Below are 202,761 nucleotides of genomic sequence, written 5' to 3'. Positions count from 1 at the left end.
TGCAGTAACCAAGGCAGATTAACTAGGTTGATGGCAGGTGTAATTAAGTGATTGGAAACTGCAGGCATGAATATAAATCTAAACATGACTGACAATTTGAAACATAATAAATGTTCTAATATGACAGAGAGGAGTCCACAGGCTAAGCCAGCACACCAACAACTCTGCAAACCAAGGGCCTCACAAATTGTACCAGAACCTGGCCTTAGTCCTATTTTGTTTCTGGCATAAGATGAGAAGGGCCTTGTTGGTTCAAGTGTTCCATGGACAGAGCAAGACAAACTGTCAGAGAGTTGGTGTAATGTTTTAAAACCACCACTGTCACTGACTGCACTTTCTCAAATAAGTTTGTGGATATTAAAAATATTGATATATAAATGCAATGGTTTCTAATTTCTTTTTTTTTAACTTGGTTTTTTTGCCTTTTTTTTTTCTTTTTCAAGTCCAGTTTCCCTGAATGAACACAAATATATAGATACATATATCCTTTTCCTAGGTTTGATTCCTCCCCCAAGAATAAAATGGAATATTTACAAAACAAAACCCCGAAAACCTCTTAAAAACCCTGTAGAGTTTGCATTTCACTATTCCTTTTTAAAAAACAACAACAAAGTTCTCAAAAGCAACAACAACAAAAAAATTCAACTGATCTTGGCTCAGGGGTTTCATTCAACACAAGGAGCTAGGTGTGGTGAGTGTGTGGCAAATGGACCAAAAAAAAAAAAAAAGGCAAAGAAAAAAAACAGATAAAAATGAAAAAACACAGTGCAGGGATGTACGAGGTAAACAGGATTGACCTGTTGAAACCAGATACCAGTCCACGTGGGTCCACCAGGGCTGCAGGCCCTAGTAGACATTTGCCTCTCTCATTTCTAATTTCCTTTGATACTCTCACAATTCATCTCTGAATGTCCGAAACGTGAGCAATTCAAGTGTTCCTTGGTTTTCCCATTTTATTAAATTTTCTTTATGTATATGTATATGTGTTTTTCTTTTCCTTTTGGTGTTAAGCTCTCTCTCCTCTGTGGATGCCTCCCCTCCCCACCCGTATCTCCCGCCATCCCAGCCCCTGCCCCATCTGGCAGGTTCCCAGGGTGGGGAGTATTTGAGGCAGATGTGGGGGATGCAGACATCCCTGCCGGCCCTGCCTGGCTGCCTGCACTGCTGCTGCTGCTGTTGGTCCCGCTGTTTCCTCCCCGGCTGCCACCGCCTCCACCTCTGCTGGAGCGGAGCATGGCGTGGAGGCCAGCGGCTGGGCGAACAGCACTCCTGTGTACATGATTCCGTTCATCTCTACTGACATGCCAATACTCTTGCTGCCGTTGGTGCTGGTCAGGTTCACAGCCGAGTCCTGGCGGCTCTCGGAGGCTTGGCTGTGGATCCGGATGCTCATGGGCAGCTGCGCAGTCAGGGCCAGGAAGTTCTGCGGAAGTGCCCGCTGCATCAGCCGCTGCTGCTCCTCTGCCAGCAGGGCCGTTTTCTTCTCGGGAGGCTCCCCAGACTCCAGTTTCTCCCGGAGCCGCTCCAGGGCAGCTGCCTGTGCTGCTACGCCCGCTTGGGCTGCTGCTACCTGGGCCGCCACCACTGGGTGACCAGGGAGACTGGAAGGCGGCCGGGGACTGTGATGGGGATGGCCGCATCCTACTCTTTCTTGACCTTGGGGGCTGGGGTGATGGAGCTGCTGTTGATGCTGGTGGCCAGGCCCAGGGAGGACACAGGCAGCTTGGGTGAGGACAGCATGCTGTGGGCCCCAGCCGGCGAGTAGGCAAAGAGGGAGCCCCCAAAGCTCTGGTGCCAGCCCTCCCTCCAATTGCTGTCGATGGCTGCCTGGAGCTTGTTGGGATTGCTGAGGCCACGCTTCTCACACTCCTGGGGATACAGGTACTTCACATACTGGGTGCGCAGCGTGAAGGCAGCGCTGGTGATGGACATGGGCAGGTTCAGTCCCTTGGTGATCTCCCACCACGGCTTCTTGTTGATGACCTCCACCAGGCCTCCCTTCTCCGTCACTAGCACATACAACATGAACAGGTTGAGCACCTGCTTTCCACGATGGGGATGCGGTTCACAGGTGTCCCTCGCTTCTGCATGAAACTGAACAAGTCATCCAGGAACTCCTTCCCCTTGGAGTCTGCGTCCAGTTCATACAGCTGCTTGACCTGCTCCTCATACGTCCAGTCCCAGTGGGTCTGGTGGCTGCAGCTGAGGTGCAGGATGGGAAACCCCTCCGGGGACAGCTGGGCCGGTCCCCGGGCACTCCTGGCCACCCAGTGCGGGGGTCCACTGCCACAGCAGAAGGCCTGGTGTGCCTGAGCCTTGCGGGGGAACAGGGCTGCGGTGCCCAGGCTGGCAACGCCCGGCGGCCCAAGCCCCTCCTCATCCTCATAGACCTCATCCTCCTTGTCCTCTTTGTCGAGGGGGGTGGGGTGGGTGGGGTGGCTCATTCACGTGTGTACAGAAACCTACTGCCCCAGCCTCACCACACAGGGCCCACTCGGGGGGCACATACCCCACACCTGGCCTCTGGCCCGGGCCACGAGCTGTGCGCTGCTGGCTCCTGACCACTGCTGGGTTTGTGCGTGCTTTCCAGTTTCAATAAAATGCTCTTATTTCCATAAGATGTTTCTTTTCAGTTTGTAATACTTTCTAAATACAACAAAAATTCTTACAGCTTCCATCTTTACAAGCTGTTAAAATGTTCTGCATAGTATTTGCGGACATATGAAAAAATCATTTTCGTGGTTGCCCATTGAAATGTATACCACGTTTCAAAAGTTGGATCAATATCCTAGAAACAAAGTATGTAATTCATATAAAATTATCCAGTGAAAGTTTAACATTTCTATAGAAATGAAGAGTAGTGCATAAAAATAAAAGCAGAAGGAACATATCTTTTCAGTATTATGAGGTTAAAAATACCTTAACATATAGGAAACTAGTGTAATTTGGGGGGCAGATATGGAAGGGGTATTGTTTCTTTTTTTGTTTGTTTCTTTGAAAAGAGACTATAATGGTTTTTATTCTGTGTTCATCTGATGTTAGGTTTAAATTGCCCAAGGAAGCTGAATAACATTGATTATTACTGCTTAGGTTCTATATTTCATATGAGAATTATCCTTGCATAAGAAAGATAGTTTAAGGGAAAGACCGTGGCAAACCACTTCATCCATAGGAGAAATTATGTTTTGTTCACTTGTATTTTGTTTGCTGAATAACATATTGGTTACGGAGACTCACAGCATACTTATCACAAATGAGGATTAAATCGTTTCCATGACTTTCTAATTTTTGACCCATTTCCAGTTCAGTTCAGTGACTCAGTCACGTCTGATACTTTGCAACCCCATGGACTGCAGCACGCCAGGCCTCCTGTCCATCACCAACTCCCGGAGTTTACTCAAACTCATGTCCTTTGAGTCGGTGATGTCATGCAACCATCTCATGCTCTGTCGTCCCCTTCTCCTCCTGCCTTCAATCTTTTCACGCATCACGGTCTTTTCTGCGTCAGTTCTTCATGTCAGGTAGCCAAAATGTTGGCGTTTCAGCTTCAGCATCAGTCTTCCAATGAATATTCAGGACTGGTCTCCTTTAGGATGGACTGGTTGGATCTCCTTGCAGTCCAAAGGAGTCTCAAGAGTCTTCTCCAATACAACAGTTCAAAAGCGTCAGTTCTTCAGTGCTCAGCTTTCTTTATATTCCAACTCTCACATCCATACATGACTGCTGGAAAAACCATAGCGTTAACTAGATGGACCTTTGTTGGCAAAGTAATGTCTCTGCTTTTTTATATACTGTCTAGGTTGGTCATACCTTTTCTTCCATGGAGCAAGCATCTTTTAATTTCATGACTTCAGTTACCATCTGCAATGATTTTGGAGCCCCAAAAATAAAGTCTCTCACTGTTTCCATAATAAATTATTTTCACGTAATATTTTTCTTGTGTCTCCACTATTGATTGATTTAGGGAAATGATGTGTTTGTGTCTGTACATGTATATCTATCAAAAATGACAGCCAGCACAAAAATCCAAGGTCACAAGTACATTCTAAGTATGTGCATGTGTGTTCAGTCACTAAGTCATGTCCAGCTCTTCACAACCCCATGGACTCAGCCCTCGAGGCTCCTCTATCCATGGGATTCTCCAGGCAAGAATACAGGTGTGCGTTGCATTTCCTCCTCCAGGGGATCTTCCCAACCCAGGGACTGAACCCTCATCACCTGTGTCTCCCAGATTGGCAGGCCAGTTCCTTACAACTAAGCCACCTACATTTTAAGTACATTCCTGGCTTTTATTATAAAACACATATTTAATGATAGGAGAAAAAGGGAATAATTAACGTTTATAATGAAATGCTTTTCCCAGCCATTTTAATAGCTTCAGTATTAATGATTGCAACTCTGTGGAGTTATGCGACAGAAGTCACATGAGACTGACCGGAACCTAGGAGCTCGAGATCCAGAGGAGACGTTTGGGGCCTAATAAAGTTCCTACCATCTCCTCAGGAAATAGCTCTGTTTTGTTAAATAAAGTGAAATGAGTTAGTCTGTAGTTATAACTTTCTAATATAAGTATCAAAATGTGGAGAAGAGATGACTCTTTAATATTTGGCAAGTATGTGATCTGTTATCTAGGACTTTGGGTACACAAATACACACACATTCACCCAGCCTTTTTTAACCTGGAACATTTCCACATTAAAGAATACCAGTGTTGGACTTCCTTGGTCCAGAAATTAAGACTTCATGCTTCCAACATAGGAGGCATGGGTTTGATCCTTGGGCAGGGAGGTTCCATTTTCCATGTAGTGCAGCAAAAAAAAAAAAAAAAGGATATCAGTATTTTTGAAAGTTCTAGAGCTGAACAACAACAACAAAAAGCTTTAAAAGTATTCTTGTTTGTCTTTCAGATATTTGAAGTGCAATTATAGAGTCTTCTATCTTTGTAAGACAGAATTCTTAGCATTGCAGAATCATTGAGCTGATCAATGAGAGCAAGTCTAATATATTTATTTTTCTCAGTCCTCTAGAGTTATATTGTGTTTCTTCTTCGAAGCCCTGAAGTGAAGTGAAGTCGCTCAGTCACATCTGACTCTTTGCGACCCCATGGACTATAGCCTCCTCTGTCCGTGGAATTTTCCAGGCAAGAGTACTGGAGTGGGTTGCCATTTCCTTCTCCAGGGGATCTCCCTGACCCAGGCATCAAACCTGGGTCTCTCGCATTGCAGGCAGACAGTTTACCGTCTGAGCCACCAGGGAAGTCCCAAATTCTGACAAATTGCTAGTTTACTTGTTTTATTAAAGTCATAAAAAAGAGTGATATAGTCCAAAATCCCTAGATAATATACTTAATTTTTTCCATTTTTCCCTGTGTTCCATTATTTTCTCTTGCTCTTATTTGAAAGAATGGGTCACGCATGAAATATATGCTTGTAAGTTGCTGGTGGTTCAGATGGTAGAGAATCCGCCTGCAATGCAGGAGACCTGGTTTGATCCATGGGTTGGGAAGATCCGGAGGAGGGCATGGCAACCCACTCCTTTGTTCTTGCCTTGAGAATCCCCATGGACAGAGGATCCTGGCAGGCTACAGTCCATGGGATACAGAGAGTCGAACATGACTGAGCGACTAAGGACAGCATAAGGAGAAGGCAACGGCAGCCCACTCCAGTACTCTTGCCTGGAAAACCCCATGGACAGAGGAGCCTGGTGGGCTGCACAGAGCTGGACACGACTGAAGAGATTTAGCAGCAGCAGCAGCACATGCTTGATATGACTACTTACAGTACTGTAGTCTTGTCAGAATTTGTGGAAAGAAATTTGACTAATGACTGTTAATCCTTTTGTTTTATTACAATTTTTTAAAGGAAAACACTAGGTTTCATAAACCCAATTTTAGAAAAACAAGGTAATAGCTATTTTAGTGTTTTATGTTTAAAAACATTATAGTCTTTCTCTAAATTTCTACCTATTTATTAATACAGGTTATGATGGCATAGAGTGAAAAATAACAGAACTATGTATCATGAACTATTCTCAGCCCCTTGTTGCTTTTACATTTATTTGTTCCCCCATCTTCATTTTCACTGCTTCTCAATAGACAAATTAAGCAGTGATTCAAACATTGTTTTGATGTTATGGGTATCTACCTACAAATACAATTCTGTGTAACTTCCATAAACTTGTCTTTAAAAGGAAGTAGAATAGCCCAATGGTCAAAGTTTAGGGGCCAGATCCATTTGAGTTGGAATTTAGCTCAGCTGTTTACCAGCTTTGTGTTTGACAAGTCCTTTACTCTCTTTAATCTTGGTTTCTTTGTACATGCAATAAGGATGCCTACTCTGATGGCTAATTTATGTTTTAACTTGGCTCAGCCAATGGATGCCCAGACACTTGTCAAACATTATTCTGGGTATGTCTGTGAGGGTGTTTCTGATGATCTTAACATTTGAATCTGTAGACAGAATAAAGCATATTGTAATTCTTAGTGTGGTGGGCCTCATCTAATCAAGTGAAGACCTGAATTGAACAAAATGTCTAACTGTTTCTTTCTTGTAGCTAGTATCATGAACATTTCCTCATATTATTAACTACCTTTCTACTTTCTGTTTTTGTTATTTTGACTACTTTAGGTGCTTCATGGGAGTAGAATGATAGATGATTTGTTCTTTTGTGACTTTGTTTTTTCATTTAGCATCATGTTCTCAAGTTTCATCCGTGTTGTAGTATGTGATACTCTGTTGCAGGCATATACCACAGTTTCTTCACCCAGTCATCTGGCAGTGGATACTTGGGTTGCCTCTACCTCTGGATATTATGAATAATGCTATGATGAACATGGAGTGTATGAATATCTCTTCATGATCTTGCTTTGAGTTCTTTTGGATGATGCTATATTTTTCAGTTCAGTTCAGGAGCTCAGTCATGTCCAGCTCTTTCCGACCCCAAGGACTGCAGTGCAACAGGCTTCCCTGTCCATCAGGGAGCCATCACCAGCTCCCGGAACCTACACAAACTCATGTCCATTGAGTCAGTGATGCCATCCAACCATCTCATCCTCTGTCGTTCCCTTCTCCTCTTGCCCTCAATCTTTGCCAGCATCAGGGTCTTTTCAAATGAGTCAGCTCTTCGCATCAGGTGGCCAAAGTATTGGAGTTTCAGCTTCAACATCAGTCCTTCCATTGAACACCCAGGACTGATCTCCTTCAGAATGGACTGGTTAGATCTCCTTGCAGTCCAAGGGACTCTCAAGAGTCTTCTCTAACACCACAGTTCAAAAGCATCAATTCTTCATTGCTCAGCTTTCTTTATAGTCCAACTCTCACATCCATACATGACCACTGGAAAAAACCACAGCCTTGATTAGACAGACCTTTGTTGGCAAAGTAATATCTCTGCTTTTGAATATGCTATCTAGGTTGGTCATAACTTTCCTTCCAAGAAGCTATATTTTTAATGTGTCTTTATTCCCTCTCTCACCTGGCCATCCCAGGTCTCCTGTCTTGCAGGTGTATTCCTTACCAGCTAAGCTAGATGAGCTCATTTATCTCCCCTCCACTGTGAAGCTGTCTTCTTAATTTTATCTCAGTTTTGGGTTTCCCTGGTGGTCCACTGGCTGAGATTTCACCTTCCAATGCAGGGGCTACAGGTTTAATTCCTAGTTGAGAAACTAAGATCCCACATGCTGTGCCGCCAAAAACCAAAGCAATGTTATAACAAATTCAATCAAGGATTAAAAAATTTGTTTTATCTCAGACTCAGAGGAAAATTCTTTTAAACTTAGACAGTCTTCAGCACTGATATCCACATCCAGCTCTTCCGTTGGCTCCACTGTTGGAGGGTGGAAAAAATAACAAACCCTCATTGAAGACTTATTATCTGCAGGCATTGTCCAAGCTCTTTCATATCTTAACTCACTTAATCCTCATGAAAACTCATGAGCAGCTCTTATTTTTATCTGGGCTTCCCTGGTAGTTCAAAGGTTAAAGTGTCTGCCCACAATGCGGGAGACCCGGGTTTGATCCCTGGGTTGGGAAGATCCCCTGGAGAAGGAAATGGCAACCAACTCCAGTATTCTTGCCTAGAGAATCCCGTGGACGGAGGAGCCTGGTGGACTACAGTCCACATTTTACCAATAAGGAGCCGAGGCATAGGGAGATTAAATAACTTGTCTGAGCTACATACAGTGGGAATTGGGATATTCAAGTGTATAAAGATATAGTAAACATACACAGGAAATTTTAAAAGTTTAAAAAGTACACTTAACTCCAGAAAACACAGAAAATACCAAAGCAAAGAAATGTAATCATATCTACTATTTAGTTCACCTATGAATAGTATTTTCATAATAATAATGATCACTACTGATTTAACACAAAACATAGTAGAGCTAGGAAAGGGCAGGAGAAGGGGAGCTGTGGGATAATGAGTGGGTGGTTTAAGACAAGAGAATACTCGTCTTTATGGTGCAAAGTCAATAGGTGATTCTGAGATTGAATCTGAGATGAATCAATAGCAGGATAAGAATATTTTTGGAAATCTAACAAGACGTAGTTACCATACTTGTGTCAGGTTTTCAGATGCAGATAACAAAATTCTCCCAAGCAGATTTAAGGAAGCAATGTGAGTTCACAAAACAACTCCTGGAACTACATTACGGAACTGGCCTAGGGAGGGTGTCCCCAGAACCAGCTTCATCTACTGTGTTCTGGAAACTCTTGCTGCCCAAACTAACTCCTGAATATATTTTCTCTGCTGTACCCACAGCAGCAAAAATGGACTCTGGTCACTCAGCCTGTGTCCTCACCTTCTTTGCCTCTAAATCAAAGTAGATGGTCAGCAAAATCTCAGTCACATCCCAAATTCAGTAGCAAGAAAGACTGGGACATTTCCCCCTAGTTCTATCTTGGTAGAGTAGGTTCACAATGCGGGGGGTTATCAAGCTATGGAGAGGGTGTTTGGAAGATACGGGCAGCCATGACTGACAGACAGTCACTATACGTGCCTCGTCTCTTCTGTCTGATCCCCTGTGTGTGTGCCTGGTCGCTCAGTCGTGTCTGACTGTTTGCAACTCCATGGACTGTAGTCCGCCAAGCTCCTCTGTCCATGGGATTCTCCAGGCAAGATTATGGAGTGGGTTGCTATGCCACCTCCAGGGGATCTTCCCAACCCAGGGATCAAACCCAGGTTTCCTGTATTGCAGGCAGATTCTTTACAGTCTGAGCCACCAGGGGAGCCCGAGCAGTTACCCTTTCCCTTCACCAGGGGATCTTCCCAACCAGGAATCGAACTGGGGTCTCCTGCATTGTGGGCAGATTCTTTTCCAGCTGAGCTACTAGGGAAACCCTTTCTAGTCCCTTATTGTCCTCAAATAACCAAAACTGTCTAATCTCCTCATAAATAGCTCACAAATCTGTTCACTTTTTCCCTACTTTCCCTGCCATTTCTCTAGTGTAGTTCACTTTAACAATTTCTCAACTTGTCTCACTCCCTGCAGTGTTGCCTCTTAGATCTGCATTATGGAAAATAAGAGGCTAGATAAGAGAAGAGAGCAGAGAAGGCAATGGCACCCCACTCCAGTACTCTTGCCTGGAAAATCCCATGGATGGAGGAGCCTGGTAGGCTGCAGTCCATGGGGTCACTAAGAGTCGGGCACGACTGAGCGACTTCACTTTCACCTTTCACTTTCATGCATTGGAGAAGGAAATGGCAACCCACTCCAGTGTTCTTGCCTGGACAATCCCAGGGACAGGGGAGCCTGGTGGGCCGCCATCTATGGGGTTGCACAGAGTCAGACATGACTGAAGTGACTTAGCAGCTTAGCAAGAGAAGAGAGAAACTTTGAAATTTGTGGATTTTCTATAAATATGGTCAAATTAAAATTTAATTGTAGACAGTGCCAAATGCAGAAATGAATCTAAATTTCTAAATTGTTTCCAAGGGGACAATTTAGTCTTCTTTTTAATGGAAAGAAAGCTCCTCCCTGAACTTCAGTGTTGACTTATGAATGTATTCAAGGCAGCTGTGTGTGGGACAGTGCCAGCTCTCTGGACAGGGAGATTATAGAGTTTAGGTTCTGTGATCTCCTTTACTGTATCTGTGATCGTGAGAAACCCCACAACTCTCTGAACTTATTCACTATAGAGGCATTAGAGAATTTCTATGGAATAATTGGGGCTTCCCAGGTGTTGCTAGTGATAAAGAACCTGCCAACCAATGCAGGAGACGCAGGAGATGCGTGTTCAACCCCCAGGTCAAGAAGATCCTCTGGAGTAGGAAATGGCAACTCACTCAAGTATTTTTGTCTGGAAAATTCTATGGACAGAGGAGCCTGGTGGGCTACAGTCCATAGGCTTGCAAAGAGTTGGACATGACTGAAGCAACTTAGCATGCATGCATGCATGATAGTTTTATAATACCTGCAGCACAGCATTTTGCAGCACACGGAATACACTCACGTATGTTATCAGTTGGTCCTTTGCACAGAAGCTCCATGTGATTTTTGCTATTCTCAGCTTTGTCCATGAACTAAAATTAGAACTAGGCTGACATTACATTTCACCCAGCTACAGTCTGAGGATTTTCATCACTGGGAGCCACACTGAAAACAATTCTGCCTTCAGTCCACTCCTAGTTGATACACTAACTTTGGACATGTCAGCTCCTGTATGCACTGACCACGGTACGTATTTTTCAAAAACATTTTTTTTTTCCTACTCTTGACTTATAGATAGCTGCTGATGTTTTTACTGTGTCTGTGTTTGCTGGAAGGTACAACTAAATTTGGAACTGAATTTAAAAGTCTCTTTGGAGGTTCATAGTCATTCGTCTAGTTGCCCTCCTCTGGAAGACTGACTTCCCCAGAAATCAAGAAGTGTTTCTTCAGAGATTGTATTTCTTTTGTTTTCTTTTGACTCTGGGGAGTTGACTCCTCAGTCATGTCACAGCCATGCTCACTTCACTGCTGTGGTTTCTGTTTTTCTGTTGTGATAACCGAGGTAGAGAACACAATCCCACGTCGGAGGCAGAAATGCATATATCACTACTGACTTGTTTTCCTCAAGGGAACATTGGTTACTATTATGGGAAAGTTGATGGTTAATCAAAGTTTAATGGGAAATGGGGAAATGAATTGGCACATGAAATTATACATGTCTAGTAAAATACACATTTACATGTAGGTACTTGAGATTTTAATTATTATCTGATAAATGCATGCTTCAAACCTATTTACATCTGAGACAATAAATTATAACTGGACAGTGATATTAATACCCAGAGGGTTGGATTATCAGCATAAATACTAGTTTCTTGTTGGGAGAAAGATCTTGCAAATCTGTCCCCATTTGAATGCTGCATTTATTGCTTTAAGTAAGGACCTCCTCCTAATAATTTCCTGCATATCAGTAATTATATATTCATCCTCAAATGTTAAACCTTTCCTTTTTTTAATACATTTTTCTTCTTCTCTGTCTTTGCCTTTCTGTCTCTCACACACAAATTACATAGTTTTAAAGAAATCAGTAATTTAGAGGAGATTAATAGTGAAAAAGCAATATTATGTACCCCATTTTTATCACCCTAAAAGTAACCATTTTAACTATTTCAGTATTTAGTTTTCAGTGGTTACCTCCTTAATACTTTTTTTCTTTTTCAAAGGCAGTATGCTGTGCCTTCTCAGCTTTAGACATTATCTATTGTTTCATTATGAAAGATGATGCTTAAATTCACCTGCACTCCCATAGAGTTATATCTCTTTTAATTTCTTTTTTTGTTGCCTTATAGCTTCAATACTTAAATCCCTCTCATTCCATAAAGTATAGACTATATCTCTTATTTCCCTCACCCCCTATTTTCTCATATCCTTCTTCTACACCCTATTAAAAGGACTTTTATTTTTATATTTTGAAGATGTATTACATTCTGTCTTTTTAGCCATAAATAATCTTTGCTTTTTCATAAGTTGATTTATTTCAAAAGTTGATTTTCATCACTCAGGAAAGAAACTTTGTACCCTCAGCAAAGCCCCATGGTTATCATTAATCTACATTCTTTCTTCATGGATTTGCCTATTCTGGACATTTCATATAAATGGGATAATACAATTTTTGGTGTTTGGTGTCTTCTATCAGCATCATTTTACTCAGTTTCCCCATGATGTAGCAGTGCTTAGGTTCCTTTTCATGCCAGAATAACATTCCATTGTATGGATATGTCACATTTTGTTCATTAATAGCCATCTATTAGTTAATGGCCATTTGTTTCCACTTCTCAGCTACTTGTTTTCCACTTTGGGGCCATTGTGAATAATGCTACTATCAACATTCGTGTACAAGTTTTTGTGTGAACATATATTTTAATTTCTCTTGGGTATAAACCTAGACTGATCTTTTTCTATTTTGTGCCTTCCATTTTTTCTATTTTCATGTTTTGGGTATGCCCTTGTAAATAATACACAGGATTTTGTCTTTTATTTAGTTGGGCAATCTTTATTAGCCTGGAGCAGTTAATAATCTGAAAAACATAAATTATGATCATGATGAGATATCATTTTATGCAGTAATATGGGATGAGGATACATCAATGGGGAACCAATTTCCAATGGAAACTGTTTCTGTAATTAAGGTAGAGGCCACTTGTTTTCCATGGGAAATTACTTACTACAACTGTACAAGGAAAACAATTGGCCTCTATCTTATCAATTTGAACATAGTGACCTAACAATTCTAATTCTGGGTATACTCAGTAGAAATAATACCACTTGAGCATCAAGAAGATAAGAACAGGAATTTCAGAAACAGTTTTGCTCATTAGAGCAAAAATTTGGGATCTAAATATCCACATTAATTAGAATGGATAAATTGGTGTCATAGTCATACATTTTGGATATCATGCTTTATCAGTGTATAACATGCTTTTCCTTCTTTATGGAGCTATATAATTCCTCATAATATACATCTACTGTAATTTACTGGTAGAAAGTTATTGTTGTTTCCAACCTTTTGCTGTCATGAAAAACCCTACAGTGAATAATTTTGTAATGTGTCATTTTAAAATGGAAAATATTTTCAGTGTAAATTCCTACAAGTGTTGGTGTGACTTTAAGTTTGATAGATGTTACCAAAATTCTCTCCATAGAGACTATAGCAATGTGCGCGGTCACATTTGGTGTATGAGGGCACCGTTTTCCCTATGCTGCTGCAAATTTTACTTCTCCTTTTCCAAACTGTATACTTGTCTATTTCAGTCACGATATTGCTTTACTGCATTTCAATATAGTGTTGAATAGAAGTGGTAATTGTGGACATCTTTTACTTCTTGAGTTTTGAAGAAATAATTAATTGTGAATCAAACTCTTTCATTATTGCTAGTTAATTTGGTGAAAAATCAATACCACTATATGAGAGGCAAAGAACATCTCATCAAATAGACTTACCGTGACTTACATAACAATTCCCCTATTATTGTTTGCCTCTCTTTCCCGAGATTCAGGTCACAATCCTCAATGTTAGATGAGTCCATTTGCAATTTATTTTCCACAAGGGCAAACAATCCCACTATATTTACTTAACTGAATTCCAGCTTGTGTATATAGGATCTAATTAAGTAGCTCTGTCAAGATGCCTGCTCATGTTGTATACCCATTACTGCATATTTCCCTATAACTGGACATGTAAAGTAGTTGCAGTTTTTCATTACTGCGAATTAATAGTAAAAAGGAAGTAGACTTGGTGTCAGTTCCACCCTCTGTCACTTACTAGAGACAGGATGTAAACCACTTAGTTACCTTTTCTAGGGCTCGATTTTATTCTCTTTATACAAAGACAATAAAAGTACCCATGTCAAGACATTTTTATGAGAATTCTTAAGTGAAATATGGCATGTAAAGTACATTAAATAGTCTTGGAATCGTAGAATGTGTTAAATAAATGTAAGTTATTATGTTCATTATGGCACTCAATAAACATTCTGAAACACATTCCCCCCCCCCACCCCAATCTCGTTCAATCAGGTCCTTTCTGAGATGGCATCTGTGATTCAGTTATTCAAAATTTAATGAAGTCGGTGACCCTGTGACAATGTGGAGAAATCATGTCAGAAAATGTGGTTAGTACTGGGGCTGTCAATGCTGTAAAGGAAGTTTGGGAAAAAAGAATAAAGAAACTCAATGAAGACCTGAAGCGAGAGAAGGAATTCCAACAAAAGTATGCTAAAACATGTTTATTGTTTTGAATTAACAAGAATTTATAACATCTTCATTATTAAAATAGCATTTATTAGTTGCCTTATTATTGAATTTTATAGAGGTTTTTATTTACAGAAAACTCAAAATATAACTAAAGGAAGCACCTGACAATGAAGTGTGGCCATATGGTGCGGGCCACAAAAAATACAAATGAATTTAGTAATTATCCTAGGAGTCTGCTCAACATTCATCAAAGTTCAATTAGTATCATTTAGTCTGCTTTTCATTGGAGAAGGAAATGCAACCCACTCCAGTGTTCTTGCCTGGAGAATCCCAGGGACGGCGGAGCCTGGTGGGCTGCCGTCGATGGGGTCGCACAGAGTCGGACATGACTGAAGTGACTTAGCAGCAGCAGCAGCAACAGTCTACTTTCAGAGACTGTTTGTTCAACATTAGATTCCCTAGGAGCTAAAACAATATCTTGCATTAGAAAGTTCAGTCGATTCTCACCTAACTAAATAGCTGTGAGTTCCAGCCAGGGCCACTGTGGATCACCTGAGTCCTCTATTTGGGTTATAGTTTGACTCTCATTTCCTCTGCCTTATTGATACATACCTACTTTCCTCACTGGATGTTTCCAAAGTATCGCATTACTTTTGCAAGGCTAGCCCCTGTCCTCATCGACTCCATATAGCTCCCATTATATCACTCAGTAGATCCCTCTAAATATTGAATGGCAATGTTCAGTGTTTGGCAATATGTACAAATATCTAGCCATCATGTTGTACACTTAGACTTAATATAATCTTATATGCCAATTATATCTCATTTTAAAAAATGGTCTTGTGTCAGCTAATAAAAGAAAACACGACTAAAAACGGCTTAAACAATAGGGAAGTCCTGAGTTTAGGCAGTTCCAAAGCTTCCACAATTTTCTGGACTCTGCTTCTTCCACCTTCCACAGCTAATCTTGGTATGCCAGTTTGGTCCTCAGGGTAGCTTCTCTCAGTGTTGCAGGGTGGCTGGTACACTTTCAGGCATCGCAGCCAGATACCGTTATGTCATCGGAAGAGTGGGAACAATCATATTTATTTCTGTTTCTTATTTAAGAATGAAAGTACCTTTCTGAGGTCCCCTAGCTAGCCTCTCCTTTACCTCTCATTGGCCAGAATCAGGTCATTTTTATACTCCTAATCTAGTAACCTTTTAGGGGAATGAGATTGTATGACTTGTTTAGACAAATTAAGATTTATACTTTGGTAACTTGGAGGGAGTGCAAAAACTTGGAATCACCGGTATTCTCCCAGCAAAGAAGAGGACTGGCATAGCACTCCACTGCGTCAGACATTCAGGCTTTTTATCTTGTTGCTCAACTGGGCATGGTTTCCATTCCTTTAGGAACAGACTTTAGTTACTTCATGGCCCGAAATACATAGATAGACCAACTGTGGCCAACGTACTTGATTCCAGCTAGCCGGAAGTTGCACACATTACTATTTCTGCTAACATCTCACTAGCCAAAGCTTCATATGACCCATTCCTAACTGCAAGGGAGGATGGCTAAATGAAGTCTTGTGCCCAGTTATATTTAGAGGATCTATTATGAGGAAGAAGAGAAATAACATATTGGAGAATGATAAGCAATCTCTGTGACACATGGGTGATGTTATTTTCTCCATTTTAAAGACGGAAAACCTGAAGGATAGGCCTAGGTAACTTGTCAAAGATCATACTGCTAATAAATGTGGAACTGGTATCCACTAGTATTCATACATAAGCAATCTGACTCAGTAAGCATTCTATTAACCTCAGGTCTTAAATTTCCCTAGATTGACTCTTTACAGTAAAACTACTCTTACAAAACCTATTATATTTATATTATACAATTATGACAAACTTGAGTGCTCTTTTTTAAAAATTTTACTGAAATATAGTTGATTTACAATGTCGTATTAATTTCTGCTGTATAGCAGTGACTCAGTTATACACACACACATATATATATATCCTTTTTCATATTCTTTTCCATTACGGTTTATCACAGGCTATTGAATATAGTTCCTTGTTGTTTTTCCATCCTATATATACTACTTTATATCTGCTAATCCCAAACTCCCAATCCTCCCCCCTCCAACACTCCCATCCTTGGCAACCATAAGACTGTTCTCTGTTAACTCAAGTACTCTTAATAAATCCTATCCAATTTTTAAAAAAACAGTGGTCAGAAATCATGAGTTATTTCTTTACTCCTGAATTTCACCTATTAATTTTAAACATGTCTGGCTAAGAATCATTTAATTTCAGCAGCTTCAATTTTCTCTGCACAAAACAGGCAAGGGACAAGAAAAGGCAAGAATGTAATCTAATGCTCTTTTCTCAGCTAAGAGTGGCTAGAGATTTAACTAAAAACTTTGGTTGCACCATGGGATCTTAAGTTCCCCCACTAGTAATCCAACCCATGCTTCCTGTAGTGGAAGCATGAAGTCTTAACCACTGCACCACCAGGGAAGTCCCCCAAGCCTTAGGTGTAAACAGAAACTGTTTCTGTCTTTTGATACAAGGTTGCCTGGAAAAAAATTAAGCACTTGGGTTTGAGTTGATATAATGACATTTGAGAAAGGCTTTAGAGTATAATAAAAGGGTTTTAGAGGAGATAGAAAATTTCTATTTAAAACTTGAAAGAGCCTCAAGCTTAAAATAAGCAGTGTAGGAATTACAGAATATTAAATCTAGAAGAAACACTAGATATTACTTAATCCAAACCCCATATATTATTGGCAAAATCCTTGGAAGTGAGATGTCTTGTCCATGGTTTCTGAATTAAGTAATACATTCCGGATTTAGATCACACAGAGCCAGAAAGAATAAGTGAATCATTAAAGAGATGGAAATAAACTTATCTGGTAATAGTTATCCTCACTATAAACTCATTAAGGACAGAGGTTTTTGTATCCACAAAGTCTAACATAATATTTGGCGTATAATAGGTGCTTGATGGAGATCTTCAATTGAAGTTAGAGTGTAGGGAGTAAGATACCTCATTGCTCAACATTATATCTTATTCTGGAATATGTATATCTCAGTGAGCAGTAAGTAATTAATAATCATTATGTCTACCATTTGAATAGTTCTATTTTTATAAAACATGGAATAATTGAATAGAAGGCATTATATATTTTGTCTCATTTAATCACATTTATTGGAAGCTTCCCTACTAGGGCTTCCCTACTAGCTCAGGCAGTAAAGCATCCACTTGCAATGCAGGAGACCTGGGTTCAGTCCTGGATTGGGAAGATCCCCTGGAGAAGGAAATGGCAACCCACCCCAGTATCCTTGCCTGGAAAATTCCATGGACAGAGGATCCTGATGGGCTACAGTCCATGGGGTCGCAAAGAGTTGGGCATGACTGAGCGACTGTTCAGTCTGGAAGGCCACACACAGCCGTTGCCACAGTGCAATTGTTAGCAAATTAATTTTCAGAAAAGTAGTGGATGAAAATATGTAGGCTCCATAGAAATATTTTGCAAACACAAACATATAGAGATAGCAAATATTACACTTTTAGAGATATTTGGTTTTCTGTTCATCAAAATAAAACCCTCCCTGAAGGTCAATTAGTATGTAAAATTGCTAAGAATATATATTAACTCTCAGATGTCAAGAGAATTTTGGTAAATAAATATTCAAATTGATTAAATCTATGTTCTATGATGATTGCTTATATTTTGTTTATTCTTTATCATTCTAATAGGCTAAAAGTGTAAAACTTTCAATTCTAAACTCATTCTTTATTTTTCATACGTGAAAAATTTCTAGTATAGGAATTGGTAACCTTCTGCAACCTTTTGTTACTCATTTTTATAACTTGACATTATGTATTTTTGCTATGAACCAAAATTCAATAGGATGTATTCCAGAATTTTGTGCATTTTTATATCTGGAAAACTAAATCTGGATAAAATGGAATATAGTAATATACAATTTAACTCTGAAGTTGAACTATATCATTTGCAAGCCTTTTAAAAACTTTTAAACTAGATATCTATAGATTAGATATTTAATAAATGCAAATCAAAACAACAATGAGGTACCACTTCACACCCACTAGGATAGTTATGATCAAGAAGATGGACACTAACAACTGTAGGCAAAGCTATGGAGCAACTAGAGCCCTCATACACTGCTGGTGGGAAGGGAAAATGATGCAAGCAATTTGGACACAGTTTGGTTTAAAAAAGTTAAATGTAGATTTATGAAGTGATCCAGCAATTCCACTCCTAGGAATATACACACTCAAGAGAAATGAAAACATAGATCTATCTGAAAATTTTACGTGAATATTCATAGCAGCACTATTTATAATAGTTAAAAATGTCCATCAACTGATGAATGGGTCAACAAATTTGGTATATCCATGCAGTAGAATTTAAGGGACTAGATCTGATAGACAGAGTGCCTGATGAACTGTGGACAGAGGTTTGTGACATTGTATAGGAGACAGGGATCAAGACCATCTCCATGGAAAAGAAATGCAAAAAAGCAAAATGGCTGTCTGGGGAGGCCTTACAAATAGCTGTGAAAAGAAGAGAAGCAAAAAGCAAAGGAGAAAAGGAAAGATAAAAGCATCTGAATGCAGAGTTCCAAAGAATAGCAAGGAGAGATAAGAAAGCCTTCCTCAGCGATCAATGCAAAGAAATAGAGGAAAACAACAGAATGGGAAAGACTAGAGATCCCTTCATGAAAATTAGAGATACAAAGGGAACATTTCATGCAAAGATGGGCTCAATAAAGGACAGAAATGGTATGGACCTAACAGAAGCAGAAGATATTAAGAAGAGGTGGCAAGAATACACAGAAGAACTGTACAAAAAAATCTTCATGACCCAGATAATCACAATGGTGTGATCTCCAACCTAGAGCCAGACATCCTGGAATGCGAGGTCAAGTGGGCCTTAGAAAGCATCACTACGAACAAAGCTTGTGGAGGTGACAGAATTCCAGTTGAGCTATTTCAATCCTAAAAGATGATGCTGTGAAAGTGCTGCACTTAATATGCCAGCACATTTGGAAAACTCAGCAGTGGCCACAGGACTGGAAAAGGTCAGTTTTCATTCCAATCCCAAAGAAATGCAATGCCAAAGAATGCTCAAACTACCGCACAACTGCACTCATCTCACACACTAGTAAAGTAATGCTCAAAATTCTTCAAGCCAGGCTTCAGCAATACATGAACTGTGAACTTCCAGGTGTTCAAGCTGGTTTTAGAAAAGGCAGAGCAACCAGAGATCAAAGTGCCAACATCCGCTCGATCATGGAAAAAGCAAGAGAGTTTCAGTAAAACATCTATTTCTGCCTTATTGACTATGCCAAAGCCTTTGACTGTGTGGATCACAATAAACTGTGGAAAATTCTGAAAGAGATAGGAATACCAGTCCACCTAACCTGCCTCTTGAGAAATCTGTATGCAGGTCAGGAAGCAACAGTTAGAACTGGAAATGGAACATCAGACTAGTTCCAAACTAGGAAAGGAGTACATCAAGGCTGTATATTGTCACCCTGCTTATTTAACTTATTATGCAGAGTACATCATGAGAAACACTGGGATAGATGAACCACAAGCTGGAATCAAGATTGCTGGAAAAAATACCAATAACCTCAGATATGCAGATGACACCACCCTTATGGCAGAAAGTGAAGAAGAACTAAAGAGCCTCTTGATGAAAGTGAAAGAGGAGAGTGAAAAAGTTGGCTTAAAACTCAACATTCAGAAAACTAAGATCATAGCATCCAGTCCCATCACTTCATGGAAAAAAGATGCCCCCATCAGTGACTGACTTTATTTTTTTGGGTTCCAAAATCACTGCAGATGGTGACTGCAGCCATGAAATTAAAAGATGCTTACTCCTTGAAAGGAAAGTTAAGACCAACCTGGACAGCATATTAAAAAGCAGAGATATTACTTTGCCAACAAAGGTCTATCTAATCAAGGCTATGGTTTTTCCAGTTGTCACGTATGGGTGTGAGAGTTGGACTATAAAGAAAGCTGAGCACTGTAGAATCGATGCTTTCGAACTGTGGTGTTGGGGAAGACTCTTGAGAGTATCTTGGACTGCAAGGAGATCCAACCAGTCCATCCTTAAGGAGATCAGTCCTGAGTGTTCATTGGAAGCACTGATGTTGAAGCTGAAACTCTAGTACTGATGTGAAGAGCTGACTCATTTGAAAAGACCTGATGCTGGGAAAGATTGAAGGCAGGAGGAGAAGGGGATGACAGAGGTTGAGACGGTTGGATGGCATCACTGACTCAATGGACATGAGTTTGGGTAGGCTCTGGGAGTTGGTGATGGACAGGGGGGACTGGCGTGCTGCAGTCCTTGGGGTCGCAAAGAGTTGGACACAACTGAGCAACTGAACTGAACTGATGGAGTAGAATATTCTTCTTCTATAAAAAGGAAATAAGTACTGATACACACATGCACAAATTTTGGAGAAAACCCTGCTACACAAAACACCAAATATTATAGAATACCTTTTATATGAAATATCTACAATAGGCAAATACATAGATATAGAAAGGAGGTTATTGGCTGCCAGGGGCTGAGGGAGGGAGGAATGGGGAGTGACTGCTCAGGCATGGGGTTTCTTTCTTAAGTGCTGAAAATGTTTCAGATCAGAGAGTGGTAATGGTTGCACAGCTCTGCAGATATACCAGAAAACACCAAATTGTGTCAGATTTTTATGGTATGTGAATTATATCTAAACAAATCTGTTGCAAAAAATCTAAGGAGAGGTATAATACTTTTCAAAACATTAAAAAGAGGGCCTTTATCATATTAATCAAATTAAATGTCTTACAAAATAATTCTTGTCTCATTTCCAGATACTGTCAATCAAACGTTTGTTTTTGATGGGTTACTTTTTCATACAAAAGTGAATGCTACCTGTGACCTAAAATGATTTCCTGGTCTCCTAGGCTGGTGCGAATCTGGGAAGAACGAGTATGCTTAACCAAGCTAAGAGAAAAGGTCACCAAGGAAGATGGGAGAGTCATTTTAAAGATAGAAAAAGAGGAATGGAAGGTAAGCTTTATAGAAGCAATATTTTTTATATTTTGCATTGTGTGGGAGAGTTGAGAGAATGATTCTTAGACTATGTGCTTAAGTCTGAAATAGTTAGGAATTCTGATTTTAATAGTGTGTAATACCAAATGAATTTGGGCAATAGGAACTGAAAATGAACATAACTTCCCAACTTTTTTGTTCAAAAATTCAACCAGTGTGCTTTAATGCTGCCTAAATTTAAGTCATTTGTAATATTTTCTCCACTAATCCTTCTAATAAGCATTTTCTCATTTTTCATAAAGACTACTTAACAAAAATCATATTGCTTTCCAAAGCTAATGCTCAGTTAAAAGTTCACAAAATAGAAATGTTTATTAATTTTTCTTAGGTCCACAATTGGATTCATATTATCTTCTCTTTCTCTCCTTCCCTCCCTCTTTCTCTTTCACATACTCACATACACATATACAAACAGGTATCTGTTTAATTATTGTATGTTAGGCCTCGTCTAATTTTAACAAGGGCCAACTTTATCCCTTAATTCAGTGTTTGTCTTCATACACATTGGTGTATTTAGCAAGGTGGTTACTGCCTTTATTTTGTCTTTTGGCTACTTTAGGCTAATAGAGAAAAGGCATAGAGTTCAGAATAGTTGAAATTTTGAAACTCTTTAATTTAAAAGAAAATCGTCTTTAAAACATGATACTATTTTGAAACAGAAAGGAAAGGGACATTCCTGGTGGTCCAGTGGTTAAGAATCCCCCTGCCAATGCAGGGGACATGAGTTCTATCCCTCGTCCTGGAAGACCCCATATACCACGAGGCACCTGAGTCTGTGTGCTGCGACTACTGAAGCCTGCCTGCTTAGAGCCTGTGCTTCTTGACAAGAGAGGCCACAGCAACTAGAGACTAGCCCCCACTCACCCCAACGGGAGAAAGCCTGTATGCAGCAATAAAGACCCAGAGCAGCCAAAAATAAGTAATTTTAAAAAGAGAAAGGGAAGAGAAGTTTGAATTATTGATTAAAATGATCTTTTTTCTATGTCAATTAACCACCATATTCTCATTTTCAATAACATATGTACTCTCATTAAGCCTAATAGTCTTTAGAACACAGCTCTATGTGTGAGCAATATTGACTAAAATACCTTATTTTTGTTTATGTTATTCTGACTGGGGTTTGAAGGTTTAGCATCCCCCTTGGAAAGTAAAGTTCTTAAAACTTAGAAGTAGCACAAAGCACTTGGAAATGTAATTCACTAAAGAAAAAATATGCCTAATTTCTTTTACAAATCAAGTAATATCTCTACAATCACATTTCAATGTGGCATGATACTGAAATAATTTAAGTAATATAGTAACTCTGTCATTTCTTTTACTTGAGTTTAGACTCTCCCTTCTTCTCTACTAAAACTGAACCAGCTACAGGAATGGCAACTTCATAGAATTGGCTTGCTGAAAATTCCTGAATTCATTGGAAGGTTCCAGAACCTTATTGTGTTAGATTTATCTCGAAACACAATTTCTGAGATACCTCGAGGAATTGGTAAGGAAGATTGCTTCTATTCCTGTTTTTTATTGAGAATTTTTTTTGATACATGGAATAAAGATCTCATCTTTATATAGTCCTACATCTTGAGAAAACTCTAAACATCTGAATTGAAGCTTCCAGGGGATCCAAGCTTCTGGGTTTACTGAGGTAATTCAAGATGAGGTTTTAATGCAAGAAAAGTCTCTTTGGAAATAATTGTATTGGAAATATTGTATTGATTCTGGAAACAATATTGTTAGTTCAGTTATTCCTCCTACAAGGGAACTGATTGAAGACAAGAAAGAAAAATTAGATAAAATTCTTTAAATGGAGGGAAAAAAATCCCCAAATGGAAAACTGGTCAGGATATAGTACAGATAAACCAGAACAAAAAAATTTTTTTGCATGTACTGATAAATCATCTGCTGCTTTTCTGAAAAAGGGGCAGGACACATACCAGGAAAAGGGAAGAGGCTAAATGTGAATTTCCCAATTTGAACCTGGAAAGTAAGTTATGCTGTAATACTCAATAACTGGAAACAGTATTTTATATCCCTCTGCTATTTACTGTGTATTATTTTTCCATAGGACTGCTCACTAGACTTCAGGAACTGATTCTTAGCTACAATAGAATAAAAACTGTCCCCATGGAACTAAGTTACTGTGCCAGCTTGGAGAAACTTGAACTTGCTGTTAACAGAGACATAAGTGATCTTCCACAAGAGGTCAGAATGATGTAAATGCCTATGATTATATTTTCCATCTACTAGTGACTTACTTCTCCCCTGTATGATCACTAAAAATAACACTAATAAAAAATGCTATAAATTTCAGAAAATATAGAGGAAACAATTTATTATTATAATGTATGTTTTTAATTAGAGAAAGACCTATTTAGCATAAAAGATATTTCTATTATTGGCACAGTACCGACATTATTTGTTGACTAGACTGTGATCTCTTTGAAGGCCAGAGTGAGAATCATTTTTATTCCCAGAATTGAAGGCTCAGCTCAGTATGAAGTAATCACATAATACTAAATGAATGCCCTTATCATAAAGAACAGGCAGCATGGTGATAGAAGAACTCTTTTTTATCTCTTGGTTTTTACAGGTGATCAGCTTTTGAGATACAGGTGAAGTGAAAAGACACGAATTCTTCAGATTAGGAAGTATATTTGCTAGCTTCCCAGGCTCTATCAAGGAAAAGCCAAGGCAATGGGCTTGTGAAGGCTTCAAACTTTTATTGGTATATCTTGTTATTGGTAAAACTGATCATAGAGATACAGACTTTTATATTATTTTTCAAGCATATTTAAGGCTCTTATGAATCAGCAAAGGAAATTTCCATGGTGCTTTGCCTAGAAAACAATGATTTTGCAGGATAAGAGTTATGTAAAAGAATAAAACTCAAGAGACTATTCCCCTTTCCCACCTTGTCTTGGTTATCATACTTGATTATGATGAAAATCATGATCATAGGGACAATTTCTTTTTATCTAAGAGAGGGCCAATAAATATTTCATTTCTAATTCCTAATTATTGATTTTGTTTTTAGTTTTGGTTCTGTCAGTAAAAAGTGAATTTGGGTGTGTCTAATAACCTATCTTAACCTTAATGTCTTTACTTAAAGCTTTTATAGGAACAGATACTGAACTGAGATCATGAGCCTGGAATTATTTCCAAGTGTGGCTTAAAGGTAGCTGTGTGGCCTTGAACATACCACTTTACCTAACCTAGGTCTCAGTTTTCACATATACAAAATGAAGATTTAGGTTATAATGGTTTTAATATTTTTCTTCATTCTTCTAGAACCAAAGGATCTTAGCACCATTGAGAAATCCTGTTACAGGAGATGTACCTCTAAGCCATTAAGATGCAACGCTGTAACACACAAACAATTATGCTAATGCAAAAATAATCATTTTATATACAATTCTGAACCATCTGAAAAATTTTAAATCTGATGACAAGTTTTGAAAAAGTGTTTTTTTTTCATCACTTGAATTCCAAAGTTGGAGAAATATCACCTACTAAATGGAAAACTGCCTTTTTGCACTACCCATAATCACTGTATCTCTGCATTTTTTCAAGTTTTAGTTAGCTGTGCAATGAATCTGGATGTGCCCTGAGACAGAAAGAAAACACAGAATTGCCTAACTAAATGGAGAATCTTTTGTAAAACTTAACTAAATTCTTACGTTCTCTACAGAAGAAAGAGAAATTTAGAAATTTTGTGACTTTAGGTCCATGAAAACTTGAGTGCACATCATAGCTCCATCATTTCTAGTCACATGGTCTCTCTAAACCATTTTGTCCGTAAAAGGGAAAAAAGGTACTAACTTTGTAAAGTTAATGACTAAACTAGAGCTGTATGCATCAACATGAATTCATATAAAGACTGACACTGAGAGAAAAAAGCAAGTTAAAGAAAGGTTAAGTATAGTATCATCTTTAAAAACATATAAAAAGATAATTTTGTTTCTGAAAAAATACACATAATAGTAATATATATAGAGAAAAACATAGAAAACATGTATTTATGTATAGTAATAAAAACATTTGAAAATGCATGGGAATAATAGATACCAAATTCAGGATAGAGTTATCTTTCAAGAGGAAGAAGGGAGATATATATAGAGGGCTGCTGCTGCTGCTAAGTCACTTCAGTCGTGTCTGACTCTGCGACCCCGGAGACGGCAGCCCACCAGGCTCCCCCATCCCTGTGATTCTCCAGGCAAGAACACTGGAGTGGGTTGTCATTTCCTTCTCCAATGCATGAAAGTGAAAAGTGAAAGTGAAGTCGCTCAGTTGTATCCGACTCCTAGCGACCCCATGGACTGCAGCCTACCAGGCTACAGTGATATCAATATATTTGCTTTCTTAAGCTGAGCACACTGGTGCTGTTAGTCTTAATCAACTTTTTATTGGTTTTAAAAAACAGAATTTACCAAACAGTAAATACTATGACTGAGATAACATGTGTAAAGCATCAGGCACAAAGAAAGAAGGTTTAACAAAGATAACCATTATTCTGAACTTTGGGTTTTCCCAAGAAAATCTCCACCACTAGAGAAAAGGAAAACATACTCACAGAAAGAAAAACAAAAGCTTCTGCCGGGTGGGTGCTCTAAACCCTGGAGCTTGGTGATTTTGGAAGATATGTTTTCTCTGAATAGATGAACTTTCTATGAGAACTTTTCATTTATCCGGAGGTTATTTAGCTTTATTGTTCTCTCAAATTTGCTATGGATTTCTACGACTAAATAAAGCCCAAGCATAACGTAAACACTTGACGTGAAATATCTCCTTTACCAATGTGAGTGTTGTAGTAGCTTACATTGTGGACATTTTGAAACACTTTGCCTTCCTTTTCAGCTCAGCAATTTGTTAAAGCTTACTCACCTTGATTTGAGTATGAACCTCTTTACTACAATCCCTCCTGCTGTGTTGAACATGCCTGCTCTTGAGTGGCTTGATATGGGAAGCAACAGACTCAAACAACTTCCTGATACTATAGAAAGGTAAAATAACTTTTTTTAACTACCAAGAGATGCATTGAAGCCATCTATGACAAATACGAAACAACAAACAAAACAAACGAGACCCCAGAGATAATCACTCACAATAGATCTGTTTAGTGCTACTTCGAATTCCATCTCTGGTCCAGGGAACTAAAATCCCACAAGCCATGTGGTGCAGACAAAAAAAAAGGAGGGGGCATGAGGTTTGGGACAGAAAAATGGACTTTCTGAAATCAACAAATTGACAAGAATATGCCACAATAACAACATTGCTTAGTGCCTGACTGAGGAAACTGATGTAGAGATGTTGGTGAATTGCTGAAGATCACAGTAAGCGTGACAGCTACGATTTGAACCCAGGCATCCACACCCTCCAGTGGCTCAGCTGTAAAAAATCCACTTGCAAGGCAAGTGATGTGGGGTTTGATCCCTGGGTCTGGAAGATCCCCTGGAGAAGGAAATGGCAACCGACCCCAGTATTCTTGCCTGGGAAATCTCATGGACAGAGGAGCCTGGTGGGCTGTAGTCCCCTGGGGTCTCAAAAGCATCAGATATGACTTAGTGACTAATCAACACCTGCACCCTGGCCGAGTCCATGCTGTTAAACAATATGCATACTTGCCTTGCTCTAAATGGGCATATTAATAATTTCTGAGTTTGCTTTTAAGATTCTAATTAAGATTATATAACATTTTAGCAGTTCTTCTGCAAGAAATCTATGAAATAGTGAAGAACTGTAGAATACCTTGATTTCATTTCTACTACTACATGGGAGTTGTACTGCAAACGGAGATTAGCTCCCTGATCTAGTTTCCCTAAAATCAGGTAATGTTAAGTCAGTTAACTCAGGTAGACTGGTTAAACAAGATATTATATAGTATGACATTAAAATTTTTTTAATAAGAACCAGGGTTTTCATATTATATGTGATTAATCACAGAAACCTCTTTTAATTCTTCAGAATGCAAAATCTACATACATTATGGTTGCAACGGAATGAAATAACATGTTTGCCAGAAACAATCAGCAGTATGAAAAATCTGAGTACTCTTGTTCTCAGCAACAATAAACTGCAAGATATTCCAGTGCGTATGGAAGAGATGACCAATCTAAGGTAAAACTTGTAGACACAGAACCCACATGTTCCTTTCTAGCTGCAGAACAAAGTAATATGAAAAAATTGTTATGAATAGATTTCTCATTCAAATAAATAAATACATTAAAAAATCTCTCCCAACTTTGAAGTGCTATAATTTATAAATAGGGTTCATATAATACTGGCCTAAATTACTCAAGAATCCTTGAAACTAAAACAGTAGTGGGATTTATCAGCTTTAAGGAATGTCATCTGTTGGTGACATCTTCCTGAAAATCATCTTTATAATTGCTAACAAACTTTATCCATGATACAAACACCAAAACCATAAGAACAGTGATTATTTTCCTTCTAAATAACTACAAATTAATACAGGCAATGTTAAATACAACTTTTTACTAAGTTAATTACTAACAGATCTTCCTCAAGTATCTTCCAAAAGTTAATTTCCTGACAGTGAGCATAAACCATTGGAATTCATAACAAATCCCGCAACTTTCAACAGAATCATTCATTTATTTAGCAACTATTGAGCCCTGTACCCAATGGTGAAAATATAATGATAGATAAGACATACTTTTAAAAATATGCAGAAAATTTAAGTTCATAGCATTAACTGTACTTTTGAGATGCATTGAGATTGCTCTTGCAAGTTAAATTATACCACATTAAACATATGCTATGGACTAATAATTGCTTTCACAAGCTTGAAAAATAAGTTGTCTAAAGCTAATATTTTTTTCTTCTAGGAAAGAAACTTAAAGATTCTTGGGATATATCACATCTCACCAAGATGTTCAGTTATTGAAACCAGTTAAAAAAGAGTAATTTAGTATATTATCATTTGATCTTTCTCCAGGAAAATAAATGTACACTTCTATGGCATCTATAAAAATACTGTTTTTTGGTGAACTGCTAGGTTTGTCAACTTCCGAGACAACCCATTGAAATTGGAAGTAACACTTCCTCCCAGTGAAAACACAGATGAGGAAGAGGAACGGGAATTATTTGGCCTTCAGTTCATGCACACATACATACAGGAGTCACGGAGAGCAGGTATGAGATTTGTATAGAACACAGGTTAAAAATTCTTTTTAGTAACGTGTGTATGTGTATATATATATATATATAGACATATATATGAATTCCTTTATAGACTTTTCATTCCATCTTACCTTTTCTGTCAAATCCTAGTCTCTTACTCAATATTGTTGAAGGAAAAAAAAAGTGAAATTCAAATGTGTTCACAAGTTTGATAAAGCCTTGGAGAGAAAGGTTGTAAAAATGTTAAGAAGCCTTTTCAAGTAGAGTCAGGAAATAAATTTCTTTGGTCAAGAACTTGAAGCACGACCAAATGAATGAAGATGTAATTCTTAGAAAGCTTCACTGCCTCATTTTATCAGTTTGTTATGTCAGTTACTCATTAAACACTACCTTCCCTACTGTTTCCTCTTTTTCTGCAATAATCCACAAATAGAAAAAACATTTTGCTACTGTGCCTAGGAGTGAAATGTTATCAAGAGAACATAGATTTTAGCCAATAGTTACAATGTGAGTTTTTGATGTGTAGATTTTGATCACTGATAATTTAGAATTAAAACCTTTTTGTTGCTTTTTAAAATTATGGACAGAATGACTTAACCCAAGGGGAAGAGGACAAAGGGCGTAATTATCTGTTATTAAAAAATAAGCAATAGGATAGTAGAAAACATTGCTACATTGCTAGTAATAGAAAACATTTTATAATTCACTAAAATGTGAAGAATTTTTCAGTTAAAACACAGAATTTAGTTACATCTTCAGTTATTTTGAAGAGTAGGTATAATCCAAGCAAAAGGTAAAGAGGATTTTCAGCTGGAAAAAATATTTTTACCGACATCCAAGGAAGGTCATTAGATCTGTTGGAGCAAGGTTGCAGAAATAGTAACATGGAGGACAGACTGGAGGAAGATATGTAAAAAATTTGGAATAGTTTGGGGCCTAGGTTTGGATAGCAGAGTATAAATATATAAAAGACAGGTAGGAGACAGAATTGATGACTGAATGAAGACGAGAAAAAGGAGTTGTTCAGGATGAATCTGGTTTTGGCTGCAACAACTAGATGACTGGTGATGCTGAGACGGGGAAATGAAGCTGGTCTGGTGGTAGAAGTGGAACATGAACTTAAGTTTCAACACAGTATATGTGATGTACCTGTGGGACGAAGGAAGAGGCAGTCGTGTAGATCAATCTAAAGTTTAAGTTTACTGAACCTGCAAATTTTGCCGGTCAAGAAATAGCTCCTATGTATATCCCACATATTCATTGTCTCATGTTATCTTAAGGGAAGGAAATAAGCAAGGTTGGGGAAAACAATAATCTTTACCTACAGCTGGCATGTTGATCTACAGCAAGTACTCTATGGCTCATCTTCCCATAGAGTAACTGGTATTATTGTCAGAAACATTCATTAAGCTAAATGGTCCACAGGACTTCATCAGTATAATTCTTGTGTGCATATGTATGTTTTATGATGCATAACAGAGATAATGTCTGTTGTAGAATATCTTTTTATTTCCAGGCAAAAATTGTTGAATAAAGTAAAACAGACTGCATAACACAAATTAGCATTGCCTAACTCAGCAAAATTGGTCTAACTCAGCAAAAATACATTGCAATTTATTACAATGTATTATTATCTTCCTTTATGGTCTCAATTTGCAGGCATGAATAGCTAATTTAAAAAATGATCCAACTACTTTATTTTAATAATATTTGACATAGAACTTACAACAAGAGAAAAAAGGTTACAACTTAAACAGAGATAATAAAACCAAGTCTGTCATTAAAAATATTTTTATGAATTAGTACTATTAAAAACATAGTATTTATTAAGTACTTACTCTGTACTTAACAACTGTTCTAAGCATTTTAATATGTTATATCACTTAATGCTCATATGACAACCCTGTGAGGTATTATTATCTTCATCATCCCCATTTCAAGAGGGGAACTGAGGCACAAAGATATCAAGTAGTAAGGATTTGAACCTAGGCAGTCTCATGAGATATGTAAGACTTAAGTAGAAAGGTCAGAAAGTAAAAATGTGCTAGACTTTATATTTAACATACTCACAGACCTACAAATACTAGTTATTTAAGAATATCATTATAGTATCTAAATTAGTAATTCTGGATCTTTATCTTGGCAAATGTACAATGATTAAGACAATTTTTACAAATAAAGCAGAAATAAACCAAGGATGAGATGAGGAAAAGACTAACAGTCCTACCATATGTTTGGTTTAATGTTTACTTGTGCATAGAAACTGCTTATGAGCTGAGGCCCAAATGTGAGGTTTTTGGTATCACTATCTAATTTCTACTTTATTCCAAATTATCTTCTCAAGCAGGAGAGAATATACTTGTAATTGTCCTTATATATGTAAAAATGACCCATTAAAAGATACGGATGCCTAATTAACTTCAGAAGTTATTTACAAATTTCAATTTAATTTGTGAATTAGGCTTATAAGTATCCTTTTGGAAGTTTTAACTAGATAATTATCCAATTAGTTATTATCCAAGAGGTAATTATCCAATTACCTCTTTAGTTTTAGTGTCTGTCATGAATAAACTTTGATAATATATAAATACAGGTATGGCTCTTGAAATCTGAAGATAAATTCATTAATTAACTGAGAACAATTCTGTATTTCTTTGTAATAGAAACAAATAATCACAATTAATTATTCTTTCCAGATCTGCCTGGACAAAAAATCCATACATAAGCCAAATTCTCAGATTGGTCCTTGTTGTAAACTGATAATTGATCATTACATCTTAAACTTGAAAAATAAAAAGTATTAAATAAAACCAAAGGAAAATAAGTTTCTAAAATTAATGCAAATAGAAAGTGAATGTACCTGTTACATGTTGGCATGTTATATGTTTCAGGTAACCAAGTCAACTGCTCAACTACTTCCCCAAACTCCATAGATGCTGATGGATAGTATAATTCAAGATGCCCTGCTGAAGAGGATTGCTTTGGGAATTTGGTGAATTCTCTAATGTTTGGATTTCTAAAGTAAAAAACAAAGCCATTACCTAAGTTCAATGAGGCCACAACATTTTTAAAGTTCACATTATCTGCTATTTAAATATTTCCATGAATATAAAAATACAATTAAAAAAATTATTTTTGGTGGAAGACAGATGTTGTTCAAAATTTCTTTCTTATTAAGCACTTGTTTCTGGTGGTGAAGAATGATTTGGTAAAGCAGTTAACAATACATTTTCCAAAGATACCAGAGGTTCTATATAGTACTGTAAAGCAGGACTGAAGCCTTTCTGCTGTAAATACTTGATTCGGCCTTGGTCGATCAGCAATTTACAAAGATGCCCTATTTTCTTCTTTTCTTCAACAGTAAGAAACCTAAATTGAATAAACACACATAACACGTTATTAAAATTTTGTAAAACCTTATAAAAATTATTTTAGCTATTCCTATTTATTGACAAACTGCTAAATAACGCACAGTATGTTCTAGGTGCTATGTTCTATGCGTCAAAAAAACGTTTTGTTAATGCCATAATAAAAGTGTGTGTATTTTAACTTATTCTAAAATTAGATGGTAAAATATATTTTCATGAATGAATTTTTGGCAATACTCATCTAAAAATAAAGTACAGCAAAAATAACGTATTTCTGCCTTAGTGCGGTGCTCTTCAAAGTAGCCACTCACCCAGGCAAACTCTCAGCGCTGTCATCAGTGATTCTGTATCCTCCATCATCATGCTCTTCACTGCCATCAATCTGTTCATCTCTTCTTTTTGTGGAAATATTTGAAGCTTCCAAAGTCGTTTTTCGCATCCCACAAGTCGCCCAACTACTCATTCGCTGGAAATAGTGGAAATCCACTGCTCCAAGGCCCAGAGCCCTGAAATATTCTTTGCCCACATAATGTCTCCAATCACACCTGTGGTGACAACAGAGTGCAATAACAATGCCAGCCACAGGGGTCCACTTCTCTGGGATATTTTTTTCATTTCCTTCCTTGGCCAAAGTGTTAATTTCTTTTTCTGTTTTATCATTCTTTATGCGTTTGGCTAAAGGTTCTTCATTCCTTTCCTCACAACTGGCAGCATAGGTTTCAACCAAACATCGTAATGCAAGATCTGCAAACACAATTATGTGGCCCCCCCAAACCACATCATCTTTAAAAATAAGTAATTTTTACATTTATTAGGCAGTATGGTTTTTAAAAGCCCAACAACAAAAACCTACTTAGCTTTATACTTGCGCTAATATCAACTTTGTTCATATTTGCTCTTTCCTCATTACTGAATAATTTTCTCTAATGATTTATTCTGCATAAAGTCAACTTCCCCCATCCCCAAAAAACTATGTGAAGCTTAAGATCTAAAATGTGAAAAACTTTTAGTCCAACTACTCACAGTGGCTCTCATTTTTCTTACCCTTGTTGAGGAAATGACTTGCAAAGAAAAAATTTGTGTTTTCTACATATATATTCCAGGGAAGTTTTGAACTTAAAGAACCCAAAGAAAGAAAGAAGAAAGTCATCAGCTAAGCATCTACTGAAGCTGATGTTCAGGGTCAGTCTTGAAATGTAAGATGGTCATAGCAAACAGTGAAGAGTTAAGAAGAGGGTCAGAATGTGGAAAGTAGGCCTCACCGGAGGCTCAAAGTTTAATCTGCCAGAGTTACACAACAAAGCTGAACCCTGTACTGTTTGATTTCAAAGCCCATATTCTGTCTACTTTATCATACTATATCTGATGGGTCCAAGCTTAAGACAACACATCTTAACATTTTTTTGTTTCCCCTAGAATTTTGATAAATAATCATCTTCTAGTAGGAGAGTCCTTCCTAAGCAATTCTAAAAAAAATGAGTAGCTTCAGGAAAAGAACCATAATAGCTTCTGTAAATGACTGATTTCCTTTTGGATGAAATATAACCCAAAGAACTTTAAGGTTCCCCCCCACCACCCTTTTTTAACATCGCTCAGTTGTGTCCGACTCTTAGCGACCCTAATGGTCTGTAGCCTACCAGGCTCCTCTGTCCATGGGATTTTCCAGGCAAGAGTACTTGAGTGGGTTGCCATTTCCTTCTCCGGGGGATCTTCGCGACCCAGGGATCGAACCCAGGTCTCCTGCACTGCAGGCAGACGCTTTACCGTCTGAGCCACCAGGGAAGCCCTTATAACACAGCATTTACACATAAAACTCTTAATTCATCCTATGAAGTGGCCAAAATGAGCAACTAAATAGGAAAGCTCTAAAACTGGATATAATACAGGGTGAGTGCTACTAAGAAAATTAATGAATAACAAACAAGGAATTAAAACTACTGAAGAGACTCTTTCATGCTAAAACTTAATGCGTTCATCTCAACATTATTTGTATGTTTACATACCTGTTGCCACACCACACAGATGCTTTCCAATTCCTACAACAGGTAGTTTTTCTTTGCTTAGCAAAGGAATCTTGTCTGAAATGAAATAAGAACTAAGTTAGTTCTTTTGTGAGATAAAGCATTACGTGGGCTTTCAAAGAGAACTAAACTAACTAGAATCTTTGAATTTTAGGGCCAAAAGAGGCACAAACAAAAAAATTCTCACTTTATAGCTTAGAAATAAGGGGCTCAAAGATGTAGTGACTTGATAAGTAACACAGATGACTACTGATATGGAGAGAATTAGTTAAAAAGTTTTTCGTTTTCTTTTTCTTCCCACCTCATCCCCAGCAGGGCCTTTCCTCCTAATTTAAAGCTTCTTGATTTTTTAGGCCAGTGCTATTCCATACTGACTCAGGACTCTACCCTGTTGAAGCCTTATTTAGCTAAATATTATTACCCATTGATAAAAGGACTCAAAAATTTCCCTAACAGGTTTATTTTTCATAACTAATATATATGACAAATACACATGAATAATACAATCAACATTTTACGTTACACAATATTATATACTCAATATTAGCATCAAACTAAAAATATAGCTTTTATTGTATCTTGAATAAGATATAATCTTATGTAAGAATAAGACATTATTTTAGCATTTCACACTGTTCTGAATAAAATAGTCATAACAGTGGTATAAAAGTTAAAAAAAAAAGACATCTACAAGGTAATGTAGCAAAATGCAGAACATCACAGTTATGGCTTCTGTTCCCAACACCCCCAACCCCCCACCATCCAATTCATTTTCCTTTTTCTAAGTTTCTGAAATGAAAAGTATGTTTCTCCCTACAAATTCAGCTATAGCACCCAGCACAGTTATTTGTCCAATGGAGGTCCTCAGTAAATATTTCAAATTTTCTGTTGCTTGCTTTCAGATGGTATCACATGCTAGAAGAAATTGCTAACAAGTGGAACAGTTTGCCCATGTAAAGTGATTCAAGAAACTTATATATCAGAGTGAAGAGAAAGGTTGTCTAAGTAAGCCCTTATGGAACTGGGGGCATCAGGAATTTTGGAAGAAGAGCTGAGACAGTTATGTTATGAATAATAGTACAATGGCAGAAAGTCTATTTAAGAAGTAGTCAGATCCACATCTCATAGCCACTTGATGGTTACCTCTTTACCAACTGGTGGAAAACTAGATAATTCTCTGAAGCAGTTAAGACAGGAGGTCACTGGACTGAAGGACGGTTAAGAAGTGGAAAGCTGTGTGTGTGAGTGTGTGTGTGTGTGTTAGTCGCTCAGTCATGTCTGACTCTGTGACCCCATGGATTATAGCTTGACAAGCTCATCTGTCCATGGAATTCTCCAGGCAAGAATACTGGAGTGAGTTGCCATTCCCTTCTCCAGGGGATCTTCCCAACCCAGGGATCGAACCTGGGCCTCCTGCATTGCAGGCAGATTCTTTACTGTCTGAGCCATGACAGAAGCCCAAAGTGGGAAGTTGATGTGTGGTAAAATAGCAGGATTAAGTGAGTATGCATATGGATAAAGCTCTTACTCCTCACTGGGTCCTACAACATTAGTAACTAGATTCTCACCCTCAAGGCAGATGATCAAAAAGTGTTATTTGGGGAACCTGACCAGCCCAAGAGGAAAGATCATGTTTTAGACAAGTTACTTCAAACTGGAGCTTGAAGTCAACAATTCCACTTGAAGACTTAAGAGTTCATAGTCCCTCAATCCTCACTATGAACACACCATCAAAAAGCACAGATGTTTGAGCAGAGCCTCTAAGTTGAAACAGACCAAAACAAACGGAAAAGAGCAACTGAGTGCATATAGACTCTAAAGGGAGAATACTTCTTAAAAAATGTATTGTTAATATCCTCACAAAGATATTGCAATTATGAAAAAAAGAACAATTAAAATAACAAAGATAAATTCAGAGAAAAAGATCTTAGAAATAACAACTATGATAGAAGAAATTAAGCTGAAGAAATCTGCAAAAGTATATAAAAAAAAGATAAAAGATATAGAACAGAGAAGTAAAGTCAAGAAAGGTAGAGAACTATTCCAGGAGGTCTAATAACTAAATCATAAAAGTTCTCCTATTAAGGGAGAAAAGAAACATTGAAGCAGAGAAAGTTAAGAAAGAAAGAATGTAAAGAAATTACCCAAAATGCAAGAAAATTTCCCAGAAAGCTGAGAATACTGGAATCTCTAAATCAGGATTTCTCACTCTTGGCATTAACTTTTGGCTCCAATAATTCATTGTTGTGGAGAACTGTACTGTACCTTATAGGATATTTAGCAGGGCTCGGGTCTGTATCCATCTAGCCAGCAACATGTCTTTTTTGACAACAAAAAATATCTCAGACATTGTCAGTTCTCCCTGAGGGCCAAAACTGTCTTTAGCTGAGAACCACTGCTATAAACAGAAGAGCACACCAAGTGCCCAGCACAACAGATAAACTATGACACAGCAAGACACATCACTGTGAAAAGGTAGAACTCTGAGGACAAAGGAAAGAGCCTATACATTTCTAGAAAAGAAAAAAGGAGATGATAGACAAGGGGTCAGGACTCAGAACAGCGCTGAACTTTTGAACGACGACACTAATGGAGTAATAGTTTCAAAATTCTTTGAACGTGAAAGTTACTCAGTCGTGTCCAACTCTGTGAACCCATGGACTATGCAGTCCATGGAATTCTCCAGGCCAGCAATAATGGAGGAGATGATCATTCTCCGGGGATGATCAACCCAGGGATCAAACCCAGGTTTCTTCCATTGCAGGCAGATTCTTTACCAGCTGAACCACGAGGGAAGCCCCAGAAACAGAAAAGACTCAGCCAAATCAAGTGTAAGGGTAAAGTTAAAGATATTTTCAGACAATGCAAGGCATCAAATTTCTCTCTAATGCAAGTGTTTCTCAGGAAGCTACAGAGGAGGTCTTTGCCCAAGAAGAGTAAATTAACAGAGGAAGATGTGGGATAAAATGTAGATAAACAGGGAATTCCTTGGAGGTCCAGTGGTTAGGACTTCGCACTTTCAATGCTGAGGGTTCAATCCCTGGTTGGGGAACTAAGATCACAAAAGCTGCCCAGGATGGCCAAAAGAGAAAAAAAAAAATGTGGAAAAATAAATTTCAACCTACAAGAGTGAAGGGAATCCCCAGGATGAGAATGAAAAGTTTTAAGGTTGACAATTGTGCCCCAGGAACAGAAGACAGCACGCCCAGTCTAGACTCGAACAGGTCTGAAGGATCCAGAAGAGACTTTTTCAGGAAGATGGCAACTAACAGAATACTTGATAAATGTATTAGAACAATTTAAGACAATTAAAGTGCAATTTTTAAAGTTATACCTCTTTAAAAAAATTGAAGTATAGCAGATTTACAGTGATGTGTTAATTTCTACTGTACAGCAAAGTGATCAGTATATAAACATATATATATATATATTCTTCTTCATATTCTTTTCCAATATGGTTTGTCAGGGGACATTGAATATAGTTCCATGTGCTATATATAGGACCTTAAATACATTTTTAGAAGACCAAGTAAAAAAAATTATAAATTATCTACTAATTCAATGAACAAATTTTATTTACTATATGGGCCAATGGTGGGTTGCATTACAGGGCTGAATTAAAATTAGCAGAAGAGGTTGCTGGCATATGTTTGTATTATTTTCATTCTAAAAAAGGTATAAAAAGGGCATTAAAAAGTATGATTCATGGGTATGTGTGTGTGTGTGTATGAAATAAGTTCCATAGAGACAGGTTATTTTCTTTGGTACAATTTAAAATTGTGGGAGTATCTTTCACAAATTAGTTAGGCAGAGAACTAGCTCATTTCCGTAACAGTTTTGGTAAAGTCATGTTAACAATGGGCAGAAGGCTAATGTATGGCATGAACCAACTCAGTAATTAAACAGCACAAATAAGCAAGATAAGGGCATATTATCAATATTTTTAAACTATTCTCTAGTATGACATTTCATGTCTAGCTGATCCTGAAACACAATTTCTTAGAGTGTCAACCCTCATCCCATTTAAATGTATCTAAATGTTAGATATAAAATTCTATATTAAAAATGGATTAATCTTTGTTTTTCCTGAAGCACTGTTCTGCCTGATTGGACTTCTAAGCAACCTTCAAGAGTTTGAAAAGTTCTTTGATTTATGGACGAGCAACTGAAAGTTATGCAACTTACTCAAACACAAATGTTGAATATCAATTTGAAGTCTTTCAAACACTGAATTTTTCTTTCTGTGTTTGCCATCTACCTGTACAAATAGAACATTATTATAACAATGGGTTTCATGTAAGGGAAAAAAAAGCTTTATGAAAATGAAAAGATTTCTATTTATTTTCAAAAGTCAGAGTTAATAATTTTCCACTTTATTTTTTAGTATTTAAAAAGTAGAATTGTTAATTGTATATTCTGTGACAGAAAATAACAAGTCCATGGGATTCTCCAGGCCAGAATACTGTAGTGGGTAGCCTTTCCCTTCTCCAAGGGATCCTCCTAACCCAGGGATCGAACCCAGGTCTCCTGCATTGCAGGTTATTCTTTACCAACAGAGCCACCAGGGAAGCCCAAGAATACTGCAGTGGGTATGCTATCCCTTCTCCAGCGGATCTTCCCAATCCAGGAATTGAACGGGGGGTCTCCTGCATTGCAGGTGAATTCTTTACCAGCTGAGCTACCAGGGAAGCCCTCACATTTTTATAAGCCTTGAACATTTTATAAATTATAATGTACACATTATTTCCTTTAATTCTAAAAATCCCCAATTCACTGATAAAGGCATTAATGTTCATAGATGTTAACTGACTTACCTAAGATTATTTGCCAGTTCCTTTATCTTTATCAGGCCCTAATACTCTATCTGTGGCTTGCTTCTCTCCTTACTCTCCCTGAAAGATCACAACCATTCTCATCTATATCCATATACCTATGATTGATAAATCTACATTGTGGCCTAAACCGTTCTGATGAGCACACACAAATCCAATTGTCAAACAGAAAGTTCTACTTCAACAGCAAACTCACCCAAAACTGAACTCATTATTTCTCCCTCTGAACTATTCTTCCCCTTCATCCTGGCACACTCCCTGTCTGAGGGAAGCACACCACTTAGTCATTTAAGGCACAAAAGGCCACCAGAATTAACTCCTCCCTCTTACTTAATAAAGTCTCATGGCTCCCACTATCACTACATTTCTCATACTCTTTCCCTCCTCTCTGCCTCACTGCAACATCCTAAGCTGGCTCATTTCTTACCTGGATCATAGGATAGTATCTTATTATTAATCTCCCTAGTTGAAGTTTCATACTCTTCTGATACAGCTTTAATAGTACTGCTAAGATGAACTTTTAAAACTCTATTTACTTCACCAATCCTTATATACTCCTTAAATCTCTTCTTTGCTGCTTCCTTCTCAGGAAACCTGAGGCTGGTGTTTCACCTTCTGGTAGAACTCTGCCATCAGCTGGTACTTACCACTTAGCGTACTAAACCAATATGCTTATAAAAATGTCCCATTAGATGTAAGCTTCCTGAGGACAAGAATTAAATCTTGTTTCCACTGTATCCCCAGCATGTAACAAGATAAAGTCAAACTCCTTCCACAGCATAAAATACGACCCCTTCCGGAGTCCGGCCCACCTCTCCCATCTCACTGTTGAACTCTACTTCACTTCCATCACAGAGAAATGTTTCTGTGCTCCCCTGTCCTTTCATGCATTTGGCTACACTGGTCTTGCTTCCTAGAATGCTTCTCAAACCCCACATCTAGCAAATACTCACTTTTCAAGACACACCTCAAACATCACTTTTTCTATGTAGCCATTTATCATCCTTTCCCTGCAGTAAAACTTGTCACTCCCTCCTTTGAACCCACACTGTATTCTGTGCAGCATCTTTTTTTCCTTCATATTTTAACACCTTTTAAAAAATAATCATTTATCTATTTGTCTCTTCTTTCTAAATATAAGTGGGCTTCCTTTGTGGCTCAGCTTGTCGACTCTGCCTGCAATGCAGGAGACCTGGGTTTGATTCCTGGGTTGGGAAGATCCCCTGGAGAAGGGAAAGGCTACTCACTCCAGTATTCTGGCCTGGAGAATTCCATGGACTGTATAGTTCATGAGGTTGCAAAGAGTCAGACACGACTGAGCGACTTTCACTTTCATTCTAAACATAATAGAACATAGGGACTCTTGTATTATTTGACTGTATCTACTCAAATTTGTCATGGTTCTGGTGGTATGCTCAATAAATGTTTACTGAACAAACAGTAAGTTTCAGAGGTAAGTAAGGACTCAAGACTTTTAACTGCTAGCTTGAGCTTGGCTCTTTCCACGTATCTCCTTACCTTTGTTATTATTTTAAGAACTCAGAAATTTAGATTAAAAAATTACCTTTAAGTCACCAATATAATTAGAATTAAAAACTACAGTCAAATAAACACAAAAAACTCATTTTCTTTTAGAGGCTTCTTTTTTTAAGTGCAAACAAAATCTGGCTACAAATATACCACAATGTGAACTTCACTTACCTTGAATCTTGTGGTCACCTTTTCTACTAGGATGAAGTGAACTTTTTCAGCATCTTTTAAGGCAATATCAACCCAATGAGATAATTTTCCCTTTCCTGCTCCAAATTCAACAAAGCATCTTCTTGGACCAAGTAACTTTAAATTTTCAATGTTACCTAAAATAGAAGCCTGCAAACTTCACAAGATTATTTTATAAACTAGAACAAAAACATTTGGCTCAAATGGAAAAACAGCAAGACAATTTCTATATAGGGCACCATGTTCACAATGGTAATTTTTGTTTGGCTTTAAAGTTTTTCTCCTGCTTTTAAGTACTTAACATGCAGTACTCAGAACCCTATCCATGCCAAGGACTTTCTATATATATTTGAACAACATTGTTTAAAATGGAGATTCTGTACCATGAAAGATAATCTAAACAAAATTTCATTAATACTATATTTAGAAAAAATAGAATGTTAGCTTCTGACAAATGAACAAAAAGGCCATTTTTAGTAGAGTTACTATGGCTTAAACATACCTGCTGTTTCAGATGTTTGGCTGCAGAATCACCATTTTTAGGGTCATTAAGGGCATCATGCAATGCTGGATGGGACATAATTTGATCTTTAAGTGTGCAGTTCAAACCTGTGCCAAATAAAAGCACACAAGCTTAAACAACCAAGTGTGAAACTGTAGGGTTCTAAGCAATGGCAGTAATATTAAACCACAGAGGAATTTCCCTTCTCCAGGGGATCTTCCCAACCCAGGGATCGAATCTGGGTCTCCTGCATTGCAGGCAGACTCTTGACCATCTGAGCTACCATGGAAGTTCAACTCATATACCACCTCATTATTCTAATAAAATTTAACTCGCAAATTTAGGCAGACTTACCTTCACTTGCTTTTCTCAACTTCTTAATTAAGTTTTCCAGCTGCTCTTCAGAGAGAGATGAAATTGGAACCTATATACAAAAATGGGACGTGAGCTGGTCTGGGAACTGATAACTGATTCTATAAGAAAACGCATTTTACGTCAAAATAGTTAATTTATTTCAAAAATTGGAACAAAAATTGTAAGCTTATTTACAGTGTGGAGACGCTCTAGAACACCTCATAAAATTGAAAAGTCAAGTACTTACTAATTGATCTGGTATTTCGGTTTCATCTTTTAAACCTGCATTAATATCTTGAATAAAGAAGTCCTTAACAAAAACAAAATGATAACAAAAGTTATTAATGTGAAGAATTCACAAAAATTAAGGTGAAAAACTGATTCATCCCTTCTAATACTCTGCACCTGCCACCTTTTCTTTCTTCCATCCATTTATTCATGAAAAAATTATTCATAAATAATTACTGAGTGACTAGTCTGGTCCTTAACTTGCTTTAGTTGCTGAGGATTCACCAGAGTGAACAGAACAGACAAAAACCTCTGTGTTGCTGGATCTTACATTCTAGTGAGGTGGCTATCTGAATAAACATTTATAGTCTAAAGAAATTCACTAGTAATTTCTATTAACATTTTTACCTATCTCTAGCATAGACCTAGATGTTATTCTGCTAATTGTTAAAGCAAAAACAAAGGCCCAACTACAAATGGCTGTTTATCAGATAGGTAGATGACCACAAACAGATATGAAAAAATATTACAATGGTTTAGGTTTGATTTCTTCTATTTTAAAATACTAATTAAAACAGAATATAGAAATGTCCTGTGATACTATGTTGCGTAACATACAACATAGATTTCTAGTCCATTTTCAGAGACAGAAAGACTCTAAGTAAGGATCTAGTTCAACATGTTCAATAATGAAAATCTTCTGTATCTGTCCTAGCTAACATGGTAGCTACAGCCTTGAAATACGGCTAGCGTGACTGAGGAATCGGACTTTCGTTTGGCTTAATTTTAATTAACTCAAATTTAAATAGTTACACATGGCTAGTGGCTACATATTAGACCATGGACATAAATGAATGAAATGGTAATTTTTTACAAATTCTCTTTTGAAAGTGAAAACAACTCCTGAGACATTATGTACAGTAATTTAGTTATACATTAGACATTAGACATTAATGCACAGGTTTTAATTATACAAATGGCAGAAAAGTTTGTGTGGATTGTGGGTTGCTACTTTTACTTATAGGGGTAATAATAGAAACTAGTGATTAAGTGGAACAGGTTAGAAAGTGGGTATTAGAATGTTTTGTTGGATAACCGACAAAACTGTAACAGAAAATTATTAATAGCTACAACTATTAGTAAAGCAAAACCTGGATTTCATGTTATACATAGAGTACTAGACAAAAACTGTTCTGCGTTTCTTTTCTCTATCTCGTCATCCCACTGCTTTTCTCCCTTTCCTTTTCACTGTGTCCCCAGCATGCAATGAAATCTGTGCATGGGTATTCCATTTTTTGGGGGCCCAGTGCCACTCAGCCTGTGAGATCTTAGTTCCCAGGGACTGAACCTAGTTCTTTAGCAGTGAAATCATGGAGTCGCAATCACTGGATCACCAGGAAATTCATAGGGGTATTCCAGTTTTAATAAATTCACGTTTTCTCTCAAACTGTTCTCAGAACACATATTCAATCTGCTTGCTTTAACTAAAGCCTAATTCATGGGGTCGCAAAGAGTTGGAAACCACTGAGCGACTGAACTGAACTGAACCGTTAGGTAAGGAAGAGAACCTCCACGCCTGTGAAAGTGAAAATGTTAGCTGCTCAGTTGTGTCCGACTCTTTGCAACCCCATGGAATGTAGCCTGCCAGAATCTGTCCATTGAATTCTCCAGGACAGAATGCTGGAGTGGGTAGCCATTCCCTTCTCCAGGCGATCTTCCCAATCCAGGGACTGAACCTGGGTTCCTTTGTGGCTCAGATGGTAAAGAATCTGCCTGTAATGCAGGAGACCTAGGTTCAATCCCTGGGTTAGGAAGATCGCTTGGAGGAGGAAATGGCAACCCACTCAAGTATGCTTGCCTGGAGAATTCCATGGACAGAGGAGCCTGATGGCTACATGTAGTCCATGGGGTTGCAAAGAGTCAGACACTACTGAGTGACTAGCACTAACACTCCTGCATTGCAGGCAGGTTCTAAAGAACCTGTCTGAGCCACCAGGGAAGCCAGATAATCTCCATGCATACTTGAAAGTAAAGGCAACATTCTTTTTACTAAGAGGTGAACCAGGGGATAGTCATCACTTTTCTACTACACATCTTAATGTAAAAATTTTTTCTTTTTAAACTAAACGTATGCCATCTGGCCTACTGGTTCTCAATTAGGAGGCATTTGGAAATGTATGGAGATAATTTGCTGTCAAAATGACAGTGGTGCTGGGACTTCCCTGGTAGTCCAGTGGTTGAGAATCTGTCTGCCAATGCAAGAGACAGATTTGATCCCTGATCCAGGAAGATTATTATCCACGTGCAGTTATGTGCCATAACTACTGGACCTGTGCTCTAGAGCCTGGGAGCAGCAACTACTGAGCCTATGTGCCACGACTACTGAAGCCTGCGCACCATAAAGCCCGTGCTCTGCAACGAGAAGCCACCGCAGTGAGAAGCTGGCATACTGCAACTGGAGAGCAGACCCTGCTCTCCACAATTAGAAAAAACCCCACACAGCAATGAAGATCCAGCAAAGCCAAAAGAGAAAAAAAAAATAGAATTATATATTTTAAAAAAAGACTTAGTTCAAGTGTTTCTCTGGAAAGTCTTTCTTGATCCCTTAGATTTAATTTTAATGCAAGTATGTGCTCTTATCACATGTACACTTAGTTCTTTCATTGAACTGAAAAGTTCACTGAAGACTGGGATCATATTTTATTGAAATAAACTTGTATGCTACTGTGCTAAGCTGCTTCAGTTGTGTCTGACTCTTTTTTACCCTATGGACTGTAGCCCCCCAGGCTCCTCTGTCCATGGGATTCTCCAGGCAAGAATGCTGGAGTGGGCTGCCATGCCCTCCTCCAGGGGATCTTCCCGACCCAGGGAATGAACCTGTGTCTCTTAGGTCTCCTGCACTGGCAGGTGGTTTCTTTACCACTAGCGTTGGCACTAAGCATTTTTGAATAGATAAACGGTGGAATTACTCTCTGAATACTATTTTTGTTGCAAAAACATCTGTTACCTGAATTAGGACTCTTAGTGGATTCACAGTCTAATGTCCTACATACACTCAGATGTATTTACCGTATTTCAGTCTCCTGAAGCAAGAGCTTTGTTAAAAGTTCATATTTGTAATCTACTAAGTATATATATATATTACATAGCACCTATTTTACCATTCGATTTTACTGACCAAACACTTACAGGTTTTGGCTTCTCTCTTGAGTTACACTTTTTCAAATGCTTTGCTAGTTGATCTTCATATACTGTGCTAAATTTAAAGAAAAAATTATTTAAAGTAAGACTGTGATAATCACTGTTTCTAGCACAGAAAAACCCTTCTCCAACCCATACTTACTGTTTTGGATCTAAAGGACACAGAATTCTTTTCCGAGCATTTTCTTCCTAAAAACAACAACCAAAAAAGAATATATTTATGCTAACAATATATCAAGTTTATTGCTTACAGATACTAGATACAACTTCAGTATAATGATAAGCTTATGCTATCCCAAAACAAGATTAAGGAAACCTTAAAGGCACATTAACAAAACACTCCCAAAATCAGATCATCGAGTTTAAAACACAAATCTCTAGTGTAATGAGATATCACCTCATACCTGTCATAATGGCTATCATTAAAAAAACATAAATAACAAATACTGACAGTCATGTGGAAAAAAGGAAATCCTCATTCACTGTTGGTAGGAATATAAACTGGTACAGTCACTGTGGAAAACAGTAAGGAGGGTTCTCAAAAAAAATACAACTACTATATGACCCAGCAATTCGACTTCTGGGTACATATCCATAAAAACACTAATTCAAAAAGGTATGTGTACCCCAATGTTCACAGTAGCATTATTTATAATTGCTAAGATATAGAAGCAATGTAAATATTCATCAACAGATGAATGGATTAAGATGATGTGGTGTACACACACACACCCCCCTATGGAATACTATTCAGTCTTTAAAAAGACTGGAATTCTGCCATTTGCAACAAAATGGACAGACTTGGAGGATATGGTTAGAGAAATAAGTCAGACAGGGAAAGACAAATACTGTATGATATCACTTATATGTGGACTCTAAAAAAACAATGCTCCTAGTGAAAATAAGAAAAAAAAGCAACAGACTCACAAATATACAGAACAAACTAGTGAAGAGAGGAAAGGGGAGAGGAGCATTATAGGGGCAGAGGATTAAGAGGTACAAACTATTATGTATAAAATAAACTACAAAGATATATTGTACAACACATGGAATATAGCCAGTATTTTATAATCACTGTAAATGGAGTATAACCTTTAAAATTGTGAATCACTGTATTGTACATCTGTACCCTGGTGGCTCAGATGGTAAAATGTCTGCCTACAATGTAGGACACCCAGGTTTGATCCCTGTGTCGGGAAGTTTCTCTGGAGAAGGAAATGGCAACCCACTCCAGTACTCTTGCCTGGAAAATCCCATGGACGGAGGAGCCTGGTAGGCTACAGTCCATGGGGTTGCAAAAAGTCAGACACGACTGAGCAACTAAACTTTCACTTTCACATCATCTATGCTTCAATTAAAAATAACCTCTCGTGTAGCTGGTTTAGGTATATATGACCAAATACTGCTTTGGATAACATTGATCTACAGCTTCCAACAGGTTATAGAGAAAGTCTACATATGTAATTTTCAATCTGTGACAGCACTGACTAGACACACACTATTATTCTAGGGACCACTAAGGAAAAAAAATGCTGCCGGTTTAAATTATGACATAGTGTTGATATTGAGAAATATTCTGATTTTAGCGATGTTAAAATGTGTGTGGGGGAAAAGTGTATCGCAGACACAACTAAAGACAGATATTCCTCAACTTATGATGGAATTACATCCTGATAAACCCATCATTAAGTTGACATGTTCTCAGTCAAAAATGTGTGTAATACACCTAACCTACCGAGCGTTATAATATATCCTAGTCTATCTCAAATGTGATCAGAACACTTAACAGAAGTCTACAGTTGGGCAAAATCATCTAAAAGCCTATTTCTTAATAAAGTGTGAATATCTTATGTATTTTATTGACTACTGTACTGAAAGTGAAAAACAGAAGGTTGTATGGGTACAGAGTGATAGCATATTAGTTGTTTACCCTTGTGATAGTGTGGCTGACTAGGAGCCCTGACTTCTGACACTGCCCAGTACTGCATATCATTAGCCCCAGGAAAGATGAAAAATTAAAAATTCAGAGTATGCTCTCTACTGAATGCCCACTGCTTTTGCAGTATCATAAAGCCAAAGAATCATAAGTTGAACCACAGTCAGCTGGGGACGTCTATACGGTCTTTTAACCACTTGGTACGTGATCATACTCTACTGGCTTTGCAGCTTTTGGTACAGAATAATAACATCCTATTCATTTCTAAGTTACATTGATTTAACTACAAGTACTCAAAAAAAATAAAGGAGTTAATAGTTAATAGTGTTGGCAAGTATGTATAGTCTAACAGTTAAAAACCAAAGGTCCGTCAGCCTGCTTAGATTCCTAATTTTTCTCAGTTCCTAACTATCAGCTCCTAACTCTATGATCTGAAGTCTTCCTGCCTCATCTGAAAGCTAAGAATGAGGTATCTTACCTCTCAAGGGTTGTAAAAATTGAGCTAATAGGTTTCAAAAGAAATGTTAACACAGCGCTGTTCATACAGCAAATGCTGTGTTCATTACTAGTATTAACAATTTCTTTTTCAGTTTATTTCAGTTCTGTTCTGCCTCCCAGTGTTTCCACAAAACTATGTTCACTGAATTTCATGACCAAATTAAGAGACTTTTCAATATCTTTTGAAGATATAGCACATATTCTTCCCTATTTGCTGGCTTTAAAGTCTAAACTCCATGAAGGAGAAGACTATGTTAACTTCCCAAACTCTAATGACAAGTAGGGGAAGAAAGTACTTTTAAAACTTGTTTGTTAGAAACAAGGCTTCTCAGCCTTGGCACTACTGATATTTAGGGCTGGATAGTTCTTTTTTGTGGGGGCTGTCCTGCCCACTGTAGCATGTTTAGCAGCATCTCTGGCCTCTAGCCACTAGATACAAGAAACAATCTTCAGCTGTGATGACCAGAATGTCTTCAAACATTGTCTGGGGAGGCTAAATCACCCCCATATTAGAAATACTGGATAAAAATAAGTACAAGTTGTCTCAGCCATATATGACACTTAAGAAAAAAGAGATGGAAACAATATACTCAATCATAACAAAAATTAAAGATTCAGTCAAAGTGTTAGTTGCTCAGTGTGTCCCACTGTGTAACCCACCAGGCTCCTCTGTCCATGGAATTTTTCAGGCAAGAATACTAGAGTGGATGGCCATGCCTTTCTCCAAGGGAACTTTCCAACCCATGGATTGAAGCTGGGTCTCCCGCATTGCAAGCAAACTCTACTGTCTCAACCACCAGGCAAGCCCAGGATAACCCAAATTGAAAACCAAACCATAGTCATCGAAAGTGTTTCCACTTGGTGCTTTTCAGTTTTTTTTTTTTCCAAGAGATTAATAACATGATGCCGCTTCTCTCCAGGAATATGGATTACCCTGTAAGGATCTAGTCATACTCTACTACTGTTTCCATCTGCTGTCATCTTCTGGCCGTCTGGTTAAGGTGAAATACCAGGCCTTATAAGAGGGAGAACAAAATCCTCCTGCAATCATAAAATTAATTTTTCAGTCAGGGGATGTTTGCTGGTCCTCTCAAAATACAACAGAAAGTGTACTTCAGAGAGTTCCTGTAAGTCACAGGTCACAGTCACAGGTCAAAAGAAGCATAAGCTTGTTTCAGTACACTTCATTCCAGCCAAGTATAAGTTGAATCAAAACATGAATTAGAGCTATAGCTATGAGGGATCAGTAGCAGATGAAGGGGTTCTACCGTGGTTTTGGCATCTGTAGTGGATATTGCCTAGAAGGATAAACCATCTAACAAACAAAAATAATGTAAATAATACTGGATATTCACAAGGCAGGAAATCAAATGCTTTTTTTTCTATAGCTTAATCTTTCTAAAACCTACGAAACATGCTTTTTCTATAAGCATTATGCTGATCTTTTTAAATGCCCTGTCATATATACCCTAAATACACATACATAAAAATATATGCTGCTTGACAATACAATCATATGTACAATGGAGCAAAACTGTACACTTTCTGTTCTCAATTTTAAAAGAATTCATTCTTACGTGTTTTTTAAATCTTTCCTTCCCCTTTTCAGCAAAGTAGTTACTAGTTGCTTTCAAAAGACTGTACGTCTAAATAAAAAATTTTGAGAAGTTTCTCTCAACCGCATTCACAAGACGTGATTATCGTTCACGAAACCATGAAAACACAATTACTGAAACCTTGGATTCTTTCTTTGATCACTCTTCTTTCTAAACCACCATTTCCCATCAGGAAGGCGGAGAGTGGGCCGAGCGCAAGAAGCGGTAGTCTGCAGTAAAACTAAAATCTAGCATTACCATGAGCTGGTATCAAGATAAACGGGTCACTGCTGGCGCTTTACTTAAATAAAAGAACACACTGCACTTCACTACAGCTCGTCATCTCTCCCTAGGGAGGCCAGTACTGCGTTTATCACAGGAAAAGCTGCCAAATCCAGGGGACTGAAGCAGAAATCTGTCAGAGGGGAGGTGCCGGACCAGGAAACTTATTTCCGACCCTCGAGAGGGTAAGGCGATACCAGACCTCCGAGGCTCCAGCGTGTTCACCACAGAACCTTTTTCCGGCCGCCACCACCATCCTGCAGAACCGCTTCTTCTTTTCCACAAAATAACCGCATCGCCCCTCTTCTGGAAAGGCAGTTCCATGCGGCGTCAGCGCAGAGGCCGCCATAATTCAGGGCTCACTCCGGGTGGCAAGCATTGATCGGCTGAAGAGACGAAAAGTTCCCAGGTTCACGCTGGTCCCCTTCGCGTAACAAATACGGCTGCGTCAGGTCCCGCCACGCAGGATAACACCATGCCCGGAACTTTACCACCTCAGCTTCGTAAAACCGGAAGAAGTTGATGGTGGCCGGCGAGGTCCAAACCTCCTTCGTATTCCCTCTGTTTCTCTTTCCCCGCCTCCTCCGCGGAAGCAGAGCGGCAAACTCAAACTTTACAGGACCCGGAAGTCTTTCAGCCTAATATCGCGGGCCGGGCCTGTTGTGTTGTATTTTTTCGCACACCTGCCAGGGCAGCGGTTCAGCATGAGCCAGATTTTGTTCCAGCAGCTCGTCCCGTTGCAGGTGAAATGCAGAGACTGCGAGGAGAGGTGAGGTTCGCGTTACCCCGTGCCCGTGGGTGGCGGTTGGGGTCGGGCCAAGGGGAAAGATGGCGGCCCCCGCCAGTGCGCAGCGGCCTGCGGCAGGGTATCCAGCCGGAGTCCCCGGAGAGAGACCTATCTGGGACCCGGCTCTCTCTAAGCAAGTTCTCGGTCGCCAAGCAGAGAAGTGTGTGAGGAATAGGACGCTGACTTGCATCACATTAATTTAAAGAAAAACGTATCTCTGAACGTTATCGTGGACATTATAGCCCTTTGCTCTTTGACAGATAAGAACTGCTGCTCAGAAAATTAGTTTACTCGAGGGCTTACGAGTTCAACGCAGGGCGGACACTAGAACTCAGGCCTTGGTTCCCAGCCATTTTTCCACTCTTTTTTGAATTATATTGGAAGTAAATTAAGCTTCGATTTAATCAACTAGATGGTATATTGCTTTTTTTTCACATTAGTTACTAGAAATAAGATAAATTACTTTTAATAGACTAAAGACGGGGAAAACCGTAAATTCATTTATCCATTAAACAAATATTGCATATTTGCAAAACACCTGCTGGGCACTGGGATGCAGTGGTCAGGAAAAAGTCCTTGCGTTCGTGGAGTTCATATTCTAGTGGGGTAGGAAATAGTTTCACAGATAAATGCAAAATTACAACTTTGACAAATGAGGTAGTGCTGTTGAGGCTTAAGTAGAGCGATCTTGGCGAGAAGTCAGGAGACTTCATTTTTGTCTCAATTCCACCAGATTGGCAGCTGTCTCATTTGTAAAACTGATTTTTCTCATTTGTAAAACTGATATAACATGCCTACCTATGATTGTTTGTTAGGAGGATCAGGTGTGGAAATGTGGCTAAAAATGAAGACATTGGTATATTGAGCTACCAATAATGTGAAACGGGTGTATAGTTCAGAATTAGGTTCAAAATCAACTGGCAGGCCAGGCAAGGAGATGGTACCAAGACCAGCAGCTGTTAAGTGGAGATTTATAGGTTAGTTGGTGGTTCTTTCTCCAGTACTCTTGCCTGGAAAAATCCCACGGATGGAGGAGCCTGGTAGGCTACAGTCCATGAGGTTGCTAAGAGTTGGACCCGACTGAGCAATTGGTGCTGCCCAATATGGGAGCCAGTATATGGAGCAACTGTAGTTGACATTTGAAATGGATCTAAAGTGAACTAAGGTACAAAAGAGTAAAATGCACACTAGACTGAAGACTTACTATGAGAAACAAAGGAATGTAAAACATTTCAATTTTTATATTATGTGTTAAGATGACAATGTTTTGATATGTAGGGTTAATTAAATATATAACAAATTTATGTTTCTTTTATTTTTTTTTAATGTGACTTCCAGAAAATTAAAAATTACATATGTGCCTTATATTTGTGGCTCCATTGTATCTCTATTGGATAGCCCTGTTCTAGAATGATTATAGAAAGGAGAAAGAAAGGTGGGGGGCATACTTTCTAATTCCAGTATTGAAGCTCCTTAGCCCATTGCCTTTTTTTGTAAACAAAGTTTTATTAAATTCAGCCATTCTCATTTGTTCAAGAATTGTCTGTTGCTGCTTTTGTGGTATAGGAGGAGAAATGAATAAATGTGACAGAGACCTTATGGCTGGCAAAGCCGAAAATATTTACTTTCTCACCCCTTATAGATACAGTTTGCCAACCTCTTATGGGAAAAATAGTCCAGACTTAAGTAGTCAAGGCCAGTTCAACTCAACAAATATTTATGAAAGCCTGCTATGTACCAGGCACTGTCCTAGGTGCTGAGAATATAAAGCTCTTCTCCTCCTTATCACCTTCCTCCAATGACAGCAACAGCAACAAAACTATTTTCATTCTAGCTCTCAAGGAACTCACTTTAATAGCAGAAACAAAAAGTTCTTCCATTTAGAGGTAGTATAGCACAGGTTAGGAGTTTAGGCTCTGATAAACAACAAGATCCAGGACTATATTTAATATCCTGTGATAAACCATAATGGAACAAAAATGTGCAAAAGAAAATGTATGTATGACTGAGTCACTTTGCTGTATAATAGAAATTAATACAACATTGTAAATCAACTGTACTTAAATTTTAAAAAAAGGACTTATAATCCCTCTGTTTTCTACATTAAAAAAAATAGGCTATGGAGCTGCACTGTTTAGATTCCACTTTACCAGTTACTGCTTGATTCTATACAGTTTTTCTTCTCTGTGCCTCATCCTTATAATTTATAAAAATAAAGTATCTGCTTCGTGGGATTATTATAAGCATAAAATAGTACATATAAAGCAGTTAGAACAGTGCCTGGAACTTAAGAGCATTCACTAGCCTACCCACTGGCTATTATTGAAGAGGGATTAATGCATGAAGTAACGTAAAGGAACTAAAGTCATCGAGAAAAAGGAACTTGGGTTGAAGACAGTGATAGTGCCCAGAGAACCGTCTGGAGAAAAGTGGTACAAAATTTCGAAGCCCATGGTTTGACACCAACCTGCTTTTCCATTTCTTTTTTCCCCTAAGCTCGTCTTCCCGGTATAGCAGTCATGCAGGGCTATGTGATATCCTGAGTGTACCTGATGCTCTCTTAATACTTTACCTTTACTCCAGCTCTCCCTTCTACCTCAGATGCTTTTTTTCCCATGACTTCTATGTCTGTCTTAAATTAATTCTTTATAAGGACGTTTTCAAAGTTGCCTAAGTTGAAATTAATTGTCCTTATTTGTTTGTTAGATAGCATGGTATAAGTGAAAGATTTGAGTTCAGATTTGGGCTCTGTAGTGTGATCTTACCCAAATTTGCAACTCTATGCATTTCAGGTTCTTTCTTTGAATGACGGAGATAATATTTACTTAACAAGATTGTTGTTAAATAAGTTGATATAAGCAGGGTGCCTGGCAGACACTTAATAGTTAGTGTATGTATTAAAGCCGTAGAATACCATCAGAAGCAAATCTAGGATAAAGTCATTTAATATCATCTCAATATGAGGTCATGAACTGTGTTTATTTCTGTTTGTATCCCTGGCACCCAGCATAGTACCTGGCGTAGAGCAGCTTTTGTTTGAATTGAGAGTTTAAGGTCAGAACTATTAGGTGGCAGAGGTGGCTAGAATCCAGTTCTGCTAATGCCAAATCTAACTGACAGGAAGGATGTTATACAGATTTATGACATTTATTTTGAGAAACAGCATTTTTAAAATTGTTTTTTAAACTTGTTTTATACTGTTCCCATGATGTTCACCATTACAGTGGAGAAAAGATTTCTGATTTCAGATCCTCCGAAAGCTCACATTTTCCTACAAGTTATTGCTCTGGAGGTTTTTGAACTGAATGTGGGGAATAGTTTTAATTTTGGGGGTTCTCCTCTTTTTCCTCCCATCATCTAATGCATATAGGCTTTTGAAATGTGTGTGTTGCTCGCTCAGTCATGTCCTACTTTTTGTGACGCCATGGACTGTAGCCTGCCAGGCTCCTCTGTCCATGGAATTCTGTAGGCAAGAATACTGAAGTGGGTTGCCATTTCCTACTCCAGGGGATCTTCCTGCATCTCGTGCATTGGCAGGCGGATTCTTTACCACCGAGCTACCTGAGAAACCCACACATTTTAAAAAGTGTAAAGTTATCAACCACAGTGTCATATCACTATGGCAGTATGTACTAGGAAAAGCTTCAGAAGGTGAAAACCAAACATAATGACATTGTAGAGCTGAATGGCCCTCACAAACCTGACTCAGTTCACTTTTCTTATAAGTTAGGAAATTGAAAGTCGTCGTGTTCCTCTCCCGCCCACCACTGCCTAAGAATACGTAAATGGAATTGGAGTAGGAATTTAATATTTTCACATATATTGCTTTAGGTACTAGAAAAATAGAAATGAAATATTCTCTTATTTAAAGATAATTCTTCCTATCTTTGTGCTATTTACAGGTACTGTTCTTTTTTAGGTATTAATATGCAAATTATGGTAATCTCATCATGTGAACTAAAATTTAACATCTAATCATATGTTCAATAAAAAATTTAACTAAAATGACATACATTGAATCAATGTAAACTGCAAGTCAGCATAAAAGACTAAACTATTGAATCTGGCCTGAGTCAACTATTACCAGGTTTTTCTATCAACACTCAGTTGTTATGGCTGTACTTCTGTGGTAGAATGTGGAAAAAGTTTAAAACACATCTTTAAAAAAATAATATCGAACAAATTCGGTTTATTTTCCCTGCACATCAAGAAAAGACCATTATTATTTAATTCTAGCAGAATAGTTTGAGAACCACGTGTGCAGAGATGTTTTTTCACCATTACCCCTTTATTTCCTGAGTTTTTATTTTTTTAACATTTTTGCTCAGTTTGAACAGCTTTATTTATATGCCTCTGTTTGATACTGAATTTTCTAAGACGAGATATAGAATGTGCAAAAAGCTGTGTTTTTTGTTTTTTTTCTTTTAGGGTTTAGAGTTACTCTAGGATTAGATAGATAATTAACTTGTTGATAGTACTTATATCATATGGAGAGTCCATTGAGCAGTGTAGTTTGTGGATCTGAAAAATTTGTGTGTGTGTGTATAATAAGGAAAGTGAATATGTTATCTTATTTCCTTGTTTGTAGACATTCGAGAGTATTCTAATTTTCAAATGATATCTCAAATTAATTTGGTGATTTCATTTTTTATTTTTTATTTATTTTCAGTTCATATTTTTATGTAAAAAATCGTTGTAAACCTGATGGTTTGCTTTTCAGTAGATGCTATTTGAAAATCAGTCCAGTGAGGTTGTATACCAAGCTAATAATAGGCATTCCATATCATTTATTTCATTTAATCCTCACAACAGCCTCTTTTTACAGGAGAAAAAATTTAGCATCAGGTTAAAAGCCTGATTACTTGTGGAAAAACAGGAAGTTAAATTTCAAATCCATCGTGTTTTCCAAACATGTATTCATAAGTTAGGGACAACCTATGGAGGATCTTGTGGCTTAAAATGGAAAATGTTAGCTATGCAAATGGTAGTGATAATTTACTGCATGTGAATGTTTCTGATAGTTGGGCATATCTTTTCATACAGGAGAGTGAGTATTAGACTGAGCATTGAACTACAATCAGTTTCTAACCCTGTTCACAGAAAGGTTGGTATTACATATTTTTAAATAAATATTTTTCTGAAATATGGCAATTTTGTACATTATAGTTTTCATTCTTTAAGAATGTGATATCTTTTGTTAATATCATCTTGCTTTTTAATTTTGGGCCATTTAATAACTTGCAGATCTGGGATGGTGAAATCTAAGACAACAACCAAGAGATATTGTACCATGTATTTCTAAAGCATGCAAGAGTTGGTGATTGGGACCACAGTCTCCTTAGGTTTTCCCCATTTCATATTTTTGGCTGCATCACATAGCTTGAGAGATCTTAGTTCCCAGTTCAGGGATCAAACCCATGTCCCTTCCATGGAAGTTGGGAGTCCTAACTGCTTGGGAATTCCTTCATTGCATTTTTTAAAGTTACTCGAATATATATTGCTATCCTGTAGAACTGGCATTTCATATGAATGTGAGTATAGAATGAATTGAAGCACTGTAGGGAGATATTCTTGAATCTTTTTGCCTCTTGACAATAGTTGTTAAGACATCAGTCTTATCTGATTTAAAAGTGTGAATCATTAACAGAGATGTGATATAGAAAGGAGGGTGAAGAAATACATCTGTTTTCTCTGTGTTATAGCTTTCCCTTAACATATTCAAGGATCTAATAGTATCAGCTTCGGGGATTTTTTTTTAATAGCATCTTGGGGTGGGTTTAAAAAAATATTTAAATAAAGCTGCTTTAAAAACAGGGCCTTCTGAGACAGAGCAAATACCTAGATTGCTAATTTTCCAGGGTGAAAAACTGAGAGTGAAAGTCGCTCAGTCATGTCCGACTCTTTGAGACCCCATGGACTGACCCCGTGGATTATACAATCCATGGAATTCTCCAGGCCAGAATACTGGAGTGGGTAGCCTTTCCCTTTTCCAGGGGATCTTCCCAACCCAGGGATTAAACCCAGGTCTCCTGCATTGCAGATGGATTCTTTACTAGCTGAGCCACAAATTTTCTGGGCAAGAGATTATATATTCTTATATTTATTCCTTATGCCTGCTGTACCTCTTTATTTTCTAGCTCTATTCATAAGTGGTTTAGATTTTTCTAGGACCTTAGCGATTCCTCAGTAGCCACAAGTATATTTTATTTCAAGGCAGAAACTTAACCTGAATGCTTGTGCTTTATTAGTGCTCTGACATCTTGCTAGTCCTGTTTGCCTTCTGCCAGTGTTTTCTGAAGTACAGGACTTTTCTGTTGGCTTTAGATGCTGTGATGATCTGCCATACAGTAAATTTAATACCTGAAAAGTGGTCTTTGTGAAAGATATTCACTTCAACTTGAAAACAGATGGGGGTTCCACATCAGTGGCCACCTGGAGTGGTAGAGAACAGGCTTTTAGGAAGAAAGCCTGGCAACCTGTCACCTGATACCCCTGTCCTCTGCCTGAGAAACAAATGCTCCTTTCCTATCTAGGGTAGATAACTGTCATTTCTGCTGATGTATTTGCCATTTTGGAAATACCAGACAATTAACTTGAGGAAAACTGAAAATATACTTGAACGTGACATCAGTGGTAAAGAATATTTCTGTCACGTTATATTAGTGGAGCAAGAGGTAGGTCTGAACTTTCCTAAGCCTCTGATAGAATGATATTCATCAACTTTCAGCTCCTAGCATTTAATTAACTATTACAGACTCCATCACTTCTCACCTTGCACCCCATGTGGCTCTCAATGAGCAGAGTATCCATCCCTGTTTAAGATGCTAAAATCTCCAAAGACATTAAAAACCTAGCAGCACCAGAGAACAGAGCCATCTGAGCTATAATAGAGATACATTGATGCTATTATGATTTCACTTCCATGGAGGAAGAAATTACTCTGAAAGCCAGATCTACTGAAGACATTAAAAATAACAATCTTTCTTTTAGGATTTAGTTATCCGTCTGACTGATGATGCGGATCCATTTTTTCTGTATAACCTTGTTATTTCAGAGGAAGATTTTCAGAGGTAACTAAATTTATTTTTCTGATCCTACACATAATCTAAGAATAAGTAAGTTTTAAAGTTTTATGTGTCAGTGCTATTCCTTTGAAACACATACTCATTAGGAACAATTAAATATTTGGGGATCACTGGACTATTTATACTGTAATTTTTCAGGCTGTTTTTGAAAATACATATTTCATAGATTATTAGCATTCTGTTTAAAACAGCTCAGAAATTTGGAGCTTCATCTAGATTTATTGACCTTTTCCCTCCCATTGAATAAGCTCTATAAAAATCAAAGTTTTCTAGTTTAGTTCTTGACTATGATGGGTGTTCAGTAAATAAAAAAATAACTTTTCAGGATGTTATTTATAATTAACTGCATGCAGTAATTAAAATTCTAAAAAAAAAATTTTCTTTTCCTGTCTTCTGTATAGTTTAAAATTCCAGCAAGGTCTTCTGGTAGACTTCTTAGCTTTCCCACAAAAATTCATAGATCTCCTTCAGCAGTGTACTCAAGAATATGCGAAAGAAATTCCAAGGTAAGTCTCCAAGGTAATAATTCCAGGAGAGCATTATTATCATTAAACTTGTCTCGAGACATACTCTTCTTTGTAAGACAAGTTGATAGCAAAATATTCTATGTATTTTGAGTATCTGTGTCTCTCTTCAAAGCTGTGCTAAGAGCTTCATAAATCTCAAATTTATAAAACCAGAAATATTTACCTCCTAATTTTCATATCTTGACAAAGCCATTAAAGTTACCTGAAGTATTTAATAGCATCAAGTATATATTTTTTCCCAAGGTTATATTCTATTTATAGTTATTATAAAATGTTGCCATATTCCCTTTGTTTTACAATATATCCTAGTAGCTTATTTATTTTATACATAGCAGTTTGTACCTCTTAATTCCCAATCCCTGAATTGCCTCCGCGTTCCCTCTGCCTGCTGGTAACCATTAGTTCTCTATCTCTGTTTCTTTTTGTTACATTTACTAGTTTGTTGTATTTTTTAGGTTTCTCATATAAGCGATATGTAGTATTTGTCTTTCCTGACTTATTTCACTGTAGCATAATACCCTCTAGGTCTGTTCATGTTGTAAATGGCAAAATTTCATTCTTTTTCAATAGCTGAGTAGTATTCTGCTGTGTGTATACACACACACACACACACACACACACACACACATCGGGAATATGTGTATACCACATCTTCTTGATTCATTCATCTGTTGATGGACACTTGGGTTGCCTTCATATCTTCAGTTCAGTTTAGTTCAGTCGCTCAGTTGTGTCCGACTTTTGCGACCTCATGGACTGCAGCACGCCAGGCCTCCCTATCCATCACCAGCTCCTGGAGTTTACCCAAAGTCATGTCCATTCAGTTGGGGATGCCATCCAACCATCTCATCCTCTGTCGTCCCCTCCTCCGCCTTCAAACCTTCCCAGCATCAGGGTCTTTTCAAATGAGTCAGCTCTCCTTATCAGGTGGCCAAAGTATTGGGTTTTCAGCTTCAGCATCAGTCCTTCCAATGAATATTCAGGACTGCTTGCTTTAGGATGGACTGATTGGATCTCCTTGCAGTCCCAGGGACTCTCAGGAGTATTCTTCAACACCACAGTTCAAAAGCATCAATTCTTTGTCTCTCAGCTTTCTTTATAGTCCAACTCTCACATCCGTACATGACTACTGGAAAAACCATAGCTTTGACTAGATGGACCTTTGTTGGCAAAGTGTCTCTGCTTTTTAATTTGCCTTCTAGGTTGGTCATAACTTTTCTTCCAAGGAGCAAGTGTTTTTTAATTTCATGGCTGTAGTCACCATCTGTAGTGATTTTTGGAGCCCCCCAAAATAAAGTCTGTCATTGTTCCCATTGTTTCCCCATGAATTTGCCATGAAGTGAAGGGACCGGATGCCATGATCTTAGTTTTCTGATTGTTGAGTTTTAAGCCAAGCTTCATAATACTGCTATGAATATTGAGGTTCATCTATCTTTTTGAATTAGTGTTTTTACTTCAAATATGAACCCAGGAATGGAATTGCTAGGTCATATGACAGTTCTATTTTTAGTTTTTTGAGAAACTTCCCTACTGTTTTTCACAGTCCAGCAGTGTTGGAAAGTTCCCCTTTTCTACATGCTTGTCAGCATTCGTTATTTGTGTTCTTTTTGATGATAGCCATTCTGACAGATGTAAGGTAATATCTCATTGTGGTTTTGATTTGCATTTCCTTGATGATTAGCTATGTTGAGTATCTTTTCAGGTACCTGTTGGCTATCTGTATGTCTTTGAAAAATGTCTTTTCAGGTCTTCTGCCCATTTTTTAGTCAGTTTGTTTATTTTTTTCATATTGAGTTGTGTAAGCTGTTTATATAGTTTGGATATTAACGCCTTATTGGTCATATCATTTGCAAGTATCTTCTCCCGTTCAGTAGATTGTCCCTTTGTTTTGTTGGTGTTTTCCTTTGCTGTGCAAAAGCTTTTTAAGTTTGATTAGGTCCCATTTGTTTGCTTTTATTTACTTTTGTTTTAGGAAACAAATTTAAAAAAATGCTACAATTTATGTTAGAGAGTGTTCCACCTATGTTTTCTTCTAGGAGTTTTATGATTTCTGGTCTTACCTTTTGGTCTTTAATCCATTTTGAGTTTATTTTTTTTAAAGCTCTATTTATTTGTATTTGGCTGCACTGGGTCTTCGTCGCTGCGCTTTCTCTAGTTGCGGTGTGTGGGCATTGATGCGGCTTCTCTTAGTGAGCATGGGCTCTAGGGCACAGTCTGCAGTAGTTGAGGTGTGTGAGCTCTAGAGCGCAGAATCAGTAGTTGTGGTGCAGGGCCTTAGTTGCTCACAGCATGTGTAGTCTTCCCAGAGCAGAGATTGAACCCATGTCTACTGCATTGGCAGGGAGATTCTTAACCATTGGTGTGTGTGTGTTAGTTGCTCAGTCGTGTCCAACTTTTTGTGACTCCACATACTGTAGCCCCCCAGGCTTCTCTGTCCATGATATTTTCCAGGCAAGAATACTGGAGTGGATTGCCTTTCACTTCTCCTGAGGAACTTCCCAACCCAGGAGTTGAACCCTGGTCTGCATCGCAGGCAAATTCTTTACTGTTTGAGCTACAGAGACCACTGGGGAAATCCGAGTTTTATTTTCAGATATGATGTTAGAGAATTGTTTATTGTTCTTTCACATGTAGCTGTTCAGTTTTCTAGCACAACTTACTGAAAAGACTGTCTTTCCCCATTGTGTATTTTTGCCTTCTCTGTGGTAAGTTAGTTAATTATAAGTGTGTGGGTTTATTTCTGGGCTCTGTTCTGTTCTATTGATCAGTGTCTGTTTTTGTGCCAGTCTGCCAAACCAGACTGTTTTGACTTCATAGCTTTTAGTAAGGTTTGAAGATAGGAAGCGTGATTCATCTAAGTAGTCTGTTCTTTCTCAAGATTGTTTTGCCTAGGTCTTTTGTGTTTATATGTTGCTTTGCTGCTGCTGCCAAGTCACTTCAGTTGTGTCTGACTCTGTGCAAGCCCATAGACTGCAGCCCACCAGGCTCCTCCATCCTTGGGATTCTCTAGGCAAGAACACTGGAGTGGGTTGCCGTTTCCTTGTCCAATGCATGCATGCGTGCTATGGAGCTTCAGTCGTGTCCGACTCTGTGCAACCCCATAGACGGCAGCCCACCAGGCTCCTCTGTCCATAGGATTCTCCAGGCAAGAATACTGGAGTGGGTTGCCATTTCCTTCTCCATACAAATTTAAAAATTTTTTGCTCTAGTTTTGTGAAAAATACCATTGGAGAATGGATGGGGATTGCACTGAATCTGTCCGTTGCCTTGGGTAGTGTGGTTATTTTAACAATATTAATTCTTTCAATCTATTTCACTATTTACACGAATTAATCCATGGTATATCTTTCCATCTCTATTGTCTTTGATTTCTTTCATCAGTGTCTTGTGTTACAGTTTGCTGATTGCAGGTCTGCCTTCTTCTTTAGGTAGGTTTATTTCTAGAAATACTATTCTTTCTGGTGCAGTTGTAAGTGGAAATGTTTCCTTAGTTTCTCTTTTTGATAGTTTGTTGTTAGTGTTCAAGTGTCTGTTTTTCTGATGAACTCGGACAAAGGGAAGAATAAGATTTGGGGTCCAAGTGTATCCATATTTGTTTAGTACTAACACTGATCCTTTCTTTGTAAAGCTTTCCAACCTTTTATCTATAAGTTTCATCAGTTGGTGATTCTGTTTGAATGAATTATTTCATTAGTAAGTACAAAATTATGTTTTTCCAATTCTTTCTTTCTGTATTTATTAGGTCTAATTCTTCTATGAAAAATAACTTCCTTCGTCAGTAAGAGCCATTTGATTACTCTGAAAATTCATACAGAAAGGGATAAAATGCTCAGTTCTTATTTTTAAATTGTCAGTTTTCAGAGTAAGGATTGTTACTCTAGTTAGTTTTGTGGTTTCAGTGGGTTTTTGATTTGTTTTTATGTTTAGTCTTTCGCTTTCTTTCCTTATCTGTTTCTTATTATGAACTCATGGACATTTATATATTCATTGTTTTCAATCAGTGAATAAGTATCCATTTTGCTATTTACATTAATCCAGTTTTACTGTTGGGAGTCCTTTCATGTTGGCCCCTATGGTTCCAGCATGCTCCCTTTTCTGATCCTTTTAATCATTGATAATCCAGTGGGGCTCATGATTCAATGGGAGAGTTGTCACTGTCTCATAAATGTGTTATGTGACACTTTCTCTTCAAAGGTTTTTGCTGCAGTTAGTTTCAACAGAAGCTATTTTGGATAACTCACCTGCTCTTTTAAATGTGATAGAGACAAATCCTTTTAAGCATCTGACACACCTCTCACTAAAACTTTTACCTGGAAATGATGTGGAAATAAAGAAATTTCTAGCAGACTGTTTGAAATGTAGTAAGGTAAGATTTAAATTTAAATTATTTTTTAAAAATAAGTCCCAAAGGTCTCTGGTAATCCACTGAAAAGCTATATTGCTACTAGATTTTATTTTCTGACTAAAATCTTTTAAAAGGTATCCAGGAAATTTTTATAACACACACAGACTTTATTTTATTGTTTTAGGCACAGTTCTAGAAGTAAAACAGACCAGGAATTAAGAAACTTAGGTCCTAGGGTTTTTATTAATTTTCTGTGACCTTGAGTGGGTCACTTAAGCTCGTGGCATCGTGGTTTCATTAGCTCGTGGATATGTATGGAAATATTTGCCCTCTGAGCTATGTTAAACGAGATAAAATATATGAAAGTATCTTGAAGATTACAGAGTGCTCTATAACTATATAAAATATATGCTCAAGGAAACAACATTGGGATGCCTCTTGAATGTTTTCAGAAAGTCAAATACTATGAATCAGCACATCTCTGGATTTAAGGTTAGGCAAATCCAGGGGTCTTGGCAGTGCAGATTCTGACTTAGAAGGTCTGAGGTGGAGCCTGAGATTCTCTCTTTGTAACAAATGCCCAGGCTGGTGCTGATGCTATATACGTCATTGCACTTTGTGTAGCACAGCTACAAATGATTAAATTGTAAGCTGCATAATTTTATTATTTTTGTAAATAGGAAGAAAAATTATCATTAACGCAATCATTGGATGATGTTACCAGGCAACTGAATTTCACCCAAAAGGTAATTCAAGTTTCATTTTTTCTTTGTAAGTCATCCAAACATGGGCTCTGAATTGCTTCTTAAATCGAGTCTAGGCTTTTATGTATTTTTATTTTCAAAGCATGCTACTGTTCATCCTCCTTTTTGTCACCCTTTGCCTACCAGTTAATTGTCTTAATCTGTGCTTTTTCTTCTTACTCTATCCAAACATTTCTGTTATCCCCAATATATGACACATTCTCTCCAAGTCTTCATTAAATAATGTATAGTATTTGTCACATGTTAGTTCTGCTCCTCTTTTTTTCACCTCATTCTTCTTGTCTAAATGGCATTTCAGTTCCTGTCTTCTAAATCTTTCCTTCCTTCTGTTTAGAATTAATTCCTCTGGTAGATTAATCATCATTTCAATAATAGCTTTTCTTTGAAATTGAGGATAAAAGTATCTGATTAGCTGCATGGCTTCAGATAGAAAATTTTTCTGCACCGTATGGCCCATCTTGGGAACCTGTGTTACAGGTTTTTAGGTGTATAAGTAAACTACAGTTGACCTTTGAACAACGCAGGGGTTAGGGACATCAGCCCTTCGCACAGTTGAAAATCCTTGTGTAAGTCTGTAGTCAGTCCTCCATACCCCTGTTTCCACATCCTCAGGTTCAGCCAACCATGGATTGTGTAGTACTGTAGTATGTATTTATTGGAAAAAAACTGAGTATAAATGTACCTGTACATTTCAAACCTGTGTGTTGTTTAAGGGTCATCTGTACTACTGATGACTGACTTGCTCTACCCTGGGTTGCTTTATTTCTTAATGCCAGAGGAGAGGATTGAGTGGTGAAGAGCCAGATTTAACTAAAAGGTTAGTGATAGTTATACTGTGGGCCATGTTAACTCTAAAATTGCTTTTATTCTAATCTTAATTTCTTTAAATACAGAGAAGTCTGTGTAAGAAAAGACTTTGAGTGTAAGAAAAGATGTGATGTCATTTTCTTTTACATCCTTTGCAAATATGATCATGTTCCAATCTAATAACATATTCAAGAATTTTAATATTTTGTGCTGAACTCTACTATAGACATTATCAGAAAAGATCCAAGAATTAGATAAGTTACGGAATGAATGGGCATCGCACACAGCAACATTGTCAAATAAGCATTCTCAGGAACTGACGAATGAGAAGGAGAAAGCTTTGCAGGTATGAATATTAAAAAATGGAAAAATATTTTGTTATTGTTGTTAGTCACTTTGTTAATAATTTTCAAACAGTATAAAACTATGTAAAAATTGTCTCTCCTTAAAAATCTTAATTACCCAGAGATAACTTCTAAACATTCTGATGTTTGTTTTCCCAAATTTTTCTCTATATATATAAATAATATATAATTTATAAATACTCATTTATATTTATAAATTTAGAAATATGTAAATTGGGAGATATGTACACACACATATCTGAGTTTTGATTTTGTTCTAAGCTAACGGGGTTCCCACCACTTCATGGCAAATAGATGAAAAAGCGGAAACAGTGTCAGATATCATTTTCTTGGGCTCCAAAATAACTGTAGACGGTGACTGCAGCCACTAAATTAAAAGACGCTTGCTCCTTGGAAGAAAAGCTATGACAAACCTAGACAGTGTATTAAAAAGCAGAGACATCACTTTGCAGACAAAAAGGTCCAAATAGTCAAAAGTGAAAAGTGAAAGTCATTCGGTCATGTCCAGCTCTTTGCAACCCCATAGGCTATATATAATACAGTCCATGAAATTCTCCAGGCCAGAGTACTGGAGTGGGTAGCCATTCCCTTTTCCAGGGGATCTTCCCAACCCAGGGGTTGAACCCAGGTCTCCCACGTTGCAGGCAGATTCTTTACCAGCTGAGCCAAGAGGGAAGCCCAAGAATACTGGAGTGAGGTAGCCTATCTCTTCTCCAGGGGAGCTTCCTGACCCAGGAATTGAACCGGGGTCTCCTGCATTGCAGGCAGATTCTTTACCAGCTGAGCTACCAGGGAAGCCCATGTATGTGAGAGTTTAACCATAAAGAAGGCTAAACGCTGAAGAATTTTTGCTTTTGAACTGTGGTGCTGGAGAAGACTCTTGAGAGTCCCTTGGACAGCAGGGAGATCAAACCAGTCAATCCCAAAGGAAATCAACCCTGAAGGTTCATTGGAAGGACTGGTGCTGAAGCTGAAGCTCCAATACTTTGGCTACCTGAAGTGAAGAGCCGACTCATTGAAAAAGACCCTGAACCTTGGAAAGATTGAGGGCAAGAGGAGAAGAGGGCAACAGAGGATGAGATGGTTGGATGGCATCACTGACTCAGTGGAGATGAGTTTGAGCAAACTCAGGGAGATAGTGAAGGACAGGAAAACCTGGCTTGCTGTAGTTCATGGGGTCACAGGGTCAGGTAGACTTAGCAACTAAACAGCAACAATGAGGTCTACTGAATATGGTGATTGTAATTTTTTTTCTCCTTACAATATCATAGATACCATTTTTTATCAGTTTGGAAATGGCTCAATAATATTCATTATTTGGATATAAGAGGAAATTATTTAAGTACTTACCTAACTGGTAGAGATTGAAATGCTTTAAATTTTGGTTATTGCAAATAGTACTGCAGTGAACATTTTTATTCCTAGAAGTGGGATTATAATATATCCATATAAAATATTAATGGATGTTGCAAATTTGCCACCCAAAAGGCTGTACCAAATAGAACCCCAAAGATAGCGTATGACCATACTTTTCACATATTTCTGATGTTGTCAGCCTTCTCAGTATCTGCTACATGATAGGTATTGTAGTAGTGTTAGTTTTAATTTAAATTTCTTAGATTTTTTTAGTGAAGATAAGTATCTTTTAATATGACTTTAGCCACTTGTATGTCTTCTGTGATTATATTTTATGTCTTTTGCTTTTTCTGTGTGACTTTTCTCACTGCTTTGTAGTGTGGGTTTATTTTATACCTTTTATATCATTAACTTCTTTAATGTTAAATTGTTATTTAATATTAAATTTGATTTTTATGCACTTTACTTAATGTTTGCTTTTAAGGGTACAACTTGATAACAGTTTATGTGTACTTTTCACCCAAATTAAGATTCAGAGAATTGTATCACCCCTCTCAGGTCCCTTGTGTGCCTTCCCAATCCATTTTACTCTCACAGAGGCCTATCACTTTCGTTATCATTGATTAGTTCTGCTTGTTGTTTAACTTTAGATAAATGAACACATTCTGTATGTCCTAATTTGTGTGTGGCTTACTTCAGTCAGTAACATAGTGTCTCTGAGATTGTTATGTTCTTGTGTTGTTTCCTTTTGTTGTGTAGGATTCTGTTAAATGAATATGCCATAATTTGTCTGTTTTCCTCTTGGTAGACATTTGAATTGTTTCTGACATTCTGCTATTATAAATTAAGCTGTTACAAACTTTCTTGTAGTGTCTTTGTGAACACATGTACTCATTTTACTTGGGTATGTACAATATTTAGGACTAGAATGGCTAGGTTCTAGTGTAGGCATATGTTTAGCTTTAGTAGAAACTGTCACAATTTTCCAAAGTGGATATTCAGGTCACACTGCCATTCAGTGGGTGTATAGTGGTACCTCATAATAATGAACTCTTTTTTTGTATGTATATTGACCTCTTGGACGTTTTCTTGTGAAGTACCCATTCGTGTCTTTAGCCCATCTAAACATTCTCATCTATTTACTTTTGGCTGTGCCGGGTCATCGTTGCTCTGTGCCGGCTCTCTTTAGTCACGGCGAGCGGGGGCTGCTCTAGTTACAGTGCTGGTCTTCTCGCTGTCGTTGGTGGTATCTCTTGTTGTGGAGCACGGGCTCTAGGGTATGTGGGCTTCAGTGGTTGGAGCCCGTGGGCTCGAGTGGAGGCTCAATAGCTGTGGTTCATGTGCTTTGTTGCCCTGCGGCCTGTGCAGTCCCTGTCCTAGTGATCGTACCCATGCCCTCTGCATTGGCAGGTGGATTCTTAACCACTGGACCGCTGGGGAAGTCCTTTAGCCCATTTTTAATTGGGCAGTTAGTGGTTTTCCTTATTGATTTATATGAGTTCTTTGTATATTCTGAACATGAATCCTTTGTCAGATATATGCATTGTGAATATTTTTTGTCTATGGCTTGCCTTTTCATTTCTGTTGTAAAATAAGGATATTATGTGCTTAAGTTGCTCAGTCATGTCCAATTCTTTGTGACCCTGTGGACTGTAGGCCACCAGGCTCCTCGGTCCATGGGAATTCTCCAGGTAAGAATACTGGAGTGGGTTGCCATGCCCTCATTCAGGTTCCACTTGAAATTTATAGCAATCAAATCAAGACATTATTTGAGATCAGTCAGCATTATACCACGGGGAGACGGCTGACATATTCAAAATATTCAAATCAAGTGTTGAAAATCATTTGCATCAGCTTGGTTATATTAATCACTTTGTTTGGGTTAAGTGAAAAAAACCCTTTTTGACCATATTTCCACATGGAATTCTAAGCATAGTGAGAAAGTTCTTTTTAAAGCCAGTTGTGATAGGCAGTGAAAAGTGGATACTGTGCAGTAGTGTGAATTGGAAGAGATCGTGGGGCAATGTAAAGGAACCACCACCAACCATGCTGAAGGCTGCTCTTCATCCAAAGAAGGTGATGTTGTGAATATGATGGAATTGGAAGGGAATTATCTATTATGAGTTCCTTCTCAGAAACCACACTTGTTGGATTAATTCCAACAAGTACTGTTCTCAGTTAGACCAACTGAAAGCAGCACTTGACAAAACTGTCCAGAGTCAGTCAATGGAAAACACATAATCTACCATCAGGATACCACAAGACTGCATGTTTCTTTGATTACCAGGCAAAAACTTGCAGTTTGGCTGGAAAGTTCTGACTCATTTGCTGTATTCACCAGACGTTGCAACTTCAGATTCCCATTTATTTTGGTCTTTATTTATTTTTAATTGGAGGATAATTGCTTTACAGTATTGCATTAGTTTCTACCAAACATCAACATGATATTTTGGTCTTTATAAAATTATCTTAATGGAAGAAATTTTCCATTCCCTGGGAGATTGTAAAAGATACCTTGATCAGTTCTTTACTCAAAAAGATAAAAGGTTTTGGGAAGATGGAATTATGAAGTTGCCTGAAAAATGGCAGAAGGTAGTGCAACAAAACGGTGAATACATTGTTCTATAACATTCTTGGTGGAAACAAAAAATGTTTCTTTTACTGTTACTTAAAAATCGGAGGAATTTTTTGGCCAACCTAGTAGTTTTGGCGTTGATTCTCAGATTTTTCAAATAGATAAACTATAAAAAATGATAATTTTGTTTCTTTTGAAGGTTTGTCTTCCCCTTATACAGAAAGTGATAATGATGGAATCCTTATCTTGATCTAGTCTTTTAAAATTTTTTTATTTTATATTGGAGTATAGTTGATTTAATGTTAGTGTTAGTTTCAGGTGTATAGCAAGGTGATTTCAGTTATGAAAAAAACGAAAGTGTTAGTTGCTCAGTCATGTCCATCTCTTTGTGACCCCATGGACTGCAGCCCACCAGGCTTCTCTGTCCATGGACTTCCCAGGCAAGCATACTGGAGTGGGTTGCCATTCCCTTCTCCAGGGAATCCTCCCAACCCAGGAATCGAACCCCAGGCTCCTGTGTTGCTGGTAGATTCTTTACCATCTGAGCCACTAAGGATTTCAGTTAGACATTTATGTGTATCCATTCTTTTTCAGAGTCTTTTCCCATATAGATTATTACAGAACATTAAGTACAGGTCTCTGAGCTGTACAGTAGATCCTTGTTTATTATCTGTTTATATGTAATAGTGTGTATCTGTTAATCCTAAACTCCTAGTTTATCTCTCCTCCACCTTTCTTCTTTAGTAACCATAAGTTTGTTTTCAGAGTCGCTTCTCTTTCTGTTTTGTAAGTTCATTTGTATCATTTTTTCAGATTCTACATATAGGTGATATATGATATTTGACTGATTTCATTTAGTATGATAATTTCTAGATCCATCCATGTAGTTGCAAATGGCATTCATTCTTCTTAATGGTTAAATGAGATTCCGTTGTATATGTGTACCATATCTTTTTTATCCATTTCTCTGTGATGGACATTTAGGTTGCTTCCGTGTCCTGGCTATTGTAAATAGTGTTACAGTGAATATTGGGGTACATGTTTGTTTTCAAATTATGGTTTTCCCTAGATAAATGTCCATTGCTGAGTCATACGGTAGTTCTCTATTTTTAGTTTTTTAAAGAAGCTCATACTGTTCTCCATAGCAGTTATACCAGTTTACATTCTTAGCAACAGTGTTCCCTTTTCTCCATACCCTCTCCAGCATTTATTGTTTGTAGACTTTTTGATGATGGCCATTCTTACTGGTGTGGGTGATACCTCATTATAGTTCTGATTTGCCTTTCTCTAATAATTAGCAATGTTGAACATCTTTTCATGTGCTTTTTGGCCATCTGTGTGTCTTCTTTGAAGAAATGTCTGCTTAGATCTTCGGTCATTTTTAAATTTTTTTTGTTTTTAATGTGTTGAGCTGTATAAACTGTTCATGTCATTTGGAGATAAATTCCTTAACAGTTTGCTTCATTTGCAAATATTTTCTCTCACGTGGGTTATTTTTTTCATTTTGTTTATGGTTTTCTTTGCTATGCAAAATCTTTAATTAGGTCCCATTTGTTTACTTTGGGTTTTGCTTTCATTAATTTGGGAAGTGGATCCAAAAAGATATTGCTTCAATTTCTGTCAGTGAGTGCTCTGCTTATGTTTACCTCTAAGAGCTTTATAGTATAGTATGTGGTCTTACATTTAGGTCTAATCCATTTTAAGTTCATTTTTGTGTATGGTGTTAGAGAATGTTCTGGTTTCATTCTTTTATATGTAACTGTTTAGTTTTTCCCAGCTCCACATTGAAGAGACTGCCTTTTTTTTCTCTATTTGTTTATTATTGCCTCCTTTGTTGCAGTTTAATTGATCATAGGTGCATGGGTGTATTTGGGGCTTTCTGTCCTGTTCCATCGGTAGATATTTCTGTTTCTGTGCCAGTACCATATGGTTTTGATGACTGTAGCTTTGCTGTATAGTCTGAAGTCAGGAAGCCTGATCCCTCCAGCTCTATTTTTCTTTTTCAGGATTGCTTTGGCTACTCAGGGTCTTTTATGTTTCCATACAAACTAAAACAAATTTGTTCTAGTTCTGTGAAAGATGCTATTTTTAATTTTATAGGTATGATACTGAAACTGTAGATTGCCTTGGCTAGTCATTTTTGACAGTATTGACTCTTCCACTCCAAGAACATGGTATATCTCTCTATCTGTTTGTGTCATCTTTGATTCTTTCATCAGCATCTTATAGTTTTCAGACTATAGATCTTTTTCCTCCTTGTATAGAATAATTATTTTTCTTGATGAGATAGTAAGTGAGATTGTTTCTTAAATTTTCTTTCTGATCTTTCATTGTTGCTGCTGCTAAGTCACTTCAGTCATGTCCAACTCTGTGTGACCCCGTAGACGGCAGCCCACCAGGCTCCCCCATCCCTGGGATTCTCCAGGCAAGAACACTGGAGTGGGATGCCATTTCCTTCTCCAATGCATGAAAGTGAAAAGTGAAAGGGAAGTCGCTTGGTCGTGTCTGACTCTTAGTGACCCCGTGGACTGCAGCCTACCAGGCTCCTCCATCCATGGGATTTTCCAGGCAAGAGTGCTTTCATTGTTACTGTATAGAAATGCGAGAGATTTGTGTATATTAACTTTGGTAATTAATGCTTTTTGGTAAATAACTAAATTATCTTCCCATTATATGTGATATTTACTCTGTGTTTGAGAAAATTTTCTTCTGTCTGGCATCCAAAGAATGCTAGCTAGGTCAGATGAAGTGACTTTTGGAGATTTAACCAAATAATATCATTTTTTTCACTTTTCTAATATATTAATGATAATGATAGATTTCTAAAAGTGGAACCATCTTTGAATTCATTGAATAATATGTATTCAGAGATTTTTTAATATCCTGTTGAATCAATTTTCTAATATTTAATTTAGAACATTTGTGTATATATTCATAGATGAGATTGGTTTGAGATTACTCTTTTTCCTATCTTAGTCTGCTAATTACAGTGATAGGTTTTGCACTGTGGTATTAGAATTATGCTAGTGTCATGAAAGGTATGAAAACATTTTCTAGTTTTCTTTATGCTTTGAAACAGTCAAATAATGAAGAATTATCTGTTCTTTGAAGGCCTGATAGAATTAGCATTTTACCATTTGGGTATGATGCCTTCTTAAGGCATTTTTCTTTAGAGTCTTTCCTGCTTCCTTCATGATTTTTTATTCTTTTCTTTTTTGTTTCTTTGTGTGTATTTTGGGGGGCATTGGTGGGTTTTTGTTGTAGGTGCAGGTCTGTGCTTGCAGCACATGGGCTCTAGAACGTGTGGGCTCAGTAGTTTTGACGTAAGGGATCATAGTTCTCCAATCAGGCATTGACCTCGAGCTTGCTGCTTTGGGAGCTTGCTGCTTTGGGAGCTTGGAGTGAAGCTGGATCACCAGGGAAGTCCCTATTGGTCCTGCTGGATTTTCTATTTTCCCTTGAGTTATGTTAGTTTATATTTCATTAAAAAGCCATGTATTTCATGTTTGTGTTTAATTAGTAAAATATCTTATAAGCAGTCCTACAATTTTTAAAATCTCCATACCATTTTCCTATGTTCTTAATTGTCTTTTTTTAATGAGAGTTGATAGTTTGTTTCTTTAGTATTTTTAAAGAACCAGTTCTTTGTTTCATTAATTAGTTCTGCACTGTCTCTATGCTCCCATCTGATTTCATTAATTTCTGTTGTTTACTAAATAATTTTTGGCTCAATTTTCAAGCAGGTTAGGTTCTGAAAGTCTCGTTAAGTATATTTGTGTGTAACATGAAAACGACTGAAGGATTTGTTTGCATTCCTTACTGCATTTTTATAATAGGCTTGTGAAGCGGTGCTTTGAGACTTTAAAACCAAGCAAGCTGCTCCTCTCTCCCTGCTGATAGATACTCTGTAGGGCAGGGATTTTAAGACTTTAGTGTGCATCAGAATCACCTGAAATAAACAGAGCAGAAAATGTAAATGTTATAATTCTATCCATTACACTTTTTTTTTTAAACAAAAGTTCTGAAATTCCGATCATCACGGGGATAAAGCCAGTTCTTTATTATTGCAGCCTTGGCCTCTTGTTGCCTTCAGTGCGTTTGGTCACCCTCTTAGACAGTTGCAGTTAGCGTTGTAAACTAGTTGGTTCATTGTTGCTTTTCTCCCTTGATTGCTCCTTCAGTGCTTTCTTCCATGGCTGCATTTCCAGTTTTATATGGACTCTTTCCTATTTTATTTCTTGTGTGCTTCTTTCTTCTCTCCATTTCAGTTTCCCAAAAATGAGGAAATTCCTAAAATAGTCATGGAAAATATCCTAAGTATTTTATGAGAGACACTCCCCTGCTTTTGTGTTAGGAATTTTTGAATGGATACAACTTTTCTGGAATGTGGTTTTGTAACTAGTACCAAGCTTCATATTTCTTTACATATTTTCAAGCCATAATTGATCATAAGGAAATAATCTGAATTTGGATGTATGCTTATCAAGAAAAATTTTAACCGTGGTTTTATTTGTAATTGTGAAAAATTGCAAACTCAGTATCCATAGTAGGGCAGGGGTTAATTGCATTATGATATAGCCATGGATATAGCCACACAGCCATATGATACTGTGTGGATATTGAAAGTATTTACAAAGAGTTTTTATTGATATGAGGAAGTGTAAGTGCTAAAGGATTAAACAGCGTAATTGTGTAAAGTGCTTGGTCTCAATTTGTTAAATTTAGCTATGTGTTATGTGTATTTGTGTGATGTCAGTTTTAAGTATATAAATAGCTGGAAAGGAATATTCCTAAATATTTATAATGACTCCTTGGATGGAGGTTATCAGTTATTTGTGATTCTTTCTTTATGCCTTTAAAAGAATGTATAGCTTGCATAATTAGAAAAATATTTTTTATTTTTAAAATGTATTTAGGATTTGTTAGTGTTCATCAACAGAAATTATTTAAAATTTTTCTTATTGAATAAAAGTCTTTAAATTCTATTTTGCTTTATAATTTTCAAACTTTTCAGACACACAATTTTATATAATCCCATAATAATCCTGTTTTTAATCCTCTAGTGCTGTGTAGCCCCTAGACTTTCCCTCTCTCTGAACTGATAGCCACTAGTTTGTTCTGTTTGTGAGTCTGTTTCTTTTTTGTTTTATTCGCTAGTTCATTGTAGTTTTTTAGATTACACGTATAAGTGATATCATACAGTGTTTGTCTTACTGTAACATTTCACTTAACATAATGCCATTTACATCTCATGACAGAAATTATTAAGATAGATTTTTGGTATGATACGAACAGGTAAACGAAGATTTCAGAGTTACAACCATGTTCAGATTTTATTGTTGATAGTGAAATTTAACAGCTAAATGTAAGACTGAGCAGTACCTTGTCAATTTTACTGTAAGTTTAGATTTTTTTTAAAATTAGACAACATTTATACTAGTTGACAAAAACGGAAACAGAATAATGTGCTGTAAAGCAAATACTGAAAGTTCCTTATGTACCTGCTTATTTTTTCTTTTCATGGGGATAGTTTGACACTATACATAGTGTTTTGCAGTTTGCTTTTTTCCCCCCTTAATACATATCATTCTTCCCTTAAATTGAAGGCCATTACTTCTAAACAGGTGGGTTTAGGAGAAGAAGAAATTATGAACAAGATCATAGTGGTAAATTTGCCTTTGTTTTGTTGACCTTTCTTTTTCATAAAATTCCTAATTAAAAATAGAATCTCTTAGCAGGAAAATCTTACAAAGAAGAATAACTAAGATTTTTTTTTACTCAGGTCTTCTCATATTTGTATTTTTTTCTTTGAATTTTGGTTCTGTATTTTATTATATAATAGGCCCAGGTTCAATACCAACAGCAACATGAACAACAGAAAAAAGATTTAGAAATCCTTCATCAACGGAACATCCAGCAGCTACAGAACAGATTGTCTGAGTTAGAAACGGCTAATAAAGACCTCACTGAAAGGAAATATAAAGGAGACTCCACCATCAGAGAACTTAAAGCAAAGCTGTCTGGTGTTGAAGAGGTATCAAATGTTGGAGTTGGTTCCCCTCCCCGCCCCAGTTTAAAAGCAAGGTCTAATTTGGTAACTTGATTTGAATTTGGTTACTTTATGACTTCTATGGGTAGTATTCTTCTGGATGCTTTGCAAGGATCTCTTTGGATAATCAGCTCAGAGAATACCCCAAATAATTGAGAAACCAAAATCTAATAAAATGGGCTGATTCAGAACAGAGCTAAAGTAAACTTGGTTATTTTTAGTTAGGGTCTTGAGCAGCTCTTTGGCACAGCCCTCAGATTTGTCAGTGTGCTTTTAGTATCATCCCAGTGTTGTGGCTCAGGGTATTGCCAGGCTGATTATTTCAGGCTACTCAACATGGTAAACAACTGTATGAAGTTTAGTGTCTAGTAATAATAATAGTAAAAGTAATGATAATAACTGTAACACTATTTTAAGTGCTTTGCCTATATTAACTCATTTAATTCTTATAGCAGTTATTTTAAAGAAGGTATTATTATTACCCCATTTAAAGATGATGAAACTAAGGCACTGAGAGCTTAGGTAATTTACCCAAGTAAACCTGGCCATTGAAATTCTCTGTTATTGGCCTGTCTCTAATACTGTCTTGTTCTTTCAGGCAACAGAGACATTTAAAAAATATTGCTATAGTTGTACTTTTGTTGATACTTTGGCAGTGATGATAAACTCCTTCCTAATGATAACTATTATACATTATTGTCATATGAATTATTAGAAAACATATGTAGATTTTGTTAAACCTATCATGTTCAAATAAACAGTGTTATTCTAGCTCATAAGACCTCCAATTCTGAATAAAGCCTGACTGATTTTATGTTCAGATCCTCATCGCATTCTGCCCTATTAGATGCTTCAGTCCTTCTTGCTACCCTCTTCTCCTTTCACACCGGTTGGTGAAACATTTCACCCTGCACGCTGGATGAGTACTCCATTATAATCCTGTGTGGTTTCTTTTGCTTTAGCCCTGACACTGGCCAGTGTATAAACTGTGCCTTGTTATGTTGATTTTCATGTGTGTGTATGATCAGTCACTCAGTTGTGTCCAACTCTTTGTGACTGCATGGACTAAATAGCCTCCTTTGTCCCTAGGATTTCCCAGGCAAGAATACTGGAGTGGGGTGCCATAGAAAGTAACTTGGACATTTTGAGTCCTGAAAACTTTTTTTCAACTTCAGTATTGTTACCTGATTATGTTAAATTATATCTTTTAGAGATTAATACCCTGAAATAAATAGTTACTACCATTTATTAAGTATTTGGACTTCCCTGGTGGTTCAAACAGTAAAGAATTTGCCTGCAATGCAGGAGACCTGGGTTCCATCCCTGGGTCAGGAAGGACCCCTGAAGAAGGGAATGGCAACCCGCTCTAGTATTCTTGCTTGGAGAATCCCATGGACAGGGGAGCCTGGCAGGCTACAATCCATGGGGTCACAGAGAGTCAGAGATGACTGAGCATCTAACACATAAAACAGTTTATATAAGGGTTTTTGCAAAGGTGAAATAATTTATGGTATTGTTTCTCTTTTACAAATGAGGGAACTGAAATTTACTGAGGTTAAGTAATACTCGAGGTGACATAGTAGACTTCCCAGGTGGCTGTAGTGGTAAATAACCTGCCTGCCAATGCAGGAGACATAAGAGACAGCAGTTTTGAGCCCTGGGTTGGGAAGATCCCCTGGAGGAGGGTATGGCAACGTATTCCAGTATTCTTGCCTGGAGACTCCCATGGACAGAAGAGTCTGGCTGGCTAAAGTCCATAGGGTCGTAAAGAATCAGACATGACTGAAGCAAGTTAGCATGCACTCAAGCACTACTTGATAGCAGAGTCTGTGCTTCTGAAACCACTAGGGTATATACTATAAAATTATATAGTTATTGTTAAAATTGAAAACTAGGAATACTGTTACATACTATACGTTAGTGCACTGGCAGCATTTGGACTGATGCTGGATGATTGAGATGGTATTTAGTATGGGTGTGTGCTCAGTCATGTCTGACTCTTTGCGACCCCCATGGACTGTAGTCCATCAGGCTTCTCTGTCGATGGGATTTCCCAGGCAGGAGTACTGGAGTGGATTGCCATTTCGTACTCCAGAGGATTTTCCTGACCCAGGGATTGAACCTGTATCTCTTGGTATCTCCTGCACTGGAAGGCAGATCTATTAAAAAAATTATTGTAAATATTTTTTTGTGTTTTCATTATGGTTTGTTATATTGAATATAGTTCTCTATACTCTGCAGTAGGACCTTGTTATGTATTTTATATAGTGGTTTGTATCTACTAATCTCAAACTCCTCATTTATATCCCCCTTTTTCCCCTTTGGTAGCTATAAGTTTGTTTTCTGTATGAGTCTGTTTCTGTTTTGTAAATATGTTCATTTTTATCATATTTTGGATTCCACATCTAAGTGATATTATATAGTATTTGCCTTTCTGACTTATTGTTAATTAACAATATCTCATGATTTCTTGGCTACCTTGAGAAACAGGTTGAAGAGCTCAGGTGACCTCATACAAATGAAATCAAAATCTCTTGGGCAGGATACCAGGCATCAGTAGTTGTTAGAGCTTTCCAGGTGATTTCATTATGCAGACTAGATAGAGGATCACCACTTTGGTGGTAGAATGATAGGACTTTCTTTTTATTTATGTGTTGTATATATTTTGAAATTCTGTTATACCTGAGCATTTATTACCTAAGTAATTTTTTGAATTTGTACATTTCAAGACAGCAGAAAATTCTTGTTACTAGGTTTTAAAAGTTGTAGTAATTTATAAGGATTGTTTAATTTCCCCTTACTGTGATTGAATTAGATATTAGTGTATTTTACAGTTATGTTTCAAATCTGAGTTACATATACCTTTAGAGAGACCGTCGTTTCTTTAAAAGAGCATTAGTACTGGAACTTTAAAGTTATGAAAGACTTTTTCCTATTTTAAATATCTTAATTATAAATTATCAGACGAGCCAGCTTTCCTTTTTCATAATGCAACTTTCTTTTCCCCCTCCTCTAGGAGCTCCAGCGGGCTAAGCAAGAAGTCCTCTCTTTGAGAAGAGAAAATTCTACTCTTGATGCTGAATGCCATGAAAAAGAAAAGCATATTAATCAGCTACAAACAAAAGTGGCTGTTTTAGAACAGGAAATCAAGGATAAGGACCAGCTTGTTTTAAGAACAAAAGAAGCGTTTGATACAATCCAGGAACAAAAGGTCTATTTTAAAATTTTCTAAACAAATTGATGATCACATACATATATGATGTTTTTCCTGAATAAACACAGACTTCCTAATTGTTCACGTTTTAAAAAATATGTATCAGGTGGCTCTGGAAGAAAATGGTGAGAAAAATCAGGTACAACTAGGAAAACTTGAAGCTACGATAAAATCATTATCAGCTGAACTTCTTAAGGTTTGTTTTTTTTAAAACAATAGAATATTGATATTTCATTGGATTATGTAGAGATGTTTCATTGGATTATGTAGAGACATTCATGTGAAACTGTTCTATAGGCAAATGAAATTATCAAAAAACTGCAAGGGGATCTGAAGACTTTAATGGGTAAGTTGAAATTGAAGAATACAGTAACTATTCAGCAGGAGAAACTCTTGGCTGAAAAGGAAGAAAAATTACAAAAGGAACAAAAAGAATTACAAGATGTTGGACAGTCTCTCCGAATTAAAGAACAAGAGGTAGTTAATATTTTATATTTAGTGTGTGTTGACTATTTACAAAGTTTAATGTATTTCCTCATGTGTTTTAAACATTTCAACTTTGTTACATTAGAGAAAGTTTTGGCTTTTTTCCCCAAGAAAACATGACTGCAATCAACAGAACTTTAATAAACTATTTCAGTTTGAAAAATTAGTTATTATGACTCAAATACATTGAGTGTTCATATATATGTGTGTATATATAATTATGTGCACATATATTTTATTACACAGCTGAGCTAATTCCTTTCATATTTAATAGTAATTATTTAATGAATAGTGATATATCACTTCAGTTTTTATTTTAGCATTTATTATACTTACTATAAGGATTAATGTATTTTAGGTATGCAAATTACAAGAACAATTAGAAGCTACAGTTCAAAAACTTGAAGAAAGCAAACAACTTCTAAAAAATAATGAAAAGTGTAAGTATTTTACCTTCTCATTTAAATGAGGTTTTAGTTTTATTCTTAAACCTGCAGTTTTTACTGAATTCATAAGTCTAGTTAAATCAGTATATGGCTGTATACATATAATCTGCTTTAAATATACCATCTTAACGTCTTTGCTGTAGTAAATTAAAATCAACTATCCTGTAAAACAGTTACCATCATTATTAAAAGAAACCCTATCCCATGTGTCAGTAACCCAAAAGTAAATGTTGACAATATTGACTGTATTTTACTATTACATTTTTTTCTACTACTTGCTATAATTGTTGTATTTACCTACTGATAATAATCAAATATTTAAAACAAAAATTTGATTTAGGTCATACCTGAATGGTCTAGTGGTTTTCCCTACTCTTTCAATATAAGTCTGAATTTGGCAATAAGGAGCTCATGATCTGAGCCACAGTCAGCTCCCAGTCTTGTTTTTGCTGACTGTATAGAGCTTCTCCATCTTTGGCTGCAAGAATATAATCAGTCTGATTTCGGTGTTGACCATCTGGTGATGTCCATGTGTAGCGTCTTCTCTTGTGTTGTTGGAAGAGGGTGTTTGCTATGACCAGTGCGTTCTCTTGGCAAACTCTATTAGCCTTTGCCCTGCTTCATTCTGTATTCCAAGGCCAAATTTGCCTGTTACTCCAGGTGTTTCTTGACTTCCTACTTTTGCATTCCAGTTTCCTGTAATAAAAAGGGCATCTTTTTTGGGTGTTAGTTCTAAAAGTTCTTGTAGGTCTTCATAGAACCGTTCAACTTCAGCTTCTTCAGTGTTACTGATTGGGGCATAGACTTGGATTACTGTGATACTGACTGGTATGCCTTGGAAACGAACAGAGATCATTCTGTCGTTTTTGAGATTGCATCCAAGTACTGCATTTTGGACTCTTTTGTTGACCATGATGGCTACTCCTTTCTTCTAAGGGATTCCTGCCTGCAGTAGTATATATAATGGTCATCTGAGTTAAATTCACGCATTCCAGTCCATTTTAGTTCGTTGATTCCTAGAATGTCAATGTTCATTCTTGCCATCTCCTGTTTGACCACTTCCAATTTGCCTTCATTCATGGACCTAACATTCCAGGTTCCTATGCAATATTGCTCTTTACAGCATCGGACCTTGCTTCTATCACCAGTCACATCCACAGCTGGGTATTGTTTTTGTTTTTACAGTCAGCAAAAATAAGACCAGGAGCTGACTGTGGCTCAGATCATGAGCTCCTTATCGCCAAATTTAGACTTACATTGAAAAAAGTAGGGAAAACCATTAGACCATTCAGGTATGACCTAAATCAAATCCCTTATGATTATACAGTGGAAGTGAGAAATAGATTTAAGGGACTAGATCTGATAGAGTGCCTGATGAACTATGGAATGAGGTTCGTGACATTGTACAGGAGTCAGGGATCAAGACCATCCACGTGGAAAAGAAATGCAAAAAAAAGCAAAATGGCTATCTGGGGAGGCCTTACAAATAGCTGTGAAAAGCAAAGGAGAAAAGGAAAGATATAAGCATCTGAATGCAGGGTTCCAAAGAATAGCAAGAAGAGATAAGAAAGCCTTCCTCAGCGATCAATGCAAAGAAGTAGAAGAAAACAACAGAATGGGAAAGACTAGAGATCTCTTCAACAAAACTAGAGATACCAAGGGAACATTTCATGCAAAGATGGGCTCAATAAAGGACAGAAATGGTATGGACCTAACAGAAGCAGAAGATATTAAGAAGAGGTGGCAAGAATACACAGAAGAACTACAAAAAAGATCTTCAAACCCAGATAATCACAATGGTATGATCACTCACCTAGAGCCAGACATCCTGGAATGTGAAGTCAAGTGGGCCTTAGAAAGCATCACTATGAACAAAGCTAGTGGAGGTGATGGAATTCTAGTTGAGCTGTTTCAAATCCTGAAAGATGATGCTATGAAAGTGCTGCACTCAATATGCCAGCAAATTTGGAAAACTCAGCAGTGGCCACAGGACTAGAAAAGGTCAGTTTTCATTTCCAATCCCAAAGAAAGGCAATGCCAAAGAATGCTCAAAATACCACAAAATTGCACTCATCTCACACACTAGTAAAGTAATGCTCAAAATTCTCCAAGCCAGGCTTCAGCAATACGTGAACCGTGAACTTCCAGGTGTTCCAGCTGGTTTTAGAAAAGGCAGAGGAACAGAGATCAAATTGCCAACATCGACTGGATCATGGAAAAAGCAAGAGAGTTCCAGAAAAACATCTATTTTTGCTTTATTGAATATGCCAAAGCCTTTGACTGTGTGGATCACAATAAAGTGTGGGGGGAGAATTCTGAAAGAGATGGGAATACCAGACCACCTGACCTGCCTCTTGAGAAACCTATATGCACGTCAGGAAGCAACAGTTAGAACTGGATATGGAACAATAGATTGGTTCCAAATAGGAAAAGGAGTATGTCAAGGCTGTATATTGTCATCCTGTTTATTTAACTTCTATGCAGAGTCCATCATGAGAAACGCTGGGCTGGAAGAAGCAAGCACAAGCTGGAATCAAGATTGCTGGGAAAAATATCAATAACCTCAGACATCCACACCACCCTTATGGCAGAAAGTGAAGAGGAACTCAAAAGCCTCTTGATGAAAGTGAAAGAGGGGAGTGAAAAAGTTGGCTTAAAGCTCAACATTCAGAAAACAAAGATCATGGTATCTGGTCCCATCACTTCATGGGAAATAGATGGGGCAGCAGTGTAAACAGTGTCAGACTTTATTTTTTGGGCTCCAGAATCACTGCAGATGGTGACTGCAGCCATGAAATTAAAAGACGCTTACTCCTTGGAAGAAAAGCTATGACCAACCTAGACAGTATATTCAAAAGCAGAGACATTACCTTGCCAACAAAGGTCCGTCTAGTCAAGGCTATGGTTTTTCCAGTGGTCATGTATGGATGTGAGAGTTGGACTGTGAAGAAGGCTGAGCGCCAGAGAATTGATGCTTTTAAAGAGTGGTGTTGGAGAAGACTCTTGAGAGTCCCTTGGACTACAAGGAGATCCAACCAATCCATTCTGAAGGAGATCAGCCCTGGGATTTCTTTGGAAGGAATGATGCTAAAGCTGAAGCTCCAGTACTTTGGCCACCTCATGCAAAGAGTTGGCTCATTGGAAAAGACTCTGATGCTGGGAGAGATTGGGGGCAGGAGGAGAAGGGGACGACCTAGGATGAGATGGCTGGATGGCATCACTGACTCGATAGACGTGAGTGTGAGTGAACTCCAGGAGTTGGTGATGGACAGGGAGGCCTGGCGTGCTGCAATTCATGGGGTTGCAAAGAGTCAGACACGACTGAGCGACTGAACTGAACTGAAACAAAAATATGAGATTAGGTCTTCTACATTTTTCTCAGTTTGTAGGGTTTGAATTTAAATAAACTGCAAGATATTCTAGAAATGAAATCAAAGAGATTTCAAAGAGATCCTTAACTTGCAGAAATATGTGCTTCTGATAGACAGTAAAAGAATAAAGAGCCCTTTGTGGCAGTTGTTAAATAAAAATATTTAGTGACAGATATTTAGATGAACTTATATTGTTCTCTTATGATATAACATGGTTTTAAAAATGTAAAATTTAAAAAATATAATTTTAAAATACTTAAAATTATTAGAAAAATTGAAGTATTAAGTTTCTTCTTGTTCTTTCATTTAAGTGATCACGTGGTTAAATAAAGAATTAAATGAAAATCAGCTGGTGAGAAAGCACGATGTATTGGGACCTTCTACAGCTCCACCTGTACATTCCAGCAGCAACACCATCAGAAGTGGAACTTCTCCTACCTCTAATGTGGTAAGATTTGAATTAAGATATTGTGACTGGTCTTGGTAAATTTTCTAAATCAAAAATATTCTCAGATTGTTAGGTGCTGGTACCTAATATGACTAGAGTCCTATTAACAATTTTTAGCACTGAAGTAGTTTTACCTTTGGAAGAGGGACATAAAGGTACACTATTCTTAACAAAGAGGCTCTATTAAGGGTACACTACTTTGTAACCTTTTACTGGATACAGAAATCACTCAGTATTGACTGGAGTAAGGCCCAGTGTGCTGAAAACTGTTAACAAACACAGAAAGTATTTAGGAGGCCTCAGTAAAGGAGAACAGGCTGTGGGCTCAGCTTTGGCACTATACTGGAGGAGCCTAATCTGAATTCTATTGGGAAAAAAAAAGAGAAAGAGAAACCCTAGTACCAAGCTCTAGATTCTGGAAGAAATGATTTACAAGTGTTAAACTTTTTAGCTTTGAGTACCTGGATCTGGCTTGGTACTATCAGCTAGGCCTAGGTCTGGCTAGGAATTGGCCTTGCACTCACAGCTAGGTTTTGAGGGTCTCCTGTTGAACATAATCAAATTCACAGACTATTCAATATCAGATAAGGCCCTTCTCTGACTGATGGATCAAGACAAAAACAAGACCACTTCATAGTCATGTTTGAACAGAGACAAAAAAGGACATTGCCAAACCATAAAAATGGGCAAGTATCCTCAGATCCGGCTGAAGTGATTGACTGCTGCTCATTACCAGTTATGACTCTGGTCTTAGTGCTTTCATCCTACCTTACTGGATAAACTCTATTCATATACCTAGTCATATAGTTGTCCCCATTTCTTGATAGCATCCAGTCCACAGTATAGCCCCACATTCTTAAACTGTTCCTCGATTCATCTAACACATGACAAAGTCCAATAAATACTCCCTTTTATCATTGTCCTACAGAGACACGTCTCTTTCTAGGTTCCACGTGGTCTTCAGTTTTCCTTGTTGCAAAGAGTGTGTATACCTATAGATGTATTGCTGGTCCGAGTCTTTGACTAGAGGGCATTGGCAGAGGATTTAAAGTGCAAATCCATAGTAGAATTTTTAATCTACTCTAGTAAATGAGATAGTACTTGATGTTTGAAGAAGGGTAAGAATTTCTGCTAACTTGGCAAAAAGTTCAGAGTTAAGTGGTACTTATATTTTTAAGTGGTACTTAGTGGTACTGAATTAAAAACGTGAAAAAACTACAGGCTTAATCTTATCGACTGATGATAAATAGCTGTGTGAAAGGTATTGATCGATTATTTTTATTTTATCCCTTATTGGCTTTTTGGTCTAGGACTACCCCCAAACTCCATTTTCAGGAATTCAAGGCCTCGAGGGAATCAAGATGATTCAGAGGTCTTTGTTTTACTTCAGTTCAAAGTCAGGTCCAGTGGGTTTTTCTTTTGTTTTGTTTTTTTGGTCTTACAGAGCCACTCTGAAAAGCCCTCTGGGCCGAAGATCTTTCAATTTCATGATATATAATGAAGCAGAGCTTGGTGTCATGGTAGACAAGAGTGGCCTCTGAGAGAGTGCTCTCAACTCTTAGTTATTACGACAGATGCTAATGCCTCCCGCATCGCCAAATAATGTTTAGAACAGATTTCTCGTCCTCGACCTTTTTTATGCTTTTATTTTTAGGTTGAGGGTAGACTGACTTACCCAATTTGTGGGATTGGTTATCCTGTCTCCTCTGCGTTTGCATTCCAGAATAACTTTTCTCATCCTATATCTGCCAAAAATACCATCCACCCAGTTTCAGGACCAAAGGTAGGCAAAATAACTAACACCTTAAAAAAAAAAAAAAGAAAATAGCAATTTATTTACTTTTATTTAAAACATCTATTTTTTGATCAGTTGCTAAGTATTAGATGATGTATTAGATGAATATAATTCTTAATATATTTATGAATATCTAGTGTGTTATGCTAACAGGAAATATTAAATACACTGTATGATTTTTTGAGTCACTATAATTTATAATAACCTAGATACCAGTATGTTTAAACTTATTTTTATTCCTCTTTATCTCTCCATTTTTTGTTCATTCTTCTGCCTGTATCTCCTACAACTCTCAAACTTACCTAGGATTACCAGTTTCATGCTGCTGGTATATTAGCAGTAGTGAAATTTTTGGATTCCATTGTTAGGATTTAAGGGTCTGATTGGCAGGATTATAATAAGTTATAAAATGTAGTTCTGGCAACATTATCTTGAATAGCATATACTTAGCAATCTCTCCAAACCTTGATTTATTTGCTTTTTTCTGCCCGCTTGAGTTTTTCATCATCATTATTACTAATATCTTAGATTTATACATTGTTTTCACATGTATTATAATTGTTTTCACAGTAATTTTCCACCCAGATGAGCCACTGATTCTGTTGTCATTTTTGAGAAGACTGTTTTATGAAAGGTAGAATTGAGGACTTTGAAACTGCTGTTACAAACTCTTTATCAAATTAGTTTGGGTCTGCCCTAAAAATAAGTTGGCTATGTTGTTTAGGCATATACTTCTTTTCTTACAATAGCCTTATTAAATAGCCTGCTTAATTATTGTTTGGAACTATTGAGAATTCTCAGTGAATTGAGAATTAAGCCTAAGTTTTTACATTTAGAGTATTATTATGTAAAGAGTATTTAGATGCATTTAATTGGCTTTTCTTGTATTGCTTATTGAAGATTAGATATGTGTAACCAAATGAATACTGTTGTTTTTTTCATAAATATCCGTATGCTCGTGTGCTTATATATTGGTATCAGTTTTTTCTTGAGGATTATAATTTGATTTAAAATTGCTTTTAAACAGCTTTCCAGCAATATATATAATGTTCAACATGAAGATGAGAAGTACTGCAGATAATTGTTTAGTTGGTAGGACTAAATATGACTTATAATAAGATTACCTTTCTTATAGCTCTTCTGGAATCGGAGGAATTATGATAACAATCCTGTTCTTAAATATCAAAGCCAGACTTCTAGTGTTTCCTATATTACTGGCCTCTGTATTCTTTTGGTATGCATTCCTCACGAAAGCAACCAAACAGCCCTAATACTAACAGTGCACTTTGAACTTGAATCTCCAATATTTGAATATCTATTTGTGAATTGAGTGCATATACTGCTCAATTATAATGGTTAAAATGTGGAATCAGATTTTGGAGTTTAAATCTTGCCTTTTATCAGTATGAAGTTGGGCAAGCCAGTAACAAACAAAAATATCTAGTTGTCCTGCTTCAGTTTCTCCATTTGTAAAGTGGAGCAATAATTTTATCTTACTGAACCTTGAGTTGATGCATTTGCTTAGAATTGTGCCTCGGATGCATTTGCAGTAGCTTTTACTCAAGGGATAGTTCAGCCCTCTTACAAAAGCTCCCCACTGAATGTCCTAAATGATCCCCAAGACTGTCCACCTTGTCTTCATGACTGTGAATCTTGGAGGCTAACAGCTCCCCAGTGTGTGTGTGCAGCACTGTGGGGCTTTACGTATCACGTACCTGTGCTGTGCATATGTGCTCCGTCGTGGTCAACTCCTTGTGACCCCATGGCCTGTAGCCCACTAGCTCCTCTGTCCATGGGGTTTTCCACACAGGAATCCTGGAGTGAGCTCCCGTTTACTCCTCCAGGAGTTCTTCCTGACCCAGGGATTGAAGCCGGGTCTCTTCCATTTCCCGCACTGGCAGGCAAACCGCCTTTACCACTAAACCACAGGGGAAGCCCCATGCATGTATGTGCCTAGTACTCAGAAAAAACTCAGGGGGATTCATGTGTTGATTTCTGGCACTTGTTCTCTTTTTACCTCACTTTTCATCGGAGTTCTGCCTTGCAGCTTCCAGGTACTTCACCCTCCCTAAATTGATTATCTTCTCCGTTTAGCAGTACCTTCTTTGTACTGTGGTCAGTCAGGAAGTGCCTTTAATTAGAAAGCTGGGTCGGTTGCATGGATCACAGCTTCTCTCAGAGATCACAGTCCTGCACTACCTGTTGGTTAGTTTTGGGGACCATTCTTTTCGTTTATTTTGTCCAGTTTTCTAATTATTTATCATTGGTGTCTGGAAACTATATTATGGATAGATATGTTAGGCTCTTTTAAAATTTTCTTCCCTCTTACATGTTTTCTATAAGGACTGTGTAAATCAGCTTACTTCACTTTTTAAAAGTCCTGTACTTGTATTTTTTGTGATCTTGTTAAATGTTAACATAGGGAGAACGGTTATCTTTAGAATGTTAAGCCTTGATAGCTGAGGAAAGCAGCATATACCTTTCTGATTTATAATTTTTTCCTATTAAGCTAGTGTCTATATTTTATTATGATTTTTAACAAAAAATAGATGTTTCTTATCTCCTTATGCCTTTCTTTGGATTCAAGTCATCATAACTTTTTTCTTTGATTTATTAGTATGGTGACTTACATTTATGGATTTCCATAACATAAAGCCCATATGTATATTTTTGGTATGAAACCCCCTCAGTCATAGTCATTATTATTTTAAATAAGCTACTACATCGAATATGCTTGATATTTTATTTTGGACTTTTGTATAGATTCTTGGATTGTTTTTATTTCAAAGTTTAGATTCCTAGCACTCATTTAGAATTCTTCAATATAATAAGAGTTTAAATTCTTGAAAGGGAATTTTCAGAATGCATGTGGTAAATAAATTCATCATTGTGGTTCTTGGTTACTTTTAACGTTAAAGCAGTGTATAATGTATTATGCATAATTACTTAAATGTATAATGTTCATGTTTTCATTTCAAAATAATATTAAAGTAATTTGTGCTATTACTCTTGCTTATATGATGGGAACTTTCTGGTAAGGAGAAATAGGATTTTAAAATTAAATCTTCTCAATAAAATGTGCTTGTGTTGTAAACTATAGGTTGAACTTCTGTGGTCTGGATTTATCAGAGAAAAAATTTAGCCACATATCTCTGTATAGAACTACTCCTGTTTAGAACTGTCTCAGTTCTCACTAATCAGTTATATGATGTTTTCCCTCTTCACAGGTTCAGTTTAACTTGCAGTTTACAAAACCAAATCCATCACTAGGAGATGTTCAGTCAGGAACAACTGTTAGTATGCCCTGCTCAACTGACAAGGAAAAGTAAGTTCTTGACATAAAATTTAATATTTGTAATTCTGAAAGTCGTCTTAAGTTTTTAACAGTGTTTGAAAGCTGTGATGACCACTTATTTATGTGATGTGTTAAGTTGCTGAGGAGTGGGATTAAGTTAGTCACTTTCATCTGTAAGAAAGTGGTTTCTCATTTTTTTAAAACTATAGTTTTAAAGACATATAGTAAAATTAAATTTTTTAAAAGGGATTTCCCTACATAACTGAAGAATACCCTTTCAGATATTCTTGGGCAATTAGATAGAAATCTTTAATTCATCAAAGTTGGCGGTTTTGTTTTTATTTTCTTATATGGCTATGTCTACCTTTGGAAGCTCTTTGTTTTTCCAAGTAATTGCTTCCAGTGTACTCTGAGAATTAAAATTCTATGGTAAATAAGAGTGAAAAGGCTTGTGAGGTTGCTCCCTAGCCAAGCTAACATAAATAAGCTTTAATGCCAATTTTGCCTACTCAGATTCCTTGCCTATTTTTTAGTTCTTAAGGTGGTTTTGCATAGTGAAGTTTGTTGAATCAGTGAATTGTGGCTAAAGTAAACAATTTATAGATGCAAATTTGTCTGTCTGATTAGTATTTATGTTTGTAATACTGTTTTCTTACCATTATGTTTACTTAAAATTTAATTGCTTTAAGGTTTGTCTGCTGGTACTCATTATCATGAGCCATCACCATCCCCAGTATGTTGCAAACTAAATTACGGACATGGCTCCAAGAGGCTTCTTATTCCAAGTCTCTGGCCTTTATTCATTGGCTCCTCTAAAATTAGCACCAAGATGAGTATTAGAATAGTTAATGTTTGTGAGCCTCCATTTTTTAAAAAGGTGAGAATTCTTTTAGGTCCTGCAATGTTCATCTTTGCTATATTGAAGCTCAGAGTTGCTAAAGTGTCAGAACACCTGGAGTTAATAGAACACCATGATGTTTATGTTTATCATATACACCAAGAACAATTTTACTTAACAGAAAAGAGTGATGTTTGTGGTACAAAGTCAACATAATCATGCGTCTATAAAATTAGGACTGCTGTGCTGTTTTGAGTTGTTTAGAATTTATTTGTAGTCAGCTAGTAATAAGTGGCAAAGGTTAAAGAAAAATATTAAAATTGAAAAAACACCTATTCACCCATTTTTTTCTGAAAATTAATAAAAGACTGTCATTTAATTTTAAAGATAAAATGGCATTGCTTAACAAGATCTTTTAATTTCTTACAAGTGTACTATTAGGGAAACTGTTAACAGTGGACAGATTTAAAAGGAAGGAATATGGTGGTTGAGAGGGAAAGTACAACTACAGAATACACCCCCGTTTGTTTTTTTCAAGATTTCATGTTTTTATTCATCTGACCAGAATTTATTAGTGTAGTGAGTATTAACAGTTAATAAAGACCACTTTGAAGCATCACAAAATTTTGAGGGGTTTTTGGTCAAAGGAAAATCTTAATTTTTTTACTGAGATGTATACTTTGGCTTGGAGAAGGCGATGGCACCCCACTCCAGTGTTCTTGCCTGGAAAATCCCATGGATGGAGGAGCCTGGTAGGCTGCAGTCCATGGGGTCCCTGAGTCAGGACACGACTGAGCGACTTCACTTTCACTTTTCACTTTCATGCATTGGAGAAGGAAATGGCAACCCACTCCAGTGTTCTTGCCTGGAGAATCCCAGGGATGGGGATTCTGGTGGACTGCCATCTATGGGGTCGCACAGAGTTGGATACGACTGAAGCGACTTAGCAGCAGCAGCAGCAGCAGCATACTTTGGCTTATGGATAAATTATTTGCTTAAGAATCTACTGAAAAGCATGATTTGGTTTGAACAAAGCTATAAATTTTAGTTTGAACAAAGCATGATTTGGTTTGAACAAAGCTATAAATATAAATTGTCATATATATTTATATGTATATAAACATTCAGACCTTACTGTAGAGAAAATAAGACTTTGTTAAATTAAGTTCATAATTACTTTTTCTTTTCAAGTGGTGAAAATTTAGGACTGGAATCCAAATATCTGAAGAAAAGGGAAGATAGCATTCCTTTGCGTGGACTCAGCCAAAATCTATTTAATAATCCAGGTGAGAAGACATTTCTGAAGTAGTGTGGATTGTATACTGTGGTTTAATTAAATGTATTATATAAGGACTAACATAAATACAAATAATTTTTTTTTGTCCTCATTTGCAGACCATCAGAAAGATGGCACTTTAGGAGCACTACAGACATCTTCAAAACCCACAGTGCTCCCTTCTACATCTTCAGCCTATTTTCCTGGGCAGCTCCCGAACAGTTAATCTTTTAGTGTCGTCTTTTTTTTGGAAATTTTTAGAAATTGACATGGCTTAAAAATATGGTAACAGCATATAGCTCAAATTCTGAACATGCAGGTTTCAGGGTTTCCTTGAGTTACTGCTCTATTAGAGTGGATCCTTGACTGCTGTCATTTATGCAGTTTAGAGGAGCAAATCTGTACTTGGAAATTGGTGAAGATTCTGAACAAACGACACTTTTTAGTTTGGAATGTGGTGTTTTATAGAATAATATGAATTTTATTAAACTAATCCTTAGAAATTCCCAGTTCTAAGGAAAGAACTGATCCTTATAAGGGAGAGCCTGATCATTGAGTATCTTGGTTCATTAAAACCTGCTCAATATATTAATATTTTAATGAAGCCAAAGAATGCTATCAGTTCATTTTATCATTTTCATTAGTAAAATAAAATTTTAAATTTGCCACCTGAGAATTATGAGGGAAAATGATTATTTCTTGAGATATATTATTGATATTTAAAGGGAAAAATCCTGAAATTACCTTAAATGAATGAAATTCTTCATAGCAAGTAAATATTTTCCTTGAACCCTTTAAATTATCTTTTGAGTAAGTCTGTAATTTTAATAAATTATACAAAAAATTTTGGACAGTCTAATTACATGACCAGATAAGGTACAAAGTGCTTTAGTCATTTGAGCCAGTTAATAGGACTTTAATGCTTCCTGGAAGTCTGTAGTCATCTAGTTCTCTTTCATTTGAAGTTTTGTTATTCACTTAAATCTGTATTAGTGGAATATTGTTTTAAAAATTAGTACTTATACAAAATATTTACTATGAGAGCATAATGAACATTAATTTTTATAATATCAAAATAGGTTCATTTTCATGTTCACTTAGTAAAGTAGGCAAAGTGAATAATTTTCAAAGTGACAGCTTTCTTTTCTTCCCTATGATTAAAAGTTTCAAGTAAGAATTTGTTCCTTGGAAAAAATGAGGTGATGTAAAAAAAACTTGTAGGGCTCCATTTTGTTTTCTTGACAGCCATCCAGTAGAGTAGCATTCTGTTAAGAAACCTCTAAAGTGTGTTTGGTTTATAGATTGTTAATGCTCTTGTGATACTTTAAAAAAATATTTTCAAGGATGTTATTACACAGATGAGGAAAAGAGACATTTCAGGATATTGACAACCCACCAATGTTATTAGCCTCCATAGTAAAACAGAGAATCTTTGCTAATTCTTTTGTGAAGCCACAATATTGAGTCTTTTCACACTTTGAAACTCTGCTGGGAATAGCAGACTGTCTTAAAATAGGGATCTATTGTTAAAAAAAAAGCTTAGTAACCATTATTAGATAGTTTTTATACAGTTTTTGTGTGTGTGTCATTTAGATACACTACATTAGTAAGAATACTCAGTTACAATAACTTGAAAACACTAATCTGGAAAGCAATATTGGACTCTTTCTTGTAAATACTGTGTAACATAAAACATTATGACAAGGGTTTGCATAGGATATACGACATAAGGATACAACAGCTAGGATAGAGATCATTTTGATGTCAACTTCCTAAAGACTTTTTGGTATTAAATACAGACTTCTGAGTGTGCTAATTATTTTCTCTACCTCTTAAACTTTTATTTGAAATTGTTCTGCTGTGTACAGTTGTACATGTGTTAATAATCAAAATATTGCATTTAATGTATTTCTGTAAACTGAGCTTTTGTTTTAATAAAGTATTAATATTTTGGGAATATGACATATTTACATGTGTATAAAAACAGAAATAGGAGCAACCTAAAACACCTGTGCTTAGAAAATTATTTTCAGTTAATTTATGGACTAAGTTTTCCTTTCTTTGCTTCCTATAAGAGTATTGAGGGAAATGAAATGGATTCAAAGGGAGAAGGTATTGTTACTATAAAAGTACAGTAACAAAGCCAAAACAGGCCTTATAAGGGAATCACAGATCAAGACTTTCTTTAAAAAAAAATCATTAAAATATTTAATTTTATTAACAGAATATTTACATTTCTTTTAAGACCTTATTTAACCATAGTGAATGTTCCAAGTTTAAAAAGCATTAAGCAATAACCACACACAAGATGAAAACAGTGTAAACTATACAGTACTTTATGTACAATTTTTACAAAGTAACACTTTTTTAAATAATATAACTGGACACAAAAATATACACTATAGAGAAATTCACATCAGTAATTGTATAAAGCTCTCTTCTAGGGTCCTGAAAATTTAGGACAAACATTAGCTCTGTAAATAAAGTGTTACTGTGACGGTCCTGAAAGGCCACTCTATATATTTATCTACAGATAGATACCACATTGACATTTTCAAGGCTACCAGCTTTACTATATAATTTTTAGATTATGTATTCAAGTGTTGAGGTTCTTATGATTATGCAAACATTAAAAGATAGTGGTATAAGTAGCTGGGAAACAAATTCGAGCCAGCATTTAGATTTACAGGCTCCAGACACCTCAATTTAAATTCTAAATGGCTGATCTTATCTCATTTCAAAAACAGTAGTGAATAATGTTTAAAATAAAATTACTAAAAACAAGCTTGAAACATGATTCAGATTTAGTATAGTTTTCTTAAGAATTTTGTTTTTTAAATGCAAACATTTACCATTTCTTTAGTGCATCTGCATTAAGGCTTTGAATTATTTGACCCAAGATTTTACAATATTAAAATCTGACTCAGGATTTTACCATGTTAAAATGAACAGGTCCACACTATACTACCTACTCTGTCTCACTGTTGAGTCAGCATAAATAGAGTTAAAGCTCAACACCTGAAGGAAATGGTAGCAGAGACATTGCTAGTATCTAAAGAAGTTACATGTATAGTTTTAAATTTTAATTAAAGGATGTATAATAAAACAAACAGCTTAGTGGCAAGAAACTGGTGCTAATAAACGATTTCTTTTCAAAAGAAATTGTAACATCTTTGGAAAACTGTCCGGTTCTTTCTTTAGTTCCCACGCAGTTCATGCAGATACATTTCTTAAGACAGTCTTATTAAAGTACATTGTAGATGGAAATGGAATGTACATCCAGAACTACAGGTGAAAACTAAGACCTGGGTACTGACAGAAAAGTCTTCCTGATTTCGGCTGTCACACGTTTGTGTCCTGGAGTAAAGGTTCTTTGGCCTCTCCTGGCGCTTGTGTACTGTGAGGATGGCTGTGACTACCACAGTGCTTTCTCCAACTGCTGGACCGTAAGCTTAAATTGGTATGTTCCGGAATAAACAAGGCAACAAGCAGAGCCAGCAGTACTGAACAGGCTCCAAAGAGGAAGGGGGGGCCAGGGATGATGGAATTCTGAGGAAGAAAAAAATAATTAAGATTTTTGCACAGACTTCTTCGCTCCTAAGAAATTGCTTATCTTTTAGAATAACTGATGGCTGTGAATTATAAGCCAATGATTCCCCTTTCTTCATTAAAGCCACAGTTAGAAAAAAAAAGTTTTCCTTTTCAAAGGGAAAAGAAACACTATCATATTGTCAATATAAAATTCTGTGGGATAACAGCTGACCCAAGAAATAGCCCCAATTTTTTTTTAAAACAACACATGCAAAAATATATTGTCACTTAGAGCATAAAATATGAACACATTCTATGAACTCACTTTATTGTTAGTTTAAGAAGAAAACAGGGAGATCTCAAAAGTAAAATCAAGTAATACATAATATTAACTGCAGTAGCAGAATGACTGACCATTTTCCTTAAAAGGTGGTTATATTCTTTAGTGACTGAAAGTGAGAAAAACAGATAATGTTGTTACTATGAGAAGAATCAAACAGACTTGTGTTTTAGTCCCAAATTACATTCATCCTTAGCAAAAACTTGCACTGCCAGTTTTACCTGTGGCCTTGTGTAGAGCCCACAAACATTCTTTTTTATTTAAAAGCAGTCTTAGCTGGTTAGAAGATGAATGTAGAACTCTGCTAAATACAAAGAAACTAGGGAGTTGTTTGTATTGGCTAAAATGATGATGTGTTTCACAGGTAATATTTTCAGTTTTAAGGAGGGGACTTTAGTGAACAAAGATGTTTACCAACACCTAACTGACTTCTGTAGAAAGGCAGATCTCTGATACAGGCATTCCAGAAGCCTTGCATGAAAGACAAATAGTTTACACAAACGTTCATCACCTATGCCACTAGGTACAGTAAGACAAACTAGAAATTAATATATAATTTAAAAAAAATTATCCAGGGAAGAAACGAATACACAGCCAGTTTTATAAAGAAATGTGTGTATAGAAGGATATGGTCCCTTGGGCTTTGGTTTTAAGTGTTTTTATTCAATCTAAGAATCTCAAATGCTTTTATAAAATGACCAAAAAATATCACCTTTCAGTCCAGCCAAACGAATGGACTTCTTATAATTACCTGTTCAAAGTGGTGCTGTGGGCTTGTGTTTGTTCCCAAGTCTGTTCCTGTCATTGGCAGTTCTTTTAGTTCCACATGGAATATGTAGAAAATAAATCCATAAAGAGCTGGTCCCAGACCATTGCATAATCCTCGAATTCCTGTTATCATTCCTTGAACGACACCTGAATTATTTAAACAAATTAGTGTACCACTTAGTTTTTCCTACTGTATAAGTGTAACTAAGACCTGAAATCACTTATTCTAAAGCCAAAGCTTTTATCAGACACTGGCAACTTACTGCAGTGGCATCAAGATTACTTTGATGCTATAAGCTCTACAAAGTACAGTGAGCTGTCTTGATGCAAATATAAGCTCAGGTATATTGAAATATAGGTCTAATTTAGAAACAAGTGAGCAGAATAATTTATTTCCTTAAAAATCTGGCTCAAAATCAGGCATGGGTTCATAAGCATCATAAGCACAGATGCTTTACGCACAGACTAAAAAACCTGTCCCCAAGCAGCTCCTTAAGAGTCAAATATAGCACTCCCTCTCCTTTTAAAAAAATACTTATTTATTTGGTTCCCTTGGGTCCTAGGTGTGGCATGCAAGCTTAGTTGCTCTGTGGCATGTGGGATCTTAGTTCCCTGACCAGGGATCTAACCTGCATCCCCTACACTGCAAGGTGAATTCTTAACCACTGGACCACCAGATAAGTCCCTAAGCCCCCTTTTATAGTCTGATTTTTGTTTTATCTCTGGAATCTTCTCCCGAATTTAAAAAGCAACTTGATTTGGCCACGGTCCTTTCCTTATTTATCAGCCAAGTGACTTCTGCTACTCTTTTGTAATGCCCCCCTTTTTTCCTTTTGACATAAACAAGCTTTTCAAAGAATTATTCCTCATCTACTAGAATTTTAAGAATTAAGAGTTCCTGCCACAAAAACATAAGACAATAAAAATAAGTTCTTTATGTTCTTTAGATAACAAACATACAATATTAATGAAAGGGTATGGATAAGGAGATGGCAACCCACTCCAGGATTCTTGCCTGGAGAATCCCATGGATGGAGGAGCCTTGCAGGCCACAGTCCACGGGGTTACAAAGAGTGACACAACTCACTTTATCAGTTTATGTATCCCTGAGATATCTAACACATCACAGCAAATGTGTAATAACTAAATGGTTAGTGAATATAAGGTTATCAACCTTCATCACTAAATTTTTTAGCAAAAGAACAGATAGGGCCACATATTCACATTGAGAGACAAGGATATCTGCCTAAGGATAATGTCCTAGAATCTGCTTTTCCTCTTTACAATGAAAGCAACTTATTTTGGACTGAGGAGCCTGGTGGGCTACAGTCCATGGGGTCACAAAGAGTCGGACACGACTGAACGACTTCACCTTACAGTTGCTTTACAGCATTAGTTTCAGTTGTACCGCAAAGTGAGTCCGTTATACATATATCCACCCTTTTTTTTTTGGATTTTCCCATATAGACCACTGTAGAGTACTTAGTACAATGAAGCAATTTAAAATTCTCTACTCTTAAGATATGCATATGCTTCAGTACTTAGGAAAGAGGAGAGAAAATTAGAATATCCTGTATTTTTAAGTCATTATCATTGGTTCCTATCAACCTACCTTGTTGATCAGCATCAGCAGTTCGTGAAACCAGTGCGCTGACAGCTGGAAAGGTAATGCTAGACATGGCTGCCACTGCCCCAGCAGCCCACATCATCCTGCAGTCAACAGCAGCAAAACAGAGCAGGACATTGTTAGTCTCCATCGTACCTGTGTTTAGATACGTATTTAAAGTCAAGTAACTCTTACTGAGAAAAGCTGTGGTACAGGAGAAAGGAGATCTAGCTCTTCTTTCCTCTATGACTGGACAAGTCATTTAAAAGTCTCACCCTATTTACTCTTCTAGAAAGCAGAAATACAGTCGCTTATTCACAAGAATGCTGTGGGTATTAATGTAGAATTGGGATATCACTTATCACATCTAAACTGTAAAGTGTGTTGGGTATTGTTTCTGCAGGACTGGGGGTGGGTGGAGAATGTTGGAATCATGTATAATACACAGAATGAAACATTAAATGTTTCCAAATGTTTGCTTGTAACTTATGGCAAGGTTCCCAGAGATTTGTGATTCAGTGTGAAAAAAAAAGCACTAATTTGATCTAAATGTGCTTCTGGCTTGATGTTTAAAAAAGAAATGTTTTCACTAAGTTGTGAGCATCTCTTTTACAAGCTAGACTGAAAACTACAATGTCCATCAGAACACACTCTTGGGTGCTTACTCATATCCACGCCCAAACAGATGATGTGTTCAGTTGAATGAAACACTACTGCAAACACTATGGAATTCAGTCCTGTAGTGTCTGAGCACAGAAGTGCGCATGGGCAGCCTGACAGCAGCAGCACCGTGACCATCAGCTCCCTACAGGAAACCAAACTGGCAAGGAAAGCAGGGAGCCTTCCAAGCATGAAGCCAGAACCAGAACTGGATTTCTGGTTTGCCATCAGTAATGATCAAAAAAGTGGTATTACTCCACTTTTTCATTCCTAACCTTGCTGCTCTGGGATTACATGTTATTTCCTAACAAACTAAATTGGACTAAATGCTCATTGGGGACTGAAAAGCTCAATAATCTCATTAAAAAAAACCCAATCTGTTGCTTAGATATAAAATGTCACTCCAATGTCCTCAAGTATTGTGTAAAGAATACACAAGTGAGATATCTGTTTATATACATTTTGAGGGAAAAAAAAAAAAGGCATACCAAAAGACAGATTAAAGTCTAACCCTTATTTGAGAAGTAAATTAAGAAATATAAAAATTTTGTCAGTTATACCCAAAAAAAGGTGAAAAATAAGAACAAGGCAAACACCAAAATTAAGAAAGTTAAAAGATTGGTACATACCAAGGTTCTGAACCAAAGCCATACCATGCCAGTTGTAATATTTGAAATCCCAGACCCAATAAAATGGTGTTCTTATTTCCAATTGACCTCATAAGTAAACTCAAGACTATGGTCTGGAAAATAAGAAAAAAAAAATGGTTTATTAGAGTAGAATAAGCTTTTTAACACTGAAAAAAAAAGATACATGGTAACATTTCAATATCTAATATAAAAGGACTATTACCACATTTTGGTTTTAGAAATATAGACTATTTCTACATTTTTATTTTTCAGCAACAATTACCCTGAATAGACCTGAAATTATACCAGGTGAAATAAGCAGATGAAAGGTTCCTCTGCTGACAGATCCAGATTCAGGGGAAAAGTCAGAATACTGAAAATAGAAAGGTGAACTTTGTGTTCAGTACATTTAATGTACTATTTAAAATCAGAAATTGTAAATAGTAGGAATGAAAGGTTCTAACTCATGGTTTGGAGATTTCCTCTTACATAATAGCTTAAAAAATTTTTTTCCAGGTCCAAATTAATCCAAAATGATTATTCTCCTGTCTAAAGAAAACTGGAACAGTAACTTATATATCCTTCACTAAATTAACCTATTGTTGAAACCATGATGCTTTTATGAACAGTGAATCAGTTTAACAAGTATGACTTAGGAGTAGTGTAGGATAATAAATAATATAGCTTTGGGAAGAACAGCCTTAATCATAATCTTGGCTCTAATCATGTGACCCTGGGCAAGTCACTTCACTCTGAAACTCAGTCTTGTCTCTCACAAGATCAATAAAATAGTATCCACTTCAAAACTTTGTCATATGAGTCAGATGAAATGATAAACTTAGCATTATGCCCATTGTGCACATTTAATAAACAATATTACAGATTTTCTTGCTTTTCTTTCAAAGAAAAATTCAGCAGTGATTTGGGTACATTAGTGTTAAATACACCCCTTTAGATAGCTGGTAAGTCCATAGAGGAAGAAGTGAAAATAATTCAGGAAATCACTGTCAACTCAAAATTATCAAGTATAAGTTTAAAATTCATTAAATTGAGACAATCATTTAAGAGTTTAATCAGATTCAAATAAGCCAGTGGGTAATAAATGTAGATTCTTTTCATGATTCTTGAACAATAAACATTCACAGCTTTCTTCTCTGAGATTCTCCCTTAAATCAACTGAACGTAAAGTTGAATTCCACAAAGCACAAAACCTTGTTGGATTACATTCTTCAAAAACCACAGCCACAAAAAGGAACTCACTCAGAGTAAGCAGTTAGAAAAGAAAAACTTCCTTTGTATATGATACTTTAACATTTTCTCCCAAGGGCAAGGATTTTTTTTTTCTGTATCCCCAGCACCAAGTATAAGTTCTTAGTAAGTGTTTTAGAAAGCATGCATGATTTTAAATGTTACAATATTCTTAATAATATAAAGGAAGAAATTTCTTTAATTATCTAGGCTGAGCTAGGTGGGAAAAAAAATTAGTATCCCTTAATTCAATATAAGTCTCATTTTCAAGAGAACCAAGTCCCAAAAGTTAAAATGACTTGTGACTTAACCAAGATGACACAGCTAATTAACAGTTAACTGACATCAACTTGTCAGTCAACAGATATTTGCCCAGTTCCTACAATATGCAATGGCTATTTTAGGTCTGAGGGCACCGACTTGGGAACAGTGAATAGATCAAAGTACTGTTCAGAAAATATCTGGTTAGTCAAAATACTTGTTCCATAGATGGAAATACTTGTTCCATGAGATGGAAAAACCCAAGCGGACTTTTTGGCCAACCCACTAGATCACCTCCAAGTAAAGAGAAAATAGTCAAATTTGAGGTTGTAGCTACTATGAAGAAAATAAAATAAGGCAGTGTGATAGAGGTGCTGCTCGAACCAGGATGTGCAGGAAAGGCCTTTCTGAGGTGACAGCTGAATGAAGAGGAGGGGGTAATCATATGAGTACCCAGGGGAAAAGGGCACTCCAACTCAAGTGTACGTGGAGAAAAGAGGAAAATGAGGTTTTGTCAAGAGCCTAGATGTTATTCTGATTGTGACAGAAAGAGAATATTGAACAAGAAAGACTCAATTTCAACTTTACAAAAATCCCTCTGTCAGGTGGCAAACAGTAGGGAGACAGGTATGGAAACAGACCAAATCCGCATCTAAAGACAAAGCAGAAGCCACAGTCAGATGTTAAGAGGGATGCAGTCATGATGAAATAAAATTCTCTAACTGTTGGGTGGGTGACTCACAAACTAGAGAGCAGTTACACCACAGAAGTTCTCCCACTGGGGTGAAGGTTCTGAGCCACACATCAACCTTCCCAACCTCGCTATCCAGCAACAGAAGGAGGAATCCCCAGAGAAACTGCCTTTGAAGGCCAGCAGGATTTGATTGCAGGACTTCCACAGGACTGGGGCAAACAGAGACACCACTCCTGGAGGGCACACACAGGGTCTTGTGCACACCAGGACCTAGGGAAAAGGAGCAGTAACCCCACAGGAGACTGAACTAGTGTCGGGGGGTCTCTTGCAGAGGTGGTGCTAAGGGGCGGTGGTGGCGGCTGTGGCTCACCACAGGGACGAGGAGCAGCAGCTCTTGGAAGTGCTCAGAGGTGTGAGGCCTAAAGAGGCCATCGTCAGCCCCACCAAAGAGTGTAAGCTCCAGTGCTGGCTTACCTCAGGCCAACCAACCAACAGAAGCCCCACCCATTAGCAGACAGAGTTTAGCTGAGCGAGACCCAGCTATACCCACCATCAATCCCTCCCATCAGGAAGCTTGCACAAGCCTCTTGCATCATCCACCAGAGGGCAGACAGCAGAAGCAAGAAGAGCTAGAATCCTGCAGCCTGCAGAACGAAAACCACAATCACAAAAAGTTAGATGAAATGAAAAGGAAGAGGGTTATGTTCTACATACAGGGACAAGATAAAACCCTAGAAACACAACTAAATGTGGAGGCAGGCAGCCTTCCTGAAAAAGAATTCAGAATAATGATAGTGAAGATGATCCAGGATCTTGGAAAAAGAAAGGAGGGAAGGATCAAAAAGATGCAAGAAATGTTTAATAAAGACCTAGAAGAACTAAAGAACAGACAGAGATAAACAATACGATAACTGAAATGAAAAATACACGAGAAGGAATCAATAGCAGAATAACTAAGGCAGAAGAACGGATAAGTGGCCTGGAAGACAGAATGATAGAAATCACTGCTGACAAACAGAATAAAGAAAAAATGAAGAGAGCCTAAGAGACCTCTGGGACAACATTAAATGCACCAACCTTTGCATTATATGGGTCCCAAAGAAAAGAGAAAAAGGACCCAAGAAAATATTTGGAGAGAGAACAGCTGAAAAATTCCCTAACATGGCAAAGGAAACAGTCAACCAAGTCCAGGAAGCGCAGAGTCCCAGGCAGGAAAAACCCAAGGATGAACACACTGAGACACATGGTAATCAAACTGACAAAAATTAAAGACAAAGAAAAAAATATTAACAGCAACAAGGCAAAAACTATAAATAACATACAAGGGAACTCCTATAAGGTTTTCAGCTGATTTCTCAGCAGAAATTCTCCAAGCCAAAAGGGAATGGCGTGATATATTTAAAATGATGAAAGGGAAGAACCTACAACCAAGAATATCTGTCCAGTGAGGCTCTCATTCAGATTTGACAGAGAAATCAAGTTTTACAGACAAGTAAAAGCTAACATAATTCAGCACCACCAGACCAGCTTTGCAACAATGCTAAAGAAACTGCTCTAGAGAAAGAAGCAACTTAAAACAACCTTGTACATATACAAACTGCTATATTGACACCTCAGGGGAACAGCAAACCCAAAAACTACAATAGATAAACACACAAAAGAGAAAAAGCAACCAAACCCAGCACTAAAGATAGTCATCAAACCACAAAAGAAGAGAATGAAAGAGAAGGGAAGAAAACTACAAAAACAAACTGAAAACATTTAAGAAAACAGCAATAGGAACACAATACTTATCCTTAAATGTATAAGGATGTTTACATCAATACTTAACCTTAAATGTGAACAAATGGATTAAATGCACTACCAAAAGACATAGAGTGGCTGAATGGATACAAAAACAAGACCCATATCTATCTATCTATATATATATATATATGATGTCTACAAGAAATCCACCTCAGATGGCCAAGAGGCCCATGAAAAGATGTTCAACATCACAAATTACTAGAGAAATGCAAATCAAAACTACAATGAGGTATCACCTTACACCAGTCAAAATGGCTATCATCAAAAAAAATCTACAAACAATAAATGCTGGAGAGGGTGAGGGGAGAAAGGAACCTTCCTACACTATTGATGAAAATGTAAATTGGTACAGCCTTTACAGAGAACAGTATGGAGGCTCCTCAAAATTAAAAACAGCTACCATATGACCCTGCAATCCCACTCAGGATACATGCCCTTGAACTCACTGCAACACTGTTTACAATAGTCAAGACATGGAAGCAACCTAAAAAGTCCACCGACAGGTGAATGAATAAAGATGATGGGGCACATATATACAGTGGAGTATTACTCTGCCATTGAAAAGAATGAAATAATGTCATTTGCAGCAACATGGATGGACCTGGAGATTATCATACTTAGTGAAGTAAGTCAGAGAAAGAGAAATATTGTATGATATTTATGATATTGCTTATATGAAGAATCTAAAAAGAAATTATGCAAGTGAGCTTCACTGTGTAGCACAGGGAGCTCTGTGAAATGCTATGTGGCAGCCTGGATGGGAAAGGAGCTTGGGGGAGAATGCATACATGGATATGTACGGCTGAATCACTTTGCTGTGCACCTGAAACTACAGCATCGTTAAACAGCTATATTCCAATATACAAGTAAAAGTTTAAAAGCAAAAACAAACAAACATTAAAAGTTTAAAAACAAAAACAAAACAAACACACAAACAAAAATACCCAAATATGTTTTGGAGAGAGAGGTGAAAGGAGATGCCATCTGATGGGCTGGATGTAGGAGAAGGAGAAAGAAAGGAATCAAGAATGGTGCCAAGGTTCCTGGCCTCAACAACTGGGAGAGCGGTGATGGCACTGAATGAGATGAGCAGCGTGGGTGGAAGGAAGCCAGGTTGCAGTCATGGCCATATCAGGTTTGAGATGTCCAGCAGATGTGTCTGACAGCACTGGCTTGGTATAAATTTGGATGTCACCAGAACACAGGTGACCAGATGACAGCACCAAGGAAGAGAAATGGGCAGAACTAACTGTATTCATGCACTCATGTAAATATTTAGTGCAAATATAATGAACTCATGCCTACTGGTGCCATGGAAGTGATGGGCCTATGGCGAACCAGAGAGTAAAGGCCCCCAAGGGGACGGCAACCATGTGGCTTCTATTGAAAGACTGTACCATGTTATTAGATCTCATAATTTTGGGTGAGAAGCTACATTTCTATATTTACTATGGGAAAAAAAGTGACCTCTAATTTAGCACCCGTGGGGCTGCAGGTGGAGTTTAAGGTGCTAGAGTGACAAAAACAAATTATGATATAATTCTGACCTCACATCTTCCAAGAGCTCTACTAGAGTTCATGATCTACTGAGGCAAAAATAATCAGAAATAAATAGGTGAAATTCTTAATACAGTGCATTTTGTACTATGATAGAGATATAGGCAAGGTAATATGAGAACTCAGAGAAGGAAGGAATACTCAAGGGGTAAAACGGGGAGGCAGGAGGCACGGCAGGAACAAAGGCACAAGGGCAAGCAAGAAAATAAACAAAGGGAGGCACCAATGGGGACCTGCAAGCAGCTCTGTGCTGCTGGAGAGACACAAAGTCACTAGTTTTTCACTTGAAAGGTCAACAGGGGAGAAGTCATTCTCAATTGTATACCTGCCAGAAATGAAAACATAACATAATGGTTCTACCTTTCGGGTTGTAAACTATACTTGACATTTTAATTCATACAATGACAAACTATAATTATCAATATTTACATGCTAGGCTCAGTTCAGTTCAGTCGCTCAGTTGTGTCCGACTCTTTGCGACCCCATGAACTGCAGCACACTAGGCCTCCCTGTCCATCACCAACTCCCGGAGTCCACCCAAACCCTTGTCCATCGAGTCAGTGATGCCATCCAGCCATCTCATCCTCTGTCGTCCCCTTCTCCTGCCCTCAATCTTTCCCAGCATCAGGGTCTTTTCAAGTGAGTCAGCTCTTCACGTCAAGTGGCCAAAGCATTGGAGTTTCAGCTTCAACATCAGTCCCTCCAATGAACACCCAGGACTGATCTATTTACTCCTATTCACCTGTTTTTGAAATTTAATTAATTTTCTCACTTTCAGAAATGTGATTTTACATCTCAAAAACGACATCACTATGTAGGCCCCCAAAGCTGACTGGTCAATTAGGTACTGCATTCTTTGTGGACCATGTTTCTCTATACAGAATCTGCTGTGCTATCAGCGCCGGCTAGGCCGAGGCGTGCTCCTTCCCAGATTCACAGCCCTCATGAACCTGCTACTGCAGGATGCTTTCTAAGGCTAACCCAACCATGCTCCCTCCCGGGTTCACATGTCTGCCTGCCCTGATTCTGAGCTCTTCTTAGGGCTGTTTTCCATTTTGTATCCTTTGTACCTGATGCCATCTACTGAGCAAAGGGAAAATTTCCTCTAAAGCACCTTCAATTACTCATTCAAGCAGTCCACAGTGTGCTCAAATTTACCAGGTGCCCACCTACAGCTTCCAGACTCAGTTAAGTATGAAACAGAACTTAGGACCGTATAACTACTGACCTCTTAAGTGTCATTATAGGAACTGTTAGCCTGTTCTCTTTAAGATCCAAATAAAATAAAATAGTAGCAAATCTAATCACAGCAATATATGAAAAAGATAAGATGTAACTATCAGGCTAGATTTACCTCAGGATTCAAGGTCAGTTAACATTTGGTAACTCATCAAGCTTTAGTCTTAGTACACTTTACTTCATGTTCAGAAAGGTGTTTTTTTTAAAGCTATTTGTATATACCGGCAATACTATATTTTCCTCCAAAGATAAAGAACACATTTCTGGCAGCAAGGAATGAATATTTAAATGCAGTGTTTTTCCAGATCAAGGATTCTTAGGATAAAACTGAGGTTAAAAATAGGACTAATAATTAGTGCCACATGTATGCGTGTGTAAAGTCATGGGGGAAGTATATTACAGAATTTAAAGTTTCTAACTAAACCTTCCAGAAATTCATAAATGATGAGATCTGCAGAAGCAATCCTACCGAGGAGATGGTGAACCATCCACGAATACTATCAAATAGAGTTTACTTACCACTTTAAGAGTACAGTAAGACAAAGCTGCAACCCAGGAGACTGGATTTCAGATGGGAAAGTGTGTTAGGGTAGAGTGAGTGAGAGAGAGAGAGAGTGTGAGTGCGTGTGTGTGTGTGTGTGTGTGTGAAAATCAAAGCCAAGAGAGTGTGTGAGAAAATCAAAGCCAAGAGTGTGTGTGTATGTGTGAGAAAATCAAAGCCAAGAGTGTGTGTGTGTGTGTGTGTGTGTGTGTGTGTGTGAAAATCAAAGCCAAACAGGAAGAAAGGGGAGAAAAGCCAAGTGTGTGTGTGTGTGTGTGTGTGTGTGTGTGAAAATCAAAGCCAAACAGGAAGAAAGGGGAGAGTCTTTTCCACCTTGGGGAAAGTATGGAACAGAGATAATACGAAGGTCAGGATGAAATATCTCCTAAGGAAATCCAGATTCTTGTGTTAATTAATATCTTATTTTTCAAACAACCTTCATGTCACTTCTCTGTTCAAAACGCTCCCATGGCTTCCTAGCTTCTTATCAAGCCTTATGGAGACCTGGAAGATCCCACACAAATCTGGTCCCTCTCCACCTCTTGGGTTCAGTTTCCTGACACGCTCCCTTGTTCACTCCAGCAGGGCCATCCTGTCCCCTGGCTGCTTTTCACACATCTAGGAATGGTCTCTCAGAGGTGCAGTGCTGTGCTGGTGGCTCGGAATTCTCCTCCTCCAGGTATTCTAGTGGATTGCTCCTCATTCCTTTGGGTCTCGGCTCAAATGGCACTTGCATCAGCAAAGCCTTCCCACTCTCCCAGATAAAATAACACCCTGCCCTGGCCACGGGCTGCACCCCTTTTATACACTTTTTCTCTAGTTTTCATTACACCAGATATGTTTACACCGACACCTTTATTCATCTTCTTATCCCACAAGAATGCTAACTTTACAACAGCAGGGATTTAGTTAAGTTCACTGCTGTATCACAAGAGCCTGACTCATGATAGGTATTCAATAAACATTTACTGAATTAATCATTCAACGGTAGAACAAGACTAACATAAAATTTCTGATTTTATGCAGGTGACTATATTCTAGTGTAAATAGATACACTGTCTTTCTTGTTTACACATCATATGTTGATTAGTATGTGTCAATCAATACTACCTACACTAACAGAATTGTTATCTCTGAACCTTCAAACATCTCTCCCTCTAATGAGAAAGAAACTCACCTGTGCAATAATAGAAAGAATGCCAAGGACTGCTATAAATGCTGCAACACTTTCTGGTGAAAATTTCATTATCTAGAGGATTTCCAAAAAAGTAACGTTAATAAATATAAAAGCACAACAAATACCATACTAACATAACGACCTGTATATTAACATTAAATAGGCCAAGAAAAGAAAATGCAATTCATTCATAATCAAAGAACTACTCAAAGGAAGAATCTGGCATTCACTGAGAACCAAAATTATAACAAGATGATGAAAGTAACAGCTACTTAACTCAGATTAAGTTAACTTTAAATCCTGATCCCTTAATTTTGATTTCCTAAATTGGAGACTGCTATCAAGCATTTAAAATCTATTTTACAAATAAATATCGTACCACTTTGTAATTTTCATGCATATTGATAAAGGCTTAATCTCTGCCAAGTAAGATTAGTGTCAAGGAGAAAAAAACTAATGCTCTCATTCTGGCTAGCTGCTTTATTAGTATATGCTCTAAATCACAAAGAGACTGTATGGGGCAGGTAAATGGATTAAAGCATTCCGTCGCCTCTGTAAGGAACACATAAACTCAGACCACACACGTTGACAGGAAGATTATCTCTTTTTGCCTAAGCCAAGAGTCTTAATAGAAATGCATCAGTCACACTAACTAGGAAGTTAATTCTAGCGAACCATTATTTCTAAAATGATAGTCATTTTAAAAGTCTCTATTCTTATAGCTCTCTCAAGATTAAATTTTTTTATTAAGGCACTAAACAATGAAAGAAAAGTCCACTTTAGTAGAAAAGAATTTTACCTGTCTGAGGTATAAAAAAAAGCTGGAATATTGGCCTGCCTCTGGTAAGTAGGAGAGAAACACGGTAATGCAGATGAGCAGCACGATGGAGTCTTGGCCCACCTTTTTTAAGGACTAGAACAAGAAAAAGACCAGTATAAGGTTTTATATCAAAACACTGAACTATGCTTAAGAACATGTATCATCTGGCAGTGTACATACAGACACCTAGTTGTCATTTTTTTCCCCCAGTTTATTCTCATCCTCCCCAAAACTATTCTGAAGTTTCCAAAGTAGTTTTAAAAATCCATCACGATGTTTTCCCCAAAGAAACATCCGTAACAAAACATTAATGCTGCATTGAATCACACATTCATGTTTTTGCCAAAATGTATAAAGTTACCGCAAAGGGGTCAGCCTGTTCCCAGGAAATGGGTGCTCCCCACGACGCAGGCCGCATCTTCTCAGGTAATGACTCCGGCACAGCAACCAGGATAAAACAAATATCTAGCAAAGCTATCGCTGTCGCCAGGACCACCACCAAGCTGTCCCCATACACTCGTCCAAGATAAGCCCCAATTGCAGGGCTGGTTACCAGACTTGCAGCGAACGTTGCCGAAACCTGCAGCAAACCGGTATCAACAGAAAGAGACCAGTAAGGACACCCTGGCTCCTTGCACACCAGGGAGATGCTGACTGACGTCAGTCCTCCTACTGCTCCCTTTCCTCCTCCCTGTGCTGGTTTTCCCACACATTCTTCTTTTGCAGGAGGAGAAAAGAATTAGATTCTTTTTTTTTTTTTTTTTTTTTAAGAACTAGATTCTTAACTAGAAATATGTAATAACCTCTAAGATAGTGGCTTCAAACTTTCTTTTAAGCTTTGGTGCCCTCTGTTTAAATAAATCCTGCTGACAAAGTTATAAGTAAAAATATATTTAAAAATAAACCAAAATTGTTTTAGTTGAAGAAGGGTTGGGAGCCTGGATTACTGTCCAAATACCGACCCTTACCCCAGCTGCCAGGCATGCTGGTCCCCAGGGTGCCTCCACAGTCCCATGGTGCTCTGTGGAAAGAGTCTAAAATGATACTCTATGGAAATTCAATGCCACTGTGACTTCTCCCCCAATACCAAAATTAAACGAATTTTTACTGGCTAAAATACAGCTGAAAGACTTTAAAGTTTATCTCTTCAGCAGTAACAGTGTTAAGCCACAACACAAAACTGAGCTTGGTCATCATTAGGTGGTAGGGTTAGGAAGGACGAGAGCTTCGATCCTTGATGCTGAGCACATCTCTAACCATGTCTCTCTCAAATTCTGAGGAAGTCCGTACACGTCTGGTTGAAGATGCAGATCAAAGTAGAGAAGACACAGGTGGAGAAAAACTGCTAATCCCAGACATATCTGGCCTACTGGACAAAGTGTTCTGCAAACCAACAGTAGATGAGACAGCACGGTAGAGACAACAGTAGAGAGACACACTCTTCAGAGGGCAGTTAGAAATTAATGTTGAAGGTCCAGGAGCTCCTGCTCACTACTCTGCGCTTTATCGTTTCTGTGCTCTTTCTGACTTTTGCATGGAGCATTTAACCTGCACAGGAGTGCTTATTTATAGCTGCTTATTATTTCTTTAATATTTATTTGGCTGCACTGGTCTTAGCTGCAGCATGCGGGATTTTTAGTTGTAGCATGCAAACTTAGTTGTGGCATACAGAATTTAGAGTTCCCTCACCAGGGATCCAGTCTGGGCCCTCTGCACTGGAAGTGCAGGGTCTTGGGCACTGGACCACCTGGGGAAGTTCCTATAGCTGTTTATTAATAATACACATTCAGGATAAGCAATTCAATTGTCAGTGGTCAACTATCTGACAAATATATAAAATGCTAATAACTATCAACATCTAGCTATCAACCCAAACATTCATCAACTAGTAAATGGCTAAACAAAATGTGGTATGTCCCACACAGTGGTATACTACACAACAATAAAAAGGAACTACTGAGATATGTATCAGCATAGAAAAACCTCCTAAGATTATGCTACGTGTAGACACAAAAGACTACATTTTACATTATTTCTTTCTATGAAATTTCTATTGAAAGCAAAACTACAGAGACAGAAAGCAGCTGCCTGAGGTCAGGGGTGAAGTGGGGATGGATGCCAGATGTGCCCAAGGGAACTTTTCAGGATGATAGAGAGGCTTTAAAACTGGATTCTGGTAGGGACCTGGGCATAAGCAGAGCTCTGGCACTGAGCTGGGAAAGGGGCAACGGTTCTCACTGTGAAAGTCAATGAGGGATCTGGGAATATTCTCAGGATCACAGTGCAAAGGCAGAGGGAAGGGCCTAATCAGAGTGTAGGTTATTTCATGTCACTTCCCTTCTCAGTTCTCCCCACCTGGTGGCCGTTTGTTCCTGACCGAACAGGAGGGCCACAAAGATCACCTTCACCTCTTTTATCTGCATCCATATAACTTTGAGAAGACTGAAGTTGTCATTTACTAGTTGTGCCTTTAAAACATGAAGCTTCCAGGCTGAAAATTATTAATTTCAAGGATTTAGCTAAGACAAAATAAATCACTTTAGCAAAAACAGAAACAATCTGGACTATGGCCACAAAACTGATTTATCTATCCACACAAAATGGATAATTTTAGAGTACGTATGTGTGCATGCTCAGTCATGTCTGACTCTTTGTGACCCCATGGACTGTAGCCACTAGGCTCCTCTGTCCATGGGATTTTCTAGGCAAGAATACCAGAGTGGGTTGCCATTTCCTTCTCCAGGGGATCTTCCCCACCCAGGGACTAAACTGGCATCTCTTCTGCCTCCTGTATTGAGCAGGCAGATTCTTTACCAACTGTGGCACCCGGGAAGCTGTTTAAAAACATCCCGGCTATTTTAGTCTTATTACATATTAAATAGTTCCTTTAGTAGTCTATTAAAAAGAACTTTTATAAGGTAAAAATATTTCACTGTAGTTTCAAATCTGACATGTCTGACAAATACTGAATGAAAAGAGCAGAACTTACATGGCTTTTGTGCTGAAAAAAAATTTTAATATAATCTAACGGATGATTTTTATAAAATGCATTTATGTAAAAATAATCTTGTAATGCAAAGGCTGTACTCCTTGTAATAAGAGACAATATGGGGTGTTTTTCAGCAGATAAAGGTATTAAACTAACATACCAGGCCATACGCCATACTTCTTTCATGTTCTTGGGTTATATCTGCTACATATGCAAATACCACGGAGAAAGTCACTGCAAAAACCCCAGAAACAGAGATAACAGCAAAGTACCACCTAGGATTAAAAGACAATTGACAAGAAAAGGTTAGAACAATCACCGTTACCTTATCTACCTTCATTTCTATAAGTGAACTAATGTAAGAACAGCTCATTTCAGTCAACAGCTAGTAGACAATTCATAGATTAATTCTTCTATAAATCATAAGCTCCAGATATTATGAAAACATTGGGCTAGAATTGGGCCTTCAATAGCAGCTCAGCTACTGTGCAGGAATATTTAAAATTAGATAATGTTTTCAGGTCAATTTTTTACCCAACTGTTGGGTAAGTGGTTTTGTTCTTTTATTAAGCGGCTTTGTTGTTGTTTCTACTAAAAATAGCAATAAACTAGAGTTTACTGTAATTCATCTTATTTCCCATCACAGTACTACACAAAAAAACAAAATTTAGTAAATAAAACTGAGGGGGCAAATTAGTTCCTCAAGCTATCACCTTAAGTTTATATATAAAAAACTAGATGTTTTTCCATAAGTTATCTTTAGCTCTTCAAATGTTGCCAAAACAAAGGATTCAGTTTCCATATATATAGAAGAAATCTGTATGGCAGTGTCCAATATAAATACTATAAAACGAACAAAAGCCATTTTAAAAAGCAAACTACATTTTGCTATTCATGATTCAAACACACCTTGCTGAGAATAAGAAGTTTCTGTTGTAATGATGACTCTCAGTTTTTTAAGTCAAGTATAATTACACTTCACTTTCAAAATATCATGCCACCAGTACTTTACTGCTTACTAAATTTTTTTCTAACATGCTGCTTTTCACAGCAAATAATTTGTTCATATGCTAGATTTGTCAGTAAGATTTCATTTACATGATTAGCATTCGTCAGGGGTTTGGCCTTTAGGGTAACATCTCACCTATGAGAAAGGAAGATCCTGCCCCATAAATACCCCTGGTTCTAGATACTCCATGGAAATACAGCCCATCTATGATGTAGAAGTAACTAACATTAACACTCAAGTGGCGAAGACGTTAGTCAAAGAATTAATACAGTTACCTACAACTAAACTGGGCTCTATTATCTTGGGAAAATCATTCTCATTGTGAGTTTTCTCTCCCTTCTTCCCCAGTGAAAGACTTGATTCTAATCAAGGTGGCCAAGAGCCCAGTCTCTCTTAACTAGGATGTGCCTGAAATCTGACCAAAAAGACACAAGCAGAGGTTGGGTGAAAATTCTAAAGTTTCCCTAAAAGAAGGCGATGTGCTCTTCTTAAGCCACTCCTTCCACCTTGCTGCCTGAAGGTGACAAGCTGGAACCATCCTGGACAGCAAGGTGACAGCAGAGGATGGCAGAGCATGAAGACGAAAAAAGTCTGGTTTCTAGGACCTGCCATATCAGCTCTGAGCTGCTCAGCTCCAGACTTCTTTCACATGGAGAGAGCAATTAGCAATGAATTTCCCTGGTTTTGAGAAACTACTATTTGGGACTTAACTGATATATAACTAGGTCTCTTCCTAATTAATACAGTTAATGATGATAAACTGTGTTTGTTTTTTTTAACATTCTACTTAAGAAAATTAAAAGTTAGCAATTCTATCCAATCCCTAAAATATTGTTTTGAAATTTGGGCTATGAAATCCAAAAGCAGGTAAGCTAGTAGTCTACATGCTTTCTATAGCGGCAACAAGTTCAAAACATTTTATTACTTATTACTATATTTTTAATTAGCTGTATTATTCAGCTACTATATTTTATCTGTATCAAAGAATAAATGTATTAGAAATATATATTCAAAACCTACATAAATAAGATGGAAAAAAGTGAAAGAAATGAGGGGAAATTCAGAAAATAATTAACAGTTAATATTTAATTGCTATAATCTGAATATGTACATACCATGGGCTGATTTTCATTAGAGGAATTGGGGCACACGTGAAAAATACTGTTAGCAGCAAGAAGGATTTTCGGCCCCAAACATCAGAAAGAGCACCAATAAGAGGGGCACTGAGGAATGACAACAAACCCTAAAAAACAGTTAAATGAAGAAAATACATATACTATGTATATTGATGAGACAAAAATAAATCATTTTAAAGAAGAATTTTAAACAAGTCTATTTCTAAAATTAGTACATCACCAAATTTTAGATAAGGAGCTTATTTCTTGTCTGTACATAACTGAAAATTCCCAAGACTGTCCAGAATCATCAGCAGGGCTTTGGTAGCACATTAAATACTAAATGTTCTAATGAATTTTTGACTACAACTCTATACTAGCAATTCTAGAAGGAATATTATATGCTTATTTTCTGTTTATAAACCTGTTGATCACAGGGAATCAACAGTAAAGAAAATGTAGAATAATCAATACCATAATGATATATTTCATATTCGTATATTTTTTAAATAGTTCTTTTCTCTTCAATATATATTCTTGTTGCTAGTTTACAAAAGTGCTCAGATCTCCATAATGAAAATGCCAACATATAAAACACAGGGGAATATGTTATGATGTGGCTTATCATTGTTATACATAGTTGGCTATATCTGAGCCAAATCGATTTAGAACTCAGTTCATTTAAAAAGTGTTACGCAATCCCCTGAGGTATATACTCCAATTGTAAAAATTAACACTTAGCAGATTGATCCAATAGCATAATGGACTGGCAGAATTACATATATGTAAGTGTATTCGTACATGTTTGTGTACATGCATATACATATGTATATATACAGGACTGATCTTACCTTTACTCCTTGAATTAGGCCATTCATCAGAAATGTATGTTTAGGGAAGGTTTCATGTAATACCTAAAAAATAAAAACAAAATAAAAAGCTCATGCTACATTTTAGTCCTAGTAAAAGTTAAACTGCCCCTTCATAATACAATCAAATTTTATTTCATATAATTTTTAGGTTTGTATGACACTATGAGTATGAGTAAATACTAATAATACTAAACATTTACATGGCATTTACTATATCACAAGGCATTAAATTGCACACTGTAGCACATTATCTCCTTTAATTCTTCATAGCAGCCCTATAGGAAAACTGATACATTCAGAGGTTAAATATCTTATCCAACATCACAGCAAGGCAGGAAGTCAAGCTTGAAGGTCCATGCTTTATTCACTATGCTATCCTGCTTCCTACATATAACTGACTGACTTACAACTCCCTTTACAGATAGGTGTATTATCTAAGATAGAAGATTAGGAGAATAAATAGAGAAATTTTAATTGCCAAAAGCAGACCTAGAGATAAAACTGGGCTTCCCAGGTGGCTCAGAAGGTAAATAATCGGCCTGTAATGCAGGAGACCTGGGTTCAATCCCTGGGTCAGGAAGATCCCCTGAGAAGGAAATGGCAACCCACTCCAGTCTTCTTGCCTAGACAATCTCATGGACAAGAGGAGCCTGGGGGGCTACAGTCCGTGGGATCACAAAGAGTCAGACATGACTGAGCAACAAAGCACACAGCAATAAAATTAAGAAATATTTATTACTCAAAATCACTAACATGCAAAACATCACGTTTATGGTATTCATACATTTTGTGATTCTCAACCGAGGGTGACTTTGATCCCCAAAGGACACCTGGCAATGTCAGAAACATTTCTGTCACAACCTGAGGGATGGAGGAGGGTGGCAGTGGAGAGGGAGAGGAAAGGTGTTACCAGCATCTATTAGGTAGAGGTTAGGAAGGCTGCTAAACATCCTACAACACACAAGTCAGCTCCCCTTGTCCCACCCTCCACGACAAATAATCATATGGCCCGAAATCTTAGTAGTTTAGAAATCCTATTATTTGTTATTTATAGTAAAGACTCATGGATTTAAAGAAGGCGTCTGCAAACTTTTTCTGTGAAGGACCAGAGAGTAAATATTTTCAGTTTATTCTAACTCTGCAGGCCACACAGCCTCTGTCATAGATGCTCAACTCAATCAAAGCAGCCACAGACTATATGTAAATGAATAGGCATGGTTGTTCCAATCAAACTTTATTTACAAAAAACCAGGCTAGCAGTATTTGCTCTGGCCATAGCTTCCCCAAACCTTTCATAACTCAAATCTGCTTTTCTTCCAGTTACTACTAATGGCCAGCTTTTTTAGGGACAAGAATGGGTTTGGTATTAGAAAGACTGAAGGACATAATGAATACCTACAAGAAATTTTATAATATGTTAAATCCTATTGATAACAGTTCACTTTGCAAGGCTATCTTTCATTCTAATCAATCTGGCCTCTTTACTGTTTTTAGAATGTTCCTGTGCTTTCCAATATTCATACTTTTATACATGATATCCTGTCCATCTTAAATGTTTGTTCTCCTCTGTCGTCGCAGTTCCGTCACTAAGTCACGTCCGACTCTTTGGAACCCCATGAATTACAGCAGGCCAGGCTTCTCTGTCCAGCACTATCTCCCTGAGTTTGCTCAAACTCATGTCCATTGAGTCAGTGATACCATCCAACCATCTCATCTTCTGTCAACCCCCTTCTCTTGCCCTCAATTTTTCCCAGCATCAGGGTCTTTTCCAATGAGTCTTCCTCCAAATCTTCCACATTCTACCAAACTTTCCTATCCAAAACAATCTATTTCTCCTTTAGGACCATATAATAGGCAATTACAACACTCTCACATACAGCTTTGTAAGGGGTTTCGCAGGTGGCACTAGAGGTGAAGAATCCATCTGCCAATGCAGGAGATACAGGAGATACAGGTTGGATTCCTGGGTCAGGAAGATCCCCTGGAGAAGGAAATGGCCACCTACTCCAGTATTCTTGTCTGGAGAATCCCATGGACAGACGAGCCTAGCGGGCTTCAGTCCATGAGGTAGCAAAGAGTTGGACACGACTGATGACTAACACTTCTGTGTTAGCTCGTTCTTGTACTTTTTCTCTCTCAAGGTATTTAATAAATATTTCTTTTCAATTATATTTCAAACTTATTCAGGACAGACAGGCACTATATCTACTATATATGCCTTGCATCTAATATATTTTTATCTCTTTTGGTACCTCAAAGATAGTGCCTTTATATAGTAACTGTTCACTAAACATTCATCATTAACAGGTTAAAAATTCTGCTTTCAAAATGACTTAATATAACATGCAAACTGACTTAACCAATTTAAAAAACAGAAACTATTTCTCAGAAAAAAATACTAAGACATTTATACAGAAGAGATGTAGGAGGTCTGGAGTCCAGGGTCTTGCTCCTTAACACAGATTGTGCATCTAGCAGTTTGGAACATCAATATTTCTAGAACCATCAATCCACTGAAAAAGTGAAGCCACTTCTTAGCATTATAGAGCCTACTGTCGTTAATTCTTTTAACCTAAATGTATATTATTCAGTCAACCAACAATCACTATTTGAACACCAATATGAACCAACCATATAGTCATAACCTCTCAAAGTGTTAAGATTACAGTTCTTAAAAGTATTTGCCAGTATAAAATTCTCCTATGTAATTAACATACATCCCCTTCATGGAGACTTCACCATCCTCTCCTGCAGAGGCCCGCCACATAGAACATAGCTTTTGTTCTTTGACTGTATTCTGTGTTCTTCGACTGTATTCTAGAACAATGCTCTATAAGCTCTATGAGCTTCAAACTCAAAGATAACTGCAAACACATGAAAATATTTTTTTAATTCTTTTAACTTCACCTTGCTTTTTAAAACAAAGGCTATTATAAATCCAAAACCAAATATTTATTATAACTGATACATCTTAAGTTTGGTTATTTGTTAAATGAGTTAATTCAAAGAGTATCTTTGAAAACTGAAATACTTAAGCTCTGTAACTTTTGAGAGTTGTGTATGGGAAGAGAGATGAACATAAAATACAAATAAACTCACTTATATCTTCACTCTCATCTTCCGTTTTTAGATGTACATAAGAGCTGATCCAGCAGGCACCATTTATGATCAGTTTCAAAACTCGTGAGGCAGAAGTAAACGATGTTTAAAGGTTAACAGATTTTTGGGAAAAAGAACAAAGTGCTACAGCTGGGTGCCTTCTACCTCAGAACTCACTTCTCCCCACACCCCAACACTGGGGAGAGTAGGAGTCCAGAACAGAGAAAAGAGGACTGCTAATGAAGTCAACAGCAAAAAATTGCAAAGAAAGTCTCAAAATGAGCAAAATCTTTTTTAAAAGCCCACAATGAATTACTATATTGGTTCTTAATTAGTGATGTATACTAGATATATGAGAATCACTTCTAAAAAATACATATGCCTGAGCCTACCCCTGGTCATGAGTAGCAAGCCCAGGAGACGGTGAAGGACAGGGAAGCCTGGCATGCTGCAGTCCATGGGGTCTTGACTGAGCGACTGAACAACATTGTAAAAGCTGAAATCTTTACCTCCAATTGGCCAATCTGGCTCACTGAGGCTGGTAAAGCATAACCTGAAGCTAAAATTGCCTAACTGAAGGGTGCCTGGAGGGATAAACAGGACTTCAGGAGAACTTGCCTGTCCTGTCATGCTTATATATTGCTTAAGGGTTACAACAGGCACATATTATGTTACTGATTATTAAAAAAGTAACATATAGTTAATTCCCTGGTGGTCTATTGGTTGGAATTCTGCGTTTTCCATTGCAGGGAGCACAGATAGGATCCCTCAAGCTGTGTCATGGCAAAAAAAAAAAAAAGTAACATACATTGATAAAATATATAGAGGTTTGTGTATATATAGATTTCTCGTGTACAATTTCTTCAGCGATATTTCAAAGATTCTTGGAGTTCCAAGGCCCAAAGGCCAAAACACCAGGAAAGATTCAATACCTGGAGTTTAACAATCTCTGCCAATGGTGGCTCAGACGGTAAAGCGTCTGCCTGCAATGTGGGAGACCTGGGTTTGATTCCTGGGTCGGGAAGATCCCGTGGAGAAGGAAATGGCAATCCACTCCAGCACTCTTGCCTGGAGAATCCCATGGACGGAGGAGCCTGGCAGGCTACAGTCCACAGGGTCACAAAGAGTCAGACATGACTGAGCGACTTCACTCACTCACTCAGTCTCTACAACTCAATCTTTAGTTTGCCTAAATCTCTTCAGCCAAGGTTTTCCCCATCAAACAACTAAAAAACAAAGAGCATAAAAACCGCCTATTTAAAAAATGTATATACATTAAAGATGAAAGAAGAATTAGAAAGATAAAACTCTGAACTTAACAGTCAATAATATTTGAAACTTATTTTTTCTGAGAGAATGGTTGATTTAAAAAAATAAAGTAAAAAGTTGAAAAAGGTAAAGAATTATTACTATGATAATATGGACAACTGTCCCACGAAACCACAACTTATCATTTCACCACCTTAAAAAAGTCAAATATGAAAAACCAGTAACTATTACAATAATGATGGGGGTGGGGAGAAGTCTTTTGATGAAATAACTGGCACCAATGTTAGAGCAATAATTCTGAGAAGTATATTTATGCTGGCAAAGGAAAAAAATAATTCATTAAGTCTCAAAATAGCACTTTTCATTTGCCTGACTGGAATTCAAAAAAGTGAAAGAAAGAGAAAGCAACAGGAAAATAAAAAATCAAAGGTACTTTCCATGTTTTAAATAACAAAAATAGTTAAGAATATACTAGCACAAAGTTTTCCCATAGCTACAAAAAAACAAGTTATTTATATTAAATAACTGGACTTCTTTTCTTCCTTGTTCTTAAAGAAGACAATCTCTTTCTAATTAGAAAAGAAATGATATCAAAACTGGACAAAAAGTTGAGATATTGAAAAATATATAAACCATAAATGAATTTAAAAAATAGCTACATAAATTATGGGATCATTGCAAGAAACGTTTTTTCAGTGGCTTGCATAGTTTAGCCAATATTTAAATCTCTCTACTTAGCTAGTGGTTGGGCTGCCAATAACCTCAACTACCTAAAACACGGGTGTGAACCACTTACTGCTAGTGTTCTCCAAGACTGAGAACTGGAACAAAACAAGCTGCTTAACTCTCGTAATCCTTAATTTCCTCATTTGTATTACTGAAACCAAGCAGGACAGTGTACAGGCTCCTGGGGAGCTTTTCTGTTCAGTCTTCATGACCTTTCCTGAGTTCCAAAGGGCGAATTCAAACAGTTGCCAATCCAGGAAGGGAAGGGATGCAGCATTAAGGGGCCAAAACCCAGAAAACAATAGTAAGCCTTGGAGCAGGGTTCTGGTTCCAAATCAGTAATAACATCTTTAAGCTCTTTTACAGATTTGAAATGAAGTTGCTCAGTGTGTCTGACTTTTTGCGAGAGCATGCACTGTAGTCTACCAAGCTCCTCCGTCCATGAGATTTTCCAGGAAAGAATACTGGAGTGGGTTGCCATTTCCTTCTCCAGATCTTCCTGACCCCAGGAACTGAACCCCGGTCTCCCTCATTGTAGGCAGACGCTTTACTGTCTGAGCCATCAGGGAAGTCATTTTATAGATTTAAAACCCAACAAATGGAAGATGCCAGCATTTTCCATAGCACAGACCACCTGAGGCCAGGTCCTAATGTTATCAGCAACCCCACCCTTGAGCTATTGCTGCCTAACTCTTCATTAAATCCTCCTTGGCTGGAATTACAGTTTTTGAGGCCAGAAGCCCACTGTGTCCCTCTCTGCCTGGCAAAGAAATGAAGCTTTTCTTTTCTAATTCAATCAAAACCCTCTCTCTGAGATTTGATTTGGCATGTAAGAAGGCTGAGTTTTGGGCATCAATATGAGGCTAATTCCTCATTGATGAAGTAGTTTTAATGATTCAGGTCAGTTCAGTTCTCTGTAAGTCCAACTCTCTGTGACCCCATGGACTACAGCACACCAGGCTTCCCTGTCCATCACAAACTCCTGGAGCTTGCTCAAACTCAAGTCCATTGAGTTCGTGATACCACCCAACCACCTCATCCTCTGTCATCCCCTTCTTTTCCTGCCTTCAATCTTTCCCAGCATCAGGGTCTTTTCCAATGGGTCAGTTCTTTGCATTAGATGCCTAAAGTATTGGAGCTTCAGCTTTAGCATCAGTCCTAATGTATATTCAGGACTGATTTCCTTTAGGATGGACTGGTTTGATCTCCTTGCAGTCCAAGGGACTCTTTTCCAACACCACAGTTTAAAAGCATCAATTCTTCAGTGCTCAGCTTTCTTAATGGTCCAACTGTCATATCCATACATGCCTACTGGAAAAACCAGAGCTTTGACTAGATGAACCTTTGTTGGCAAAGTAGTATCTCTGCTTTTTAATATACTGTCTAGATGGTCATAGCTTTCCTTCCAAGGAGCAAGCATCTTTTAATTTCATGGCTGCAGTCACCAAGTGCAGTGATTTTGGAGCCCAAGAAAATAAGTCTGTCACTGTTTCCATTGTTTCCCTATTGGCCATGAAGTGATGGGACTGGATGCCATTATCTTAGCTTTTTGAATGTTGAGTTTCAGTCCAGCTTTTTCATTCTCCTCCTTTACTTTCATCAAGAGGCTCTTTCGTTCCTCTTCACTTTCTGCCATAAGGGTAGTGTCATCTGTGTATCTGAGGTTATTGATATTTCTCCTGGCAATCTTGATTCCAGCTTGTGCTTCATCCAGTTCAGCATTTTGCATGATGTACTCTGCATATAAAGTTAAACAAGTAGGTTGACAGTATACAGCCTTGATGTACTCCTTTCCCAATTTGGAACCAGTCTGCTGTTCCATGCCTAGTTCTAACTGTTGCTTCTTGACCTGCATACAGATTTCTCAGGAGGCAGGTCAGGTGGTCTGGTACTCCCATTCTCTCTTTCAGAATTTTCCAGTTTATTGTGATCCACACAGTCAAAGGCTTGGCGTAGTCAATAAAGCAGAAGTAGATGTTTTCCTGGAACTCTCTTGCTTTTTCGATGATCCAATAGATGTTGGCAATTTGATTTCTGGTTTCTCTGGCTTTTCTAAATCCAGCCTGAACATCTGAAGTTCTCGGTTCACGTACTGTTGAAGCCTCGCTTGGAGAATTTTGAGCATTATTTTATTAGCGTGTGAGATGAGTGCAACTGTGTGGTAGTTTGAACATTCTTTGGCATTGCCTTTCTTTAGGATTGGAATGAAAACTGACCTTTTCCAGTCCTGTGGCCATTGGTGAGTTTTCCAAATTTGTTGGCATATTGACTGCAGCACTTTCACAGCATCATCTTTTAGGATTTGAAATAAATCAGCTGGAATTCCAGCACCCCCACTAGGTTTGTTCGTAGTGAGGCTTCCTAAGGTCCACTTGACTTCACATTCCAGGATGTCTAGCTCTAGGTGAGTGATCACACCATCATGGTTATCTGGGTCATTAAGATCTTTTTTGTATAGTTTTTCTGTGTATTCTTGCCACCTCTTCTTAATATCTTCTGCTTCTGTTAGGTCCATACTGTTTCTGTCCTTTATTGTTCCCATCTCAACATGAAATTTCTTCCCTTGGTATCTCTAATTTTCTTGAAGAAATCTCTAGTCTTTCCCATTCTATTGTTTTCCTCTATTTCTTTGCATTGATCACTGATGAAGGCTTTATCTTTCCTTGCTATCCTTTGGAACTCAGCACTCAGATGGGTATATCTTTCCTTTTCTCCTTTGCCTTTCACTTCTCTTCTCTTGACGGCTATTTGTAAGGCCTCCTTAGACAACCATTTTGCCTTTTTGCATTTCTTTTTCTTGGGGATGGTCTTGATCACTGCCTCCTGTACAATTTCACAAACCTCCATCCACAGTTCTTCAGGCAGTCTGCCTATCAGATCTAATCCCTTAAACCTATTTCTCACTTACATGGTATAATTGTAAGGGATTTGGTTTAGGTCATACCTGAATGGCCTAGTGGTTTTCCCTATTTTCTTCAATCTAAGTCTGAATTTTGCAATGAGGAAGTTCATGATCTGAGCTACAGGCAGCTCCTGGTCTTGTTTTTGCTGACTGTGTAGAGCTTCGCCATCTTCAGCTGCAAAGAAATCCTTTAAGGATTAATAATAATAATGTATTTATAGTGCTTAAGACTGTGCCTGGACTCATCATAATATAAATATATACAAACTGTTTGCTATTGCAAAGCTCAAGTCCTTTACACTGTGAGACTAAACACCAGCCAGAGAGATTGATATGTTAAATTGGTAGATTATAAATAAGCACACTGAAATATTAGAAAGCTAATATAGTACAGTGGATGAGAATCTAATTGCCAGTGCAGGGGACATGGGTTTGATCTGTAGCCTGGGAAGATTCCACAGGCCGTGGAGCAACCAAGCCTGTGTGCCACAACTACGATCCCCTGCTCTAGAGCCCTCGAACAGCAACTACTTAAGTCTATATATCTAGAGCCTGCGCTCCGTAGCAAGAGAAGCCACCAAAATGGGAAGCCCAGGCACCACAACCAAGAGTAGCCCCTGCTCACCACAACCAGAGAAAGCCCGCGCATAGCAACAAAGACCCAGTGCAACCAAATAAATAAACATTTAAACACCGTGAGAGAACAGTTATTATAGCACCCCAGTAGCACTTGACATCAGGTTATTACAGTATAATGTAGATACAAATGTCATAATGAACCTGCATCATATGATGAAGCTTCAAATCAGTGCTCATGGATTATGACAGCAGGAAATGTATAAATTATCTGAAAAATTCCCATCAGAAATTATTAAATTTAAAAAAAGTCAGACATTTAAATGTCACATATCAATTATTTTGAAAATTTCACTTATGTAAAACTGATCACCCATTACAGGTAAAAGAGTTGTTTCCTTTTTAAAAAAAGAAAGGATTTCAAAACATAATCAAATCAGAATTCTTAAAATTATATGCCAGGGAACCGTCATTCATTCAGGGAACTGTCATAACTTGCAAAGCATGGTTTATTACAAAAGGAATTATATTTGAGATTTCATTTTCTTTTGAAACTTATTTTAGCAGTATTTGTAAATATGCCTTGTATATTCAAAATGACTATTAGACATCAGTGTTTTATGTAGATACAGTAATGATTATGTAACCATATAATAAATATGTCAAGAAATATGGAACATAAATTTTCTTAGACTAGTTTAAACTATCTATATATATGATCATTCAATTTATTTATAATAAACTTTTTATAAAAGTCTTTTTTGGATATCCACACACAAGCTCATGAAAATATAAGAAAGTATCTCTTTAAAGCATCTTGAAAATCTGTTCTTCTGGGATTTGGCAAGCTGTGATTACACTTTTCAAGATGTACAGAGTTCGACTGTAACTACTACTTCCTGCATTCCATTCTTCTCCTCTATACTGACAGGAGAAAACTAGCTATTACCTAAGATGTTCAGTCTTACAGAGAGGTCTTTTCTAAGATTCTGAACCTGGGACTATTTGAGCAAAATCAGCTTAGGGATATAGAAAGAACGACCTCCCTAGATGGTCACCTCTAGATACCTGGCCTAAACTGAAAAACTTCTATTTCGAAAATGTAACTAGAGAAATGAATTTCAAAATGATAATGCTGATTGATTCAGGGCTAGACATAATTTCCTAAGCCTGTATAAGAATCGTTTCCACTCTACGCAGAGTGGTGACTGAGCCCCCGCTTAAATTTGTCCAGTATTCATCAGAGCAATCACACCCACCTAAGCCCTATCAAAAAGTAAGGGAGAAGTGGAAGCTGGAAAAGACAACTAAAGCAGTAAAATTCAGTACACTAAAGGGCTGACGACACTGGTGGGAGAATTAACCTCGGAAAGGTAAAAAAGCCATTCCCCACCCACCAAGTTGAAGAGAAAAGATTTTAAAGCCAGTGAAAAATAAGTTAAAGGATTACTTACCACCAAGGTGGGTGCTGTCAATAATCCCCAAGCGAAAAACTCCAAAAAGATGACGATAACTGCATGATAAACACTAGGAGAACCTATTCCTTGAGGCTACAAAAACAAAGAGTTTGAAAAGTTAACAGTGTACTCCAGAATTACCAACAGTAATGACAACAGTTGACAAATATCCACGGAGAACATACATGCAATAGATACTCTGCCAAACATCAGGACAGTTCACTGTCCCTGTCCTCAAGATGATGGAGGCATACAAAGAAACAAATAAATACATTATGTAAACACCGTTTGCAATGGGAACAGGAAGTCCGGGGTGGGGGGGGGGGGATGTCAGAACACCAGGAGGAGGGCTGAAAGAATGGAAAGGAGGTAGGTGAGGAGTAGGAGCGGGCAGGAGGACAGCAGTAGTCAGGGAAGCTTCTTGTGCAGTGGTGGTAATGGCTGAGAGCAGGAATCACAGGACTCTACACCCAGAGCACGGGCTGCGTGCTCAGAGTACTGAGAGACGAGCTAGAGGCACACAGGGCTAACTTCCAGGCTAAGGAGTCTGCTCAATTCTTAAGGCAACGGGGAGCCACTAAAAGATGTTAAGTAAGGCTCATGATCAGATGAAAGTTTTAAGAAAATATCATCCTGGCAAAGGTATAACAGATAGATTAAAAGGGGGAAAAACAAAGGAAAGTTATGAGACTACTGCACTGATTGCAAAACATAAATGAATTATGTTGCAAGAATCTTAACAGATACCAACATGATTCAAAGCAGAAAAGTTCTGAGCAGTATGTGAGATCTGGGGTTTGATACACACAAGAAAGACAATACAAAATCAACTTTACACTTTAGTTCAGTTGCTCAGTCATGTCCAACTCTTCGACCACATGGACTGCAGCACACCAGGCTTCCCTGTCCATCACAAACTCCTGGAGCTTGCTCAAACTCATGTCCATCGAGTTCGTGATGCCACCCAACCATCTCATCCTCTGTCATCCCCTTCTTTTCCTGCCTTCAATCTTTCCCAGCATCAGGGTCTTTTCCAATGGGTCAGTTCTTTGCATCAGATGCCTAAAGTATTGGAGCTTCAGCTTTAGCATCAGTCCTTCCAATGAATATTCAGGACTGATTTCCTTCAGGATGGACTGGTTGGATCTCCTGGCAGTCCAAGGGACTATTCTCCAACACCACAGTTCAAAAGCATCAATTCTTCAGTGCTCAGCTTTTTAAATGGTTCAGCTCTCACATCCATACCTGCCTACTGGATAAACCAGACCTTTGGCTACATGGACCTTTGTTGGCAAAGTAACGTCTCTGCTTTTTAATACGCTGTCTAGATGGTCATAGCTTTTCTTCCAAGGAGCAAGTGTCTTTTAAGTTCATGGCTGCAATCACCATCCGCAGTGATCTTGGAGAAAATAAGTCTGTCACTGTTTTCATTGTTTCCCTATCTATTTGCCATGAAGTGATGGGACTGAATGCCATTATCTTAGCTTTTTGAATGTTGAGTTTCAGTCCAGCTTTTTCACTCTCCTCCTTTACTTTCATCAAGAGGCTCTTTCGTTCCTCTTCACTTTCTGCCATAAGGGTGGTATCATCTGTGTATCTGAGGTCATTGATATTTCTTCTGGCAATCTTGATTCCAGCTTGTGCTTCATCCAGTTCAGCATTTTGCATGATGTACTCTGCATATAAAATTAAACAAGTAGGTTGATGGTATACAGCCTTGATGGACTCCTTTCCCAATTTGGAACCAGTCCACTGTTCCATGTCCAGTTCTAACTGTTGCTTCCTGACCTGCATACAGATTTCTCAGGAGGCAAGTCAGGTGGTCTGGTACTCCCATCTCTTTCAGAATTTTCCACAGTCTGTTGTGATCCCCACAGTCAAAGGCTTGGCGTAGTCAATAAAGCAGAAGTAGATGTTTTCCTGGAATTCTCTTGCTTTTTCGACGATCCAATGGATGTTGGCAATTTGACTTCCGGTTTCTCTGGCTTTTCTAAATCCAGCTTGAACATCTGAAGTTCTCGGTTCATGTACTGTTGAAGCCTTGCTTGGAGCATTTTGAGCATTACTTTACTAGTGTGTGAGATGAGTGCAACTGTGTGGTAGTTTGAACATTCTTTGGCATTGCCTTTCTTTGGGATTGGAATGAAAACTGACTTTTTCCAGTCCTGTGGCCACTGCTGAGTTTTCCAAATTTGGTGACATATTGAATGCAGCACTTTCACAGCATCATCTTTTAGGATTTGACATGAATCAGTTGGAATTCCAGCACCCCCACTAGCTTTCTTCATAGTGATGCTTCCTAAGGTCCACTTGACTTCGCACTCCAGGATGTCCAGCTCTAGATGAGTGATCACACCATCATGGTTATCTGGGTCATTAAGATCTTTTTTATATAGTTCTTCTGTGTATTCTTGCCACCTCTTCTTACTATTTTCTGCTTCTGGTACGTCCATACAGTTTCTGTCCTTTATTGTGTCCATCTTTGCATGAAATGTTCCCTTGGTATCTCTAATTTTCTTGAAGAAATCTCTAGTCTTTCCCATTCTATTGTTTTCCTCTATTTCTTTGCACTGATCACTGATGAAGGCTTTCTTCTCTCTCCTTGTTATTCTTTGGAGTTCTGCATTCAGATGAGTGTATCTTTCCTTTTCTTCTTTGCCTGTTGCTTCTGCTAGCAGTATCTTTCACTGCTGCTTACAGGTATCTTAAGGATTACTTCAGGGCTTCCCTAGTGGCTCAGTGGTAAAGAATCTGCCTGTCAATGCAGAAGAAAACAGTTTGATCCCTGATCTGTGAAGATCCCACATGCTGTGAAGCGGCTAAGCCCATGTCTCTCAAATACCGAGTGTGTTCTCCGGAGCCCAGGAGCCACAACTGCTGAAGCCTGCATGCCCTAAAGCCCGTGCTCCACAACAAGAAAAGCTACTGCAATGAGAAACCTGTCAACTGCAACTAGAGAGCAGCCCCTGTCATAGCAACTAGAGAAAAGCTTGCACAGCAACTAAGACTCAGCACAGCCAAAAATAAGTAAATAAAATCATATTTAAAAAATTACTTCAATTGTTGGATTTTGTATTTCTAAAGACAATACTAAATTGATAGAAAAGCAAACGACCTGTAACATTAACTCTGTCTCCACTGACAAGTTTGTGTAACAGAAGAACAAGTTTAATCAATACACATAACAATCTCATACTTAGGTTTAAAAAATACATTTGTTAGAGGAAACGCTGACTGACACTAGCCACCGTGGCCAGGCAAGATAGCAGTCACTTGCATAAGTTGTCTTAACAAAGAGGTCCTGGTAAGGAATGCAAACTAACAAGTTATCACCAATCAAAAGAATTTGCAAGAAGTCAAAAGAAGAGCGGAAACACCAGCCCCTGTGTCCTACCAACCTGCGAGTCCTTCTCACTAGAATCCACCTTGGCTGAGTGATGCATGAACCGCCAGGAAGGACCCTGAGTCAGAATGACTGGCCAGTGAAAGTGAAGTCGCTCAGTCGTGCCCGACTCTTTGCAACCCCATTGACAGTGGCCTGCACCAAGCTTCTCTGTCCATGGGATTTTCCAGACAAGAGTACTGGAGTGGGTTGCCTTTTTTTTCTCCAGGGAATCTTCGTGACCCAGGGATCCAACCCAGGTCTCCCGCATTGTAGACAGATGCTTTACCGTCTGAGCCACCAGGGAAGTCCTGATGACCCAAAAACAAACCCCATCACCATAACTACCCAAGACTGAGAGCCAGGTGGCAAAGCAACCTTCTTGGGCTCTCGGACCCTGCTGGTCTCTGCCTAGGCACCCCTTCCCAATAAAGTCTCCTACTTTGTCACCACGTGTGTCTCCTCAGACAATTCATTTCCAGTGTTAGACAAGAACATACACTCTTGGACCCTGGAAGGGGTTCCTCTTCCTGCAACATATTCAACATACTCAGTCTTATGTGCAAAATATTAACACTGTTTGGATTTCTCTGTACACTAAAAATGGTGCTACATCATTTGAAAAAAGTAGATGTCTCTCCCAACCTGCAGAATTTAGGTACCTGGAACCTCCCTTAGTAGAACCTGCAGCTGAGGAATTAGATTCAACAGAGGTGGGGTGGGATTCGGGAGACATAAGAGTTGAAGGTCCATGATGAGGAATGAGTTTGTAGCACCAGAGGTGCTAGAAGTAAAACACACTCCTTGATCTCAGGAGCTCAGTCTAGAGAGAAAGAAGTCTCACTATAATCATCTGCTTATACAAAACTGCAATAAAGGCGATATTAATCCATACAAGTTAGGAACCAAGAAAACGTTATTGCAAGACAATGAAGTAGTGTGGACAATTACATTAGAGAAAAAAAACCAGATGAAGTAAACAACAGCCGTGGCAGTTAAAGGTTAAGGGAAGAGAGAAAAGACGGCTCTATCCTTTGTTAAGGAGGTTCTTGTCTTCACTCTAGAGATACAGGAAAGCCACTTAAGGGTTTTAAGCAAGAGAACTGAGTGATGAGACCTGCATTTGTCAATACGTCGTGGTGATTTTCTAAAGGGTGTAACTGAACAGCAAACTACACACAGAAGCAAGCTATTTGAATCAGTTCACACACGAGATGATGAAAGCATGAAATAGGGGTGTGGCATGGACGCTGGAGGGGAGGAAATGGATATGAGAATTCAGGATTTGAAACAGAATTTGACAAATGTGAGGAGAGTCAAGACGACTTTCCAGTTTTTTAGTCTGGTTTTCTACTAGTGGAGGCTGGTAGCTTCCTAGCTTGTCTTCCCCTAGAAGGCTCAAAATTACTTCAGATTGTATATAAGAGATAGCCCTTGCACTTAAAACATTTCTACTGTCCTTTGAGGGCTGACTAAAACAATTAGTCATTAGCAAATATGATGTTTGAAACCACCAGAGTAGGTGAGATAAAGTGTGAAAAGACAGGGGGACCAGCTTAGTCAAGAATCACCAAGTACAGGGGTTAGGGGCATCAGGCCTCATACAGTCAGAAATCCACATATAAATTCACAGCCAGCCCTCTGTATCCAGGCTCTCCCATCTGCAGATTCAACCAACTGCAGACCATGTAGTATGTATTTATTGGGGAAAAAAAAAATTCATATATAAGTGGACCCATGCAGTTCAAACCCACATTCATGGGTCTACTGTATTGGGCAGAGGAAAAGAAACATGAAAATAAAGAAGGAGCCATCAGAGAAATATCCGGAGCATCAAGAGAATACAGTGTCACAGGTGACAAAGGAGCAGTTTTAGAGAGGAAACAATAATGCCCAGTACCAAACAGAGCAAGTACAGTAAGACAAGGTTAGGGAAAAAGTCCGTAGGATTTCGTAAGCTCCAAACTAGTTCTGTTCATCATCACATATATTTAATACCTATTAGAATACTTAGAACTTCTCAGGGCCTTTAACACACTAATGCATATTATGAATCTCCAGAAAGCTACAGTATGCACTGTTTTCCAAATTTGACCATGAAATCCTTCTGTCATACAAAAGACGGTATGTCAAGAACACCTGAGTTTCTTAGAGAACTGTCTGGGAAATGCTAATGAACAGTAAGATGATAATTACATGACAATGTGTATAAATATACACATAGAGCCAAAAGCCTAGAAGAAAATAAGCGTGTTAAAAGTGGCTGCTTCAGTGAAGCAATCTTAATCACCCAAGGACAGTGCTGGGAAAACTTCACAGAGAAATAAGACAGAGGTAGTGGGGATGGAGCAAACTGTACAGACACAAAACATATTTCAGAGACAGTATAAGCCCTCAGTTTGGGTATGACTAGATGTAGCAGAGGAGGGTAGAGAAGATCGAAGATGAAAAGATTTCAGCTTCTGCCTAGTCAGTTGGACAGTGAGGAAAGCGGAAAGAATAAAAGATCAATTCGTTTTAGGCATATTGATCTGAGAAAAACATGGAGAGCATTAGCTGAATTTAAAGAAAACGAAGTAAGATTCGAGAAACAGCAGAAGATTAATATCTTAACTAGGTAAAGCATTCATGAAAACCAATACAAAAGCACTTAAGACACTATAAAAGAATATAAACAATTTATAAAACAGCTCATAAAATTCTATCACAGAAATAACCACTCAGAAAAAGTTTCACCATAAAGATGTTCATAGCAGCATCACTTATAGTAGGAAACACATAAATCTAAATGTTCAACCTAATTATATATCCTATAATCAAATCATGGTATATAAATCACAGAATAATATGCAGCCAAAAACTGTTTATGGAGAATCTATAATGACATGTTAACATGTTTATGACAATGTTAAATTAAAAAAAAATCAAAGCAGGATATAAAACTGTATATGTAGAATAATTTCAACTATGAAAAACAAAATAAAAACCTCAATGTTAATAGTGTTTATACTAGGTAGTGATTTTAAGTGACATAAAATTATTTATTATATTGTTCTGAGTTTTCTAAACCTTTTCTAACAGGCATGATTGTACTTTAAATAAGAGGAAAATGTTTTATTTATCTAAGAGAAAAACTACTGTGTAAAACTAGAATGGAAAAAGATAGGTAGTTGTATATGCTTGGCCCTCCTAAGCCATTCTCTCATACGTCCCCAGAGGTGGGAAAAAAAAGTGTGTGTGGGTGTCTGTGTAAGATGGCATGGAAAAAACTGTAGAAACTTCTTGATTAATCCAATATTTTAAAGCAGGGCAGGGGGAGAGAGAGTTCCTTGCCCCAAGGGACTGGTAATTTTGAGAGCTATTATTATATACACATCTATCTATCCTGTTTTAAATAAATTCAAAAGTAATATAAGATCTTAATAAAATTAACAAATTTTAAAAATATTTTGCTAGTCTGTAATTACAAAAAGTTCGAGGTAGGACTTTTGACATAAGGCTGGTAGGTTTAACGGAACAGCAATCCAAAATCAAAATTTCAGGACAATTTGGAAAGAATACAAGGGTCATGGCCTGAGGAGAAAGACCAGGGAAAGAGGGTTAACAGACAGGTTAGGGGGAAAATATCTGACCAATGTTTATAGCATCAAGACTACAAGGTTCAGCATAATGAGATCATTTCAACAGATGAGATTTGAGGATTCTTGAAAGAATTAAAGAGGTACAGTGTGAAAAATTCTGGATAAACGAACACATACCCAACCCCAAATGCCAAGATATTCCACCTAAAAACATAATAATTATTATATAAAAAGTCCATTCAGCTGAGTAACTTCTTTCTTATGGGGGCATGAGACATGGTTCATCACGCACACTTTTGGCTAAGCCTTTTAAAAATCTACTTATTCTTCTATCCTGTAACACTTGATAACTTCTACAGCTGCATTCTGCTTTGTGAAGTAGCTGTTTCATTTTCTTTAGGCTAAACTTTACCTTTCTCGTGCTCATGCTCTCCGAGGCAGGCCCTATGCTTTATTCGTCTACAGTCTAGAGCATGCGACACATGCACGGCACGAAAGTGCTTAGCAAGGGTCTGCAGAAATGAAATGAACTACCCTGCAAGTCTCCTCTACCTGTCACTTCAGGTATTCAGTATGTGGTTACTGTATTTAAACACTGTTACAAGGGCAATACATCCATTAATGAAATCTGCAACTTCTCCCCATCCTCTATCCTCTGATGGGGCTTCCAAGTGGCATGGAGGTGAAGAAGCTGCTTGCTAACGCAGGAGATGCCTGAGACATGGGTTGGATCCCTGGGATAGGAAGATCCCCCGAAGGAGGGCATGGCAACCCACTCCAGTATTCTCGCCTGGAGAATCCCATGAACAGAGGAGCCTGGCAGGCTACAGCCCATGGGGTCACAAAGTCAGATACGACTGAGTGACTGAGCGCACACACACACACACCCTCTGATATCCCACTGTTCAATACTGTATCATCTCTCACATGGGTTTACTGTACATACACATGAGATTAAAATAATAAAAATCACTGAAGACTTATAATGATTTACATTCAGAGTCTTATTTACCCCTCCTAACCTTTCAAGTTACATATTACTATCTCCACTTTAGAGTACAATATAGCTAGTAAGAGATGGAGCAGTCAATCCAGGCAACTGCAGAGCTCAAGTCTGGAGCTACACTAGTTTCAGTGGTTATGCGCTGTTATCATCACAGACTGTTACTCACCTAGGAGTAGGGATCCAACCTTAACCATGTTAGTATCCCTCTGCATAGCCCAATGCCTAAGATGGAAAGGGTATTTCATGCTCATGGATTAGATAACCCTTATCAAGAGAGACATTAAGCTATCAGATGACTTAAGTAAGTCACTTTACCTCTCTTAGCAATTGGGGGGTAAACTATTAATTTCCTACCTAAATCCTCATCTAATTCTCAAATTCCAAGTCTATAATTGCCCAATAAATATGAGTTTATGAATCCAGCAGTTGTTATGGAGAATACTGACTGTAATAACTTACGTTACAGTCCTATCAACGAATCGGGGACTTATACAGGTTTTTGGCCAGGAGAAAGAAGTCCACTAGTAACTGGGCATTATAATCCTACTTGTTAAACGGATGTTACCATGTGAGAAAAGCATAAGAATAAGCGAAACTGAGGCTCTTTTTTCAAAACAACGGCCTAGACTATTAAAAAAAATCAACTGATATTTTTTTAAGCTTAAAAACCAAACAAAAAGCTATTCTAGACAGAAGATACATGGCAACTAAACATAATAATTCTACATCCAAAAAAGACTATAAAGTAGTTATTAGGATCACTGGGGAAATGTGACTATGAACTACCCAAGAGTGTTTACTACCCAAGTGTATTTTATCAATGTTAAATTTCTGAACATGGTGATTATATTGTAGTTATGTGGTTCAACTCAGTTCAGTTCAGTTACTCAGTCGTGTCTGACTACAGCACAACAGGCCTCCCTGTCCATCACCAACTCCCAGAGTTTACTCAACTCATGTCCATTGAGTTGGTGATGCCATCCAGCCATCTCATCCTCTGTCATCCCCTTCTTCTCCCGCCTTCAATCTTTCCCATCATCAGGGTCTTTTCAAATGAGTCAGTTCTTCGCATCAGGTGGCAAAGTATTGGGGTTTCAGCTTCAGCATCAGTCCTTCCAACGAATATTCAGGATTGGTTTCCTTTAGGATGGACTGGTTGGATCTCCTTGCAGTCCATGGGACTCTCAAGAGTCTTCTCCAACACCACAGTTCAAAGGCATCAATTCTTCGGCACTCAGCTTTCTTTAAGTCCAACTCTCACATCCATACATGACTACTGGAAAAATATCCTTATTCTTAGGTGATACTTTTAGGGATAAAGTATCATGATGTCTACCACTAATTCAAATGGTTCAGAAAAAAAAAAATGAAAAAAGCACGCACAGAGAAAGGAAAAACAAATGCAGCAAGATGTGAACAACTGTTGAATCATGAATCTATGGGATAGCCAAATAAATATTCATTATGTTATTTTTGCAATTTTTTGTAGTTTTGAAAATTCTCAAAATAAAAGCTGGGGAGAAAATAACAAAAACCAAAATAAAGTATAAAGAATAATAATTTTGAACTTAAAATTTAATATTGAAAAGCTACTAATCAAGAATGAGAAAGATGGGAATTCCCTGGAGGACCAGTAGTTACAACACCATGCTTCCACTGCAGAGGGCATGGGTTTGATCCCTGGTTGGGGAACGAAGATTCTGCATGCCTCACAGTGTGGCCACAACAACAAACAAAAACAAATAATGAGGATAAAACAAATCTTCAGAAAGAAATGCTGAATTTTCTCTGAGCAAAACATAACTAAGTTGACTAAAATAATTTAATGTAAAAGTCTTGTGTGTACACATATACACAAAAATGCTTAATCACAGACATCTAAGACCTGGAACTTTTCATGGAAGAATACTAAAAAAAACCAATTCCTAAAGAGTATGCTGTAACTGTAAGCTGCTCTCATAGGATCCTGACACATTATGGAATAACTGGAGGAAATAAGACTTTACTGCTAAAATTTGGTATCATGCAGTGTGTTTTCTTATTTTCTGTGACTTTAATCAGGCAAGGTAAGTTTCACTACATTTGTCACAGAAAGAAAACTGTTCCTTAATTTCTTCAAGGTATGAATCATTGTAAACATGCAAAGACACTACTATACTAATTAAGGGCCTTCTCGGGCGGCGCTAGTGGTAAAGAACCCTTTTGCCATGCAGGAGACAGAAAAGACGTGGGTTTGGTCAATCCTTGGGTCAGGAAGATCCCCTGGAGGAGGCCTGGCAACCCACTCCAGTTTTCTTGCCTGGAGAATCCCATGGACAGAGAAGCCTGGCAGGCTACAGTTTATAGGGTTGCAAAGAATCGGACACGACTGAAGTGACTTGGCAAGCATGCATACTAATTAAGTCACTTTGGCTTAATCTGCAGTGAGCCTTTAAATTACTTACTGACATGTTATGGATCAATTTTAAAGAGCTAGTCAATATTTGTATATTGTCAGAGAAGTGAAGAGGTATGGGTTAGACTGCTCCTAAATAGAATGAAATACACTTACAAATATTCAACAAGAATATAGTGAGATCAAGTTTTAACTTAAAAAAAATTAAAAAGATCTACAGCTTAAGATTGTTATTGCTACATATGATTTTTATTTTTTTGGGCACACCACACAGCACATGGATTTTAGTTCTCCCATTAAAGACCCAATCCACAGCTTTTGTATTGGAAGCATGGAATCTTAACAACTAGACCATCAGAGGAAGTCCCATGATTGTACCGTTTTGAGATAAATTTTGAAAAGATAAGTAAGATGACAATCTATTGCAGCACTTTCTATTCTTAAGAGGAAAATATTTGGCTGGCTGTTAAATCAAGTTAAATCATCATTACATTAAATGCTAATCCTCATGAACACTGAATGGGTTACACAGTTGAAATAACTACAAACTAAGTTCACTAAAAAGGTAAAATAAAATTAAAAGTTAAAAAAACAAAACAAAACAAAACACAAAACCATTAACACAAAACTCAAACTGTCACCAATGTCTAGGATAGAGCTGAAGCTCAAGAATGGTCCTAGTATGATCTCTGATTACTCAATTTATATAGCTAAGTGATGAAATATCGACCACCTCTTGCTAAAAAGACTCCCTAAGAAGTATTTCCCGTGGTATAATTCATAACTGTATTTATACACTATTGAGAAAACAGAGCTATTATTAAGAATAAGCTACTGCGACCTGGTATTGAAAGAGACGAACCTATTTTAGGGATCCTGATACATGTACCCTGGCTGAAACGGTCAACTGTTACTTTAACTGACACTTCCAATTCAAAATAATGCTAGAAGACAACTTCAGTTTTACAATAACTGAAAATTTAAATCATATATACTTGTCAGAATGATTTTTGAGAAAAGCTATTCTTTTCCCTAAACTTCAACACTTCACTATAAGTGAATTTCCACAGATGATGATGGGAAGCAGGTTTTCAAACTACAGTAACACAAACTGGAAATATAAATGGAGAAAACTGCTTACTCATTAACCCCCAAACCCCAAAGCACGTGTTGACTCACAGAGGTAGACAGGTTAATCACTCATGGTTCTGCCTGCCACAAGCTTGCCACGGACATGTGTACATCCTGAAGTTTCTAGGCAAAGGCTAGTGATATCAAAGAACTGCTTTCTGAAAGGCACCATGGCCCCCTTCCTGGCTTACTTGCACTCTAGGAACCAGTGGCCGCTCTCTGGGGGTTCAGAGAGCTATTCTGAGACTCCTTCAGTCACCCTAGCAGGTGAAGAGTGCAAAGGATCAGAGCTTAGGGCCAGACTTCTGAAATGGTTTCTGACTGACTCCTATTTATTGTGAATAAAATCAGAGAAATCAGGAATAAAAATCTGGTACTCTGCATCTCTGGGCATACTTGAAATGTCAATTCTACTTTTGTCAGGTACTTCGAATAAATAAATTCTCATGTGCTTTACTTTCTATCTGATCTTTAAAGTCACTTTACCAATTCACTTGTGAAAAAAAATCTACATTTTTTCACTTTATTAGAGATGTAGTCTCTGTATTCACAAGACAATAAAAATCAGAATAAAAAACAAGCAAACTTCAAAAATCGGAAGGAAAATTCTATCTTTGATAATACAAATAACTCATGTAAATAACTCTGAGGCTCTTAGGCTCTACCAAGAACACTTATAAACAACCTGGAGGCTCAGTGGCAAAGAGTCTGCCTGCCAACGCAGGAGACGCAGGTTCCATCCCCGGGGAATCCCACGGACAGAGGAGCCTGGGGGTGGGGTGGGGTGGTGTACAGTCCATGGGGTTGCAAAGAGCCTGACACAACTTAGTAACTAAACTAACAACAAAACATAGTAATGAATTGCCAACAAAACCAGAAGCATTCTAAAACGTCAGAATGCAGTTTTAATTTAACTTTCCTCAATGGTCTGCAATGAATAAGAGATGTGGCAAAATGTTACATACATTAAGACATAACTAAACACAGTAATCCTACATGTGCCTGCTCAGTGGCTTTAGTAGTGTCGGACTCTTTCGACCTCATGGAGCCCACCAGGCTTCTCGTGTCCGTGGCATAGTCCAGCAAGAATACTGGAGTGGGTTGCCATGCCCTCCTCCAAGGGATCTTCCCAACCCAGGAATCGAACCCATGTCTCCTGCATCTCCTGCATAGCAGGCAGATTCCTTGCCCACTGAACCACCTGGGAAAGCCCAATTCTACGTGTAAATGCTTCCAAAGGCAAATTCACCGATAACATCACAGTTACTTTCATCAGTAAAATGGTATACACTAGATGACCGACAGTTACAGTCACTCAGTCATAGCCGACTCTTTGTGACCCCATGGACTGTAGCCCTGCCCCAGGCTCCCCTGTCCATGGCGATTCTCCAGGTAAAGATACTGGAGTGGGTTGCCATGCCCTCCTCCAGGGGATCTTCCCAATCCAGGATCAAGCCTATGTCTCCCACATTGCTGGGGGATTCTTTACCAACTGAGCCACCAGGGAAGCCCAGTAAATATTTATTTGATTTAACCTGTGAAACTATTCTTTAGTTACTTACATTGTTTTCATACAAAACAACTGTTCTTAAACTTTCAGGAAGTATGAAACCTTTATGGAATTTCCCTAGAAAGATGTACAAAGAAAATTTTACAAATAACTTCAGGTTGAATAAACCCAAGTTAAGAACTCCTGATATAGAATCACACACTCATATAATGTACCTTAATTGCGTACTACTCAAATAGACAACATATTAGTCAGTCTTACCTAGGCTTCAGAGCCAACTGAAATACAATTTCAAGAAAAGAAAAACATTTAGTAACTTATGATTAACCTGGATTGTTTAGAAAGGTTCACTTCTTCAACTGTTAAAAACTACAACAAATATGTGCTAGGTTTTTGATAAATCATTAACAGCTCATTACTAATTTTGCTTTACAAACATTACAACTGGCTGATCAAGCTTAAAAAGATGCCATTTGCAGGGGACAAAACAAAATAATCTTAACATTGTTGAACACTAGGAAGAAAATGGAAGGGGATCAGGTCAGTACCATTGGCCAGGGATGTGAAACACTGTTCAGAGCCTGTCATGTATGACCATACAGCCTCAGACACCAAGGTGTTCATAACAGTAATCTGATCAATTTTAAGTAGAGAAGAAAAACAAATGTGATTTTAAAACAATTTCTATGACTATAATAATTATATGTATTTTCACTTATGGCTAGAGTAGATTAAAATACAAACAGTGTAAAAAATTACGCTGGCACATCAAGAAACAGAAATATCCCGATTATATATAGGAATGAATAAAATTACACTAAAAAGTGATCTTTAGAATCTGCTACTCATTTTTAAAAATCACTCTAAATGTGTTTTTATCACTTTAAATTCACACAGTAGGCCCTGTGGGATTAAACGATGCATAAACAAAGTCCCTATTCTAAAGAGGTATCCGGTGCTCTGAGAATGAAAGGGCAGCATAAGGGTACAAAAATGACGAATGATAACACCCCCATGCGCACATCCCTCAAAAGAAGCGTTCATTTATTCTCTATGCCCTCGTGAAAACCTACTGCTGGGGTAAAAATTGTGTTTTGTGTCCAAAAGCAAACTATAAATTCACAACTTTAATAAATACCAAGATTAAAAAAAACAAAAACCTGTTCCAAATCTCACAAGATGTAATTGCTATAAAGTGAGTTAAAAAAAAAAACTTGAGAGGTAACAAAATGGAACTTTACAAGGAAAAAGGAAGTGTGCTTCCTGAACACAGCTTCTTTATCTTTTAGAAAGAATATTAATCTCAAATATTAATTGATTTTACAAAATACAATTTGCTGCTTCTATTTTGTTGATTTTTGTATGAAGAAATTAAAATATTAAGTCCTTATGACTGGTAAAGGCATGAGTGTTTTTTCAAGCCATTTCTCTCCCATCAATGAAGTTCTAACCAAGTTTGACAATTCATAACTGATGTAATCAAATGTTTTTAATGTTTAATTAAAACATGAGATCTGAGGACTTGAATTTCAAAGGTTCTTTTTTCACCAAATGTCCAAGCTACGACATCTATAGATTTGACAGTTACTAAAGGTATACAGACTTCCCTCGTGGCTCAGCGGTGAAGTGTCTTGACAACAATACAGGACACCGGGGTTCGATCCCTGAGTCGGGAAGATCCCCTGGCAACCCACTCCAGTACTCTTGCCTGGAAAATCCCATGGACGAAGGAGCCTGGTAGGCTACAGCCATAGGGTCACAAAGAGTCGGAAACGACTGAGCAACTTCACTTTCACTTTCAAAGGTATATAATGAAATTGCTACATATGTCCCAGGCTTTCTAAATTTTAGCATACTGACTGGGCCATATTCTGAAATGTCCAAACCAAGTTGTCACTGATTTCAAATTAATTTAGCAAATCCTCAATGGTGGCCTAATTACACATTTAGCACTGTGCTAGCAATGGAGGGCTCTTAACAAACATGGAATAAAAGGAACCATTCCTGCACATTTCTCGAAAAAGTGAAACTATTCTACTTCAGAACTTGACATTAAAGAATGCAGCAAAGACCAGAGAGGAGCAACGAGGAATTTTCAGCATTAAAAAAAAAAGAAAAGGTGAGTTATTTTCAATTAAAAGGCCTACCTCCCCTGCCGGTTAACAACGGCACAATGCCTAAAGTTGATTTTGATGACACTATTTCTAAAAAGCAAAAAAAAAATTTTCTCGTCCTCAATCTGTCTTCCTTTCTAAGATCTTCTAACCCTCAGGCCATGATCAACTCTACTGAGTATTCTTGTTTTAAAATACACCAGGTGATTTTAAAACAAGAGGGTGGTAACTCTTCTTTCAAAACTACACACTGAAGTCTAGGCCCCGGGTGTCCTCCGTCACAGTCCCGACGGCGGGCGGCGAGGAGCAGAGCCCACCTTCGGACAGTGTTTACCGCACCAGACACAGCCGAGAGCAGGAGCACTGACCCCGAACGGCGTGGAGAAAGGGGGCGAGCGCACTACGGGGGCCCAGTGGGGTCGCCGCGCCAGATGCCACCCCGGGAGCAGCATACGGGAGGGCAGGGGTCGCTGCCGGCCGCTTCCAGAGAGCGGCCGCCGCCTCGCGGGGCCTGGACGGCGCCGACGAGGCTGCCAAGGCGAGGGGCGCGGCGGGCGGCGGAGCCCGGCGTCGATTCCTGCCCGCGGCGGCGGCGCGCGTAGGCTCGAGGCCGCAGGGCCTCCAGCGGCGGCCGGAGGGCAGGGCGGCAGGTGCGGGAGAGGCGGGCGCCTTCTCCATCCGGGAGGATGTGCCCCAGAGGCCGCAGGCCGGGGCGAGAGAGGAAAGAGCCGGGAGCCCGAGACACCGGCCCCGCGGGAGGGGTGGGGGCAGTCAGGGGCGACCGCAGGCGGCCGCGTCAGGAGCAGAAAGAGACCCGGCCCGGCACTCCCCGGCTCGGTACCCCAGCTCACCGTGCCTCCGTCCTTAATGATGATCTTTTTGGCCAGCATGATACTGCGGTTCGCGGCCCTTTTCTTCTTCTTCCCCTGGGTCATTTTACCATCCTCGATTCCTGGCGCTGCTGCAGCCACTCCCGGGGCGGCCGGCCCCAGCGGCGAGTGCCGTCCCGCTACTACTGCCGGGCCGAGCCGCTCGGGGCACCGGCCGCCATCTTGAGGGCCCGGCCTGCCTCCGGCGGCGCGTCACATCGTGCGATCGGCCGACGAGTGCGCTCCGCCCCGCCCACGTGACGCGCCCCGCCTGCTCGGCCGCCGGGCGGTCGGCGCTGGGGGGGAGGCCGGCAGGGAAGCGGGCGGCGCGCGAAAGGGCCACCTGCGGGCGGGCTGCCGGTGAAGGGAACCCTATGCCCTTCACTCGTTCAGGCCTCACCGCAACCCTGGGCGCTGGGGGCCGTGATAGAGCCCTTAACCGAGGAAGAATTGTAAGTTTCTGAATGTTACATGCTCGAGGAAATACAGCTGATACACAGTTATACTGGAATTTCAACCAGGCGTCCTCAGCTATCAGGGCTGACTCCCGCTGTGTTCTGACCAACGCTGGAACCGAAGGAGACGTTGAAATCGTTTTCCATAAATCGTAGGTAGCTGAAAGAGTGGAGATAAAATGAGTTTTCATTTGCGTGGCACGGGCGGCGGCTGAGGGATACCGGGAGCTCTACTGAAGCAAGCTTGTTTCCAGCAGCACCCTGGCCCCAGATGGGACCTTTTCTTTATTCCCTGCCAGTAAAAACTGATAGAACCTAGGGAGGAGAAGGGGACAGACGACAGAGGATGGGATGGTTGGATGGCATCACCGACCCACTGGACATGAATTTGAGTAAACTCCGGGAGTTGGTGATGAACAGGGAAGCCTGGCGTGCTGCAGTCCATGGGGTCGCAAAGAGTCGGACACGACTGAGCGACTGAACTGAACTGAGGGCACCCTTTGTAGCCCACTACTTGTTTTACCCGGTTGTTTAAAAATCAATTTAATGGGGGAATTGCGAAAAAGAACAGCTGTCACAAGTGGACTATGGACTTCAGATTAAAGTATCACGATGTTAAATTTGATTGTGATGACTGTACTGTTATATAAAAGAATATCCTTTAACTTAAGAAATATACACCGAAGTCTTAAGGAGTGAAGGAATGTGATGCATGCTATGCTGCGTGTGTGCGTGCTAAGTCGCTTTAGTCGTGTGTGGCTCTTTGAGACCCTATGAACTGCAGTCCTCCAGGCTCCTCTGTCCATGGGATTCTCCAGGCAAGAATACTGAGGTGGGCTGTCATGCCTCCAGGGAATCTTCTGGATCCATTGATCGATCCTGGGTCTCTTATGTCTTCTGCACTGGCAGGCGGTTCTTTACCACTAGTGCCACCTGGGAAGCCTGGTGATGCATACTGATGCTGCTGCTAAGTCGTTTCAGTCGTGTCCGACTCTGTGCGACCCCATAGATGGCAGCCCATGAGGCTCCCCCGTCCCTGGGATTCTCCAGGCAAGAACACTGGAGTGGGTTGCCATTTCCTTCTCCAATGCATGAAAGTGAAAAGTGAAAGTGAAGTCGCTCAGTCGTGTCCAACTTTTAGCGACCCCATGGACTACGGCCCACCAGGCTCCTCCGTTCATGGGATTTTCCAGGCAAGAGTGCTGGAGTGGGGTGCTATTGTACTCTTAGTTAGGAACTAACATGTATGTATATATAAGGAGATATGCCTCCTAGTTTCTTTTACCATCAACTGGCTTGATCTCCTTGCAGTCCAAGGGAATCTCAAGAGTCTTCTCCAACACCACAGTTCCAAAAGCATCAATTCTTCTGTGCTCAATTTTATGGTTCAATTCTCATATCCATACATGACTACTGGAAAAACCATAGCTTTGACAGACCTTTCTCTGCAAAGTAATGACTTAGGTCGTAAAAGGCTCTGCATCTTCCTGCTAGCTCTTTCTTTTTCATTCACTCAGAACACAAGTTTAGGGGAAACCAGCTGCCATGTCCTGAAGAACTTAAGCAGCCTGTAGGGACATCCTGGTGCCCAGGAACTGAGGCCCCCTCTCAACAGATACGTGAGTGAGTCATCTAGGAGCCCGTCCTCCAGTCCTGATCAAGGCTTTGGCTGACAGCAGCCCCTGCCAGTCAGTCCGAAAGGAAATCAACCCTAAATATCCATTAAAAGGACTGATGCTCAAGCTGAAGCTGCAGCTGCAATACCTTAGCCACCTGATGTGAAGAGCCAACTCACTGGAAAAGACCCTGATGCCGGGAAAGATTGAGGACAGGAGAACAGGGTGGCAGAAGATGAGATGGCTGGATGGCATCACTGACTCAACGGACATGAGTTTGAGCAAACTCCAGGAGACTGTGAAGGACAGGGAAGCCTGGCATGTAGCAGTCCATGGGGGTCACAAAGAGTCAGGCACGACTGAGTGACAGAACAATAAGAACCCCTGCCAGCACCCTGACTGTGACTCCAGGAAACCCTGAGCTAGGACCACCCAGCTTAGCCACTCCCAGTTTCCTGACTCTCAGAAACTGTAAGATAAAAAAGTGCTTGTTATAAGCCACTAAACCTTGGGGTAATTTGGTACACCGCTATAGATAACTAATACATAGGGTAAAGAGAATGTGTGTTCTTGGTACTATTATTGCAACTTTTCTGTAAGCTTAAAATTATTTTAAAATGTTAAAAAGTAAATTTGATTGAATTTTCCTTTCTATTTTAATAATGGACCAGAAATGGAAAACAGATCAATTTCCATGGAAAGAAGAAGAAAGGCATTTTAGCCTGATACTTCAAGTTATGTGTTACTACAATAAGTAAACTCAACATTTGTTTTAAAATGTTTTCTTATGGAAATTGACTTTAAACTTTAGAGAAAGTAAGATGAGATAGATTTTATAATTTAAATACCCAGGAGCTTGTTTTGGATGAATGAAGAAGCCTGGTAAGACCATGTTTTGTGTGGTTACTCTTTATTAAAATCATCCTTCATCCAGCTGTACCAGTTTTATCATCCTAAGAACTGATTCAGTCATTCAAAAAATATTTGAGTACCTCTGTTTGTCACTGTTTTACTAGACAATGGAGATACATCGATGAATGATATGGTATTTATCTGCATAGAGCTTAATTATACTGGGGGACAGGCTATAAAACAAACACAAAAGGAAAATAATCGCAAATTGTAGTAAGTGCTGCTGTTAAAAAAAAGGTAATAAAAATTTCACACACACTGAATGTCCAGAATGTCCCAGGCATTGTGCTAGAAGAGCTGCAATGGTAAACATGAGAGATGAGCCTTGTTCTACCAGACTTATTGTGAATATATAATTCTTGCGGCTTTATATGTGATTTGGGTCATGAAGATTCAGACTTTACACTGAGAGGTTGACATGTCAGTTAGGGTTCTCTGGTGATAGTCAACAGAAACTAGCATTAGCTAACATATGCAAAAAGGAATGATTTGAAAGGATATTAAAGTTCCCAAAATTAAGGAGAAAGTCAAGAATCAGAAAACAAAAACCTATGTTTGGAAAGTTCCTTAGAACCTTTCATGAGAGAAATCCCTGGTAAAGAACAGCAAGTGGCTGCAGCTAAATATTCCTAAAGAAACAAGATTGTGTTACAGAATCCAACCCCTAAAGTGAAAGTGAAGTCAAAAAAGTGAAGTGAAAATGAAGTCGCTCAGACTCTTTACGACCCCATGGACTGTAGAGTACCAGGCTCCTCTGTCCATGCTATTATCTAGCCAAGAATACTGGAGTGGGTTGCAATTTCCTTCTCCAACCCCCTAAATGTGCCCTGTATTAAAGAAATTGCATTTTGCCATGTGAACAGAAGAGGGCCTTCTTAACTATGACACAGTCACCTTGCTTCTGTAGAACTACCTGTTCTTGCTGACTTAAGAAAATCCTATTTCATCAAGAACAGAAAAAGCCACCAAAGCCCCGCCGCATAAAAGTCTATTAAAAACACACACACACACACAGAGAATGACAACTTTTCAGTTAATAGAAAATACTACCCTCTAGAAAATATGAAACAGAGGAAAAGTATGTATATCACTCCAATATGAATTAAATATCATTAAATAGAGAATCTTTCACATTGCAGATGTGAAAGAATTGAGTTAAAAATTCAATAGGAAGATGAGACTTGAGCAAACTCAGGCAATATACTGAAAAAATAAAATCATCCTAAACTACAGGGTTTCTAAAAACATGAAAGTAAGAAACACAGAGGAGAGGAATAAAATCAGCTATGAAGAAAAATAGAGAAAATAAGGATCAGAAAATGACATGGAAAAAACTACCTAGGCCTCCAGGAAAACAACAACAACAAACAAAAGCATTTCTTCCAAAGGGGAAAAAAAATCAAGTGGTGCCAGACTTCTTGAAAATAACACCAAGCAACACAACAATGGAGCAACATTTAAAAAAAAAACTCAAGGAAACATAGTGTGAGCCAAGATTTTATAGTATGTCAAGTGGTACTTAAAGTGTCTAGGCTCTAGAAAGTGTAAACATGCTAGAACTTGAGGAATATTGTACTTACAAGCCCTCCTTGAGTACTTAACTAGAAAAGCTTCATCCAGTTTCAAAGAGTTGATTGGGAAGCCTTCGGGTAAAGTATTGAAGAGTATTAAATGTACTTAAATATGTTTAAGTAATTAAATATATTTATAAAGTATATTAGTATACTAAACTATATTGAATTTTATAACAGATACACAAACTAGGATGAGAAAATAGTGTGTAAATGTTTTACGTTCTAAAAATTTCAAATAAATAAGGCAACTAAATAAATATGGGAAGATGGGAGAAAGGAGTAGAATAAGTTTGTTGGTTGTCATAAAGGCAATTAGATGGAAGACAAAGTATATCATCTAAAACAGCAAAGGTCTGCCCTGGTGGTCTGGTGGTTAACTCCTTTCCATTGCAGGGGCTTAAGTTCCATCCCTGGTTGGGGAACTAAGATCTCACATGTTCTGTGGTGTGGCCAAAAAAATAAATACCTAGGATGACAAACAATAGTAGAAGCTTGGAAAAGCAAAAAGGGGTCTTTTACAGCATTACATAAATTGTTATCAGTATAAATGTAAACCATTAGAACATAAAAACCTTTTATGTTCTAAAGATAAAAAGAAATTTTAAAAGCAAGGAACACTCCACATAGTGAAAGAAACACAGTAAATACAGCAATATATACACTCATTTATTTTCTAAAAAGAAACATAGGAAAAATAAACTAGCAACTAATGAAAGTAATTACCTATAAGAGGTGGTTAGGAATGGAGTAGAAGCATAGGCATGGCAGCTAGGTTACTCTGAGTGTACTTTTTACATAGTTTAACTTTGAGCCATGTAAATGCTTCACATTCAAAAACCATAAAAATTTTAAACAAATACAAAATTGAATACAAACAAAAACAAATGAAATTAGTTATATCACATTGATAACATAACTATGTAGAGAAAAGAGTAATTTCCATTAACTTGAACACTGTACTCTGGCTACATTTTCTTAGTGGGCTGTTATTCTAAGGACAGAGAATTGCAGAGATCTTAAATTTTATTTTGTATGTTTACCAATTAGTAATATGAACTGTGGTGTTGGAGAAGACTCTTGAGAGTCCCTTGGACTGCAGGGAGATCCAACCAGTCCATTCTAAAGGAGATCAGCCCTGGGTGTTCTTGGGCAGGAATGATGCTAAAGCTGAAACTTTAGTACTTTGGCCACCTCATGCAAAGAGTTGACTCACTGGAAGACTCTGATGCTGGGAGAGATTGGGGGCAGGAGGAGAAGGGGACGACAGAGGATGACATGGCTGGATGGCATCAGTGACTCGACGGATGTGAATTTTGAGTGAACTCCGGGAGTTGGTAATGGACAGGGAGGCCTGGCGTGCTGTAATTCATGGAGTCGCAAAGAGTCCGATATGACTAAGCGAATGAACCGAACTGAACTGAACGTAGTGCTGAAACATAAGCTATAAGTAAAACATATAAGCAATTATAGACTTCCCTGGTAGCTCAGCTGGTAAAGAATCTGTCTGCAATGCAGGGGACCCTGGTTCAATCCCTGGGTCGGGAAAATTCCCCTGGTAAAGGGAATGGCTACCCATTCCAGTATTCTTGCCTGGAGAATCCCATGGACAGAGGAACCTGGACGTCTACAATCCATGGGGTCACACAGAGTCGGACACAACCGAGTAACTAAGCACAGCATACAGCACAAGCAAATACATTTTTACTCAAAAGCAGTATTTTCACTGCAAGAGAAAAGAGAGGAAAATATAAAATAATAAAAAAAGCCTGTAATGCTTAATTTTAATTGTAAACATCAATTCGAATTTATGAATTCTTAAAAATGTTATTTCTTAGGTATGCCTATATGGCCCAGAAACAAATGGGAGTTAAAATTTCATTTCCCCCGAAAAGGAATAGATAGGGCTTCTTGAAGAAATAGCTAATATTCCCCAGGTTTGGAACATGATGAGTACGAGGCACATCTGGGACATGTTGTTATACCTGAAGAAAGGAAGAATTCAAAGACTAATGCGGTCATGTCTAAAAGATACAGAAGCTAGTTTGCAGTGACTTACACTGGCTACTGGTTCACAATAGGAACTCAAAAAGAACTATGATGTAACTGACTATATAATACATTGAAGAACAAAAACATTGATTCTTGAAAAAGAGAGAGGACTTTGGGAAAAAGGAAGGAGGGAAAATAGTCTTTTTAAAATAGAGAACTAATAAACGTAAAAGAAAATTAGAGAATTAAAAATTTTAAACCATCATTTTGCACCTCAATGTGATAAATGATTCAATTAAGATCATCAGTTGATGCTAGAGACATTAAATAAAAGGCTGTTAGAGATCTATTAGTCATAATCTTAACTGAACAATTATCATCAATAATGAGACAATCTAGAATTTTGTCTTCTGATACAATATAAAACCTGTAAGATAATCCATGAAATGCTCTTTCAAAAAACATTTAACCTGAATTTAATCAAACCTATAGACTTCCAGTTCAAAGGAAATGTAAATAAAGAAAGCAAATCAAGTATATAGACAGATCAAGGATAATGTCAAGTAACAGATTCTTCAAAAAGTCACAACAGGGAAAAAAAGCCATCAGGGTATGAGGAAGTCTCTTCCAGGCTAAAAGAGACAATCAGATACAAAGTATGAACCTTAATTGAATAGATCACAACAAGAAAAACCCTACAAAAGTTCATTTTTGAGACAACTGGAAATATCTGAATATGAATATAGATGGTACAATCAATTTAAATTTTCTTAAGTGTGACAATGGGATTCAATTTAATTAGAAAAAATGTCCTTATTTTAGGAGTAAAGTGTCCTGATAATGCTAGTATGCAAAATTTTAATAATTGTTGAGTTCAGGTGGAAGGCAAATGGGTATACCATTATTTCAATTTTTATATACTTAAACATTTTTTTATTAATGAGAAGCTGACAAAAATTTAAATAGAAAAAAAAAAGGTCTTTAACAATGCTTACTTTGTGAGTGCCTAAAGATAACCCAGGCTTCACTGGTGGCTCAGATGGTAAAGAATTTGCCTGCAATGCAGGATACCCAGGGTTCAAAGCCTAGTGGAGGTGATGGAATTCCAGTTGAGCTATTTAAAATCCTAAAACATGATGCTGTCAAAGTGCTGCACTCAATATGTCAGCAAATTTGGAAAATAGCAGTGGCCACAGGACTAGAAAAGGTCAGTTTTCATGCCAATCCCAAAGAAACACAATGCCAAAGAATGCTCGACTACCGTACATTTGCACTCATTTCACATGCTAAAAGGCTGTACTCAAAATCCTTCAAGCTAGGATTCAGCAGTATGTGAAGTAAGAACTTTCAGGTGTACAAGTTAGCTTTAGAAAAGGCAGAGAAACGAGATATCAAATTGCCAACATCCATTGGATCAGAGAAAGGAAGGAAATTCCACAAAAACTTCTGCTTCCCTGACTAGTGAAAGCCTGAAAGCCTTTGACTGTGGGTCACAACAAATTGTGGAAAATTCCTAAAGAGATGGGAATACCAGACCACCTTATCTGCCTCCTGAGAAAACTGTATGCTAGCTAAGAAGCAAGTTAGAACCTTATATGGAACAACAGACTGGTTCAAAATTGGGAAAGGAGTAAGACAAGGCTGTATATTGTCACCCTACTTATTTAACTTGTATGCAGAGTACATCATGTGAAATGCATGCTGGATGAATCACAAACTGGAATCAAGATTGCTCGGAGAAATAACAACCTCAGATATACAGATGATACCACTCTAATGTCAGAAAGCAAAGAGAAACTAAAGAGCCTCTTGATGAAAGGCAAAGAGGAGAGTGAAAAAGCTGGCTTAAAACTCAACATTCAAAAAACTAAGATCATGGCATCTGGTCTCATCACTTCACGGCAAATAAAAGGTGAAAAAGTGGAAGCAGTGACAGATTTTATTTTCCTGGGCTCCAAAATCACTGCGGCTGGTGATGCAGCCATGAAATTAAAATTTGCTTGCTCTTTTGAAGAAAAGCTGTGACAAACCTAGACAGCATATTAAAAAGCCGAGACATAACTTTTCTGACAAAAGCCTGTATAGTCAAAGCTATGGTTTTTCCAGTAGTCATGTATGGATGTGAGAGTTGGACCATAAAGAAGGCTAAGTGCTGAAGAATTGATACTTTTGAACTGTGGTGCTGGAGAAGACTCTTGAGAGTCCCTTGGACAGAAAGGAGATCAAATTAGTCAATTCTAAAGGAAATCAACCATGAACATTCACTGGAAGGACTGATGCTGAAACTTTGTATACTTTGGCCACCTGATACAAAGAGCCAACTCATTGGAAAAGACCTTGATGCTGGGAAAAGTGAAGTCGCTCAGTCATGTCTGACTCTTTGTGACCCAATGCTGGGAAAGATTGAAGGCAAAAGGAGAAGAGAGCGGCAGAGGATGAGATGGGTAGATAGCATCAGCATCACTGACTCAATGGACATGAATTTGAGCAAACTCCAGGAGATGGTGAAGGACAGGGAAGCCTGGTGCGCTGTGGTCCACCAGGTTGCAGAGTTGGACATGACTTAGTAGTGGCTGATGAACAATAAAAAGGTAAAAGATACAAAGTAATGGAAATTTGGGGCATTGTGTGTGTGTGTATGAATATATATATATAGAGTTTAGTCAGTAAGTTATGTCCGACTCTTTTGCGACCCCATGGACTGCAGCCTACCAGACTCTTCTGTCCATGGGATTCTTCAGGCAAGTATACTGGAGTGGGTTGTCATTTCTCTCTCCAGGAGATTTTCCCAACCCAGGGATCACACCTGCTTCTCTTGCATTGGCAGGCAGATTCTTCAGTTCAGTTCAGTCGCTCAGTCGTGTCCGACTCTTTGCGACCCCATGAATCACAGCACGCCAGGCCTCCCTGTCCATCACCATCTCCCGGAGTTCACTCAGACTCACGTCCATCAAGTCCGTGATGCCACCCAGCCATCTCATCCTCAGTCGTCCCCTTCTCCTCCTGCCCCCAATCCCTCTCAGCATCAGAGTTTTTTCCAATGAGTCAACTCTTCGCATGAGGTGGCCAAAGTACTGGAGCTTCAGCTTTAGCATCATTCCTTCCAAAGAAATCCCAGGGCTGATCTCCTTCAGAATGGACTGGTTGGATCTCCCTGTAGTCCAAGGGACTCTCAAGAGTCTTCTCCAACACCACAGTTCAAAAGCATCAATTCTTTGGCACTCATCCAAAGTAAGCTTGAGACTTTTAAAATTTTAGAATTCATAGCAGTATTTTAAAAGTCATAAAATGAAGCATAAACTCACCTGATTTTCTGTAATCCTATCATCACCCAAGAAATATTAATCTACTGTTGTTATAATATTTAAAATGTATTGAAGCACCTCGCATATATTAGAAAAAAGCACTTAGTGTAATTTTTAATAGCTCTATTTACTATCCAAGCAGAATAAAATGAAACATAATGAAACTTCAGCCTAAGGAGAAAACTTAAATCCCCAATTATTAGAAATTGTGTTTTTGTATATACAGTGTCTTTTAAGAAACAGCAACCACATAAACCCACATCTACAGATTTTGTTTAAAATATATAAGTGAAGTCTGATTTAACACATTTAATTAAACCTTTTAAATACTCTATGTTTAAAGTACATCTTAACAGAGTGCATTTTCAGATGATTACCCCAAAACACTGTAACAGCATTCATTATTCTTTGAAATCCTTAGTGAGTTTAATTTCAAAAAGGATGAAAGTGTATATCTCAGGTAAACTATTTTCAAAGGAATATCATTACTGTTTATTTTAAAGAAGTTATTTTAACATACCAGAGACCCTAAATAAGTAAACATAAATAAATGCCAAAATGAAAAAACCTGGTTAGATCTAATGGAGGTTTGATACTTAACACCAATAAAGGATGACTGGAAATGTGGAGCTATCAGTTAACAGTGAAGGTCTCTTATGAGCCATCCTGGCAATTGATATCAATTTTATTCTATGAACTCCTCCTCAGAGTAGTGATGGCTAATGGTAATTTAAAATTAGCTCAGGAAACACCCTTATAGTTGCTAGATGGGATGCTGTTCAATTCATGAATTGCCAAAAATGCCAATTAGATCTTCAAAATAAATACATAAATAAAATTAGCTCAAAATTGTACATAAATATACAGCATAGGTTAAATTTATGAATTGTCTTTTAATTATCCCAACATTTAATAAAATTGTCATTAAATATCAGAACTGAAAACTAAATAAATAATACAAGTGCTACTTAGTACTGTATCTGATTGTTTTTCTACCCTTCAGTCGTATGTTCAGAAGCATCTGACAAAATTTCTGAAATTAAAAATGACAATGTGTATAAGTCCTTATGGGCTTCGCAGGTGGAGCTCACGGTAAAGAACCCACCTACCACTGCAGGAGACATAAGAGACAGGTTCGATCGCCAGGTTGGGAGGAACCCTTGGAGGAGGGCATGGCCACCCACTCCAGTATTCTTGCCTGGAGAATCTCATGAACAGAGGAGCCTGGTAGGCTACAGTGCACAGGGTTGCAAGAGTCAGACACGGCTGAAGAGCCTGAGCGTGCAGCATGCACAGTCTCCATAAACAACTGTCATTGCTTGCGTCATCCTCATCAATTCAGAAACATGTATATTAGTGACGAATGGTAAGGAATCTGGTCTTACCCAAAAACAGTTCTGGCCTACATCCTCAGCAGGTCCCAGTAGGAGAAGTGTCTTTGTTATTCACGTTGGGCTCCTCAAATTACATGAGCTAATTTATGCTAACATGAGACCCTGGCATCTGAGGTCTGCTAGTTCTCCAGGGAGGATCAGGGCTGGAGAGTGAGTTAAACTATGTGATCAAAGAATCAATCAAGCATTCCAAATAATGAAACTTTGGTAAAAATATGAAAACCAAAGCATAGGTAAATTTTCCCAGTTGGCAGTACTCTGCATGAAGTATCATAGATTTTAGCTAGGCGTATATATACAACACTGTCCAAGGCTTCACCAGGAGTGGACAATTGGAAAGGATGACTGGAATTTAGACCCCTCCTTACCTCTGTCCAATGTTCTCTTCCTTTGTCTGGTCCTAATTTGTATCCTTTCTCTGGAATAACTATGATTGTGAATATAATAGCTTTCAGTGAGTTCTGTCTTTCCAGTGAATTATTGAACCTAGGTGAATTTGGGAAACCTCTGAATTTATAGTCACCAAGATGCTCTACAATAGTAGAATTTCAAATCTTTGGGATTTGAGGTCAGTTTATTTCCTCTGGGATATTTTCTCTTCTAGAATGTGTAGGTAATCAGTCCTGCTTTGGAAAAAATTCTCTTTAAGAACAGTAAGAAAGACAATTATGATTACTAATACTGGTCCCTATCTGAATCTGCCGAATAACAATGGTATCTATAAGATTTAGATTATGAAGCATATTTACACAGCACAGGATTCAAGAATTTTACTTTCAACAGAAGTATTCCAATACAAATATAAAGATTTTCAGTTGATGCTTCTCATGTAGTTAGGACTCCACACTTCCATTGTAGGGGGCATAGGTTTGATCCCTGGTTGGGAAACTAAGATCCTGCAAGCCATGCAACACAGCCAAAAAAATAAATTATGAAGAAAACATATACCACTTACTGTAATCTCTTAACTTTGACGCTATCAAGAGATAATTTGATTAAAGCAAAAAGTTTTAGACTGTTATAATCATACAGGTAGAGAAATTCTAACTAGTTTAAAGAAGACCCAGTCTTTCACACTAGAGCAAAGTAAAAAGGAAGAACACAGTAAAAAGGAAGGTAACCAGAGAGGTAGGAAGCGGCTCAGGGAGTCATTTTTGATATATGGAAAGACTAATTCATGGTTAAGTCAGACACAGGTGAACAGGAAAACAAGGAAATATAGGGAAAAATTTACATAGTTATGAAAATGATCTATTTTCAGAAATCTAGAGAACAGAAAATAACTGGATACCAAAAAATGACAAAGAGAAATTTATCAATTAAAAAGCCATTTAAACAAAAGACCAATTTATACATTCCTTTGAATTATGTCCATAAAAAATTTAAATATACAAATCACAACCCCAAACCCAAAAGAATCTTTTTAAACAAATGAAATACATATAATGACAAATTCAGAATCCAAATCATTTAAAAATATTTTAAAAATCACAGTAAATTCTATCTTATAATAAGAAATAAAAAAATCAAAATGAGAGTTACATACAATTGTTAAAGTTTCAAAAGTTCAATGATGGAGCAATGGTACCATAATTTCTTTAAATAAATTCTACTTACTAACATTTGTACAAGATACCTATTTCAATATTCTGTTAGATAATGAATTTAAATAGCAAATGTTGAAACAATGAACACATTGAATTATAGTTATTCTTAAAACATCCTAATTTTGCCTATGTGTCCAAAATTGTGAATTACAGTAATATCCTCAAGAAAAGCCAGGTATTTGGTAAAGCAAGGCACACAGGACCAGATTTTGATAACGGTACTTTTTCTTTGGTCTTATAAGTACTTTAAATATGCTACATATCTGGGAGATTCTTCAGATGACTTTCAATATATCATAAATAACTTTTATAACCTTTTTATCATGTACAGCATACATTCACATGTAATTAAATATTCTAACAATGAATATGTAAATAAAATGAGTGATGCTAAACCGTTTTTAAATACAAAACTCAGATGAGTGACTATACAATGACATGTTAAAGTTTAATAATCTGATATGTAGGAAAAGTTTATCAGTTCTTAGGAATAGTCTTATTACACTAGGTCTACTAAGCACAAAGTCAATTAGTTTCCACTCAGATTCTGTCTCCTTGGAATCTAGTTTAAATCTCAAATCACCTTTCCTTCTATGAAACTGTGACATTCAATAAAAACTGATGTAAACATTCAAGTTTTGCATGTCTAAACTACATTTTCCACTGTAAAAGTAGTCTACGACTTCTCTAAAAATCACTTATTAAAGAATTGGTAATATTACTGTGTTGATTACATCTATATGTTGCATTTCAAGCTTTTCTTCCAAAATACCATAGTTTTATTAAAGTTTTGTAGAACTATCAACTGGCACTCTTCTCCCATGCGTTAGCACGTTTCTTTGAAATGGACAAAGTTGTTGAGAGATAAATGTAAACTTTAAAAAGTATAAGAATTTAAATAATCAAGGAATCATCATTATAGAAGGTTGATATAATAAGGCTTTTGGAGGTCATCAAAACACACACCACACACAGAAGAAAATGGCATTACGTGTACCTATGACGTGGTCTAGGACATGGGTCCACTGTTTCAAATATGGTTATTTCTTTATGAATCAAAAGCTATAGACTATACAACCAATTCTCTATTCCAACCTACTAGAAAAGCAAAATATAAATTATGTTTGTCTAATAAAAGTTTGCTTTGAGAATATACTTTAGACTATTTTGCCCATTCTCCAAACTCTTGACTACATTTTATAAAAGTTGGAAGGAATCTTGAAAATTGTGTTATTTGGGGGCACCTGAAAATATATTACTACTATAACTAACATGCTTGATGTCCAATAATTTGCTTGTTAAAATTGGGAGAAACTAAACTTGAATTCACGATTAATGATGAATGCATACCAGATTAATACATAAGTACCCAACACTTCAGTGTAAGCTGAACATAAATCTTTATATTTAGTCTTGAGGTTTTAGATTTCTCTTAGCATTAAGTAGTAAATGTAAATCTGAATGTTGTTATAGTCTAAAAACACCATTCTCAAATTGTAGTAAAGTTATTTAATAAATACTCTAAAAAGTAGTCACTGAAAAATGTAAGTCAGAGTTCCAGAAAGTTTGCTTGGCACCAATTTGGAATTACCAGCAAATGTAAAAATACTTTGTAATTTTAAGCATTTTAAAAAACTCTGAATGGGATATATTAGGCCTGTGTCTTGTTGAGACTAGGTTTGCCTCAGCAAAGTAACACAGCCAGTCCTAATTAGCCGAGACGAGCCAACAGATTGTAACATAGTATTTTCAGCCAAATTTTAACAAAATCCATTAGAATTATATAAAAATATTTATTTTTTTACAGTTTTTATACAATTAGAACAGGAGACTTTTTAAAAATACATAATGCATGAAGGAAAAAATAAAGTACTTCTATACACAATAGGTAATTCTGTCTCTAGTCAACAATAAATTAAACCCCTATTTCAATTTTAGAAAGGAACTGTGCCCACCAATCATTTGATCATTTCTGCTATATTTTCTCTCCCTGAACCATAACTCATGTAATTTGCAATCTCAACTCCAGTGCTAATCAAATGCAAAAAAAATGGAAAATAAACCACCACTGTAAAGCAAAGTTGGGGCTCTTTCTTGGCAGCTTTTGTAAGGTCACAAAAAGAGTTCAGAATTTGGCTGCCTCTCTCAGACATTTGATCATAATATTCCTAGGAATGGTGGGTTTATGAGAGGCCTAGAAAGTTCTTCTGAACACTTTGAATTTATAGTTATAGTGCCATTTAAAATATATCATGGCAATCTGGAATGTTTAAGTCATTCTGGTCTCAATTTATTCAGGTCTATACTATGATATATTTGGTTGTTTTGTCATCAGTTATAGATCAGTGAATAAAATCGTCATCTAAAAACTCTCTAGTTGTGTACAGTATATGTTGTGATAGTTTAAAATTCTCCAAATGGAGACATTAGACAATAATTATTATTTTAAATTATTGAGTATTTAACCCCTTTAAATTACATTTTAAAACTTTAATGGAAATTAACACAGAGAAATGTATTTTAAAGTAATAGTAAGGATTTATCCAATTTACAGAAAAAAATACAATTAAGAGACAAAGGACAAAACTCCATTAATGTAAAACTCACTGGCTACTATCTAGCACAGGAACAAATGGATTGCATTCAGCAGTTTCAAAGCACTAAAAAGATCTTAAAGTTTAGATGCGGAAACAGATGTGTATATTTCTTTATATTAAATTTAAATATGAATTTTATTCTCTGACAAATCAGACCCAGAAAGTTACTTTATCAACTTTTATGCATTTGAACATTTCCAACATATAGCAATCCTTTGTTTAGTAATCTCCTGTATAAATATAAAAATCTGAGATATGTGAAAATGGTTTTCAAATCATACTATTTCTTCACAGCTTTATAGAGAATTATAATGTTCAAACTTTGAATATCCATGTTATTTGATATATCTGTACAGAAAGAATAAGATAAAAAACATTTAATAAAATTAAATATATATAATTTGCAAAATTGATGTCTGACACTTGCTGTGTGCTGTTTCAAAGAGTGCATAGGATATTTCTGTAGCAATCAGAAACATAATATCTTTTAAAAAACTCAGATTTTAAATTTCCTCTAGTAATTATTCTAATCCCTGGAAATACTTTCAAGTTTTGATTTTTAGATGCAATAGGTATTTTGTTACATATATGTATATTTTATCCTTAAACTTTTGTATTTTCAAACCATTTGAACATTATCATCAGATTCAGCATGATAATTTTCTCTTAGAATCTGTAGAAGTCCTCTGTGCAGCATTAATGTTGAGATTCCCAGTGCACCACTGTGAAAAACCAGATAAATTACCACTATGCTTTAGTGGGATTTCCTGCAGGTTTGGGATCATAACCATATAGGAAAGTAGCTGTTATTACAAGGATGGCTCCAAGGAAAAAGACACTAAATAGATGAAGAAAAAATGAAAAAGAGAAAATCAGATTAAAAACAACACAAATTATATTTACTATAAAATACAAATATAATTTGGGAAAAAATGTTCCAGTAACATGGCTAACAAATACTAAGCGGTTACTAGGTTCCAGATATTCAGCTAGGTGTTTTATATGCATTATCTCATTAGTTCTCAAAACAGCCTTATGAAGAGGGACTAGCATTGCCCTCATTTGTTAATATATGAAGAAACAGGTTTAGAGAATCTAAATAATTGTCTTAAAGTCTCACAGCTTGAAGCAGAAAATGGGATTCAAACTTGGGTATGTCTGACTCTAGAGCCAAACTTGCACTTCCATCCACTGTGCTATATATACTGTAGTCTCCCAAAATAAGTATATATAAAATGTTATGTTTCATCTTTTTTTAAAACCATTTTTAAAACCTGTAGTTAATTTATAATGTTTTGTTAGTTTTGGGTATACAGCAAAGTTATTCAGTTAGACATGTATGTGTATATAAAGTATTTCATTTTAGTATGCCTTTTACCTATAATACATTGAAGACTAACAGATTTCGATTTTTTTTACAAAATTTGAAAATATACAGGGAAAACTGCACTCTTTTCAAACCAAAGTAAAGTTCAGTTTAAAATCAAAGGTATTAATAAATAAAACTCAGGACTAATTTTGATAGTAGTAGTGTTAGTCGCTCATTCATGTCTGACCATTTGCAACCCCACAGACTGAAGCCCACCAGGCTCCTCTGTCCATGGGATTCTCCAGGCAAGAATACTGGAGTGGACTGCCATTCCCTTCTCCGGAGGATCTTCCCAACTCAGGGATTGAACCCGGGTCTCCTGCATTGCAAGCAGATTCTTTACCATCTGAGCAACAGGGAAGGTCAGTTTTTATAGGATGCTTTAAAAAAGGAAATTAGATTAACTGCAAGAAGACTTGGTTTCTTCTTTATCTATCCATATATATATAATATACCTTACTATAAACTAGAAATGAATAGAAACTGGTACTGGAACTTAAACTGAACATAAACTAGAGTATCAATCAACTTTTAACGTGTATATTCTTTGAAGTGTTGTTACAGGGATATGAATTAGTCTTGTTTTTAAAGTTTTATTAACAGTTATGATTTAAAGGCCCTTCATAATATAGTCCTTGCAGTCTTTTTTGTTGTTGTTGTTGTTTTCTAGTCCTTGCAGTTTTATCTCCCACACTCCACCCAACCCCATCTATAAGTCAGCCACTCCATTTAGGGAAGACAACATGCCTTTTAGGACACTGTCTTTGTAGATGTTATTCTTCTGCCTGCAATGTCCCTCCCAAGAAAACTTATTGATAACAACTTAGGTCTAAAGTCTCTAAGACTAACTCCCCTAAGCAAAGTTACTCTATGGTAATACTTTATCACACTATAGTAAATAATATGATATTTACATTCTGTTCCTCTGTTCAACCATGTGTTCCTCACGCATCATTATATTCCTAAGAACCTGGCATATATAGGGAGCTTAGTCACTACCTGTTATGATACGTCTAGTGTTGACTTGCTGCAGATGGGCAACTTTTCAAAAGCCTTGAATACAGGTATATGTATACAATTAAGAGAACATAATACTTCCTACAATGTATCCTGAAGAAAATTACTACCACAGGAATATTTGGTCAACTACTTAGACTCTGACTGAGCACTTTCTTGGTCAATCATAATGAGCTTTTCCTAGCTTTCCATAAACCTGGAATTGTATAAAATCACATGCTCAGTTGGAAAGTTGTCTGATCCAACTTTCTAGGAATCCATTCTATGATATCTCTAACAGGATCTACTAGAACATCTATTACTATCAGGAAACCCCTGCTTTCCCAATCCAGCTATTTTTAGATGGTTCTGAGAGAAAAAAATTTTAAGGAAGAAGCTACCAGAATTTAATACTTAAAGGATTTGCACCCCCTCTTTCTAATGGATTGTGTATATACTTCCATTGCTGTATTGATCATAGTTATAATTTATTCTCATGTCTGTTTCTCCGATCACTGAGACCTCCTTGAAGATAGAAAATCGTATCTTATTCATGCATTCCTATTTCTCTAGGATCTTCTAGTATACTGACAGACACATAGTGGAAACAATAAATTTTTGATAAAAGAATAAGCAAGTCTAAATACAAGGATGGTAACGCCAACAAGCAAAATAATGAGCACCTAAAAACAGGAAAGAGAATACTGGTGATATGATATCAGTAGAGATGTCCAGCACCCAGGTAAAAATAGGAAATTAGAGTTAAGGTGAAGCTGGGACTTCTTCATAGAGAAGACAGGTTAAGACAGTAGATAAGATGGATAAGAAAGTGAGTGAGAACTGATAGGTTACCAAAGGAACAATCAGAAAGGCAGGTACAGGGGTTATCAAAAAAACTGTTTCAGTAGGTGAAATGGGGACAACAAAGGAAAATATATTATTACATTCAGAATACAGATCTTTGCATTTATTGGATAATGGAAGTTTTCCACAAAAGTAAAAATACATAAAGATGGATGGCTTAGCTATCTATTTTAGGAAAAATAACCTGTCTCCTCCATCTAACTTGGTGTCCTATGCATATTCTCAAAACATTCATTCATTCAATAGTAACAGTACCATTGTCTTTTCTCCTTTTATCTTCATCCCAACATACCCCATATGCTCCCTCAGAAACATGGATTTACACATGTAAGTATGTACCTTACTGAAAAAAACTCCTACTCTTTTGTTCCTCTCCTTCATTTACTTGTTTTATTCCCTGCATGATTCAAAGATTTAAAGTTATCACCTTGGCCTTATATGAGGCTTTATTTTTTTAAGGTATGCCTTTTTAAGTTACCCTTAAAATCTACAAGTACTAAACATTCTCAAATAATATTAAAGCATGTAATTTCCACCATTTAATAGGTAGGGAATTTAATGTTGTATTTAGTCACTAAGTCATGTCTGTCTCTTTTGAGACCCCATGGACTGTAGCCCACCAGGGTGCTCTATCTAAGGGATTTCCCAGGCAAGAATACTGGAGAGAGCTGCCATTTCCTTCTCTATGGGATCTTCCAACCCAGGGACTGAATCCATGTCTCCTACACTGCAGGCAGATTCTTTATTGCTGAGCCACCTGGGAAGCCCTCAGGTAGTTTAGGTAGGGAATAAAGCATCATTAAGATAGAGATGCTAATAGTCTCACTAGTAAGTAATTCATTCCCAAACCAAGCTAAAAACAGTAACAGAAATTCATGTCTCAGAAAAATTACAGATTTCAACACACATGTCTCAGTCCTACTGTTCAAGTTTCTAGAGAAGAACCAAACGACAAATGTTTAACATAGAAATATAACAAGCATATTACATTTTTCTACTACCATATTCCACCCATAATCCTATCTTACTCTCACTAACACAAATGAATTTTACTAACTCTTAAAATTTTAATATCTTAAACATTCATTCAACAATCAGAGTATCTATTATATGCCAAGTTCTTGCCTTGCTTACTTATCAGATGGTGATAAGACTTTGGAAGACAAAAGGAAAGAATGTTTAAAGAGGGGTTGCTCTTTTTCAGAGAGATCTCTTGAAAAAGGGATATTGGAGCTAAGATCTGAAGACATGAGGGAGTATGCCATGTGAATATGTGAAAGTGAAAGTGAAGTCATGCCCGACTCTTTGCGACCCCATGGACAGTGGCCTGCACCAAGCTCCGCCGTCCATGGGATTCTCCAGGCAAGAACACTGGAGTGGGTTGCCATTTCCTTCTCCAGTGAATCTTCCCGACCCAGGGATCGAACCCAGGTCTCCCGCATTGTAGACAGACGCTTTACCGTCTGAATGAAGGTCAAATCAGAGCCCATAGCAAAAAGGTTAAAAGAAAAAAAAAAAAGGTAAACAAGAGGTAAGTAATGTCAGATGAGGACAGAAAGATAGCTAAAAGCCAAACCAAATAGGCCATTGATGGTGACAACTTTTGAGTGACAAGGGAAGCAATCAGAAGGTGCAATCAGAAGGTTCCTGAGTACACTGATTTTGAAAATAATCACTCTGGTTACTGAATGGGGAAAATTCAGAGACACAGGTGAAGAAGCAAGGAGGAAAGTCAGGAGCCTATTTCCTTAATCTAGATGACAAACGAGGGTGACTTGGATCATGGTGATAGCATTAGAGGTTGTGAGAAACAGTCACACTGGCAGTATTAAAAAGGAAGAGTTAACAGGATTTGTCTCTGCATTAGAATGACATGTGAGAGGACAGTAAAGAGAAGGATGACTTTACTTCACTGAGAAAAGAAAAAATTTTCATACATTTTAACTTTCTCTTCTAAAACTATCTATGTCCATATCTATAGACTCTGCCTTCAAAGAAGGATAAACGGTGTTCCTAAGTTAAAAGGCCTAAGCAATTGAAAGAGTGAAGGCATGTACAACAAACTGAGAACCCTGGCAGAGATGGGGAATGAGTTATCTAGTAGGCACGGAAGAGAAAATAGACAAACAGACAACTATATATAAAGGCCTGGAGTTCAAATTTAAATTTGAAGTTATTTGCCTAAAAACAGTATTTAAAGGCATGAGAATAAAGATCACCAAGGAACTGAGAGCAGATATAAGCCCAAAGACGAATGAAGAGAGTATTCCAAAGTTTAGAAAATGAGAAGATGAAGAGGGAGTGAAATTACAGGAAACTAAGGATGGTATCCTGGAATCCATTAGAATATAATCTCATTACCCTGGGATTACAAGTTAACAATTGTAGATCAAACAGCGCTTTCTGTTATACTTTCCTGTTCTCTCTCTGTCGCTCTCTTGGTGTCTGTGACACGACACAGTTCCGGGTCTCCTGCTTCACCCATCATTCTTTCTGCAATTCTCTAGACTATTCTTCTCCCTGAAGAACTTTCTCATGAGCCACCTTTCAAAGATGACTCAAATGATCTTATAAACAAATTATCTTCTTCAAGAATGTCACCTCCTTTCCTGGCTTAAGCTATATTAATTGTTAAAATGACTTTATATGACTTAATCATTTTTTAAAATATGACTTTTAACTTTGGGGGAAAGACCCCTATTCAGATCTACTGGGGAAATTCTGGCCAGCCAAACTGTATAAAAAACTGTCTAGTGTTAGACTTTCTTTCATGCATTTAGTTTGAAACCCTCTTAAAAAGATAGTTAAATGAATCTTACTATATTTCTTTAAAAGCTGTAATAGAACAAAATTTTTCAGATCAGATCATATGAAGGACTCACGTTTCTAAATAAGATCTAAAGAAATAGAAAAGAATACACTACCTGGTTGGTACAAAATCTTGTAGCCAAAAATAAGATATTAGTGTTGATAATATTATGGACAAAGAGGTTGCAAATCCTTTCAAAATGTTATCCGCATACTTAATAACAGCAGCTATTACAAGGCCTCCCAGTGCCTGCAGAAGTTTTAAAAGATTATTTTTAAAAATAGACACATATAAAACTGCTTTTCAAAATACTTTTTTGTCCTATAATCTAATTCCATTAAATAAGTGATTTTTATTAAAATTTCGTAACATATGAGCATCTAGGTTTTGTTTAATAGACTCTCTCTTTCAAAAGGTATCGGATAAAATAACTACCAGCAGAATCTGCAGTTTGTTATAATAGAGTCTGACCATATTATGAATAAAATATCTATCCTTATCCAATTTAGTAATTAAACATCACTTCTTCAGACAAACATGGGAAGATTGAATACTCAGATTAGTGAAACATTTTTATTTTTGATTAAAAATAAAATATAACGATATTTTACTAGCCTTTTAATTGCCTAACTTGGCTTTCTTCCTCGAGTTTCTTCCAATTCTAATCTACCTTTCAAATTGCTGTCAGAGTACTCTTCCTGAAGCACTTTAATCACTCTCTTTAAGAGTGTAGAAAGAACTTTCTGCCAAATCCCTCTCAAACTCCAAATTGTAGCTACTTAAATAATGGTTTTACCATATCTCAGAGTTTTGTTTTCTACCAAACCCTGGAGAAGGGAATGGCAACCCACTCTAGTATTCTTTCCTGGAGAATTCCATGGACAGAGGAGTCTGGTGGGCTACAGTCCATGGAGTCGCAAAGAGTCAGACACAACTAAGTGACTTTCCCTTTATTTCACCAAACTCTACGTATCAACTCCCAAATCTGAGTTACCCACTTTCATTGCACCTCTTCAAATGGTAAAAGCTTTAAGAGAGAAAGTCACAAATGATGCCAGTGAGCTCACTATAACTAGATGTTTGAGTCCTGGTATTTCTTGGCAGTGCTCTCATTCTTCTATTTTCTCCCTCATACCAGCTGTACCAAACCTTTTCAATTCTTCTCAAGTCTGTAGTCGCTTCTTAAGGAAAGAGGGCTTTCCTCCTCAACAGGATAAAAGCCATCAGAAAATCTTTCTCAAATTTTCTCTGAATTTTCACTTAGCCTTATCTCCTTTTCTCTTATCTTAAAAATAGAAGTATCCTTCCTCCTTTCAAAACACAGTTATCCTTTGCTACCTTCTCACCCATCTTCCCTAAGGGACTTTCAGCTTCAAATATCTCTAGAGAAAGGCTTTGTGAAGGCAGAGACTTGTATCTTCATTTTGTTTCCTCCAGAGTACTTAATAAGTATTTTTTGAAGATGAAATTATTCAACCGTTGAATAATTTCAAGTTATAAACTGAGGTTATTTGATAGGGATACTCCAATATGTGACGAATATTAAACTTTTAAACTGTTACAGATTTAAATATCTAGATCTGCTTCTTGAGCCTGAATGAACTGACTTTAGACTTGTGAAATGAATAGAATTGTAGAAAAATTAAAAGTTATATTTTTCCTCAGCTTCAACTCTTTTATTCTTAATCTTGCATTTTCATTATGTTAAGTTTAAATACCATAAAGTTCACATTACAGCATTTAGGTCAGTCCTATTTTAACTTCCCTGAATAAACTAGATATAACGAGAGTACTAACAGGAGAAGCCCTTTTTCCTCCTATCAGTACATCATAGCTATTTTGATTTTCTATGTTAAAATAAAATTTATTAGCATAAATACAAAAATTTAAATGCTTTACCTGAAGAACAACAACTATCCAGGTCAGTCGGTTATATCCCTGAAAAAACCCATTCTTTGACACCAGTTCTCCATCATAAACATATACACCCATTAATCCAAATATACTCCCAAAGAAACCTTAAAAAAAAAAAGTAAAGTCTATGTTATATGTCCTTTGGTTTGTCAGGAGAGATATTTTTCCATTAACATTACAAATAATTTTAAACTTAACTTTTCCATTTTGATACAATTTGATTAAAAGTTTTTTCAGTTGTATAATTATATAAACTTAGAAAAAATATACTTAGCACTATACTATGACTAAGAAAAAGACATGGGAATGTAAAACAGAACATATTACCAGCTTTGGAGCACTGAAAAAATAGAGTGTATACATTACAGGACTGTATGGATATCCCATTCAAATATTTGTAAAATGTGTACTTTTTGTATATTTCATTGTATCTTCCTATTGCTAGATCTATATTTTCATATATTCACATTCATATATGCAGATATAATAACTCAGGTATGTGGTATGGCATTTTTCTTTATTTAGAAATTTTGGATGTATGATAAGTAATATCCAAAAAGTTAGAAAAGACACAGTCAGCCACAGGCAACATCAGAAGGTTGTTACTGAAGTCTCACCGTTATGGAAAAGTCAGCTCAATGAGAGAAGGAAATGTGTGTTGTTCACTGCTGAATCCCTTACTTCTACCACAGAGCTTATGGTAGACTTATGCCTTGTGACTACCGGAACTAAGATTTCCTGGAGCAATCCTAAGCTATGAATAAAGAAATGGTTATACTACAGGAGCCACCTCTTTAGGGGGAATTCTCTGGTAACATACTCAAAGAGTGTAGGGTAACCCAAATTTCTAAATAAAGTCATAACTAATCAAAGTATTCTACGATGAAAAAGGAACCAAAAGGGATGTGAAATGTTCTAAAATTTTATTTGCAGCAACTAGCAGTTTTTATAAAAGGTTTATTTAATTAAAGATACACAGACATATTTAAATATAACAATATAATCACTTTAAAAGTAAGGTTAGAAAACATTTCAAACTTACCAAGTTGAATGTTTCTTATCCACACTGACTGTTTGGTTTCTTTTAAGATTTTCTCAAAGTAAACCCCAGCAAAGCCACTTGAAAAGCATGCTGTGAGAACTGCCATGAGGCCTACGAATTGTGAGCCAGCTGACAGTTCCTTAGAATTAAGCTCTTGAGAATCTGAGGGCCACTGAACAAAAAGAAACAATACAAGTTTAATTCCTATAATATTTTACAAAATACATGTTTAGAGCCCACTCTTAGACCTTAAGGTAAAAGTGCAACCATTTCTATTCCCAGGGATTACAGAGGAAAGCTTTTGAAAAAACCTTACAATCATTTTTTTCCCATAGTGCTATTGCCTTTACAGTCTATAATTTCAAAAATACCCTAAAAAAAGAGCTGCCGTTGCTACAGTTTAGTCACTAAGTTGTGTTCGACTCTTTGCAACCCCATGGACTGCAGCCCACCAGGCTGCTCTGTCCATGGGATTTTCCAGGCAAGAGTACTGGAGTGAGTTGCCATTTCATTCTCCATAAAGAGAGAAGAGAATGAATAAATGCACAGATGCACAAAATAGCCTCTATAAGCAGATCAGTTGTAGAAATTCAGAGTGTGAAGTGTTGGAGCAGCAAAAATAAGTCCAAAGTGGTTGCTGTATTATGGAAGGTCCATATCAAGCTAATCATTCTGAGCTTTATTCTGTAGATCAGTGTTCCTAAAACTTCACTTATTTCTCTATCCTTCTCATTGCTTTTGTCTACCTGAACTATTAGTTACTTGATTTTTTTAAATACCTCACTTTTAAAAATTGAATACCAACTACTTTACCTTAAGCAGGACCTATGAAAATATGGGTTTGATATGCCAATTATATTTCAGTAACACTCATTTAAATAAATAATGATTAGAAATATTTATTGAAAATATACAATACATACCACACTCTAAGGAAAGTGAATGCAGGGAGAGGGAAGGAGGACTTTGGATGGCAGGAAATTGACTTGATTAGATTTATTTTAAGATAGCCCACAGTGGTGAATAAGTGGAGGCTAAATTTTGGGTGATGGTAAAAAACAAAACCAAACCATCAATTAGGAGGCAAAAGATTACTTGAGAAACAAAGAAGTCATGAAATGGGGAAATGTTAGTAGAGACAGACAAGGACAGAATCAGGAAGTATTAGAAAACAGTCACACAGCAAAAGAGACACAGATGTATTGAACGGACTTTTGGACTCTGAGGGAGAGGGAGAGGGTGGGATGATTTGGGAGAATGGCATTGAAACATGTATACTATCACGTAAGAAACGAATCGCCAGTCTATGTTCGATACAGGATACAGGATGCTTGGGGCTGGTACACGGGGATGATCCAGAGAGATGATATGGGGTGGGAGGTGGGAGGGGGGGTTCAGGATTGGGAACTCATGTACACCCGTGGCGGATTCATGTCAATATATGGCAAAACCAACACAGTATTGTAAAGTAAAGTAAAAATTAAAAAAAAAAAAAAGAAAACAGTCACAAAGTCTTAGTGATTAGATGCGTAGGCTGAAGGAAGCCTCTAGGACAACTCTCAGGCTAGGTAAATAATGACTGGAAAAAAATAGAAATAAAGAACAGGTTTGGTGGGGGAAAGGTAAAGTTTAGTTTTGGATACACTTGGTTTATAAGGCCTACTGAAGTGAAAAGTGAACCTGTTAGTCGCTCAGTCGTGTCCAACTCTTTGCGACGCCATGGACTGTAGCCTGTTAGGCTCCTCTGTCCATGGAATTCTCAGGGCAAGAGTATTGGAGTGGGTAGCCAGTCCCTTCTCCAGGGAATCTTCCTGACCCAGGGATCCAACCCAGGTTTCCCGCATTTCAGGTGGATTCTTTATTGTCTGAGCCACCAGGGAAGCCCACAACCAACCAAAGATGTCCAATGGTCTTTCAGATATACAAATCTGAAACTAGAGGTGATAACCAGAGTTGATGACACAGATCAAGAAACTATCAGCATATCTATTAATAAAAACATCCAGAAAGAATGAAATCTCCAAAAATAAGGACATAATTTAAGAGAAACAATAAGCCTATCAACAACCCCAATCTCTAATGTGTATATGAGGGAAGAGGACCCCAGGAAGGAAACCGCTAAGGAATCATTAGAAAGATGTGAAAAGAACCAAGAAGGAGTGTATCAGGGAAGCTGACAGACAATAGGAAGGGAGTGACTGATCTCAAATGATCCGATACTAAGTAAAAATCAGCTTTGTTTTACAAAGTGTCTTATTTCCCTAAATAGACTATTCACTTCTTTGACTCAGATTATTTGATTTTATTTCTTTGTATCATTTATAGTCCCAATGTGGTATCTTCCTCATGGGGAAGCCCTCAAAAACAGATGTGAGAATAAGCATTAATTTGCATCAACAAATAACAACCATACTCTCCAAAATGAGATTTTGAAACTGTGATAAAAATGAAAGTTATACTTATCTTGAATAGTTACCTGTACAAAAGCAACTCCTGTCATCAAAATTACTAGGGAGAGCCACTGGTACACACCTAATTTTTTACTAAGCATTGACACAGAAAATAGTGCAGTTGTAAGAATTTTCAACTGATATGTGACCTGAAAAAGAAAACAGCTAATATTATTGTTTGTCTGTTTCTTAGAAGGACTACTAGAAATGTATTTTAGATACCTGATAAGTAGCTGCATCGAGATTTGACAGTGCCACATAGAGTAAATTATTCTGAAGAGTATATATCCCTGATGGAATAGCAAGTTTAAGCGTTTCCATAGGTTTATTTAGAATTTCATCATGTAGTATTCGATTCAGTGCTCTTAGACTACATTCTAGGAAAAAACACGAAATGGACAAAATCAGTAATTAAGTAACTCTGAATCCATTCCATATTCTCTCTCAAATCCTTGTTTTTTTCACCTGTAAAAAATGGAAATTCAGCTACCTATTAAGATACTTTGATGTCTACAGACATACCTCAGAGAGATTGCAGGTTCGGTTCTAGACCACAGCCATAAAGTGAGTACCACAATAAAGTAAGTCACAGAACTTTTTTGGTTTCTCAGTACAAATAAAAGTTATGTGCACACTGTATGATAGTCTGTTAACTGTGCAATGGGATTATGTCTAAGAAAATCTACATACTTAATTAAATACTTTATTGCTAAAAAGTGCTCATTAATATTTGATAATGCTGGGTTGCCACAAATCTTCAATTTGTAAAAAACACAATATCTGGAAAATATAAGGTATATCTATACCTTTAATGATGCTAATATTTCAAATGTTAAATCTTAGAAGATAGTGTATTAAGAAGTGCCTTATCTTTATAATAATATATATCTTTCATTGGGAAATAAATCAAATTGATATGCACACATATATATTTATGATAATAAAAATCTCACAGTATTGTCAACCAAGTATTCTTACTTTATCATAGCAACATTATAATACCTTGTATTTTATAGTATATTCTATCATCAGTCACTCATGCCAATTAATAATTATGAAGACTTTAATCATAAAATGGTATCGGTTACGAAGCGGGTTTGGCTCAAACAGCAGAAAACTCAACCAACACTGGCTCAAACCCACAGGGATTTGTCTCACATTATCATGAGTCCAGGTCCAAAGCTGCTACAGCAGCTCAGTAATGACATCAGTGACCTAAGTTTTCTCTCTCTCTATATATAAGGTTTTTAATTTCATGCTTTTCATTTATTGTCTATGTGATTTTTGCAACAGGTTACCAAATGACTGAGCACCTCTGGTTCTTCCTTTTGGCAACCAAAAAAAAGAGGAGAGAACAGTGGCCTAGCAGGCATCTTCTTCCCTCTCACTGATCAGGACTGTGTGTTGCCTAACTAGCCCATGCTGCAAGGGAGCTGGAAAATCAACCCTTTTCTTTTATATTCTCCACTTTAGAAATAAGAAAGGAGGAAAGGAGTTAACAGTGGACTCTGAGCTAGCCAAACCACAGTGTCAATCACAAAAAAAGTCCAAAGAACTTTAAGAGATACATAATCTCCCAAAGAAAGGAGAAAGTCTAAGGAACCCTACCACTCTACCAACAATGACACTTTATAGATGACTGTCTCTCTCAACACAAAATCTGAAAACTTTGATTATGAAAACTGTTTTAAAATGAAAATAACTTTTAAAAATGCTGCTAGATATTCATCCTTTCCTGACTCTAAGATAGTCAAAAAATTATGTAAGTAATTAAAAATTACCAATATTTTTTCTTAGTTTTGGCAGAAAAAAATCTAAAATATTAGCTCATTCTTAAAATTAAATTTTTAAATAATTAATGTTATCACATTTTTCTTATTAGCAGTCTGAGGGTATAAAATTGAGTGTTGTGGCTTTAATTTGATTTTTCTCATTGCTAGAGAGGTAGAGCATCTTTTTAAACATTTATTATTTTCTGAATACAAATACAATCTCTTTTTGTTTCTCCCAGATCAATACACTCCAGCTACAATGGCCAACATGACAGTTTCAAAAGTATACAAAATTTACAAACAACCCAATTCAAAAATGGGCAACAGACTTAAGCAGACATTTCTCTGCTGCTGCTGCTGCTAAGTCACTTCAGTCGTGTCCGATTCTGTGTGACCCCATAGACGGCAGCCCACAAGGCTCCTCTAATTCCATGGGATTCTCCTGGAGTGGGTTGCCATTTCCTACTCCAGGGGATCTTCCCAACCCAAGGATAGGACCGGAGTGTTTTGTGGGTCCTGCATTGCAGGTGGATTCTTTATTGCTGAGCCAACAGGGAAGTCTTATACACATATGTATGTGTGTATGTGTATATGTATATATACACATATATATATATAGGTTATTCATATATAGATGAATAACTCCAAAACAATTAAATAAACTTCAGTGACAAAAAAAAAAAAAAAAACACACAAAAAACCCTAGATACCTACTGCTATCTTTGTAGACTAATAAAATGCAGGCCATTATCTTCAAAAGTTCAGCAACAACCACGGCTGTAGATGATAGATAACGAGGCCCCTCTTCTTTTAATGTCCTAGAATAACGCATCGTTAGAACCAAACTGGTAGTCTGAAAGACCAAAATTCCTAAAGAAAGGTATTTTAGGTTGGCTGACATTGTTTTATCTTCATTTGCCTGAAAAACAAAATATACAGGGCAAATAAAGTTAGAAAACATAGAAATTAGAAACATTAAAAAATAGTAAGAGATGTCTCATTCCAAAGAAGATAAAGTGCATTCCACCCTATTTTTCCTGCTAGTTACAACTATAAATCTTGGACCAAAGACAAAGCAATTATAAGAAGACTCTGAAAAGGTGAAAAAATAAGACAAACTGGCTAGAGATTGCAGATCTTGAGTGATGTAGCAGCGAATTCCCTGAGATTTTTGCCAATCATGTATCTCACCCTGGGTGCTATAGCAGTTCACAAACTGGAACCACCAGCAGATATAGGTCAATAACAAAAAAGCCGTAAGAAAAAACCCACCGTCTCCAACCAAGGACTGGGAAGACAGCAGTCCTACAGGATGCGACCTTCCTGAGTGCTGTGTAATCTGTGGGCCCAGCCTTGCTGACCATCCCTAACTTGCCCAAATGACCACAGAGTTGGTGGCCCTCCCAGCCCTCACCAGACACTGTAGCCAAACAGATCATGGGGGCAGCCACTCCTGCCCTATACAAGGTGAATGTCATTGAAGACGCAGCGCCATCCCTCCCTCTCCAGTGGCTGTCTATTTAAGTAGGAACTGAGGTCTCATAACGCTCTAAATGCCCAGGATACAATCCAAAATGAGTGTACTCATCACACTAAAAGACAAAAAAATCTCAACTAGGATAAATAAGAACAATCAACAGGCAACAACACATAGTACAGGTGTTGGAGTTATCAGTCAAGAATTTTCAAGAGGTCACTACAAAAAATGCACCACCAACAAGCAATTATAAACATTCTTGAAATAATTTTATATCTACATCATTGAAAAAAGTTCTCATGTACACTTCATCCAGCATCCTCCCAAAATAAAAGAAGCAAAGCTCCAATATTTTTCCTAAAGTAATTTAATATTAACTCTAAGAGACTCACTTTAAATATGAACATACAAATATGTTAAAAACTAAAAGGACTGGAAAAAGATAAGCCATGATAAAAATAGCTATGAGGAAGTTGGAGGAGTTAGATTAGTATCAGGCAAAACAGACTATATAAGAATTATTTTTAGAATTAAAGGATACTTCATAATGATAAAAGTCAACACATCAGGAAGATATTATAAATGTACACGTGCTAACATAGCTTTAAATACATAAAGCTGACAGAACTAAAAGGAAGAACATGTAAATCTACAGTCAGAATGTGGGATTTTAATCCACCTTTCTCAGTAACTGATAGAATATACACACACACACACACACACACACAAAATCCAGTAAGAATACAAAAGATCTGAATAACACCATCAGTCACTAAAACTCTGCAGACCTGGAGATGATCCACTAAGATCCTCCTTCAAGGAAGGACTTAATGTAGTGTGCATGGCCAGAGAGCTGCCTCTCTGCCCCAAGCCACATCTTTGCTTCAAATTCATCTAAAGATTCAATCAAAAAAAAAAAAAAATCTCTGAAGGGTTTTTTTTTTTGGTAGAAACTGACAAACTGATTTGAAAATTTACAGGAAAATACAAAGGACCTGGACAACCGAAACAAATTTGAAAAGGAAAAATAAAGTGGAAGGGGTTAAACTACTGAAATTCCAGACTTACTATAAAGCTCTAGAAATAGACTGGTATTAACATAAGGACAGAAGAATAGATCAATGGAACAGAATGAACTCCAGAACAAGATCCATACATATTTGGTCAAATAATTTTGACAAAGTTACCAAAAAGAAAGCATAGTCTTTTTAACAAATAATTCTGAAACAATGAGCTATCTGTAGTTTTTTAAATGAACCACTATTTATCTGCCTTGTGCCAAATATTAACTAGAAATAGAGCTGTTATAAAAGCTAAAAATATAAATATTCAAGGGAAAAACATAGGAGAAAATAATATCCACATTTCTTACAAAATGCACAAACCACAAAAGAGAAATGTGGAAAAACTGGACATCATCAAAGTTTAAATCTGCTCTTCTGAAGATACTGTAAAAATAATGAAAGGCAAACCACATCATGGAGGAAAATGTTCTCAATACAAAAATCTGACCATGGCCTTGTATCTAGAATGTATACAGAACTCTTATAACACAATGAGTAGAAAAAAATTACCCAAATGAAAATGGACAAAAGATTTGATTAACATTTCACCAACAAAAGATAAAATGGCTAATATGCCCATGAAAAAAATGTTCAATATCACAGTCATTAGAGAAATACAAATTAAAGCCACAATGAGATAAATATATACCTACGAGAATAGATGAAGTCTTAAAAACTGATGCTACCAAGTGTTGAAGAGGGTTTAAAGTGAAAAGAACTCTCAATTTTGCTAGTGGAAATGTAAAGTAGCACAACCACTTTATCACCCATCTATCCCATTCTTATAAATCTGTGTGAGCAAAAGAATCCTAATGTGAAATAAAACGGTAGCATTTTAGAGGTGGAAAATGTTTTATAAATCATCCAGTACAATCTATTCATCTTACAATAAAGAAAACAGTGAACAGAGAAGTTAGATGACTTCTTCAAGGCCTTGTAACTACTAATTGGAAATAGCAGTTATAAAGTCAAATATCAGGTTCTCTAGATCACATTACATGTCACTGTAAAATTTCAAAGATTTCCTGGTGGCCTTTTATCTCTGTATAAAAGGAGAATAAGTTGCCAGCAATCTACATTTGGCAAAGGTATTTGATTTTCCTGGAAAATGTTACAAAATTATTTCAAATCTGTTCAAGAAAGTCTTTTGTTTATTCTGTACAACTAAAACTCTGCAGTGGCCACAGGACTGGAAAAGGTCAGTTTTCATTCCAATCCTAAAGAAAGGCAATGCCAAAGAATGCTCAAACTATTGCACAATTGCACTCATCTCACACGCTAGTACGAAGGCAATGGCACCCCACTCCAGTACTCCTGCCTGGAAAATACCATGGACGGAGGAGCCTGGTAGGCTGCAGTCCATAGGGTCGCTAAGAGTCGGACACGACTGAGCGACTTCACTTTCACTTTTTACTTTCATGCCTTGGAGAAGGAAATGGCAACCCACTCCAGTATTCTTGCCTGGAGAATCCCAGGGACAGAGGAGCCTGGTGGGCTGCCATCTATGGGGTAGCACAGAGTTGGACACAACTGAAGCGACTTAGCAGCAGCAGCAGCAGCACACTCTAGTAATGTAATGCTCAAAATTCTCCAAGCCAGGCTTCAGCAGGACGTGAACCGTGAACTTCAGATGTTCAAGCTGGTTTTAGAAAAGGCAGAGGAAACAGAGATCAAATTGCCAACATTCGCTGGATTATCGAAAAACCAAGAGAGTTCCAGGAAAACATCTACTTCTGCCTTATTGACTAAGCCAAAGCCTTTGACTGTGTGGATCACAATAAACTGTGGAAAATTCTGAAAGAGATGGGAATACCAGACCACTTGACCTGCATCTTGAGAAATCTGTATGCAGGCAAGAAGCAACAGTTAGAATTGGACATGAAACAACAGACTGGTTCCAAATAGGGAAAGGAGTATGTCAAGGCTGTATACTGTCACCCTGCTTTTAAACTTCTATGCAGAGTACATCATCAGAAACACTGGGCTGGAGGAAGCACAAGCTGGAATCAAGATTGCCGGGAGGAATATCAATAACCTCAGATATGCAGATAACACCACCTCTATGGCAGAAAGTGAAGAGGAACTAAAAAGCCTCTTGATGAAAGTGAAAGAGGAGAGTGAAAGGGTTGGCTTAAAGCTCAACATTCAGAAAACAAAGATCATGGCATCTGGTCCCATCACTTCATGGCAGATAGATGGGGAAACAGTGGAAACAGTGGCTGACTTTATTTTTTGGGGTTCCAAAATCATTGCAGATGGTGACTGCAGCCATGAAATTAAAAGATGCATACTGCTTAAAAGGAAAGTTATGACCAACCTAGATAGCATATTCAAAAGCAGAGACGTTACTTTGCCGACTAAGGTCCGTCTAGTCAAGGCTATGGTTTTTCCAGTAGTCATGTATGCATGTGAGAGTTGGACTGTGAAGAAAGCTGAGCACCAAAGAACTGATGCTTTTGAACTGTGGTGGTGGAAAAGACTCTTGAGAGTCCCTTGGACTGCAAGGAGATCCAACCAGTCCATCCTAAAGGAGATCAGTCCTGAGTGTTCATTTGAAGGACTGATGTTGAAGCTGAAACTCCAATACTTTGGCCACCTGATGAGGAGAGCCGACTCATTTGATAAGACCCTGATACTGGGAAAGATTGAGGGCAGGAGGAGAAGGGGACGACAGAGGAGGAGATGGATGGATGGCATCACCAACTCGGTGGACATGAGTTTGGGTAAACTCCAGGAGTTGGTGATAAGATAGGGAGGCCTGGCGTGCTGTGGTCCAGGGGGTCGCAAAGAGTTGGACATGACTAAGAGAGTGAACTGAACTGAAGACCATAATGTACATATTATAACGGGAATACTCTGATTTCTTTTCAAATGAAAATGTAAAGGTCAGATTCTAAGCCAGGATATATTACTTCTACAATTTGGCTTTTCCACTTTCAAGTATATACAACATCAACATAAACATTCACTGTGATAATACAGTTCTTGATATTCTTAGTCTCTCACAATATTATTTTTTATTTTTCTAAGTCTGTGAGAGAATAGAAAAAAATATACACTGGTTTCTGCCCCTGGCTCCTGAAACCCTGGTATTTCCCTAAGTGATAAGGCCACTAGGAGCATCTTTTGTTCTAATATTTGGTCTTTGACCCCAGTTCCTGACACATTGCTCCTGAAATCCTCATAATTTTCTGAGCGATAGATGTGTCTTTTGTTCTAATAAGGCAAATTTGGGTGGGCTTCTGGATGAGTCCTGAGTGAGAGCTGCTCAGCAGAAAAAACAAGCCATGATTAGAAGCTTGGAATTTTCAGCCCCATCTCTGAGCTCCCCTACTCCCCCATTGTCTTAAGAAGGCAGAAGGGCTGAATATGGAGTTAACGATCTATCATGCCTACATGATGAAGCCTCCATAAAATCCCAACAGTATAGGGTGCGGAGTGCCTCCAGGTTGGTGAACACATCCGTACAGGGAAGGTGAAGCACCCCAAGTCCATGGGTACAGAGGTTCCTGTGCTGGGAACCCTCCCAGACCCTGCCCTAATCGTCATCTGATTGTTCATCTGTATCCTTTATCATATCCTTTAATAAACTGGCGAACATAAATGTTTCCCTGAGTTCTATGAGCCACTCTAGCAATTTAATCAAGCCTGAGGACCTCTGATTTGTAGCTAAGTGCAAGTCAGTTGGTAACTGGGGACCCAGGTTGTGATCAGGATATGAAGTAGGGTGGGAGCAGTCTTGTGAGACTGAGCCCTTGTGAGACTGGGATCCGACACCATCTCCAGATGGGTAGTATTGGAACTGCCGAAGGACATCTAGCTGGCGCTGCAGAGAATTTGCCTTGGTGTGGGGAAAATCCCGACACAGATTTGACGACCAGAAGTGTCAGAAGTGAAACATTCTGTACGAGAAGTAGAGGAAACATGCAGGAGGAAAGAGGGATGTTGTTTTTCTAATATGAAGTTAAGAAGTAAAATATATGCAAACACATGATTATTTGCACTAGAGCACCTGTAAAGAATTACAGTTGAATTTACAATTCTGCCTAAAGGAAGAAAAAAAATTCAAAATGAAAAAAATCAAGTATTTCTTTTTTTTTCCTATTTCTTTTTTTTCTAGTTTAACTGAGATAAGATATCTAGTACTGTATCAGTTTAAGCAGTACAACATGACTTTCATGTATTATTAATTTTTTATCAAATAAATTAACATCAATCACCCTTTGCAATCCCACAGACTGCAGCATGCCAGGCTCCCCTGTTCTTCATTATCTCCCAGAGTTTGCTCAAACTTATGTTCACTGAGTCAGTGATGCCATCCAACCATCTCATCCTCTGTCAAGAAGTGTAATTTTAAGACATACAAACACTTAGTTTGATTTTAGAGTACAATATAGGTAGAAGTAAGTACTTTCATTTAATACAACTCCTATATGCAAAGCAAATATATAAAAACAAAATAGATGAAAACAAAGATTATGTTCTACCTCTTTAAGACTGTTTCTTCATTTCAGAATCTGCAATATTTTCCCATTATAACTGAAAACAAACTTCTAACATTTTCATGTTTAATGTTTAATTTCAGTCTCTCCTACATTTTTTTCTCATTGCCTAATCCCCCTTCTTTTATCCTTTCAGGTGATACCAATCATCTAGTTTCCAGGTTATTCTTTGTTTCATAGAAATTTCCTATCCAAGAAACTTACATATCAATAATCAATAAGAAACTGTTCTTTCACAAACGTAGCCATATTCAGTTTACTGTCAAAACCCTCATGTACCATTCAACAAATTAACACCCATGTTCCTTTAAAGACCCCAATTACTAAGCTCCCTGAACCCACCTGGAGTTCAGTGAGGCTCTCAGATTTAGAGCAGTATTAGAAGGGTCAGGATGCTTAGATGCTCCACTTTCACCTTAAAGCTAAGATATGAAAAATGTATTGTTCCTGATCAGTAAACAGCACTATTTCATTCTGATGACTTTCTTTGGTTCGGTTTGTTATGGTTTTTCTAAAAAAGCATTTATTATTTTATTTACTTTAAAAAGTAGTTACTGTTAGTGAGAAAAATGTAGAAACAAAAATTATATTGAACCCAATCCCACTACTCAAAGACAATATGAAGATATTTTGACATAGATTCTGTCATTTTTTCTTAAGTTTTTGGGAAATCTCTAAACCTGAGGACATTAGCAGCAAAGATAAAAGTACCTAGGCCATTTCATATTCCCACTGAAAGGACTTCAACAACTTTTGGAGATTCTTAGTTACATAGGAAATAAAGTCTTGTAATCAAAAAGTTCTAAATTCTCCTAAAACAGTAGATCTTTCTTGAGGGAAAAGAATGGATTTTAAAAATATAATAAAATACCAAGAATGTAACAAATGTCCACAATTCCACCACCTAGAACTAACAAATATCAATCTTGTCACATTTGCTTATCTTTCCTTTTTTAAAGGAATAAAACATTATAGTTAAAATTCTCTCTAAGCCACAACTCTAAGTCTTATCCCTCACTGTGCCCCTATTAACATGTGTTTGGAGTATGTATTTCTGTGCACTTTTAAAATTTTATATACCTACACAGAAATATATGTAAGCTTAAATATTTTAATATATACACATGGCATCAAACTTTTAATATAAAATATTTCAATATTTTAAACATTAATAGAATTATATCTATGTAGAACATGTAATAACATAATATACAGTATATTAATATAATTATATTAAATATATTTAATGTTTTATATTTAATATACATACCTATACAAACATGGTATACATTATTTAGCATCTTCCTTACTGTATTCAGCATTGTTTTGCCTTCTATGTTGACATACAGACCTAGTTCATTGCTTTTAATAACTATAATGTTCCATCAAATAAGCGGGCCTTCTATTTACCCATTCTCCTACTGATGAACATTTAAGATCCTTTTTTCTCCTTTTAAAGATTTAAATTTAAAAATTTTCTTAACATTTTTCAACAAGTAGCTCCTAAATATTATATAAGCTAATTTGTTTCAAGCTATTTTTCTAAAATTTAATATTTTATATGACTTCTCAGGTCTCTTCTAGTTCTAACTATACACAATTTTATTTCAATTTTTTCATCCAGAAGTATTATCTCAATATTTAAATTGTAAACTTTGAGGACTTCCCTGGTGGCACAGTAGATAAGAACCTGCCTGCCAATGCAGGGACACAGGTTTAATCCCTGGTCTGGGAAGATTCCACATGCTGTGGAGCAACTAAGTAGTTGTTCAACAACTACTGAGCCCACATGCTGAACTACTGAAGCCCACACAGCCCGTGCTCTGCAACAAGAAAAGCCACTGCAATGAGAAGCCCGAAGCACTTCAACGAAGAATAGACTCCACTCTCTGCAATTAAAGAAAGACTGCACAAAAGCAACAAAGACCCAGTACAGAAAAAAAAAATTACATTGTATACTGTGAGTATACATATAGCAATACATAACATATATTAACTATTATAAAGTTATTAGTGTATAACAATAATAATGTATAACTGTAATCCTGGTATATGTATATTATAAACATACTAATCTGATACAGTCACACTGCAAGTCCTTCTAAAAGTCCTTTGCACAGGAATATTTCAGGATTTGCTTAGTCACTAGAAAAGATCTTGTATTTGCTTTCCGATCACTATTTTTCTTCTGAAGTGCCAGAGAAGTTTGATATTTACAAAGTTGAGTTTTATTATTTTTAAATCCCTTCTTACTTCTTGAAAGAAAAATGTACAACAAAAACTTCATTCACCTAATAACCCCCATTCATTCGTATTTGATGAGTTTGTATGATGACTTGGTTAGAATTGTGCGTAAAAAATATTAGTGAACTTATTAAGTTCAAAAAATTCTCAGTAATTAATAATCTTCAGGGAAAAAAAAGGTTTTTCAAAAGTATTAGAAGGTTTAATTAAGCATATTTGATATGCTAATTACATATCCCTTATTTTCATTAAAGTAGCTCCCTAAGATCTTTGCCTTTATAATGCTTTGTCAACCAATTCTGAGTTACTTAAAGGCTTTAAACATTTTAAAAAATATATATTACACAAAGTATATTTATCATTAATGCACTACTACTTTCACCCTTATGTTAATCAGGGTGAGTAAGAAATTATTTGTTTGTTTATACCATTATTATTGCACTAGATAGGCATTAACCAAATTCTGAAACATTCAACTCTATACTCATGTTTCTCTTCAAATTGAATCTTTTCCCTTTTACTAAAGATTCTTGTTGGCGGCGATTAGTATGAGTGTTACTTCAACTGTTTGAGGCCTTGTAAGATAAACAAGACTGGAAAAAAAAAGAAAAAAACACTATATACTAAAAATTTCTATTTATTTTTTACTTGTAGATAAATCTGAAAATCAGCCTGGCTACAAAGTTATTTCCAATAACTTATATGTATAATATTTAGGTCTGTGTATGAAGCCCATTATTCCACTGAGACAATATCTGTATTTTGCTGTTATGTCTCCAGTCACTAAAAGTCCTGCAAAACTAAATGTTTAATTAATGTTTTTAAATTGTAGTACAATATATGTGGATTTTTAAAGACTATTAAGTACCTAAGGAATTCTGAAAATTAATTTTCCTTTCATTATAAAAACAAAAGGCTAAATTTCTAACTTAAGATTTCTTAGAGTGAGCTATTTTTACATTTTCTAAACACTAGTTCTGAAATACACTTCCTAAGTATTATATATCACACATTATTGATGCATAATAGAGAACATATAAAAACACACATTATAAAGTGGTATGCAAATATAAATTCAGAGTAGTCAGAAACAGCTATTAGTATAAAAACAAACCTTCCAAGTATTTTCTAAGTAAATGAACAGAAAAAGCAAATACATACAGAAATGCTGACTTCAGCTGCAATTTTTTGTCCATTATCTTCCATGATGCCAAAACTTTAAAACCGCAACCTATAACTGTATGCTAAATAATGATGAACAAAATTCATCACACCTGGCATGTATATGTCTTCTTTCCAAACTATCTCAGTAGAGATAATATTCCCCCCAAAGTTGCAACTTCCAAGTTGTACTTGAACTTCAATAATATTCCTGTGGAAAATTCAAGTCTTATTTTTTTATAAAAGTGAAAAGACACATAAGTTAAAGGTACTTTATATTATCAATATAGTCAATTTTGTTTCTACAGTAGAAATAATAACTTCCACTAAACTAGTGAGCTTAAGTTCACTCTTGAATGCTTAAGAAAAGCAAAATCCTGTTCAGTAACACTTAGCAACTGACTCTACAGTCTGTGGTTCCTATTACATTCTAAGGTAAACAACCTTTCATTGTTTCTCCTCCCTTTTCTTCTTCAAGGTGCCAGGTTTCTGTGTACATAAGACAATACCACCTGTATGTAAGTTAGAGTACTGTCAATTTTTAACTTGTTTTTTTCTTTATAGACTGCAGATTTTTCACTTCTACATTCAGATAAAATCAATAGTACTTAAATATTCCTTCAACTTCACAAATATAAAACCTCTTTGCATTCTAGTTTTTAGATTAAAAATTGTCCAGTATTATTGTACTCTTTATGCATGTTAATGATTGGGGAAACATAATGACCTAAAAAATATAGCTCTAAGATTCCCTTCTACTGTGAGGTAGGTGCCACGTAAAAAGGTACTCCTTTCTCACTCATCCATTTCCCTACCCCTTTGCCATTCTACCACTTTCTGCTGTGGTCACGTCCTGCCATTGACAGCTAAAGGCTGAAGTTAAAAGGCATCCTACAAAGAACAGAGGCTAGTGTACGATCCAGGTAGGGTCCGTAGGGTGGCAAAAGTTGCCACCCCAAAGTATCTCTTCAACATGCAGATTATTTCAAGCTGAAAACAGTGAAAGCCCTAAAGACTCAGCAAGAAACTTTGACCTTTCCCCTAACTGAGCGGGGAAAAAAAAAAAAAAGGGAATTTAGACAGAGGGCCTGTTCCCAGAATATCACCAGAGATACCTGCAAGGAATATGGGCTATGTGTGGTGGAAACTCTGGGCAGAGCCTAGAGATCATAGTCCACTCTGAATCACTGTCACTGCATGGCCCAGCAAATATTTACTTAGCAAACTTTTGCTTTTCCACCTTCATGTCAATTGCTTTCCTCCTCTTTGAAGAAACAAACCACTACCTCCAACATCCTCTTTTGTCTTTAGCTGCAGAGGGTATTTAAGATGAGGGTTTCAGCCATTTTGACAAGTTACTCAGTTTTCCTGGGTCTCTGTATGTACATGTGTTATTAAACTTTTGTGTGCTTTTTCTTTTCTCAATCTATCTCATGTCAATTCAATTCTGAGACCAGTCAGAAGAACCTAGAAAAATTAAAGGAAAAATTCCTCCTCCATGACAGGGTCACAGGCACTAACCATTAGGATAGTTTCAAGACTCAGGAGATTGGGGTCAGAAGTAGAAAATAAAGGTATCACACAATTCACCCACCATGTTTAAATACATACATACCATGGTCAGGCACTATGATGAGCACTGGATATACAATGATGAACAAAACAAATATAATCTTTTTCTTTGGAGGGCTTATCCTCTAGCTTGGAAGACAACAGATTATTCAAATAATTTAAGAAATAGTATAAGGATGCAAGGGCTTCCCAGGTGGCTCAGTGGCAAAGAATCGGCCTGCCAAGGCAGGAGATGGGGGTTTGATCCCTGGGTCAGAGAAGGAAACGGTAACCCACTCCAGTATTCTTGCCTGGGAAAACCCATGGACAGAGAAGCCTGGCAGGCTACAGTCCATAGCGTCACAAAAGAGTCAGACATGACTTAGAGACTAAACAACAACAATATAAAGGTGTAAACTGCTATGACACAGTGTATGATAGGAAAGTATCACAGGGAAATTACAGTCCTTATATTATTACTGTATACAGTAATGGTTAAACTGAAACACATTTCCCCAAATCCCCTTCTCTATATGGTGCTGGGTCAGAATCAACTAAACACAAAATCTGCACAAGATTTGGAAGGCAGAGTGAATGAAGCAAGAGCCATTACTCCAGAAGATTCTCAAGAGTTAAATGTGATTTAACTCTTAACATTCATCCTCTCTTCCCTGCTCTAAGTCAATTCTTCCCAGCTGCTGACCCTACTGAGCAACAGTTCCTAATCCCTAGAACCTGTAAATGTTACTTATTTGGAAAAGGGAATCTTGCAGATGAAATGAAGTTAAGGATCTTCAGATGGGAAAATTATTCTGAATTAGCTAAGTAAATCCTAAATGCCAATGCAAGTGTCCTCATAAAAGACAAAAGAGGAAAATACAAATACGTAAAAGAAGGCTTTTCCTACGGATCAGAGGGTAAAGAATCCACCTGCAGTCAGGTGAGAAAATAAGGCAAAGGTTTGATCCCTAAGCTAGGAAGATACCCTGGAAGAGGAAATGGCAACTCACTCTGCTATTCTTGCCTAAAAACACCCTGGAGGGCTACAGTCCAAAGGGCTGCAAAGAGTCAGCCATGACTGAACATTCATGCACGAAAGAGAAGTCGGCACTGTAAAGATGGAGGAAAAAGAAATTTGAAGATGCTGGCCTTGAGCATCTGGAGTGATATTCCAGACTGGAGTGATGTAGCCACAAACCAAATAATGTTGGCGCCCACCAGAAGATGGAAGAAAAACTGGAGTGGATTATTCCCTAAAGCCTCCGGAGGGAACATAATCCCTCTGACACTTTGATATTAGCCCAATGATACTGTTTTTGGATTTCTTGCCTGCAAAACTGTGCGAGAATACATTACTCTTATTTTAAGCAATCGAACATGTGGTAATTTGTTACAGCAGCCCCAGGAAACCAAGCATCTGAGTCTATAATGAAAAAATGTAATTGTTCTCCAGTCCTTGTGTAGTTGGGAAGAATGCATTTACTATGTGCTGGAAGAAGACTGGTTAAAATTAAGCTTTCAGTACTCAAACGAGTTATTAATAAGTTAACAGGAAAACTGGGTCATATTGAAAATTGCATAGAACAGTTCCTGGCACATAGTATGTGCTCAATAAATATATTTTTAAAAATAAATGCCAAAATCAGTAACAAATCAAGGATACCAAAAAATGAGGTATCCATCATGGAAAATGGTGATCATCCATCATGGAAAATCTGAAGCCTATCCACTTGGTTGATAAAACTAAATGATTAATAACAACACTTCTACAGGGAAGGTAAAGACTTGACAAACATTACAAAGTAATTCTACTACAGCTAATTTTATAAAACATCAATTTCTTTGCTATTTTAAAGAACATAAAGGCAAAAGAAAGTACAGATTACATGTTTATTAGTCTGTTTTTATAACCTGAAATATTAATAGTAGATAATCAGAGATAAATGTACAAGCTAGAAAACAATTTTCCAATTTTAAGTTTTCTGTCGATATTCAATTACCCTCAAATTGATTCCTTTAACATGATTTACTACCCAATTTCAGGTAGACTACATTTGTCAAAACATACCATCTGAAATTTATCTATATATATGTAGAAAGTCAAACACAGTCCTATAAAATAGCTTTGATTTTCAAGCACTAACATTAATAATAGGGTTCTAGTATTTTCTAACATTTTAAAAATGTTTAAGTATTAAACTGTACTAGGGTAATCAAGAATAATGTCTAGCTCTTTATTTAATTCAGCCTGAGGATAAATCTTTAAGATAAGGGGCCTTAAAATATTTTTCTTTGCAGCCTTCACAAATGGTAAAAGTTTCAGAAAAATATGTTTATCAGTGAAAATAATTTAACTGAAACTTCACATGAATTGTTACTGATAGTTTATGGCCTGGCAAACTGTCAAAGATTTTAAAATTTTTAAAAATCCTAAGCTGTTAATTTGTGCTTGGGTAACTAATAAAAGATTACCACACTCCTATAAGGACAAAATTCCAATATTAAAATTCAAATCCATTCTAAATCTGACAACGCAACCACTCCCAAGTAAACCTATAATAGTCTTAGTAGTTTCTATTTGCTATGGTTGTATTAACTACATAGGATATAAAAATATTTTGTTTTATGCTTTTTTGTTTCCAAAACTTAAAAAATTTTTATTGAACTACTGTATAGTTGATTTACAATGGTTTCTGGTATATAGCAAAGTGATTCAGTTATACATGCATAATTATTTTTCATTATAAGATATTGAATATAGGTGCCTGTGCCAAATGGTAGGATCTTGTTTATCTATTTTATACATAATAGTTTCTATCTGCTAATCTCAAACTCCTAATTTACCCCTCCTCCTGCTTTTCCCCTTTGGTAATCATAAGTTTGTTTTCTATGTCTGTGAGTTTCTGTTTCTATTTCTGAATACAATATGAATCTATCTCATGCTCTGCTTCATTTCTGATGGGGAGAGCCTTCAGGGTTTCACAGCTCTAAATCTACCGTCCATATAGCAATGTCTTAATAAAATGTGGATCTAATCACACAGCTTTCCTATTTGTAAAGTTTAACTGAAATACAGTGCCGGTCACATATTAGTCATTTACTCTATGCTAGGTTTATAAAAGAACAAATAAACTCTGTAATATGTAAATTCTCAGAAGAGAAAAATGACCCTGTGAATTAAGTCTCTCTGTATATACATAAAAAGCAAATGGAACTGGTTTTCATTAAGTATTTTCTAACAGTTGCAACTTCACAAGAGAAGTTAAATTAATGAAATAACTATTTACTGAGCACCTGCAACCAATCAGACGTTGTGCTAGGTGCTTTATAGGCATCATCTCACTTAAAACTCATTTAATCTGTAAAGGAGATACCACTCATTTGACAGATTAAAAACTGAAGTTCTGAGATATTAAGTCTATAACTTCCTTTGCATAATATGCCAGAATTCAGATACGAAGCATGATTTCTCTCAGTCTAAACTACAATTCATGGCCCATGAATTTTTGCAAGGAGTCTATTGCACGGTCTTTGCAATAATGCCTAAGTGTTGAAACATGTCTAAGTTTTAGACAGTCAGTCACCATAACATTAGAGTATGTCTCCACCAGACTGTATAACTTCACATTCTGTCTCCACATAACCATATCCAAGGCAAAACACTTAACCTCTGTTCCTCCTTTCTCCTACCTGTAAAATAGGAATAAACAATAGTATGTACTTCATAGGATGGTTTAAAGGATATACGTCACAAAACAGTCATTATAATTCTACATTGCCTCATCTGAGTATGCACTGGATAAAACAGTCAGCAAAAACAAGACCGGGAGTGGACTGTGGCTCAGATTATGAACTCCTTATTGCCAAATTCAGACTTAAATTGAACAAAGTGGAGAAAACCACTAGACCATTCAGTTATGACCTAAATCAAATCCCTTATGATTATACAGTGGAAGTTGAGAAATAGATTTATGGGACTAGATCTGATAGACAGAGTGCCTGATGAACTATGGATGGAGGTCCGTGACACTGTACAGCGGACAGGCAACAAGACCATCCCCAAGAAAAAGAAATGCAAAAAAGCAAAATGGCTGTCTGGGGAGGCCTTACAGATAGCTGTGAAAAGAAGAGAAGTGAAAAGCAAAGGAGAAAAGGAAAGATATAAGCATCTGAATGCAGAGTTCCAAAGAAGAGCAAGGAGAGATAAGAAAGTCTTCCTCAGCGATCAATGCAAAGAAATCGAGGAAAACAACAGAATGGGAAAGACTAGAGATCTCGTCAAGAAAATTAGAGATACCAAGGGAACATTTCATGCAAAGATGGGCTCAAAAAAGGATAGAAATGGTATGGACCTAACAGAAGCAGAAGATATTAAGAAGAGGTAGCAAGAATACACAGAAGAACTGTACAAAAAAGATCTTCATGACCCAGATAATCACGAAGGTGTGATCACTCCCACTCACCTAGAGCCGGACACCCTAGAATGTGAAGTCAGGTGGGCCTTAGGAAGCATCACTATAAACAAAGCTAGTGGAGGTGATGGAATTCCAGTTGAGCTATTTCAAATCCTGAAAGATGATGCTGTGAAAGTGCTGCACTCAATATGTCAGCAAATTCAGAAAACTCAGCAGTGGCCACAGGACTGGAAAAGGTCAGTTTTCATTCCAATCCCAAAGAAAGGTAATGCCAAAGAATGCTCAAACTACCACACAATTGCACTCATCTCACACGCTAGTAAAGTAATGCTCAAAATTCTCCAAGCCAGGCTTCAGCAATACGTGAACCGTGAAATTCCAGATGTTCAAGCTGGTTTTAGAAAAGGCTGAGGAAACAGAGATCAAATTGCCAACATCTGCTGGATCATTGAAAAAGCAAGAGAGTTCCAGAAAAACATCTATTTCTGCTTTAATGACTATGCCAAAGCCTTTGACTGCGTGGATCACAATAAACTGTGGAAAATTCTCAAAGAGATGGGAATACTAGACCACCTGACCTGCCTTTTAAGAAACCTGTATACAGGTTAGGAAGGACAGTTAGAACTGGACATGGAACAACAGATTGGTTCCAAATAGGAAAAGGAGTATGTCAAGGTTGTATATTGTCACCCTGCTTATTTAACTTACATGCAGAGTACATCATGAGAAATGCTGGGCCGGAGAAAGCACAAGCTGGAATCAAGATTGCTGGGAGAAATATCAATAACCTCAGATATGCAGATGACACCACCCTTGTGGCAGAAAGTGAAGAGGAACTAAAGAGCCTCTTGACGAGAGTGAAAGAAGAGTGAAAAATTTGGCTTAAAGCTCAACATTCAGAAAACAAAGATCATGGCATCTGGTCCCATCACTTCATGGCAAACAGATGGGGAAACAGTGCAAACAGTGGCTGACTTTATTTTGGGGGGCTCCAAAATCACTGCAGATGGTGATTGCAGCCATGAAATTAAAAGACACTTGCTCCTTAGAAGGAAAGTTATGACCAACCTGGACAGCATATTAAAAAGCAGAGGCAATACTTTGCCAACAAAGGCCCATTTAGTCAAGGCTATGGTTTTTCTAGTAGTCATGTATGGATGTGAGAGTTGGACTATAAAGAAAGCTGAACACAGAAGAATTGATGTCTTTGAACTGTGGTGTTGGAGAAGACTCTTCAGAGTCCCTTAGACTGCAAGGAGATCCAACCAGTCCATCCTAAAGGAGATCAGTCCTGGGTGTTCATTGGAGGGACTGATGTTGAAGCTGAAACTCCAATACTTTGGCCACTTTTTGCGAAGAGCTGACCCATTTGAAAAGACCCTGATGCTGGGAAAGATTGAAGGTGGGAGGAGAAGGGGACAACAGAGGATGAGATGGTTGGATGGCATCACCGACACAATGGACATGGGTTTGGGTGGACTCTAGGAGTTGGTGATGGACAGGGAGGCCTGGCGTACTGCAGTTCATGGGGTCGCAAGGAGTCGGACATGACTGAACAACTGAATTGAAGTGAACTGAATAAGACTCATGTTACAAAATGCCACTGCTGCTGCTGCTGCTAAGTCGCTTCAGTCGTGTCCGACTCTGTGCGACCCCATAGACGGCAGCCCACCAGGCTCCCCCGTCCCTGAGATTCTCCATGCAACAACACCAGAGTGGGTTGCCATTTCCTTCTCCAACGCATGAAAGTGAAAACTGAAAGTGAAGTCGCTCAGTCGTGTCCGACTCTTCACGACCCCATGGACTGCAGCCCACCAGGCTCCTCCATCCATGGGATTTTCCAGGCAAGAGTAATGAAGTGGGTTGCCATTGCGTTCTCCAACAAAATGCCACTAGTAACATTTAAAACTGGCTTTTTATAGTACATATGAATTTAGAAAAACCTTATCTACCTTTTATAGAAAAACTAGGCAGAGTAGGTATAAAGTCATGTGTGGACATTTCCTTACTGGAATAATTTTCTTTTTTAGCATTTGTCTGACATGATCTAAAATTCCAGCTTTATTTTAACTCTGTTTCCTACTATATTACCTGACTTACCAGAGCTTTTCAATTAAAGTGCTTATCTCCAGGCAGCAACTGATTCTTTGGTTCCATATGGGATGGTATCTCCGACATGAATGATAAACTAGTAAGAGTTTTGGGTAGGCAATCTGGATTGAGCAGCTGAGTTAAACTTTAGCTTATAAAATAAACACTCATATTTATATACCAAACACTTTCAAATTTATATAGCAGAAGACACTCAAAAACCAATCATTAAAATACATATTAAAAAACCATATATAATCACAGCACTATACTCCTTCATTAAAGGAAACAATTAAGTTTAATGTACTTAGGATACACCTGTCTTTCAGACAGGTGAAATCTAATGTTAAGCTACCAATTCATATTGATCTGAACTTTAATAAATTCATACACACATCATTATCAACTACTAGTTGATGATGTTCAAGCTACCTCAGTAACCCAGACAGGTCTACAATTTACTCTTCAGTTTTTTATAATTTCACAGACACACACAAATCCACAGCAGATTGTTATCAAATAGAAACTTCCTTCTCTAATAAAGGGAGATAAACTCAAAAGTTATGCTTCATAGCTACTGAAGGATTAGGCTTTAAGGGAGAGAATATTTCAGTTGATTCTAATTATTTGTCCAGTCATTCATCCTACATACTTTCAACTGAGTTTGATACAAATTATATCCATTTCAAATATAACTGAGGCAGCCCAGACAGTGTTATGTAGGACACAGGGTTTGATCTGTCTGACCCTGAATATTCTCATTTAAAAGGTGGTGATGGGAAACAAAATATGCTCTTCCCCAAATATGCTACTTTGACATATTGAGTAGTAGATATTAAAATGCAGGGAAACCTCTCTGAATTTCCCTTATCTGCTTAAACATAAATCCTCTAAAAGGAAGTCAACTGTCATAAATCCACTCCCCAAAGGAGCTTCATCAACCAAGGAAGACTGACTATGAATCACAGGAGAGGAGAGGAAGGTAAATTCTCACATTGTCCTTTACAAAATCAGATTAGCAGGAGAGAACATTTGTAAAAATTCACTCTGAATTGCAACTTTGTATATAAAATGGTTTTGGTGTATTCATTGTTTATTATTCTATTTATTTTTGGCTGTGCTGGGTCTTTGTTGCTTCATGGACTTTTCTCTGGTTGCAGTGAGCAGGGGCTACTCTCTAGCTGTGGTGCAAGGGTTTCTCATTGCAGTAGCTTCCTTATTGCGGAGCACAGGTTCTAGGGCACATGGGCTCAGTAGTTGCAGTTTCTGGGCTGTAGAGCATAGGCTCAGTAGCTGTGGCCCACGCGTTTAGCTCTGCGGCATGTGTGATCCTCCAGGTCCAGGGACCAACCAATCCTGCATTGTTGTTGCTGTTCAGTTGCTAAGTCATCTGACTCTTTATGACCCCACGGACTGCAATGTGCCAGGCTTCCCTGTTCTTCACCATCTCCCAGAGTTTGCTCGAATTCATATCCATGAAGTCAGTGATGCCCTCTTCTCCTTCTTATATCAGTCTTTCCCTTTATCAGGGTCTTTTCTAATGAGTCAGCTCTTCACATTAAGTAGCCATAGTATTGGAGCTTCAGCTTCAGCATCAGTCCTTCCAATGAATATTTAGGATTGACAGGTTTGATCTCCTTGCTGTCCAAGGGACTCTCTAGAGTTTTCTCCATCACCACAACTCAAAAGCATCAACTTTTTGAGACTCAGACTTCTTTATGGCCCAGCTCTCACATCTGCACATGACTACTGGAAAAACCATCAGTTCAGTTCAGTTCAGTCGTTCAGTCGTGGAAAAACCATAGCTTTGACTATACGGACCTCTGATGGCAAAGTGATGTCTCTGCTTTGTAACATGCTGTCTAGGTTGGCCATAGCTTTTCTTCCAAGGAGCAAGCATCTTTTAATTTCATGACTGCAGTCACTGTCCAGTGATTTTGGAGCCCAAGAAAATAAAATCTGTCACTGCTTCTACTTTTTCCCCTTCTATTTGCTGTGAAGTGACGGGACTGGATGCCATGATCTTAGGTTTTTGAATGTTGAGTTTTAAGCAGCTTTTTCACTCTCCTCTTACTTTCATCAAGAGGCTCTTTAGTTCCTCTTCACTTTCTGCCATTAGGGTGGTATCATCTGCGTAATATCTGAGGTTGTTGATACTTCTCCTTGCAATCTTGATTCTAGGTTGTGATTCATCCAGCCTGGCATTTCGCATGATGTACTCTGCAGATAAGTTAAATAAGCAGGGTGACAATATACAGACTGGATATACTCCTTTCTCAATTTTGAACCAGTCCATTGTTCCATATCTGGTTCTAACTGTTGGTTCTTGACCTGCATACAGGTTTCTCAGGAGACAGGTAAGGTGGTCTGGTATTCCCATCTCTTTAAGAATCGTCCATAGTTTGTTGTGTTCCACACAGCCAAAAGCTTTAGCACAGTCAATAAAGATGTTTTTCTGGAATTTGCTTGCATCTTCCATAATCCAAAAGATGCTGGCAACTTGATTTCTGGTTCCTCTGTCTTTTCTAAATCCAGCTTGTCATCTGGAAGTTCTCAATTCATGTACTGCTGAAGCCTAGTTCATGAACTGCTGAAGCCTAGCTTGAAGGATTTTGAGCATTACCTTGCAAGCATGTGAAATTAGTGCAACTGTGTAGTAGTCTGAACATTCACTGCCATTGCTCTTCTTAGGAACTGGAATGAAAACTGACCTTTTCCAGTCCTGTGGCCACAGCTGAGTTTTCCAAATTTGCTGACAGGCAGATTCTTTACCACTGAGCCACCAGGGAAGCCCACTCATGGTTTGATTCTTGCCTTCCCAGGGACAGCTATTGCTTTCTGGTTTGTCTCATTTTGTGTCCTGAAAAACTGGGGTTGGTTTTCTGCCTGCTCAGGCATGCAGGTTATGATTCTTGTGTATGCAAGTAACTCAACTGTAAGGCTGGGGGCCAAAAAAATATGACCAAACAGAAATGTGGGTTACATCTCATCTGCAGCTGGTATCCTACTGAAAACTGCCAGCTTGGGGGTGGGGGTGAGATGTTATCATCTTAAAATTTTGTGTACCACAGAAATAATCAAATTTCCTTCTCCACTGCATTAGAATGAATTCTCACTAGATCCTTAACTATGACCATTTTTAAGTCTTCTGTCATTTACAAATAGTTACTGTTTTACTCTTATCCCTTCCTGAAGTTTGTCCAAAACATTTGTCTTCAAAAAGATTCAAGAAAATGACACTGATAAGTACTCTACATTACAGATTTGTAATAACTTTAAGATCATACCATTGAACTAGGTAATAAATTCTACAACTCTAATGGAAAAAATTAATGGATTCATAAAACTACTAACTTTAGATCAAGCAAAACAGGAATAATGTTTTACATGGGACTGAGAAAATGATGAGAATGATTTTTAATTTTATGACTTTTTGTTAAAAACATTGCTAGCTCTTTAACACTTTAACAGACTGAAGGAAACCTTTTTTCTTAAACTAGAAAGCAATTTGGTAAATTATATCTTTGTAAACAGAACTGAATCATTTATTTATCTGTCTCCCTATGTGATTCTTCAAGAAATCAGAAATTAATAGTGAGTGTTCTTAATTTCATGACACTATAGTTACTTGCCTATGTTCAATAAGAATCTGTTTTCCTTGTGATAGGATACAATTGGAAACACTGGCTATACTGCCAAAGTTTTGACTGAGATGTCATATTTGAGGATAATATCAACCTTAAGGAATTAAAGTAGACTTTGTATAAAGGCCACCATTCTTTTGGTAAAGAATCCGCCTGCAATGTGGGAGACCTGGGTTCAATACCTGGGTTGGGAAGATCACCTGGAGAAGGGAAAGGGTTCCCACTCCAGTATTCTGGCCTGGAGAATTCCATGGACTGTATAGTCCACTGGGTCACAAAGAGTCGGACACAATTCCAACTTTCACTTTACAAGGTCAGTGAAGCCCCTTCCAGAAAAACAAAAACAAACTAAAACACACACACACACACACACACACACAACCCCTGCTTTCATAGTTCCCAGCCATTTCAGGTGAGTAAAGAAGGTCATTTTCCGGTGGATCCAAGAACTTAAGGATTTCTTAGGGACCTCAAGGAAAAAGAAGAGAGAAATTCACTCAAATCTAAGTATTACAGGAGAAATCTGATGGTCAGTCCTTGGCTTGGCTTTCTGGGCTTGAGATACTTTCAAACGTCTGAGATTCCTTCTGAAAAGTTACAGCAAAGCAGATTTTTAAAAGTCTTTATGGTCAATTACTATTCTTACTGCATTTACATAAATAATCAGGCCAAATTTAATGAGACTAGACTTATTTTGCAAACAAATTAGTCTTACTGTGACTATCTTTGGTAGAAGTAGAGAGGACTATAGACAGAATATTTATGTTTCAGTAGCACACTTTTGTGGATATCAAATTCTACTGTAGTCCACTGTCTTTGAGGTTTTGTAATCTACATGTACACTGGATTGGATATTGAATTATTCTAGTTTCCCCCAATATCTAGTTATGACTCTCTAAACTAACATTTTCAACTTTCTCTACTCTGACTTGGAATCACAAAAGCTAAACACTGTCCTTTCCCCAAAGCCCTGCAAGCTGAAGCTAGACAACCTGGATAACTTATTATTTCTTCCAGTTTTATTGAGTTATAATTGACATTCAGCACCACATAATTTTATGTTGTACAGCATAATGATTTGACTTACATACATCGTGAAATGATTACAACAGTAAATTTAGTGAATATCAATCTTCTCATGTAAATTAAATAGAAAATATATATTTATGTTTTTTGCCTTATGATGAGAATGTTTACGATTTACTCTCAACTTTGATATATAAAGTGCAGAAGTAATACTTACCTTTATCACGTTGTACATTATAGCCCTAGTACTTATTCATCTTATAACTGAAAGTTTTTGCCTTTTGATTACCTTCTTCCAATTCTACCCTACCTTCCACCCTGCCACCCTCTGGTAAGCACAAATCTGATGTCTTTTTTCTGAGTTTGTTTTTGAAGTACAACTGACATACAACACTATGCTAGTTCCTGGTATGCATCATGTGATTTGCTATTTCTAGACATTTCTAAAGTAATCACCATGATACATATAGTCACCATCTGCCACCTAAGATTTACATATGTATTGACTATATTCCCCACACTGTACATTTCCTACTTGTGACCATTTATTTTGTTACTGAAAGTTGTACCTTTTTATCTCTTCCACCTATTTCTCCCCTCCCTCCATCCCTGTATCCTCAGGTAACCAACCACCTGCTTGTTCTCTGAGTTTATGATTCTATTTCTGTTTAGAATGGTCACTTTTGTGTTGTAGTATAATCTTATTTCAGCTTTTTATTAATCTTATATTTGAAAATGCTTTTCTGTTCTATGTTTTAGCACTTTACTTGATCCTCAAAGTAATAAATCTTTGAGGTAGTATAGATAACTTTCTCAAAAAATGATAGCAAAATGCTAATTTAACAAATATTATAAAATACTTATAACGTGCGGCACACAAGAGAAGAATGTTTTGGACTGAAGATAGACTTTAGAGAGCTTTATAAGAAGGAAGTAGCAACTTCCAGTTGGAAAAGAAGTCCTGGGAATACTGAACAGCATGGTAACTATAGTTAATAATACCATATTGTATATTTGAAAGTTGCAAAAAGAGTAAACTTAAAATCTTAAAAGCTGTCATTACAAGAAAAATTTTGTATTTATGTGTGGTGATGAATGTTAACTAGATTTGTGATAATTTTGCAATACATACAAATATCAAATCATTATGATGTACACTGGAAACTAATACGGAATTATATGTCAATTACATCTCAATTTTTTAAAAAAGTAAAGGAGATGGCATTAAAGAATACCTTTTGCAAAGATGGACAGAATGATTTCTACAAAGATGGGAAAAAAGGCCTTCCTTGTAGGAAGAAAGGATGTAAGCAAAGAAGAAGGCACGTAGGCATAGAACATGCTCAGAAATTAACTTCAAAGTAACTATTATGATTGAGCTAAAAAACAGAACTCCTGGGATAAAATAATTTTTAAAAAAGAATGAAAGGGACGTGTTGATTTGATTGAAGTCAAGGACAGCTACACATTTTTGAAGAGCTTTGGTTGGTAACCTAAATAATTTTAAATTTAATCCGGATTCAATAGAAAGTCGGTTGAGTATGTCTGAGGAAAGAGAAACCAAGGAATACATAAGACCTCTGGTTTTGAAAAGCAGTTTCAAGGGGAGTTACTGGAAGGGAGATAGGCTGAGGGCAGCAAACCCAGCCACTGCCACAGAGCAAGTAAGAAGAGTCAAGAGAAGTCACGTTTAGCACAGAAATAAAAAAGAGAACAAGCAAACTGGGATGCTGAAAAAGTAGAATCAATACTTGGGAGGAAAGTTAGGACTAGGAATGTAAATTTAGAAGTCATGCTTTTAAAGGAAACAATCTGAGTTTACCAGCGAAAATGAGTAAGTGAACCAAGTGAGAAACTACCGAATTTCATTTTTAACTACCAAAGTTGAATGCTGTTCGAAAACAAAAAAACTGCGGTTCCATTTTCAATTACTGCATGTAACAGAACATAATAAAAGATTCAGCCTTGTACCATAAAGTAATGAAACGTGTTTTACCAAGCATGGACCCAGTACTACATTTAATATTACCCTTTAATTCATTTGAACCAGCGTCCCCTGTAGTTTAGTTGCTTTTAATAAAAGTTAATTAAAATCTTCCCTTCCTAAACACTCAGAACCCAACAAGCACACCTTTTCTGATAGGAATTCCACCTGGCCTCAGACAGCCTTTGCCTGCGTACTAGCCTTACCAAGGACAACCTTTCCATTTCTTGAAGTCCCTGAGGCTTCTTCAGCGCAGGGTCCCGGTACACGTAGCGGGAGCTCCAGGGCAGTTCGCAAATGGAATGACCGCCAGCCTGGCCCTCCGGCCACTCGGTTCCGCACGCCCCAGACTCTAAAGCACACACTGCCGTTTTCATTTGGTTGACACACCCCTTTCCTGGAGCCCTGTTCCTTCCTACACCCAGCACATTCCTCACGTCGTCCCTCGTACTTACAACGTGTCACTTCATCCACTCCCACCCCGCACTCAGCTAGTACTTAAGGTATTCCACACCGTTCCCTTCACTCAGACTTCGTATCAGCCCCGCGCCCGCTGCATCCTCCCGGAGCTGCCCCGGCCAAAGCTGAGGCCACCGGCCTGTCTGTGCCCGCCGCCACCCAGGAGCGCACCAGGCTCACCTTCCGCGCAGCTCCGCCGGCTGCGCGTACTGGGGGCGGCGGCTCAGCTCGGCCCGGCGCCCCGGGCTGCGGCGCCCGCCGGGTCCCCCGCGACCCTTGAAGCGCAGCACCACTCGCTACCGCCGCCGTCGCTGCCGCCGGCCCGGTGCGGCCCAGGCGTTTCCGGGTTCCCGCGGTCCCGTCTCCCAATCGCTCCGGCTGCCGCCTCGGCCCGGGTGAACGCCGTTCCCGGCTCGGCTCTGCTGGTCCCAGCTTGGCACTTGCCAACTCCATCCCCAAGACGAAGACTTCAGAGGCTCCGCGGGCGACCCCCGGTGCCGGCTTCACTGTCGTGTCCTTGCCTGGGGGCAGTGCCTCCTGCTAGTTGTTTCCTAAAGGGACATAGCGGACGGAGTGACTCCAGCGGCGTGCCTCTGCCGGACAGCCTGGAGGCGAAGGGCACCAGGGTGTGAGACTGCGAAAGTAAAGTCAAAGTCCTTTGGGGGCAAAGAACCCTGAGAGGGAGTGAGGAGGTGGATCCAGGAAGCAAACAAACTGGGTTCTAGAAATGTCAGTGACAGTGAAAACTAACGAGATTCGCTCTGGCGCAGGCTGCCACTCATTTTTCTGGAAGGCTTGTTCGGTTGGAAATAACTGCTTCTCCCACCCTGGTTTAGACCCTGAGGCTGAACAGAGCCTAGAGCAGCGCCATCAAATTAGTAGGGTAGGATTATTCCTTTCCTCTTAACACTACGCCGCTATGAATTAAGCCCGTGTCTATATTGCAAATGATTAAAACTACGTCGGAGAAAGACAAAAGGAGAAAGCGAGCAGAAAAACAAAATTAAATAACTGTATTAGAGTAAAATGACTGGCTTTAAAATTTTGGCTCAGATGGAAACGAATCTGCCTGCAACGCAGGAGACCCAGGTTGGATCCCTGGGTTGGGAAGATCCCATGGAGAAGGAAATGTCAGTATTCTTGCCTGGGAAATCCCACGGACAGAAGAGCCTGGAGGGCCTACAGTGCATGGAAGTTGCAGAGTCTAACACGACTTGAGCGACTAATACTCATGATCTTGAGAAATTCCCTGGATGGTGGAATATATCTTAGATTTTCATGTTTGTTCTAAATATTTTGGAAGTAAAATGTGCCTGATGCATAATAATAATAATAGCTAGGCACTATTCTAAGATTAAGATACAGAGAGAATATATAATGAATCTCTTCCTCCTTTTGTAAGAGGGAAAAGATTTAAAATATTTTAGAAATACTTCAGCAGGAAAAATATACCTTATGACATAAATACAGTTTTTTTTTTTTAAAAGAGAAAAAGACTTTTTAGTCTGTTCAAAAAGTTTTAAAATGAAAAGGAGAGAAGTGGAGGCAATTATTCATTAGGAAACAGTAACATGGTGCTTTGGCCTCTTGGAAGAGGACGAAAGCTCTAAACAGACAAAAACAACAATGTAAACAGAGGGTTCAATGTATTTATGACACCCACAACTGATGTAAAGATATGGGTTGCCAAACTGATGACCAAAAGGAAGTAATGCTTTCATTGACCTCTCCTAGCTTTACAATTTGTACTTAGATGCTAATGTAGTGGAAACTAGTTTAGGTACCCCATTATGTTAGCCCTTATTCTCTCTACCCATTCAACCTATACAGCGCATGGTTGCACCTTAGTCCTATCTGACTGACTGTGACATCATGGACTATAGCCCCATGGACTGTAGCTCGCCAGGCTCTTCTGTCCATGGAATTTCCCAGGCAAGAATACCGGAATGGGTTGCCATTTCCTCCTTCAGGGGATCAAACCTGATGAGTCTCTGGAGTCTCCTGTATTGGCTGGCAGATTCTTTATACTAGCCCCACCTGGGAAGCCCAACATATAGATATTTATAAAGTTTTCCCTCTCTTTCTTGCTTAATAGCACTGTGAAAATGATTGCCCTCTAGCTAAGGCTGTACCATCTACCTAATGTTTAACCCTCCAAGAGGACACTCCCTATCACTGCTTTCCATTGGGAGCATTCTTCATTCCAGAAAGAATGTCATGGCTGACCACCAGAACCTGTTCTGAATCACCTAATGCCAGCCCTAACATCTCAATATCCCCAGGAGGAGAAGAATGCAAGAACACATCAGCCCTGATCCTCATCTTCAGCCGCATTTACCACCTAAAAACTGTAAGACCTCTTCCAGCTTCCCCAGAGAAGGAGAGCACAGTCTTGAGAGCATTAACTTTCAAGCTTATTGCACTCTCAAGCCCCACTGCTCCTGGCAAAGTAATAAAGCTACTGCTTTCTCTAAAGCACTGTCTCTGTATTTTTACTTGGTGTCGGTGAGTAATAACACTGAACTGCTTTTGCTTCCCTGTATATACCCCTCATAGCACCTATTCCAGAGAAGGCAATGGCAAACCACTCCAGTACTCTTGCCTGGAAAATCCCATGGACGGAGGAGCCTGGTAGGCTGCGGTCCATGGGGTTGCTGAGAGTCGGACACGACTGAGCACCTTCACTTTCACTTTTTGCTTTCATACATTGGAGAAGGAAATAGCAACCCACTCCAGTGTTCTTGCCTAGAGAATCCCAGGGATGGGAGAGCCTGGTGGGCTGCCATCTGTGGAGTTGCACAGAGTCGGACACGACTGAAGCGACTTAGCAGCAGCAGCAGCAGCACCTATTCCCATTCCTCATACTCTTAGTTGAATGTTGAATATGTTTCCACTGCTCCTGCTTACATTCTTTATGGCTAGTTCCACTCATTTTTCAGTTATCACAAACTTGAAGCTTTTTCTTACCTCCTTCCTTCCAGGGATCTGAACTCCTGCTCTGTGGTTCCAGAACATCTTGAGGCATCTTGTACACTTCTAAATAATTTTACTTCACTGTATTGTGATCTGATCTATATTTCTCCTTTCTGCCCAACACTCTCCATGAGGTAAGTGCTATCCTATTTATCTCTAGATCTCCAGCACTTGGCATAGTGCTTAGCATATAGTAGAAACTCAACACATATTTCCTGAAAGGAACTAAACTGGTTGGTAATGATGGTGAAGACAAGCCAGACAGTATAAAACCTCGCCAGGGAAGAATGGCCAGCATAGCCTAAACTGCAAGTCTAGGCATCCAACACAAAGAATTCAAGTCAGCACCTAAGGTCTGAAGCTCTTTTAATAATAATAACCCGATAAGGTTTGTACCTTTGAGTAGTTTGCTGTATCAATCTCATTTAACCCTCACAATAGCCCTATAAAGTAGGCATTAATACCTGTATTTTACTGAAGGAAAACATGAGACTTAGACTAAGTAACTTACTGAAGCTCCCATATCTACTGAAAAGTAAACTGGGATTCAAATCCTAATTTGTCTGCCTTTAAGTCCATGCATTAAAACTCTACATTTAGCTGTAGTAGAACAGAAAAGGAATGAACACGGTATAGAAAAAAAGGTGTGTGTCAGCAAAAGTAGCAATAGGGGTAGGAGTATCAGTGAAAACAGAGATGACCATGAAGGAAGAGAGAGAAACAGCAGCCTGGGGGTACTGGGGCAGAGGACCAGCTTTGGGTTTTCTATGATAACAGATCTGAAAGGCAAAATTTTGACACACCTTAGAAGACAGACAAATGAGAATAACATGTTAGTCCAAGGGCAGCCAGAGTGAAACAGGACTATGTTTCTCACTGGTGCTTGGTTAGGGTTGCCAGATAAAATACACATCTAGTTAAACTTGAATTCCAAATAAACAGTGAATAATTGTTTAGTATTAATATATGCAATACGTGGGGCTTCGGAAGTGGCTCAGTGGTAGAGAATCAGTTTGCCAGTGCAGGAAACACCGGAGATCTGGATTCAATCTTTGGGTCGGAAAGATCCCCTGGAGGAGGAATTCTTGTATTCCAGTATTCTTGCCTAGAAAAATTCCATGGACAGAGGAGTCTGGCAGGCTGCAGTCCATGGTGTTGCAAAGAGTCTGGACATGACTGAGCGACTGAGCAGGCATTCAATATGTGGTGTATACTGTGGAAATGGAATGTTGCCTGCCATTCCAGAAACAGAGTGTTGCCCATCATTCTGGTTCTACAAGGATCAAGCCACCAGCCAATGAAGCATACCCCACCCCCATGCACCCCAAGGGGAATTCAGGAAGGAGAAAGATAAGAAGTAGTCAGTCTATACTTCTGGATACTGGCCCTAAATAGTTGAGCTGTATATCTAAGGAATAATTTCAATGCATCAATCCATACACCTAAAAACACTAACATCTTTAACTTTGATATCTGTTTTTTGTGATTAGTACTAAGCTTTTGATGTTAGACTGCATGTTTTGTTTTGTTTTCAGCAGAAACCTCCTATGTGTCTTGGCTTCTCCCTTAATTCTTTGAAGCAGTTCCCCAGAGCTATCTGAGAGTATGTTTCCCAGGCTACAGACCTCAATAAGATCGCCAAATAAAACTTAACTTGCAACTTTTTGGTTGTGTGTTTTTCTTCATTTGACAGTGCTTAAAAAAATTTGTTTTATCAGAAATTCAAATTTAACGTGGTATCCTATATTTTTATTTTCTAAATCTGGCAACCCCATCGAAAGCATGAATATTATGATATAGCACAATAACTGCAGTTTCCAAGGGTGCTCCAGAGAAATTAAGACCAAATTAAATTATATTTGGTGCAGATGACACTGCAAGCCTTAAGCACAAAAAGTGACACTCCCCCCATCAGTATCTTCAGGCAGAGTCAAGGCTGGTACTTTATGAGTTTTAATGGCTTAAGACTTCATAGGATAAAAAAGACAAGAAAGAAAATGAGCAGGGACTATGGAGATTTATATATTAAAAAAATTTTTTTTAATTTCTTTCTAAAACAGTTAAAATACAAAAAAATTTCCTGGAGAATTAAACCTCAGGTTTCCAGGTATCACTTATACTTTGTTCCTATACTATTATAGTTCTTAAAACTATGGAATTGAAGGTGAAGCTCACGAACAGGAAAAACCAGTCTTTCCTTGCTTCTCAAGCTACTGAATCTGGCATGTTCTTGGTTCGTTCTTTAAGGCAAAGCACCTGCATAGAAAGAATAGCCCAAGTTTATTTACTTGACCATCATTTACCTCTAAAAGAAATTGAATGAGGTTACTTCCATATCATCAGTAGCTCAGTAGTCTTGTGCCTCTTTTGCTTTCTAATAGATCCGTAGATCTCTTTAATACTCTATAGAACAGCTATTTGACAGGTTTGAAAGGAAATTACTTTCTATTTCCAGGTTCTGCCTGGCTTTTCCTATTATAACAGACTTACTTTTGGGGGGGATTAGGAGGTTGTTCGGAGAAAGCAATGGCACCCCACTCCAGTACTCTTGCCTGGAAAATCCCGTGGACAGAGGAGCCTGGTAGGCTGCAGTCCATGGGGTCGCTGAGAGTCGAACACGACTGAAGCGACTTAGCAATAGCAGCAGCAGGAGGTTGTTTGGGCTTCCCAGGTGGTGCTAGTGGTAAAGAATCCGCCTGCCAATGCAGGAGACATAAGAGATGTGGGTTCGATCCCTGGGTTGGGAAGATCTCCTGAAGGAGGGCATGGCAACCCCACTCCAGCATCCTTGCCTGGAGAATCCCAAGGACAGAGGAACCTGGTGGGCTGCAGTCCATTTGGTTGTAAAGAGTGGGACACAACCGAAGTGACTTAGCAGCACCAGCAGCAGCAGTAGGAGGTTGTTTAACAGAAGTGATGCTGTTTGCTGTGTGTGCTCAGAAACTGGGGGAATTACCCTGGATGATTGCTGCCCCCATGGAGTTTGTTGATTCTGGTTAAAGAATCAGTCATCACTTGATATTCTTTTAAGTCTTTGATTGGTAGATGAACTTGGTGGTCTGGATATTAAGGAATTGGTTTTATCTCAGAGTCAAGTGATTCCCTTTTACCTGGCATAGTTACCTGACAAAATCACCACAAATCCTTTTGTGGAGACCTAGGAAAAAGGTACATAGATGAAATTGTGCTGTTAAAGCCAGTCAGGGGCCCCTTAAGTCTGAAAATGGATGAGGGGTTGCAATTTAGTGAAGTTGGTCATCTATACAGTCCCAGAGTTCATTTGATTATATAGTTCACATGTAGTTGGATTATGCTGTTCAGAATACTTCCTGTTCTCTACCTTCAGGACACATGGTAGCTTGTAATTTCTGGCTCTTATAGCTGAATGGGACCACATGACTAGTTCTAACTGTTCAGCTCAGTTCAGTTCAGTTCAGTCACTCAGTTGTGTCCGACTCTTTGCAACCCCATGGACTGCAGCACTCCATGCCTCCCTGTCCATCACCAACTCCAGGAGTTTACTCACTCATGTCTATTGAGTTGGTGATGCTATCCAACCATCTCATCCTCTGTTGTCCCCTTCTCCTCCCTCCTTCAAACCTTCCCAGCATCAGGGTCTTCTCAAATGAGTCAGCTCTCCTTATCAGGTGGCCAAAGTTTTGGGGTTTCAGCTTCAGCATCAGTCTTTCCAATGAATATTCAGGACTGATTTCCTTTAGGATGGACTGATTGGATCTCCTTGCTGTCTAAGGGACTCTCAAGAGTCTTCTCCAACACCACAGTTCAAAAGCATCAATTCTTTGGCACTCAAGTATCTTTATAGTCCAACTCTCACATCCATACATGACTACTGGAAAAACCATAGCTTTGACTAGATGGACCTTTGTTGGCAAAGTAATGTCTCTGCTTTTTAATATGCTGTCGAGGTTGGTCATAACTTTCCTTCCAAGGAGTTTCTTTAAATTGCATGGCTGCAGTCACCATCTGCAGTGATTTTGGAGCCCCCCAAAACCAAGTCTGTCACTGTTTCCACTGTTTCCCCATCTATTTGCCATGAAGTGTTGGGACCGGATGCCATGATCTTAGTTTTCTGAATGTTGAGCTTTAAGCCAACTTTTTCACTCTCTTCCTTCACTTTCATCAAGAGGCTCTTTAGTTCCTCTTCACTTTCTGCCATAAGGGTGGTGTCATCTGCATATCTGAGGTTATTGATATTTCTCCCAGCAATCTTGATTCCAGCTTGTGCTTCATCCACCCCAGAGTTTCTCATGATGTACTCTGCATAGAAGTTAAATAAGCAGGGTGACAATATACAGCCTTGATGTACTCCTTTTCCTATTTGGAACCAATCTGTTGTTCCATGTCCAGTTCTAACTGTTGCTTCTTGACCTGCATATAGATTTCTCAGGAGGCAGATCAGGTGGTCTGGTATTCCCATCTCTTTCAGAATTTTCCACAGTTTATTGTGATCCACACAGTCAAAGGCTTTGGCATAGTCAAGAAAGCAGAAATAGATGTTTTTCTGGAACTCTCTTGCTTTTTCCATGATCCAGTGGATGTTGGCAATTTGATCTCTGGTTCCTCTGTCTTTTCTAAAACCAGCTTGAACATCTGGAAGTTCACATTTCATGTACTGTTGGAGCCTGTCTTGGAGAATTTTGATCATTACTTTGCTAGCATGTGAGATGAATGCAGTTGTGCAGTAGTTTCTAACTGTAGGGAAAGTTCTAACTGTAGGGAAACAAAATTAACCACCCCCAAATTTTTCTTTGGTATGTGGATTATTTCGAGTTGACAACAATCATAGCCCAAAAGACTCAGGAAGAAACTTTGACCTACCCACTATCAGCCTAGAGGAATGTAGATAAGAGGCTTTTTCAAGACAGGAGCCAGCTCCAAAGATAACTGTAGTATGAACTAGGTGTGAGGCAAGGAGGAACCTAGCAAAGTTTGTTAAAATTCCTCTGTGTCCTATTGTCTCTGCATGTTCCAGCAAAAACTGCTTACCAAACATTTGCTTCTCTGTCTTCCTGGCAATTACTTTCCTCATGTTTGAAGCCCCAAATCACTACTCTTAAGACCCTCTTTTGTTTTTAAATGAAGATGATATTTAATGTGAGAATTTCAGCCATTTTGGTGAGTTAATTAATTTTCCTGGTTTTCTCCCATGTATACATGTTATTAAATTTTGTTTGATTTTCTTCTTTTAATCTGTCTCATGTCAACTTTAATTCTTAGACCAGACAGAAGAACTGGAAGAGTAGAGGAAAATTCCTCCCTCCCTGACATGGCCAATCCGTTGTAAGCGGATAAGCAGATTATGTGTGTCATGATCACATAAAGGCCGTAGTGCTGAATTGCTGTTTTGTGATCATCTGGAACTCTCTGTTTTGAGTCTGGTAATGTTCATGATCATGTCTAGGTAGACTCATGAGCCTGCCACCTAGAGTGAGGAGCTCTAAAGTGAAGTCTTTAGCAACCAGCAATACACATTTCATATGAAAAATAAATAAATCTTTGTTATTATAGATCATTAAAATTTTTACTAAACTTGGCATATATTGATTCAGAAATGGGGTGTGTTTTAATAAAAATCTTTCTTTTGTAGAATTGGCTTCAGTTCAGTTCAGTTGCTCAGTTGTGTCTGACTCTGTGACCCCCATGGACTGCAACACGCCAGACCTCCCTGTCCATCACCAACTCCCCGAGTTTACTCAAACTCATGTCCATTGAGTCGGTGATGCCATCCAACCATCTTATCCTCTGTTGTCCCCTTCTCCTCCTGCTTTCAATCTTTCCCAGCTTCAGGGTCTTTTCATGTAACCTGATTTATAAGCTAAAAGAATGATTATGTTATGCACTGGAATATTTGATAAAATGTCATCTACAATAAACCAAAAGGTAAATAATAAGCCTAATATACTTGTAGCTCTGGCAGAAGAAGCTAGAAAACAAATGTTAACTGTATATGTTGGTTAGTATTAGCTACATTTAACAATATGCTTCATGAAAGAGAAGCACTCCAAAAATAATTGACTTTCTTATAAGCAGAAATGGAAAGGAATGAAGAGGACAGGGACGTCCAAGAGCTTTTAAAGTTGGGAGTGGCAGATGCTTTCCACCTCAGTTGGTAACTTACAAAATTGCATATGCTTTTTGTCCTCAATTGGTAAACTATAAAACTGGGCAGATTTTTTAAACCAAAAAAAAAAAAAAGGCTATTAGAACTAGGTAGTTAGGCAAGGATCAAGTCAAGCCTATCTTTGTTGTGTTTTGTGTGTGCGTGCCTGCTCAGTTGCTCAGTCGTGTCCAGTTCTTTGTGACTCCATGGACTGTAGCCCACCAGGCTCTTCTGTCCGTGGAATTTTCCAGGCAAGAATACTGGAGTGGGTTGCCATGCCCTCCTCCAGGAAATCTTCCTGACCCAGAGATCAAACCATTGTCTCCTGTGAGTCCTGCATTACAGGTAGATTCTTCACTGCTGAGCCACTTGGGAAGCAACACAGCCTACCTAACATAAAACTGGTGAAAGTACATTTCAATAGGTCAAACCCACATAGCAAAATTTCTTGCATTATTATTAAAAGTATAGGTTCCAGCTCTAATTAAATCGCATAAACATATTCTATTCTATTTCTCCCAATGACTATAACAAAAATCCTGAACAGAATACATAAAGAAACTAAGGATGCTGAAAAGTAAATAATAGCAGACAATTTAGGGAGGAAATAAAAACTCAAGACCAACAAATTGTGAATTCTCAGTTTTTACCCTCTATTATTTCCTGGTTTAGTCTCAATGCAACCCAAATTCTGGAACACTGCAACAGGCACCAGACAAGAGAAAATCAGTCTCTCGGGTAAGAGGAATGGGAAAAGGGGCCCCTGAAGAAGGGAAAGAATGGGGAAATATCCTGGCTTTGTTTTCCTCTATTGGCTCTGGAGAGCTCCAGGGCCAAAACCGCGCTTTCCCTGGGCAGTGGCTGAAGGCAGCAAGGGCATCAGCAGGTGAGCTTGCTGATCTGCTTTGAAGGTAGATCCAGTTCTGGGAGGCATTTGCCTGACAGCCCAAGAGACAGAAAGCCAGGCATTCTGGCCAGAGGACCAGGGGAAGGAACTGAGAGCCAGAGAATGTTTGAAGATTTTGGAAAGGAGAGAGCTCAAAAAGGGAATCTTGTAGATATACATTTTAAAGTTTTAGGATCACCCCTAGGAGCTCATGTGTGAAACTAATCTGATACAGAAGACTAAAGGCTTTGAACACTGGTCTACAGCATAGGTCACTACTCAGGTCCACTTGGCCGCTGGGGGAGACCCACACAAAATAGATTCATACAATACCGCAAATGTTTGAAAACTGAAATTACACACACAATGTACGAATGTCTATAGCAACATTATTGACAGTTGCCCAAACCCTCAAATGCCCCAGATGTTTTTGAATGAGTACTTCAATACAATGTACAATTCTATTATATGACATCCAGGGATTATAGGGACCAATGAGGAGGGATTGATAGTTGTCAGGGATTTGAGTGGGGTAGAACTTTTGACTACAAAGAAACAGCATAAAGCAGGCTAAGACATTTGGCCTGAACCTAACTGGGACGGTAGTGTAGTGTTAGTTGCTCAGCCGTGTCTGACTCTTTGCCAGGCTCCTCCATCCATGGGATTTTCCAGGCAAGAATACTGGAGTGGGTTGCCCTTTCCTTCTCCAGGGGATCTTCCCAACCCAGAGATTGAACCCGGGTCTCCCACACTGCAGGCAGACTCTTTACCATCTTAGCCTCCAGTGAAGTTCTAACTGAGATGACTAGCTGCTAAAACA

At 37.8% G+C, this 202,761-nt stretch overlaps 5 protein-coding genes and 1 pseudogene across 16 annotated transcripts; 2 read left to right on the top strand and 4 right to left on the bottom strand.

Annotated features, from left to right (window-relative positions):
- Positions 1-956: 956 nt before the first annotated feature.
- LOC138434758 (AT-rich interactive domain-containing protein 3A pseudogene) lies at positions 957-2,444 on the bottom strand (annotated as a pseudogene).
- An 8,085-nt stretch (positions 2,445-10,529) lies between these two features.
- Positions 10,530-31,582, top strand: LRRC39 (leucine rich repeat containing 39). Of its 3 annotated transcripts, none has more exons than XR_011258674.1 (9): positions 10,530-10,675; positions 14,006-14,198; positions 21,153-21,258; positions 22,630-22,786; positions 23,360-23,496; positions 26,149-26,294; positions 27,256-27,408; positions 28,250-28,446; positions 31,326-31,582. XR_011258674.1 is itself a non-coding variant. In XM_069598699.1 (9 exons), the coding sequence occupies exons 2-9, from the start codon at positions 14,086-14,088 to the stop codon at positions 31,379-31,381; spliced, it is 1,005 nt and encodes a 334-aa protein (XP_069454800.1). In that variant the 5' UTR covers positions 10,530-10,675; positions 14,006-14,085; the 3' UTR covers positions 31,382-31,582. The 3 variants fall into 3 exon arrangements, 2 of the variants coding, with proteins under 2 accessions (XP_069454800.1, XP_069454805.1); XM_069598699.1 differs by having other exon boundaries at positions 28,310-28,446; XM_069598704.1 differs by having other exon boundaries at positions 10,536-10,675; positions 14,006-14,100; positions 28,310-28,446.
- Positions 29,924-49,770, bottom strand: TRMT13 (tRNA methyltransferase 13 homolog). Of its 8 annotated transcripts, none has more exons than XR_011258668.1 (12): positions 49,173-49,547; positions 44,802-44,848; positions 44,648-44,714; positions 41,478-41,540; positions 41,231-41,300; positions 40,877-40,983; positions 40,357-40,524; positions 38,009-38,081; positions 33,806-33,880; positions 33,440-33,588; positions 32,114-32,546; positions 29,924-31,803 (listed from the first exon to the last, which is right to left on the bottom strand). XR_011258668.1 is itself a non-coding variant. In XM_069598660.1 (12 exons), the coding sequence occupies exons 2-12, from the start codon at positions 48,072-48,074 to the stop codon at positions 31,608-31,610; spliced, it is 1,326 nt and encodes a 441-aa protein (XP_069454761.1). In that variant the 5' UTR covers positions 48,075-48,134; positions 49,173-49,217; the 3' UTR covers positions 29,924-31,607. The 8 variants fall into 8 exon arrangements, 4 of the variants coding, with proteins under 4 accessions (XP_069454761.1, XP_069454742.1, XP_069454770.1 ...); XR_011258671.1 differs by having other exon boundaries at positions 32,114-32,347; XM_069598660.1 differs by lacking the exon at positions 33,440-33,588 and adding an exon at positions 48,048-48,134 and having other exon boundaries at positions 49,173-49,217.
- Positions 49,112-90,758, top strand: SASS6 (SAS-6 centriolar assembly protein). Of its 3 annotated transcripts, XM_069598595.1 has the most exons (17): positions 49,112-49,739; positions 54,801-54,861; positions 56,748-56,827; positions 57,244-57,348; positions 61,564-61,735; positions 62,395-62,460; positions 63,512-63,631; positions 73,424-73,615; positions 76,647-76,841; positions 76,951-77,040; positions 77,142-77,321; positions 77,689-77,770; positions 81,459-81,595; positions 83,250-83,378; positions 86,618-86,715; positions 88,715-88,809; positions 88,919-90,758. In XM_069598595.1, the coding sequence occupies exons 1-17, from the start codon at positions 49,675-49,677 to the stop codon at positions 89,023-89,025; spliced, it is 1,974 nt and encodes a 657-aa protein (XP_069454696.1). In that variant the 5' UTR covers positions 49,112-49,674; the 3' UTR covers positions 89,026-90,758. The 3 variants fall into 3 exon arrangements, with proteins under 3 accessions (XP_069454696.1, XP_069454716.1, XP_069454705.1); XM_069598615.1 differs by lacking the exon at positions 54,801-54,861 and having other exon boundaries at positions 49,495-49,739; XM_069598604.1 differs by lacking the exons at positions 49,112-49,739; positions 54,801-54,861; positions 56,748-56,827; positions 57,244-57,348 and adding an exon at positions 58,925-59,005.
- Positions 90,759-91,119: 361 nt separating this feature from the next.
- MFSD14A (major facilitator superfamily domain containing 14A) lies at positions 91,120-138,087 on the bottom strand. Its single transcript, XM_069598627.1, has 12 exons — positions 137,661-138,087; positions 121,688-121,783; positions 111,641-111,703; positions 110,790-110,917; positions 108,826-108,940; positions 106,038-106,256; positions 105,656-105,769; positions 104,857-104,928; positions 96,334-96,446; positions 95,051-95,148; positions 93,422-93,585; positions 91,120-92,348 (listed from the first exon to the last, which is right to left on the bottom strand). Exons 1-12 carry the CDS (start codon positions 137,742-137,744, stop codon positions 92,142-92,144), a joined length of 1,473 nt encoding a protein of 490 aa, XP_069454728.1. The 5' UTR covers positions 137,745-138,087; the 3' UTR covers positions 91,120-92,141.
- Positions 138,088-152,303: 14,216 nt separating this feature from the next.
- Positions 152,304-192,611, bottom strand: SLC35A3 (solute carrier family 35 member A3). Its single transcript, XM_069598695.1, has 8 exons — positions 192,142-192,611; positions 167,058-167,262; positions 164,794-164,948; positions 164,598-164,720; positions 162,122-162,293; positions 161,065-161,183; positions 159,281-159,414; positions 152,304-153,965 (listed from the first exon to the last, which is right to left on the bottom strand). The coding sequence occupies exons 1-8, from the start codon at positions 192,412-192,414 to the stop codon at positions 153,875-153,877; spliced, it is 1,272 nt and encodes a 423-aa protein (XP_069454796.1). The 5' UTR covers positions 192,415-192,611; the 3' UTR covers positions 152,304-153,874.
- Positions 192,612-202,761: the final 10,150 nt, after the last annotated feature.

The sequence above is a fragment of the Ovis canadensis genome, chromosome 1, assembly GCF_042477335.2.
Source record: "Ovis canadensis isolate MfBH-ARS-UI-01 breed Bighorn chromosome 1, ARS-UI_OviCan_v2, whole genome shotgun sequence".
Lineage (NCBI taxonomy): Eukaryota > Metazoa > Chordata > Mammalia > Artiodactyla > Bovidae > Ovis > Ovis canadensis.
This window is presented reverse-complemented; position numbering and strand designations above follow the sequence as displayed.

What these genes read in the sequence shown, in the direction of transcription:
- LRRC39 (XM_069598699.1), top strand. Translation starts at nt 14,086, where the DNA reads ATGTCAGAAAATGTGGTTAGTACTGGGGCTGTCAATGCTGTAAAGGAA. An exon ending in GAGAAGGAATTCCAACAAAA is followed by an intron (nt 14,199 to 21,152) that starts GTATGCTAAAAC and finishes CTGGTCTCCTAG; the next exon opens with GCTGGTGCGAATCTGGGAAG. An exon ending in ACAGGAGTCACGGAGAGCAG is followed by an intron (nt 28,447 to 31,325) that starts GTATGAGATTTG and finishes TATATGTTTCAG; the next exon opens with GTAACCAAGTCAACTGCTCA.
- TRMT13 (XM_069598641.1), bottom strand. Translation starts at nt 49,319, where the DNA reads ATGGCGGCCTCTGCGCTGACGCCGCATGGAACTGCCTTTCCAGAAGAG. An exon ending in CAAGAGAGAAGCCAAAACCT is followed by an intron (nt 41,541 to 44,647) that starts GTAAGTGTTTGG and finishes GTTTTTGTTAAG; the next exon opens with GACTTCTTTATTCAAGATAT. An exon ending in CCAAACATCTGAAACAGCAG is followed by an intron (nt 40,525 to 40,876) that starts GTATGTTTAAGC and finishes TGAAGTTTGCAG; the next exon opens with GCTTCTATTTTAGGTAACAT.
- SASS6 (XM_069598595.1), top strand. Translation starts at nt 49,675, where the DNA reads ATGAGCCAGATTTTGTTCCAGCAGCTCGTCCCGTTGCAGGTGAAATGC. An exon ending in AGCTGTCTGGTGTTGAAGAG is followed by an intron (nt 73,616 to 76,646) that starts GTATCAAATGTT and finishes CCCCTCCTCTAG; the next exon opens with GAGCTCCAGCGGGCTAAGCA. An exon ending in AAATCTATTTAATAATCCAG is followed by an intron (nt 88,810 to 88,918) that starts GTGAGAAGACAT and finishes CCTCATTTGCAG; the next exon opens with ACCATCAGAAAGATGGCACT.
- SLC35A3 (XM_069598695.1), bottom strand. Translation starts at nt 192,414, where the DNA reads ATGGAGTTGGCAAGTGCCAAGCTGGGACCAGCAGAGCCGAGCCGGGAA. An exon ending in CCGGCGGAGCTGCGCGGAAG is followed by an intron (nt 167,263 to 192,141) that starts GTGAGCCTGGTG and finishes TTTGTTTTTCAG; the next exon opens with GCAAATGAAGATAAAACAAT. An exon ending in CAGGAGTTGCTTTTGTACAG is followed by an intron (nt 162,294 to 164,597) that starts GTAACTATTCAA and finishes CTTTTTGTTCAG; the next exon opens with TGGCCCTCAGATTCTCAAGA.
- MFSD14A (XM_069598627.1), bottom strand. Translation starts at nt 137,744, where the DNA reads ATGACCCAGGGGAAGAAGAAGAAAAGGGCCGCGAACCGCAGTATCATG. An exon ending in TCATTAAGGACGGAGGCACG is followed by an intron (nt 121,784 to 137,660) that starts GTGAGCTGGGGT and finishes TTGTTTTTGTAG; the next exon opens with CCTCAAGGAATAGGTTCTCC. An exon ending in TTCTTTCTATTATTGCACAG is followed by an intron (nt 96,447 to 104,856) that starts GTGAGTTTCTTT and finishes CTTATTTTCCAG; the next exon opens with ACCATAGTCTTGAGTTTACT.